Here is a 257,175-nt window from a genome sequence, read left to right on the forward strand (position 1 = left end):
TAAATGCACGCTGATATGACAAGCTGTCACATACAATCTAACAAAATTGTTTCAAATGAGGTTAAAGACAACTAAGTGCTACTAGAGCCATCTTACGGAAAAAAACGAATGAACCTTTTGGCCAACCCAATACTATATGACAAAATTTGTGGGTGTGATTAAATTAAGGCTCTTGAGTTGGGGAGATTATCCCAGATGACCTCGGTGGCCCCAAGGTAATCACAAGGGTCTTTACAAGAAGGAGGTAGGAAGGTCAGATTCTCAGATGATGTGAGGATAGACGTACAGGTAAGAAATTAAAATAAAATGGAAAATACTTAAAAATGGGGACTTCCCTGGTGGCCAGGTGGTTAAGACTCCATGCTTCCACTGCAGGGGGCATGAGTTTGATCCCTGGTCGGGGAGCTAAGATCCTGCATGCTGTGCATGGTGCTGGGGGAAAAGAAGATAAAAGACAAAAAATAATAATAATTAAAAATGAAAAAACAAAAAAAGTAGAAGTCAGAGAGGAGAGAGATGCTACTTTGCTGACTGTGAAGCTGGAGGGAAGGGCCATGAACCAGGGAATATAGGCAGCCTCTAGAAGCTGGAGAAAGCAAACAAGGAAATGACTTCTGTCCTAGAGCCTCCAGAAGGAACACAGCCCGGTGGACCCATTTTACAATTCCAACCTCCAGAACTGTAGGGTAATAAATGTGTATTGTTTTAAGCCACTAACTTTGTGGTAATTTGTTACAGCAGCCAATAGGAAACTAACACAGACGTGTTATGTCAATTTCAATGTCAGTTTCTCCTATTCCTTGGTATCAGGTTGTCATTCCTGGGTTATAATAAGATCTTTTTTCTTTGCTTTACTTTTAATTTTGAAATATTTTCAGACTTACAAAAGTGTGGCAAAGATAGCACAGAGAATTCGTGATATCCTTCACCCAGTTTCCCCTAATGTTAGCGTCTTACATTGCCAAGGTTCATTTGTTAAAACGGAGAAATTGACACTGGTACAATGCTGTTGACTGAATGGCGTTCCAATTGCCTCCATTTCCCCACTAATTTCCTTTCTCTCTTCTAGGATCCAACCCAGGGTACCACGTTGCATTTAGCTGTCATGTCCCCTTAGCCTCCTGCGATTCTGCAATCGTTTCTTACTTTTTCCTTGTCTTTAATGACCTCAACACTTTTGAAGAATACTGGTCAGTTACTTTGCAGACTGACCCTCAATTTGCATTTATGTGGTGTCTTGTCTTGATAAGATTGAGATTATAGTTTTTTGCGGGGAGGGAGGATGCCACACAGTTGAAGTTCCCTTCTCATCACATCATATTGGGGACACATGATGTTGCTATATCTTATCACCGGTGACATTAATTTTGATCACTTGGTTAGGCTAGTGTCTGCTGGATTTCTCCATTATAAAGTTATTATTTTTTCCCTTTGTCATTAATGAATAATTTGGGGAAGCCAGTTTTTTTGTTTGGTCGAGTTTATTGAGATTTAATTCTCATACAATAAAATTGACCCTTTACACGTACACTTCTATGAATTTTGGCAAACAGATAGATATGTAACTGCCACTATAGTAAAAATATAGAACCTTCCATCCTTCCCCCCAAGTTCCCTCCTTCCCTTTGTAGTCAGCTGCCTCCCTCACTTCCAGCTCTTGGAAACAACTGCTCTGTTTTCTCTCTCTCTGTTCTTGTAGTTTTGCCTTTTCCAGAATGTCAAATATAGTTGACGCTTGAGCAATGCTCCAGGTCGGATAGGGGTGCTGACAGTCCACGCAATTGAAAAATCTGAGTACTGTGGTTCCTCTGTTATCTATGGTTATCTATGGTTATCTACTGTTATCTATGGTTCTGCATCCAGGAATTCAACCAACCGGATCGTTTAGTGCTGCAGTATTGACTACTGAAAAAAAATCCACGTATAAGTGGACCTGCGCAGTTCAAACCCGTGTTGTTCAAGGGTCAAGTGTAAATGAAATCATAGGATATGTAGCCTTTTCAATATGGCTTCTTACACTCAGCATAATGCATGGAAGATTCATTCCTGTTGTGTGTATCAGTAGCTCTTTCCTTTACGGTTTTCTTAAAAATTAATTAATTCATTCATTTTTTTGTCTGCGTTGGGTCTTCGTTGCTGTGTGCAGGCTTTCTCTAGTTGTGGAGAGCGGGGTCTAATCTTCGTTGTGGTGCGCAGGCTGCTCACTGCAGTGGCTTCTCTTGTTGCGGAGCACAGCCTCTAGGTGTGCAGGCTCAGTAGTTGTGGTGCACGGGCTTAGTTGTTCCGCAGTATGTGGAATCTTCCCGGACCAGGGCTTGAACCCGTGTGCCCTGCACTGACAGGTGGATTCTTAACCACTGTGCCACCAGGGAAGTCCCTACATTTTATTTCTTATTGAAGTAGAGTTGACTCTTTTTCCTTCTTAACATTCAGTACCATTCCAAGGCATGTGTGCCCATGTGTTTTTCCATTCCCTATATGAAGGACGTTTGAGTTTCATTTAGTTTTTGGCAATTATGGAGAAAGATGCTATAAAAATCATGTACATGTTTTTTTGTGAACATAAGTTTTCAGGTCTCCTGAATAAGTAGCTAAGAGTGAACTTGCTGGGTTATGTGATAAGTATATGCTTAATTTATTTTTTTTGCCATCAGCAGACAATTCTTCTATAAGACCTTCTATCTTAACATCTTTTCTATCCTAAAAAAATAAAAGGGGGAATTCCCTGACGGTCCAGTGGTTAGGACTCCACGCTTCCAATGCAGGGGGCATGGGTTTGATCCCTGGTCATGGAACTAAGATCCCACAAGCCGTGTGGCCTGGCCAAAAAACCCCAAACACCCAAAACCTAACCTTCCTTGACTCCACTTCCCTCTCCTGCTATTATCACCTCTCTCTGCTCCCTTTGTAGTAAAACTTCTCTAAAGATTTTTCCCTACCTGAGGTCTGTTTCATCTCCCATTGTTTAGTCAAGGTCATCTGTGGTAGCCAAACCTCAGTCCTTATGTTTCTGCATTTCTCAGCAGCATTAGACACTCTGAACACTACCTCTTCTTCCTCCTTTTTTTTTTTCCTGTGTTCTTTTAAAAATTTTTTTTATTGGAGTATAGTTGATTTACAATGTGTTAGTTTCAGGTATACAGCTTAGTGATTCAGTTATACATACACATATATTCATTCTTTTTCAGATTCTTTCCCCATATAGTTTATTGCAGAATATTGAGTAGAGTTCCCTGTGCTATACAGTAGGTCCTTGTTGGTCATCTATTTTATATACAGTAGTGTGTGTATGTTAATCCCAAGCTCCTAATTTATCCCTCCTCCCCATGTTTTCCTTTTGGTAACCATAAATTTGTTTTCGAAATCTGTGAGTCTGTTTCTGTTTTGTAAGTAAGTTCATTTGTATCATTTCTTAAAAATGAGATTCCACGTATGAGTGATATCATATGATATTTGTCTTTCTCTGTCTGACTTGCTTCACTTAGTATTGATAATCTCTAGGTCCATCCTCCTCCTCCTTTCTTTTTTTTATTGAATGAAAGATTCTTTAAATTCTATAGTGCTTTACAATTTTCAAAAGTTTCACACAAGTGATTTCATATAGTCCTGTAATAACCCTTTTTTCCCCCTACCCCTATCATGCCCCTGCCCCCCTCCCTCTCCCCACTGGTAGCGACTAGTTTGTTCTCTATATCTGTGAATCTGCTTCTTTTTTATTATATTCGCTAGTTTGTTATATTTTTCAGGCTCCACACGTAAGTGATATCATACAGTATTTGTCTTTGTCTGACTTATTTCACTTAGCATAATGCCCTCCAAGTTCATACAGGTTGCAGCAAATGGCAAAATTTCATTCTTTTATGGCTGAGTAGTATTCTGTTGTATATATACACCACATCTTCTTTATCCATTCATCTGCTGATGGACACGTAGATTGCTTCCATATCTTGACACTGCCTCCTTTTTAAAAATTTTTTTTTATTTAATGATTTTTTTTGGCTGCGTTGGGTCTTCGTTGCAGTGCGTGGACTTCTTATTGCTGTGGCTTCCCTTGTTGCGGAGCCCTGGCTCTAGGCGCGTGTGCTTCAGTAGTTGCAGCACGCAGGCTCAGTAGTTGTGGCTCACAGGCTTAGTTGCTCCGCAGCATGTGGGATCTTCCAGGACCAGGGATTGAACCTGTGTCCCCTGCATTGGCAGGTGGATTCTTAACCACTGCACCACCAGGGAAGCCCAACACTGGCTCCTTCTTGAAGCACTTTCCTTCTTGGCTTCCTGGACACCCAACTCTCCTGGTTTTTCTCCTACATTTGTGATCATTCCTACTCAGTCTCCTTTGCTGGGTCTTCTTGCTTTTTCTGAATTCTGATGGAGGGCCTTGGGACTTGGTCCTCAGATGTCTTCCCTTCTCCATCTTCTCTCCTCTCCTAACTGAGTTCATTCAGTCACATGGTTTCAAATACTACGTCTACTCCAATGACTCCCAAATTTAGGTTTCCAGGCCCAAACTCTTCCGTGATTGCCATATCTTCCAACTTTCAACTCCACAGCTCCACTTGAGTGTCAAAGAGACATCTTTGATGTGTCCAAACCCAGAAGTCCTCCTCAACAATCCCACTCTTCCCCACGTCTTCCCTCTGTAAATCAGTGGCACCACCAATTACCCAGTTGCTTAGTCTACAAATCTAGGAGTGAGGATTATTATTATTTTTTATTTAGGTATAGTTGACTTACAATCTTGTGTTAGTTTCAGTGTATAGCAAAGTGATTCCATTATACATGTATACATATAGAGAGAGATTCTTTTTCAGATTCTTTTTCCTTACAGGTTATTACAAAATATTGAGTATACTTCCCTATGTTACACAGTAGGTCCTTGCTGGTTATCTATTTTATATATAGTAGTGTGTATATGTTAATCCCAAGCTCCTAATTTAACCCTCCCCCCCCTTTCCCCTTCAGTAACTGTACATTTGTTTTCCTATATCTGTGGGTCTATTCCTGCTTTGTAAATAGGTTCATTTGTATCATTTTTTTAGATTCCACATATAAGTGATATCATATGATATTTGTCTTTCTCTGTCTGGCTTACTTCGCTTAGTATGAAAATCTAACCTTTTATTACTATTAAGGGAAGATTAGCTTCATTAAAATTTTTTCTTTAAACTTGTAATTTTTAAATCGTTTCAGACTTACAGAAAAGATGCAAAGAATAGTACAGAGTTCCCATATATCCTTCACCCAGTTTTCACCAACGTCAACTTACATAACCATAGTACAATTATTTGTCAGGAAATTAACAAGGGTATAATACCATTAACCAGTGGTACAGACCTCATTTGAATCTCAAAAATTTTCCACTAATGTTCTTTTTCCGGTTTAGAATCTAACCCAGGATCCCACATTGCATTTAGCTGTCTCCTTAATTTCCTCTAGGAATTATTTTTAACGTCCCTCTTTTCCATACACTCTAATTCCACTTCTATAGTAACCAAGTGAGACCTACCTTCACAATAGATCCTGAATGTTACCACTCCTTTCCACCTCACTGTTACTGTAACGGGGCAGGACCCTATGGGGTCTTCCCAGAAGAGACCCCCTCTCCATGTCCTCCGCCTGCCTTCTGTCTGTAAAAAACTTTAGCCAAAGAATAAATTTCATCAGAAAAATGAAAAAAAATGCAGAAGCAAAGAAAAGCAGTCAAACAGGACAAAATAATAATTCTTTAGTCATTAAACAAAGTTAAGGACATTTAGTTCCTCCTCAAGGGCTCTTGATAATATTCTGAGTCATCTCCTTTGAGATGTTTTGCAGATACCAAAGCCCCCACCAGGTGGAAGAAGTTAACTACATGATAACCAGACTGTAGCCATGCAATGAAGAGTAGCCCCGGGCTTCCCTGGTGGCGCAGTGGTTGAGAGTCTGCCTGCCGATGCAGGGGACGCGGGTTCATGCCCCAGTCCAGGAAGATCCCACATGCCGCAGAGCGGCTGGGCCTGTGAGCCATGGCCGCTGAGCCTGCGCGTTCAGAGCCTGTGCTCTGCAACGGGAGAGGCCACAACAGTGAGAGGCCCATGTACCGCAAAAAAAAAAAAAAAAAAAAAAAGTAGCCCCCACTCTCCACAATTAAAGAAAGCTCGTACACAGCAATGAAGAACCAAAGCAGACAAAAATTAATTAATTAATTAAAAAAAATAAAAGCTCTTGTGGGACTACCCTTGTGGTCCAGTGGTTAAGGCTCTGCTCTTCCACTGCAGGGGGCATGGGTTTGATCCCTGGTCGGGAAACTAAGATCCTGCATGCCATGTGGTGCAGCTAAAATAAATAAAATAAAATAAAATAATAAAATAAAATCTCTTGTGCCCTGATAGGCAGTGGTGAGTTGGTTCCTTGGGACATGAGTCCACCTTCTCCCCAGGTTGTTGGCCTCCTGAATAAAGCAACCTTTCCTTTCCTACCAACACTTGTCGCTCGAGTATTGACTTCCCAGCAGCGAGTAGCTGAACCTGAGTTTGGTAACACTACCATCTTAGTCCAAGCCACCATCTCTTCCCTGGGAATTGTAGCCTCCTAAGCATCTGCCTGTTCCCCTTCAGCCTCCTCCCTTCAATTTTTCTGTCCACAGCCATTGACGTGATTTTTTAAGAATGCAAATTATGTTCTGTCCATCTCCTGATCAAAACCCTTTAGTGACTTCCTATTTCTTTTCAGAAAAAATCTGCCCTCTCCCCCATGTAACACTTTATTCAGGCAAAGATCAGCAATGGCTGCTACAACCATGAGGTGAGAGATGAGGTGGTCGGGGAACAGTGGCAAAGTCTCTCTGCTTAGATTACCAGGGGGAAAATGTACTTTTACAAGGAGAGATCTATGAGTTAGCCCCTTGATCAGGTGGTCAAACTCAGCATTATAATAGTGGGGCTATCTGACATTATTGCGCCTCCAGAGGTGATGCAATATGAAGTCTGCAGTATCACCAGGGAAACATTCTTGCCAAAAATGCTCAACGTTAGTCTATTCAAACCTCAGACTCAATTTCCATTTTATAGGCAAAACAGAGGTTGTGGAACACACTAAACACCATGAGGAAACAATCAGACAAATCCAGAATGTGGGACATTCTACGGGAAACTGGTCTGAACTCTGGAGAGAAACCAAGAACATATGGGGAAAAAAAGTGTGTGTGTCTGTATTCTATATTAAAAGAGAATAAAGAGACATGACAACCAAATACAATGCATGAAACTTGATTGGCTCCTGGTTCAGATTAAAACAAAATACTAGTGGGTCAATTGGGAAAATCTGAATAGGGACGGGATAAACTTTCTAAGAGGTGAAACTAGTTCTGTGGTTATGTAGAAGAATGCCTTTTTCTTAGGAGATGCATGGTGAAATATTTAGAGGTGCAGTGCTGCAGCAATTTACTTTCCAGTGGTACAGAAAAAACAAAACAAAACATTATTAAGGCAGGTTTAGCTGTATTTTCTTTAGACTTTTTATTTTGAAATAATTTTAGAATTATGGAAAACGTCAAAAAAATAGTTCAGAGAGTTCCCATATACATACATAAAGCAAATGTCAAAATATTTTAAACACGTTAGTCATTTAAATGTTGTAATAATTTCTGTATTATTAAACAGCCAGTTGCATCTATCAAAAAAACTTAAAATATTTACTTCTTACAGGTCTACAGGGCCCTAAATAACATGGCCACCAGTTCTCTGCTCTCTTGGCCAACCACCTGGGATTCCTGCTATCCATCCTAAGTCAGGGCCTTTGCACTTGCTGTTAATCCCCCCCCAATCTCCTTTCCATCGGGCCTTTGTTCAAATGTCACCTCTTCAGAAGAGCCTTCCATTGTCATCCTTTCTAAAATAGTTCCTCTTTCACTGCCCAACACCCTACTCTCTCCTATTTTTCTTTATTGTGCTGGCCACTATACGAAATTAAATTTATTTTTTTTAATGCCTTTATTGTCTCCCTCAGTACAATGCAAGCTCCAAAAAGGAAAAGACTTTGCTTTAGTCACGTGCTACATCCCAGAGTCCAAACAATGCCGAGCACACATTGGTCACGCGATTAATAGTTACTGATTTAATAGGTTAGGCAATCACACCGTTCACAGAGGGATTCTTTGCCGAGCGGCGGAAGGGTAAAGCGCACTATATGACGAGACACGCATGCGCACAAGATCCGGGAAGTGTGCTGGGGAAAAGGGGTGGAGCAAAGTGAGGAGTCTCGCGGACAGAGGCGGTCGGATCCCAGAGCGCGAGGTGGAAGTAGACGGCTTGGGGCGAAGCGCGCCTGCGCACTGTGACCTCCAGCTTGCCGCGGCAAAGGCGTTTAAGGTGCCGGAAGGCGGGGGTACTGGTCTTGCGCGTGCGCAGTGCCCGCGGCGGCCCTAGGCTCCCCGTGTGTGAGTTGTGATGGACTCACGCAGCGCGTGCGCAGTGCGAACGGCGGAGGGATTTGAGGCTGGTTCCACCCCTTGCCCTGTCGCGAGCCGAAGCCGCGCGGGCTCGTGAGCAGCGGCCTGGTGCGCGCGGTAAGCGAGCGACAGAGACTGAGGGGCTCGGACGCCGCCAGAGTCGAAGCCAGAGCAGGAGTATCTGCTGCTGAGGGGCCGCCGCGAGCCCCCGGACCGTCGCTAGGCCGAGGAGGGCGCCGCGCGGCGGGTGAGTGTGACTTAGTGGCCTTACCGGCTGTGGGGCCGCTACCCACAAGCCCCTGCGGTGTGCCCCAGTCCCTTCCCCGCGGCTGGGTCCCCTTCCCGCGCCACTGCCATAGCACCTTTTTGCACCCTTTATCCAGAGTTCTCTGGTCACTTAGGCCCTCTTCCCATAGGCCCCCTCCTCTTCAGCGGTCAGTTACCCACAGGCCCTTGCGATGTGTTGCCTTTTTTTCCTTGCCTCCACCGACCCTTACCCATAATTCATTTCGCCTGTGGGGCCCAGATCTATTACCCACAACTCCCTGGCTTGAGGTTTGCTACTTTTGATCCCCTTCCTTGATCGGAGACTTCCTGCGACCCTCGCCCCATAACCTGTTATCCAAGGTATGGGACCACCAGCCGCCACTGCCTTGGACCTCCTTTCTCAGGATCCTTGATGCCCCGCAAGCCCCCAGGGACCCTCAGCCCCGCAGTTCCTTGCTCAGGACTCTGAGACTTCACTACTCAGAAATGCTTTTTCAGTCTTTGTTTCCCTTATCGGCTTCGCCCCACCTTCACACAGCCCTCCCTCCAAAACCTGCTTTCTCATTCAGATTTATTCCTTTCCCTTGTGGCTTAGGAGCACTCTGTGCCCCTACAGAACTTGTTCTGATACTGAGATTTTGCCCCTATTTCCCTCTTTTCTTGGAAGTCGAGGGATTATAGGGGCCTCATCTCTCCCAGCCCACCCTCATATAATGTGGTCCTGCTTCTGCTCTCAGACTTGGCAAGATGACCCAGTTCCTGCCACCCAACCTTCTGGCTCTCTTTGCTCCCCGTGACCCCATCCCGTACCTGCCACCCCTGGAGAAACTGCCACATGAAAAACACCACAATCAACCTTACTGTGGCATTGCGCCATACATCCGAGAGTTTGAGGTGAGTTCACTGAGCAGACGTGGACTGGGTTGGGTTCTGATGGCCGTGGGGCTGGACTGGGGAGTCCAGTCTCTGGCCAATTTTCCAGCTGTGTGATTTAGGCAGGTGACTTTTATGCTCAGTTTCCCTGTGTTGATTGGGGTTGATAATGCATCCCTTGTTGGTTTTTGTGGAAGTTCCGTAACTACCAGTTGAGGATTCCGGCTCTCGAGTTAGGTAGACCTTGGCACACCATTTATTAGCTGTGTGACCTTGGGCAAGTGGTGCATCCTTTTGGTGCTTTGATCGCTTCATCTATAGCAAGGGGATATTAGTATCTTCGCTGTAATATTGACGGAGAATTAACTGGAAATTTTATGTCACGGGGCTTGATACTAAGCAGTCAGCAAGTGTCAGTATGTATCATTATATTTACCATTTTTGTCACAGGGTGATGTTTGTAAAGGGTTAGCACCAGGTGATGGGCTGCTTAAGACCGTGGGCTTGGGGCTCTTGGGCCTCGGTTTTTTCATTTGTGAAATTGGGATAACAACTTCCACCTCTTAAGGTGTATCAGAGAACACCTGAGAAATGCTGCCAGCAGTCAGGAGAAGAAAGTTCTGGCATCGAGTGGGAAAGGGGACCTGGAGGGAGTTGCAGAGCAGGAGCTCGTAGCGAGGTGACAGACGATCGGCTCTGTAGTGGGATTTGCCGCCCACTGGTTGAACTGGTGCTTGGAAAATGTTCGCCCGTTCCACTAAGGTCATGGCCACAGGTCAGTGGCAGGCATGGGTATGTGCCCGTTACTGTGTGACGGCGCTGGCTGAGGCCTCAGGCGCTGCGCTCGGCCGTTGCCTCTGAGCACTGCGCTGTGAGCTCCGTTGGCTTCAGGCCTGGCCCCGAGTCCTGTTTATGATGGAGGACACATATGCTGCAGGTTGGTGTTCTTGATAAACACAAGAGAGTTTCTTCCATTTTTCTAGTATTTTTATTTATTTATTTATTTATTTATTTTGCTCTACGCGGGCCTCTCACTGTCGTGGCCTCTCCCGTCGCGGAGCACAGGCTCCGGACGTGCAGGCTCAGCGGCCATGGCTCACGGGCCCAGCCGCTCCGCGGCATGTGGGATCTTCCCGGACCGGGGCACGAACCCGTGTCCCCTGCATCGGCAGGCAGACTCTCAACCACTGCGCCACCAGGGAAGCCCTCTAGTATTTTTAGAGAAAGACTACAAAGTAAAAAATCAAAAATTTTTAATTAAGTTCAGTGGGCATAAAACTCCTCTGTCACATGGCTGTAGACGTTTCTGAATACCAATCCCTGGCTTCTCTACCCCTCTTGTCACAGACCAGTAACACTTCACACATAGCATTGGTCCATGGACTGCGCTTTGTTCTGCGCCCTGGAACTGTCCATGTTTGTTTGTGCACGCGTGTGTGTAAACACGCAGGGGAGCGTGGCCAAGATATTTATTATTTCCTGTCCAGGTGTCTCTTGCTGTTTTCCCCTGTTCCTCCCACCCTGTCACCTCTTCTTGTTCCCAGGACCCTCGAGATGCCCCTCCTCCAACTCGAGCAGAAACTCGGGAGGAGCGCATGGAGAGGAAGGTATGTAGTGTCTGTCTTCTGGCCCCACATCCTTTTTTGCCTCTTTCTTCAGGATGTTCCCTGACCTCAGGGCACTTCTGTCTGTATTCAGTTGTCTACCTTTCTCCTGACAGAGACGGGAAAAGATTGAGCGGCGACAGCAGGAAGTCGAGACAGAGCTGAAAATGTGTAAGTCCCTCCTTCCTCGTGTCACCTCTCGTTCGCGCACTCCTGTGCTTCTTTCCGCCCGTCCACCCCAGGACTTGAACTCGGGAAAGCGGGTCGTCAGTTCACTCTTTTAACCCCACCATTTGCCATGCATTGTATTTGGTTTAGGCATTTAAGCAGGGGAGTGTGGAGTAAGGGTGGGCAGGAAAGGAGCCTGGCACCTTGGGCTGCCTCCTGTCGGGGCCTGCACTTGGAGGGGCTCCCACAGCCCAGCCAGGTCTCACAGGGTAAGGCAGGGAGGTCCCGGCTAGTGAGGCAGTTCTGGCTCCACCTCAGCTCCCTGATCATTGGACTACGGATGTTTCATTCCTTCCAGGTACAGGAGGAATTGGAGTTTGGGATAGGGACCTTGTAGCCATTGACCAGACTTCACAAGAGGGTCACATAGCCATCTCCAGTGGCCCTTTCTTGTTAGGGCGAGGGCTTTGTAGTTAGGACTTGGGTTTTCCTCCTATACTTGTGCGTGTACGGTGAATCACTTCACTCAGAACCTTATTCCCTGGTGTGGCCCATTCCTCAGGGAGCTTATGCAAATGCTTCACAACTGAATACCTGGGCATCTAAATGAGAGCTATCTGAGCCCTGACTCTCACTGCCTTCCTGTCTTTTCTTGGACGCCTCAAAGGCATCTCAAACTCAGTGTCCAGACCATAATCAGGATTTCCTCTCCCCAGCAACCTGGTCTTTGGATGTTTCCTTTGCTGGAACATGGTCATCCAGCTTTGCAAATCATGACCTCAGTCATGACCACCCAGTTTGCTTTTAACGACTTTTTCTTGCTATTTCCCCAGCTTGTCACCAAAACCTATCCCTGTCACAAATCTGAGCCCTCTTTCCGTGTCCACCACCCAGGGCCCCTCTAGCCTGGACACGCAGTCTAATGTCTAACGGGGTTTACCTGCATCTCTGTCCCCACCAGGTTCTGGAGGGCTTTTTTTGTTTTTTTTTTTAATCTGTGCTGCACGGCCTGTGGGATATTAGTTCCCTGACCAGGGATCAAACTCACACCCTCTGCACTGGAAGTGCCAAGTCTTAACCACTGGACCGCCAGGGAAGTTCCCTCTGTGGGGCTTTTTAAAATAGAACTCTGATTGTACCTTTCTTTGCTAACACCCTTTTGGTGGGGGAGGGCACACCACGCAGCCTGCAGAATCCTAGTTCCCTAACCAGGGATTGAATCCCAGCCCTCGGCAGTGAAAGTGCAGAGTCCTAACCGCTGGACCGCCAGGGAATTCCCACACACAGCCTCCTTTTGCTTTCAGCAAAAAGACTGGAGTCCCTTCCCTGCCCACTGGGGATGCATTCTGCCCATGCTCCCCGCCTGCTCCAGCCAGCACGGGTCTCTTCTCATGCCTCTTCCTTCCCAGATGCCCTCCTGTCACTGGGTCGTTGCCTGGGCTCTTCCCTCAGTCTCACGTGATATTTGGTTTATATGGAGCTGCTCTTCGTATCTCTTGTCAGCGTCACTCCTCAAGGAAGCCCTTCGGGACTTTCTTGCTCTGGTCCGAGTCCCCGTGTACACTGAAAGCCCTGAGTCCTGCTGCAGGTTGGTCACTTCAGTCTGCAGGAAGGACTCACTGGTGAATATCTATCTTACATTGGTTCATAGTTGCTCCAGGAAGGCAGGGTTTGGATGGAATTTGCTCACCATTGTGGCCCCGGCTCCTGTAGGACCTGGCTCACAGAACTGTTGGCAGCAGGTAACTTGGGGAACCTTTCAGCTCTGCTGCTGGGGCACAGACCTTGTAGTCTGACCCACATGAGTTGTCTGTTTGCTTTAATCTTTATTGGAGTATAATTGCTTTACAATGTTGTATTAGTTTCTGTTGTAGAACAAAGTGAATCAATTACAAGTATACATATGTCCCCATATCCTCTCCCTCTTGAGCTTCCCTCCCATCCTCCCTGTCCCACCCCTCTAGGTGGTCACAGAGCATCGAACTGATCTCCCTGCGCTGTGCAGCAGCTTCCCACTAGCCACCCATTTTACATGTGGTAGTGTACACATGTCAGTGCTACTCTGTCTCAGCTGCCCCTTCCCCGCGCCACCGGCCCGTGTCCTCAAGTCCGTTCTCTACGTCTGCATCTTTATTCCTGCCCTGCCGCTAGGTTCATCAGTACCGTTTTTTTTTAGATTCCGTATATGTGCGTTAGCATACGCTGTTTGTTTTTCTCTTTCTGACTTACTTCACTTTGTGTGACAGGCTCTAGGTCCATCCACCTCATTACAAACAACTCAGTTTTGTTCCTTGTTATGGCTGAGTAATATTCCATTGTATATATGTGCCACGTCTTCTTTATCCATTCATCTCTGACCCACATGAGTTTTAACCCCACCTCTGCCACTTACAGCTGTGTGGCCTTGGATAAGTCACTTCTCCTGTTGGAAATTGTTTTTCATACTTTAAAACTGGGATCCTGGCATGTTAAACAATACTGAGGATGCAGTCAAGTCAAATTTAGAATGTGGGAAATTGTATAGGACAAACATGTGATCCAGTTTCTTTAACAAATGTTAAAAGGGTGGCAGGGGGCAGGGAGTGAACCAAATGGATTAAACAGTCAAAAGGCACCTCAGCCAAATGGTAAGTGTGGGGCTTGTTTGGATCCTGATTTAAATGAGCCAACTGTAAAAATCCAGTTTTGAAACCGTCAAGGACATTTGAACACTGGGTCTTAGTGAAGTTCAGGAATTAACGTGAACTTTTTAAGTCGTAATAGCAGTACCGTTGTTACTTTTTTTTTTTTTTCTTTTTTTTTTTAGTCTTTATTAGCAACTACAGTGGTATATCTGGGGTTTGACTTAAAATCCTGGTGGGGTTAGAGATGTAACAAGTGTAGCCATGTGGTGATAGTGGAAGCTGGTTCAGAGGGGTTCGTTACACTGTTCTCTATTTCCTTAAGTGTTTGAACTTCCCCGTGAAAGAAAAGGAAAAGGAAAGGATGGGTCAAGTATAGTAGGGTTTCCCTGCCCCTGAGAGCCTCCATCCCCAAGTACAGAAACTTGCTGTGTCTTGTCACAGTTAACAGCTACCATTCAAGGGGACCTTGCTCCTTGCTGAACACCTGACGTATTGAATATGTCATGATTTTGACTTAGAGCTTCCAAGTGCAGCAGGGGTTATTACTCCCGCTTTTAAGACAGAAGATGGCTGTTTGTGGAGGCCGGGTATGTTAGCGAAAGCAGGAGTTCTGAGATACTTCCTTCACCGTCTAAAAGCCTAATGAGTTTTCTCAGCTCCACAATCTAGTCCTTTGAGCCCCTGCTCTGGGCTGCTACCTACATAATCCCTTTTAACCAAGGATTTCCCGAGGGCAGGGTTGCCAGCGGGGTGGAGTGGAGTGAGGGTGTGTGCATGTTGACTGGTGAACCGCTCACCAACTTCATTTCATTGTCACCCTCTTCTAGCTCAGATACGTGGGTACTGTTGGCTCAGCTGCACTAGATTTTACCTTTGGTCACACTCCTGGGCCTCTTGGTTAAGGAGAAACTATAGAGACTCGTGTGGTGTGCCTGGGGTGGTTTCCCCTTTTGTCTGCCGGGCTCCTCCGGGCTGCCCATCAGGGAGCTCAGCGCTCTGCGGTCTGGCCTCCGTCCACGCGCCCAGGCAGTTGTGGGATCCCACTGCACTGCTCCTGCTCTACGTGTTAGAACACCTGCTGCCTGGTGTTGTGAGGTTTATTTCCTGTTCAATACAGTTTCAGGTCAAATGTTATCTCAGTGAGGCCTTTCCTGACCTTCCCATTAAAATTCTTCTCCCCATCTCTCTGCTATTACCGGATAGAACTAGATGGTTGCCTTATTTACCTGTTTACCTTCAGCCTCCCTCCAGTAACAGATGAGCTCCAAGAAGGCAGGCATCTTTTTTGTCTTTGTTGAATCCCCAGCACCTATGGGAGTTTCAGGCACAAAGTGCTTAATAGATATCTGTTGGGTGAATGGATGCAGATTGAGACATTTGGGCACAGAAAATTACAACCCAAAGGGATGAGGTTTGGTGAGGAAGTGAGGGACAGGCACAAAGATGGACTTGTTTGCAAAGGCTACCATCAGTTTCCAGGTAGTCATTCCTTTAAATTTGGGTTCAGTCTTCTGTTTTCCAAGAAATTCCCGAAAGTCGTCCTGAACTTAGTTTATGTCTGCAGCCAACCTCTCTCATGGGAAACAGATCTGTGACCTTTAATTCTCTGGCTTCTCTGAGAAGCTAACATGCGGGGGTTCAGCCTGGGGCCTGGGCTGTGAGGTCAGGCTGGGATGGAAAGCTGAGCTTGGCCTCTGCTGTCTGACACTTCTCTTCCATGCCTCAGGAGTTGGTTGTATTTCCATTTGCAAAATGATGGTAAATAAGTCTCAGCCTCCAGCAGTGTCTGAGCCGAATTATGTGTTCAGTAAATTATTAATGTTATTCCTTTTCTCACATTCTCATAGAATATGGCAAGTTCTTCAGAAAGTAGCACTGTATTGTAGAAGAACCGCCTCCACTGGCAATGGGCAGGGTGCCTTTGGGGCCCTGGCAGGAGTCAAGAGCCATTGTGTGTGCTGGGGCCGCCATACTTGGTGAAAAAGACTTCTTTCTTCCCAGGCCTGACCCATCAGAATCACCTCTGGCGTTGGTTTTGTAATAAGAGTCTGGTTTCTGTCTGTGGAGATGATTATTCCTCAGTGGTCTGGCGGTAGTAAGGCTGGGAGTAAGAATCTGACCCGCCTCTTGTGAGCTCCAGCGCCAGCTGTGGGTTCCTCCCTGAGGCCACAGGGCATAGGGCAGAAAGCAGGGCTTGGCCTCTGCTGGGCTTCCACTCCCAGTCTTAGGCTTGCTTGATCTCAGGTTTCCCATGGGGCTGCAGTTGCAGGCCCTGCCTGTGGGCGGCACTGTGGCCCTGCAGGTGAGAGAGGAAGCGCAGTGCCCGGAGGGATCAGGCTGCTTCTCCAGAGCTGCCTCTTTGGGCTGGTTACGCCTGGGAGGGACCTGGGCCTCAGTATACATTCGTCTGAAATGGCACTTAGGCTGGCCCCCGTCCTGTCAGCTTGAAGTCAGTCTTACCCCCTCCCTTCGTCAGCCTAAATCAACCACTTAGATGAAGGCTGCTGTGCTTTGGGGAAACCAGGGCTCAGAGGGGCACGCCCAAGGTGGCCAGGCGACTAAGAGTTCTGGGTCTCTGCCCGTCGGTCTGTTTCTGTCTTGCTCTACGATACTGTTGGCACCTTCTACTTAGAAATTCTTTTTTTCCTGCACAGGGGACCCGCACAATGATCCCAATGCTCAGGGTGATGCCTTCAAGACTCTCTTTGTGGCTAGAGTGGTGAGTCCCCAGCTCCCAATCCCTGGAGCCCCAGAGGAGTCTGGAACCCTGGACTGCTGAGAGCTTGGGTGTGGGCAGTAGACTAGGTCCCGGGGATGTTCTGAGAGCTTCTCCCACTTAACTTCATTTCTGTCTCCTTGTAGAACTATGACACGACAGAATCCAAGCTCCGGAGAGAGTTTGAGGTGTACGGACCCATCAAAAGAGTGAGTGGACCGGGGCGCGGGGAGTTTGAGTTGGACGTGTGTGGAGGGAGGGAGGAGGCTGGCCCCCAGCCCTGAGGATGCATTGCCTCATTTCTGGCTTCGGAGTCCATGGCCTGGGTTTCTATCCTGACTGCACTTCCATGCGGTAGGCTTGGGACAGCAGAAGGACAGCAAAGAGGTAGTGACTACTTGCTGCTGATTTAGAGCACAGGTCAGCTAACTACAAAGTTGGTTTTTGTAAGTAAAGTTTTGTTGGTAACCAGCCAGGCCCATTTGTTTACTGTTCTTGCGGTTGCTGTTGCCGTAAGGCAGAGTCGGTCGGGCAGTTGCGAAAGAGACCGTATGGCCCTCAGAGCTGGAAATACCTGCTGTCTTCTCTATACCTTTATAGAAAATGTATGTTGATTCTTGTTTTGGAACAAGGCTTCATGTTTAACTGACATTTCTTCATTTAATTTAAAAGTCACTTAAATGCTCTGGGCTGTAGCAAGGGCTTGAGGTCATCGTGCACATAAACTGCGAAGCCCAGGGCCATTAGAGCAGCAGTCACTCTGGGTCCTTGAAGGGACGGAGAGAGGGTCTGAGGTGTCTGTCGCTGGCATCACCCAGCCCAGGGCCTGGCATACGGGCTGTGTGACTGACAGGGTGGGACTTCCCTGTGTCAGAGCTGACCTCTGCCCCCCAGATACATATGGTCTACAGTAAGCGGTCAGGAAAGCCTCGAGGCTATGCCTTCATCGAGTACGAACACGAGCGAGACATGCATTGTGAGTACCTCCCGCCTGTGCCCTGCCCTCTGACCCTCTCTCTTCTCTGCTGCCCCAGCCCCTTCCCGTCGTCTGTCCCTGCCCCCCTCCCTGCCAAACCTGACATTAGCAATGTCTCTCTCCTCCTCCCTCTGTTTCTGATATATCTTTTTTTTTTTTATATACGTGTTTTTTTAAAAACAAAAACCAAAATCCCCCACAACGTGTGTGTGTGTGTGAACCCGGGGAGGTAAGTGTCACACGTTGAACCTCAGGGGCAAGGAGGGAGCCGGGCGGCGGCTGGGGCTAGCGGGAGGTGGGGGGAGGGTCGGAGTTTCGGGGAGCCTCTCCCCGTTCCCCCCCCCCGGAGTTGGGGGCGGCCAGGTTAGAACGAGGACTGGCCTTTGAACCTGCCCTCTCTTCCCCCAGCTGAGCTGGGGCTGGGCCACCCGACCCTCCGCCTCCCCACCCCGGCCCCCGCCCTGCTCCTCAGCGGGCAGTGGGCCGGTTGGCGTGTTCAGCGCCTGCCCCCACATCTCCAGAGCCCCCTTTGAGGCCGCGGCGGCGTCCACGTGGGCAGGGATGGGTGGGTGGGGGCGGGCAGGGCTGCGGCGTGTCCAGGGGCCGCCGTATTAATTGACTGTTCTTATTGTCACTGCAGCCACCACGCAGCTGGCTTGCAGCTGATGCTTACGCTCCCCTTACAACACCTCAGTGTATGGTTGGTATAAGGGTTTGTATCATGGGTAAGATCATTCAGCACCGCACACCAGCCCAGCTTAGCCAGGCAGCTCAGGAGCAGCGAGGCATCCCTCCTCCCATCCCCAGTCGCCCCCTCAACCTCCCCGCACCCAGAACCCTCTCCTCGTTTGGGTGCCCTTGGTCCCATCTGCCCCTCATCCATCTGCTCTCCAGTAATCCTGCTGATCCCAGGAGGGGAGAGATGAACCCCGACAGGAACGGCAGCCAGCCTCTCCAGTGGGGCTTGACCCAGCCCCCTGACTTACCTGGCTTCATGACGTCAGTGGCAAGGTGGCGGGAATACTGAAGACGGGATGCACGGGGACCAGGGCTCCGTGTGGAGCCCTGCAGCCCTCCGCTCCCTGCCCGCGCCTTCGCGGGGCTGTCACTGAGGTGGCCTTGGGGACTCGTGTCGCTCGCTGGATCCGGGGTACTCTGCCCCCGTCCTGTCGGCCGTATCACGGTTGAGGCCTCCTGGGAGGCCGTGGAGCCCAGCGGCCCAGCCGCTCTCCAGAGTGCATGGGATTGGGGACTGGGGTGCGGGAGGGTTTGAGTGACAGGCCGTAAGCAGCAGAAGGCAGTGTAGATTTTCCTGAAGACCCTCCCACTGTCTAGAGACCTAAGAGAGGGAGAGAGAGTGAAGCCTAGAAACACACATGTCACATGTTTTCTCTGCTGTTATTCCCGGGTTGGGCCTATTCTGGGGTTTGGGACACAACCAGAGCAGGGTTCCTGCGCTTGACGGTGTTCCCAGTCCTTAACTTCCTTCCCCTACCACCCTCCTCTGGGTTCAGGGGCCAAGCGGCCCCTCCCCCTCGGATCAGGGGCAGCACTCCATCTCCTGGACCCCCAAGGCTGTCCCCTTGGGTGCCAGCCTTTGGGCTGAAGCAGGTGGTGGGAGGGAGTGTGGAGTTCGAGGTGGAGAAGTCATTCCACGTGCTGAGAGGGGGTGGGCGTGTGCCTAGTTCAGCATGGACTTTATTGGGGAAAGGTGAAGGTGGACAGGTTTGCTAAGGCCTCCCTAGCCTTCTTTTTAAAATCAAACAAGATAGTCCCACGGCTTTCCAGCTCCCAGACTTGATGTTAACCCTTGTCTCCCCCTCTTTCAAGGCCTCCGTGAGGTTTCTTTGGGGTCCACCACTTCCTCTGCCTGTCTCCAGGTGGTGCAGGAGATGTGGTTCCTCTCCCCTCCATGGCTCCCTAGAATCCCTTCCCTGTAGCTTTAGCTGACCCTGTGGTGGTGGGTGTGGGGTCTGTGCGCGTACTCAGGTAAGCTTGGGGGCTCCAGGTAAGCGGTCCCGTGTCCCCCCCCCGGGAAGCCCGCCTCCTCGCCAGGCCCCCAGGAGTTGCCGAGCCCCCCCCATCCCGCTCGGTTTGGACACCCGCAAGGCCGGCATCGGTAAATGGCACCTTTTTCTCTTCCTCTGGTTGTTATTTGGGGGGGAGAGGGCTGGGGCGGGGCCGGGTATTGTGGCTGGTTGAGGACAACCCCCTAGGCCAGGGCTGGGGGTGGGAAATAGGGACTTTTTTGGCCTTCCCGACAGCCCCACGTGAGACAGGCCGGGGGTCAGGCCTGTCCTCTGCTGTGCCCTGCCCGCGAGCAGGATGTGCCTCTCCCCGCGTGTCCCCCTGTACTCCTCACCCTTCCCGAGAGGCTCAGCCTGGGCTTGGCCTCCCAGCGTTTGTTGAGCTGGGGGTGTGGAGCGAGATGGGACAGGGGCTGGGGTTGGGTGGCAGTCATCTCAGGTAAGGCAGGAGTTTTCAGTAGCACCGCACATCCCCCGTGCCTCCCTCCACGTGTCCTCTCCCCCGCCTGCTGTAGGGGCCCCTCCAGGCCCCCGGGAGCACCATAACCCGCCCTTCTGCTCCCTGCCAGCTCCTAAAGATTTCTCCCACCCCCTTCTGGTTCATTTTCTGTTCTGATGTCTGTTCCCCCCACGCTCACCCTCCCCCCCAAAAAAAATCACAGAAAAAGGAAACCGGTGTAAACTGGGGTGCAGAGCGGCCCAGCCGGGCCCCCTCCCCCAGCATGATGTTTTAGGGTGCATGCCTGGGGTTGTGGAGGAACCCTCCCCCACAGCAGAGTCCAGCCTTGAGTTAACCTCCAGTTTCTTTGCAGCGACTTTGGCCACCTTGGCGGGAGGGGGCTGCTCTGTCGAGTGGGAGTAGGAATGGCCTGGGAGCCCAGGGGGGTGGTTAGGGTCAGGATGGTGCCTGGGAGTGGTCTCACCCCCCCAATAGCGATTGGGGGTTGGTAAGGAAGCAGGTGCCGAGATGGAGCAGGCCCCTCCTGGTTTGGGAGAGGGTTGGTCTGGCTGTCAGTTGCCTGGCTGTCTGGTGGGCGTGTGTGTCTATGTGTGCGCGTGTGTAAGTGTGTGAATGGGGACACGGCCGGGGGGGTGGGGATGCCACAGAGCTGGGCCTTAGCCTGACTAGAGGACCCTCTGGGGACTCCTCCCCTCCCCCTCCCCGCATCTGTTGCAGCCGCTTACAAGCACGCAGACGGCAAGAAGATTGACGGCAGGAGGGTCCTCGTGGACGTGGAGAGGGGCCGCACCGTGAAGGGCTGGAGGCCCCGGCGGCTAGGTGAGCGCATCCTGCCCGGCCCAGGCTCGGCGTCCTGCTGGCTGCTTTCTCCCCTCTCTTTTCTGCACCCTCTGCTGCTTTCTGTCTTCTCTTCCTCTCCCAGCTGCTCACATGCTCTCTCCCTCTCTAGCTCAGCCTTTCTCGTCACCATCTTTCTCCTGGTCTGGTTTCTTACTCTGGGTTACTAGTTAGGAGCTAGAGTACTGTCTTTGAGAAGCCAGTCTGGGATCAGATTCCAGCCTACGGACTTCCTGGCTGGGGGATCTTCCCTTCCTCCTGCCTCATTTTCCTCATCCTGGAAAGTGGGAGTAACGGCAGGAGTTAGTGAGCTCAGCATCTCAGATAGCGGCGTACGGTCGGGCTTGTGAGAGTCACTCTCTCATCCACTTACACTTTGCTCCTGCTCCTTCGTTCATTCATTCATTGATTCAGCAAACGCCAGTTTGATCACCAGCTGTGTACCAGGCTTCTAGTCAAGAGCAAGACATACATAGTCTCTGCCCTCGGAGCCTCCTGCATTCAGTTCCCCCCACTCTCTGTCTCTAATTTGTCAGTCGACATCTCAGTCAAGGTCAGTTTGGTAGCAAGCACCAGAAGTACATTTGAGCTTCCTAAAGCATAAAGGGGCCTTGTTGATACAGAACCCCAGTGTCTTGGAGCCCAGGGACAGGCGATGCTTTTGGGCCTCAAGAGGACGTGGAAGCTGAACCTGAACGGTCAAGAGCCACCTTTGGCATTTCTGCAGCTTGCTCCTGCCTTGTTTGCTGTTTGTGTGGACTGTTCTCTTCTATGTCTCTCCGCACTGGCCCAGTGTGGCATTCCACAGCCCAGTCCTGGATGAGTCTCTTTACGTTTCGGGGCGGGTGGATCTAAGTGGCTCAGCATTGGACCTGGATCTGGGGCTGAGGTCCTGCCATCCAAACATGGCTATTGAGGACCAACTCTTATGAGGGTGAGTGACACAGTTGTCAGAGAAAATGACCTTCCCTGTGCAGACACCCCAGGTGGCTCCAGTACCCTCTGCTCTTATGTCTGCCTCCCAGCCCGCTGTTGTGATGCTTGACTTGCCTTTGCTGAGTAGACCACACACTCAGTCTGCTGAGTCTCTGAACTTATCAGATGGGTTCTTATCTGTCTGGTTTCTCTGGGTTGGAGTGAGTCCTTCAGAGTCTGCTGTTTCTGACTTTCTGATGGTGATACCTGGTGCATCTTGACCCAGTGCATTGCTACGTGCAAAAAAATACATTTAACCCAAACAAGTTTTATGAAACTAATTATCTTTTCTATAGGCAGTGTATACTAGTATTTTATATTCTGTTGCTTTATTATTTTTTTTTTAATATATTGGTTGCAACCAATCACATTTAATGATGTGATCCATTGCTGGGTTGTGACCTGAAAATTGAAAACACTAGTCTCTTCTGCCCCATACCTGTGATATTCCAGAAGCCCGGTTGGTTGCTTGTCCTTATTTGAATGTCTTTGATATCCAGGCTGCCTCTTTTCCTTTTTCACCCTCGTTGCTGAAAGTCATTCCTTATGTGGAATCCCAGCCCACCTCGCCGAAGCTTCCTTCCAGGCAGTGTGGGGCAGAAGCGTGCGTGAGAGGGCAGCTTCCTGGGTCTCAGCTCTGCCCTTCCTTGCAGAGTCACCCCGGGCAGGTGGCTTTATCCGAGATTGTTTCCCCATCTGAAGGAGGAGACCGTCCACTACTCCTTACAGCTGTTCAGTCATTTTGACTGCTCGCTGCACATACGATTTTATATCCTGGATGCTGTACCACGTACAGTTAGAGCGGGCAGAGCCAGACATCGTCCAGACTTTGATGGTGCGTTACAGGCTGGTGGGAGAGGCAGCTGTTAACTCACACATGTACATGTAAAATCGGAAACTCCACCTGAAGTTCTGAGAAGGAAATGTATGTGAGTCGCGGAGAACGGCTTCATCTGGTAGGTCAGGGCAGGCTTACTGAGGAAGCGTTGTTCGGGTTAATGTGTGAAGGGTAAGTAGCCGTTAACTAGACAAGGGAAATGAGGTTCCAGGGAAAGGGGTGAATGATCCCAGTAACTGGGACAGGAAAGAAATGGAGACCATGAGGAGATTGGAAAACGCCTAGGACGTGGAGAGCCAGGGCGCCTTGCTCTAAAGACAGGAAGGAGCCAGCCATGTGACGGACGTTGCTTTAGGCTGTGGGGAGCCCTTGGTGGCTTTGGAGCAGATCACGTTTTCAGTTAGAAAGACCGTCGCCGTGCTTCGTGTGGGCGTGAGGATGACTGGAAGAGAGGGTTTGCCAGGAGGCTGTGCGCGTCTGTAGTGGTGAAGATGATGAGCTTTGGAGTCAGTTACCGGCGCTCCCAGCTCGCGCTGTGGAAGGAGGTCCTCTGGTCTGTGTAGAGCGTGCGCGTCGTGGTAGAGAAGTGCGGCGGAAGGTCCTCAGGGCACCTGGCCCCGTGGGCGCCGACAGAGGTGCTCGGTGGCCTTCGCCGCGCCCTTTGCTGCCCCTCGCTCGCCCTGCTGGGGGCCCCGCCCGACTGACCCGCTGCGGTCTGCCCCCCGCCCCCAGGAGGTGGCCTAGGCGGAACCCGCAGAGGTGGCGCCGACGTCAACATCCGGCACTCCGGCCGGGACGACACCTCCCGCTACGATGAGAGGTGAGATTGGGCAGCCGGTGTCCTGGGACGGGGCGGTCAGCGGGGGAACCCTGCCGCAACCCTCTGCCCACCTCATCCAGGCCCGGCCCCTCCCCGCTTCCCCACAGGGACCGGGACCGGGACCGCGAGCGGGAGCGCAGGGAGCGGAGCCGCGAGCGAGACAAGGAGCGAGAACGACGACGCTCCCGCTCTCGGGACCGGCGGCGGCGCTCGCGGAGTCGCGACAAGGAGGAGCGGCGGCGCTCCAGGGAGCGGAGCAAGGACAAGGACCGGGACCGGAAGCGGCGCAGCAGCCGGAGCCGTGAGCGGGCGCGGCGGGAGCGGGAACGCAAGGAGGAGCTGCGAAGCGGCGGAGGTGGCGGCGACATGGCGGAGCCCTCCGAGGCCGGCGACGCGCCTCCTGATGACGGGCCTCCCGGGGAGCTGGGTCCCGACGGCCCCGATGGCCCGGAGGAGAAGGGCCGGGATCGGGATCGGGAGCGGCGTCGGAGCCACCGGAGCGAGCGGGAGCGGCGCCGGGACCGCGAGCGCGAGCGCGATCGGGAGCACAAGCGGGGGGAGCGGGGTGGGGAGCGGGGCAGGGAGGAGGCCCGAGGTGGGGCGGGCGGTGGTGGCCAGGACAACGGGCTGGAGGGCCTGGGCGGCGACGGCCGAGACATGTACATGGAGTCCGAGGGAGGCGACGGGTACCTTGCTCCAGAGAACGGGTATTTGATGGAGGCTGCGCCAGAGTGAAGAGGGCCTCCCACCGGTTGCTTGGACGTGTTCCTACCCTCCCTGTTGCTGTCGTCCTCTCCCCAAACCTTCTTGGTCACCACTTAAGTTTGCCAGCCAAGGGTAGGAGTCTCCTTATTCTGGTCTCTTGGATTTAAAAATAAAATTAATTTCTTGTTGATAATGGGCATTTGGTTTTTTCACTGCTCTTACTTTCTTCCCCAGAAGAGGGTCACCTTCTGCCTTTTGATAGCCCTACTTTGGTTGGTTTTGACTTGAGCTTTATGACCTAAGGCTGGGGCTAGCCCCACCCAGTACACCAGAGCTGTTTCAGATGGGATAAGGAAGCCCTCCCTAAGGGTCCTTGATCCCTTTGTATCTTTCTTTCCTTTTTTACGTCTCTCCCACACATTCCTTGTGCGGCTGTTCATACCCCTATCTTGGTGCGGGGATGGGGCTTAGGCATTAGAATACTCAGTGGAAGCTACAGCTTTGTGTGAAAGGGAAGCTGTTAGTCTGAGTTGGAGAGCAGGAAGAAGGGTGAGGAAATGAAACATGAGAGCAACATATAAAAGACAAAACATTCTGTAATACCATATACAGAAATAAACTCAAAATGGACTAAAGACCTGAAGGTAAGACCGGATACTATAAAACTCCTAGAGGAAAACATAGAACACACTTTGCCATAAATCGCATTGAAATTTTTTTGGTTCTGACTCCTAGAGTAATAGAAACAAAAGCAAAAAGAAACAGTTGGAACCTAGTGAAAAGCTTTTACACAGCAAAGGAAAGAAACAAAATGAAAAGACAACCTATAGAATGGGAGAAAATATTTGCAAATGATGTGACCGACAAGGGATTAATTTCCAAAATATACAAACAGCTCAATATAAAAAATACAAACAACCCAGTCAAAAATGGGCAGTAGATCAAAATAGACATTTCTCCAAAGAAGACAGAGATGGCCAACAGGCACATGAAAAGATGCTCAACATCACATTGCTAATTTAGCGAAATGCAAATCAACCACAATGAGAGATCACCTCACACCAGGCAGAATGGCCATCACCAAAAGTCTACAGACAAATGCTGGAGAGGGTGTGGAGCAAGGGGAAGCCTCCCACACTGTTGGTGGGAATGTAAATTGGTGAAGCCACTATGGAGAACAGTATGGAGGTTCCTTAAAAAACTAAAAATAGAGTCACCACATGATCCAGCAATCCCTGGGCATGTATCTGGAGAAAACTCTAACTTGAAAAGACACATGTACCCCAATGTTCATAGCAGGACTATTTACAATAGCTGAGGGAATTCCTTGGCGGTCCAGTGGTTGGGACTCTGCGCTTCCACTGCAGGGAGCATGGGTTTGATCCCTGGTTGGGGAGATCCTGCTTGCTGCGTGTCAGGGAGCTAAGATCACACAAGCCTTGGGGCCAAAAAAACCAATTAAGACTTTAAAAATGGTCCATGTCAAAAAAAAAAGAAAGATGTCTATATATTCCATGAAATATTATTACTCAGCCATAAAAAAGGAATGAAATAATGCCCTTTGCAGCAACGCGGATGGACCTAGAGATTATCATACTAAGTGAAGTAAACCAGAAAGAGGAAGATAGATAACATTATGATAACGCTTATATGTGGGATTTAAAAAAATGATACAAATGAACTTATGTACAAAACGGAAATAGACTCACAGACATAGAGAACAAACTTAACAGTTATCAACGGGGAAAGGGGGAGGGATAAATTAGGAATGCGGGATTAACAGATACACACTACTATACAGAAAATAACCAACAAGGACCTACTGCATAACTCAGGGAACTATATTCAGTATCTTGTAATAACCTATAATGGAGGGACTTCCCCGGTGGCGCAGTGGTTAAGAATCCGCCCGCCAATGCAGGGGACAATGCCTGTGCTCTAGAGCCTGCGAGCCACAACTACTGAGCTGGCGTGCCACAACTACCGAAGCCCGCGTGCCTAGAGCCCATGCTCTGCAGCAAGAGAGGCCACCACAATGAGAAGCCCACGCACCACAACGAAGTGTAGCCCCTGCTCGCCACAACTAGAGAAAGCCCGCGCGCAGCAACAAAGACCCAACGCAGCCAAAAAAAGAAAAAAACCTATAATGGAAAAGAATCTGAAAAAGTATACATATATATGTACAACTGAATCACTTTGCTGCACATCTGAAACATTGTAATCAACTATACTTCAATTTAAAGAAAAGATGCAAGAAGACTGGGTAGAGCAGAAAGTCCTCGCAGGGTCAGGACAGAAAACAGCATTACGGTTCATGATGGCAGGTTCACCGTCTGCGTTTTTACTCCATGCTTCATAATGATAGTAGAGGAGTAACAAAACGAGAGATTCCATGAGCAGTGGAGATGTCAACACATTTCTGGACTAAAGATGAGACAGGACGATGGTGAGAACACTTCAGTCTGCTGACCACTTGAGAAGGAAGCCATCCATCAGCCTTGCAGAACCCTACAGAGGCTCAAGATTACAACTCCAGGTAATAACAAGGGTAGAAGACTCGAGTAGGATTTGTACACAGAAAAATCGCCCTCTGTTTAAGCAGTCAGGATGCCTAGGAGCTGGGCATTTGCTGCCTAAGCAAATATAAGACTTACTTTTTTGTCTTTTATAAGTTTCTCAGCCTCAAGGCAAACTTGGTCTGATAAACCAGAGGCAGTCTGTCATGTAATCTGACTGACATACATCAGGATTATAGCATGCTTTTAAATTATTTATTTATTTATTTATTTTTGGCTGCGTTGGGTCTTTGTTGCTGCACACGGGCTTTCTCAAGTTGCCGAGAGCGGGGGCCACTGTTCGCTGCGGTGCGCGGGCTTCTCATTGCGTTGGCTTCTCTTGCTGCAGAGCACGGGCTCTAGCCACGCGGGCTTCAGCAACCATGGCTCACGGGCTCTAGAGCGCAGGCTCAGTAGTTGTGGCCCACGGGCCCAGTTGCTCCGCGGCATGTGGGATTCTCCCGGACTAGGGCTCGAACCCGTGTCCCCCACATTGGCAGGCGGATTCTTAACCACTGCGCAACCAGGGAAGTCCTCTCGCATGCTTTTTAACTGCCTCAGTTTTTATAAGCATATAAGCAAAGATCCCAGACCTTTGAAAACATTCTGCCAAAAGGGACCACAAGATAAATAGAGAAACTGGTCCGGGAGGAAACAATTTAGGGAATAAAAGAACTTAATACTTCTAGTGTATTTTCATAGATATCCCAGATGTTGAAACCAGACTTCTGGGCTTGGCTATGAAGAACATCCCATTTTGGACTAGCCTGGCACAGGCCAGTTATATAAAGACTGGGCTTCCCTGGTGGCGCGGCCGCGGAGCGGGTGGGCCCGTGAGCTGTGGCCGCTGGGCCTGCGCGTCCGGAGCCTGTGCTCCGCAACGGGAGAGGCCACAACAGTGAGAGGCCCGCATACCGCAAAAAAAAAAAAAAAAAAAAGACTGGACAAAACACATACAAGTAACTTGTGAAAGGCTTTGGGGAACAACCAATGTAGGCCAGACTTGACGGGAAAGGAAAGCATACAAAGGTGAACTTCATATTTACTCTTGCTTTTTCTTTCAGGACATTTGCCAGTTTAATGTGGCAGAATAGACTCAGAAAGTGGTAGAAAACTCTCAGTGGTGGAATAAACTCAGAAAGTGGCAGTCTTCGACTGGGCTGAGTTCACGGAGGTTGGACCAGACACTTGGGACTTGAGGGTGAAATTCCCAGGTGGGGCATTGAGACCCAGAATGCACATGCAATCTTCCCTCCAGGCATCTGCCAACTCCTAAGCTGCTCGTTGTGACGAGACCCCCAGTGGTCTCATCGGAAAGCAATAACGGAGGCTAAGTTCCTGAGGAGAGAGCTGAGCAGCCACGCAGTCCTACGGGAGACAGGTTGAGGTTCAAAGCCTCCATGGTTTTTAGTTCTGATGCGTATGAGCATCTATTCAAAGAGAAAAACAGTAGACAAGAGAAACAGATCCAGGGCTTCCCTGGTGGCGCAGTGGTTAAGAATCTACCTGCCATTGCAGGGGACACGGGTTTGAGCCCTGGTGCGGGAAGATCCCACATGCCGCGGAGCAACGAAGCCCGTGTGCCACAACTACTAAGCCTGTGCTCTAGAACCTGTGCTCTGCAACAAGAGAAGCCACTGCAATGAGAAGCCCGTGCACCTCAACGAAGAGTAGCTCCCGCTCGCCGCAACTAGAGAAAGCCTGCGTGCAGCAACAAGACCCAACACAGCCGAAACCAAATAAATTAAATAAACTAATTTTTTAAAAATGTGATGAAGGAAACAAAAGTAGATAGACATTACAGAAAAAAACAGAAGCTGTTCAAGAAGGGAAATTTAATCACAGGACAACATTTGATCTCTACAGCAAACAGTAAGTACTTAGACATAAGGTGAGCGCTTTATTGATTGACCTAAGAACTGGTACCATAAAGCTACCATGGGGAGAGAGGGGAAAGGTTGTAAGAGCAGAAAATCAATGTGTAATATATTGCTAACATCTAAAGTTGAAAAATTGAGAAACAGTATGTTACGTAGCTGCAGAAGCAACTAGCTGATGAAACATCTACACCTTGTTGCCTCTTGCAGTGGGGAGAGTTAGGACAGGGACAGGGGCTGGTGCTTTTCATTATTCGTCCTTCTGTATTATTTGATTTTGTTTTTAACTCTGTAACTATGTTATTTTTTTGTTAAAATAAGAGAAATATACTAGGAAGGAGAGAGGGATAGACAAACCTACTCTAGTCCTCTCACTTTGCAAAAGCCCTTTTCTGGACTCCATCCCACTAATGGTGAAGTTAACTGAGGATATCCTTTACCCGTCCCGCTGATGGTATAAAGCAACAACCAGACTCCTCCAGCCTTGTCTACATCCACATTTCTTTAGAGCATCTGATACCACTGCCTACTTCTTTTTTCAGAAACACTCTCTTCTCAGGACTTCCCTCGTGGTCCAGTGGTAAAGAATCCACCTTCCAGTGCAGGGGACGTGCGTTCGATCCCTGGTCAGGGAACTAAGATCCCACATGCCACGGGGCAACTACGCCCACACATGTCAACTACTGAGCTCGTGCACCTCAACTAGAGAGCCTGTGCGCCCCAAACTACAGAGCCCACAAACTCTGGAGCCCACACGCCACAAGTAGAGAGAGAAAACCCGCACGCCACAGTTAGAGAGAAGCCCGCGCGCCGCAACGAAGAGCCCGCATGCAACTAAGACCCGAGGCAGCCAGAAATGAATAAATAAATAAAATAAATAAAGTACGTTTTAAAATGCTTATGGTTTCTCCCACCTGGGGTTTCCTCCTACATTTCTGGCCATTCTTTGTCTTCTTCCTGAGTTTTTTTTTTTTTTTTCGGTACGCGGGCCTCTCACTGTTGTGGCCTCTCCCGTTGCGGAGCACGGGCTCCGGACGCGCAGGCTCAGCGGCCATGGCTCACGGGCCTAGCCGCTCCGCGGCATGTGAGATCTTCCCGGACCGGGGCACGAACCCGTGTCCCCTGCATCGGCAGGCGGACTCTCAACCACTGCGCCACCAGGGAAGCCCTTCTTCCTGAATTTTAAATGTTACGAGTTTTGAGGACTCAGTTCTAGGTCCTCTTCATTCTATATTCTCTTGCCTCCAGCTTTCTTGTCCATGCTTATGGCTTTATTTACCACCTTCGCCCAAATTCTCAAAACTGCTTGCAGGCCTTGGATACTGCACGGGCTCCTCAAAGTCAGAATATCCACTATCCCTCCTCCAGCATAGACCATCATAGCAAAAGCCCTCACAAGCACCTTAATATCCCCTTCTCCTCCACCTCCCAGTCCTCATATACAGTTAAGACACGTCCAAACATTTCCAAATCTGTCCACTTATCCTCCATGCCTCTGCCCTGGTCTAAGCCATCACGGGATTACTGGGATAGCCTCCTGATCTGCCCCCTGCTTCCGCTCTTGCTCGCATCCAATCCAGTCTCCACACAGTGTCCACAGTAATCTTAAAATACACATTTGAATATCACATTTTACTCTTAGGAGTTACCATGAAGTCCAAAATCCTCAGCGTGAGTATGCCAACACACAAGGCTGTGCATCAGCTGTATCCTGCCAACTTTTCACCTTCATCATAAACCACTCCAATCCTTACGCTGTTATCCAGCCACGTGGGCTCTTTCTGTTTGGAAAGTGACCCACGCCCCACCTCTTGATGATCTTACCTCCAAGGGCTCTATGTCAGTGCCCTTCGTAGATCGTCACCTCCCCCCTCCCAATTCTGATCACAGCCATAGTTGCTTGTCTACCCTGCCCCCCCCCCGCCCACCCATAGACTAAGCTCCGGGAGGGCAGTGGGCTTATCTGCCCTGCTCACCATAGTGCCCATGATCTTGGGCCCAGATGTTTAACATAGTTTGTCCAATGAATGTGGGAAAAAGGGACAGACAGGAGACAGACAGGTGTGGCGGGCAGGACAGATGAGATGGCAGGCGGTGCAGACAGAGGCTGCAGTAGGAGGGGTCACAAACCCAACCAACACACCGATGGGGTCTGAGGGCAGGGCAGCGAGACCCGAGCAGTAGCAGATAGGACGGTGCGCTCGCTGGGCCTCGCCTCCGCAGGGGGCGCTCGTCTCAGGGGCGTGGCCTCGAGCAGCCCCGCCCTCCTCGCCGGCGACCGCCAGGCGGGTGCCTCGCAGCGGCGGCGCCGACATGGCTGCTCTGGTGGAGCCGCTGGGGCTGGAGCGGGGTAAGTGCGCCAGGGGCCCCTGTCCACCCCGCCCCGGCCTGCGTCCCGGAGCCCGGTCCCCTGCCCCTCCCCCTGCAAGGCCCGGGCGGGTGGGCGGGCCCGGCGGGGGTGGGCGGGGCGGGGCGCCGAGAGTCAGACAGTCGGTGGGTGTGGGAGGGTCCGCGGGCTAGTGGGCCAGAGAGGGGGCGCCCGCTGCACACCCCTGCCTGGGTGTGTATGGGGATCCTGGGGACGCAGGGCGCCCGACTAGCCGCAGTCTCTGCCACGGACGACTCTGCGGGTGTCCGACTGGGACTCTGCTGTCCTTCCCGGGGTCTGCGCTCGCCCTTACTTGGTCTCTGGGCGCATCTCTCCGTCCTTCTCTGCGTCTTTACGTCTCTGACTCTTATGTGTCTGTGCGCCCCGCCCCCGCCCCGCAGACGTGTCCCGGGCGGTGGAGCTCCTCGAGCGGCTCCAGCGCAGCGGGGAGCTGCCCCCGCAGAAGTTGCAGGCCCTCCAGCGAGTCCTGCAGAGCCGCTTCTGCTCTGCCATCCGGGAGGTGAGAGCAACGCGGCGCCGAGCACAAGCGGGCGGCCGTGGTCCTCCTCCTGGTCGCCCCGAGCCCGGGGACTACGCCTCCCAGCAGCTACCGGGGCGGCCCTCCATGGGGTGCCCGGCTTCAGCTCAGGGGTTCTTTGGGAGCTGTAGTTTCCGCGGCCTCCGGGTCGCGGGGGAGGGGCGGATCCTTGGGTGGGAGGGTCTGGGGGCCTGGACTCCTGAGTTGAAGGGAGGAGGGGTCTGGCGGCTCCCTGATGCTGCTGCGTCCTCACCAGGTGTATGAGCAACTCTATGACACGCTGGACATCACCGGCAGTGCTGAGATCCGGGCCCACGCCACAGCCAAGGTAGGCGCCCCCCAGCCCGCTGCTCATGGTATCCACTGAATCGCATGGGCTAGCTCAATATCTACCTAATGTCATTCATTCCTGTTTCCTGCTTCGTGATTTTTGCCATATCTGTGTACCACACTTGCTATGATTTATTTATAATGTATTTTAAATAATCTCACATTTTTAGTTTGTGTCATATAAAGACATCTTTAGGAAAAAAAAAAAGACATTTTTAGCAACTACAAATGGAAACTAGTACCGAATGCCTGACTAGAAGATAACCAATGAAAACAGGGAACTAGCGTTCAACACTGTAATCTTATTAAACTACAGTTAGATGCTATTTCTTGCTGCTTGCTGGAGGCTCTCAGCTCTGTCCAGGCCTTGTTTCCCTCTGTTAAAAAACGATATTGACAAGTGTTGAGTATTCAAAACGCATGCACACCAAATGGAGACCTTCTCTTTGACAGTCTGAAGTGTCCAAAGTGACTAAAAGGGATGTACTGTCACTACGGAGTGATCTTGTGTTGAGTTCTGTGGCAGATGCCCCGTGCTTGAGGGAAGCTCTCTGGCCTAAATCCCTCTCCCTGACGCAGATCCTCCACCCTAGTCCGCATACGCATCGTGGAGGGGCCCTCACCTCCTGAGGCTTTCTCTCTCCCAGGCCACGGTGGCCGCCTTCACAGCCAGTGAGGGCCACGCACATCCCAGGGTAGTGGAACTGCCCAAGACGGATGAGGGCCTGGGCTTCAACATCATGGGGGGCAAGGAGCAGAATTCGCCCATCTACATCTCCCGTGTCATACCTGGAGGTGTGGCTGACCGCCACGGAGGCCTCAAGCGTGGGGATCAGCTGCTGTCAGTGAATGGCGTGGTGAGTGGGGAGCTGAAGCAGGGCTGGCTGGGGTCACAGCCTACCCAAGGTAGCACAGTCGCTGTTTTTCACATTCACTCAACACACACTGAGCACTGCCTCTGTGTCCGGCCCTGTGCTGGGCTTTGCTGCAGACCCTGAGAGTAATTGGCCACTGCTTCTACATTCAAGGAGTCCCTCTCTGGTGAGGGAGATAGAGCCTGACTGAAACAGTCCTAAACCAAGGAGATAATGAGGAAGCACAAGGCACTGTGAGAGCCCAGATGTGGCAGCAGACCAGTGTAGATGAGGGGAGTTTTTGCAGATGAAGGAATATTTGAGTTGGGTTTTGAAGGATGAGTAGGAGTTGGTGGAGAAGGGTGTTACTGGCAGAGCGTGTTGTGGGTAGGGTCTGTGACTCTGCACTCCTACGAGGTGAAGAGAAAGGGCTTGGTTCTGATGAAGGACTGGGGCGTGCCGGTGATGAAAATCACTGTGCTTAGAGTAGATGGAGGCACGACTAGGTAGGTGGTTGGGGCCAGTCATGCAGGGACTGAGTGCCCGCCTGAGAAGCTGGGACTTTGTCTCAAGCCTCCTGGGGACCCATGGGAGGGCTGTGAGTAGGGGAAGGATAGGCTCGGCCTGGAGACATAGAAAGACCCCTTTGGGACTCTGCGGGGGATAGACTGAAGGAAGAGACTGGAGGCCAGAAGGCCAAGGAGGAGGCTAGGGTGAGGTCCAGTGGGGAGAGGATGAGGTCTGAGCTGGGGCCTGGTGGTGGGGACAAAGAAGAGGGAGTCAGGGCAGGAGGGATGGGGCTGGAGATCATCGGGCTGCTGGGAGGGAGGGGATAAAGATGAGTCTGGAGGTCTAGCTCGGTGACTGAGGGCATATGGGGCTTGTCCCTGACATGGGGTTTCGGGGGAGGACTCTGAGCCAAGAGTGACTCTCTCGTGAGGACATGAGGCATTGGCATCTTGGGGTTGGTATCAGGGTGGGGGCAGGGTGAGGGTGGTGGGCCCCAGGCCCAGCTGTCTGCACCGCCCCTGCAGAGCGTTGAGGGTGAGCAGCATGAGAAGGCAGTGGAGTTGCTGAAGGCTGCCCAGGGCTCGGTGAAGCTGGTGGTGCGCTATACACCTCGAGTGCTGGAGGAGATGGAGGCCCGCTTTGAGAAGATGCGCTCTGCCCGGCGGCGCCAGCAACATCAGAGCTACTCGTGAGCCCTTTGCCACCACACCCCTGGGGCCTCCACTGCCTCCGGTATCCCCAGACTCCCAAACCAGGCCAATGATTTCTGAGGCCCTGATTGCCACCTCCAGCCCTGGCTCCTTTCCCTGGGATTCTGACCCTTGACCCAGGCTCTCACTCCAAGCCGTTCTGACTAAATACCTTAGGGACTCCTAGCTCACTCCCATCCCGAGATCGGGAACCTACTCCCTCTGGAACCCTCAGCCCACTTCCCTGGGCTCTTGGCTCTGGAACCCCAGTCCTGGATCTCTCCCATGCCTCCCCCGGTCCCCTCCCCTGAGCTTGGCTCCCCTCTCTTCACCCTGCTTTTAGGTCCTTGGAGTCTCGAGGCTGAAACCACAGATCTGGACCCTCACCCTCACCCCCTCCCCTGTACAGTATTTATTGTCACCAGCTCCTTATTTAAAGATCTTTGACCCTCATTGAGTGTCTGTGTCTGTTCTGCATCCGGGGGTTAGAATGTCTGGAGATGTGGGAGAAGGAGAGAAGCTGAGGTCACGACCAGACCCTTTTCTCAGACCAGAGTCTGAGAGCGGAGCTTGAGACTCTTCCCCAGGTCCGAAGGCAGAAGCTGGCCGGCTTCCTAGCGGCAAGTCCAGGCTGGAGGCTGGGACCCGGTCTGGGTCTGAGCGCTGGGTCAGAACTGAAGACAAATCCCCCTACCTTTCAGAGGTTCTGAGGGCGGAGGCCAAGCCCCCTTCCTCTGTATCTGGTCTGACAGAGGAGGCCTGAAACGCGCAAAAGTCAGTGGGCGGCCTCTGTGTGGGCGGGGCGGAGCGAACCATTAGCCTAGCCCGCCGGGGGAGCCCTCCCGGCCGCGTAATCGTCTGAGTGGGAGGCGGGGGTGGAGGTGCCACGTGCAGTTCCTGAGGCGGGCGCAAGGGGTGCAGAATAAGGTGCGCTAGCCGACCCGGCATTCACCCCACCTTCCAACCCGAGCGCGTGTCTACGGGAACTGCCCCCGCCTTAAAATCCATTCTTTACTCCCACTCTCCTGTCCCGTGCGGCGCGAGGGCCGGCGCGCGCCACCGCCGGAATCCGGGGTCGCGACTCGCGTTCCACGCCGCGCGCCACTCGCTCCAGGTGACATCATCCCCCTGCCGGGCTCCGCCTCCCGCCCCAGCCGCCGCACGCCGCTTGCCTATTGGCAGTCTCACCTTGAGCCCCGCCTCCCGCTCTCCGCCCGTGAGACCCCTCCCAGGCAGTGCGGAGGCGGGGTTTAGCCGCCGGCCGGCGCAGACACCACCTCCCATTGGCCATGCGGCCCCGTCTGTCAGTCTCCTGTTAAAGGGGCCACGACCGCCCCGGAGCTGGTTTGCGGGGGGCGGAGGAGGGAGGAGGAATTTTTTGGCGGGGGAAGGTGGGATTTGGGGGGCGCTGGTGAGCACCCCTGGATCTGGCGGCTGCGGCCTCGCGGGGGGAGGCTGAACGGTGAAAGGGGCAGGGGGCTATTTTAGGGAGTAGAGGGCTGTGAGACCGTCAAGGGGAGGGGGGATCCCCAGCGCCCAAGCCGGAGCAAGAGACGCGGAGCCCGCGCGAGCGGCGGAGACAGGGCTCCGGAGCCACAGATCCGGGCCCCGGCCGCCGCCAGGGGCCCCGCCCGGTCCCCCCACCCCACCCCACGTCCCTCCTGCAGCCCAGCTCCGCCCGCAGCCGCCGCGGACCAGGTAGGTAAGAGCCCAGCCCGGCCCGCCTGGCAGCGCCCATCCCGGGGACCCGTCGCCGAGCTTCCCCCGCCTCCCTTAGATCCTGGATTCCCTTCTTCATCCCCCGGGACCTCAGAGCCCAGATTTCACAGCCCGACCCCAGAGACTCAGGCGTGCCCCTCCCGGCTCTCAGAGTCCCCAACCGAACCCTGGAATCCCAGGCGTACTGCCGCCTTGCGCCTCCTCCGGGGCCCAGGAGCCTGGATTTCCCAGGTCAGCCCCAGGAAGCCCCTCTGGACCTAGATCCTCTTCCTCGGCCCAGTCCTGGGAGCTCCAGACACCGGCCGCAGCTGTGTCAGACTCCCCCAGCTAGGGCCGGCCGCCCCCCGCGTCGCGTCCGCATAGTCCCCTATTCGCGCACCCAGTCTGCCCATCTCTGGTCCGCCGGCTTGAACAGCCGGCCGAGTCCCTCAGTCCCGGACGGCTCGGCGGCCGCCCTGGACACAGGCCCGCTCTGGAGCTGTCCATGGTCACCGTTCTCGGTAGCCTCGCGTCCCCCATCTCCTGCTGCTGCCGCCGGGGAGGCGGCGCCGGCGGCGCGGGGATCTCCCCCGCCGCGCCTTTGACCTGGGGATACCCAGGCCCTCCCCGACCTGGGCGCCCGGGCCTCAGGGTTCCGCTGTCCAGGCTCTCAGCTCCACCCTCAACAACCCAGGTTTCGGAGACCCCAGCTTCTACTTGAGGAGTCAGGGCTTCTGAATGTTCCTGTCCGGTGCACCTTAGGGATCTTGGCATCTGGGGACCCAGATCCCACCGGGCTCTGGGAGCCCTGTCAGTCCTCCCTTCCTCTGGCTAAAGGCCCCAGCTGGTAGCCCTCACCCCCTCAGGATCTAGGAATCCAGTTTTCCAGCTTTTGCTCCCTTCAGAGACAGTTCAACAGCCCCTGTGCCCCTCATACAAATATACCCATCCACCTGGCACCCCAGCATCTGCCCCCTTAGGGATTCAGGCGCCATGACTCTCTTCCTTTCGGGGACTCGGAATGCAGTTCTCTGGCTTCTACCCACGCTGCCCCCTGGAGACCTAGATGCCTTGTCCCTGATCCTGCCTCCCCTCAGGGACCCAGGAGTTCAGACCCCACCTTCTCTTCTGCTCACCAAAGCCATCTACCCCGGCCCTCCATCCAACAAGAACTCAGGCTCCAAACTTCCATCTCCTGGCTTTGGCCTCCACAACGATTCAGGAGTGCAGTTCCCCAGCTCTGCCACCCACCACCCCAAGTATCTAGCCACTGAGCTGTTACTCTTTTGAACCCAAGTCCCTACAGCCTCACAATTGCCCATCAACTTGACATCTCTGGTGGCCTTGAAAAACCCCTGCTTCATCTCCGTATCATCTCAGGCTCTGGGCTCCCTGGAGTTTCCAACGTTCTCCCCTGAGACCCAGCTTCTTGAGATGTTTCCAGCTCACGATTTTTTCATATCGTGATGTCCCATCCTTCGAGTACACTCTCAGACTGGTGAGCCAAACATACATCCCTTCCTCCAGATGTGTTCTATGGCCTAGGTTCATTCTGTGATCTAGAATTGTCTTCCACATTTCCACCTAAACATGCGCCCTGGCAATGCTTCGTGTTCTAGATTCTTCCTAAATCCTAAAACACTCCCAGTCAATGTCTTTGTTCCTTTTTCACCCAAGGTACTCTTCTGAAGTCTAGGCTAGATGCTAAATTCGAGGCATGACTTTCCCCAGGTAAATTCAAATATCTAGCTAATGCTCCCAAGCCAAATTCTGATCTCACCCTCCTCCCCTTCGACAACTTCCTTTTTTTTTTTTTTTTTGGCTGCACCGTGCTGCTTGCTGGATCCCCGACTTGGGATTGAACCCAGGCCCTCAGCAGTGGAAGCGCAGAGTCCTCATCACTGGACCACCAGAGGATTCCCGACATGTTCCAATTTTTAAGCCAGTCCTTGCTTATTTTCTTCTAAAGTTTCATTTTGGGTGTGTTCTAGGTTCTAGCCACATCCTTGGCGTTGTTCTAGATTCCAGTCTCTTCTCAGGGGCATTCTAAGTGCTAGAATATGTGTGTTCCATTTATGTGCTCTAGCCTTTCTCCAAATTGTGCTATCCATTCTAGAATGCACTTCCTAGTTTAGTTTATTATATTTAGATTTTTTATTTATTTATTTTGGCTGCACTGTGTGGCATGCAGGATCTTAGTTCCGTGACCAGGGATCGAACCCACATCCCCTGCAGTGGAAGCGCCAAGTCTTAACCACTGGACTGCCAGGGAAGTCCCTGCACTTCCCTATTTTAGATTCCATCCAGTTCTACAGTCTTAAATCTCGAGGATTCCCACTGAAGTGTTGTATTGCATCTTCCTTCCTCAGGTTCTATGTTCTCGGCTCATCCATTCCCACCTTCTCTGTCCATCTTTTCCCTGGTGTGACCTTGGCTTAGAACTTGTCCCCTGGTGGATTGGGGGCTTCCTCCATCTGCCACTTCAACATTCTAAACATGCTCTAGGCTCTCTCCGCTTTTGGAGTCTTCAGCCTAGAAATGTCCTCATTTCTAGAACACACCACCCCCATCCCCACCCCCTTTGCCAGCTCAGTCCTTATGCCAGGAAATTCTCAATTGCCAGAATGCATCTTTCTGCATCTTCCCCCAGGCGATTCTAAGTTCCAGGCAAACTCCTTGCTATTTTCTAGGTTTTCCTTTGCCTCCAGGGCATGTTCTGAATTCTAGAGCATATATTATGCCCTCTGAGTTCTAACATTATCTAGATGCATGAAAAAACCAAGCATGCGATCTCTGCTTTATTCTGTAAAGATAAAATATACCTTTATACCTTCATCCCTGGTAGGTTCTGAGTTCTAGATTATGTCTAGGTTACGTCTCCTGACTTAGGTTTGTTATGTGCTGCATTAGGTCTGTTATTAGATATCATTACCCTCCCCTCTGTGTTTGGGGTCCTGGGGTGACCCAGACACTCTTTTAAGTTATTGGATTGCTCTTGGCTTGTTCAAAGTTCCAGACCTGGGTTCTAGAATATGCCCTTCTATTTGGCCCCATGTGTGGATCCTACCCCAAGCACATTGTAAATGTGGAAGTGTATGTCTTTTCTGCATTCTGTACTGTGTCTTCTTGCACGTGGCCTTCTAGATTCTACACCCAGCCTAGCTGAATTTTGTTTCCTTCTCAGGGAATTTGAAGTTCTAGAGCAGCCTCCCTAAAACATCCCTAGTTGCATCTCATGAGTAGATTCTGGGTTTTAGATACCATGTTGGGTTTTGGTCTAAGTCTGGCCTGCCCTCTTATAAACATTTTCTTGAATCTGACCTCTGAGTGTTGGGATTCAGGTGTCTAGGTTCCCAGATGTACCTCTTCAAAGACCCAAGTTTACAGGCACCCAGCTGCCTCCTCTTCCAGGTCCCAGGGCCCCCAGTCCCCTCCTGTCCTCCCAGGAGTCCAAGGCCCCAGTCCCAGGCTTCAGACACAGTCCGAATATTGGGTGGAGCTGGAAATTATCCACTCTGAGAACCGGTTATGCCTCTGCCTGAAGAGAAAGAAAGAAAGGAGGGAAGGAGTAAAAGTCCCTCCTGCTTTCGGCTCAGCTAGATGGACCCGTCTGACCTGATGTGTGTGGAGGGAGTGGCTCAGGAGACCTCCCTTCATCTCCACCCGCAGCTCATGCACCTGGGCTCCTGGGTCCTGGGGGCCTTGACTTCTGAGTTCTGAGGGGGGGAGAGGTCTGAAGGCTGAGATTTCTGGGTCTACGGTTGGAGGTTGAAAGCCCAGACTCTTGTGTCCTGGGAGGAAGGGGATGTGGTCTCTGATTCCTGGGACTGGGGAGGAGAAGGCTGGAGGCTCAGACTCCTCAGTCTGGGGGAAGGGAGGGATAGGGGACCTAGATTTCCTGTGACCTGAGAGAAGAGGTAGCTGGATCTTGGACTCCTGCGTAGTGGGAGATGGCTAGCATTGTCCCCACCATTTTTGTTTTTCCCGACTGGAGTGGGTCTTTAGATTCTCCTGGAGCTAGATATCTAGATATCTGGGAAGTTGAAGGAGGCAGGAGGTGGGCTGAATAGCAGGTGAGGACCATCCCTGTGACATTATACAGGTGACTATGTACCAGTGACCTAATTCTGTGACCCGTTTTGTGGCCTCCTGAAGACATGGTCTCCTTCGCCTGGGCCTGAGTTTTCTAGCTCATGCAGTAGGTTGAAGGGGATTCTCAGCAGGGCCAGAATAGACCGTGATGGGCGGGGCCAGAGTCGCTTGAAGGGGCGGGGCTTGGACCGGAGGGGAGGGGCCTGCAAACTTTCCACATTCACTCAGGCAGTGGGGCACCCGGCTTCGGTTTCTCTGACTAGGCTGGGCCTAGATTTGCTGCCAGTGTCTGATGGAGTCTGACCTGTTTCTCCAAATGCTCTCACCCAGGTAGCCAGGCCTGGTTTCCTGGGAGCAATGGGTTTCCGTTTATCGTGTGCCATGATCGGAATGGATGGGCCTCAGTTTCTTCTGTGCAGTGCTTGGGTTGTCCTGCCTCAGTTTTCACTATGTAGTACCCCAGTGACCGTGCCTCAGTTTCGCTGCCTGTGCTTTGACGAAGCCCCTCTCGGTTCCCTGCCCCCTCCCCGTACCCGCAGGCCAGCACCGCCGCCATGATGTGCGAGGTGATGCCCACCATCAGCGAGGATGGCCGGCGGGGTTCGGCGCTGGGCCCGGACGAGGCGGGCGGCGAACTGGAGCGCCTCATGGTCACGATGCTCACGGAGCGCGAGCGCCTGCTCGAGACGCTGCGCGAGGCGCAGGACGGACTGGCTACGGCGCAGTTGCGGCTGCGCGAGCTGGGCCACGAAAAGGACTCGCTGCAGCGCCAGCTCAGCATCGCGCTGCCCCAGGTCTGGGCGGGGCCGGGGCGGGGCCTGAGGGAGGCGGGGCCTGGACTCGCGAAGGCACAGGGAGGGCGGTCCGGAAGGGGCGGGACTTGGCACTTGGAAGGGGGAGCGGCTTGCCGGTGATGGGCGGGGCCTGAGCCGCTTGAAGGGGCGGGACTTGGCAGAGAGGGGTGGAGCCTCCAAACCTCCCAGCCCTATGGAATGAGGGAGATGGGGAAAAGGATTGATCTGATTGTCCGATCCTGCCTACATCTGGATAGGAGTTTGCGGCTCTGACGAAGGAGCTGAACTTGTGTCGGGAGCAGCTACTGGAACGGGAGGAAGAAATTGCGGAGCTGAAGGCAGAGCGGAACAATACTCGGGTGAGGGGTCTTGGGGCGGGACCTAAGTGCGGTGGGCGGGGCCTTGGGTGTTGCAGCCTGACCCATTTTTTCCCCTCTATTTCGCCGTCCTTTCTTCTCCCTGCTCCTACAACTTGGCGGCTCTCCTCTGGTCCCCTCCTTCCTTCATGTCCCCTCCCCTATCTCCATAACTGTTCTCGTTTCCTGCACCACTCCTTCCCTGACCTGCCCCCACCTCTGTCATCCCTCTCTTTTCCTGACCTGTCTCTCTCCATACCACTTTGTTGGGCTCCACCTCTTCCATGTGTCCGCCCCACCTGTCTGAATCCTCTTCCTTCCCTCTGCCTCTCTTCCCTTGACACTTTTCCTTGGCCCGGTGCCCTATCTCTGTAGCTTCTCCTAGAACACCTGGAGTGCCTGGTGTCCAGGCACGAGAGGTCACTGCGTATGACTGTGGTAAAGCGCCAGGCCCAGTCCCCGGGAGGGGTCTCTTCCGAGGTGGAGGTACTCAAGGCTCTAAAATCCCTCTTCGAGCACCACAAGGCCCTGGATGAGAAGGTATGAGAATTGGAAGAGCCTGGTTGTAGAACAGAAACTCGTGGTTGGCTGGGGCTGTGTTGAACGGCAGAAATTCTGGCTGTGATTGGTTGGGGATGGCCCAAGTGGGAAGAATGTTGACTGTAATTGACTGAGACAGGCTATGCAGACTGGGACCTGAGTGGCTGATAATAGAAAAATGTCATAGGATGGGGGATACCAGCGGGTGAGGCTGCCTTGGTAGCTAGTTGGGGATGCACACATACTATAAATAGAGGAATGCTAATGTCGCCCTATCAGGTCCATCCCAAAGGTGTTCTGCATCAACTGTCCTCGATCAGGTCTGATCTCCATCTCACACTGTCTTGCCCCCATCCCCAGGTCCGGGAGCGGCTGCGAATGGCGCTGGAGCGGGTGGCAGTGCTAGAGGAAGAGTTGGAGCTGAGCAATCAGGAGGTGGGGGCGTGACCAAGAAGGAGGAGGGACTAATGAACTACCAATGGGGTGGAACTGATTGGGTGGGTCCTAGAATCTGTTGGGAGCAGGACTAGGGCAGAAGACCAATGGGGTGGGACTATGGAGAAAACCAGTGAGGTTCCTAAGGAGAAACTCATTGGGCAGGACTAAGGGGAGTACCGCCCTGTGACAGTGAGACTAAGGTGAGAACCAGGGCTGGGGCTAAGGGAAAGAACTGACTATGGAGGAAATGGTTGGGTGGGGAAAGTCAGGACACCTCCACAAGGAAGCTAATGTTAAGAATAAGGGTGGACTTCCTCTCTGGTGGGGGGGCTAAGGAGACATATAATGACGGCACAGGGTCTAAGGGTAGACTATGGGATAAGGGTGGCCTCAGCAGGACCAGTGCCAGTGGGAAGTAGAAACGGGGTTTCTAGGACCTCCTTTGCCCTGATCTCCCTTTCCCATTGCCAGACTCTGAGCCTTCGAGAGCAGCTGTCTAGGCGCCGGTCAGGGCTAGAGGAGCCCGGCAAGGATGGGGATGGGCAGGTAAGAGGTGGAAGTCTTTCCTTCCCCTTGCTCTTCATTGGTCCTCCTCACTGTGATCCCACTCAGCCCCCCGACTTTGTGATGGTCCTTTTAATGTTTGGCACAATTCTCACTGACCCTAGGACATCTGAACGCCTCAGACCCTTACTGACCTTTGACCTCTGATTCAAGTCAGCTAGCTAACTTTTGTGACCTCCATGGCCCTTACTGATCTTTGATCCCCCTTCACCCCCATCAGTTTCCTCCTTGCATTCTCTATCTCTGTGTTCCCCACTCTGAGTTCGGTCCCTTCCTCCCTCACTGTCCCCATTCCAGACTCTTGCCAACGGCCTGGGTCCTGGCGGGGATTCGAACCGGCGCACGGCAGAGCTGGAGGAGGCCCTGGAGCGGCAGCGGGCGGAGGTGTGCCAGCTGCGGGAGCGCCTGGCGGTGTTGTGCCGCCAGATGAGCCAGCTGGAGGAGGAGCTGGGCACGGCCCACCGCGAGCTGGGTAAGGCCGAGGAAGCTAACGCCAAGCTCCAGCGCGACCTCAAGGAGGTGAGGCCGGAGCCCCTGGTGGGCTGCCCTCTGTCCCTGCCCTCCCCTCCACCCTTCCTGTCCCCCTTTGCCCATAGTCACAGAACTCACGAATCTGGCTTCAGTCCACAAGCTGTGTGGACTCTTCTCCTCTCTGAGTCTCAGTTTCCTCACCTGATGGTATTTATGACCCTTGTCAGAGAGTTGGCACTATGACCCTTGTCAGAGAGTTGGCACATATGGCACATACTTGGTAGTCACCCAGTATCTGGTTGTAGTTATTATGTTGTCATTGGGAAATTCTCTTGCACCTCTTAACTGAACTCCTTTGTCTGCATTTCACCCCATCCTGGCTGAGGTTCCTTGACCTTAACTCCCACGCTGCGGGGACTGCTGTGAAATGTAGGGCATGGATTCTTGAAAGCACTGAATGAGAGAGAAGAGAGAGCACTTGAGTTTTCATCATCCACCGGGCTTTTACCTCGGATTTCAATTGTGGATGGCCCCAGGGCTTATTGGGAAGTGTGGTCCCACCACACCGGCTCCCAGGCCGGAGTCCTTCCCCCATGAGACCCTGGAGCACCTTCTCTGGTTTTCTAAGCATGCGCTACCCCGGGGGCTCTTGGGAGATGCTGCCTCCCAGGTGGAAGGGACTTTTGTTTCCTATGAGACCCTAGGGCACTTGCTCTGTGATTCTAAACCTGAGCTGTGTCAGAAGTTGCTGAAAAATCTAAGGCTTGGATTTTTGAGGCTAGTGGGCTAAGAAGAGTGGAGACATTCCATCTCATGGATCTTAGGTCATCCATATGAGGAGGGTGTAAGCCAGTACTGCCCCAGAAGTTTATGGGAGGTGCTGTACCGCCATTTTAACTATCAGGTGGCAGAGGATCTGATGTCGGCTATGCCTGGGAGCTCTCGGCAGGTGTGGTTCCATCATTCTGACACCCGGAGGGCAGGGGACTTCATTTCCCAGGATACCCTGGGGTGCCTGAACTGGGGTTCTAAGCCTAGGCTACCCCCACAGCCTTCTGGGAGCTGTAGTCCACGCGGCCCTCTGTCACCTCTGCAGGCGCTGGCGCAGCGGGAGGATATGGAGGAGCGGATCACAACGCTAGAGAAGCGCTACCTGAGTGCCCAGCGAGAGGCCACGTCTCTGCACGACGCCAATGACAAGTTGGAAAACGAGCTGGCCAGCAAGGAGTCGCTGTACCGGCAGGTGGGAGCACGGCGGAGGAGGGGCGGTGGGGGCGAGGCCGTGGCCAGTTTGACCTAGCTCCTCCCTTCCCCCTGTCTGTGTCCCCCAGAGTGAAGAGAAGAGCCGTCAGCTGGCCGAGTGGCTGGACGACGCTAAGCAGAAGCTGCAGCAGACGCTGCAGAAGGCGGAGACCTTGCCGGAGATAGAGGCCCAGCTGGCCCAGCGAGTGGCAGCGCTCAACAAGGTGAAGGGTGGCCTGGGGCGGCGCCTTGAGTCTCTGGGGCAAAGGGGCAGGGCTTGGAGGAGGCAGGGCCTGAGTCTGGAGGGGTAGGAGACCCACAGCCCGAATTCTGCTGAAAAGGGTAGGGCCTGGGGTCTAGGGAAGGGACGTGACTTGGGATGGTTGAAGGGCCTGGAGGCTTGGTGGGGGATGGTGCTCTCTAGTTGGGACTGAACAGATGGGGAGAACAAGAACTGAGAAGGGGACAGGGCCTGGAGACTAGAGGAGAGGGCAGGGCTTGAATCACAAGTGCAGGGTCTGGAGTCCCGTGGGGGATCATCCTGGGGCCTGGAAGCCAGCCTTGGAGGAGGTGGGGCCTGGAGGCTGACTGCACCCTAGTGGGACAAAGTCAGATGCCATGGGTTCCATCCTCTAGGCTGAGGAACGTCATGGGAATTTTGAGGAGAGGCTTCGGCAGCTGGAGGCCCAGTTGGAGGAGAAGAACCAGGAGCTGCAGCGGGTGAGGAGGCTTTGAGGCTTGGGGGATACGCCTGGGTGAGCGGGCTGTGCCGGGGCGTGGGAGCTCAGAGCAGGGACAGCGCTCGGGGCTTGAGCACCTCTGCTCTGTTCTCCTCTGGGCAGGCCCGGCAGCGGGAGAAGATGAACGACGACCACAATAAGCGGCTGTCCGAGACAGTGGACAAGCTGCTGAGTGAGTCCAACGAACGGTTGCAGCTTCATCTCAAGGAGCGCATGGGGGCGCTGGAGGAGAAGGTGGGCCCCAACCTAGGATTCCAATAAGCTGGAATCTTGGGGCCCCAGACCTTTCCCCAAACAGTTATCTGAGATCTCCCCAAATCTGGGCATCCTGAATTTGAAATTGAAGACTGCTCGGTTGCTGGGACCACCACACTTTCACCTAGTTTAAACACCCTAGAGCTGAATTCTGGGGCACCCACAGCCTGAATTCTTGGCTTTTGCCCAAGCCTCTAATCCTATGGACCCTCAAACTCTGAATCCATGGAAATCTCACAGGACACTGCATTTTGGGCTCCCAGGGACTCCCTGCCTTAGCAGCATCTTCGGCTCCACAACCCTCTCCCCATGCAGCTCACCATTCAAGCCCACCTCATTCCCCCTGGGGTCCCCTCAGGCCTGTCTCTGCACACTGGAGGCTGCTTCCAGATTCCGCCCCCTCACTGCCCCCCTGCCCCCCACAGAACTCACTAAGCGAGGAGATCGCCAACATGAAGAAGCTTCAGGATGAGCTGCTGCTCAACAAGGTAGGGAGGGGGCTGGGGGGGGTGGGCCTTGGGGGTGAGGGCCAGGGAAATGGAGCAGGCATTGCTGGGGTTGGAATCAGCCTGGCTGGGAGGGGCTGATACTCAGTGGGGGGGAGGGGGCAGATTCTGACCTGACATCTCCAACCTCCTCCCCCCAGGAGCAGCTCTTGGCAGAGATGGAGCGGATGCAGATGGAGATTGACCAGCTGCGGGGGAGGCCACCATCCTCCTACTCCAGGTGACAGTAATCTTCCTGTCCCACCTCTGCCCATGGAGCCCCCTTGGCCAAGCACATCCCTTCTGATACGAAGTCTCCCTCACCCCACTTCCTGTCCTCCTGAGACTTCCACTGGTTCCTTTTATTTTTGACCCCTGACTTCATGACCTCTGACCCCAGACCCTTTTTCCTGACCTTTGACTTCAGATCCATCTCCCAATCCTCTGACCCCAAGCCCTTCCCCATGACCAGTCACCTCTGTTTCCTTTTCCTGACCGCTTGGTCTCTGGCTGCCCTCTCTATGCCCACAGATCTCTCCCTGGAAGTGCCCTGGAGCTCCGTTACTCCCAGGCACCCACGTTACCTTCTGGTGCCCACCTGGACCCCTATGGGGCTGGCAGTGGCCGGGCAAGCAAGAGGGGTCGCTGGTCAGGGGTCAAAGATGAGCCCTCTAAGGTCAGCAGCCACTTCTGGGGCCTGGACTGATCAGGGCTTGGGAGGGCAGCAGTAGGAGGTGGAGCCCAACATGCAGGGCTCTGGGAGGGGACTGAGTTGAGAAGCAAGGTCTTCTGGACCCACACTGTCTTCTCTTCTTCTTCCGTCATCCCCACTTGCCCCGATGGCTCTTCACGTGGATGTCCTGCTGCCTGGTGAGAACTTTAGAGGAACGATGAGGTGGGAAGAGGGGTGGGTTTGGGGGGATGGTATGCAGGGTGTAGAATCCTAGAATGGATGGAGCCAAGTGAAGAAAGGAAGTGGGCTGGGTCAAAGGAAACAGTGGAATCAGGGGAGAGGGCAGAGTCATGGGTGGTCAAGAAGAAGGACCCACCAAGGGAGAAAGCTGGGCTGGGAAAAGTGTGGGGGGCTGGGTCACATGGTGAGGGCAGTCAGTGTCAGGGGACATGGGCAGGGTTATAGAGGGTAGGCAAGGTCAGGATAGGTGAGGGAAGACCCAGCACCTACCTCGGCCCTTGTCCACCTGGCATCTCTCTGTCTCCACACAGAGATAGGAGTGGGAGCGGTCTGCCCCTGCGGGGTCCATGCCACCTCCATTCCCTGGGGAGCTGGATGGCTCAGATGAGGAGGAGGCGGAGGGGATGTTTGGAGCTGAGTTGCTGTCTCCCAGTGGGCAGGCTGATGTGCAGACACTGGCCATCATGCTTCAGGAGCAGCTGGAGGCCATCAACAAAGAGATCAAGTGAGCACTGGCCCAGTTCTTCCCCGCCCTGCCTGAGCTTAGCCCAAGGCCCCTCTGGCTCTGGAGACTGATCTGCACACCTAAGCCCAAGTCCTTTCCTAAACATCCTCAAGGAATTCTCCCAGCCCAACACTATCCAGGAATCCCTGAGGAAATACCAAGAAGTCTCCTATGTGCTATACATACATTACACACACCCTGGCCGGTACTCACAATTTCCCAATATACACAAGACTGCATCCCCAAATGCCAAAATTCACAATCCAATCCATCAAGAATCCTCCATTACATCATGGCTTTCATGGCTTCACGCAACAGTTACCCAGAGACTCCCAGTACCCTACGAATCTCAACACAACACAAGGTCCCCCAGTCCAAAACACCTTGAGAACCTCAACTCTAGATAACAAGAATTTCTACCTAATATAACAACGATCCTCAATTTATTAAGAAACCCATCACATAAAGTCTACCCTGATTCCTCAGAAATTGCCCTATTTAACAATTCTCTAATAAAACTAAAACACTTTCCATGGGCCCCAGCAAACGTATCAACATGACCATCATCTTCCATTCAAACTTGTTGTGACTTGAGACAGTGACTCTCACCAAATGTCTCTATGACCTTCCCAGATCCTAGGTTGACCTCAGAGTCCCTGATCTCACTCTGCTCTTATTATGAGCTTGCTCTTGCTGTCCTCCTTGGAACTTGACCTCTTGCCCATAGTAATCCATTTATGCCTTTCCATAACCACTTGTTTATCATCAGTAGTCCTGATGCAGATCCTGATCATCCTGTCATCCCTAATCTCTCCGTGACCTCCTGAGCCTATCATGATCCCTTGACTCCCCTTGAACCTGTGAGGCCGTCAGGGATCCACCAAGACCCTCTAACCTCATTGTCCCTTCCTCAGAGTTATTTTTGCTCCGCCAAGCCTTCCTGGCCCATTGGGATCCCCCAACTCCCTCTACTATTGTCTGCCTGAGTCCTCTCACCCCATCTCCCCTTTTTCCTCCTCAGGTTAATCCAAGAGGAGAAGGAGACAACAGAACAGAGGGCAGAAGAGCTGGAGAGCCGGGTGTCTGGCTCGGGCCTGGACTCACTGGGCCGCTACCGCAGTAGCTGCTCACTGCCCCCCTCCCTCACCACCTCTACCCTTGCCAGCCCCTCCCCTCCCAGCTCTGGCCACTCAACACCCCGTCTGGCACCCCCTAGCCCTGCCCGTGAGGGCACCGACAAAGCTGTGAGTATTCTTAAGTCTCCTCAGCTTGGTGGTGGTGGTGGGAGGTCATAAACAGGGCTCCCTAACAAAAAGCAACAATGACCAACACACCAGTGATTTTCAAAAGCAACCTTAGCTTTCCCTAAAAGTTCCAACTCAAAGGGCAAATGGGAGGGCACTGGGTTCCTGAACCCTAACTTGTACTTTAGTCAGATCTGATCTACTTTTACCTGATTTATGCATTAAGTTTCCACATAGGATTTTTATTGTTTTACTTTTATTTTTTATTTTTTTGGCCATGCCATGCAGCTTGAGGGATTTTATTTCCCCCACCAGGGATCGAACCCTGGGCCCTGTCAGTGAGAGCACCAAGTCCTAACTACTGGATGGCCAGGGAATTCCCACTGCATAGGATTTTTAGAAAAATGTCTCTGTGACCAAATACACATTTGAGAACTACCATTAGGTCCTCAGAATTGACCTTTGAGGGAGGCACGATATCTATATGCCCTATTTTATTGCCTTAAACTCAGATTTCCTACTTTCAGAACCTGTAACTAACTCATTAGCTTTCCTTGAGGCTGAGCAGATCCCACTCCTGACACCAGAAGCTAAGACAGTATAAATATGGGCTTATCAAGCTCCAGGGGGACTGCAGTTATTGCCTTTATATCTCTGCAACTCACCCGCACTTAATCTAGGCTATCTTTAGAAGTGGTTCCCCAAATCAGGGGTATCCCAGACACCTTGTAGACATCCCAACTAATAAGCCCCCAACATGATCCCTCCGATTCAATATAGCATCTCTGCCTCTCTGTCTCCAGAATCATGCCCCCAAGGAGGAAGCTGGGGCTCCACGAATGGAGGGACCAGCAATCCCAGGAGACACCCCACCTCCCACTCCTCGTTCTGCCCGCCTTGAGAGAATGACCCAGGCCTTGGCACTGCAGGCGGGATCCCTGGAAGATGGAGGGCCCTCACGGGGAAGGTCAGTAAGAATAAGGGATGGGATAGGGAGGGACTTGCTTGGGAGGAGGCGGTGGGAGTGGACAAAGACTTGGGATGAGAGGAGGCATCCCAGATGGGATCTGTCTGTCCTGCTTACCCAGTGAGGGCACCCCAGATTCCCTGCACAAAGCTCCCAAGAAGAAGAGCATCAAGTCATCCATAGGCCGTCTCTTTGGCAAGAAGGAGAAGGGGCGAATGGGACCACCAGGTCGGGACAGCTCTTCTCTGGGTGAGTCCCCTGATTCCCTCTCTCCCTTCCTTTCTTCCTTCCTTCTTCTTCTTTACATATTCATTTGACGTACAATCCTGTCTTCATTCATTTGGTAATTCATTTAGAACACTGGAACCTTGGCAGAGGTAGAGGGGAGGAGAAGGGACAAGGAAAGGGCACTCTGAGGCCTGCCTGAGTGACTGGTGGGCAAATGAATCTGTTATGTTATTTTTTAAATAGAGAAATATTTTTAAAAATAAACCTATTTTTTAAATAGAGAAAGAGGGAGGAGCATCCTAAAGGCAGGGCATCTGATGGGCTGGAGCCTGCTTGTCTGGTTTGTGAAATCCAAGTTAGTTAAATTTTCAGGAATTTTATGAGGTGCTTTGACATCACATTGGTAGTTTGAAATTGGTGGGATTATTTACACCATGGAAATTGGCATATGCTACAAATCAGGAAATACCTTCTTCCCCAGGGAGCCAGTTGTTAAATATTTACCAGCACACCACTGCCAGCTTACCAAGGCCAGCCCAGTGAATCCAGCCCTATTTTGGGGATTTCTCCAATTCCTTGCCTAGGAGGTGACATTGGTCCCCGTCTGGTTTTATCACTCCCTCTGTGTGGCCGCATTTTACTAATCCCTCTGGGCCTCTGCTTTCCTGGCATCCTTCTCAACCCCCCAGCATCAAAGATTCTGCCTCCCCTTTGAGACTCTCCAAATTTTGGCCCCTCCCTGCCTCCAGCTGGAACACCCTCAGACGAGACATTGGCCACTGACCCTCTGGGGCTAGCCAAGCTGACAGGCCCAGGAGACAAGGACCGAAGGAACAAGAGGAAGTGAGTGTGGGTGTGTGGTGTGGAGGTGGGGAGGGTTGGTCATAAGTAAGAAGAAAATTCTGGGAGGGGGTGTCCAAGATCCTGAACTTGCTTGCCTGGGAACTTGGGAACCCCTAGAGTTTTTCTTTTCTTTTTTTTCCCCTTTTCTCTTGATTAGTGTGGATGTGTTGGGGGGAGGGAAGGTGGATTACAAAGACTCGCATGTATTTTTTTTAGCCTTCTGCCATGTTTTTTACATTCATAAAAATTGCTTTGGTGGGGGGATGCGGTTGGTGAAGGGGGCCATGCAAGAGGACTAGGTGTCTCTGCCCCTGAGATCTCCTGCCCTGGCCCCTTCTCCCCAGGCATGAACTTCTGGAAGAGGCCTGCCGTCAGGGCCTGCCTTTTGCTGCCTGGGATGGGCCCACTGTGGTCTCCTGGCTAGAGGTACTGGGGCCCAGAAACGTCCTGACTCTTTATCCCCAACTGATCTGAGAACCCCACCCTTAGGGCTGGCCGGGTCCACCTAGTACCATCCTCCTAACTCAGAGGTGGCGGTGGAGAGGAGTTGGGTGGGGGGAGGCCCTGGGAGGGGTCAGGCTTCTTGCAGATCTTCCTGTTGCTCTTTTTCCTTCTCCCCTCACCCCTGTCCTTCTGGCCATGCCCACCTTGGTCCTGTTGTCTCTCTCTCTCTCTGTGTCTCTATTTTCCTGCCTCTCTCCCCATCTCTGTGCTTTTGTCATTCCCCGTATTTCTTGCCATGTCTATGTCTTTTGCTCCTTTCTCTCCCCATCTCTGCCTCTCATCTCTGCGTGTCTCTCCCCATCTCTCTCTTTCCCCTCTGACTCTGGTATTACGCTTCTCTGACTCTCCTCCTTTGTTTTCCTGTGTCTCCCTCTGACCCTCGCATCTCTTTGCCTTGCCCTCCTCTCACTGCTTTCTCATGTCTTTCTGTTTCTCCCCCATTTGCCTTTCCCCATCTCTCTGTCTCCCTCTCTTCCTTTCTTTCTCTCCCTCTCCCATTTCTCCCGTTTCTCCTCCTGTATGTCTCTGTCTCTCTGTCTCATTTTTTCCCCATTTCTCCCTTCCTCCCTCTGGCCCAGCTGTGGGTAGGCATGCCTGCGTGGTATGTGGCCGCCTGCCGGGCCAATGTCAAGAGTGGTGCCATCATGGCCAACTTGTCAGACACGGAGATCCAGCGCGAGATCGGCATCAGCAACCCACTGCACCGGCTCAAGCTGCGCCTCGCTATCCAGGAGATGGTCTCACTCACCTCACCCTCTGCTCCTGCCTCCTCCCGCACTGTGAGTGTCCAGGGGCCAATCCCAGCCCTTGCTGTCTCAGGGCCCCGCCTACTGTCCTCAGAGTAGTCAATCCTGGGCCCGCTCACTCCAGCTCTGTCTGATACACCCTGCTCCCCACAGTTTCTCACCTGGATTATCTCTTGAGAGTGGGGTCTCCCTTCAGGTCCCTCTGCCTCCCCTCAGGCTGTTTTACACACTGCAGCCAGAGGGATCCCATCCCGGAGAAAAAGCCAAATTCATACGGTTCTCTACAGGGCCCTTGATGAGGGGCCCCTACCCCCCCCCCTTTTCTACTCTGCTTCTGCTGTGCCCTTGCTGCTCCCTTTCCTAGGAGCACCCCTCCCTCTTTTTCCCCCAAGGCTGGCTCCTGCTCATCCTTGAAGTCTCAGCTCAAATGCCACCACCTCCAAGAAGCCTCCCTAACTCAACAGCTAAACTAGTACCAGCCCCATCACCCCAACACATGAACACCTATTTTTTTTCCCATAGCACATACTGACTTCTAAAATTTTATCATTTTGTTCCATACAGAAAATTATGTGTTCCCATGCCTAATTCGGCTCCTCCAGGAACACGACCCCCTTCCCCTCCCCTGTTCAGAAGCCCTCTCTCAACCTCTGTAACACCCCTCGCCCCTCAGTCCACAGGAAACGTGTGGATGACACATGAAGAGATGGAGTCCCTTACCGCGACGACCAAGCCTGTGAGTGCCCCCTGCCGGTGGCCTTGGGGTGGCACTAAATTTCCCTCGGGAGGAGGGGGTGGCAGATGAATCTGTGGCTGTCTGTCCGTCTGTTCGTCCCTCCCGCCCTCCTCCGCCTGCCCCTTAACCCACCCCTTCTCTCCCCTCTTCCCACTAACTGGTCAGGAGACCAAGGAGATCAGCTGGGAGCAGGTAGGGGGCGCGGGGCGGGCCGTGGGCGCATGAACAGGCTGTGCACGCTGCATGGACGCCCCTCCTTCTCCGAGCCCCGTCCCTCCCCTCGCCGGAGCATTCCATCCTCACCGCCGGAGGGGGGCGCTGCGCGGAGCTCTGCTCTTGTCCGTGGCTTGGTGGGGGTCGGCGTAGAAGCCCGGCTATTCCACTGTTAGTGGTGCACGGATCATTCCATTATGCTGGGTTGCGGGGGCTCCAGGGGCTGTTTCATTGCTCTAACTAGAGGGAGGTGCTGAGCAGCTCTTTTCCCTAGAAAAGAGGGAAGTGGGATTGTTCCACTGTACTGGGGTGAAAAGGGAAAGCATTTGGGGCGGGGGGCGGCAGGTCAGGGTGAGAAGTTGGGGAGAAGGAGCTACATTTTGTTCTCAAGAGGGGAGCGGGATCACCTGAGACAGAGGAGCTATGCTGGGTCTTTGTTCCCCAGCAAGGGGGAAGGTATGGATTATTTCCTTATGCTAAGAGGAGTGAAGGATTTGGGGTTGATCCAGAATATTGTCCTGGGCCAGATATAGCTAGACCAGTATTTGGGGGACAGTGCAAGAGTGGTGGATAGATCCATTATCCTTTGTTGGGGAGAGAGCTACATTGGAAGAATCCGTTGTGCTGACTTGGGGGAGTAGTGATGTTGGACTGATCCGTTGTTCTGAGTTGGGACAACTTTAGACTAGAGCTTCTTAAACTTTAATGTACAGTTCAGATCACCTGAGAATCTTGTGAGAATGCAAATTTTGATTCAGTAGCCTAGGGTCTGAGATTCTGCAATTCCAGCAAGTTCACAGGTGATGATAATGCTGTGGGTCCAAGGACCACACTTTGAGTAGACAAGGGTCTATGCTGTCATAATGAAGGAAAGGGAGACAATTTTGGATTGTCCATTGTCCTGAGCAGAGACTGGCCATTGTCCTGCTATGGGATGGAGAAAGAACAACCTCGGATCTGGGGGAGGCGGGTTGGACTATACCCTTTCATACATACATGGGAAGGGGTCAGAGGGCCTGATTCCTCCCCCACCTGCCCATGGCCCCAGATCCTGGCATATGGCGACATGAACCATGAATGGGTGGGGAACGACTGGCTGCCCAGCCTGGGGCTGCCCCAGTACCGCAGCTACTTCATGGAGTCGCTGGTGGATGCCCGGATGTTAGATCATCTTAACAAGAAGGAGCTCCGGGGCCAACTCAAGATGGTGGACAGCTTCCACAGGTGGGGGTCGCCTGGCCCACGGTGGCAGTCCAAGGGGGGAAGCCCCACTTCCAGAGAGTCTTTGGCAAATAGGACCGGTGATGGGGAATTCCTTGGACTATCTTTGGTCCTCTAGCCCTGATTGTCAAGCAATCCAGACTCCTGTGCCCCTTCCACCTATAAGAAGGCCCACTAGGAAAAGCCCAAGTCCTGAGACAGCTTAGCTAGTTGACCCCATACCCCTTACAGGTTGGCTAATAGGAACTGCTTTTTGAAAATATGGCAACTCCTGGGAAGGGCAGCAATCAGAAGAACAGATCCAATGGAGCAATTCCCCAACCTCTGCCGGAAGACCACAGACGACGGGGAAAGCCCAATAGGAGTAGCAGTCATTGGGGTATGAGGGCTCATCTGTAACTCCACTATCTCTGCTACTCAGGGTGAGTCTGCATTACGGGATCATGTGCCTGAAACGGCTCAACTATGACCGGAAGGACTTGGAGCGGAGGCGGGAAGAGAGTCAGACCCAGATCCGAGGTGAGTAGAAAAGTGTGAACGTCCAGCTGGGAGCCAAGTTGGAGGGGTTTGGAGCAGTGCTGGAGGAGGCATAAATAGGGGAGGGGAGGGAGGCCAGGGAAGAGGGGGTGGGGCCAGCATAGGGGCGTGGCCAGGAAGTGGGAGTGGAGATATGGGATAAATTGGAAGGGCCTGGCCCCAGGAGGGGAGCAGCTGAAGGTCCCTTCTGTCCCCAGACGTGATGGTGTGGTCCAATGAGCGGGTCATGGGTTGGGTGTCCGGGCTGGGCCTGAAGGAATTCGCCACGAACCTCACGGAGAGCGGGGTGCACGGGGCGCTGCTCGCCCTGGACGAGACCTTCGACTACTCTGACCTGGCCTTGCTCCTGCAGATCCCCACACAGAATGCACAGGTGAGCTGCCGCTAGGCCCTGGGCATACTGGGCATCCCCACCTCACAGACTGCACGCTGCAACCCCTCTCCCACCTCTCCTCCCCAGGCCCGGCAGCTCTTGGAGAAGGAATTCAGCAACCTCATCTCCTTGGGCACAGACAGGCGGCTGGATGAGGTGGGCGCAGCAGCAGCATAGGAGACTCCACTCCCAGCGGCACCTCAGGGCTGGGAGCTGAAGGGGTGGGGCTTGACTTTGCCAGCGAGTCGTGGTTGGAGGAGGTGTCAGAAAGGGGGCGGGGTTAAAGGAGGGAAGGACCCGGAGAGGGGTGGAGTCAAATGAAGGGGCGGAGTCGGAACGCGGCCCTAGTCCCTCACCGGCTGCCGGGCCCCTATACCTAGGACAGTGCCAAGTCCTTCAGCCGCTCCCCATCCTGGCGCAAGATGTTCCGAGAGAAGGACCTACGAGGAGTAACCCCTGACTCGGCTGAGATGCTGCCCCCCAACTTTCGTTCGGCTGCAGCAGGGGCCCTGGGCTCGCCGGGGCTCCCTCTCCGCAAGCTGCAGCCGGAAGGTAGGCGGATCCCAAACGCGACAGCCTCTCCTCTCCTCCCTTTCCTCGGCGGTAGGAACCTCCCTCTTCATGTTCTGAAATGGCCTAGTCCTTTCTCCCCCAACCATGACAAATGGACCGCTCCTATAAGCCAACCTCCTCAACCCCACCACACCCCCTTTCCAGGGTGGGAAATTAACTCGTCCAGTGGGATACTTTAAAGGAATCCAAGGCTATGGGAAAGGGGGGGAAACCGGCTTGGAGATAGGCGGTCGTTGTCATCTCGGGAGGGGAAATCCAAGGGAGGACGCTTGGGGTTGAGGATCGGAGAAATACTGAGGGAGGAAGTGGGCGTGTGTGTGTGTGTGTGTGTGTGTGTGTGTGCGTGCGCGCTTTCCAGGCTGAACCGCTGCTCACTCTCCCTCCAGGCCAGACTTCTGGGAGTTCCCGGGCAGACGGCGTTTCTGTCCGGACCTATTCCTGCTAGTGTACGCCTCCAGGTGAGGACTGTACTGTGCGCTCTTGGGGTTCTGGGCGGCACAATGGATCTTCACAGCTGCACGCACTGCCTGGCGTCAATGCAGGTGACCTCACTCGGACGGAAGAACCTTTCAGAGGCTGGGTTGTTTCCCCTCCTGCCCAGAGTATGGTCTCGCCGGGGAGAGCTTGCTGGGGAGCTCACGCCGCGGACTGGACCATCTGTACAGACAAGCGGGGAATGCTGGTCCCTGCCTCGCAGATGGACTGGGCCTGGACCAAACCACATGCACTGGACTGAGAGGGGGGAAGAAGAAGGCAGGAAGAAATCCCGCCCCAAACTTCCGCCTCCCTTTCCTCTACTTTGTAATTTATTGATCAGTTTCCGATGGGAGATGGATGCCCTTTCCCCGCGGGAAGGGGGCGGGGCTTCCCTCCCGGGCCGCATGCGGGGAGAGGCTGCCCCCTCCCCTTTCTTCCCAGTCGCGGGGCCCAAGTCGTCCTTCTTCATCCGAAAGGAGGGGAGGGGGGACTCGCTGCTAAAAGCCTCGCCCTTTGTGCCACTCAGCCCTGCCCCGCGGCGTCCGGTCGCCGGTGCCTGGGGTCAGCCGCGGGCGGGGCTCCCTCTCTCTCCCCAGTGTCTCGTGTCCCCGAGGCCCCTCCGCCCCCCGTGCTGTGGCCGTGTCCGTGCCCCGGGGTGGGGTAGGGGGTGCAGAACTGCGCTCCCCGTTCCGCTCCAGCTCCGGGGTTTGCATGGGAGAATCCTCTTTCCACGATGCCGCTGGGCGACGTGGCGTGGGGAGAGGAAAGACGGTGGGGAGCCCTCGCCCCCGACTCTTGGTCGGCCTCCCTGCCCCAGGCGTCACTCAGTGATCACGGGTAAAGAGAACTGTTTCAAAAAGCTCCCGTGTTGACTGATTTATTTATCAGGACCTAGCAACCAACCACCTCGAGGAGTCCCGGCCCCTTCTCCCTCAGACCCCACCCGCGTTCCCCGGTGCCCAGAGGGTCCAGACCCCAGGCCTGACAATGAGGTTTCGGGGAGCACGTTTATTCAGAGAAATAAATATGGCCCGTGGAAAGGGGTTGGAGGGCCAGGGAGATGTATCTGCGCCGCAGCCGTGTGTCTGGGTTAGGGTTTCGGAGTTTCCAGCATGTCTGCCAGGGTTCTGGAGAGAAGGACGCAGAGGTTGGACAGCCGAAGTGTCCAAAGCTCACACCAGGGCGCTTAGAGATCGTTAACCTGCCCATTTCACCAAGGGGGGACTAGAGGCTCAGGGTTGTCCAATAATTCATAGCGGGACAGCACCTTTCTAAACGGGGCCCTTAAACAGACCCCCTCCAGACACTTACTGGTACAGGGACGAGGAGAGATAGTCGACGTAGCTTCCTGTGGGAGAGAAGAGGCTTGAGGGGTACACCACGGGTGAAACTGGGGGCCACTTTTCACTCAGTCCAGGACCAGGACTAGCTCCGCCCCCTTTTCTGGATTCCTTCCCCCAAACTAATTCCTTCTACAGCGACTCCTTCCTTCCTCCTGGCTCTAAGTGTTCTAAGTATTCCCATTCTCCAATAGCCCCACCCCCCGCCGCGTCCTTCGAATTCCACTTGCTTTGGCCCCAACCTCTTGGTTCTAGGCTCACCCCTCAATCCGAACCTCAGGTTTTGGCACCTATCCCCAACCTTCCCTCTGCCCGGCCCCGCCCCTCCGTGCTCCTCCCGCTCGTCAGAGTCCCAGCCTTGGCCACGCCTCCGCACATAGCCGTGCCCCACAACCTTCCAGCCTGCTCCTCAGGTCGGCTCCACCCACTAGGCCCCGCCCCTTCATCAGGTTTCTTCTGGGCCCCACCCATGCTTACCGGGAGTGCAGACAGTTTCGCAGACCAGCGGGCAGAGGTAGCAGAACTGGCAGTGCTGGGGGCGGGGGTGGGGAGAGAGAATCAGCGGTACGAGGTGGTCAGGGGCGGAGTTAGGATGGGGCGTGGGCCGTACTTGGGCAGGAGGCTAGCTAGGTGGAGGTTAAGGTCAGAGGCAGGATCGGGTTTGGAGTCAAGGCTGCATCAGGGGTAAGGGGTTAGGTCAGTTTGAGGGCAGAGGATTTGGGGCTGGGGGTGCTCAGATGGTCCCGGGCCATCCGGAAACCTGGTGGATCCTTGAGTCTGGAAGAAGTCTCACCTGGCACTGGTCGCAGTGCTCTCCCATGTTCTCCTCATCACAGTGACAGTTCTCACATTCCGTGCATCGCTGGGGACCAGAGGAGCCTGGTTAGGTAGGGACGTTTGGGAGCCACCCGCCAGTCCTCCACCCTACCCGCTGGACATATCCCCAACTTCTCAGCCTCATTACTTCTGACACTGAGCTCAGTATCATCCTCCAACCTGCTTAACCTGCTTCCCACCCCCTCATTTCCCTATTGCAAGGCGCCCCCGACGTCCCCTTGTCACTGTGGGCTGGACCGTTGGGTACTCTCTTCACCCCCTCTCTTCCTATTCTCCCCATAGCCTGTCAGTCTCCAGTCCTGTCCCACCTCCCTCGGCTCTGCCTTGAACCCTCCTCCCTGTCCCCACACCTGCAAGTGCAGCTCAGGCCTCACCCTCTCTTTCCTGGACCACTATCCCAGGCTCCTCCCCAGCCTCCTGGCCTCCAGTCTGTCCCCCACTTGGCCCCAGAAGTGTCTTTGTTTACTCAGGCCCGATGCTCAGGGCCCTCCCAAGGCACACCAGAGCCCAGGAACGAACTCTAGGAACAGCTTGGTGGATGGAGCTGGGTTGCGGACATACATTGCAGAAGGAGCAGTAGCCACACAGGGACCCTGGCTGGTAGTTCCTGTACTCCTGGGCATCCTGATGATCTGTGGGGACAAGAGGGCAACAGTGACCCAGGTTGACTCCGCTCCTCCCCACCCCCATCATCCAGTCAGATGACTTACCCATGTCCTCACCACTCTCTTCTTCACTGGAGGCACCTCCAGACACCTCCCTCCTGGCCAGCGGGTTGGGGATGATGGTGAAGGGGAGCTCATCCTCCTCCAGCCCCTCCTCCTCATCTTCTTCCTCCTGGTGGTCTTGGCTCAGTGGGACCCAAACCTCAGCTCTCTCTTCCCTCCTCTCCTCCTTCTCTTCTTCCTCCTCCTCTTCCTCCTCTTCTTCCTCCTCCTTCTGGCTCAGGCTGAGGCCATGACCTCCCTCCTTGTCTTCCTCATCCTCCTGGTCCAGGCTGCCATGGTGGGTACCTTCTCCTCCCTCCTCTGAACCTTCATCATCTTCTTCATGGGAGCTGTGATCCTCTTCTTTCTCTTCCTCTTCCTCCTCAGAATCACTCTCCCTTAAATGGCTTCTATCCTTTACTCCCATGTGTTCTGGGGACTGGTAGCTAGTCTCCTCTTTGATGGACCCTCTGTGGCCAGTCCCTTTATCTCTGTGGCTTTGCTGCCTGTGGCTGGGAGCCTGGTGGCCAAGCTTGGCAGAGGTGTCCTCATCTTCCTCCTTGGGGACTCCGTGGTGGTGATGGCCAGGGACTGCTCTTTCATATTCCTCTGGGAAGTCCTCCTCCTTAGCACTCTTGTGGCCTTGGGGTTGGTGGCTTGCAACATGGTGGCTGAACTTGACTGTGATCTCCTCCTCGTCCTCCTCCTCGTCGTCTCCAAGGCCATGGTGGGTATGTCTGGGAACCTGGTGCCAGTGTTCAGCGGACACATTCTCCTCCTCGTCCTCCTCCTCGTCGTCTCCAAGGCCATGGTGGGTACGTCTGGGAACCTGGTGCCAGTGTTCAGTGGACACATCCTCATCCTCATCTTCCTTGTCTCTGTGGCCTTGATGTCTGTGGCTAGGGATATGATGGTGGTGTTCATTTAAGACATCTTCATTGTCTTCCTTCCCATGGCCTTGACTCCTATGGGTCTGGTGTATGTACTCAGTGGAGACATCATCATCATCATCATCTTCTTCTTCTTCATGGCCTCGGTGTCTGTGGCTGGGGCCATGATGGTGGTGTTCATCTGAGACATCTTCATCCTTTTCCTTCCCATGGTCTCGCTGTCTGTGAACCTGGTGTCCATACTCAGTGGAGACATCTTCCTCTTCCTCTTCTTCATCCTCCTCTTCTCCATGGCCTCGGTGTACATGCCTGACGATATGATGGTGATGCCCACTGGACACAACTTCGTCTTCGTCCTCATCTTCATGGCCATGGCTCCTGGGGCTGGGGAAGGGGTGCCCGTGCTCAGCTGAATCATCCGCCTCTTCATTCCCATGGCTTCTGTGCCCACGGGCCTGCTGAGCATGCTCTGTATATTCCTCTTCACCAGAGATGTTTTCATCTCCCACCTTGTGGCCTTGGTACCTATGGTCTTGGGATTCTCTGGAGACATCTTCATCCTCTTCTCTGTGGTCTCCGTGGCCCCAGAAATGATGCCCACTCTCCGTGGAAACATCCTTGTTCTCATCTCCGTGGCCTCTATGGCTGTGCGGGGAGTGGCCAAACTTGCCCGACGCGTCCTCTGAGGGCTCCGAAGCTCCTGCATTGTTGTTCCAGTTGCTGGGCCCCGGCCCAGCCCCTCTCAGCTGCTGGGTCACAGCAGTGGGGAGAAGCAGGCTGGCCACTGCAGCCCAGAGGAGAGAAGTGTGCAGCCATGACCCACAGTGGCCCATGGGGACAGACAGGCAGCAGAGCCTCTCCCAGGGCTGGCTCCCACTGTGGCTATGGCTATGTGGATGAATGTTGGGCTCCTTCTGTTTCTTTCTCCCTGTGTTGTTCCTTTGCTGTGTCTCTCTCGGCCTCTGCCCTCTGGCCCTCACAGCCAGGCCCTCTGAGGCAGTCTCCAGAGCCCCTTACCCTCCTCTCCGGCCCTCCCTCCCACTTCCCAGCCAATAGGGTCTCTCCCCTCCCCTCTCTGTGGCTAAATTTACTCTCAGCCCTGAGTTATTCTGGGTCAGTCCCCACCTGCCCCTCCCCTCCTGCTCCTCCTCCTCCCAGCTGGGGAGGGGGTGGATGAAGGGGTCTCTCCTTGGCCAGGAGAGGGGAACCAAGAGATTTGACTTTGTGTTGCCAACAAGTTCATGTTTGGCAGCTGCAAAGACAATGGCTAGATTTTTAGTAGGCCAATTTGGGGGGAGCCTGGGCCATGGGGGTGGGTAGCAGGAGGGATGTATCTGAGGGGAGATACCCCTGCCAAGGAGGGACTGGGGGTTAGATTATGGGGAGTTTCTGGCCAGAATGGGCTACTTTGCTGAGAAGGTGGATGTCAATATGGAAGCCCTGGAATGGCGTGAAAGGAATTTTGCTCCAGCACACGTACCCATGACCTCCTGTCCCTGGAACTCAGATCTGGGGGCAGGGGATGGCGCCAGGCTGGGGCTATAAATACAGCGAGGGGGGGCAAGGGGCTCAGGTTACCCAGGAGGCCACAGCTGTCCCTGTCAGAGAGCTGGCAGGAGACATGTGGCCCTGCCTGCCTGCATATCAATACCTCCCACTCCTCATCCTGTCACCGTCGCCCTCTCTCTTTGGGTTCCCATCCTTCTTTATGGGTCTCCCTCTCTCTGTCATTGTTTCTTCACCAGCTCTCTCTCTCAGGGTCCCTGTTGCCCCCCTCCTGAGGATTCTGTCCCCTTCTCCCTCTCACTCTGAGTGTCTGCCACCCATTCAAACCTTTCTCTCTCTCTCCCTCTTTGGGTCAATGTAGCGCCCCCGCCAATCTCTGTTCCCCCTTTCTGATTCTCTGCCCCCACCTACGTCTTTGTGTTTCCCGCCCCCCATGCCCCGACCTGGGTCAGTGTGCCCTCTCTCTCATCGCTGGCATTTCCTCTTTGCGTCTCTGTCCCCCTCTCCCTGGGTTCCTGTCCCCCTCCCCCTGGGTCCCTGCCCGCCTCTCTCTGGGTCCTGTCCAACCCTTTGCCCCGCCTCCCGCTCTACGCTTCTCCGAAACTCCCCGCCCCCCAGACCTGGCCCCGCCCCAGTCTGGGCTGGGAAGTGGCGGATCCGGTTTGTCCAGGGCGCATCTAGAACCCGGGTTTGTGGATCGAACGCCGGGAGTCGGATAGGTTGCGGTGGCTGCGGCAGCATGGTGGGTGCAGAGAAGGAGCAGGTACAGCGACCGGACCCGGGCCTGAGGGAACAGGGAGCTCGGGCCTGGCCTCCTGGTTTCCAGAGAGGAGGGTGCTTGAGACCCAGATTCTTGGGTCAGACAAAGGAAGGGGTTGCTGGGGGCCCGGACTCCAGGGTCCTTGGGGACGGATTGGTGAGGGGGTTGGGGGGGGTCGAGTCTCCTGAGTCCGGGAGAGGAGGGCACTGGGGTCCCGGACTCCTGGGTCTCCTGCTAGGGCGCGGGTGGGTCACTCCGTGACTTAAGACCGAACTGGATCCACCCCACCACTCCTTGCTCCTGTCTCCAGAGCTGGATCCCCAAGATCTTCAAGAAGAAGACGTGCACGACTTTCATCGTTGACCCCACAGATGCGGGGTGAGGAGTTCGCCCCGGGGACAGACCCCAGAGTGTCCCGGGTCCGCTGACCCCGCCCACCGCAGACCCCGCCTTTCGGTTCCTTCCCTTCCCCAGTCTCGTCAGAGCCGATACTCCCAAGGGCGTTCCCTGGTGGCTCTCTACCTCGGGGAGGGCTTGGGTCAGTCTGCAAACACTTCCAATTTCCCATCCTCCCGCTCAGGTTCAGTGTTCAAGCCCCGCTGCTGGGTTCTGTTTTTTTCCCTCCCCGTGTCCCTTCTGTGTGTCTCTGCCTCCTGGTGTCACTTTCTCTGTCTTTCTTTCTTGGCTGTCTCTGTTTCATTCATTCACTTGTTCATTCCTCCAAGAAACTCTCACTCAGCACTTCCAAGGGGGCATGATTTTCAAGAGCACAGGCCCTGCCAGGGTTCAGATTTCAGCTGGGACACGTGCTGTGTGGCTTCGGGCAAATCATTTCACTTCTCTGGGCCTCATCTATCATCTGGGCTTAAAAACAGGCTCTATTTCCTGCGGATAGTGTGAGAATTAAACAAGTTACTGCTTGTGATATTTCTGAAACAGTGCCCAGCACAGTAATCACTGGAAAATATGTCCATAGGAATCACCGGAAGGTAGCAATTACTAGCATGTGTAAGGCCTGTGCTTGTGCTGGGTGGCTGGGGGGTGGGGAGTGGCCACCCTTAGGGACTCCTGGCCTTCAGTGATGGTCTCTCAAGTGGGTTCTGGCTTTCTAGTGTCCTCAAGGCAATCTTTGGGGTATGGGAAATGTCAACGTTCCTAATTTAGTGTGTGTTTTATTATGACTATATTAGTGCAGGATGGATTGAATTATGTATAAATAAACATATATATTATTTGGGGGTGAGTGCTCAAAAAATTTTACTGATGGAAAGGGCGGTCAAGGAAGTTTAGGAACCTCTGGTCTGGTGGGAGGAAGATGATTCTAGGGCAAGGAGATGGGAGCTGCAAAGGACAAGCCACTGGGCCCAGTGGGAGCCAAGAGGAGGCATCTGGTTAAGTCCGGGGAGGGGATACAGGGTGTCACCAATGGCTTCTGTAGGAGGAGGGGCTAATGAGGTGACATTGGAAAGTGATAAAGTTGGAGTTTGACACTTGAAGGTGGGTTGGATTCCAGGAGTGGGAACAGCAAGTATAAATTGCCCCTATTGACGATGTGGCTTGCAAATGGGGGCAGAGTTCAAGGTGCAGGGAGCATCTGACAGAGGATATCAAACCGGAAGGCAGGGCCAGAAGTCACACAGCCTCAAATGTCACCCCGAGGGGTTGGGACCGTGTCTTGGTGTTCTGGGGAGCCATGGGAGGGGCAGGGTCAGCTCTGGGTGTGGAAAGATGCTCTGAAGGCCACGTGAGGATGAATGGGAGTTCAGGAAGCTGGGGAAGAGGCTGGGCAAGGGGCAGGTGGGAGGAGAACAGGCCTGAGGCAGGCCAGGGCTGAGGGGACACAGAGAGGTGGGGATGGGGCAAAGATTCAGGGGCAGGAGCTTGGGGACCGATGGATTTGCAGAGTGAGAGGGGAGAGGGGAGGATGGGCCCAGACATCTGGTCTGGGACCTGGGAAACAGTGAGCTTGTTCCCGAGATGGGAACCCAGGTGCATGAGTAGGTTTGGGAAATGTCGCCCAACTCAGAGTGGGATTTCATGTGTGGGAAGGGCCTGGGGGAGCCAGGAGCGTTGCAAACCTGGCTCAGGGACTCAGGAAAAGTCTGTGACTTCCATCCAAGATTTGAGAAGTCCTAGCTGTAGGTGGTAATGGAAACCGTGGAAGTAGGATGGGGGGAAGAAAGTGTAAAATCAGAGGAGATTGCAAACTGGCAATTCTATGGCCGATGTTTTCTTTTTTTTCTTCCACGGAAGAGGACTGCTAAAAACTTGTCTCTGAATGCTTCAAGACAGACATGCTGCCTCAAGTCAGCACAGCCTCCGGCACATCCACTTATAATTTTCCACCTGATGCTTCTTGCTCTTATGTTACCTGCCTGGCCCTTGGAGGCATTGAGTTTGAGAGCCATGTAGGGAAGGCACGTGGTCCTGGCTCTGGGGAACACCTACACTCAAGGGAGGCACAGAGGAAGAGAAAGCCACAGATGAGGCAGAGACAGAGCAGCCCGGGGAACGGGTGTGCTCTGCCAAGGAAAAGGTTTTCTAGAATCAGCCATTTAGCTATGACCAGTGCTACTTTGTCTGAGTCAGATGAGACCTGAATGAAAGCCATTGTATTCGGGGATGTGCAGGTAATTGCTGATTTTATCGGGAACAATTTCGGTTTCAGTGGCCACACAGAGAAAGGGGGCTAGGAGATGAGACGGACAGAGAGGGAGTCTGCCAGTGCTGTCTACCAGAATTTTCTGCAATGGTGAAAATGTTCTATATCCACATCCAATATGGCAGCCACTGGCCATATGTGGCTCCTGATCACTTGAAATGTGGCCAGAGCAACTGAGGAACTGAATTTTTAGTTGTATTTAATTTTAATTTATTTGAATATAAGGAGCACGGTGTGGCTAGAGGCTACTGTACTGGACAGTTCAGGTTCTGGAACATTACATGAAATTTTGCCGGGAAGGGCTCGTGGGAAGTAGATGGACAGGAATGAGGGGCATCCAGGGACAGGGTTGAGATGGGTGAAAGGATCAAGTGGGTAAACTGAGGCATGCCAGGACCTTGGAGGTAGACTCAGGAAGAGAGAGGGGTGTATCCTATAGTTCTCACTGTGCCAGGAGCTGGTGTATTCTGTTTGGATTTGTTGGCCATTCTTTTTTTTTTTTTTTTTTTTTTTTTTTTTTTTTTTGTGGTATGTGGGCCTCTCACTGTTGTGGCCTCTCCCGTTGCGGAGCACAGGCTCCGGACGCGCAGGCTCAACGGCCATGGCTCACAGGCCAAGCCGCTCCGCGGCATGTGGGATCTTCCCAGACCGGGGCACGAACCCGCGTCCCCTGCATCGGCAGGCGGACTCTCAACCACTGCGCCACCAGGGAAGCCCATGTTGGCCATTCTTTTAGTGACTTTACAACTCTTGTCAAATCCATGGACCACCTGTGCTATTCTTTCCATAAAATTATTCCTTAAATCATGGCTCACTCTGTTTACATAAATGCAGGTCTCCCCCGATATTTGAATCCCTTCTGGAATCAGGGACCAAAGAGATTTAGATACATTTTCAAATAAATCCCTCATCTCCCAAACCCATGTTGCTTGCTGTTTTTAAACTCAGGTGCCAATCCCATTAGGTAACAAGGGATACTTGCGTATTTATTTAGGGGGAAAAAAGTTTCACATGTGATCACCATAAATGCAAAATCTGTTCCATTTGCCACAAAGAGAAAGAAACAAGCCATAAAAGACAATCACAATGAAAACCAAATAAAAAGTACTTACCGCCTAAATGGATGCTGTTGCCAGCCCAGTTTTCTGAGCCTGAGGCCAGCTTTTCTCTGTTAAAAAGAAAAAGTAAAGAGTTAGGCATTAAAAATATTCTAGCACCCAGCTGATCCTCTCTCCTTGACAGTAATCAGGAGAGCTCAAAAAGGAACGACTTTCTCACTGTGTTGTTCAAGGTTATTTAAAGCTCTGTGTGGAGTTCACGGAGACTGGATCTGGTATGCGGCCCCCATTTTAGGAAATGTGTTATTTCATTGGCCCCTCGTAGTTCTATGACGTAGGCTGTGCTATCATTGTCTTTCCATTAGAGGTGGAAATTTAGGCTCAGAGAGATGAAGCTACTTGCTCAAAGTCACACAGCTGCCTTGGCCTCTAGTGCATGCGTGCTCTGTGATCACTCTTGATTCTCCTTTTCACGTGAATATCATCTGTTTGAACTGGGGGCAGCAAGGACATCCCCGATGGCCCCCTGCACTTTTCCACTTCAGGCCCTGAAGGCAACAGTGAGTGTAGGGTCTGGTAGGTAGACCTCCCTGCTCAGGTGCTCTTGAGCCACTGTGGCTTCCTGCTGGTGGGTGAGGTGACTGTGGTTGTTCTGCCCCGGTCTCTCCCTCAGGCTCGTCAGAACCATGGAGGGCCAGTGCCAGGGTCAGTATGGACTGTGAACTCCTCTGGAGGGAGATGCAGAAATATGGACATTTCTACAAGATGCTTGGGGTTGGTGCGGACACCTCTGGGCTTCATCCTTCTCCTTCCCCTCCCCCCTCAGGGGGACCTTGTGCCAGTGTGGGCAACCCCGGTGTGCCCACCCATCAGTGGCTGTGGAGGATGCATTCGGGGCAGCCGTGGTGACCGTATGGGACAGTGACTTGCACACCACGGAGAAGCCCACAGATGCCTTCGGAGACCTGGACTTCCTGGGTGCCGGCCGCAAGGCCAGCAATGTGAGGCTTGCATGTCTGGGCAGGGCCAGGGTTGACCAGTGGGGCTGCATGCCTCAGGGGCTCCCGGAGCCAGGGTCTGGGGGTGTCCCAGCTGAACGCTGTGTCTCCCCATTTGCCCATCCCTATCTTCACCTCTCCTGGATCCCTGTCCCCTCCACCCCTGTCTGTCTTTTCTAAGCCTGTCCCCCTCTCTCTGAGTCTCTGTCCTCCTCTCTCTGGGTCTCCATCCCTCCCCTCTGGGTCTCTGTCCCCGTCCCCCCTCCCCCCATCTCTGTGCTCCTCTCTCTGCATCTCTGTCCCTTTCGCTCTGTCTCTGTCCCCCTCCCCGTGTCCCTTCCTCTTGTGTGTCCACAGTTCCTCCGGCTCTCTGACCGCACGGATCCAGCTACAGTTTATAATCTGGTCACAAACTTATGGGGCTTCCAGGCCCCGAACCTGGTGGTGTCAGTGCTGGGGGGATCGGGGGGCCCCACCCTCCAGACTTGGCTGCAGGACCTGCTGCGACGCGGGCTGGTGAGGGCTGCCCAGAACACAGGTGACTGAGGGTGGGCATCTGCCTCCTGGGCCGGGGCCGACTGCCCCCCCATCTCCCCCACTTCCCTGGAATTCTGTCTTTCCCCACTCCCGTCTTTGTGTGGGGGGTTTTGTCTCACTCTCTAGTCTCTCTCTCTCTGTCTCTGCACGCCTGTGTGTCTCTGGACCTCACCACCAGTCTGTGTCGCTGTGTAGGGGCCTGGATTGTCACCGGAGGGCTGCACAAGGGCATTGGACGGCATGTGGGTGTGGCTGTGCGGGACCACCAGACGGCCAGGACTGGTGGCAACAAGGTGGTGGCCATGGGCGTGGCCCCCTGGGGTGTGGTTCGGAACAGAGACACCCTCATCAACCCCAAGGTGGGACCCAGGGTCTTGGACAAGGAGAGGGCTGGGGGCCAGGAGTCTGGGGTCTGAGGGGGGAGGGGTGGGGGGCCTGGACTCCTGGGTATGAGGGAGGAGGGGCTGGGGACCTGTAGTCCTGGGTCTGAGAGAGGAACAACTGGTGTCTGTCCTCTTGGCCCTGATGGAAAGACTCCCTGGTCTGGCCACTTGTCCCCCAGGGCTCATTTCCTGCGAGGTACAGGTGGCACGGTGACCCCGAGGATGGGGTCCAGTTTCCTCTTGACTACAACTATTCGGCCTTCCTCCTGGTGGACGATGGCACCCACGGCCGCCTGGGCGGCGAGAACCGCTTCCGCTTGGGCTTCGAGTCCTACCTTGCCCAACAGAAGACGGGCGTGGGAGGTGAGTGGCTCCTTCCACTGGGGATTCACAGCCCAAGGCTCAGGATCCCCAGTGGTCAGATCTGGTAGGAATTTGGGGGTTGCGGCCGGGGGAGTTTCCTATGGTCAAGTGCCTTCTCCCGTCATTTGCTGTGTTTGAAAAAATCATTATCTTGAAATCTACAATACCGAAAGGTGGACAGCTTGATGAATTTTTAACAAACTGAACCCTCTTATGCAGCCAGCACCCAGATCAAGAAACAGAATAATACCAGCCCCCAGAAGCCTTCTGCCCACACCCAAGAGCCACCCTATCCTGCTTGTCACAGCATAGAGTAATTCTGACCGTGTTTCATATGAATACAGTCACACCAACCCCATGTTTTAAATTCTGCCTTCTCATATTCGACATTATTTCTTTGAGATTCATCCATATCACTGCATGAACTGTAGTTTGTAAATAACCCATGGATCAAAGAAGGAAAAAAAAAGCTAGAAAATATTTTGAACTGAATGATAATGATGTTATGACATACCAACACTTTGGGGATGCAGCTAATGCAGTAGTTAGAGGGAAATCTGTAGACTTAAAGGCTTATCTAAAATGAAAAGAAAAGAAAGGTTGAAAATCAATGATTTAAGTCTCCAATTATAAAAAATCCTAGAAACAGAAGAGCAAATCAAATCTAGAGAAAGTAGAAGCAAGGATATAATAAAAACAGGGCAGAAATCACTAAAACAGAAAGAAATGTCCAATGTAGAAAGTCAACTAAACAGAAACCTGCTTCTTTATAAACATTTCCTGTATTTTAAAAAGTGGCCATTGGGGCTTCCCTGGTGGCGCAGTGGTTGAGAGTCCGCCTGCCGATGCAGGGGACACGGGTTCGTGCCCCGGTCCGGGAAGATCCCACATGCCGCGGAGTGGCTGGGCCCGTGAGCTATGGCCACTGAGCCTGCGCGTCCGGAGCCTGTGCTCCGCAACGGGAGAGGCCACAACAGTGAGAGGCCTGTGTACCGCAAAAAAAAAAGTGGCCATTTAATTCCTTTTTTTTAAAGTATTTATTTATTTTTGGCTGCGTTGGGTCTTCACTGTTGTGTGTGGGCTTTCTCTAGCTGTGGCGAGCAGGGGCTACGCTTCTTTGCGGTGTGCGGGCTTCTCATCGCGGTGGCTTCTCTTGTTGCGGAGCACGGGCTCTAGGTGCGTGGGCTTCAGTAATTGCGGCATGAGGGCTCAGTAGTTGTGGCTTGTGGGCTCTAGAGTGCAGGCTCAGTAGTGTGGCGCACCGGCTTAGTTGCTCCACGGCATGTGGGATCTTCCCGGACCAGTGATCGAACCTGTTTCTTAACCACTGCACCACCAGGGAAGTCCCCCATTTAATTCTTAAACTTTACTTAGCTTTTCAGCAACTTTAATCTTATTTTTAAAATTATCTTTTTGGGGTGTAAACTGACTTTTTTGGGGTGTATAATTCTGTGCGTTTAGGCATATGTAGAGCTTCATGTCCACAGTCAGGACATAGACCTGTTACCATGAAGGCATTCCTTTTGTACCCAGCCCCTGGCAGCCACTGATTTGTTTTCCATCACTCTAGTCTTCTCTTTTCCAGAAGATAAATAAATGGAATAATATAATACATGACCTTTTGAGACTGGCTTCTTTCACTCAACATAATATTTTATGGCAGCTTTAATATGTGTTTATTGGAACTAATCAAACCATGCGAAGGTATATAAGGAAATTCATATCATTGCCTGAATTGTAGTTTGTAAATAACCCACTGGTCAAAGAAGAAAAAAAAAAAAAAGACATTAGCAAATTCCCTTCCCAGCTCCAATCCCTTCTATTGGGGTAATCTGTGTTATATGGTTTGGAGTTAATCCTTTTATATCTTTGTCTATGCTTATAAAATCCTATGCTCAGTGGTGTTCCTTTCTCTCTTTTATACTATACATATACATATCACTTTCTTATAACCATCCCTTTTAGATACAAACTTCTCTATCTTGTATCTCCTTTTAGTAGTTGCATGATATTCCTTGGTAATGGTTGTACCATCTGTTATTTAAATTTTTCTCAATTGGTGGATACTTAAAGTGCTATCAGTGTTTGGCATTACAAACAATGATGAATAAATATCTTTGTATGAACATCCATAATTCCATCCAGGTGTTTTAAATTCTATACAGTAGATCCCCCAAGTGAGATTGCTCTGTGTGTATACTAATAAGATGTACTAGATAACTTTCTAAAAGTGTGTAGCAGTTTTCACTCTCATCGAAAATGTGTGAGTTTCCTTTTCTGTCCAGTCTTAACCAGCTCTGGATACTCTTGGTTTAAATTTTTTTTTTTTTGGCAAATTTGATGGGTAAAAAGTGACATGCCACTTTTCATTTGATTTTGTAATTTAAAAAGATTAAAAGATATATTAAAAGATATTAAAAGATATAAACATATTTTGTTGGCCAATCAGATTTCCTCAATTATGAATTGTCTATTCATATTCTTTGCACATTTTTGAATTGGGTTATTTCTTTCTTGTCTTTTTGTAAGAATTCTTTGTATCCTGTCCTTAGTAACGTTTTGACTGTTAGATGTAAAATTTTTAAAAGATACTTTAATTATGGTGTCTACTTCCATAAAAATTCTATCATTTTTATGTGGTTAGATATATTTGTTGTTCCTTTTATAGCCCCTTGGTTTCCCTTGGTTTTTTAGGAAGGTCCATTTCATTCCAATGCTATACAAATATTCTAAGTCTTATTTTTTAATATCTTATATTTTTATGTTTACACTTTTAATCCATCTGGAAATGATTTTTAGGTGTTTTGAGATAGGGAGTCTACATTTTTTTTCTTCCAAATGGGAAGCCACGTTTTCTTCATGTCCATTTAATAAATAAACCATCTTTTACCAGCTAAATTGAAATGCCACTTAAGTTGTATATTCAGTTCCTTTATATGTTGAAGTATTTCTGAACATTTTCCTCTTCTACCTCTCTATTTATTCCTGTGCCAAAAATATATTTTGTTTGGGACTTCCCTGGTGGTCCAGTGGTTAAGACTCTGCGTGTCCAATGCAGGGGGTGCAGCTTCAATCCCTGGTCAGGGAACTAAGATCCGACATGCTGTGCAGTGCGGCCAAAAAAAAAAATTATATACATATATATATATATATATATATATATATATATATATTTGTTCCTGTTGTTGTTGTTTACAGTAGTTTAAAGACGTTTGAATATATATTAGGGAAAGTTTCTCCCTACTGTCATTTCTCAAAAATTTCTTAACTCCTCTGATATTAATTCTTTCATATGAATTTTAAAATTATTTTGTTCCATTAAGAAAAAAACAGGAAAACACTGCCAACCCCCTCCTACCTCCCTCTTTCTCCAAATTGCATTGAATTTATGTGTTACATTGTGACAGGTTAACATGGTATTTGTTTTTCCATTTATTCAGGCCTTGTCCTTATATAAGGTTTATCAATTTCCTTATAAAAATATTATACCTTTCTGTATGAATTAATTCCCAGGTGTTTTATCATTTTGTGAAAACATGGATAAGATACATATTATAATAGTTGTAGAAAAGTTTTTTATTTTTGTGTATTTTTCTTGTATTAATCCTCTTAACCAAATTTTCTTATTAATATTTAGTTATTTTGAGTGGAGTCTCTCCGATTTTCTGAGAATATAAATCATCTTTCCTTCAAATAGATACCTTTGTCTCTTCCAGCTTAAAAAACATATATATATATACAAGTTTTCATTCCAATTACTTCATTTTCTTGCATTGTTACATTAGCTCAAAACTCCCAGATAAGTGTGAATAGTAGTAATGTTGTTTCAGTTCTTATTTTATTGGGAATAGAGTTCGTAAAAAACTTATATGAGTTTGCTATTGGGCTTTGGTAAATATCTTTATTGTATTTGGATAGTCCTTTCTATTCCTTATTTCCTTTATTTTCTATTTGCACTTTCATCCTCTCCTGGCTGCTGGATGGTTAATCAGTTATAGGATTGACTCATGCCTCATTCGGGAACCCAGGAGTCCAGGCTCCCAGCCCTCTCCTCCCTTGAGAAGCTGAACATTACTGTCTTCAAGATCTGGCCCCTCCCAACATCCTCAAAGGCATGACAGTTCTCATGAGCCTCGGGACAGAGGATTAGGCAGAAGCCAGCGTTTGCCCTGGGGACTCCTGGGAAATGTGGTTCTCTCCCATCGCTGACAGAGGCTGATGGGAGGTGACCAAGCCCTGTGCTCTCTTCTCTCCTCAGGGACTGGAATTGACATCCCTGTCCTCCTTCTCTTGATTGATGGTGATGAAAAGATGTTGAAGGTATAAGGGCCCAGGTGCCTGGGTCTAAGGGGGGGGCAGTAGCCGGGGGCTGTACTCCTGGGTCCTAGGGGAGGAGGGGGCTGGGAATCTAGACTCCAGGAGGTGTGAATACTTTCCTTCCCTAATCTGACTCCCCCTTTTGTCCTGTAGCGGATAGAGAACGCCACCCAGGCTCAGCTCCCCTGCCTCCTGGTGGCCGGGTCTGGGGGAGCTGCAGACTGCCTGGCAGAGATCCACACTCTGGCTCCAGGGAGTGCAGGAGGCAGGCGATGTGAAGCCCAAGATGTGATTAAACGTTTCTTCCCCAAAGGGGACCCTGAGGTCCTACAGGCCCAGGTATGATATTGGGGGCCCAACTCTGGAACCTGAGATGGGAGGGAGCTGGGAACCTGGGTTCCTGGGTCTTGAGAGGTGAGGATGCTGAGGATTTGGAGTCCTGGATCCAAGGGAAGGGGAATGGGGGCCCAGCCTCATGGATATGAGGGAGGAAAGGCTGGGAGCCTGGACTCCTGGGTCTAAGGGAGGAGAGGCCTGGGGACCTGGATCCCCCCTAGGTTCTGGGAGTAGAGGGTGCTAGGCACCTAGACCACTGGGTCCTGCAGGGGAATGTTCTCCTATATCTCTGTGGACAGGGCCAGGGAGTTGGGTGTGGGTTGCAAAATTTGGTATTCTGCAGGTGGAGAGGATCATGACTCGGCAGGAGCTGCTGACAGTCTATTCAACTGATGATGGCCCTGAGGAATTTGAGACCATTGTTTTGAAGGCCCTTGTCAAGGGTAAGGCTTGGAGTCCCAAACTTCCTCCATTGTCAGCTCAACTTTGGAAACCTCTCTTGGCCTCGGTACTTTATCCATCCTCTCTAATCTAAATTGTGCCCCCTTTTTATCTTTTTCCTTTTATCATTGCCTTTTGGGGCTTTGCATGGTGCTATCTGGACAATTTTCCCAAGATACTTTCATTATGTTCCAAAGTTGCTTTCCTTCTGTTGTATCCGTCCACCCATCCTTTCATCCTTTATCCATCCAGCCAGCCATATGTACATTGATCTTTCCATCTACCCATTATTCCATTCATCCTTCATTCTTCCATCCATCCAATCATCCATCCATCTTGCCATCCACCCATCCTTCTACCAGTTTATTCACACATCCAGTAACAATTCCATCCACTCATCGTTCTTCCATCCATTCATCTTTCATCTATCCATCCATCTTTTCATCCATCCATCCATCCTTCCATCTATCCACCCACTCACCCTTTCTACTTTTCCTATATGCCTCCAATATGTTTTAAGCCCTGAGGGGTGGTGGAGTCAGAGAAAAACCAGAGTGCTGTCTCCCAGCAAGGAACTCCTGATATTTCACTAGAGGAATGAATGATGAAAACCAAGGTAGGGAGCATAATGGCTGCTTGGTAGAGGCTGAGGATGGAGCTCATTATTCATTTAACAAAGATTAGGCTCAGAGATAAAAGCAGATCCTACCAGGGTTGTTTGGACACAACCTCAAGTAAAATTCAAGACAAAGCATGGGAGAGGAGCTGCTGTCAGAAAGGGGAGAAAAATGGGGAGGTGGTATTTAAACTGGGCGGCCTTGAAGAGCCAGTAGAATTTGGAGTTAGTAAGATATGGAGGTGGGATAAATAAGTGATAAGGGGGATCCCCAGGGCTCTGTGGGGATGTGGGAGGGGAGGGTCACTTTTGGTGTCAGAAGAGTTTTACAGGGAAAACACCCACTTAGATAAAAACTCCCAAGAGGCATAGTGTCAATTTGTAATGCGTTCTGAGTTCCAGGTCCCCACCCCAATTTCATCTACCATGTTCTGTGGTGTGGTAGTTATTTTTGACTTTGGAATCAGATAAAACTAAAATTTGAGTATCAGCTTGGCCCCCTCTCTGCTGTGTGACTTTGAGAAAGAGACTTTCCCTCTCTGAGCCTTAGTTTCTCTCTCTGAAAAATTGAGATAATACCTGGCAGGAGTGTTGTGAGCCTCAGAGGCAGATTATGGGCAGTGCCTGGTCCCCAGGGGGAGCCTAATAAACGGGAACTCTTCTTAGTATGATTCCATTTCTTGTGGGGACACATCCTATAATAGAGGATGACAGTCAGTGGGAAAATCTGATTTACTTTACAGAAGTTAACTCATCAGCCTCCTGGGAGAAAACACAGCGGCTCTCTAAGATGTGGTTTGAGGGGGTGGTGTTTTAAGTCTGTTGCCTGCAGAAGTACAAGTGATCACACTCTGCTGGGGAAACTGGAGATGGCTGGACAGTCTCAGTGTTGGCAGAGTTGAAGGGATGGGGTTTCAGCAGGTGAGGAAGGAAGGGGGAAGGGGATGAATGCTTCCTAAGAGTCTCGGAACAGCCAGGCACTGTGCTGAGCAGCTGGCACACATTATTGCCCCTGAACCTCTAACCCTTCCTGTAAGGACTGTCTCCCCAGTTTGCAGATGAAGAAACTGAGGCTCAGAGAGGGGGAAAGTGACTTGCCCAAGGTCACACGAGGTTGACTGCACACTTTTGGATCCATTAAATTATCCGATCAAATTTTTAAAGGCCACTTGTTCTTCCTTGTTCTATTTAATGACCTCCAAGGTCTTCCAAAGTCCGGCTAATGTTTACATTTTTTCTGCTACTTTTTGTCTCACAAATACTCCCAAGTGGCAGGAAACCAGAGTGACTCACATTTGCCATCATAGCCTGTGCTTTCCTGCACCGAGGCTTTTGCTCAGGCTGCTCCTGCTGCCTTGATGATTCTTTTCTCATCTCAGATGCACACTTCCAAATCCTACTAGTCTTTCAAAAGCCCTACCTCAATGTGCATCCCCTAGGAGGCTCCCTTGGGTCTCTCCATACCTCTGTGATTGTAGCCTCCCCTGGGTCCTAATCACATTCTATGCCCTCCTCCAAGGGCACCGGTCACTCTAAGGGCAGTTATGTGGTTCTGGGACATATTTCCCGGGAATGAGCTCCTTCAGTGCAGGGACTGTATCCAATCTCTCTCCATCCCTCTTACTGTCTGGCCCGTAGCCTACCTCAGTAAATGTTAAATGAATAAATGATTCCCCTTCTTTTTCTTGGAGCCTCTCAACCACTGGTCTGAAGAGTTTTACATTCAACTCTGCCCCTCGGTTGAATGACCTTATGCTTGTAATAGCCTGACTTCTTAAGACCCCAGACTCTGCCCAACAACATTGCCTTTATACAGAGTTTAAATGTCAGGCATCTCAAGTAGAAGCAATACAGACATTCATCAGATCTTCCCAACCTCCCCTGACTTCTTGCCCCCTCTCCTTCTCACCCTTTCAGCCTGTGGGAGCTCTGAAGCCTCAGCTTACCTGGATGAGTTGCGTTTGGCTGTGGCTTGGAACCGCGTGGACATTGCCCAGAGTGAACTCTTCCGGGGGGATATCCAATGGCGGGTGAGGGGTTGGGGCCTGGCGATTGGGGATTCTGACAAAAGGGATGCATTTCCCCCACTCCCTGACTCCTTTGACATCTGGCTCTATCTTCCTTTATGGCCTGTCCAGCCTTCTCTTAATTGTCCATCCATCTCTGGTTGTCCATCTGTCCCCATCTTGTTCCCTCTCTCCCCATCCATCCATCCATCTACTTGCCCACCCATCCATCCTCTCATCCATCCCTCCACCCATCCATCACCCTGACTGTCCATCCATCCATCTGTCACTCATAGCTCTGTACCCCCACCTCTTGTCCTTAATCTCTGACCTCACCTGGCCTTCTGCCTGTCTCTGTGCTCAACTCTTCCCCCATTGATTCCACCCCCACCAGTCTTTCCACCTGGAAGCCTCCCTCATGGACGCCCTTCTGAATGACCGGCCAGAGTTCGTGCGCTTGCTCATCTCCCATGGCCTTAGCCTGGGCCACTTCCTGACCCCTACGCGCCTGGCCCAGCTCTACAGCGCAGCGCCCCCCAACTCACTTATCCACAGCCTTTTGGACCAGGTGTCCCACGGCACAGGCAACAAAGGCCCAGTCTCTGAACCCTCTGCGGAGCCACAACCCCCTAAGGTGGGGCAGGTGCTGCGGATGCTGCTGGGGAAGACGTGCGCGCCGACGTTCCCTACCAGGGGCACCCATCAGGGCGATGGCAGCAGGGAGAATGTGAGGAACGGGGTGGGTGGGGGAAGCACAAAAGGGTCTGGGGGCGGGGCTATGCCAGGATGGGGCGTGGTCAGAGCACGGGGTGTGTGACTGAACGGGGTATGGGGCTGATGGTTGGGGCGGAGTCAGGAAAGGTCTGGGGCGGAGACAACGCTCACCATGCCTTCCTCGCCTCCAGTCGTATCTGCTGTGGGACAAGGCTACCTCAGAATTTCTGCTGGAAGCCGTCCCCGGGCAGGCACCCTGGAGTGACCTGTTCCTCTGGGCACTGCTGCTCAACAGGGCTCAGATGGCCGTGTACTTCTGGGAGATGGTGAGTGCTGACTTGATCTCTGATTCTACTCGCTCCTACATTCCTGTCCTTTATTTCTACCGAACTCCAATGCTTGAGCAATAAGATTCCCTGACCTAGGATATCACCTGTCCCCCACCCCACTCCATTCTTGATATATGACCCCGAGTGCTGTTTCTTCCTCCCCGCCCCATATCATGCATTTCTTGTAACTTGCTTTCTCCATTAACAATATATATTAGGCATTTACCCTTGCTCATACATATGCATCAATCTCATCCTTTCAAAGTGGTTGCTTGTATGAGGAAGTTAGACGTTATCTGTAGCTGATGGGGATTCATTTCATCATAATTGTGCTTGCAATTTAGATGCATTGTTGTAGTTGCAATACAGAAGGGGACAAGACTAGAGGCAAGGATGCCAGGTCGGAAGGTAAAGCTTCAGGCAGCCAAGATGGGGGCCTGAATTAAAGCTGGTGGGACATAGGTGTTGGGACACATTTGAGAAGTTTAAAAAAAAAGTCATGGTATTCGAATAGGATCAAAAATAGACCCTGGGCCTCCCTGGTGGCGCAGTGGTTGAGAGTCCGCCTGCCGATGCAGGGGATACGGGTTCGTGCCCCGGTCTGGGAGGATCCCATATGCCGCGGAGCGGCTGGGCCCGTGAGCCATGGCCGCTGGGCCTGCGCATCCGGAGCCTGTGCTCCGCAACGGGAGAGGCCACAAGAGTGAGAGGCCCGCATACCGCAAAAAGAAAAAAAAAAAAAAAAAAAAAAAAAAATAGACCCTATCTTTATGTCAAAGAAATATCTTGACAGGAGTTCTTCAGCCCTGGGTTATTCTCAGCCCATTCAGTCATTGGTTAAAAATAAATCGATTTTTTTTTTTATTTTTTTTATAAAGGTGTCACATTTTATTTATTATCTTTGGCTGTGTTGGGTCTTCGTTTCTGTGTGAGGGCTTTCTCTAGTTGTGGCGAGTGGGGTCCACTCTTCATCGCAGTGTGCAGGCCTCTCAGTGTTGTGGCCTCTCCTGTTGCAGAGCACAGGCTCCAGATGCACAGGCTCAGTAGTTGTGGCTCACGGGCCCAGTTGCTCCGTGGCATGTGGGATCTTCCCAGACCAGGGCTCGAACCCGCGTCCCCTGCATTAGCAGGCAGACTCTCAACCACTGTGCCACCAGGGAAGCCCCTAGATTTTTTTTTAATTGAGATAAATACTCATCAGTGTTGTAGCATGTATTAGAACATCCTTCCTTTTTAAGGTTGAATTATATTCCATTGTATGGATATACTACATTTTCTTTATCCATTCATCTGTTGATGGACATGTGGGTTGTTTTGACCTTTTGGCTATTGTGAATAATACTGCTATGATTAGTGTACAAATATCTGTTTGAGTCCCTGCTTTCAATTGTTTTGAGGACATATCTAAGAGTGGAATTGCTGGACCATATGGTAATTCTAGGTTTAATTTTTTGAGGAACTGCCATACTATTTTCCACAGTGGTGGTACTATTTAAATTTCCACCAGCAATGCACAAGTGTTCCAATTTCTCCACATTTTCGCCAACACTTGTTCTTTATTTTTCTCTTTTCTCTTCCTTCCTCTCTCTCTCTCTGTCTCTTTCTTTCTTTTTCATAATTGCCATCCTAATGTGTGTGATCTCACCTTGGGTTTTTTTGTTTGTTTGTTTGTTTGTTTTTTTATATATATACTTGGCTGCACCAGGTCTTAGTTGCGGCACGTGGGATCTTAGTTGTGGCATGCAGGCTCTTGGTTGTGGCATTCAGAATCTAGTTCCCTGACCAGGGATCAAACCCAGGCCCCCTGCATTGGGAGCTTGGAGTCTTAACCACTGGACCACCAGGGAAGTCCCTCTCACTTTTCTTTTTTAAGTTTTATTTTTATTTATTTATTTTATTTGTTTATTATTTTTGGCTGCGTTGGGTCTTCGTTGCTATGCATGGGCTTTCTCTAGTTGTGGCGAGCAGGGGCTACTCTTCGTTGCAGTGCGCAGGCTTCTCATTGCAGTGGCTTCTCTTGTTGCAGAGCACGGGCTTCAGTAGTTGTGGTGCGTGAGCTCAGTAGTTGTGGCTTGCAGGCTCTAGAGTGCAGGCTCGGTAGTTGTGGCGCACGGGCTTAGTTGCTCCGCGGCATGTGGGATCTTCCCGGACCAGGGCTCGAACCCGTGTCCCCTGCATTGGTAGGCAGATTCTTAACCATTGCGCCACCAGGGAAGCCCTCTCACTTGGTATTGATTTTCATTTTCTTAATGATTAGTGAGGTTGAGAATCTTTTCATGTGCTTATCGGCCATCTATCTTTCTTGAGAGAAATGTCTATTCAAGTCTTTGCCCATTTTTTAATTGACTCTTTGGTCTTTTTTGTTAATGAGTTTAAAGAATTCTTTATATGTTCTGGGTATTAATCCCTTATTAGATAGATGATTTGCAAATACATTCTCTCTCTCTGTGGACTGTCTTTTCCTTTTGTTGATAATGCCCTTTGATGCACAAAAGTATTACATTTTGATGAAGTCCCATTTGTCTTTTTTTTTCCTTTGTTTTCTTGTGCTTTTGGTGTCATATCTAAGTAACCATTGCCAAATCCAAGATCATGAAGTTTTATCCCTATGTTTCCTTCTAAGAGTTTTATAGTTTTATAACTATTATATATATAATTATTTAACCCTACATGTTAATCTTATTGAGATTCCTTAATATGATGAGTCACTTCTGTCTTGCTGATTTTAAAATTCTTTCTTTGTTTTTGGCTTTCAGTAATTTGATTATAATGTTTTGTAGTGTGGATCTCTTTGAATTTATCCTACTTGGAGTTTCTTCATCTTTTTGGATGTACAGATTCATGTATTTCATCACATTGGGGAAGTTTTAGTATGTTATATCCTCAAATATTCTTTCTGTCCCTTTCTCTTTGTCCTCTCCTTTTGGGACTCCCATTATGCATATGTTGGTATGGTTGATGGTGTCCCACAGATCTCTTAGGGTCTGTTTATTTTTCTTCATTCTTTTTCCTTTCTGCACCTCAAACTGGATAATCGCAATTGACCTATCTTCAAGTTTACAAATTCTTTCTTCTGTCTCCTCAAAGCTGCTCTTAAGCCCTTTAAATGAATTTTTCATTTCAGTTATTGCACTTTTCAGCTCCAGAATTTCTATTTGGTTCCTATTTATTTATTTATTTATTTATTTATTTATTTTTGGCTGCGTTGGGTCTTTGTTGCTGCGTGAAGGCTTTCTCTAGTGGCCAGCGGAGGCTACTCTTCATTGCAGTGCACGGGCTTCTCATTGCGGTAGCTTCTCTTGTTGCGGAGCACAGGTTCTAGGGGTGTGGGCTTCAGTAGTTGTGGCACACGGGCTCAGTAGTTGTGACTCATGGGCTCTAGAGCACAGGCTCAGTAGTTGTGGCACGTGGGCTTAGTTGCTTCGTGGCATGTGGGATCTTCCTGGACCAGGGCTCAAACCCATGTCCCTTGCATTAGAAGGCGGATTCTTAACCACTGCACCACCAAGGAAGTCCCTGGTTCCTTTTTATAATTTCTATATCTTTATTTCTATTCTCTATTTGCTGAGACATCATTCTCCTGGCTTCCTTTAGCTCTTTGTTCATAATTTCCTTTAGCTTTTTGAGCATATTTAAGACAGTTGATTTAAAGTCTTTCTCTAGTAAATCCAGTGGCTAAGTTTCCTAATTTCTTTTGTCCTGTGAATGGGTCATACTTTTTTGTTTCTTTGCATGCCTCATAATTTTTGTTGTTGTTGTTGAAAACAGGACATTTTGAATATTATAAGATGGCAACTTTGGAAATCAGCTTAACTCATTCCTTCAGGGGTTGTTGTTGCTGCTTGTTGTGGGTGGTTGTTGTTTGTTTAGTGACTTTCCTAAGCTATTTTTGTAAAGTCTGTATTCTTCGTCATGTACGGCCACTGAAATCCCATTCTGTTAGCTTAGTGGTCAGCTAGTGGCTTGACAGAGATTCCCTTAAATGCACAGGGGTGGGGGAATAAAGCTCTTCCACTTTGCAGGTTAGCTCTTTGTGGAGCTGTCTTTCAACACTTAGGCAGGCTGTTTACAATTTGGCTTTAGCCTTCACTGCCTGCTTTTGCTGAGCCTAAAGGTCAGCCAGAGGTGAAAGCTTAGGGCTTTCCACAGTCTTTTCTGAGCATGCATCCAGTCTTGGTCATGTTTGTAGCCTTCTAGATTTCCTGGTACATGTAGGAGCTTTTTATTTCTTTGCTTTATTTTTACTTCTTTATTTATTTGGCTGTGCTGTGTGGCATGAGGGATGTTAGCTCCCCCACCAGGGATCGAACCCGTGCTTCCTGCAGTGGAAGCTCAGAGTCCTAACCACTGGACCACCAGGGAACTCCCCATAGGAGCTTTTAAAACCCCTTAATCCCCCAAGCATCTCCTTCCCCAGCTGCTTCCCTCTTCTCTCCTAAGCTGTTCAGAGTATCTATTGCTTGCCTCAGCTACTTGAGGCCTGTCTCTGTCTCTCCAGGGTTCCAATTCCGTGGCCTCAGCTCTTGGGGCCTGTTTGTTGCTGCGAGTGCTGGGGCGCCTGGAGACTGAGGCTGAGGAGGCAGCACGGAGGAAGGACCTGGCAGCCAAGTTTGAGGGGCTGGGTGTTGGTGCGTGGGGCATGGGTGCCTGGCGGGGCAGGGACAGGGAGCTGCCATGAAGGGGGTAAAACTCCCCATTCCTCCTCTCGTCACTCCGCCTCTTCCCCTTCCATCCCCTCATCTCTTCCCTCACACCGTCTTCCTACTACTTTTCCTCCCTCTCACATACATCTCCTCCACCCAGACCTCTTTGGAAAATGCTACCGCAGCAGCGAGAAACGGGCTGCTCACCTGCTCCTTTGGCGCTGCCCACTCTGGGGGGATGCCACCTGCCTCCACCTTGCCATGCAGGCTGATGCTCGTGCCTTCTTTGCCCAGGATGGGGTACAGGTGAGCATCTGATACACCAACATCCCAAACAGCTCTCAGCTGGACTGTGGGAAGTCAGGAGGATAAGCCCCTGCCACGGTGGGCAGTCCATGGTCTTGACCAGCCTCTCCCCTGGAGACAACCCCTCTCCAGAAAGTCTCAGCCTTCCCCTGGAAGGGTTGCTCCTCCCAAAGGAAGCCTCACACCCTGCCACAGGAAAGCCCTCCCTCCTACACAGTCTAGTCCAGGAATCCCCTGGCGTCCAGTGGTGGTGCTTTCACGTCCATGGCCCAGGTTCAATCCCTGGGTAGGGAACAAAAAAGAGTTCTATTCCAGATATAGGAGTATCCGGGACTGTAGTAAGAAGTCTCACCTCTCACACAAGAAGTCCTTCCCATTTCCTTAAGAGGTGTCCACTGCCAGGCTTCAGCAATTACAGTGGCATCACTGGACAAGTACCTAGTGCTTTGGATACAGACAAACTCTGGTTTAGGAAATCCTACCCTTCCTTTGGGAAGACCTGTGTGCCCCCATAGCCGCTCCCATCCTGCTAATCCTGACATTCTGAAAACACTCTCGGTCTCCGTAATCTAAATCTGACAGGGGCAAAGAGCGTCCCACCCTCAGTACGATACAAGAAGTTTTGCCTACCCACAGCCGGAAGTCCCATTTCACTTCTTGGAATGATTTGTTGGTACTTCAAATACTTTCCCAGAGTCCTTTGTTTTGAATGGTGGTTAAACTCATGGATTGCAGCTTTTGCCTCTTCTGTAACCTTCCTGTGCTCCATCTGTGAAAAAGGAGAAAATATTAGTACCTGTCCCCCTGGAGGTGTGGTGAGGGTTAAGTGAGCTAATCTAAGTAAAGTGCTTAGCCCAGTATCTGGTATATCATGTTAACAGATGTTGGCTGTTTAACTCTACTAAAATCTGGAACAGGTGTTCCTTGCCTTTGACTCCTTTCCCCCCACCCCCAATAGTTACGGCCCTCACAGTGAGCATTTGCCCTGTGCTCTGGAGTGTGGCTTGATCCTGGTCTGGGGTCTTTGGAGAGGGCTGTGGGGAGATTCAGGCTCCTAATCCTCCCCACACCCCACAGTCTCTGCTGACACAGAAGTGGTGGGGGGAGATGGACAGCACCACACCCATCTGGGCCCTGGTTCTCGCCTTCTTTTGCCCCCCACTCATCTACACCAACCTCATCACCTTCAGGTCAGTCCCCTGGGGTCAGATTGGCAGGAGGAGGGGGAGAGGGGAGATCAGTCTCTACTTCCTGCTGAATTCTGGCTGCCTTTCTATTTGGTCTGTCCAGTGCTTCCCCCACCCTTGTTCATTCTCTTTCCCTCCCCCAGACTGGGAGCATGTTGTGGGAAGCAAGCTTTGGGGGTGGGTTTCTGCAGTATCTCTAGGGGCAATTCCTCTGCCCTCTGGCCATAGCTCTGGGGGGAAGGTCACATTGGGATGATACCTCTCATTCCCTGCAATGTCTCTGAGTGACTGAGTTTGGCTTAGAGAATTCCTCTCCCACCTACCCTCCCCCTATTTCTCACTCTGTGTGTCCCTCCATGCCAGGAAGCCCGATGAGGAGCCCATGCAGAAGGACCTGGCATTTGACATGGACAGGGGCGTCAGTGGGGAAGGGCCTGGCAAGTGAGTGAAGCACCAGCACTGTGCGGGGGTAGGGGGCACCCTAGGCAGCTCCAGGAGCACCAGGTAATGGGAGCAAGACCAGAGGGGAGAAGTGGGGCTTCAGGAGATGATGGTTTCATGAACCCACTGAAAATACTGGGGAAGTTTCCCAAATGCCAGGCTCAAGGCTTGGTTCAACTTTGGTTCTGCCACCAAGGAGTTCCTCACTGAAAATCAATTTGCTTCATGATACATGTATTTCTGTCTTGATAAAGCAAGTGGAATTGGGTGGATTTGGTTCATTTTAGGGATCTTTTGCCAATTTTTTTCTTTCTGACTCCAGGGCCTTTGCTCTTAATCTCTGTGCTGTGGTACCCATGAAGGTGTTTTCAAAATCAGTCCTGGGCTTCCCTGGTGGCGCAGTGGTTGAGAGTCCGCCTGCTGATGCAGGGGACGTGGGTTCGTGTCCCGGTCCGGGAAGATCCCACATGCTGCGGAGCGGCTGGGCCTGTGAGCCATGGCCGCTGAGCCTGCGCATCCGGAGCCTGTGCTCCACAACGGGAGAGGCCACAACAGTGAGAGGCCTGCGTACCGCAAAAAAAAAAAAAAATTAAAAAAAATATAATGATAAATAAATAAAAATCAGTCCTAAGCAAATGAAATTGAATATTTATTAATCTTCTGTTAATTCTGCAGAGCAGAGGTGCTGGAGGACTTGGCTCTGAGTCAAGCAGAGCGGGGTTCAAATCCCGACTTTGCCTTTGTAAGTGGCTTCACCCCTGAGCCTCAGCTTTCTTTGCTGTAAAGAGAAGGTTAGGTTGAGTAATGCTGCAATGACAAAGCATTCCAAACTCTCAGTGGGCTGGCAACAGTGAGGATTTAATTGTCATTCACGCTCCATTTTTGGGTTGTTTGTGGCTCTGTTCCACGTGGTCTCCACTTTGGGATAAGCAAACACCTCCTAGCTGAGATGTTGCTGGTCTCATGGTAGAGGGAAAAGAGACATGGCAAATCAGGTTCTGGACCTTAAAGCCTCCACTTGGAAGTGACACATGTCACTTCTGCCCACATTTCATTGGCGAAAACTAGCCATATGATAATTTCTTAGCTATTAATTCTCCCACTGGGAGGAAACCAAAATATTTGGTCCACAGTAATACAATATACCACAATGCCTGATGGAACAGTTGGGAGGATTCATGGAGATAATGTGTATTAAATGTGCATATTGTAGTGCCTGGCACAAAGTAAGTGCTCAGTTAATGGGGACTAGCATTACTACTGCTATTATTATTATTATTATTATTATTTTTTTTTGCGGTACACGGGCCTCTCACTGTTGTGGCCTCTCCCGTTGTGGAGCACAGGCTCCGGACGCGCAGGCTCAGCGGCCGTGGCTCACAGGCCCAGCCGCTCCATGGCATGTGGGATCTTCCCAGACCAGGGCACGAACCCGTGTCCCCTGCATCTGCAGGCAGACTCTCAACCACTGCGCCACCAGGGAAGCCCACTACTGCTATTATTGATACACTTATTTCTTTTGTTGAATGGTGGGTGTGTGTGTGTGTGTGTGTGTGTGTGTAGGTATAAGGGTCTAAATCTATGGTAATAGAGAAACAGAGGAAGAGGCCCCATCTTGCACCCTCCATCTCTACTTTAATCATCTGAATGGGAACAGGGAGGAACCTCAGCCCCAATATTCCAGAAGAAAAAGTGTTTCTGGTAACTGTTAGAAACATAATCAGACTGCCAGAAGTCTGTAAAACCTACCAACTGCTGTGAAACAAATCAAATTTAAATGTATTATGTATATACATATTTTTTTCTGAGACAATGCACAAAGAATACGAAATATTTGTCAAGGTAGAAGAGCATACTAAGAAAAAAATTTGGACCACTGAAAAAAATTAGACAGAGGGTCCCCATGTCAGGATCCATAGGGGTATCCTTGTCTGGTGAGTTCCCAACATTTGTACCATATGATGATGACAATAGCTGAGGTTATAGAACACTTACAGTGGGCAGCCAGTGTGCTAAATTGTTTTGAAAATCAGTTCATTTAATTCTCTCAACAACCCTATGCTATAGGGTCCATTATTATCCCCATTTTACAGAAGACATAACTGAGGCATTAAGTCACCCACCTCAGATCATGTGATTGGTCAGTGGTGGAGCTGGGATTTGAAACCAGATCTTCTTGTTCCTGAATCTGTGCTTTTAGTCACTGTAGAAAGCCACCTCCCTGAGGAGCTTTGTAGAAGGACAGATTCCTGGATGCTTCTCCTCCAGGGAAGCATCCAGGATTCTGTGTGTCTCCTGCCTGGAGGTGATTCAAGATGGCAGACTTTGGGGAGCATTCTGACCCACCACATATTTTTGTTACCAGGTCTGTTTTCTCTTATTATTGGGGAGCTAGTTCTCGTCTCTGCATCTCACTTTCTTTAGCTTTTACTGTTCTTTCTGCTTATTCTCTTTATTTTTATTATTATTATTTTTTTTGCGGTACATGGGCCTCTCACCGTTGTGGCCTCTCCCGTTGTGGAGCACAGGCTCCGGACGCGCAGGCTCAGCGGCCATGGCTCACGGGCTCAGCCGCTCTGCGGCATGTGGGATCCTCCCGGACAGGGGCACGAACCCACGTCCTTTGCATCGGCAGGCAAACTCTCAACCACTGCGCCACCAGGGAAGCCCCTGCTTATTCTCTTTAGAACAGCCTGAAAAAAACAAAAAAAGAACAGCCCTATTGAGATATAGTTCACATACCATTCAGTTCACCCATTTAAGGTGTACAATTTTCAGTCGTTTTCAGTATATTCACAGAGTTGTAAAATCATCACAAAATTAATTTGAAAACATTTTCATCACTGTAGCAAGAAATCTTGTACCCATTAACAGTCTCACTCCCCACTTCTCCCTTCTCCCAGTCCCAGGCAACCACTAATTTACTTTCTGTCCCTACGGATTTGCCTGTTCTGGACATTCCATATAAATGGAGTCATACACCAGGTGGTCTTTTATGACTGGCCTCATTAACTTAACATCATGTTTTCAAGATTGATCCACTTTGTAGCATGTGTCAGTGCTTCATTCCTTTTTATTGTTGAATAATATTCCATTGTTTGAATCTACCACATCTGATGGACATATGGGTTGTTTCCACTTTGGGGTTTTCTTTCCACTTTCCACTTATAAAGAGAGGATGCCTTTCCAAGCCAGTTTATTTTTCCTGTTAGCTTTCTGAATTTATTATTGTTTGTATTATTCATTTTTCTGTTTCTGATTTGAGGTCAGAATTAAGAGTTAGGATGAAACTGGGACAGAGGATCAGAACTCAGGGGAGGAGGGTCAGAGATATGTGGACCTAGAAGCTTAGAAGTTAGATATGGCTGTACAGTCAGAGATCAGATAGAGGGAAGGAAGAGTTATCGGAGAAAACTGTGCTGGATAATCTGATATCAGAATCTATGGGTTAGAAGTTAATATTCAGGGATGGAGTTGTCAAACCTGGGGAACCAAGGCCATGAAAGGGAGGGGGTCAGAGGTCCCATTTGAGGGCCAGAGGTCAGATAGATGGTCCAAGGTCAGACAGAGAGTCAGAGGTTGTGAAGGTGAAAGAAGAGGGACTTGGAGACAAAAGCCAGACAAGAGTCAGAGGTCAGCCCAGAGGCCAGAGGTCAGAAAGGTGGAAAAAGTCAGGTGCAAGCTCAGCAGTCTTGATGGTAGGAGATTTCAGAGGTCAGAAATTAGATACAGGGGTCAAAAGTCAAGGTGATGGCGGACATCAGACTTAGTTTCAGGTCAGGCAGGGTCAGAAGTCGTGAAGGTGGGGAATGTCTGGAAAGGAGGATGAGTAGGATATGAAAGTTTAGAGGTCCTGATAATGGTGACAGTCAGGTGCAGAAGTCAGATTGAGCCCTTCTCCCTTCTCTCCCTCTCTCCCCCAGGTCCACAGACCCTCCTGAGAAGATGCCCTTGGGGGTGTTGAGGCCGCCCAGCCGCAGGAGCTGCTGTGCGGGGTGCCCCCGGCGCCTGCGCCACTGGCCCCAGTTCTGGGGAGCGCCAGTGACTTCCTTCATGGGCTACGTGGTCAGCTACCTCCTCTTCCTGCTGCTCTTCACCCACGTGCTGCTCATCGACTTCCAGCCCGAGACACCCAGCGCCCTGGAGCTGCTGCTCTACTTCTGGGCCTTCACCCTGCTCTGCGAGGAGTTCCGCCAGGGGCTGGGTGACAGCTTGGGCAGCCTGGCCATGGGGGCCCCCAGGAAAGACACCCACCAGGCCCCACTGCGCCGCCGCCTGCACCTCTACCTCTCAGACGCCTGGAACCAGTGCGACATAGTGGCCCTCACCTGCTTCCTCCTGGGCGTGGGCTGCCGGTGAGTGCCCTGTGACCTTACACTCCTGGCCCATGGCGACCTCTGACCCTTCCTTCCTGGGGGTGGGGGCGTGGGAGTGGGGATGGGGGTGAGGGGTGGGGTTGGGGGTCTCAACTCTTGGCTTCCCTGCGGCAGGCAGAGGCTAAATCCAACTCCACTTATTCTTTTCTTTTTTTCATTGAAGTGTAGTTGATGTACAATATTATATAAGTTGCAGGTATACATATAGTGATTCACAATTTTAAAATAACTCTCCTTATTCTTTTTTTTTTAAATTAATTAATTAATTAATTTGGCTGCATTGGGTCTTCGTTGCGGTGTGCGGGCTTCTCATTGCGGCGGCTTCTCTTGTTGCGGAGCACGGGCTCTAGGCACGAAGACTTCAGTAGTTGTGGCTCGCGGACTCTAGAGCTCAGGCTCAGTAGTCGTGATGCACTGGCTCACTTGCTCTGCGGCATGTGGGATCTTCCCGGACCAGGGCTTGAATCCGTGTCCCCTGCATTGGCAGGCGGACTCTCAACCACTCCGCCACCAGGGAAGCCTCTGCTTATTCGTTTAAAAAAAAAAAATTCCCATCTTGATTGAAAGTACTGCCTAAAGATGTTCTGTAAGCCGTTTGCTCACATGTGGATATCTGGCTTTAGGGCTGATAGGATAAAATGAGAACCCCACTGCTCTTCATTCTAGATCTGGACTTTACAGGATGTTTCTCTAGTCCTCAACATGGCCCTGCAGCTGCACCCCTGTCCTGGACCCCAGACATCAGGCCACACACCGAGTGCCACCCTCACCTCCTCCTTCCTCTTCCTCTACAGCCCTGGGTCCCAGGCCCCATCCTCCTGGCACCTGACTTTCTCTGTCTCATCCCCCTGTTTATCTCCACGCCTGCCTCTCCCACCTGGACCCTCGCCCCAGCCTCTCTTCCCTCCAGTCCATCCCCCACAGGGCCCGCAAGGGTCTTTCTACACCCAGAGCTGGCCTGTCTCTCCCTGCTTCTTGGGGCTTGCCAGTGCCCGTGGACAGAGTCTCAGCCCCTGCCCTTCTCTGCCAGGGCTGCCTCCCTGATTTCTTTCTCTTTTCTTCATTTACACTCCGACTTAGACGTCTGAGAGTGACTTGCAGTTCCTTCTTCACAAGGCCCGTGGCTTTGACCATGATCCTTGGTATTTTGAATCTGCGTAATTATAAAATTGCAATCAGAATTTTACCAGTACTGACGGATTCTTACCAAGGAACTATTTTCTAGTTACTTTAAACTGCCTTGATTGATTTTACATTGCAGGGCAGTGAAAGTAGTTTCAATTATTTTCTTTTTCAGTTTCTGAAATTATTTCAACTTGATTAATTATTGTTTGGGTTGTTTTACAACAAATATTTGGTTCAACGTTTGTGTTTTTGTCCTATCAAATTTTGCCAAAATCTAGGGTCTGTGTTTGTGAATTTTACTTTGTGGCTTTTATTTCTTGCATGTCCGGTTTTCCTGGGTCAAATTTCATAATTTTAAATTTCATCAGGGAGGCCTCAATGCTTTGTCAACTTTTTACTCCATAAAAATCTTGACTGTTTCTGCTTATTTCTTAGCTAATTTACAAAAAAAAACTAACTGTGCGGAATTACCCTCAAATATTTTCTGTTGCCCAGACTGGGCTATATAATGTTAGTTCATTTCTTCCATAGTTTCTAGATTGTATTGTGTGGTGCCAGAGAGAGGCAAAGGGCAAATCAAAATGTCCTTGGGAATAAATTTTGTTGTCTTTGGGTCTTGGCACATGCTGTTCCCCCTTCCTGAAACACTTTTCCCTCCTCTCCTTGGCCAAGCCAACTCCTACACTTCCTCTCAGCCTCAGCTTTGCTGTCTCTGCCTCTGGAGGTCTTCCTTTCTCCTACCCAGACTCTGGGTCTCTTCTTTGTGTTCCTATAACATCCTGAGAGTCCCCCCAGTAGTGCTTTGACCATGGCTTTTGCTGTCTCTCTCCTCACACAAGATTATAAGCTCCTCAAGCCACATCTATCTTGTCTCCCAGCAACTTAAAACATCTTTGAATATAGTCTATGACCAAAGAAATGCAGAAGTGCGTCCTTATTGAACAAGATTATATTCAAATGAAGAAGAGCACAGAACAGAAACGGATTATCTTCCTCAGCCATTTCAAGCTTCCTCCTTTTCTCAGCAGTTACCTCCATCAACAGTTTGGTGCACATCCTGCCTGTTCTTTTTCTATGCATTTACCTACTTCTTTTATACACAGATATTATACACAGATGATACTATGTTTTATTATTCTTTTGCAACCTCTTCTTTTCCTCTGTAAAACGTCCTGACATTCTTTCCATGTCAGTATTTGCAAATATTCCTTATTCTTTAAAAATGTTCCATCAGACTCCTGAAGAAGGGGTTTTAGTCTCCGCTGGCTAAAGCAGACAAGACAGACTTCTTCTTGCCAGATTTAATAAATGAATGAATTCCTTTCATGAGGCAGTGGGACAAAAATTCTGGACTTCAAGAGAGAGAATTAGGCCCAAAATTTCTCTACAAAGCGTCTTTCATTTTCTACTTGAGATAACATCAAGTTATAATCAGATATTAGCTGCTCTGGGTCCAGTACTCTGATGGTGAGTTATTTTTTTGGGTTTTGTTTTTAAATAAAGTCCTACCTGTTAGGACACCGCTGCTTTTGAAGAGAGCAGACAAAGAACTTTGTGGTCACAACTTAGTGACAATTTCCAGGGGATGAAGTGTCCTGACACCCCCTTTTATAATCTGGATGGTTGACAGCAATGACCCCCTACTCTTTTCTCAGTTGACACACTGAGAGGTATGCTTCCTCTATGCTGTGTTAAAAATGGTACAAAGTAATTCGACATGAATAATTTATTAAAACAGAAAGATAAGAAAGTTTTGTACAACACTGTGCTTCTGTTTATTCCTTTTATTTTGTATAAAGTATCTTCTGAGAGGAAAGGGCTAGGACCATTTGCTACCACCCTTTAGGAATACCAGTGATATTTTAGACATTTTTGTCAAGCTCATCGTTTTTTAGGTGGGGGGAAGAATTATTGGACAGGAAAAAAAATTCCAAAAAATCTCATTTTACACGGGAGAAATTTCCTGTGTTCTCCAGAATTGAATGGATGAATCGTTTTATTTTGCCAATCCCTTCCAGAAGGGAAGGGATTTCAGTTGTTTCTAATTTTTTATTATTCCAAAGTAATAACAGTTTACATCTGAGACGTACACTTTGTGGGTCAAAGGGTATGTGTATTCTTGATGTGGAATGCTTTCCTTGTAAAATAGCTTCTTCCGGCTACACACCCACCATCTGGGTAAGACACTGCCCCCTTGAGTCCTCATGCTTGATGATACCTGATATTTTCAATCTTTAAAATTTTGTAGCTCTCAATTTAACCTTTATACGTTTTGCCAATCTGATGGGGAAAATGACCTCTTCTTGTTTTAATTTATGCATCCCTGACTCCTAGTTGGGTAAGTTGGGCATCTTTCATATCTAAATGGCACATGTACTCTGTCAACTGTCTTTTCATATCCTTCGCCCCAGTTTTTAATTTATTGTGTTCATCGATCTCTTGCATGTATATATTTTTTGGTAGGTGCTCTCCTTATACTCTGGATCCCAATCCTTGGTGGTTTTGTTCTAAGTATCTTCTTACAGTCTGCAGCTTGTCTTTTCACTTTTGTATGTTCTTTAAACATTCTTTTATTCTTTAACTTTTCATTTCGAAAAACCCCTAGACATAAAAAATTTTTGCAAAAACAGCACAAAGAATTCCCATACACCATTCATCCAGATCCCCCAAGTGTTAACATCTTATATTATCAGAACCAGGAAATTTTATTTAAATTTCATCAGTTGTCCACTGATGTTCTTTTTCTGGATCAGGAGCCAATCCAGGATTCCATGTTGCCTTTAGCTGTCATGTCTCCTTAATTGTCTCTAATATGGCACAGTTTTTCAGTCCATCTTTGGCTTTTATGATCTTAACACTTTTGAACAGTCCAGACCAGTTATTTTGTAGAATTTGCCTCTGTTTAAGTTTGTCTGGTATTCCCTCCTGATCAAATTTAGGCTATGTATTTTTGGCAGAAAATTTTGCCTCTCTCTGTCCATCATATTTATGTTATCTTTTTTTTGTTTGTTTTTTTTGTTTTTGTTTTTGTTTTTGTTTTTTGCGGTACGTGGGCCTCTCACTATTGTGGCCTCTCCCGTTGTGGACACGCAGGCTCAGCGGCCATGGCTCACGGGCCTGCCGCTCTGCGGCATGTGGGATCTTCCCGGACCGGGGCACGAACCCGTGTCCCCTGCATCGGCAGGCGGACTCTCAACCCCTGAGCCACCAGGGAAGCCCCTTATGTTATCTTTTAATACACATGAGTTTTATATTTCAAAGTAGTTAAATATTCAGTCTTTTCCTTTATTATTATTTTGTGCCTTGTATATAAGACTCTTTTTCTCATATGACATTTATCTTATGTCAAGCTTATGAAGAAATTCTATATTTTCTTACTAAGATTTTGATGTTTTGCCTTTTACTCTAGGTTTTTAATCCCTTCAAAGTTAAAGTACATGATGCAAAATAGAGATACAATTTTTATTTTCCCCATAGGGATTGCTGATGTTATTCACCATTTGACCTTCCTCTATGAATTGTGTGTTGTTATCCTTTATCCGATTTCCTGTTAGGTCGTTTGTCTCCTGCTTATTGGTTTGCTGGAACTCTCTATATTTTGCCTTGTATAGGTTGGACAAATATTCCTGCAGTTTTCACAACTTGATTGTTACAGGGACCTCCCAGCTTTTTGCTAAGGCCGTTGTTCATGCAGCCATTATTTAATGGGTACCAGCGCCCTGCGTGGCCCAGCTTGGCACTGTCACGGGTGCCAAATTTTAAATCTGAGTAAATCCCGGGCGAATGGGGGTGGGGGGGTGGTCCCAGGTCTGGCCCTGGGGAGGCCACATCCTCACCTTCAGCCTGGTGTTGGGAAGACTCGGGGTTTTCCTTTGCACCCTGTAACCCTTGAGTGACCCCTGCCGCATCTGCCATACCCCAGGCTGACCGCAGGACTGTATGACCTGGGCCGTACTGTCCTCTGCCTCGACTTCATGATCTTCACGCTGAGGCTGCTGCACATCTTCACGGTCAACAAACATCTGGGGCCCAAGATCGTCATCGTGAACAAGATGGTGAGGGGTGGGGTAGGGCTGGTGTGGGCGGGGGCAGAGGAGGAAAGGGGCGGAGCCAGGGACGGTGTAGTAGACTCTGGAACGCAATGTCAGGGAAGGAAGCGGGGCTTTGGATGCAGGGGCGGGGCCAGAGTAGGGAAGGGAAGGGCCCGGATTGGTCTCATCTTCCTCTTCTGCAGATGAAGGACGTGTTCTTCTTCCTCTTCTTCCTTGGCGTGTGGCTGGTTGCCTACGGGGTGGCCACGGAGGGGCTCCTTAGGCCCCAGGACCGTAACCTCTCGGGTATCCTGCGCCGGGTCTTCTACCGGCCCTACCTGCAGATCTTTGGGCAGATCCCCCAGGACGACATAGACGGTAAGGAGGGATGAGAGGGCCTGACACCCTCCCTCTGAATCCCGCCCCCCCTCCTCTATCTCTGGGTCTCTGACCCCTCCTCTTTCTCTTTGCATCTCTGTTCCCCCCTCTTTCTGGGATTCTGTCTCTCTCTCTGCTCTCCCATGCCCGTCTGGATTTCTGTCTTCCTTAGGTCTCTGTCTCTCTGGCTCCATCTCTATCTCCCTTCACAGTGGGCTTCATGAAACCCGACAACTGTTCATCGGAGAAGGGCTTATGGGCGCGCCCCTCAGGGACCCAGGCAGGCTCCTGCGTCTCGATTTATGCCAACTGGCTGGTGGTGGTCCTCCTCATCATCTTCCTGCTCGTGGCCAACATCCTGCTGGTCAATTTGCTCATCGCGATGTTCAGGTGAGTCCCCACTGCTCTCTGATCATCTGACCTCATCTGGGTGACCTCACCCAGCATGACCCTTGACCCCGGCGTGATTCTTGATCCCAGTCTAAGCAATTCTAGTTTTAGTCTCTGAACTCTGATTCAAATGTAATGCTGGCTTGTCCCCAAACCCAGTCAAGAGTCTGCTCCTGACCTGGACTTTGGAATCTGATCTACTCTGTGAGCCCAGGCTGAAGATTAAAAAAAATTTTTATTGTGGCAAAATATATATAACAAAATTTGCCATCGTCACCATTTTTAAGTGTACAATGCAGTGACATTAATTACATTTATAATGTTGCACAACCATCACCACTATCTATTTCCAAAACATTTTCATCACTCCAAACAGAAAGTGTGTACCCATTAAGCAAGGGTAACTCCTCATTTCCCCCCACCCCCCGCCCAGTTCCTGGTAACCTCTAATTTACTTTCTGTGCTATGAATCTGCCTCTTGGAGGTGATTCATGTAAGTGAAATCATACAATAGTTGTCCTTTTGTGTCCGGCATAATGTTTTCATTGTGCAATCATGTTGTAGCATGTACCACCACTCCATTCCTTTTTATGGCTGAATAATACTGATGAATTGATATAAGACATTTTGTTGATCCATTCGTCTGATGTTGGAAACTCGGGTTGGTTCCATCTTTTGGCTATTGTGGATAATGCTGCAATGAACATTGCTGTTCACAATTGCTGTTTGAGTCTCCGTTTTTTATTTCTTTTGGATATATTTCTAGAATAGAATGCTGGGTCATATGGTAATTCTATGTTTAGCCTTTCCACATCCTTACTAACAGTTGTTATTTTCCTTATTAAGAGGTTCTAGCCATCCTAGTGGGCATGAACTGGTTATTTCATTGTGGTTTTGATTTGTATTTTCCTAATGACTGGTGACATTGAGCATCTTTCCATGGGTTTATTGCCCACTTGCACATCTTTAAAGAAATGTCTGTTCAAGTCCTTTGCCCATTTTTAAAAATAAATTTATTTATTTTATTTATTTTTATTTTTGGCTGTGTTGGGTCTTCGTTGCTGCGCGCAGGCTTTCTCTAGTTGCAGTGAGCAGGGGCTACTCTTCGTTGTGGTGCGCGGGCTCCTCATTGTGGTGGAGCACGGGCTCTAGGTGTGCAGGCTTCAGTAGTTGCAGCACGCGGGCTCAGCAGTTGTGGCTCGCGGGCTTAGTTGCTCCGCGACATGTGGGATCTTCCTGGACCAGGGCTCAAACCCGTGTCCCCTGCATTGGCAGGAGGATTCTTAACCACTGCGCCACCAGGGAAGCCCCCGTTGCCCATTTTTTAAATTGAGTTGTTTGTATTTTAGTGTTGAGTTGTAGCAGTTCTTTATTCTGGATATTAAACTCCTATCACATATATAATTTGCAAATATTTTCTCCCATTCTGTTGGTTGTCTTTTCCTTTTCTTGATAATATCCTTTGATCCTTAAGTTTATTTATTTATTTATTTATTTATTTATTTGTCTGTGCCACAAAGCTTGCGAGATCTTAGCTCCCTGACCAGGGATCGAACCAGCATCCCCTGCATTGCAAGGTGGATTCTTAACCACTGGACCACCAGGGAAGTCCTTGGGATTTTCTGTTTCTATATGTAGGCTATATCATCTGTCAATGGAGACAGTTTTACTTCTTCCTTCCCAATTTGGATGCCTTTTAGTTCTTTTCCTTGCTTGCTGTGGCTAGACCTTCCAGTATAATGAATAGAAGTGGTGAAATTGGGCATTCTTTTTTTTTTTAATATTTCTTTATTTTCTTTATTTTTTGGGCTGCGTCGGGTCTTAGTTGCGGCATGCGGGCTCTTTGTTGTGGCACGCGGGTTTTTCTCTCTCTAGTTGTGGTGCGCAGGTTCCAGAGCGTGTGGGCTCTGTAGTTTGCGGCACAAGGGATCTCTCGATGAGGTGCAGGAGCTCAGTAGTTGTGGTGTGCGGGCTTAGTTGCCCTGTGGCATCTTAGTTCCCCGACCAGGGATCGAACCCACGTCCCCTGCATTGGAAGGCAGATTCTTTACCACTGGGCAACCAGGGAAGTCCCAAAAGTGGGCATTCTTGTCTTGTTCTTGATCTTTGGGGCAAGTTTTCTGTGTTTTTTCATTGAGTCTGATGTTAGCTGTGGGTTTTTCATAATTACCTTTTATCATGTTGAAGAAGTTTCCTTCTGTTTCTACTTTTCTGAGTTTTTGTTTTGTTTTGTTTGTTTGTTTGAACCATGAAAGGGTGTTGGATTTCGTCAAATTCGTTTTCTGTGTCTCCATGTCAATTGAGATGATCACGTGGTTTTTTCCTTTGTTTTATTAAGATGGTATATTACATTGATTGATTTTTGTATGTTGAACCACCCTTGCATTCCTTGCATATATCCCACTTATAATCCTTTCAATATGCTGTTGAATTAGGTTTCTAGTATTTTGTTGAGGATTTTTGCATGTATATTCATAAAGGATATTGGTCTGTAGTTTTCTCGTAATATCTTTATCTGACTTTGATATCATCATGTAAATGCTGGCCTCATAGAATGAATTGGGAAGTGTTCTCTCCTCTTCAATTTTTTGGAAGAGTTTGAGAAGGATTGGTGTTAAATCTTTTTAAAATGTTTGGTAGAATTCACCAAACCATCTGGTCCTGGGCTTTTTTGTTGAGACATTTTTAATTAGTGATTCAATCTCTTTACTTGTTATAGGTCTTTTGAGATTGTCCTGTTTCTTCTTGAGTCAGTTTAGGTAATTTGTGTGTTTCTAGTAATTTGTCCATTTCACCTAGGTTATCTAATATGTTGGTGTACAATTATTAATAGCATTCTCTTATAATCCTTTTTATTTCTATAAGGTTGATAGTAATGTCCCCATTTTCATTTCCTATTTTATTATTTGTGTCCAGGCTGACTTTTGAACCTGACTCCAATCTCTACTTAATTCATGATAGCTTTCCCAACTTGACCTATGACATCTGACCCTGGACACTCCTAACCCAGCTACTAACTGCGTCCTGTAATAACCTCCAACTTTATTGATCTTGACATCTGCCTGCTGCCTTGGGCTTCAGACAGATATTGCCTTGGACAGCTAATCTTCATCCTCTCTTCCTGAAGGGTCGTTGACCTCCAGTGACCCTTGATCTCTGGTCCCCACAGCTATACCTTCGGCAAAGTACAGGCCAACAGCGACCTCTACTGGAAGGCGCAGCGCTACAGCCTCATCCGGGAATTTCACTCTCGGCCCTCACTGGCCCCGCCTCTCATCGTCATCTCGCACGTGTGCTCCCTCATCCGTCGATTGCGCAGGCTCCGGGCCAGCTTGCCACCTTCCGCAACCGTCGAGCATTTTCGTGAGAGGCCGGCTTGGCCCAAAAGAGAGAAACCTAGGGGGCGGAACCTGGAGAAAAGGAGAGCCTGTATAGGCTGGAGGACGCCCAGGAGCATTAGTGGGCAGGGCTTAGTCTGTCAGGGAGCTGGGCGTGGGATATTAGTGGGAGGCCTAGAACGGCGAGGGGGCGTGGTCTGGGAGATCTCCAAAGCTCACGGTTTTGGGTGGGGAAGCTGGGTCTAGGAGCAGGCGGGGCCCGAGGATGGGCGAGCCCTTTGACTCTCTCCTGACCCCACTGTCCAGGGGTCCACCTCTCGAAGGAAGCGGAGCGGAGGCTGTTGACGTGGGAGTCAGTGCAAAAGGAGAATTTCCTGATGGAGCGAGCTCGGGACAAGCGGGAGAGCGACTCTGAAACTCTGAAGCGCACATCGCAGAAGTGAGGGCGGGGCCTGGCTCTGGGCGGGGCTTTTGGCTTCAGGAACCGAGCCCATGATTTAGGTCCTGCAAAGACCCAGGCTAGAGGCGGAGCCTGCGGGGACAGGGTCCTGGAATGCTTGGGAGGAAAGCTGAAAGACTGAGGGCGGGGCTGGTAGGCTGCTGGCACCGACCTGAAACCCTGAATCCCCAGGGTGGACACAGCATTGCGGCAGCTGAGACAGATCCGCGAGTACGAGCAGCGTCTGGAAGGACTGGAACAGGAGGTGAGGACCCCGGGCCAGGCTGGGGGAGTATGGCTGGGGTGAGGGGCAGTAGGGTTCCAGTCTGATGCCCTGATGTCCTCCCTGCTCCCCAGGTCCAGTACTGTAGCCGTGTCCTGGGCTGGGTAGCCGAGGCCCTGAGCCGCTCTGCATTACTTCCCCCAGGGGGGCCGCCGCCCCCAGCCTCACCTGGGCCTAAAGGTCAGTGTGTGTGGTGTACCTGTGTGTATCTTTGGCGTCTGTCACTACCTACGTCTGTGTCCCTGCTTTCCAGGTCTCTCTTCCCCTATCTCTGAGTGTTTTTCTCTTTTACTGGCTTTCCTTAGTCCCTGGTTCACTCTCGGTCTCCTTTGGGCTTTTTGTACATCTTTCTTTTTGCCAGTCTCTTATTTTTTTCTGTCTTCGTCTCTATGCCCACCACCTCTTCTCTCTTCCCCCAGACTGAGCCCGCTGGTGGACTTCAAAGAGTAGCTGCCATAGGGAGTTTTGCTCCGAGAGTAAGGCCTAGCAGGTCCTTGACCCCTGCACCTGGCGACCTTGTCCTTGAAGTGAACCTCATGCCCATGGCCTACCACCTCGGCTGCTGTCACGATCACTGCAGGGAGGGTCATCCATGCAAACTACAGCAGGCCTGGATCCTCCCAGAACCAGCCCTACTCTGGGAGCATGAGCCTCTGGAGCCCCGGCATTGCCTTTCAAGGCTGTACCACAGCCTGCTGGGCTGGAGAAGGCTGCAGGGTCCTTGAGGTACAAGGACCAGAGCCCACTCACAGCTCCCCACACTGGGGAAATAAAGCCATTTGAGAGGAGTAGCGTCTGGATGCTTGATTCTTGGGGAACTGGTGGGTGTCTAGATCCTTTGGGGATGAGGGCTGAAGCTGGGGGTGTGTTTGGGGTCCTTGGTTCCTTTGCTGCTTTATTTCAGGTATCCCCCGGCTGTTTCTTCCTCTCAGCCCCACTATTCCTGTGTGACTCAGGCCCAGCACCTCTTGTCTGCACTATTTTGATGACTCTCACTTCAGTGGGACAAGAACCCCAACCATCTGTACCCACCCCATTCCTGCCTACCAATGAAAGAACTCAGAGATAAAAAGGAGAGTATTTCCTGGAGTGGGGGTGGGTGGGTGCTGTGTACATCTGCTCTGGCAATAGGGGTACAGATGATGCAAATTTGAGTAGATAACTGCATATGTGTCTTTAAAAAGTCTAATTAGTGGAAAATTGCAGGCCACGCACGCACGGAATTGAGGCAAATGCGCATCATTATACATGCCGTTTAACTAAACAACCCGTAACAAACTAAACTGGTAATGACAAGGTTGAACCGACAGCAATTATTAGTAAAATAGCAAAAAAGCCACCAACAACCAACACATCCATAAATGCAAACCAAAACATCCTTTTTCCAAATTGGAGGAATTCCAACTGTCTGCCACTTTGGATGCAGAGTAGCTTTGAAATATTGCCAAGTGTTTTGTGGCAACCAGATTTCTCTGGAAGATGCTGTATCAATTCTCACTAACCCAAGTAGTAATAATAACAGTAATGACGATGGTGGCAACAACAACAACAGCTAACATGAGTGCTATATGTCTGGCATTGTGTTTAAGTTCTTCACAGGTGCTAAATCAAGGAATTCTCATGACAACCATATATTACATAGGTACTAATGTCTCCATTTGCAGATAAGAAAACTGAGGCACAGATAAAAGTTAAGTGACTCACACAAGGTCTCACAGCTAGAAAGTGGCCGAGGTTGAATAGGAATCTGGGCCATCTGGATCCAGAGCCTTTGTAAAGCACTAATTTATATTTAGAAATGTTAAATGCTACAGAGCCCTAGGAATTCACTCAGTGGGCATGCTGCTTTATTAAGCTGTTGTCTCTCAGCTCCAAATCTGCCCTTCTGTATAGTCAGCTCTGTGATGCTGGGGCTGGGCCTCTGCGAGCCACATTTGTTTTGCCAGCTGGGTTCCTATTAGACTCTGCCTAGAGGGGGCGCTAGAGGGAGAACGGTGACTGGAGGAGGAAGAGGGGATTTGCTGCTTCCTGTTCCTGAGCGTAGCACCAGAGCATTGCTTTCTCTGGTTGCAGCTTTCAGCTTCCCCCGCCCCAGCACTCCCACAACAAGTTCCGTTTATTCCCTCAGTCACACCCGCTCCATCCAGGCAGCCCCTTTTTCTAGCCTGAGTTTCAGCTCCCAGGGGCACGTCTCCAAGAGTTTAGGTTCTGATAACTCTGTTCTCTTCCATTTTTCTCTCCAGTCCTGGGGGTGATATTTGCTTCGTGCAGTTTACTATTTCTGTGCTAACTCTGCTTCTTTATATTTCTTTCCCAGTTTTCTGAGACCCGTTTAATATATCTGAGACCCCTGTATTAATTTATTTCTGTTGAAGTATCTGTATAACAGGAAAACTCCAGGTCTGGCAGGTAAAAACCTGACATGAGTCATCATAATGGACAGATACAACCTCCACTTCATTTCCACACATAAATCAGTTTGGAAACCAAAAGTCCTGTAATTGAAGAGGAGGCTAGGCGCCCTTGAGGAATTACAAAATACTGCTAAAATTTATATTTAAATCTTTCTTACTTGTATATTTTCCCGCAGTGAACCTATTTCACTTCTCTGTTGCACAGCCCTAGTGCAGTGGGAATCCTGGCCCCTTAAAATGACAATTGGTGACCACAAATGTCTCCACTTGTCTTGGTGCTGTGTTTTTGGAAGCCACACAGAGTTTAACTGGGCCATTACAAAGGTGGAAGATAGTTCCTTTTAGGAGTGAGGAGGACCTCTTGCAGGTCACCAGCAAGGCCAGTAAGTGACTGGGTGTCCATTAACCAAGAGTGAGCAGCATAGCCATGATCTGCTACTCTAGGGTCCTCCGGAGGGGTTGCTGAGGGCATGGAACAGCTGTGGCATTCCCTAGCCTGGGATCCAAAAGAACCCGTAAGATATCTGCTCCAGTCTCAGATGTGGAAAGGGAGTGACTGTCAGTAGAATATGTAAGCCACTAAAATCTAAACACATAGGTCATCTGAAAGAGGTGTATTTTATACAGAAACGAAAACTCCAGATGAAGAGGCTGCAGGTCGTCAGAGAAAAGGAGGCAGCGGGGTGGAGTGAGGACGCAAGAACGCGTGTGCTGGGTGAAGGCTGAGGGCCTGCCACAGTAAAGGGACAAGTGGGGCTCGAGAAGACAGCTGTACAGGCTGCTCAGAGCTGCCGCCAAAAACTGGAATGGATTTGGTAGCTCCTCTGAAGCCTACTTAGACGAGCCAAGGGGCTGATACACAAACCTAGATTGAATTAGAGAAAACTGGGTATCTGATATGTTTTTGTTTCTCTTGGGTAAATACCTAAGATTGGGGTGTCTGGGTTGTATAATAAGCAGGATCTTAGTTCCCCAACCAGGGATTGAACCCGGGCCCCAGCAGCGAAAGCACCGAGTCCTAACCACTGGACTGCCAGGGAATTCCCCTGTATAACTTTCTCTGAGGCTACTTAACTCTTTTCCTAAGTGGTTGCACGTTTTACATTTCCATCAGCAATGTTGTGAGAGAATTTCAGTTGCCCTGCATCCTCACTAGCACTTGCTAGTATCAGTGTTTTTAATTAGCCATTCTAAGAGGTTTGTAGTGGTGTCTCACTGTGTTTTTATAAAATTTTTAAAAATCTTAAAAGATTTTATTTATTTATTTATAAATTTATTTATTACTTTTGGCTGTGTTGGGTCTTCATTGCTGTGCATGGGCTTTCTCTAGGTGCGGTGAGAGGGGGCTACTCTTCGTTGCAGTGCGCGGGCTTCTCATTGTGGTGGCTTCTCTTATTGCAGAGCACGGGCTCTAGGAGTGAGGGCTTCAATAGTTGTGGCACGCGGGCTCAGTAGTTGTGGCTCGTGTGCTCTATAGCGTAGGCTCAGTAGTTGTGGCACATGGGCTTAGTTGCTTCACGGCGTGTGGGATCTTCCCGGACCAGGGCTCGAACCCATGTCCCCTGCATTGGCAGGCGGATTCTTCCCTGTGCCACCAGGGAAGCCCTGTATAGCTTTTTTGGTGAAGTGTCAGCTCAAATCTTTTACCCACTTAAAAAATGGGTTGTTTTTGTACCACTGAATTGTAAAATTTAATGTATTCTGGATACTCCTATATCAGATATGTATTTTGCAAATATTTTCCCTCAGTATGTATCGAGATTACTTTTTCTTTTTTTTTAAGTTTTTTTTTTGATGTGGACCATTTTTAAAGTCTTTTATTGAATTTGTTACAATATTGCATCTGTTTTATGTTTTGGTTTTTTGTCTGTGAAGCATTTGGGATCTTAGCTCCCCGACCAGGGATTGAACCCCCACCCCCTGCACTGGAAGGCAAAGTCTTAACTACTGGACCACCAGGGAAGTCCCCTTCACTTTCTTAGTGGTGTCTTTTGGAGGGCAGAATTTTTAAATTAACGATGAAATTTTATCAACATTTTCTTTTATGTTTGATGCTTTTTTGTCCTATCTGAGAAATCTTTGACTAACTCAAGTCACAAAGATTTTCTCTTTGAAGTTTTATAGTTTTAGGCTTTACATTTAGGTCTGTAATCTTTTTTTTTTTTTTTTTTTTGGCTGGGCCACATAGCTTGTGGGGCCTTAGTTCCCTGGCCAGGGATTGAACCCATGCCCTCAGGGTCCTAACAATTGGACACCAGGGAACTCCCTGCAATCTATTTTGGGTTGATTTTTATACATAGGGTAATTTTATAGTCAAGGTTATTTATTTATTTTTGCAGGTGTGTAATTTAATTGCTCAGCATCATTGGTTGAAAAAACTCTTTCTTTCTCCATTGAATTATCGTGGCACCTTTGTTGAAAATCAATTGACCATATATGTGTGGGTCTATTTCTGAGCTCTCTGTTTTGATCAGTACATCTATATGTCAGTCTTTTCACCAATACCATACTGTTTCGATAACTGTAGCTTTGTATTGAATCTTGAAATCAGGTAGTGTGAGTCCTCTAACTTTGCTTTCCCTTTTCAAAATTGTTTTAGTTATCCTAATTCCTTTGATTTGTGATATAAACTTTGGAATCTGGTTGTCAATTTCTCTAAGCAACCTGCTGGGATTTTGTTTGTGATTGTGTTGAATCTACAGGTCAGTTCAAGGTGATTGACATATTAATGGTACTGTAGTTTCTGATCCATGAACATTATATGTCTCTTAATTTGGTTAGGTCTTCTTTGATTTCTATCATGAGTATTTGTGGTTTTCAGCATACAAACCTTTCACATATTTTGTTAGATGTATTCTTATACAATATGATATTGTATATGATACTGTTCAAATTTTTTAGAATTTCCAGTTGCTTATTGCTAGTATACAGAAATATTGCTGATTTTTTGTATATTAACCTTGTATTCTATGACTTTGATAAACTCACTTTACTAGTTCTAGTATTTTTGCAGATTGTTTAGGATTTTCTATGTCATATTGTCTGTAAATAGAGGCAATTTTATTTCATTCTTTTCAGTTTGTATTTTTGTTGTTGTGGTGGTGGTAGTAAAATACACATAATATAAAATTTACTATTTTAACCCTTTTTAAGTTACACTTCAGTGGCATTTAGAATATTCACAATGTTGTACAATCATTACCACTGTCTAGTTCCAGAAGTTTTCATCACCCCATACAGTAACCTTGTATCCATTAAGAACTCACTTCTTATTTTCCTCTGTTCCCAGCCCCTGGCAACCAACAATCTGCTCTCTATCTATATGGATTTGCCTATTCTGGATATTTCATATAAGTGGAATAACAACATATGTGGCCTTCTGTGCCTGACCTCTTTCACTTATCACAATGGTTCATTGATGTTATATTATAACTTCATTCCTTTCCATAGCTGAGTAATAACCATAGTATGGATATATAACTTTTTAAAATCCATTCATCCATTGATGGACATTTGGGTTGTTTCTACTTTTTAGCTATTGTGACTGATGCTGCTATGAATGTTCAGGTACAAGTTTTTGTTTGAACACCTGTTTTCAGTTTTTTTGGTAAATAACTAGGAGTGGAATTGCTGGTGATTCTACATTTAACTTTTTGAGGACCTGACAGACTGATTTTCACAGTCGTCACACCATTTCACATTCCCACCAGCAGTGTATGAGGTTCCAAATTCTTCAAATACATACCAACACTTGTTATTTTCCTTTTTTTTTTTTTGGTTATAGATATCCTGGTGGGTATGAAGTGGTGTCTCATGGTGAGTTTGATTTGCATTTCCCTAATGACTAACGACACTGAACTTCTTTTCATGTGCTTTTGGCCATTTGTACATCTTTGGAAGGAATGGTTTTTTAGTAATGACCTTCACTGCTTGTATTGCATTGCCTACCACCCAATCACAGTTAACTAAGGATGGATGAATCTTGAAAGAAGACAAAAACGAAGGCCCTGGGACTTCCCTGGTGGTCCAGTGGGTAAGACTCCATGCTCCCAATGCAGGGCGTCTGGGTTCGATCCCTGGTGGGAACTAGATCCCGTATGCATGCCTCAACTAAGAAGTCCGCGTGCTGCAACTAAAAGATCCCACATGCTGCAATGAAGATCCTGTGTGCCGCAACTAAGACCCAGCACAACCAAAATAAATAAATATTAAACAAACAAATGAACAAACGAAAGAGAAGACCCTGCTATCCAAGTCATCATCTTGAGGACTATCTAGGCTCAGACAGACATTTCATAGCTTAGAAAAGACAAACTGTTGGTCCTGCTACAAAGGATGTTCAACAAGGATCAGCCTTTGTGGATTTTGGAGACAGTATATCCCACAGGTAGAAATTTCAGTAAAGCTGATGCTGTAGTCCCTGACTCATTCATGTTCCTCGAGGAGGAAAAAGCACCTGAATGCAACTGATAAGGCTCATTATGGGGACAGGGAAGCTCAAGTGACCTTGCAGGGTAGGGGCATTTGGGCCAATTCAGTGTGCTGTCGTGGCTTCCCCTATTTAATATATAATTGGTATTGATGTTTTATGTGTTCATACTGTGATTGTCCCATAAGTGTCCGGGGATTCTCCCATCCAGGGACTGTAGCATGTGTGGTCCTCTCCATGGCCGACTACAGAAACAACGTAGAACCCCGGAAGAAAGGGAAATCATAGCTTTAATGACCTAATGGCTGTGGAGGTACTCAGAAGTCATTTCCCGGTACAACAGCGCCACCTGCCGACAGAGCCACTACATACACCCCTTTTAGGAAAGGCCTCTATTAATTGCTATTAAGTGCTGTTTTTTTTTTTTTTTTTTTTTTTTAGGGCTCGAATGAAATTTTAAGCACTAGCTGGCGCAAAACAGTAGACATTGGTTTATATATATATATATATATATATATATATATATATATATATATATGACCTTGTTATCTAAGACTCTTCTCAACCAGGGTCTTCCAAACAAATTGTAAACTCATACCAACATGATTTAGGTTCAAGCATACACATGGAAATAACAGTGTGTTCTTTGGGATTTTTAGTGAGTACAAACTCTAACTATCCAAATTTGAATTCAGGTCTTGAGGAAGTGAAAAGCTTGTTTGTACTAAGCAACTGTGCTACACTTCTACTGCAGTAGTCACTTGGGATGATTATATCTAGACTATCCTTGGTTTCATCCAGTAAAATGCAGAGGGTACAAACAAAAAAGCATGCCAGCAAGGGTTCAACAATGCATGATTTTTATTCTCTTGCTCTGAGAGCTTGTATCAAAAAAATATATATTAAACCAAGGAAAATAACAAGATTTATGGGCCTCTTGTGCTTTAAAAAGGAAAAAAAAAAAAAGGTAGCCACTAATTCGCTCAGATAGAGCAGGCTTAGTGGTCCTGTATTTTGAAGATTTTAAGAATGTTTCTTAAGGTAGGAGGAAACGGAAAACATTCACTATCCCTTTCCAGAATTTAAACAGAGGGCAGGAGACATTCTCTACACCCAAATAAAACTATGGCAGCAGTTCACATGTGACCAAGGTGAATGTAGAATGGAGATGTTCTAAACACAGCTAGGACGCTCAGCAAAGCTAACACACTAAAATCATATGATTACATTTTGAAAGAAAATGCACAAAAACCAAATAGGAATTTTGAGATTTTTCATTTGAAGTAAATCTTAATGCTATTAAATTCACAAATATGCTAATTTAAATACCCAATTCTATTATCTAAAACACACATTGCAAACATACAAATATCTATTCTCTCCACATGTCAGAGCCCATTCATTTCATGGTTTGGAAATGGGGAGAATAGATCCCCTTAAACTGCAAGTCAGCAGGTGTTTCTTTACAGTTAACTTTAGCAAAATTCATACAAAATAGTAATTAACAATGATCTTCTTTACTTGTTAACTCACAAGGAAACACCTTCAAAACTGCATTTTGGGGCTTCCCTGGTGGCGCAGTGGTTGAGAGTCCGCCTGCCGATGCAGGGGACACGGGTTCGTGCCCCGGTCTGGGAAGATCCCACATGCCGCAGAGCGGCTAGGCCCGTGAGCCATGGCTGCTGAGCCTGCGCGTCCGGAGCCTGTGCTCTGCAAGGGGAGAGGCCACAACAGTGAGAGGCCCGCCTACCGCAAAAAAAAAAAAAAAAAAAAAAACAACTGCATTTTGTTAAAGTTTCTGTACTAAAATGTAGAAAAACTGAACTACACAAATATTGAAAAGTTAAAAATTCCTTAATTTTTTATTCCTGGTACCACTACCACAATTTACAGGGCAATATACCTGATGTAATGAAAAGAAAAAGACAAAGCTACAACAGATAAAAGACCTCAGGAATGTACATCTAATTGACACTACATTGCATTAAGCAATAGCTGCACTTTTTGCAAACTGTGGCTATGACAGTCCTGAACAAGAAGGGTTTCCTGCTTAAGCTGCAGTAACTTTTCTGACTATGGATCATCGTTCCTTCTGTGGCAGATTTTTACAGTTCCTCTACTGCATTTGGGACGACTGTCTCAAAGTAACCTGCAGCTTTCCTGACAACTCCTCGCTCTCTCTCCTGCTAAGAACTGTAGCCCTTTTCTTCTGAGTTTTTAGAACCTTCTGCTACCATATCCACCACTTCCACCACCAGATCCATAACCACCACCATAGGGACTTCCCGAGCTTCTTCCACCAAAACTGCCCCCCTTCATGGGTCCATAATTTGATTGCTGTTGTCCACTATAATTTCCAAAATCATTATAGCTCCCACCACCACCATAGTTACCTCCAAAATTTCCTCCTTCATTGTAACCATCATATCCTCCACCACCGCCACCATATCCACCACCTTGGTTTCCATATCCTGGTCCACCACCACCATAGCCTCCTCTACTACTGTAACCAGGACCACCGCCATAGTTACCACCGTCGCCTCCAAATCCATTATATCCACCATCACCTCCTCCGTAACTACCTCTGCTGCCACCACCTCCACCACCATAGCCTCCTCTTCCACCAAAGTTTCCACCACCTCCAAAGTTTCCTCCACGACCCATAAAGTTGCCAGATCCACCTCCACGACCTCTTTGTGATCCAGCAGATTGCATTTCTTGTTTAGAAAGGGCCTTTTTCACTTCACAATTATGCCCATTAATAGTGTGGTATTTCTGAACAACAATTTTATCAACGGTATCATGATCATCAAAAGTTACAAAAGCAAATCCTCTCTTTTTTCCACTCTGCCTGTCTTCCATAACTTCTATGGTTTCAATCTTGCCATACTTTTCAAAGTAGTCTCTCAAATTATATTCTTCTGTATCTTCTTTAATATCACCAACAAAAATTTTCTTCACTGTTAGATGGGCACCAGGCTTTATAGAATCCTCTCTAGAAACAGCTCTCTTTGGTTCCACTACACGCCCATCAACCTTGTGTGGTCGAGCACACATTGCTGCATCCACCTCTTCAACACAAGAGTAAGTAACAAAACCAAAGCCCCTGGAACGTTTTGTTTGGGGGTCTCTCATCACCACACAATCTGTAAGTGTGCCCCATTTCTCAAAATGTTCTCTTAAGCTATCATCTGTAGTTTCAAAGCTCAGACCACCAATAAACAGTTTTCTCAACTGTTCTGTTTCCTTTGGATCATGGCCCTCCTCCCACCGGCGGCGGCGGCGACGGCCGGAGTCAGGCTGGGGGCGGCCGGGCGGCGGTTTTACCTCCATTTTGAGCTAAGTGCTGTTGAAAGGGACCCACTAACCCACAGAGGCCTTGTGACTTCCTGGCTTGACTCCTCCATTTTAGGGTAGGTCAACTTGAACTTGACAACTAGTAAGGTCTGAAATGGTTAAATGTAAATGGTATGTTCAAGGGCACAGCTGGGCTGGTCCTTGGTCATCTCAGTTTTGCAGTGGAAAAGTAGCAGCTTCCCCTTTGGAGAAAACTTTATCCTCACCCCCCCCCACCCCCGCCGTCTACCGCCTGAAGCAAAGCTGCTGGCTCAGTGGGGCCCTCGATTTACACAGATCCTTGTAAGTGACTGGGCCTGGTTCACTGCTGGCTGGGCTGAGTTAAAAGCTGGTGGTGTCCATCCATCCAACCCCAGAGCCCACCTTGGAAGACAGACTGCAGTCAAGGTTAAGGTATTGGGTAGGACTATTTTCCCTCCCATCCACATGTATCTGGTATTAATGGTTGTTGGACCCATCTCCTAAAAAATCAGCTCAGAAAGATTTCTGACTTTACCTTCTTCCTCTCCTCCTGGTCCACACAGCTTAGTCGGGCAGTTTGGTCACTGAATGTGGGTGCTCACAGAGAGGCTTCGTCTCTTCTTGGCTGCCTCCTGGATGATCAATCTCTTGAGATCTAAGGGGAGTTATATAGACCATTTTGAAAATTTAGGATTCTGCTCCCCTGACCACTCTTGGGTCACCTTCCTTTCTGCTGGACAGCCTGATGGTTATACCCTCTGGGTGGCTGCCTGGCACAAAGTGGGCCAACTAGGGAGTTCAAAGTAAATCCTGGTTTAGTCACCAGCATTCTCTTGTAGGTATCACATAGCCCTAGATCAGGGGTTGGCAAACTATGGGTGTTGTGTGTGGGATAAATCTGGCCTGTGAGCTAAGAATGGTTTTTACATTTTTAAAGAGTTGTAAAAATCAAACAACAAAGAGAATAGTCAGCCCCCTTTGTTTTTGTTTCTAGTAAATCAAAATTTATTTGTAAAACAGGACCTGTTATATAAAAGGGCAATCAAGTTATACAAAAGTACAAAATTTCTTTCTGATTACAGTTCTAGTTGCACAGTCAGCCCCCTTTGTAGGCACATGTTCCACATCCATGGATTCAACCAAATGTGGATCGAAAATATTCTAAAAATAATTTCAGGAAGCAAAACTTGAATTTGCCACACTGGCTGTTTTTTACATGACATTTACATTGTATTAAGTAATCTAGAGATGATTTAAAGTATACAGGAGGATGTGTGTAGGTTATATGCAAATACTACATCATTTTATATAAGGAGCTTGAGGATCTGAAGATTTTGGTATCTGTGGGGGGTCCTGGAAGCAATCCTGAGGGACAACTGTATGCCAGAGAGACCACGTCCTGAAAAGCCAAAAACATCATCTGGCCCTTTGTAGGAAAAGTTTGCAGACTCCTGTCTTAGCTGCAACTACTTGCTAAAGCTCCTCATGTGGCTGCCCCCAGCCAATGTCATGGTCATCTAAATCACGGTTAAGAACAAAACTCACCCACCCACGCTGCAAGACTGTCCTAGCCGAGGTACCTCTTCCTCCGCAGCCCATTGCAGAGGGGCCGGAGGCTTCCACCCAACATTCACCAAGACCACCAATCTCCCCTTAGGCAGAGGCCACCTCACATGTCCTCGATTCTCCCTCCAAGCTTGTGGGAGCACCTCAGACTTGGGAATGTAGGTTGCATGCTGGTACCCCAGCCGCAAGGGTCAAGAAGCATTTAACCTGGTGGGGAAATGAAAAACGAAAGGATCCCAGACTAGGAGCCAGAAAACCTTGATTCTCTCTCCACCTGTCACTGACTGGGTGTTTGACTGCAGGACTGTCCTTTCTCTTCTCTGAGCCTCCTGCAATATCCACTTCATGAAAGGAGAGGTGGAGAGGGAGACCAGCCAAGGGTCTGTCCGTTAATACACTGTCCAGGTATTAACAAGGGCGCGGGGCTTCTCACAGCACCTGGGAAGTTGTCCTCCATGCCAGGACTTCTCACCCCACAACCTCACAAAAAGCAAGCTTACCACTACCACTCCAATTGCAGGACTCATCGTCTACACTGGCCTTTCTCTTACCCCACCAGACACTTGGCAATACTGGCTCATGGTGGCCCACCCTGGCTCTGAGAGGGGAGGAGAGACACAGAGGTGAGGGTGAGGGTGGAAGGGGGATCAGGCCCACTCCACTCACCTCCAGCTCCAGGAGCTGGGTCATCCCAGACCCAGGGTGCATGGAGAGCAACGGAGGAGGCAGGAGGCCCCGAGATGAATCTCAGGGGCTGGAAGGGCCCGGGGGGCTCTGCCTCTGACCTTTCCAGGGCTCTCCAAATTGGGAAGGAGAAGCCATTACATTGGGAATGCAGGAAGAAAAATTTAGGATTTCTACTCACATCTATTTTTTAAAAATCAATGAGCAAAACAAATGAAACTTTACTGATATCAAGTATGTATTGACAGAATGACAGGAATTCACACGTAAATTTTCTACATAGGTTGGGGATATTTTTTCAAAAAGCTGTCACTGATAGGGGAGTGTGATAAAAGATGTTTAGAGACATTTGCGGTAACTAAAAGGTGTGAAAGAGCAGGTGAAGATTTGAGAAGTGATTGGGAACCAGAGTGGGTGGTAATGGAAGCTAGCTTTGATTCTCAAGGTCATGACCTTTGGGAGTAGGCAATGGGAGAGAAGGTTTTTTGCCCAGGAAGTCACTAAGGGGTGTGGCTTCTAGAAGGGGCCTCAGTTCTCTACCCCCCGAGTTCCCTTAACTCCATTTGACATTCAGATAAGCAGGGTGGTGTTACCTATTCCCACAGACAACCCTAAAAAGGTCCAAGTCCTCCACGACTCCCTGGTCCTGAGCCCACGGAAACCAGGTGACCTACTTCCCAGGGCCCAAGTGGGTGAGGGACCTTATCCCAAGTAAGAACAAAGCATAACAGCCAGCTAGTGAGGACCTAAATGTTCTAGGCGAGCTACCCTCCTGGTAGGAGTAGTGAGATGAGTTATGAGATAGATTTAGTATGGTCACCAACTACCAAGTTAGCTTTAGGGATTAACACACTTTCTAGATTGCGTGATACTGATTGCTGCAAAGTCCCCCGGCAGTTTGGCTCAGCTCCAGGACATGGAGGGGTCTCAAAGGCAGGGGGAAACTGGGGTCACCAGATTGGATACTCAGTTTGCCAGGGATGTTGGCAAACTGAGTATCCATTCTGGTGACCCCAGTTTCCCCCTCCCTCCAACACCCACCTCACTCCCTAGATGGTTTGCCAGCAGCTGAAATGAACCATAACTCAAAATTACAAGGAGTACTTCTGATTCCCATAATGTATGTTAACACTGACCCTGACACTGAGTTCCACTAAACAAAGGAAAACTGTATCCATGAAAAATATATCCACCTTTCTTGAACACATTCAGAAAGTGTATTCTGGTAAATTGGTACATTTACCAGAATTTACAAGTTTTCTGGTAAATTGGTAAATTTGACTTACTGAGAGAACTAAGTTTCAGCAAACAGATTCTGCAAACCGGCCACTGTGACACCTATAAAGCCCCTTGGTTCCCTGGCAAACCCTTCCTCGCAGCCTGGAGAGGCCCTGATGGTGGCCCAACGCGTGAGGCTCTACATCACCCTTCCCGGCAACTGCCCTCCTAGGCCCATGCCTTCCGGAGAGCGCTCGGGCCTCCCGGAAATGCCCGATCCTCTCCCTTTATCTCCTCCCCTGGAACTATAAACCCCAAAGATGAAAGGAGGGAGCTGGCGTCCAGCTTCCTCAAGGAGCAGGCAATAACTTCGTCCTTAACAGGCATGTGTGAGGAGGCTAGACCCGGTCTCTGCCGCCGGGAACCTGAACCAACGGGCTTCCCCAATTGGGCAGGGACCCACGGCCGCTTGCCGTGAAGGTCGGGCCTTGGGATTGGCTCAGAGTCAGATCTGGTGAGCGAAGGGGCTGACGCCAATTTCCCGGGTCCTAGGGGAGAAAAAAGGAGGGCCCTCTCGGGCCGTTCGACCTCTCAGCTCCACAGAGCCCGGGGTCTGAGAGACTCCGTCAGGTGGCCTGTTATCCCTTGGCGAAGTCCAGTGACCCCAGGGGGTGACGCCCAACCTCACACACCCCAGATTTATGAACGTTTCCGGAATCCTGTGGGAGCCAATTCCCCTCACCCTCGAGGCCTGGACCCTTCAGTCTGGTCAATCAGCCGAAAATAAGGGTGTAGAAGGCTCAACTGAGGAGCCTAGCGACCACCTCGGGCCCCTTCAAGCCTCAGGCCTTACCGCGCGACGCTCCTCGCTCTACCTCAGGCACCGACTTTCCCGCGTTCCTCTGCGCATGCACCGCCGCTCCCCTCGCTCACCTCTCCTGACGGAGGGAAAGATTCCGCGGCTCCGCCCCCTCCAACACCCACCTCACTCCCTACACGCGCGCACACGTGCACACATGCGCATGCGTCCCTCCTTCCTTCCTTTCCTCTCGTGCAGTTTAGACCACGTGCCCAACCTTCCCTTTCCATCCTCCGGCACTGCTCAGTCCAGGCTCTAAGCCGAGTCCCTCGTCTGGAGCATGGGCTTCACTTCCAGTCCCCCGAGTAATGTGGAGGTGAGGATGAGGTGGGAGGATTGGTCTTCCCATTCATTTCTTTTTGCCTTCAGATCTTTGACAGTAACACTTAAGTCTCCCCATACTACTAGTCAAACCTTAAGTATGTGTCCAATAAGACAGACGGGGACCTTGCCTTCAGAGAATTCCGAAATCTGCTGGGCTTGCAGACAAGAATAAAAAGCCTAAAGATTTACTAGAAGTTCTTGGTCTCAGGACTGCTTTTATACCCTTAAAAATGAAGGACCCCAATAATTTATGTGGGTTGTATTTATGTGGATTGTGTTTATGTGCGTTATATCTATCAATATTAAAACTGAGAAATTTCTGAAATATGTATTATCAAAAACTCATTGTGTAAGCATAACTTTTTTTTTTTTTTTTTTTTTTTGCAGTACGCGGGCCTCACTGTTGCGGCCTCTCCCGTTGCGGAGCACAGGCTCCGGACGCGCAGGCTCAGCGGCCATGGCTCATGGGCCCAACCGCTCCACGGCATGTGGGATCTTCCCAGACCGGGGCATGAACCCGTGTCCCCTGCATCGGCAGGCGGACTCTCAACCACTGCGCCACCAGGGAAGCCCAAGCATAACATTTTTAATAACTAATTTCCACACCAAAAATAATTTAGTGAGAAGAGTATTTTACATTTTTGCAGATCTCTTTTAACGCCTGGCTTACTAGAAGACAATTGGATTCTCAAATCTGCTTCTGCACAGGGTTTGTCAAAATAGCTCATGTGCTGTAGCTTCTGGAAAACATCACTGTATACTCAAGAGAAAGTGAGAGTGAAAAGGCAAATAACATCTTAATAGTATTATGAAAATAATTTTCACCTCATGAACCCCTGAAAGTGTCTCAGGAACCACCAGCAGTCCCTAGGCCACATTTTGAGAACCACATTTTGAGAACCACCAGTGGTCCCTAGGCTTAGATCATTATGACTGAGCAAAAAAGATGTAAAAGAAAATGTCTAGGTGCTGTAAGAATACACTACAATCTAGGGAAATTAATCAATCCTTAACACAGAGACCTAATTTGGAGAGTGTTTCTGAGCCCAAGCTCATACTGCTCATCACACAACAGGCCAATAAATCCTTGCTGGGGCAAGGAATAGCAACTTTATTTGGAAAGCCAGCATACCAAGAAGATGCTGGACTAGTGTCCAAAAGGACAATCTTACCGGAGTTAAAATTCAGGCTTCTTTTATACAGGCTTCTTTTATACCTATGTGACCTATAGGTCTGGTCACAATGTTCCTATAGACCTCCAACAAGACAACGTATTTTCTGTTTTCCAATTTTTTATCTTTATATGAATGGAAGAGCATTATACATTTAAAGGTCAGAGCCTTGAGAATGGGCTATCATGTGTGTTTCAGGCTTTGGCAACATTCTTTTACAAAGATGCAGAGCCAGCAAGACTAAGCACAGGCAACAGAGCACAAGGGTTAGAACAAGGGAATAGATCCAATATGGAGTCAGGCTTGTTCCTCTCTGCTACAAGAGGAGTTCCCTGAGGAAGTAACACTGAAACTGAGACTTGAAGGTTGATTTACTAGGTGAAAAATGGAATATGAACATCTCAGCCCCTGAGGCTATGCAAAGCCCTGGGGCAGGAAAATCTGTGAACTCAAGACACCAGGAAAAATGCCAGTCAGTAAATATTTATTGAATGATATGTGCCCCACACTGCCCTAGACCCTAGGGATACTGTATGAAAAAGATTTTACATTCTAGATGCAAAAGCAGGAAACATGTAAACAAATAAGAATTTCCGAGAATGGGAGTGCTGTTAAGAAAGCAAAACAGAGTATTATGAGGGGACAAGGCAGAGAGCTGTAGACAGTAGTCAAGTAAGACCTCTCTGAGGAAGTGACATTTGGCAGAGCCTTGAAGGAGATGAGGAAAGGAGCTAGGAACAGCATGAGGAAGAGCATTCCAGGAAGAGAGAACAGCAATGACAAAAGTCTGGAGGCAGAAGTATACTTGACAGGTTCTTGAAACAGCAAGGAAGCCAGTATGGCTGGATCCCAGTGACTGAGGGAAGGGTGGTAGTAGGTGGAATGAGAGAAGTGGCAGGGGCCAGAGTATTGTATGGAGGCCCTCAGAGGTCATGATGGGAAGCTGGGGTTTTTTCCTGAGTCAGATAAGAAGCTATTAGAGGGTTCTGAGTCAAGAAGTGACTCATGTTTTAACAGGAGGATCCCTTTGGCTTCTGGGCGGACAATAGGATGTGTGGGCTAAGGGTAGCTTCCGGTGGCTCAAGGCATTCCTTGACTTGTATCTGCATAACTCCAATCTCCACCTCTGTCTTCTCCTTCTCCTCTAGGAGTGCCTTTCCTCTGGGTGTCTCTTCTAAGAACATTTGTCTTTAGATTTAGGTCCCACTCAGATAATCCAGGATAATCTCATTTTGAAATCCTTAATTACATCTTCAAAGACCCTTTTTCCAAATAGGGTAAAAAAAAATAGGGTCACATTCACAGGCTCCAGCAGTTTGGACAAGGATATATATTTCGGGGGACTACTACAGTAGGCCTGGGATGAGGACTTAGAATAGGTTAACAAATTCCCAGCTGACACTGATGCTGCCTGTGTGGGGACCACAACCAGTGATGCAGAGAAGTCAAGTAATATGGGGACCAAGAACTGACCACATGGGTGTCATTGGTGACTTTGACAAAAGTGGTTTTGGTGAACGAGTCAGAATGAAAGCCTTATTGGAGTAGATTCAAGGAAGACTTGGAAGAGTGGATTATAAGCTAATATTTTGGATATGTTGGGTTAAATAAAATATATTATTAAAACTAATTTCAGGGCTTCCCTGGTGGCGCAGTGGTTGAGAGTCGGCCTGCCGATGCAGGGGACACGGGTTCGTGCCCCGGTCCGGGAAGATCCTGCATGCTGCGGAGCAGCTGGGCCCGTGAGCCATGGCCGCTGAGCCTGTGCCTCCGGAGCCTGTGCTCCGCAACGGGAGAGGCCACAACAGTGAGAGGCCCGCGTACCGCAAAAAAAAAAAACAACTAATTTCATCCTTTTTTTTAATGTTTGTACTGGTGTGATCTGTAATAATCAAAAAACAGGAAACAACCGAGATGTCCATCAATAGTTGAATGCATAAATAAATTGCGGGATATTCAGACAATAAAATACTTGAAAGTGGTGAGGATATAAGAACTATTGCTACTTATTCCATTGATGAATCTCATAATGTTGAACAAAATTAAGTTAAACACAAAAGAATAAATACTGTATGATTCCATTTATATCGTGAAAAACAGGCCAAAGCAAAATATAGCATTATAAGTCAAGAGGAGTGGGATAGTGATTTGCAAGGGAGAAAGTGGTTTCTGGGTCAATGATGATGTTGATCTTCATTACATGGGTATTAACACTGTGATAGTTCATTGAGCTGTACATTGTGTTTTGTGAACATTATTATATGTGTCATTCTTCACCATAAGAGGTAAAAAAATAACATTATGCACTCAAAACTACTAAAAGAAAATTTGAAAGCATGGGAGTTTATCACAGATCTGAATTTTGATGCTGGCTAAAATGCAGTGACAGGTATTTTACCTGTAGCCGTCAGGATTATTAAAGCTAGTTGCTTTAACACACAACCCTATTTACTAATACTAACAAACAAACTTTATATACTAATAAAATATTATATAGATTAATGCAATAAATTCTTACATACATAAAGTCCAAAAGGCTCGCTTCCAAGGAGAAACCAGGGACCTAAGCTCTTTTATCTCTCAGCTCTCCCATCCTTAAGTCCTCCAATAAATTCTCAGCTTACAGACAGCCAATGAATGAATGAAGAGAGATAAGGTAAAAATTGTACAGGACATTTTATAGCCGGGTCCACAAGTGCCCTACATCACTCTGTACCCACTTCACTGGCCCAAGACCAGTCACATGGCCTCAGCATCACTGCAAGAAGGCATGGGAAATGTAGTCTTCCTGTGTGCCTAAGAAAGAGGAAACCAAATTGGTGAGCATCTAGCAAACCTCTGCCACCTTCCTTTGGATCTCCAGGTACTCATGTACTCATCTCTGAGGAAGGGAACAGTGGGTAGAAAAGTGGAAGATTGGTGTATTAGTTTCCTGTGACTGCAAGAACGAATTATCACAAACTTGGTAGGTTAAAACAACAGAATTTTACTCTCACACTATTCTGGAGGCCGAAAGTCCAAAGTCAAGGTGTTGACAAGGCTGCACTCCCTCTGGAGGCTCTCGGGGAGAATCAGATAATTGCCTCTTCCAACTTATGATAGCTCCAGGAGTTTTTTGGCTTGTGGCTACATAACTCCAATCTCTGCCTCTCTCTTCACCTGGCATTCTCCTCTTCTCTCTGTGTCTTCCTATGTATCTCTTATAATATAGAACACTTGTCATTAGATTTAGGGCCTGAATAATCAAGGTTGACCTCATTTTGATATCTTTAACTTAACTACATCTGTAAAAAAAAGCTTTTCCAAATAGGATCACATTCCAGGCCATGGACATATCTTTTTTTTGGGGGGGTCACCATTCAACACATGACAATCATTTCAGAGGCAATTATAATTATTTGTGTGGAAAATAATAAGATCCTGGATTAGGATGGTAGCCATGGAGTTCAACACGAGTGGATGGATTCGAAATGTATTTTAGTAGTGGAGCATAAAGGACTTCATGGTGGTTTAGAAGTGGGCACTCAGGGGAAGGGGTGGTGAGTCAGTGTCCTAACTGAGATTTAAACATAGGGCTGTGTAACCTAGGTATGAGTTTCAAAAAGTCTCTTTTGGAGCCACGTAGGGAATCGACTGGAGGGGAGAGAATAAGGCCAGGGAAGGGCCTGAGGTCTGGGTCCAGGAGGGAGAACAAAAGTCCTGAGTCAGCCCGAGTCACGAGGACAGAGAGGAGGGGACAGAGTAGAGAATCAGGGTGAAGAAGGGATTGGCTTAGGGACCGATGGGCCATATGAGAAAGAGGGAGAGAGGAAATGAGGACATTACCCAGGGGTTGGTCCACCAAGGAATAAAGAATCTGTGAACTTGAAGACAGATATTTTGACATTATCCAGTCAGAGAAGAAAAAAATAAGAATGGAAAAGAGAGAATTAAGCTTGTTTACATTTTGTTGAGGATTGTTGCATCTATGTTCTAAACTTACACCTCAAGGAACTAGAAAAAGAACAAATAAGCCCACAGGTAGCAGAAGGAAGGAAATAATTATGATTAGACCAGAAATAAATGAAATAGAGACTAGAAAGAAACAAAATAGATGAATGAAACTAAGAGTGGGGTTTTTGACAAGATGAGCAAAAATTGAAAAACCTTTAGCTAGACTAAGAAAAAAGATAAATGGCTCAATTAATAAAATTATAAATGAAAGAGGAGACATAACAAATGATACTACAGAAATACAAAGGATCATAAGAGACTACTATGAGCAATTATACACCAACAGATTAGATAATTTAGAAAAAATGAATAAATTACTAGAAACATACAACTTACCAAGACTGAACCATAAAGTAAATCTGAACAGACCAATAATGAGCAAGGAGATTAGGTCAATAATCAAAATTCTCCCAACAAATAGAAGCCCGGGACCAGATAACTTTATGGGTGAATTCTACAAAACATTTAAAGAAGAATCAATACCAATCATTCTCAGACTCTTCCCAAAAGTTGAGGAGGAAGGAACACTTCCAAACTCATTTTATAAGACCAGCATTACCATAATATCAAAGCCAGACAAGGACACTGCAAGAAAAGAATATTATAGGCCAATATCCTTGATGAACGTAGATGCAAAAAAAAATCCTCAATAAAATACTAGCAAACTGAATTCAACAGCACATCACAAGGATCATACACCATGATTTAGTGGGATGTATCCCTGGGATGCAAGCATGGTTCAACACATGGCAGTCAACACATGTGATATGCCACATTAACAGAATGAAGGATAAAAAGCATATGATCACTTCATTAGATGCAGAAAAGCACTTGACAAAATTCAACATCCTTTCATGATAAAAATTCTCAACAAATTAGGTATAGAAGGAATGTACCTCAACATAATGAAGGCCCTGTATGACAAGCTCACAGCTAACATCACACTCAATGGTGAAAAGTTAAAAGCCTTTCCTCTAAGATCAGGAACAATACAAAAATGCCTACTCTCATCATTTCTATTCAACATAGTACTGGAAGTCCTAGCCACAACTATTAGGCAAGAAAAAGAAATAAAACTTATCCAAATCAAGAGGAAGAAAATTATCTGTTTGCAGACAACGTGATCTTATGTAGAAAACCCTAAAGACACACCAAAAACCTGACTAACAAATTAATTCAGTAAAGTTGCAGGATACAAAATCAACATACAAAAGTCAGCTGCAGACTTCCCTGATGGCACAGTGGTTAAGAATCCGCCTGCCAATGCAGGGGACATGGGTTTGATCCCTGGTCCAGGAGGATCCCACATGCCACGGAGCAACTGAGCCCGTGCACCAGAACTACTGAGCCTGCACTCTTGAGTCCGTGAGACACAACTACTGAGCCTGCACGCCACAACTACTGAAGCCTGCACTCTCTAAGGCCTGTGCTCCACAACAAGAGAAGCCACCACAGTGAGAAGCCCGCACACTGCAACGAAAAGTAGCCCACGCTCGCTACAACTAGAGAAAGCCTGCATGCAGCAACGAAGACCAAATCTAGCCAAAAACAAAAAAAGTCAGCTGCATTTCTATACTCTAACAACAAACTATCTAAAAAAACTTAAGAAAGCAATTCCAGGGGCTTCCCTGGTGGCGCAGTGGTTGAGAGTCCGCCTGCCGATGCAGGGGACATGGGTTCTTGCCCTGGTCTGGGAAGATCCCACATGCCGCGGAGCGGCTGGGCCCATGAGCCATGGCCGCTGGGCCTGCGCTCCGCAATGGGAGAGGCCACAGCAGTGAGAGGCCCGTGTACCGCAAAAAAAAAAAAAAAAAAAAGAAAGCAATTCCATTTATAATTGTATCAAAAACAATAAAACACTTAGGAATAAATTTAACCAAGGAGATGAAAGACCTGTACACTGAAAACTATGACATTGAGAAAAGAAACTGAGGAATACACAAATAAATAGAAAGATATCCCATGTTCTAGGAATGAAAGAATTAATATTGTGAAAATGCCCATAGTACCCGAAGCAGTCTACAGAGTCAATGTAATCCCTATCAAAATTCCAATTTTCACAGAAATAGGAAAAAACTATCCTAAAATTTGTATGGAACTATGAAAGACCCTGAATAGCCAAAGCACTCCTCAGAAAGAAGAACAAGGTTGGAGACATCATACTTCCTAATTTCAAACTATATTACAAAGTTATAGTGATCAAAGGAATATGGTACTGGTATAAAAACAGGCACACAGACCAGTGAAACATAATAAAGAGTCCAGAAATACACCCATGCATATACAGTCTACTAATTTTTGAGAAGAGTGCCAAGAACACACAATGGGAAAAGGACAGTCTCTTCAATAAATGGGAAAACTGTATAAGCACATGCAAAAGAATGAAACTGAACCACTATTGTACACCACTCACAAAAATTAACTTGAAAAGGATTAAAGACTTAAATGTAAAACATGAAACTGTAAAACTCCTAGAAGAAAAACATAGGGAAACAGCTCCTTGAGTTTTACCACATTGGTCTTGGCAATAGTTTATTGGATAAGACACCAAAAGCACAGGAAACAAAAGCTAAAATAAACAAGTGAGATTACATGAAACAAAAGAGCTTCTACATAGCAGAGGAAACAATCAATATATTGAAAGGGCAACCTTTTCAATGAAGAATGTGAGAAAATATTTGCAAACCATATACCTGATAAAGGGTTAATATTCAAATTACATAAAGAACTAGTATCACTCAACAGCAAAAAAGCAAATAACTCAATCTGAAAATGGGCAAAGGACCTGAGTAGACATTTTTTTCCAAAGAAGACATACATGCGGCCAACAGAGGTGTGAAAAGGTGTTCAGCATCACTAATCATGAGGGAAATGCAAATCAAAACCATGAGATTCCACCTCATAACTGTTAGGATGGCTATTATCAAAAAGACAAGAGATAACAAGTGTTGGCGAGGATGTGAAGAAAAAGGAACCATTGTGCACTCTTGTGGGAATGTATAAATTGGTGCAGCCACTATGGAAAACAGTATGGAGGTTCCTCAAAAAATTAAAAATAGAAGCACCGTATGCTCCAGCAATGCCACTCCTGGGTATATATCCAAAGGAAATGATGTCAGTAGCTTGAAGAAATATCTTTTCACTCATGTTCATTGCAGCATTATTCACAATAGCCAAGATATGGAAGCAAATGTCCTTCAACAGATGACTAGATCAAGAAAATGTGATACATCCCTAACCCTAACTTTAATATATATATCACAATGGAATATTATGCAGCCATAAAAAAGAAAACTCTGCCATTTAGGACAACATGGATGAACCTGCAGTGGGGGGAGGGGGAGGCGGCATTCTGCTAGGTGAAAGAAGCCAGAGAAAGAAAAATACTGGTACCATTTATATGTAGAATCTTTTTTTAAAAAAAAATTTAAAGGCCAATTTCATAGAAACAGAAACAGATTGTAGAATGGTAGTTGCCAGGGGCTGGGGAGTGGGGAAAATGGGGAGACATAGGTCTAAGGGTATAAACATTCAGTTATAAGAGGAATAAGTTCTGATCAGAAGATCTAATGTACAGCATGACAATTATAGTTAATAATACAGTTTTGTGTGCTGGAAAGTTGCTGAGAGTAGATCTTAAATGTTCTCACCATACACACACTAAGTTTACTATGTGAAGTGGTGAATATGTTAATTAGCTTGAGCCTGGCAATCATTCCACTACATACATATATGTATATATGTATGTACATATATACATATAAAATCATCATTCTGTACACTTTAAATATGTACAATTATACTTGTCAGTTATTCCTCAGTAAAGTTGGAGGAAAAAAGAAAGCCCCGAGTCAAAAATCAGAATACTATTAATATGAATTGATTTTTGATGACATTAATAAGAAATAATTACATTTGGAGACTTAAAAAAAAAAAGTGGATGAGATCGCTCAAAAGAGAGAGAGGGTACTGGGTCTCTAAGAAGGTCTGGTTTTCCAGGGCCTGGGTGGATGTCAAGATGGTAGGAACATCCATGATGTTAAAAATCCGTGAGGCGTTTAGGACTTGACAAAATTGAGGAGCCTGCAGGGCATCAGGGGAGACTTCAAAGGCTGCTGGCTGCGTGGCTCGGGCCTAGAGACAATCAGGTACTGCATAGCCGGATCTAACGGCCAAGGTCCTGGGCTCAGTCCTGACTCCTGTGGGGCCTGCCCCTCTAGGGGCCTCACTGCAGAAGCAGGAAGTACTGCCCGAGGCTCAGCTTCCGCTCTGGGTGCTCTGGTACCGCCAAGTCACCCCCTCGCACTGGGGACCTTCCCACTTGGGACCCGCAGCACTTTCACTTCCCCCAGGTGCCCAGCCCCTGGCCCAGCACGTGGGAGGACCCTTGGTCTACACTTGTTGCCAAGAACAGGATGCAGACTCCGAGAGAGGGGCAATGACGGGAAGGTGGGGGAAGGGGGTAGATAAACAGAGAAAGAAGGACAGGCACGCAGGTAAGGGGCCAGAAACCAGAGAGGGAGAGGATAGAGACCTGGGTGGGGGAAGGGGACAGAGACCCAGAGGTAAAGAGAGGATAAAGATCCACAGAGAAAAGAACAGAGACCGAGAGAGAGGAGGACAAGAGACTGGGAGGGCCGGGAAGCGGGGACAGAGATGAATGCAGAGATGGCAGAGCTTTGCAGGCGGTGAGGTCAGAGTGTCTGTGAGGTCGGCTGCTGTCCAGGGCCGGCCTGGGGTCCTGGTGCCCAGAGTAGGTGGGTGCAAGTAGATCAGGATTCCCTGTGCGTCCCCCAGCCTGAGCCATGGAGACCTGGGAAGAACTGCCTGGTGTGTCCTTGGTGTCCACCAATTCCAAGGCCCCTCAGGTACTGGTGTGTGCATCCCCGTGGGGCAGGTGAGGGAGATGGGGACAGAGACACAGAAGAAAGTCACCTCGCATGTACAGGGAGAGGGTGGGGCTCTGCCCCTGGAACTTCCTCTTTCTCTGAGTTCTTCCTTTCTCTTCTCTCTCGGCCTCTTCCTATCTCTCTCTCACGGTCTTTCTTTCTGCCTGCGTCCCCCTACTTCCACCACCCCTTCTGTCCCGTCCCTCCCACTGTTCTCTCACGCCTCTAGGAGAAGATGTCAGCCCAGGACAGCTGCCTCAGCCTCATCAAGTACCTCCTCTTCGTTTTCAACCTCTTCTTCTTCGTGAGTTGCCTCCCGGCTCCCCAGCCCAGGCCCCAGCCGCTGCCGCAGCTGCCCAATCCCAAATCCCCCTTTGCCCACCGGCCATGCTCTCCTCTCCTCTCCCCAGGTCCTAGGCAGCCTTATTTTCTGCTTTGGCATCTGGATACTCATCGACAAGACCAGCTTCATGTCCTTTGTGGGTAAGGGAGCTGGGCCAGTCCGGGTGGGCCTTCCTGGAGCAGGCATGAACTGGGCTCCCTTCCAAGGACCTCCTGTGGTCTCCCTCATCCCAGGGAGGCCCATGGTGCCCAACTCCCTGTTCTGATCTCAGGTTCTGCTCCACCACTTGCTACTGCCGTAACTCTCCGAGCCTCAGCTTCTTCCTCTGGCAAATGAGTTGTGCATACCAGTAATAATAATGGCCATTTCTCAGACACTTCCTAGGTGTCACATCTTGGGCAGAGGCTCATCAGATTTTCCCATAAATCTTCCCTCTCTTGAGGCTCAGAGAGGGGAAGTCACTTACTGGATGTCACACAGCAAGGAAGTAGAACAGATCAACACTAATAATAATTGTAGGACAATAACAATGGGGTAATAGTCAAAATCCTAATGGCTCATATATAATAAATGTTTGCCCTGTGTAGAGGACCAGTTAAACACATGCCTCCCATGTGTTGCTCAAAACAACTCTAGGAACTAGATAGCATTATTCCCTAGGTCTCAGGGAGGTCTAGATGGCTGATCCAATGTCACAGAACAAGTGATGGGGCTGAAACTATTGGGGGTGGGTAGGAGCTGACAGAGGACAGAGAGACTGAGAACAAGAGGGAAAGACAGAGACCGGGAAGAAAGAGGGACAGAGATCTAGAAAGAAGGGAACAGAGATCCAAAGAGAGAGAGGGACAGAGACCCACAGAGAGAGGTGGAGAGAATCCCAGAAGGAAATAGAGAGATTCAGGGTGGGACAGGGACAGAGACCCAGAGAAAAGGATGCCAGGGGCCCAGGAAGAGGTCCCCCAGGTTACTGTTCCCCGCTTGGGTGGCGTGTGGGTGTGGAATGGGGCTGCCTGGAGCTGTGCACATGGAACCAAACATCACTGCCTCTCACCTCCCCCAGGCTTGTCCTTCATGCCCTTGCAGATCTGGTCCAAGGCCCTGGCCATCTCAGGAATCCTCACCATGGGCCTTGCCCTCCTGGGCTGTGTGGGGGCCCTGAAGGAGTTCCGCTGCCTCCTGGGCCTGGTGAGTGCCCCTCCCCCCTCCATCCCTAGGCTCATTCACATCTTGCCCTCAAATAGAGCCCTGGCAGCTCCTTCATCCCGCAGAGGGCTTCAGCCTGACCTCTCCACTCTGCCCCTCCCCAGTATTTTGGGACACTGCTGCTCCTGTTTGCCACACAGATCACCCTGGGAATCCTCATCTCCACTCAGAAGGTCCAGGTGAGTTCCCCTTCTCCTCCCCCCAACCCCAGCTAGTGGGTGGTGGAAAGAGACGGAAACAAAGGCAGACAGGGGCTGACATAGACAAAGAGAAATAACAGAGATAGAGAAGACAGAAAGAAACAGAGACACGGAAAGACAGAGACAGATGCAGAGACTGGCAGAAAGACACAGAGAAGGAGCTAGAGACAGGGAGGGCCAGAGAAAGACTCACCGACAGGGACAGAGGAAGAGAGACAGAAATCCAAAGGGAAGTAGGAAAACAAACAAACAAACAAGCCTCGGAGAAACAGAAGGCTCCCAGAAAGAGACAGAAACCGAATGAGATCATGGGAGATAGTGGAGAAACGGAAAGACAGACGATTGAAACAGGCAGAGAGAGAGAGATTTTGAGGGATGGAGACATAGCTAGCCATTCAGCGAAAAACCGAGGCCGACCTGAAGATGCTCAGGGACTACCTGAGGCTGAGACAGCCACGGAGTGGCTGGAGTGGGTTGGGGCAGATGGCGGTGGGGAGGCAGGTGGTGGTTCATCCTCACTCTCGGCCTATCAGCTGGAGCGGAAAGTGGAGGACGTCGTGCTGAAGACGATCCAAACCTACCGCGCCCACCCGGAGGAGACGGCTGCGGAGGAGAGCTGGGACTACGTGCAGTTTCAGGTGCGTGAGGCCCCCACCCACCAGGATCCCTCCCTCTAGCTCTGGGACTCTGACGTGGCTCCGCCCACTGCCTGGAAGGGACGGCCCCGACGCGGCCCGAGCCCCCAGCTCTAGGACCCTAATGTAACCCTACTCACCTACTCCACCTTCAGCCGTGGCGACGTGGCCCAGTCCCCCAGCTCCCAGCTCCTGCAGTGGCTCCGCCGCCCGCCTCGACAAGACTCCACCCTCAGCCCCAAGGCCCTAGCGTGACCCCACTCCCTGCCCAGTAGTGACTCTGGTTCCCAAGGGACCCGGCCCAAGTGAGACTCCATTCCCTGATCACTCACATGACCCCGCCCTCCCATCCATTTGTCCCCTCCCTGAGGCTGAATTGTACTGCCTATCCACTCTTCAGTCCACAGCACGATTCTGCAGCTTCTCCCCCCAGCCCCATGACCCCTAACCCCGTGACTTGTCTCTCCCAACCTCATGTTCCCCTAATGTCTCCTGGCCCTGCCATGACCCCACAGCTCACAGTCCCCCACCCTGCACCCACCACTTAGCCCTCTACTCCCCAGTATGACCTCATACCCATCACCCAGTCCCTTGATCCCCCAAAGCATCTTGCATCCCTCCAGCCCCTGTTCCTCTGACTCTTGTCCCTCTCCTAGCTGCGCTGCTGTGGCTGGAACTCTCCTCAGGACTGGTTCCGTACCCCCAGCCTGAGGAGCAACGAATCGAGAGGGCACCGCGTGCCCTGCTCCTGCTATAACTCATCGGCGACCAACGACTCCGCAATCTTCGATAAGATCTCCTTCCCTCAGTTCAGCCGGCTCGGACAAGTGGCGCGGCCCCGACACTATGCAGACATTTGCTTGGTCCCCGCGAACAGCTACATCTACCGCGAGGTGGGGAGGATTTGGAGCGCAGGACGTAGGAGGGGCCTGACAGGGTGGAGCTACGAGAGAGGGAGGTACTACAAGAGGAGCAGAGCTCCTACAAGGGGCGGGGTCTTTTGAAGGGCGGGGCCTAAAGAAAAGGCCTAGGCGAAAGGGCAGGATCTAGAACGCTGATGCCTGGGGAGGGGGAAGGCTTGGACCGGCCGAAGCGGAGAGACTAGAGAACCCTGGTAACTAGGGAAGGGGGGCGGTACCTGAAAGAAGGGTTAGGGCTGGGCGGAGGAGAACAGTGGGCCCGGGCTTGAGGGCGAATCCCCAAAAGAACCCTACCTGTAGCCTCTCCCCTATATCCCCAGGGCTGCGCACGGAGCCTCCAGAAGTGGTTGCACAACAACCTCATCTCCATAGTGGGCATTTGTCTCGGCGTGGGTCTACTTGAGGTAATCTGGTCCCGCCCCCACTCACGATTGGTCTAGATGGCCCCGCCCCAAATTGCGCGTCCAACCAGTCTCTCAGGGAAAGGCTCATGCGTGGTACAGCGTCAGCTAATCCAGGCCCTCCTGAGGCTCCACCTGGGACGAGGGAGGAGACCTAGCCTCTGTGAGCTCTGATTGGTTGCGCGGAGGGAGCAGGCGTTCCCGCCCTTCCTCGCGAGGCTCCCATTGGTCCTCCTTGGCATATCAGCCTCCTGCTATTGGCCGCAATATCCCTCCCCTTTCCCCTCAGGTGAGTGTGGTGGGGCTGAGTCTACTTCTACCACGCAGCATGCTCCACCAGGAACGCCAGCCGCAGGTGCCGGATGCCTACTGTTCGAACCCCGGGCCCGGCCCGAGCACCGATGGCAGCGGCGGGCGCTATGGTGTGCTGAGCAGCAGCGGGCGTAGCGGCAATCTGTGGGTTGGCTGGGGCATGGCGGGTGCCTGCCCTAACTGGGGGGACGAGGCCCCGCAGGGTAAACTGCCCATGGCCCTGGGGCCCTGGCCTATTTGGGATCAAGACGAGGAACAACCTGAGACCGGGAGTGCAGGCGCGGAGATGGAGGCCGAGATGGAATTAGAGGCCGAGTCGGAGGGCGAGATAGATGAGTTTCCGGAATAAAGGACTTTGGGCTTTCTCCGGATCACGCGGCTTCTCAGACTCTAGACCTATGCTGGACGCAGCTGGACTCCCTCTACCCCACCCTATTCCTTCCTGCTTCAACTCTGCTCCCACCCCTCCCCGGCCCGCCCTTTGGTGTCCTACCCAATGACCTCTAGCCCTTTTACCCTTAATTCCATCATATTCTCCAAACTCCCGTCCCTGAGTCTTTAACAAGTTCTCCCTCTAGTCCCGCCCATCTCCTACCTACTCCCTCTCCACACCTCCCATGACGCAGCCCCGCCCAACTCGCGGGCCCTTATTTTCTTCCCCTGGTCCCACCACCCCCTAGGTTTTTTCCCTGGGGACCCCCGACTCTCCCCGGCAGCCCCTCGACCTCTCTGACCGCGTCTCCTTTCTCTGTAGCTCAGCTTCATGACGCTCTCCATATTCCTGTGCAGAAACCTGGACCACGTCTACGATCGGCTCGCTCGGTACCGCTAGGCCCCGACCTTCCCGAAGCCCCGCCCCGCCCCCCTCAAGTGCCCTGGGCATTTAGTTCCCTGTCGCCTGTAAATATTTGTTTAATCCCCAGCCGGTCCCAGCCATTGAGCCCTCATTCCCCTCGGGAACCCAGATGTCTGCCTGACCCGCTGTTGTCACCTCTCCCGTGGGACCTGGGGTTTCCGGCCACCAGCTTCCTGCCCCTAAAGATACCTCATTTCTTTGCCTCATCTGTCGGTCTACCACCTCCCACTAGATTATTTTTAGCCCAAACGCCAAATAAATCCCCTGCGTTTTGGTAAAATAGCTTTATCCTCTGTCAAAACACAAACCAACACACTTTAGGGGGAGGGGAGGAGAAGGAGGCAACACAGTCTAGCCCCACGGCTCATTTAGAAGAGGACATGAGATTTAAAAGCCTCACCCCACTGCTTGCCCAGCTGAGAAAAAGTCACGACCCTAACACCCACTTATAAATATCTCTTGTTATATTAAAAAAAAAAATATTTCCAGGGCCCACCTGGCTCTACTACTGCACAGAAAGGGTTAACCTTCAAGATTCAATATCAGGGTCCTGGGATGGGGCTGGTAAGGAGAGGCAGATTGGGAAGAAGGGGGGTGCTGAAAAACAGAGGGACAAGCCAATGTGTAACGGGGGCCCTCCAAAACAGAGAAGGGGGAGGATGCCTGTCAGAGACAGAAACCAGTGCTGTCCCAGGGGTTGTCTCACTCCTGTCCCCAGTGTCAAATGCTCTGGAGTGATCTGTCCTTTCAGACACCCCTGTGAGGTCCCAATATCAGGATCCATCCTTTCCTCTCAGTCCCAGCCCATTCAACTCACCACTGAGCTTTTAAGGTCCTAAGAGGGAGCAGCCCACTCCCACCCCACCAAGTAAGAAGCGTGAGGAAAGCTGGAGGTCCTTCCTGGGAGGAGGGTATTCCAGGGGTGAGCCACTTCTGGGGTCCCCCTTCAGTCCCTGACCAGGCGGTAAATGTGGTGCTGGGCCCCCCGCTCACTGGTGGAGACCTCGAAGACATAGGCAGTGCAGAGCAGCAGTTCCTGGGTGTCTCTGTTTGTCACCACCTGCCAAGGAGGCCAGGAGAAGGGGTTTATGCTTAGAAGGGAGGGCAGGGAACACTGTGCCCTCCCCGAGGAATCATGGGATACCCAAGAAAGGGATCCCCACCATGTCATGTTCCCCCAGATAGATGGGATGCCAACATGCCAGGTTCTAGGTCTCAGGGTCAGTAGGGAGGGGCCTCACATCAGATGCTATATCACATTACAGGGTCATGGGGGTCCCCACCACATCATACTTCCCAAAGTTAAAGGATATTCTACCATATCATGTTCCCTGGGCTAAGGTTAGGTTCCCTGTGAAGGGGGTCCCCTAGGCTGAAGATCCACTGTGGGGTGTCCTCCAGGTCAATTTCCCTTTTATGAGAATGCTGTGGAATCCCCACCATAACAGTTCCCTGGGTAAACGGGTCCCCTAAGCTAAGGGTCAAGTGTGAGGTCCCCACTGTGTCAGTTTCCCAGGTAAAGGGTCCCTAGGCTGAGGGTCTGTTGCAGGTACTCCCCTCCATATCAGGGTCCCTGCTCAGGCCCAGCACCAGCGCATCACCTGGAGGATGGTGAAGTTCTCCAGGACACTGTTCATCATATAGCGCTCGGGCAGCTGCCGCAGCTTGTGTAGAAAATTCACCAGGTACTCACACATGGGTGAGCGCAGCAGGCGGTACACGAACCTCCCGTCCTCCAGCTGGGCACGCTCCGTCTGAACCAGGGGACAGGGAGTGGAGAGGACAGTGACTCAGAGACACAGGGGTCACCCCAGGAATTGAACCCCACTCCACGCCACCTTTCAGATGCCACACCCACTCCCCAATGCCATCTTCCCTCCATTGCCCCATCCACAGTGACCAAAGATGGGACCCTGAACCCTTGGGTACCCAGCTCAGGATCACTGAGCCTGGAACTAGGGACCCCTCCAGCCCCTCAAAGCTGTGCTCTGAACCCTCAAAACCCTCCAGGCCCTCAGATACCCTCAAACCCTCCAAAGACCCTCCATGAGATCTCCAAAGTCTATTTGACCTCTGTACTTGAGAACCCCCTCAAGCCCTCCGCAACCCCTAAGTGGGACCCTTGAACCTCCTTGCCCTGCGGACTCCTCCAAATCCACAAGAACCTTGTGAATCTTAGTGACTGTAAATCTCTGTACCACACAGTATCTTTAAACCCTCAAAGTGACCCCTACACATCACTTTGGAACTCCAGATTAGCTCTAAGCCCGTGCACCCCCCACCCACCATGCAGACCCCCAAAGGCCTGAGCTGTCGTGGCTCCCAGTCCATTTAGTCTGCACCCCCAAAGTGGCAGGTGGCTGGGCGCTCACCCGCCCAGAGCTCCACCCCTCCAGCCTCACCTCCACCTTCTCCACCACCTGCTTGCCAAAGGAGCAGACCTTGGAGGAACAGGTGAGGGTCATGTGCTCCAGGCTCTCGTACTGGCTGCTCACGCCATAGAAGCCACCACTGCTACCGCCGGCCCTCACCTCCTCGCCACTCGGGCCCCAGTTCAGGTCCGCCTGGGGATGGGGAGGCACAGGTAAGTTGGAGGGGGTGTCCTTTATAAACAGTGGGGACTCTTCTAAAGTGGGAACTCTGCTCCATGGCCTGGTGTCACCCATTGCCCTGCAGTTGCCCATCTCTCTTCCTCAACATTTAAAGTCCCCACCTCTCCATGGGCCAGTTTCTGGAGAAGACCCACCATTCCTTCCATCAGTGTTAAAGATGTCTGGGTCCCCCATGGTCCTGACCCTCTCTCCTCAGTAACTTCCCCACCAAGGAGGCCCTTTTCAACTTTTTCTCCTGAAACCCCCAACTCAGGAGTTCAGCCCCTTACAAGGGCCTGGTTACTAAGGAGGCAGCTATTCCCTAGCAACCAGAGGCTCTCCCTCAGGGCCCTTCCTGACCCTGGTTGCTAAGACAAGTGGCTATTCCCTAGCAACGGAGCATGGTGAGGTCTGGGGAAGCCTGACTCCTCTCTAGAAAACTCTCCCAGGCCCTTTCAGCCAATTCTCAGGTGTCAGATCCCTTCATGACCCCAGTGGCCAATTGGCAGACACTCCATTAGGCCAAGTGGAGCCTAATGAAGCCTAAGACCCCATCACACCTTTGGTCTGAGCCCCTTGGTCACCTTCCCAGGAGGCACCTCTCTTCCTTTTCCTAACTGTAGTTGCTAACTTGGTCAGGTCATTCTCCAGGGTAGTTTAGTCCTCTCCTCAGAGGCCTGACTCCATCCATCACCCTGGCAACAGGGCCTTGTGAAGCCAAAGAAAACAGAAGGCCTTCCCGGCCACTCCCCTGCAGCCCTTCACATACTGGGCTTCTGAAGGGTTGCTCTCCAGACCTGGGACCTTGTGAGGCCTGTCTTAAGCCCTAACAATGCCTAAAACTTCAGCAGCACATTCTCAGAGCTGTCTCAGGCCTCCACATCACACACCAGAATGCTTCATAACCATGGAAGCTACGGGCTTTCCTTCTCGGAGACTATGTATATCCCTCCACAGCCCTGGTTACCGCAAGAGTTAGCACCACCTGAACATTCACAATATTGATTGAACCCCTATAGCGTCAGTCATTGTACTGGACACCACACCAAATAAGCCTAAGAAACCCTCTTATTCACAATTACATACCTGGCTTAGGGCTTATATACATTAAGTGCTCAATAAATGATTGCTAAATAAATACAGGACTTTACAAAGCCACTCCCCAGCTCCTTCAGTCCCTTCCTCAAGGCCAGACATTCTTAGCAACAGGGTCTGGTGAAACCCAGTAAAGCCTCGTCCCCTCTTTAGAGACCAAACACTCCAGGATTCATTTGCTAAGGGGAAGGAGCCATTCCTTAGCAACAAGGTTTGGTGTGGTCAGGTGGGACATAGGGAAGTCTGAAATGTCACAAGCAAATCCCCAGGGCCATATCAGTTGCGTGACTGGGTGTGGCAAAGTCTAGTGGGACCTGGGGAGGCTGGAGGTCTCCATACCTGCACTGGTCCCATCCAAAACTCCTTGGTGTTCCTTGCTGCTGAGGGGGCTGACACTTTGAGCCATGAGGACTGGTAAGGCCCAGGCTGACCTGGTAAGTCCTGAGACTCTCCGTTAGAGCCAGTGGCCTTAGCTAGGAGGCCACGTGACTTGTGAGCACTTTTGTTTTTGGTGGTGGAACTCACCCAGAACTTGACCAGGAAGAAGGCATGGGGGGGCCCACGATCATACAGCTCCCGCAGACCACCCTTTTTCTCAGGGAATTTGTCATAGATCTGCCGGACGTCCACACTCTCAAGGGGGGGCGCTCCGGGGCTGGGGCAGTGCTGGCTGATGTGTACAAACAGGTGCCTCTGGTACTGAGGAGGGACAGCCACGGGTGAGGAGTGGGAGATGGGCTGGACCCCCAGCCCTCACTGCCCAAGCCCATCCCACACCCCGTCACCATCGCCACAGCTCCTGCTTGCTGTTCCACTGGGCCCAGCTCTCAGGCACTGTCCCCACTCCCTGCTGCCCCTTTACTCCCACAGTATCTCAGTCCCCAAGCCCTGTCCTTACTGTCCAGTTCCCTGCCCTGTCCCCTGCTCTCCATCCCCACAGCCCTGTCCTCTCCCACCCTCACCCCAGCCTTCTCCCTGGCCTCCCAGCCTCCAATTTCCTCTTCAGTTCTTCATTCACATGGCTACAGAGCTAACCCTGGCCCTCCCCTGCTCATAATCCTCCCATGGCTCCCCAGTACCCCTAGGACAAAGCCCACACCCCCTCCACCTGACCCTGTATTGAATAGGTGTTCATGGATGGATGGATGGATGGGTGGGAATCCACAGAGCCCACATCAGGACTTCCTATCTGTTCTTATTCTTATCACTTCTGTCCATACCCTGAAAATATGCCCCTTCTTCTCTTCCAATACAAATCCTCCTTCTGTCTTTCCAGGCCCAAGTCCGTCCAAATCTGCCTCTTCCTGAAAGCCTCCCTTGATCGCAATCAGATGGCATCTCTATACCCTACCTTTTCCGTGGTTCCCCATTACCCTCTAAACAAAGTCTGGGTCCCTCACTCAGCTTGGCAATGTCAGTTCCTCCAGAACCAGCACCCACCCACCTATCTGCAGCCTCACCAGCTCCCACCATATTCAATTATTTGTTTCCCTGAAAACTTCATGCTGTTTCTCTCTGTGTGTCTGAAACATCCAGTTCTGCACGTGGAAAATTCATCTCAGGGAAGTCTTTACTCACTCCCCAGGTATAATTACCCCTCTGTACACCCACAGAAATGTGAGCTTCCCCTATCACAGCACATACTTACTATTCAACAGACATCTGTCGAGAGACCTACTGTGTGCGGGCACTATTCTGGGTCCCAGGGCTACAAGGGCAAAATCCCTTACCCCACGGAGCTACCGGCAGAGACAGAAATTTTTAAAAATCATTCCATGGATAATATAACCTTCAGAGACTGACATATGCTATGAAAAAATAAAGCATAGTAATGCGGGCAAGACTGTCATTTTCCATAAAGTGACTTGGGAAAGCCAATCTGAGAAGACAATCAAGCAAAGGCCTGAATGAATGGAGGGAGGGAATGGGGATATCTGGGGCAAGGACATCCAGATGCAACGGCCCTGAACCAAGAGTGGGCCTGGCATGTTTGAGAAAGGGCATGGAGGTCAGTGTGGCAGAGCAGAGTAGACAAGGGTGAGAGGGCAGGAGGTAAGGTCAGAACAGGAATGAGGGTAAGATCAACCAGAGCTTTGTAGGCAACTGAAAGGACTTTAGCTTTTGTTCCAAGTGAGATGGGAGGGTTTTAACCTCATCTGACTTGGGTTTTACCAGGACCATGATATACAGCAACTGGCGTTTAGGTCACTACGGCAGAGACTGCTGCAGTTCACAAATCCCAGTTCCTTTTCACACAGCTAAACTACATTTCCCAGGCTCCTTTGCAGTTAGGTGTGACCACATGACTAAGTTCTGGCTAATGGGATGTGAGCAGACCTGATAGTTGCCACTTCCAAGCCAGATTCATAAAACCTGCATAAGTCTTGACTCTCTGCCTTCCACCATCTGCCAGCCAGATGCAGAGCATTCAGCAGCATCTTCTGAAGCCCTAGAAAATGGCAGAGCCGCAAAATGGAAGAAGCCTGGATTCCCCAAATCACTGTGTGGAAGGCTCCTACCAACCAGCCACACTGAAATGTTAATGAGTGAGAAACTTCTATGTTGTTCAGTCCCTGAGGGTTGGGAGTTATTTCTTCTAACAGTCAGTCCACTCTGACTAATATGGCATCTGTCTCCATCCTAGGCCAGGAAAGCTGGCACCTAGAAACAGATTTTCTTCTCCAGGCTCCCAGTATCCACCCCAAAGCCTGGCACACAGTAGGCACTTAAAAATTTTTACTGAATGAATGAACGATGTCCTGGATGATTTCTCTGGCCTTTCCAATCTATGACCCTATGACCTTCCACTTCCTTTATTCTACTTTATTCCACTTCCTTTATTCTAGTAGTTCTCAAAGTGTGGTCCCTGGACCAGCACCATCAACCTCACCTGCGAGCTTATTAGAAATGCAAATTCTCAGATCCTACACCAGAACAACTGAATCAGAAATTCCAAGGGTGGGCCTAGCAATCTGTGTTTTAACAAGCTCTCCATGTTATTCTGACACATGCTAAAATTTGAGAACCCCTGCTTTATGCTTTCCCTTCCTATAACCCCCTTCATTCCAAAACCCCCCAGTGACTATCCCAAAATTTCACTCACAGAATCAGCTGCATCTGGAGGTTCCACAAAGGCTGAGAACTCCACCAGCTGCAACCGAGCAGTGCCCAGAGCCCGAGCCTGCCAGGCTGGGGGTGATGGGGCAGGTGGGGGCAAAGCAGGAGGTGAGAGGGCTTGGGGGGGCTCGTACCCTAGAGAGAGAAGAACAAACAATAATAATTGCTAACATTTATTGAATATATCAAGCACTGTTCTCTCTTGCCTGCCTCCACTTAGAAGCTGAAAAAGCTAAATACTCACTTTCCCAGCCTCCCTTGCAGCTAGAGGTGGCCATGTGACACAGTCCTGGCCAATGAGACGTTAGGGGAAATCTGCTGGGGGGCTTCTGGGAAGGAGTTTCTTCCTGAATGAAAAAGACAGAACTTTGGGAGGAGAAAGCTTTTGGCTCTGGCCAAGTCCTGCTTGGGATGTGTTGCCTGGAGTCACAACAGCCATCTTGGGATAATAAAGCAGAGGCCAAGAGACCTATAGAGATGCCAGTCCTGGTATTGCTGAGGTGCTGAACCAGCACAGGAGCAGCCCACCTCCAGATTTTTTGTTATTTGGAATCATTAAAGCCTTTACTATTTAAGGCACTGTTAATTTGGATATTCTGTAACTTGCAGCCAAAAGCATTCCCAATTGATGAATCTGTGGAAACTGAGAGCTCTCTTTCACCAATGTGAGTTCTTAGGACCACATCAGCATGGACTTCCAGAAGCCATCTTTGCTACCAGGTGGGCAGAGCCTGCCTGGGAATGAAGCCACCACAGAGGAAAGCAGACCCAAGCAAGTCCTGATTGCTACCATTTGAGCCCCTGGATCCAGCCACGTCTGAAGGCATAACTCCTGAAATAACAGTTACCTGAACCAATAAATCCGCCCCCCCTTTTTTTTGGTCATCTAGCTTGATTTGGGTTTCTGTCATGTGCAGCTAAAGAATCTTGATTAATATATCAATGTCCCTGATGTCCTTTGGGTTAGCAAGTGACAGACTATAAACCCAGTAGATCTGGCTACAGAAGCCAGGCTCTTAACCACTATAAATTCTGTGACTCATCTTTCCATACCCCCACAGGCCCTGCCTGAGAGCTGGATCTCAGTAAGAATGTATCCCCTGATCAATGGAACGTTGAAGGAAAGGCAGTCAGGGCTGAGAAGAGAGAGGGGAAAACAAGAGAGAGTGGAGAACAGGCTCTTACCTGGGAGGTCAGTAGATGGAGGAGTCAGTGACAAGGAGAACGGTGTCTGCGAGAATGGCTTCACACTGAGGGAGAAAGGAAACTGGGGGTCAGTAAGAAGGAAAGATGCTAATCGTACCAGCTAACATTTACTGAGGGGCCATGACAAGCCAGACCCTGTGCAAGCACATTATGGGCACCATTTCATTGAAGCCTCACAGCCTATATGAGGTAGGTGTGATTACTGCTCTTCTCATTTTGCATAGGAGGAAACTGAGACAAACAGGGGTCAACTGACCCGCCCAAAGTCACACAGCTGGCATGGCGTAGCCTGGGCTCAAACCCAGATCAGTCCCAACCACAAAGCCTGTGGTCTTGAGGATATTTTGATGCCTCTCACAAAATGGCAGAAAGAGAACACAAATGGGGTCTCAAGAGGTGGGGAGAAAACAGAACAAATAGGAAACCTGGAGAAAGAGGAGGCTGAAGGCTCAAGAGGGTAGGGAGATTGTAAAGCAATTATACTGCAATAAAGATGTTAAAAAAAAAAATACAAAAAATACAAAAAAAAAAAAAGAGGGTAGGGAGAAAATGACCAGTGGGACATCAGGCAAAAGTTCAGGGTGGGGGTGAAGCACAACAGAATCTAAAGCAGTGTTGTCCAATGCCCAACAGCCAAACACAGAAGCAACCTAAGCATCCATCAACAGATGAACGGATAAAGATGTGGTACATGTACACAGTGGAATACAACTCAGCCATAAAAAAGAATGAAATAATGCCATTTGCAGCAACATGGATGGAACTAGAGATTATCATACTAAGTGAAGTAAGTCAGAAAGAGAAAGATAAATACCGCATGTTATCACTTATGTGTGGAATCTAAAATATGACACAAATGAACATGTCTACGAAACAGAAACAGACTCACAGACATGGAGAACTGACTTGCGGTTGCCAAGGGGAGAGGTGGGGGAGGGATGATGGACTGGGAGTTTGGGATTAGCAGATGCAAACTATTATATAGAGGATGGATAAACAAGGTCCTACTGTATAGCTCAGGGAACTATATTCAATATATCCTGTGATAAACCATGATGGGAAGAATATGAAGAAGAATGTATTTATATATAACTGAATCACTTTGCTGTACAGCGGAAATTAACACATTGTAAATCAACTATACTTCAATAAAATAAATGTTTAAAAAATAAAATAAAATAAAGCAGGGCTGTCCAATAGAATTTTCTGTGATGATGGAAATGTTCTATATCTGTGCCATGCAATACAGTAGCCACCGGCCACATGTGGCTACTGAGCACATGACCTGTGACTACTGAGTATGAATGTGGCTAGGATATTTGAGGAACTGAATTCTTTTTTTTGGCCATGCTGAGTGGCTTGCGGGATCTTCCCAACCAGGGGTTGAACCCGGTCCACAGCAGTGAAAGCGCCGAGTCCTAACCACTCTACCGCTAGGGAATTCCCAAGGAAGTGAATTCTTATTTAATTTTAATTAACTTAAATTTCTATAACCACATGTGGCTAGTGACTGCAGTATCCGACAACAAGGCTCTAGAAGCCAGTAACCTATGCTTAGCCCAGGAGATAGTGGTGAGGAGACTGAGATGTCAGAGGGCAGGCAGAGGCCAAGTGTCAAAATATCAGGATCAGAAAGACACAAACTCCATGGACATTTAGACCTGAACCCGCAGAAACCATAACCTAGTACTTGCCATCCCAGTTCTGAAATCTAAACCCCAATACCCTACCCTCTTACCCATTAGGGCCACTGCTCAAATGCCACCTCCTCAGAGAGGCCTCTCATGACCCCTGTCTAAAAAGAGGATATATACCCTGCTTTATTTCCCACATTTATTCTTTTCTTATTAATACTTATTTATTTATCTATATGTTTATTGTCTGTCTCCTCCCCTCTCCAAGTATATAAGCTCCGCGAAAGCAGGAATTCTAATTTGTTCAATGCTGGGTCCCCAGTACAAAAAGAGTACCAGGCACTTAGTAGGTGCTCAATAAACATCTGACTGACCAGCCAATGGCTTAATACTTCTCTCGGTTTCTGGAACTCCCCAAACTTTCACACCTCAGGGCCTTGGCACATGCTGTTTTCTCTACCTAAAATATTCCCAACCCTGTTATATACCTTGCTAAGTCCTACTTGGCCTTCAGTGCTACCTCCTCAGAAAAAAACCCAGAACTCTCTCCGTCACCCAAGAACCTGTTTTGATTCTCCACACCACGGCACACACTTCAATTTTGTGTTTATTTAGGTGATGATTTAATTAACATTCGTTGCCCCCATTTGACTATCAGCTCCATAAAAGGTGGGACCCCGATGCCCAGTGCGATGCTTGCTGAACCACCCCTTCTTCCAGCCCAACCCTCTCCCCTGCAAACCTGTAGTTCCTTCAGCCCCCACGGACTTGTTCTGACCCTTTCCCGTGTCCCCATCCAGCAGCACCTCCCCAGCAAACTTTTTTCTCTCCCAGCCTGGATCCACTTCCACCTCCATGGGCTGAAAACTCCATTTCCCATGAGCCTCTGGGGCCCTTTCTATCTTCTAGGCTTAAAACATATCCTGTCACCCTCAGGGCTCTCTCAGAGCTGAAAAGGGGCCCATTTTCTTCCTTCCGACTCTGAGAGAAGATAAAGAGTCCTGCTCTACCCTCAGGCCCAAGAACCACCTTTATGGGATGAGAACAAGCCTTTCCCATGAGCCTCTGGGGCCCAGACAATCTCACTGGGAGGTCATTATCCCCATGGGCATCCTACAGGCCCCTCACATTCATCACATCAATCCCATGCTGAGCTTATTTCCTCCTCAAACCCACTCCTCCCCCAGGTTGCACATTTCTGGATGGTCCCACCAACCCTAGTCACCAGCCAGACCCCAAGCACTCTCCTTGCCTCATCCCTCCTTCTCAGTCCATCAGGCCCTTCTCCTCTCTTCCCCATCCCCTCCTCACTATCCCAGCTCAGACCTAGTCTTCTTCTCCAGACCACTGCCCCAGCCTCCTCCCTGGGATTCAAATGCAGATAGCCTGACTGCAGAATCTATGTTCACAAGAGAGTTCGGAGCTGGAAGATGGGGTGAGAAAGGGCTGGAGGTGGGGGGAGGGGAGCAGGTGCTGAGCCAGAATAGGAAGTACTTACTCTGGAACATTCCAGGGGGGCCCAGAACCCCCCGACCAAAACTGGAAAAGCTCTGGGGTCTGAAGAGACAAAGAAGGGGGCTCAATCAATTTCCTGTTGAAACTGCAACCCCACCGCTCCAGCCCTGAACCCCACAATCCCCAACCCAGGCCACCTGTGGACCGGCGGGACCAAGTTTGGCCTGCAGGGAAGGTGCTGAGATGAGCTGGGCTGAGGACATGGTGGCCATTGTCTGGAAAGCCTTGTCCTTGGAAACCTGGTCCTGGAGGAAAAGTTGGAGGTCCATGTTAGTGGGAAGTCCCAGTCGACACAGGAAGGGTGGGACAATGGCATGGCAGGGCAAGCCCGCGGAGATGCAGAGTTGGGGAGCCAAGGCGAAGGGTTGGGTGAGGGTCCAAATCCCTCTCACTACAGCCCCCTGCCCCTCCTGGCCTCCTCAGGAATGTCTGGGAAAGGGAGAGGGTGGGAGGATGGGCAAGGGGACTTACCACATTCAGGGCCTGCCCATGGGGGTGGGGGAGGGTGCCAAAGGAAGAAAGAAAACACGACTTAGGAAATGAGGCCGGGACTGCCCCACTCCACCTTCCTGCCCTCCCAACCCCTACAGTCCAGCCACCCTGAGCTGAGCGATGGAAGGAAGGGGGAGCAAGGGATGAATATAGAACAGAAAGTAGAGAAAGCTAGGCCTAGAGGAGGAAAGGGGTTCCCATGCCCAGAATAAAAGACAGCAATGAGGGTTTCTAGGTTCAGAAAGAGCCGGAAGTGGAGGCTTCCGAATACACAGGCAACAGGAAATGAGACTTTTAGACCCAGAGAGAAGAGACGGTGAAGGTTTCCCAGCCCAGACAGGACAGAGGGGGACAGTGAGGTCCACAAAAGACCAAAGACCGGGAGTGAAGGTTTTCAGACTTAAAGAAAAAGGATGGGGAAGCTTCTGGGCGCAAAAAGAACAGGAAGTAGTGGTCCTCAAATCCTAAGGAAGAGGTAGAAAAGACCCCATATTCAGAGGAGTAGAAAATGAAGGTCTCAGGCCAAGATGGAACAGGAAATCCAGAGGATGCAAAAAAGAAAAGGGATATGAACATCTCCAAAAGGAAATGAAGATTTCTGGGCACAGAAAATGCAGGCAGGCAGCATGGAAAGATGAACCAGAAGGAGACAAAGAGGAGATCCTCACAGCATAAGAGGGAGAAGGCAGTGAGGGGAGGGGAGGGGAGGAGAGGAGAGGGAGGGTGAAGACAGCGGTAGTCAGAGGACAGGCCCAACGCCCCATCCTTCTTGCCTGTCCTAAGCTAAATCTCGGTTCCCCTCTCTCTATGACACTCTTTCTACCCAGGGTCTCTATTCACCCCCTTGCTGGGCCACTAACCCCCACCTTGGGTCTCTGCTCCCCCCATCTGTCTACCTCTCTGTGTGACTCCGTCCCCATCTCCGGGTCTCTGTCCCCCACCCTGGGTCTCTCCCTCTTTCTCTGGACCTCTGTTGCCCTCTCTCTCTGGGTCTCTATCCCCTCCACCCAGGTCTCTGTCCCCCTCTCTCTGGGTCCCTGTCCTCCTCTCTCTGGGTCTCTATCCCCCCTCTCAAGGTCTCTGCCTCCCTCTCAGGGTGTCTGCCACAGTCCTTTGACCTCTACCTTGAGCTTGGACTGGATTTCCCTCGATTTCCTTCGGGCCAAAACCTGGATATGACTAGATACCTGAAGGGAGTGACAAAGAAGCAGATTCAGGCCACAGTCACTCACCCCTTGCGTCCCGTACCCCTTCCCTCCCTCCAGGTGCCCCATGGAGCTGCTGAAACACGAAAGATGACAAATACATAGAAAGTGCCAGCTGTCTTGGAGCGTAAGGACACAGATGTGTCCATAAAGGCTATTCTTTTCTCACTAACACTACTGATCATCCTGAGACCCAGCAAATCCGGGTCTTATTTCTCTTCCCCATCCTTTTCTCTTTGGCTCTTCTGGTCCGTCTTACCCTCTAGTTCTCATGCAGCTGCTAAGAGAACTACACCAAAATAGGCACAGTTAGAGTGCCTATTAGGGGCCAAAAGGAAAGACAAAAACACATGAACAAGCTTCTCCCCTGATGTGAATCTGCTGGTAGGCTGACCCTGACAAGACAAGCCCACTCCAAACAGAAGCCCACAAGGCAGTCCTGAGACCTGTTTGCGAGTTCGAGTCTTCCCTGTTCTCAGCTTGATGTAGCGGGCAATCAGTTCATTCCGACCTGAAAAGTCAAAGATGGAACAGAGTTAGACCTTCAGCAGAACTTCCCAACAGAGAGGACACCAGGGAAGGAGAGAGAAGCAACATTTCCCAGAGGTCCACAGCAAGCCGGGGGCTATAAGGGAGAGGAGTTATGACTGCAGGCTTTGGAGCCAGTCTGCCTGGGTTCAAATCCCAGTTCCTCCACACACTGGTTCTTTGTGGCCTCAGACAAATCATTTAGCCTTGCTGGGCCTTGGTTTCCTCATTTGTGCAAATGGTGATGCTAACTCCTACCTGAGTCATTCGGAGGATACAATGTGCTTTTATGTGAACTGTGCTTAGAGCTCCATCAGTGTTGCTTAATATTTTTATTAACCAGTGGGGGCTAAGGCAAAAGAGCGGGCTGGACTCACCATACATCTTGCCTTCATCGGACAGGATGATTTTCCGCCGGCCACAGGGTGGGTAGATGGCCAGGGCCTCCTGGAAGCTCTGTTCGATGTCTGGACTCCAGACACCCTCTGCGTCTGGGCCCCCGTCTCCCCCCGCCCCCTCACTGCCGCCAGTGCCCTCCTCGCTTCCTTCCTCACTTCCTGTCCAGCCGCTGCCATCGTCCAGGGGGGCCCCAGCCCGGGGTTCCCCCATCTGGGCCTGGAGGAACACAGAGCTCAGCAACGTTCCCCTGACCCACCCAGAGGGACCTCCGAGCAGGGTGGGCTAGAAGTCCAGACGGCTGGGGGGGCACCCAGACCCTTGGACCTGAGGGAGAAGAGGTTCGGGGATCTGGACCCCTGGGTCTGAGAAAGGAGGGGGCTGGAGGCCGAACTCCTGGATCTGAGGGAAGCAGGAGACTGGGGGCCTGGACTCCTGGGTCCTGGAGGAGAAAGGGGCTGGATTTCTGGGGAAGCTTAGGGTGAGAGCGTTCTCCTCTGTGTTCTCAGGGGAGCCTGGATTGTGATGAAGTCTTGAAGACCCCAGAGTAATGACTAGGGTCCAGGAGGGCTGAAAATTTGGGTGTGGATTACTGGTTTAAAGAAGACAGGAGTCAGAGCCTAGTTGCAGGGAAGGGGGACATGGGTGAGATCTTCTCAGTCCCACCCCGAGAACAGGTGCCAGGATGTGAGCAGTAGCTGCTAGAAAAGAAGGAGGGGCACAGGCCCTAGTAAGGCTGAGGGGAGATCCAGAGAGAGGGGGACAGAGACTTAGAGAGAGAGAAGGACAGAGTCCCAGACAGAGGGAACAGAGACCCAGTGTCGGGGGACAGAGACCCAGAGGGAAGGGGACAGAGACTCAGGGCACAAACTCAAGCCAAGACCAGGAAAGACCTACAGAACCACAGACTGGGGGGCAGGGGCTCCCTGCCATCAGGAGAATCAGAACAAAGGGCCCAGGCGTCCCCTCCCCCAGTTTCCCACAACTCCCATTAGGGGAGGGGCTGGCCAGTGAGGGCGCCTCCTCTCTGGCCCCCGGCCCCGCCCCTTCCCTCCCCTTCCTCCCCCCCACCCCACCCCCCCGGCCCCGCGGCATGGGCTCCGATCCAACTCAAGTTCCCAGTGACTTTCCGGAGGCCGGGAACAGGGGAAAACTTTTTCCAATACAGTCAGATCCCGCCTCCCTGGCGGCTCCACGTCTTCCACAGCTTTCCCAGGACCCCAGAGTCCAGGCCCCCAACCCCCTCCTTCCTCGGACCCCGGAGCTCCGGCCCAGACAGACAAAGACCCCTGGCCGAGCCCAGTGGCGCTGAGGCATTCAGGACCCCCGTAGGCCAAAATCCCAGCCCAGCTCTCCCCCATGTGGCCAGACAAAGGGGCGGAGGAGCTGAGTCAGAAAGGTCCCCACTAATTTCCTGCCCCAGGCCCCAAACCTCCAAAGAGACAAGACTGAAGATCCAGAAAGCACCGTAGCCCCCCCTTCTGCCACCCAGGAGGCCTCCTTTCTCCATGAGGAGGACCAGGCGCCCACAAATGACACACACAAACCAATTCGATCAGAAACAAGCATGGGGCCCTTCCTCACTTGAAACCGATACCTCCACAGACATTCCCCCCACAATCCCCTATCCTCACCGACTCCCAGGCGCACACTCCCAAACTCAGACCCATCAACAGACACACCCCAACTCTGGCGAAAGTTCCAACTCCACACTTAGACTCAGTCACGAGCGCAAACTCGCCCGCCCCCGGCAAAAAGAGGGTTGCAAGCAATTCAGAGACGGTCCCACAAACACCTCAACTCATAACGCATAACTTCCCACCCGAGCTCACACACCCCAAAGCAGGATCCCCGACTCCCGCCGGCGCCTTCCTACCTACCTCCCGGCCTGGGGCTGGGGAGCCGCGGGCGGGCGGGGCGCTGCGAGGGAGAAAGTTGCCCGGGAGCTTTGTTTGGGAAAAGTGGGAGGGACCGGAGGGGGGGCGGGTCCGGGCGCCGGACAGCGGGAAGGGGGATCCGACGGTGACAGTCTGGGAGAGGATTTTTGCTTTGGGAAAAGACAGGTGAAGTCTAGCTGGGGCCTGGTGAGAATTTCGGGATTCTGATGCTTGGATCCCTGAGAGAGGAGGAGAATTGGGGGTCTGGACACCTGGGTCTGAGGGAGGAATAATGGGGACCAGGAAACCTGTCTGTATCTGAAAGAGGAGGAAACTGGGGGCCAAGATTCCTGAGTCTGGAGGAAGAATGGTCTGGGGGCCTGGACTCCTGGCTACCCTCTAGTGTAGTTTGTGTGTTGGAGATGTGGAAGTGATTGATAGGAACACAAAAGAATCCTGTTCAGCGTCAAGTATATTTTTGAGACTAGAGGTATGGGGTTGGTTGTTTTTTTTTTTAATTTTTAAAGTCTTTATTGAATTTGTTACAATATTGCTTCTGTTTTATGTTTTGGTTTTTTGGCCGCGAGGCATGTGGGATCTTAGCTCCCCGCCCAGGGATTGAACCCGCACCCTCTGCATTAGAAGGTGAAGTCTTAACCGCTGGGCCACCAGGGAAGTCCCTGGGGATGGGTTTTTGATTGATTTCCACTGATTTCTTTTGATTGATTGGTTTCCTTATTACCTCATCAGAGTTAAGGGTCGTGGGCAAGACGACTGGGAGTTTATTGGAGTTTCACCAAGGTGGAGACTCGCGCATCCACACGCAGTAGTGGACTAGAGGTGGCAGCTGTCCCAGGACCCGGGGAGAGCCTCGGTGCCTGAGGAAAAAGATGAGGGTCCCGTAATTATACCCCTTAAAGATGAAGGGTCCCTTAAAAATGAGGAGTTGAGTGTTCAAACTCAAAAGACAAGAGGGGGGGCTTCCCTGGTGGCGCAGTGGTTGAGAGTCCGCCTGCCGATGCAGGGGACACGGGTTCGTGCCCCGGTCCGGGAGGATCCCACATGCCGCGGAGCGGCTGGGCCTGTGAGCCATGGCCGCTGAGCCTGCGCGTCCAGAGCCTGTGCTCCGCAGCGGGAGAGGCCACAACAGTGAGAGGTCCGCGTACCGCAAAAAAAAAAAAGAGAGAGAGAGAGACAAGAGGGGCTGGGGTCCAGACTCTGGGGTCCTGAGGAAAAAGGGAGCCCGGATTCCGGGTTCCTTGTAAGGTGGTACATAGGACTGGATTTAGGGTTTCTTGAGAGGGCAGAGCTTTTTAGTGGAACCGAAGAGGGCTCGGGGTTCAGCGTCCCTACATTGCACTCTATTGAGCGTATTAATCGTTTCAAAACCTGGAGAAGACGAAAAAGGACACGGAGAAACTCTCAGAGATAGATACAAAACTAAGCAGTGGGGTATTCAGAAGGACTGCTCGGACACGGGTATTTCATGAGCAGAGAGAGCCTAGGAATAGAACTGAGGACGCTAGGGGAAAGATCTGGGGCACAGATGCGTGGCCTAGGTGGGGGCGTGGCTCTAAGTCAGGGGCGGGGCCACCTGCGATTGCAGAGTGACTCCGGCACGATGGCCACGATCAGAGAACAGAGGCAACACTGGTTCTCCAGGGCCGAGGTCAACCGACAGGAGCGTGGTCTGACTATGGGGGTGTGAACTTGAAATCAACGCCCGGCTCTGGGTAAAGGGGCGTGGCCCTTCCCTTAGGGGCGTGACTGTCCAATAGAGGGCTGGGCTCCTGGGTGAGGTCAACAAACGGGGGCGTGGTCAGACAACAGAGGCGAGTCTATGCCTCGAGGAGCTCATCCAACGTTCCAGGTATCCGGCCTGGGCTGGAGATCGGAACTGTTTGGATTTAACAGTCCGTGAACTGCCAGAGTCTTGAGAGTCCGGTGACCGGGCTGTGGTCTAGTATAAAGGCGGGTCCCAGAAGAAGGGGCGGGGCGTGGGAGAAGGTGAGGAGGAACGAGATCTGGATACTAATGTGGGCGAAGGAGAGGAACGAGCTCTGTTGTGTGAGGCAGAGCCCAGAAGAGCCGGGCCTGAGGGGAGGGGAGGGGCCTGGCACGATGGAGGGGGTTGGAGCAGAAGATAACGGGGGGGAATGGGCGGGGTGTGCGGAGCTCCTGGGCCAGGGATAGGAAGGAGTTGTTGTCTAGGGTGGGGGTGTGGGCACTTAGGGGACGGAGCCTTTATGGGGGGGCTCTGACCCCTACCCTTGCCATAGCCTCCCGGCCGTTCCCGCAATGTGGCACCCGCTGGTCCTGTTGCTGCTGCTCCACTCTGCCTCGGTGCCCCCCTCCACTGCAGCCCCGATCCGCGATGGTGACGCCCAGGAGAGCTCCTCGGGTTTTCTAGGTCCCCAGAGTCTACTCCAATGCTTCATCCGGCTTTTCCTGAAAGTAAGCGCTGCCGTGTGTTGGGGAAAAGAAGAGGTACAGAGAAGAGGGACAGGGGCAGATGGTGACTGAGGGATGGAAGGGGTTCAGGGAGACAGAGTGGGAGACGGGTCGCGGCCAGATAGAAAGATAGACAGAGAGAGGAGTCAAGGGCCAGAGAGAGCGTGCAACTGGGAGGCCGAGAGACAGGAAGAGAGGGAGGGAGACCGGCAGAGAGACAGACAGACAGGAGGAGAGGGATGGGGACAGAGAGACAGAAGACAGATGGGGGCAGGAATAGGAAAGTAATGGGACAGATGGGGAAAGGAGGTGACCTGGTGAGGCCCTAAGGGTCAGAGGATGGAGAGAGAAGGGGATCCTGCCAAGGCTACAGATGTCCTGGGGAGTCCGGAGGTCCAGCAGCTCACCGATTCCTCCCCCAGCCCCAGGATGACCTGCTGCAGGGCATGGACAGCTTCTTCTCTGCTCCTATGGACTTCCGGGGCCTCCCTAGGAACTACCACCACGAAGAGAACCATAAGCACAGGCTGGGAAACAAAACTCTCTCCAGCCACCTCCAGACTGACAAGGTGCCTATGCCAGGAAGTCCCTCCTGGAGTCTCCCTAAGATCCCTCATGCTGCAGTATCTGTCGCGGAGGAGGGCATAGGAGGAAAGAAGTTTTTTCTTACTCTCCTTTGGGTCCTCACAGGTGACCAACAACGAGACAGGAGAGGTGCTGATCTCTGAGAAGGTGGTGGCATCCATCGAGCCAGGAGAGGGGAGCTTGCAGGGTGACTGGAAGGTTAGGACACGCCCCCAGCAAAGTGTCCAAGCCCAAACACTTTCTGTAGTTTAGGGGGAAAAGATGAATTGACTCTCCCACTCCCTCTGTGCTGGACACCCTCTCTCTGGGCCTCAGTTTTGTCATCTGTCAAAAGGGACTAACCAGCTCTCAGAAATGAGGCTTACAACCTCAGAGTACATCCTTGCTTGCTTCAAACCCCAGAGGGTTTTGTAAGCCAGAAACAGTGCTTTTCATTCCAAGTGTTTGGTAAGATTCACCCTCGTAAACCTCAAAGTGTCTTTTGATCTCAAAGCGCTCTGCAAACCTCCAAGGATTTTTTAATCTATCCCAAAGTGCTTGGTAAATCTCTCCCTTGTAAACGTCAAAATGTGATTTTTAATAATTCCTAAGTACTTTATGAACCCCAAATGCTTTGTGTATCTCACCTTTGTAAACCTCAAAGAGTGATTCTAATCACAAAGTGCTTATTTTTTGGTCCTAAAATGTTGTAAGAACACTCAAGTGCTTGGCAAACCCACATGGTTCTCCCACACACACTCCCAATTTTTTATTTTAAAGATTTCCAATCTACAGAAAAGTTGCAAAAACAATAGTACCATAAACCTGTATCCACTTTTCCACAGAGCAGGGTTTCTCAACATCAGCACCATTGGCATTTGGGGCTGGGTAATTTTTTGTTGTAGGGGGCTGTCCCGGGTCCTATACGATGTTTAGCAGCATCCCTGCCTCTACCCACTAGATGGATGTAGCACCCACACCCCCTCCAGTTGTGACAACCAAAAATGTCTCTAGACTTGGGTTGAAAACCAACCACTGGCCTAGATTCACCACTTGTTAACATTTTACCATACTGACTTTCTTTTTACTTTTTTATTTTTGAACCATATGACAGTAAATTCTTGACATCATGACACATGACCCCTAGATCCTTCAGCAGATATCTCCTAAGAATAATGCATTCGCTTGTGTGTTACCACAGTCCCATTTTTACACCCAAGAAATTTAACATTGATATCAGACTATTATCTCTGTATTAGTTTGCTAGGGCTGCCGTAACAAAGTCCCACAGATTGGGTGGCTTAAACAACAGACGTGTATTGTCTCACGGTTCTGGAGGCTAGATGTCCAAGATCAAGCTGTCAGCAGGGTTGGTTCCTTCAGAGGGCTGTTGGGGAGAATCTGTTCCATGCCTCTTCCCTAACTTCTGGTGGTTTGCTGACAATTCTTTAGCGTTCCTTGGCATGTAGATGCATCATCCCCATCTCTGCCTTCATCTTTGCATGGGGTTCTCCCTATGTGCATTTCTATGTCCAGATTTCCCCTTTGCATAAGAACACCAGTCAGATTAGAGCCCACTCTAATGACCTCATCTTAACTAATGAAAACTACATAGTGACCCTATTTCCAAACGAGATTACATTCTGAGCTACTAGGGTCCTAATGGACCTCAACATATGAATTGGAGAGTGGGGGAGACACAATTCAACCTGTAACCATCTCCTATGGGGCTTCCCAAACCTCAACGTACTGAAATGTAGACTCTGATTCAGTAGGTCTGGATGGGGTGGGGCCCGCTCATTTGCACGTCTAACAAGCTCCCAAGTGATGCTGACGCTGCTGGTCCACAACCCTCACTTTGAGTAGCAAGGACCGAACAGACATTGAAATGTCCCTGCTGGACCAAAAGCTGTCCACAAGAGCTGATGTGATTGATGTTTGATCCAGGATTCAGTCAAGGATCACATGTTGCAACTGTGGTCATGATTCTTTAATCCCAAAGTGCTTTGTACATTTCAAACTGCTTTCTAAACCTCAGGGAATGCTTAATCCTAAAGTGCTTCTGAAATCTCCAAAATGCGTTTTCAAACCCAGAGTATTCTGTAAACCTCAGAGTATTCTTAATTCTAAAGTGCTTATAAACCCGAGTGTTTTGTAAACTGCAGGGTGAGCTTTTAATTCCCAAAGCATCCCATAGGTGGCAAAGTGGGTTGAATATGCCAGGGGAGCATCTTGAGGCTGCCACTTGGAGTTTGAGAGGGTCTCCTTGTGCCTCTTCACCAGGTAAGCAAGAAAGAGGAGAAGGAGGCCCTGGTGCCTCTCCCAAAGGCCGTGGACAACTTCCACCCGGAACCCCACCCTCGAATGGTCTTCTGGACCATGAAGCTGCCACGGCAGAGGTCCCACCAGGATGCCCAGAAGAGCGGCCACTGGCTCAGTGAGAAGCAACACCGCCTGCACGCCATCCGGGATGGGCTCCAAGAGGGGACCCGCAAGGACGTCCTCGAAGAGGGGACCCAGAGCTCCTCTCATGCCAGGCTGCCTGCCCGCAAGACCCACTTCCTATATATCCTCAGGCCCGCCTAGCAGTTATAGGGGTAGGGGCCGGGGAACACCTGCATGTACCCCCCACACCAGACCCCGCCCCAGGCACCATATGGAAATTAAACTTTTCCTTACATCCAGCAGCACTGTCTCCTTTGGAGATCTGTCCTCAGGCCTCAGCCAGCCAGGCCATGGCAAGTCCCCCCAGCCCTAACCTTCAGCCTGACATCTGGCTGAGCTGTTAGCTCCTGCCAATGTCTCTGTGTTGTTTTCTGATTCGGACGCCGTCTGTCTTCTGATTGAGCAACTCTGTGACCTCCAGCCCCATCAGTATCCTCAGTCCCCATCCCTGTCACCTCCAGCTCCGTCTGCCCTCTGGCTCCCAGCCCTTTCACTCCAGTCCTGTCTGTCCACTCTGCCCTTGCATTAGTTTCCTGTTACTGCTGCAAAAAATGACCGCCAAGGTAGCAACTTAAAACAACACAAATGTATCCTCTCACGGGTCTATAGGTCAGAAATCCAGGATGGCTGGGCTGGTCCTCTGTGCAGGTATCACAAGGGCAACATCGAGGTGTTAGCCAGCGGGATTCTTACCTGGAGGCTCTGGGACAGCTCTGCTTTGAAGATCATTCAGGTTGTTGGCACAGTCAAGTCCCTTGGGGTTGAACTGAGGTCCCTGCTTCCTTGCTGGCTGTCACTGGGGCCACCCACACTTAGTTCTTAGAGGTCTCGCTCTGGTTTTTGCATGTGGATCCCATACTTCAAATCTCACACGTGGAATCTCTCTGTATTTCCCTTCCGCCCCATCTCCCTTATGCTTTCCTCTTCCTCTTCCAGCAGGAGAGAGTTCTCTGCCTTGAAGGGCTCATGGGAGTGGATTCAGCCCACCTGGACAACATATTAAACAGGTTCCGTGAATTAGAGGGGGGCCATCTTTGGGGGGCTATTATTCTGTCCAGACCTCCAGCCCCCAAGTCTGTGTCTCCAGCCCCATCTCTGTTACATCCACCTGTCTCCACTCTCTCCTCTTTGTCTTTTCATTCCCTGACACTCAACTGACACGCTGACTCCATCTCGAGTTGCTCTGTGTCTCTCTCCCTCTGTCCCTCTGTCTGTCCCTCCACGAGCGTCACCTCAGACTGTAACTCTGCAAGCCAGGCCTGCTGCCGCAGCCAAACATGGAAGCTCAGAGACCCTGTCTTGGGTGCCCTGCCACTGTGCCCCCGTCCCCCATCCTCAGAGCACCCCCTATTCCCTCCAAGACCCCTCTCTCAAGACCCACCATTGAGGGACTTCCCTGGCGGTCCAGTGGTTAGGACTCCACACTTCCACTGCAGGGGGCGCAGGTTCCATCCCTCATTGGGAAACTAGGATCCCGTACACCATGCTGTGTGGGCAAAAAAAAAAAAAAAAAATTGAGAAGGCACATCAGGGTCTTTATGGTGCTGCGTCTTGTAGGGGTGCAGACACAACATGCACTTTCTCCCTCGAAGCCCAGGTTCAGGGTTGGATCACCCCACAGAGAGACTCAGTATATTCAGGAAACTAGCAATGTGTGGGCATAAATAAAAGAGAATTTCCTTTTGAAAAAAAATAGGTTTTTGATTATTCCAAATAAGCATCAGTATGTCCTCATGGAGAAAATCAGAACTTGACTGGCCTTTCCATACCTTCTCTCCCCACCCCCCAGTCCCATTCACTTTCCCACCATTGACACTATTTCTTGTGTTTTTGGTAAGTGTATTAGTCGGCTAGGACCGCCATAAGAAAATACCACAGACTGGGTGACTTAAACAACAGAAATTTATTTTCTCACAGTTCTGGAGCTAGAAGTCTGAGATCAAGGTGTTGGCCAGTTAGGTGTCTTCTGAGGCCTCTCTCCCTGACTTATAGATGGCCATCTTTTCTTTGTGTCTTCACGTGGTCTTTTCTCATGCACGCACATGTCTGCGTCCAAATTTCCTCCTCTTGTAAGGACATTAGTCATACTGGATTAGGGCCCATCTTAGAGACCTCATCTTAATTTAATAATCTCTTTGAAGATCTGTCTCCAAATATGATTGTATTCTGAAGTACCAGTGGGTAAGGCTTCAACATATGAATTTTGGGAGGACACACATCAGCTTCTAACAGTACATATTCTTGCTAAATATGATCATTCCTTTTTATGCATGTATTTCTAATTTCCATAGGTAGTATTACATGTGTCATTCTTATGGGTTTTTTTTTTCTCAGCACCATCTTTAAGACTCCTCCATATTGCATTGGTACATCCAATATCCATCCAATCCACTGAATAAATTCCATGGTCAGTCTTCACCACATGTAACCTTTCCACACGCTCAGTGATGCACAACTGAATTGCCTCTGATTTCCCACCATTACAAATAATGCTACAATAAACATTAGTATATATGTCCCCCTGTGGTCCAGAAGGAGGGCAGGAGGGATGTGGGGAGCTATAACCAGTAAAAGAATTGCTGGGTTGTAGGGGATGCATCTACCTATTTTGATTAGGTAGAATGTTCTGACAAGTCTACTCCCTCTAGCAGTCCATGGGGATTCCATAACCTTAACAACACCTGGCATCTGGGGAAATCGATGTGTCCCCATCTGTAGATCAATAGAAGTATGCATCCATAGGTGATCAAGATACTGGCATTATCAGACACAGATCTTAAGGTAACTATGATTAATATGCTCAAAAACATAGATGAAAAGATGGAGAATTTCATCAGAGATCCGGAACCTAAAAAGGGGGGGGAGGAGATGGAATCCAGTGTAAATTTTAGAACTTATAAATAAATCAAAAATTCAGTAGATAGGCTTTACAGCAGATTAGACACAGTGGGAAACAGATCAGTAGAAATAGCCAGACTGAATCAGTGAAAAAGGATAGAAAATATACAAAAGACATATGAGACATACTGGTCATGGTGAAAAAGCCTTTCAAACATATACCGAAGTCCTAGAAGTAGAGAGAAAAGAGAAAGAGTGCTAAGCAACATTTGAAGAGACACTAGCCAAGAATTTTACAAAGTTGATGAGACATCAACTCACGGATTCAAGCTTTAGGAACCCCAAGCAGAATAAACACAAAGAAACCACACTTAGGCATATCACATTAAAACCTATGAAAACCTAAAACAACAACAAATCTTGAAAGCAGCCAAAGGAAAAGGACACTTTACTTCAGAGAGGAAATAAGGGCTTCCCTGGTGGCACAGTGGTTGAGGGTCCGCCTGCTGATGCAGGGGATACAGGTTCGTGCCCCAGTCCGGGAAGATCCCACATGCCGCGGAGTGGCTGGGCCTGTGAGCCATGGTTGCTGAGCCTGCGCGTCCGGAGCCTGTGCTCCGCACCGGGAGAGGCCACAGCAGTGAGAGGCCTATGTACTGAAGAAAAAAAAAAAGAGGAAATAAGACAGACAGCTGACTTTTAAATAGGAAAAAAAAAATGGAAGTCAGAAAACAATTCAATGACACAGACAAAAGGCTGAAAGAAAGCCATCGTCAATCTAGAATATCATACCCAGTGAAAACATCCTTCAAAAGTAACGGCAAAGGAACTTCCCCGGTGGTCCAGTGGTAAAGAATCTGCCTTCCAATGCAGGTGACGTGGGTTCAATCCCTGGTCAGGGAACTAGGTTCCCACATGCTCCAGGGCAGCTAAGCCCACGCATCACAACTACTGAGCTCGCACGCCTCAATGAGAGAGCCCACGCGCCACAACTAGGACCCAATGCAGCCAAAAAAAAAAAAAAAAAAAGTAATGGGAAAATAAAGACATTTTTTCAGATAAACTGAAATGAAACATTTATCAGCAGCAGTCCTGCACAAAAAGAAATGCTAGAGTTTGTCAGGTAGGAGGAAATGCCTCCAGATGAAAGTTCGGTAATGAGGGGAGATATAAAGAACCCTGAGGTAAGTATGTGCCAAATCTAAATGAATACTGACTGCTTAAAACAATAACAATAATATCTTGTGGAATTTAAAATATATGCAGAATTAAAATGAACGACAGGGAATTCCTGTGGTTAGGACTCGGTGCTCTCACTGCCAAGGGCGCGGGTTCAATCCCCTGTCGGGGAACTAAGATCCCACAAGCTGCTCGGTGCAGCCAAAATAAATAAATTAATTAAATAAATAAAATGCAAGACAACAGGCAGGAGGAGCTAAATGGAATTAAAGTGTTGTTAGGTCCTCACGTAGTCCAAGAAATGTTAAAAGTACTAATTTAAAGTAGAACTCTAATAAGCCAAGGATGCCTATGGTAGTCTCTAGGAAAACCACCAAAAAGAATAAAAGAACATAACCATGAACATAACAGAAGAAGAAGAAGAAAACATAACAGAAGAGAAAAAAACAAAAAGCAAAAAACTTGACTCATATAAAAGCCAGAAAAGAAGAGAGTACACAGAACAGATTAGATGGGGGAAATATAAAACAAATAGCAAAATGGTAGATCTAAAGAAAAATATCAGTATTACATTAAAACTAAATGGAACTTTATCAGAATTGTTCCGTTAAGACTCGTGCATCTTAACACGTGTAAAGTTTACCTGAAAATCAGAAATGTTAAAAAAATAAATAACAACGTAAAGTGGGATGAGGGTACAGGTATAAATAAGAGAACGGCAGAATGTTGACCATTGTTAAAGCTGGGTGTTGGATACATGGGGCTTTGTTCTGCTCACTTTGTATATATTTGAGGTTTCTCAAAATGAAGGGTTTTTTTTAAGTAACTGGAACTAAATACTCCCAATAAAGGCAAAGATTTCCTGACCTACAACTATATGCAACCATATAGCTGAATTTCACAAAAATTGAGCAAAAGAACCAGATCACAAAAGAGTATATACTATATGGTTCCACTTATACGGAGTATGAAAGCAAGCAAAAGTAATCTATGCTGTTAGGGTAGCAACAAGGGTAGGGGGTATCCTTGGGGAGAGTGCTGGTGCTGTGTCTGGGTGGACAAGGGTCTAGAGTTATTAACTTTTGTCCTTCCTGGTAGAGAGGGCAGAGGGAACACCTTTACAAATTTATATCCATGGGGACTCCCTGGCAGTCCAGTGGTTAGGACTCTGAGCTTCCACTGCAGGGCACACGGGTTCCATCCCTCGTCAGGGAACTAAGATCCCGCAAGCCACGTGGTGCAGTCAAAAAACAAACAAACAAACAAAACAAATTTATATCCAGCATTTAGGCAAATAGGGAAGGGCAGAGAGCTTTTCTTGTATCTGCTTCTTCTCAATTGTGTTCAGTTCAAAATGATCCTTATGCCATAGTTGGATATTTTGGGGTGGCATATTCTGCTACCCTTCACTGTGTATAAGATTAATATATCCTAATCAATTATATTCCTAAACATTAGGAACAAAAGGATTTTAATGCAATTTTTTTTTTTTTTTTTTTTTTTTTTTTTTTTCTTTTTGCGGTATGCGGGCCTCTCACTGTCGTGGCCTCTCCCGTTGCGGAGCACAGGCTCCGGATGCGCAGGCCCAGCGGCCATGGCTCACGGGCCCAGCCGCTCCGCGGCATATGGGATCCTCCCAGACCGGGGCACGAACCCGTATCCCCTGCATCGGCAGGCGGATTCTCAACCACTGCGCCACCAGGGAGGCCCCTAATGCAATTTTTAAAAATATGATTTTCATTAGCAAAACAAACAAAATACCTAGGAATAAACCTAACAAAAGATTTGCTAGATCTCTGACATTACTGAGAGTAATTAAAGAAAATCTGGATAAATAATTCATAGTAACAGTATACATAATTGCCAAAAAGCAGAAACAACCCAATGTCCATTGAGAGTAAAATGATTCAGTCGTGGCTTATTCATACAATGGAATATTACACAGCAGTGAAATAAATGACCTACTGCTACATGATGAATTCTATAAACATAACGTTGAGCAAAAGAGGCCATAATTCAAGGCGGTTACCTTTGGAGGGTAATGATTAAGAGGAAGTGTGAAGATTTCTGGGCTGCAGGCAATACTCTCTTTTTTTATATGGATGGTTTCATTAATGTATTACTCTATAAAAATTTAATTGAGGCATAACTTAAGATTTAGCACTTTATGTATAACTATACTATAATATGGGTTTTTAATTATTTTAGTTTTTACAAAATTATTTTCCTCAAAAAAAAAGGAAAAAAACAAGAAATACTGAAGGAATAAAATGAAAGAATGAAATTATACTAATAAAGTTAACGACGTCCAACACTTACCGGCCAGGGCTAAGAAAACTCTAGGCAAACATTCTTATTGAACTCTCATAAGACCCCATAGGGTGGATATTACTTGTTCCCATTTTAGGGAAGAAGCTGAGGTTCAGAGAGGTGAAATCACTTGCCAAAGTCACAGAGCAATGGCACTAGGTTTGTCTGATTCCCTATCTCACACTGTTAACCATTCACCACATCACCTGTCAAACAGGTTCTTTCCCAGGTCTTATAACAAGCTGCCACCTAATAGCCAAAATAATAACTATCAATTAACAAGGATTACCACCTTAAGTCCTCAAGGTAACCTAAGAAGCAATCATTATCTCCATTTCTGGGAGGAAAACTGAGGCTCAGAGAGGGTAAGCCATTGTGCCAAGGTTCCAGGTAGGAAGTGATGGAGCCAAAATTCAAACCCAAGAATGTCTGACTCCAGCCTTATCATCACTCTACAGGCACGGATTCTGTCCCTTCATTCATTCACTCAACGAAAATTTTTTGAGCGCCCACACTGGGCCAGCCATGTTCTAGTCCCCAAACAGCCTCCTACTGCTCAGAGCTCACATTCCAGTGGGGGGTGACAAAGACAGTACACAAATATAGAATATGTCACGTGGCGACACGTGCCACGAGGACCAATAAAAAAGAGTAAGTAGAAAGATGGGGGTCTGAATTACAGGCAGTGTGTCAGAGGAAAGCCTCTCTGAGGAAGTAACACTTGAATGAATAATGATGGGATGAACGGGAGAATGCAAAATGATTCCTTTTCTGTGTCTAGTCTAGCAAAGAGGCCGACTGCGTGGGACATATTTTACCCCTAATGCTCCTCCTTAGGAGTCAATTTGGGATATAATTCTCTTCCTCGCTCTAGCCGGAAAAGCTGAGGCTATTTTTCCTCCACTCTCTCCTAAAAGAAATGAATAAAACGGTTTGGGAAAGAATCCTTCGGGGACCTATTAATACATGGTGACTGGAGCCACAAAAAGGCACGGGAGTGGTGAGGCAGGACAGGGCAGGGCATCATTGGGACGGTGACCGGCAACCTGGCACGGAACAGAGGGCAAAAGGGGGACGGCTTGGTGACTGATAAGAAGTGGGGGACGTACCAGGGGTCCCTCAGGCCAACGCTCCCTTGCTCGGGCCCATTTCACCGAAGCTTGAGGGCGTAGAGAAGATCCCAGCGCAGGGGACGCAGGCTCCGCCGCCCTCTCCCGGCAGCTGTAGTCCCTTCACCCTTCGCCCGCTCGGCCAATACGCATGCGCCCGCTTCACGAGACTGGGCGCGCACCCCCCCCCCCGCCCCGGCATCCCTACGCATGCGCGGCCCTACAGGTAACCGACTAGACGAGCGCACGCCTGGCCCCCGTGTGCGCCTGCGTCGGGGGAGGAGCTCTGAGACGCCGCGCGCGCTCTCGGTCCCACCCAGCCGCCTTTGCTCTACCTGGCGGGGACAGCGCACGCGCATCTCCTCAACGACCCAGGTGCCGTTTGTTTGTCGTTCGTGGCCCTCAGCTGTGTCCCTAGACTGGGACGTGGCCCCAGATGCGCCCTGGCCGTGGCGAGGTTCCCTGGACCAGCCGAGTCAGAGCCCCTCCTGAAATCCTGGCAGAGCCCCCACATCCTAGGGGAGAGTCCCCAGTATCAGGGCCTTCCAAGGAAATCCTGACCAGATCCCCTCAGAAATACTGAAAGGAACCCCCCAGGAAATCTTGTAGATGACCCCTGAAATCCTGTCAGAATCTTCTAGAAATTCTGTCAGACTTCTCCCTCAGAGCCTGTCAGAGACACCCCCCTAAACCCTGTTTCGCCCCTCCTAACTCCTATCAGAACCCTCCCCCCAAGTCCTGCCAGAGGTCCCCAGAAATCCCGTCAAACCCACCAAAAATCCTGTCAGATTCCCCTCCAAAATCCTGTTAGAGACGCCCTCCCCCAAAATCCAGAGACTCCCCAGAAATCCAGTCAGAGACCCCCTTGAAATCCCCACAATGCCTGCTTGGGTCGTCCTCCTGCTAGAATCTCCCCGTCAAAGACCCCTGAGGTCCACCAGAGCCTCCCTCGGTCCCTCACCAGGAGTGTGTCCCCCAAATCCTGTCAGAGGCTCCCAGGGCCTGTCAGCACCCTCGCTTGCAGGGACCCTTCCCCACTCAGGCCCACAGCTGTCACCCCCCTTCTGCACCCCCCAGCCTGGTCCACCCTCTGGAAGGGTCTCTCTTGAAAGACCCCTTTTTCTAGGACCTTCTAAAAGCCACCAGGAAGTGTGCACTCCACAGCTGTGGACCCCATCTGGCACCAGGGAGAGCAGGGCGTGGGGAGTACTTGGTGAGGAAAGGGGGGGCTGAGTGGGCGGGCTGAGGACAGACAGGCCCCAGGTGACCGTATGTTGACCGTGTGCCCCAGTGTGCCCAGTTCAGCCTTAAATGGGCACCATTGTCTGTTGTCATTATTCGTAGCTCCCCTTTCACTCTTGAAAGTGTCCTGGAGTTGGGACAGTAAGTCGTATGGTCAACCTGGGTATGATGGAAGCAGGACAGGGCACTGTCAGGGCACAAAGGAGGGAGTCCCTAACTGCTCTAGGGACTCAAGGAAGGCTCCCCAGAGGAGCTGGGAGCCTGGGCCTGGGAGGACCGTGGGAAGATGCTGAGTCCCTATGGGCCGTGAGGGACCTGGAGGTCGGCCAGCGGAGAGAAAAGTGACAAGAAGAAGCCAGGAGTTTCAGGGACCGCTCTGTGCTGCACCAGCCTGAGGGGCTGGGACTTCGTCCTGCGGGCACTAGGGAGCCATGGGAGGGCTGGGAGCAGGAGAGAGGTGGGGATCAAACTCACAGGCGAAGCCAGCAGTTCCAAATACAAGCTGATGGGGCAAGAATGTCAGTTGCCCAGGGTGGTGTGGGAACCCAGGGACAGCCCCCCTTTCGGAAACGTTTTCTAGAGGAGGGGACATGGGAGCTGAGACAGGAAGGGCCAGTGAAGAGGATGTCCCGGGCAGAGACCTGGAGGTGGGAAGAACTGGCTCAGTTTGGGGAACAGCACACAGTCCAGAGTTGCTGGAGCAGCAAGTGGGATTTGGGGTCGGGGAGACAGGTGGGATCAGGCCATGCAGGGCCTTCGATATCAAGTCCAAGGTCTAGGCTTTGTACACAGGGTGCTTGGGGGCTGTGGAAAAACATTGAGCAGGGGAGGGGCAGGTCAGCTCTGGGGCCCTGTGAGGATGGATTGGGGCGGGCGACTGGAGTCAGGAGGCTGGGTCAAGGGCCTAGGGTGAGAGGCTGAGGCCTGACCTGGGGCCATAGGGAAGGAGAGGAGGGGTCAGGGGAAAGTCACTGGGCAGGAGGGACAGGGCTGGGGAACTGGACACGCTGCGGGGAGGAGGGATGGCAGGAAGGAGTGACCCTGCTCCCTTTGATCTCTGCCGCCCACTCCTTGGGCCCCCCATTTTCCCAGCTCACACCTCCAGTCCATAAAATAGGTCTGAGTGGGAGCTGCACTGGTCCAGGCAGGGGTAGGCAAACTGGTTCTGAGAATCCAGAGCGGCCTGGGGCACAGGTGGGGCAGGGCAGGTCTCCATCCACGGGTGGCTGGTCTGAGGAGGCCATTCCCCTGTTTGTCCGTCCAGGATCTCTTGAAGAAGCTGGTCCCTTTTCGGTCCCTACCAGTGATGGGGGGGAGCTGTTAGCTTCGCCAGCAGCTGCAGAGCAGCGGGGGTGGTTCATGGACCTGCCAGAGAGCCAGGCGGGTGGCCCCGCTGCTGAAAGTAAGTGGCTGGGTCCCTGTTTGTCCCGTGGGAGGATGAAGAGGGAGGAGTGGGTGGATGGGGCGCCAGGCTGTGACTCGGGGACTTGGGAGAGGTGGCCTGGGGTGGCTGAGCCTCCACCTCAAGGCAGGGTGGGCGGCAGGGAGGGATCCTTGATTAAGTGCCTGCTGTGTGCCCACCTGCCTGGACACCTTATCTCATTTGCTCTGGGGAGGCCAGACTGCGAGAGTAGAAGCCTCTGCACGCGCCGTGCCCCCTGCCTGGAGCACCCTCTCCAGTGACCCACAGGCTACCCTCCCTTCATTCAGATCTCTGCTTTCTGTAAAGCAGCTGCCCTGTCGCACTCTCTCCCCTTTCCTGCTTTACTCCTCTTCATAGCACTGACATCTGTTTGTCTGTCTGTTTACACTCTGCCTCCCCCACTAGAACATGAGCTCCACAGGGCAGCCTTGGTTTTATTCCCTCTGGTATTCCCAGTCCCTAGAGGTGCGCTGGTCATTGTGCGAGCCATATATGTAATTTAAAATTTTGTTAGTAGCCACATTGAAAGAAAAAGAAAAACAGAAACAGACAAAATGAATGGCAAGAATAGATTTTATTTAACCCCATATATCCAAAACAGTATCCTTTCAGCATACAACAATATAAAAATGTGTTGGAGTCATTCTCTTTTTTTCATACTAAGTCTTCAAAATGTGGTGTGTACTTTACACTAATAGAGCATCTCAATTTACACTCACCACAGTTCAGGTCTCAAGAACCACTGTGGCCAGCGGCTTCCCTGTTGGTCACGCTGCACTGGAGCAATGCCTGACATGTAATAGGAACCCAATTGCTAAGTCCTTGAATAATTGGATGGATGCAGACCAAATGGGTGTGAAAGCGGCTTCGGGAGGAAGATGCTGGGTTGCCCTTTCTGAAACCCATCTATTAAGTGAGAGAGCCCGAGGGAGACTCCCACCCTAGAGGAGAGGCAAGACCCCTTTCTTAGAGGCTCCTAGCAGGCCTGGACTCTGGCCTCAGGAGGCTCTCCAGATAAGAAGGTAGGAGGCAGACACCGGGGTTCGGGAAGCAAGGGCAGGCTGACCGAGGGACCATCTAAACATCTAAACTTCGTCTGCACCAGCAGAGGGCGTGCGGCCACTGAGGAACCCATGGCCAAGGGCTGAGCCAGCTTTGGGAGGCTCCCGAAGGAAAGGGAGGAACACACCCAAGAGGGATGGAGACCGAGGAAGGCGGTGGGGGCGGCGGGGGAAGAGACGAGACAGCGGAGGAGGGAGAGAGAAGGCTCAGGGAACGGAGAGCCGCTGAGTTGTGGGGAAAGAAGCACAGAGACAGGGAAGAAAATGGGAGCGGTGGACATGGAGACAGGCAGGCGGGACTCAGGGGACCGAGAGATGGGGAGGAGGAGGGGGAGAAAGAGCCAGAGAGAAAAAACTAGAAAAGGGACAGGACAGAGACAGAGAGAGGTAGAGACACTGAGGAAGGAAATGAAGGAAAGAAGACGGGAGAGATGCAGAGTGACATCTTCCTGAGGGGCCCCGGGAGGCAGAGTGTCACATCTGCACTGTAGATACATGCAGATCCTCAGATCCCACGACATCTGGAGGCAGCCAGTCCTGGGTGACCTCACTGGGCCTCAGGGTCCTCCTCCATAACATGGGGGCACAGTGAGAGGAGGTGTCTCCCCTAACTATACATTCCCGCTCCCCTTCCCTAGAAGCATGAGTTCAAACCCAAGGGGACAAATTTTAGCTCACTACAAAGAACACTTGAAGAGTCAGAGGGATGAGAAAGGGCACTCAAATGTTGAACATGTGACCTTGCGCAAGTTTCTAACTTGTCTGTCTCCAAGTATCCTTATCTTTAAAGTGGGGCTAATAATAGCAGCCACCATGGTTCGTGTAAGATGCTCAGAAGGGGCCTGGCTCCTATTAAAGGCTGAATAAATGTTCAGTTTTATTATTGAGCTTCCACCATGTGCCAGTCCCTCGGCCAGGGCCTTTCCAGATTTTATCTCATCTCTTCTCCAGGAGCAAAGTAACCACCCCCCGCCACCCATTCTCCGGAGGAAGAAACTGAGGCTCCAAGAGCCTGAGTCCCTTGCCCAGATTGCCCCCTGAGTCTGTCAGACCTTGCAGCCTGTGCTTGGCCCTCTGCTATACCCAGCTGTCCAGGGGCAGGGCAGGGAGCCTCATAGGTCACTTCCAGCCCTGGGAAAGAGGCTGGGCTGGCCCAGTGGGTCCTGGGGTAGAGAATATATAGGCTCCTTCTATATCTTGGAGCATTTGTTGAGTGCCTGTTATGTGTGGGCACAGTGGATACAGCAGTGGACAAACAGACCCCAGAATATTCACATTGTGCAGAGGCAGGGGAGAGGGGGTGCTCTTCAAATACACAGACCTAGCCCTCCCAGCCCTGGGGAGGAGAGATCACTCTATCCACCCATTTTACCGGTGGGGAAACTGAGGCTGCAAAAGGAGAAAAGACTTGCCCACAGTCATGAAGCTGGACTCTGAGCTCCTAACTGCTCCCCCACCACCCACCTTGCCTGGATTGCCCCATCCCCCTTCGTTTCAGGCCCCAGGCCGTGGGCACTGATGACGCCAGCCTCAGGGATGTGGGAAGGAGAGAGACCCAGCCCCGAGGCGGGCTGGGAGACCGGAGATGCTGCCTGCCGGGATCGATCCAGGCTGCCCGCGCGATATTGGATTGTTCCTGGCTCCTGGGCCCACCTTCACCCTCGGCTTCTCCCAGAATCCTCTCTTCTTTGCCCTCCTCCACCCTTAGCCCACTCTGAGCCGAGCCTGAGGAGCAGGGGAAGAGAGGAGGAAAGGCTGTACTCAGAGTATTTGTTCAGTATCTGGGCTCCTGAGCCGACTGAACACAAAGGATTCAACAGCAGGGGCACTTCCTGGCCTGAAAGATGGGGCCCACATTCCCAGGTCGGGGGATGGGGGAGGTGACTCAAAGACCCTCACATTGAGGCCCCCACCCAAAGCTTCCTGCGGTTCCCCACCAGCCCAAACTCTCGGCAGCTTGAAATGAATTCCTTCCCCTCTGCAGGAGCCAGGACCTGGGGTCACCCCTCTTTGCTCTTCATCGTCGCCCCTCCTCATAGGTGGGCTGGCCCTCTTGTCTCCTCAGTGTACCTCGGGGACCAGCCAGAGGAGCGGAGCCTGGGGGCGCCGCTCAGCTTAGAGGAACAAATACTCAGCTCCACGTTTGAAGCTTGTGACCCCCAGAGGACAGGTCAGAGAACCAAGGAGTTATAACGGATGGAGATGGGGGGCTGGGAACTGGGGAGCCCTGGCGAGAGGGATGGGCTAGGGTGAAGTGGATGATTGTGGGAAGCTTCAGGAAGGAAATGGATAAGGGGATGGAGGCCTTTCAGGACAAGGACGGTGAGGGGAGGAAACTTGGGGAACGTTAACAGAGGAGGGTGGGTCTTTGGGGCCTGGGGGAGAGAGGCAGGGCAGCCACTGTGGGCCTGGTGGGGCACAGCTGGTCCTCTTCGGTCCACCTTCTGAGGTGGGGATGACTGGGCCCCATTGCCCAAGGGCCATGGTGCTGGGGTGCCACCAGCCCAGCCAGTGGTCCCACTTCAAAGCCATCGCCTGTCCCCATCCCCCACCCCTCACCTGCCCCAGACTCCCTCACAGCCTGCTTTATCCCCAGGCACTGTGGCTGTGACCCATGTACTAGCCTACCTGGAGGCTGTGACGGGACGGGGCCCCCAGGATGCACGCCTCCAAACACTGGCCTGCAGACTGGACCCCAATGGGGAGGGCCCTCAGGCCACTGTGGACTTGGACACCTTCCTGGTCATCATGCGGGACTGGATTGCTGCCTGTCAGCTGGATGGGTGGGTCCCCGCACCTCCACCCTCCCCCAGGAAACCCTTCCTAAGATCTAACCTCATACCTGCTTACTGCAGCCAGCACCCTTTGGGCACAGGTACCTGCTGTGGTTGGAAGGAAGCTGAGGAGGAGAGAAAAGTAGAGATGAGGTTGGGGGAGGGGGGGTCTGAGGACAAAGTGCCTGAGATGGGGAGGCAGAGGGAGTCTGGGGGCAGAAATAAAATGGGCTGGAAGGAGGAGAAGGGCGATGTTAAGGGGCTGACAGAGGCCTGTCCCCATCCCTCCTCCAAACCCAGTCCTTGCCCCTCCTGCTTTTCCATCTGGCCCCGAGCGCTTGCCATCTGGCCTCACCTTCCTCCCCACGGTGCTCACTCTCACCTGACCTGTCCCCTCCACCCACCACCCGCAATCCCCCTGCCAGTGGCTGGTCAGGATTGGGCGGGTTGTTGCAGGGAGCTCTAAGCCTCATCCCTTTGATACAGGGGATTAGAGCTGGAAGAGGAGACCGCCTTTGAGGGAACCCTGACCTCCCAGCAACTGCCATCTGGTGAGATTGTTATATATAGAATGAAGCAGGCAGGCCCAGGGTCAGACAGTGTGTGGAACTTCCCACCCAGGGGCAGAGCAGGGGATGGGGCAGGACTCCAGAGACCTTTGCTCTAACCTGGAGCTGCGAGTTTGGCTTTCTAGGCGCCTCCACGACATGACTGCCTCCCAGCTGCCCTGAGCTTTGGGGTTGGTTTGTTTTTTCCCTCACGGGTTCTTTCCACCCCCTCCTAACACCAGCCCTGTTACAGAGGCCCCTCCCACCTCTCATCATCATCTCCATCACCATCAGCAAGCCGGCCCCTCCCTGTACTCTAGTCCCTGCATTCACGGTCCCTCTGGTCTTGTTGCCGGCACTGCCCCGCTCCGGCCTGGCCTCAGCTCAGGCTATTTCTCAGCCTAAACTTTCCGTGTCTTCCCTCATCCTTCACACCTGATAGGGAAGCCCTGGTGGGGAAGGCCTGGGATGCTGCAGGCTAAGGTCCCTTTCTGTCCAGCTCCCTCAGCACAGCCCTGCAGTCCTCCCCTGCAGAAATCTGATTATCTGACTCATTACCTGCCCTGCTGTTTGGTTGGCTGGTTTGCTCACCGTTCTACCCCAAAGTCTTCACACATAGGAGGTGCTCCATAAAAAAGTGTTCATGTTCTATTTCTCCAGCTTATAAAAACAAAACAAAAGTCAAAAAATATAGCTTTCTTGATATTCTCTTGAACCTCCTCCAACCGGGCTGTGAGCAGGGAAGGGGCAGGTCAGCTCCCGGGGAGGAGAGGCTGGAGGCCAGGAGTCCAGGGAGGAGGCTGTGGTGAGGATCCAGGGGGAGAAGGTGAGGCCTGAAGCAGGAGGAGTGAGGGAGCCAGGACAGCCCAGGGGCTGGGTGGGCGAGTGGGAGAACTGGGAGGACAGACAAGTTTGGGGCAGTTGCGGTGCTGCCCAGTGTTGGGCATGATGAATGTGGGGCAGTTGGGGGCTATGGGGAGATCCAGTCTGAGCTCAAGGTACCCACAAGCAAGAGGCTTTCTGGATGGTGTGTATAATTGCAGCCCCAGGAGCAGATGGGATCACCCAGAGTGAATCTGAGGATGGAGGCCAAAGGAAGACCAAGGCCGGAATCCTGGAGCAATCCAACATCTCAGGCCACCTGGGAACCCACCACCCTCTGTCTGTCTCCCTCCAGGATGCTCAGAAGCTGAGGATCCAGCCAACCTGGAGAGCTTCGGAGGCGAAGACCCCAGACCTGAGTTGTACCTATCCTCAGCCCCTCCCTGCCCTCCCCCTGCCCATGCCCTCCAGCCTGCCTAGGGCCCAGGGCCTGGCCTAGGGCTTGGGGTCCTTCGGGAAGTGGGTGAGGGACACAGGCTGTGCTAATAGCTCAGGGAGAGCGGGGCAGTCTCCTATTTCTCTTTCTCTAGAAGAGCCGCATCTCCCCGCCACCAACACCTACCCCAACCCGGGGAAAGGAGGCCAGGGCTGTGGGCAGTGACCCTGGACCTTCCCTGCCCCCAGGCCCGCCACAGCTGACCTGCTGAGCAGCCTGGAGGACTTGGAGCTCAGCAACCACCGGCTGGCCGAGGAGAACGCCAAACTGCAGCGCAGTGTGGAGACGGCCGAGGAGGGTTCCCTACGCCTCGGGGAGGAGGTTTTGGCTTTGCGCAAGCAGCTCCGCAGGTGGGCCCGGCCCCGCCCACCCTCCTGCACACCCCCGTGTCCCACCTGCCCACAGGCGCAGGCTCACTCCCACTTTCTTAGTATTTTAGGTAGAAACTGGGTCTCTGTCCCCCACACTCAGTCTCTTTCCCTCCTTTTCTCTCTGGGTCTCTGTCTGGGATTTCTCTGTTGCTCTGAGTAGATCTACATCTGTGATCTCTGTCTTCCTCTCTCCCATGTGGCCCACCTGCCCCCGCCCCCACTCAGTACCCAACAGGCTCTGCAGTTTGCCAAGGCCGTGGATGAGGAACTGGAGGACCTGAAGACTCTGGCCAAGAGCCTGGAGGAACAGAATCGCGGCCTTCTGGCCCAAGCCCGGCAGACGGTGGGTTTCTGGCAAGGGGCACAAAGGTGCACTGTTCTTCCTACCCTCTTGGAGTCTGAGCAACAGAGACTGACTATGGAGTGGAAAAGGGCAGAGGTCACCTGGGCTTCCTCCCTCAGTCCAGGCCCTGCTCCCCAGACTTTGGGTCCGGGTCTACTTGCCATCCCTCTCATGACAAAGGGGACAGCAGCAGTCATCAGGGCTCCCCAGACGCATTCCCCCGGCCCTTCTCCTCAATGACCCAGGCCCAAGTTGCGTGCCCAGGGGTGGAGAAAGGGCAATCTGGGGGCAAGGAGGCCTGAAAAGAAGGCTTTGTTCTGTCTCTGGGCTCGGTCAGGAAAAGGAGCAGCAGCAGCTGGTGGCTGAGATGGAGAGTCTGCAGGAGGAGGTGAGCTGAGGCCCAGTGCCCACCCCCACCCTTTCCCCAGTCCTCAGGATCTTCCTGCCCTACCCACTGCTGCCCCAAACACCCCCAGCCACCTGCAACAAGCACCCTTCAGTCTGGTGAGGGAGACCTCAGAAGCCCAATGTGTGAATGTCCCTGAAGGTCACATGGCTGCATGTGAGGACTGCCACAGTCGGTAAGAGGGTGGGGCATGGGGCGGACTCCTGGTTCCGCTGAGGCTGCCTACATAAGCATGGGCCAGTCTGCCCTTCTCTGCGCCTCAGTGCCCTCACCTGCGAGAAAGGGAAAAATAATGGAATCTCCCTGGTTGGACTGTGTGAGATTTAAACAAGAGGATGCTAGGTACATGGCAGGACCCATGGAAAGAGCTTCACTAAAAGAGAGCTAGTGGTGTTCGTATTTTTTATGGTGGAAAGAACACAGGTCTTAAAGTCAGCCCTGATTCAAATCCCGTCTCTGGGACTTCCCTGGCGGTCCAGTGGTTAGGACTCTGAGCTTCCACTGCAGGGGGCACGGGCTCGATCCCTGGTTGGGGAACTAAGATCCTGCATGCTGCACAGCACGACCAGAAAAAAAAAAAAAATCCCATCTGTGCCACTTACACAATAGACAACCTTTAGGCACGTAACGTGCCCTTTCTGAGCCATAGTTTTATTCTCTAAGAACAGGAGAGAAGGATATCTATCTGTTCGTCAGGACTGTTGTGGGGATTAAATGGCCACTTTTAGCCCAGAGCCCAGCACATGGCATGGAGGGGCCCAGTCCAACCTCAGGGCTGATTCAAGCCCCATTCTGAGACAGAAAACATCGTCTTAGTTAATTCTGGGTCCACCTACTCCTTTTTCGTGGAAATAAAGCCCGCACGGAAGGTGGCATCTAAGTTGCTGGAGATCCATGCAGCATCTCAGTGCTCCTCAATCAGTGTCTGTTCTCTCTGCTGGTCACAAGACTGACGTTCATTGTCCCATCTGGTCCTTAGCCTTAGTCACCACCGCACGCTGGCATCCACTGGGGGGCTGACATTGCCTTCTGGTCTCTGGATGTACTGTCCTCACTGCATCTGCTGGTAGTAGCCCTCGTCGGAACCCCACAACCCACAAATGCCACTGGGGTTCCTCCACACCCTTTTAGGGGCACAGAGGAGGTTTAGCTGCTTTCCTGTGACTTTGTGTCGATAGGGGCCTCACTAGGCCTTCTGTGCCTCAGCTCCTCACACAGCCATCTCTGTTCTATTTTTCACACACCTTGCTGCTTCACAGACTGAGCTGGGAAACACCTCTCTCAGATTCCCAGACGTTCCAGAGGTTCTGTGGTTCAGCTGCATCCATCCTGTCCAGCCGTCTAAGCTGGGACTTGGGACTGGCCTCAGGGCCCATTTTCACTCTGTTGTTCTCTTCTTTGACTCTTCCTGAACTCCTCCCCCAGCGCTGAGGATCTGTGCCCAGTCCAGGCAGTAATACTCATTCTGCCTGATCCTCCCAAATCTCTTTGTCCTATGTCTGTATTATGGCTTTTACACGTAAACCAAAAAATTTTCCACTATCATTCCCTGGCTCTTCCATGAAAATTCCCTCTGTTGGGACAATGGGAATCTCGCTGCAGGATGGCTGCCATGGTGTGAAGCATGGGGTGCAGGCAGGATGTGACTGTTTCTTCCAGAACATCTCTTTTATTGGGGTATAGTTCTTTTACAACGTTGCGCTGGTTTCTACTCTACAGCAAAGTGCCGTAGAGTTCCCTGTGCTATACAGCAGGTTCTCATTGGTTATCCGTTTTATACATATTAGTGTATATATGTCAATCCCAATCTCCCAATTCATCCCACCCCCTCCCCCAAAACATCTCTTTTTAAGAACAAGAAGAAACTTTCCCTGAAGCCCCATGACAGGACCTCCCTCTCATAGCTCATTGGCTAAAGTGACTCAAATGATTATAGCCAAACCACTCCCTGGCATGGATAACACAGCCACCGATAGGTCTGGGATACTTTCAGCTCCGAATTCTCACTCAAAGCAGGACAAAGGGGGACAAATGCTCCTCTCACGGCTCGCTCTCTTCATAAGAAGGAAACATTTTTCCAGGAGCACCTCCACTCCACCCCCACACCAGCAGACCCCTCTCACAGCTCACTGGATTACATGACAAGAGAGGCTGGGATAATATCTGACCTTCCTCAGCCTCTGGAGGGGGACGCAAACGAGTGAGAGGGGGTGAGAATGGCTGCTGGGTTAGCTAACCAGCCGGGTATCTGTCCTGAATCTGCTGAGATTTCCATCTTGATTCACCTCCAGAGCTGCGGCTGGGACCCACCTGCCCGCGTGGAGAGTGGACCCCCAAGGGAAGTAGGAGAGGGAATCAGCAGGGTGAATGGCAGCCGGCAGTCTCTGCCTCCTCCTGGCCCAGAAGGCCTGTGCCAGGTCAAGTGCCTTGAGCAGTGCCTGGGACATCCTAGGCGCTTGATAAACAAGCTATTCTTGGTTCCCTTCCCCCACCTTTCCCTTCTCAGCAGCTGCCTACAGACCATCTATAGATCAAGTTCTCAAGTTACAGTAGAATAATGCTGGAGTAAGGGACACTCAGCTTTCCTACGAGAACGTACAGAGCAGGGCTCAGGTTACTGCAGAAGAAGGCAGGAGCGGCTGAGTAACCAGGTTCCCTGCCGAGTGGCCCAGGATCCAGCCTGTAAATCCCGACCAGGTGGACAGATGTTGACACAGCATTCCTGGCCCGTCCTTCCTCTGCCCTTCACCTGGCAGCCCAGGCCTGCTGAGCCTGAGAGGGGGAGAAGGCGGCTGATGGAGGACTTGGAGCTGAGCCAGGCTGGAGTGAGGGGGGCAGCTGGCCTTGGTATCCCCAGGGGCGCCCGGGAGGAGGGGTGTGGCCAAGGGAAGTCGACTGCCTCCGTGCTCCGAAATGCTTTCCCCACTGACTGCCTCATGTCAAAACTCAGCGCGACTTGCTAGGTTTTTGGTGCCTGGAAGCTCTAGACTGGAATTTGGTCTGTTTTATTCTCAAGTCCCATTTTGTGGCTGGCGTGGGCTGCCCTCTCCCAGCCCCCTTGTTTTCGCAGATAACTCTCTTTACCCTTGAGGACTCAGACCCAGTACAGCCTCCTTGTAAAGCCTGGGCTCCCTCAGGGCCCAGGGCCCTAGGCCCACCTCATGTGTTATCATCTGCTTCTGTGTCAGTCTCCACCTCCAGTGATGAGCAACTTGAGATGAGGGACGAAGCTCGTTCCCCATTCTCATCCAGGGCTGCGTCTGGCTCAGAGGAATCTGGGAGTTAAAAGTGCAGGATTCAGAATCAGATTTGGGTTTGAGTCCACTTACTCTCCACGTGACCTTGGCCAAGTTTCTTAGCCACGCCAATCCTTAATTTCTTCTGTAAAACTGGGGATGATGACAGTGTAAAAATTAATAACTGGGACAACCAGACTTTACATTCTTCCTGAATGGCGCAGTGTAACGCATATAGCAGTATCCATGAAATCTTCCTTCCAAAAATTAAACAGGAGTCTGGACAAGGCCCTGGATCTACCCATCAGTTTATAGGAAATGATGAGGGGGGAGGAGCATGGTAAACGTCCTGCACAGGGAACAAGAACACAGTAAACCAAGTCCAAACGCACCAATTCTACAGGACAAATGACCTGGTTTCTTCTACAAATGAAGGACCTGAAAAAGTGCCAGGACTGGGGAGGTTGGGGATCACTGTCAGATGAAAAGAAATGGGACGTTTCAACCAAAAGCCGTGGTGGACCTTGTTTGGATCCTCATTCAAAGAAGCTAAACGTGAAAAGACATTTGTGAGACAACCGAAACCAAAAAAGAGCACTGGGTGTGCGATGATATTAAGGAATTATTATTAATTTTGTTAAGAGTGATCATTGTATTGTGGTTTTACTACAGGAAAAGTCCTCAAGTAGGAAATACAAATGCTGGAGTAGTTACAGGTGAAATAATATGATGCCTGGGGTTTACTTTAAAATACTCTGGTTAAACAAAACAAAACAAAAAATTTGAAAAATATAGAAGAAATAAACGGGGAGAATGTATATAATTATTGAAATTGGGTGATGGATAATGGGGGTTCATCATACTGGTTTTTTTTGGGGGGGTTGTGCCCCGCAGCTTGTGGAATCTTAGTTCCCCAACCAGGGATAGAACCCAGGCCCTCAGCAGTGAAAGTGTGGAGTCTTCACCATGGACTGCCAGCGAATTCCCATCTTTATCTTTAAAATAGGGCATAAGAAATAAGCTAACACTGGCAAGGTGCTCGGTAACTATTAGCAATGATAATTAGCTCATTTAATCCTCACAGCCACCCCATGCATCCTATCTTATCTCCATTTTTGCAGCTCTATTTTGATTTTTCATCTGCAAATCAAAGCTGAGATCCCATAGGATGGTTGGAAGGATTAAATGGGCTAAAAGATAGACAGTGCTGAGCATGAGGCCCGAGGCACGTCAAGTGCTCAGCAAATGTCAGCTATGAATATTAACGTGGCCATTTACTGAAGTGAATGTGACCAGGGTCCCTTATTTCAGAACGGGAAGCTGCTGGCCGAGAGGGATAGAGTGAAGAGGAGAAGTGAGGAGCTGGCCACGGAGAAAGATGCTTTGAAGGTGCCACCCCTCCCTCGCACCCTGACAACTTCCTACCACCCCGAGGCCATTTTTACAATCACCAGTTTCAGCCCCTGTGGTCTGGTGAGATCAGGGACTTCAATCAAGCCGTCAGGTTCCCCAGGGCCAGTGGGCAACTCAGCTGAAACCCCCCTCGGTGTAGCTGATGTCCAGAGACATGGAGGGAGGTTGAGGAGAGGGGCTCGGGAGAGTGGGCGGGCCAGGGAGGGCAGGCCAGACAGATGGACGGGCGCCTTCCTTGGCAGCGGCAGCTCTACGAGTGTGAACGCCTCATTTGCCAGCGAGACGCCATCCTCTCCGAGGTGAGGGGGCTGGGGGGAAACATTTGCCCTCTGTGTGTCTCCTGCCCCGAGTCTGCAAAGGGAAGTCCTGCTTGGCTCTAATCCTTGGATAATTAGCCAGGAGAGATCAGAGTGGTTCCCGGGAAACTGCTGCTCTCCCTCAGGCCCTAGCTCTTCCCCCAACCCCACCCCGCCTGTCCCCCCAACACCCAGCCTCAGCGTCTTTGGGGGGCTGGGCCCAGTCTCAGTCAGCTTTGGGCTTTCCCAGCACACTCGCCATGCAGAGAGTCTGGCCAAGACCTTGGAGGAGTACAGAACCACAACCCAGGTAACCCACTAGCCTGGCCCCACTCTCCCCACTTCTCTTTTGCCATCTCTGGGATTTGCTGCCTCCTTCTGTCTCTGCTGATCTTTTTCCAAGTCTCCACGTCTTGTTTCTCCCATCGCTACTGTTTGACTGTGTGTCTCTCTCCGTCTCTGTCTCTCTCTGCCTTTTCACTTTTCCTCTGTTCCTTCCTTTCTCTCTTTCTCTCTCTCTGTATCTCCATCTCTATCTCCTATCCACATTCCTTTTTTTAAAAATATCTACTTATTTATTTATTTGGCTATGTCGGGTCTTAGTTGCAGCACACGGGCTTCTCTAGTTGCGGCGCGCAGGCTTCTCTCTAGTTGTGGTGCGAGGGCTCCAGAGCGCGCAGACCCAGTAGCTGTGGCACGCGGACTTAGTTGCCCCGCGGCAGGTGGGATCTTAGTTCCCCAACGAGGGATCGAACCCACGTCGCCTGCCTTGGAAGGCAGATTCTTAACCACCGTACCACCAGGGAAATCCCTCCCATCCACTTTCATTCTCTGTGGGTGACTTCTCACCACATCTCCCCTCCTCCTATTTCTGTATCTCTGCCGGGCTTGTTTAGATTCTTGTCTCGGCCTCACTCTGGGTCTAGTCCCTCTGTCTCCTGAGGCGCCTCCTCTCTCTGTACCTTGTCTTCAGACTCTCTTGCACCCCGTGTGTCTCTTGCCTCTCTGTGAATCTGTTTCTGTGTCTCTGGTTTTTTCCTGTGTTTCTATCTCTGCCTTCCTCTTCTTAATTTTCCTGACTGATAGGTTGCCTTCTGGGTTCCTGTTGCTCTTTGCCTCTCTTTGGCTTCCTAAGTTTCTGTCACTGTTTCTTCCCCTTCTCCCTTGGCAGTATGTGTCTGGAGGAGCCCAAACAAGTCACAGGAGTGGAACTGACCTTGGAAGAGGAGCCCAGGCATGGGGGGTGGGGAAAAATGGAGACCCAGGGGTCCCCCACTCTTTCCTTTGCAGGAACTGAGGCTGGAGATCTCACACCTGGAGGAGCAGCTGAGTCAGACCCGTGAGGGGCTGGATGAGTGAGTGGAATGGCGGGGGTGGAGGAGGCAGGAGGGGAGCCCCAGGACAGGGACCCCTGGCTTCCAGCCCCAAGGTGGGCAGGGCAGCAACCCCAGCATAGGCTGACTGACAGGTGGTGGGCAGGCATGGAGGCAGCCTTCCCCGTCCTGACTGTGTGCCCAGGCTACCCGAAGGGGCTCAGGTGAGGAGAGTGGACTGGACCAAGCTGTCACCACCATCGCTGGGTGTGGAGATCCAGGCCATTCAGCAGGTGGGCCTGACACCCCTAGAGCACCCTAACCCACCGCCAGCGGCAACTCTGACCCAGCCCTCCCACCCCACCCCAGTTCCCCCAGGACCATCTCAGTCCTTAACTTCCTCCCTAACCCAGTCCTTGGTCTGGGCACCAAACCCCTCCCGGGTGCTGCTCCCACCGACTCCCCAGCCCAGCCTCACCCCACCTTCCTTCCACCTCCCATCCTCATGGCTCAGCCCATCTCCATCCCACCTCTGACCTGTCTTCTGCCTTAATCTGACTCTGCCTGGCCTCAGAAACAACTTCTTCTCTCCCAGAAACAAGAAGTGGCAGCCGCCGATCTCTCCGACCCTTTGTGTGGCGTGTGGCAGTGGGAGGAGGTCATCAATGAGACCAGTGAGGAGGCTGAGTTTCCACCTGAAGCCCCGACTGGGGGGCAGGTGAGCACAGGAGGGGCTCCGAGACCACGGGATCCAGGGCCTGGGCCACCATGGCCTTCACTGTTCCCCATCTCATAGACGGATGTTGACTGAGGGCCTGCTCCGTGCTGGCCAAGGAGCCCCCGGCCAGACAGGACACCACCCCTGCCCTCTAGGGACTGGCCTGCTGGTGTGCAAGACAAAAGTGAACAAAGCAAACACACAAGTTGCATGGTAGTGGTTGTTGTCCTTATTTCAAATACACTGTCAGGAATCACCTTATTTAAAATGGTACTACAGTGGGAAGGGAGTAAGTGAATTGTTCTTCTTGACACCATAAAGGTACATTAAGCATTTACCTTTTGAATATGTCACCTTTGAGAAAAACTTAACAAGCCCTCTATGTAATCTTGAATTCAACAATAGCCATTGTTTTATGACTTCCGTAAATACCTGAACAATATTTCAAACGTTGTTTGAAACAACGAAGACAACTCATCTTCAGCGTTCACAGCTGAAAAGTGAGATTTTAAGCTGTTAGTGCCAGAAGAATTCCTTTTTTTTAAGGAAATACTGCTAACAGCTCTGTAAAGAACGCTGTATTGTCTTGAAAATTATACGGCTTCAAAGCTGTTCATCATCCTTAAAAGACAAACTCGTTTCTCTGTTCACTTTTTCCCTGAGTTGAGAGAAGCTTCTGTTTCTCTTTGACACCAGCGCTCCTGTTGGATTCCTCACTGACCTCTCCCACCGCCTCTGCGAGGTTTAGGCACCCGCATCCCTCATCCTGTTACTCATGAGAAACTGAGGCTCAGAGGGAGATCACACAGCTTGTGGGCGGCAGAGCCAGGCTCCTCGGGGGAAGTGTAAATTAGAGCAAGCTTCTGCTGAGAGCGGTCCGTTGCCTCCTGGAGGGGAAGACTGACCCGGGCCTCCGGGTGCTGCCTGCGCTGGCTCCTGGGGATACAGAGTGGAATCATTCAGGGCCTGGATCCTCTAGCGCTCAAGGCCTGGTAGAGATCATGCAATCAGGCCATCCCAATGCAGGATGATCCATGTGCTAGGGGTGGGCGGCGGGCCCTGTGGGAGCCTCGAGAAGAGAGTTTCCACGTTGGGTAGGCGACTGAGGGAGATATCACAGGGAAACTGACACGAGTTTATTTTGAAGAAAGAAAGAGAGAAGTTAAGTGGCGTGAGAAAGGAGAGGTCTTCCAGGCAATGGGAACAGTAAATGCAAGGATGTGGGAGCGTGAAACCACATAACGTGTTTGTGGAGCAGAGGGCAGTTGGGGGTGACTAATGAGAGATGAGGTCTGGCTGGATAATGAAAGGAATTCCCTGTCAGTGAAGCTGAGAGGTTGTGCTTTTCTCCGTCAAGCCACAGGAAGGCTGAGGGTAGGGAGGGGCAGGTCAGCTCTGGATGTAGAAAGACCCCTCTGGGGCCCCATGGGGACTGACTGGAGGCTGAGAGCCTGGGAGGCCAGGGAGGAGGCTGGGGCAGTGGTCCAGAGGTAGAGGGTGAAGGTTGAGCCAGACCAGGGCCTTGGGATAGAGAAAAAGGGACAGGCAGAGAGAATTGGGGCAGGGCAGCTGCCGGCCCGCTGACAGCGGGGTTGAGGGCGCTGGATTCCGGGAAGGGAGTAGACAGAAAGACGCTGAACTTAGCTTGCAACCCTCTGAGGTAAGCACCCTGAGGGATAGGGGGGTGCTTCTCAGGGGCAGTGGGTGCACAAGGCTGGAGCTCAGGGATGTATTTAGAGAAGTGTCGAGTTGGTGGTTGAGACCACAGGCAAGGATGGATGTCTCCAGAGAAAATGGAGGGGGACCTGGGTCCCCAGGACTGGGAACTTGGGAGGAGGAGAGTGTTGTAAGGGAAACGCTGAGCCTCTTTGGGGCCCAGATGAGTGTGAGAGGCTTGTAGGAGTGTGAGAGGTGCAGGGGTCCTGAACTCCTAGGTCCTGAAGGAGAAAGGGGCTTGGTGGAACAACTGTCCTGTTGCTGGCTTCTGCTCCTGGAGGGATGATAGAGCCATCCTCAAGGGGGGCCCAAGAGGAGGGCAGGTCTTAGAAGCAGGTGGTGAATTCTTGGCAGGTGTTGCAGCCTGGGAGACCTAAGCTTTTCTTTCCCACAGAGAAACTTCCAGGGAGAGCCTGCGTACCCTCATGAAGGAAGGAAGGAGCGATCAATGTGGTAAGAAGATTGGTCCTCCCTGAGCCATCCCTCTGCCTCGAGGTGATGCCAACTCTCAGATGGCTAGAGTACAAGGCCTGGAAGAGCCCTGAGGGAGTGCATCACTCATTCCCTCGTTCATTCATGCTGAGGCCACCCTGGGCCTGCGGACCAGGATGAGTGAGACCCAGCCCTGCCCTCAGACACTGATCGTTCCAGAAGGACATCCAGCACCCAACCCCACTTGGGGGGAAATACTTTTGGAGGAGGCCCTGCTTGGGGTTAGGAGTGGTATTCGTATAGGAGGCCCTTAGACAAGAAGACAGTCATCAGGCAGATGGGACAGCTCAGTCACTAAGTCACTGTCACTGAACGCACCTCTCCCAAGGCCTCCAGGGAGCCCTGGGATGAATGAGACCAAGACTGTGCCCCAGGAGAGCAGCCAGACAGTTGGGAGATCATCAGGGGCTCTGGAATCAGACAGCCTGTGTTCAAATCCCAGCTCGGTTACTTTGTGATGAGGTGTAGTGAGCCCCTGCCCTGTGATTGTTACCGACTGTTACGAGGCTCATGTGCAGCCTCCGAGGATAGAGAAAGCACTAGATGTCTGGGCCCACCCTCCTCCATGGGGCCTCTGCCTTCCTGCGGTGCCTCTCTCTCCCTGCTCCCCTCTTGCAGGCTCCCGGCTGCGGCAACTAATGAGGCTGCCTGCCGCGGCCTCTAATTGGACTTGTCTGGGAAAGCTGAGATTGGGCAGGATGGGGGCCCTGGAGCTGTGACCTCCCCCTGCGTCACCAGGGAATGGAAGAGGGGGCTGAGCAGCAGCGGAGACAAGGGCTGGCGTAGGGGCTGGACATACGAGCAGGGTGCGGTGGGCAGGGGCAGTATGATTCACAGACTGGGAAGCTGGGAGTGAGGGAAGTGGTGAATCCTGTGACCCCTAGACGTGACCAGGGGTGAGAGCTTGGACCTTGAGAGAGGGGCTGGGGGTCCCCGAATAGAAGTCCCAGAGTATCAGACAGCTGTGTGTCTGACTGGGGCAGAGGCTGGGGCCCACGAGCCTGGATTGGATGGGAGTTGAGGAAACAGCTGTATCCTGAGGGTGTTGGGCCTGAAGCTGGTAGCTAAGGCTGGAAGGCTGGATCCCTGATCCCCAGCGAAGGTGGTTGGCAGGTGGTGTGGACATCTGGGTCTCCAAGGGACGTCAGGGCTGGCCAGCTTGAGGCCTGAGTCCCCAGAGAGGCATTTCAGGGGCTCAGACAGCTGTGACCGTAGGAGGCGCAGAGGCTGGAGCTTGCACACTTAAGAGAAATGATTTGGGATGGGGGCAGGGCCCACAGAGTTGGGTTCTGGAGTCAAGGAAGTCTGAGCTGGAGTCCCAGTTCTCAAAGAAGACCCAGTAAGACTGAGACTGACTGAAAATGGCCCAACCCCCCAGGCAGGAAGCTGGGCCAGGGGGTGGGGTCCCGGAGAGATCTGAGTCTCTGGTGTTTTGGGTGTGAGAGAACCAGAAGCTTCTGATCGGCTGGGGGATCAGCTGGGAAAGTAGCAGCTGAGAAAGCCAATGAGGTGGAGAGGCCCCTGACCCTGTAGAAGTCACATACTGTGGAGAATTTGGTGAAAATTCCCCTGAAAAAATACAGATGCTGAGATCTACTCGCAACAGTTTGCTTGTGGGGCTCCAGGATATCCTCCAGGTCTCTCCACGGTGCCCATCCATGTTATGAGCCCTCCTTTAAAGGTTCCGCCACACAGCGGGCAAATGGGAGCCAGGCAGGGGAGACAGATGCTTGCAGCGACTTTCTTGTCGCCCCAGGTTGCCCAGAAGAGAGGAGGAAGAGGAAGCAGAGATCCCGGTCACGGTACGCAGTCCCCAGCACCATGCACTGCAGGCCCTCAGATGAGGCTGCTGTAGTCACAGCTCCTCCCCAGCCCCTACCCACACCCCCAAGCAGACAGAAAAATAGTTTGGCCAAGAGATAGCGATGCCCTCGCTGCAGCTAATGAGAGGAGACGGTGCCGCAGAGGGAAGCTGCAGGCCAGTGGGCGGCCAGGCTGTTCCCAGGGGACCCCCCAAGCACACATACAGGGCTGCAGCCGCTACACCACAGACGTGGCTACACCCCCGGGTTGCAAAAATGCACACGCACAAGCGCCCACACTCAGAAAGGGCCGGACCCTCCCCGGCCAGCCCCAGAACTCCTTTGGGGCACCGCACTTGTCACAGCTGGCCTGCCCGGTGCCACCCACACCAGCTCCCTTGCTTCTCAAAGTGGCAGGTGACAATCCTGATTCTTAGGCAAGGGAAGAGAGGGAAGGAAATTTGGCGAGGTCAGAAGCCTGCAGTCCTCAGATAAGAACCGTGAGCCCCGAAGGTGTGCCAGCCTCCGTTCCAGGCACCTGGGACCCTTCAGGGTCCACACCGTCCAACATGGTCTCTCTGAGCAGCCTGACCCCAAGCCCACTTCTTTCCCACCACACCACGCTCCCTTCCACGGGGACTGGGGCCTCACCTCAGTTTCCTCGCGGCTAGTGTGACAGCGATCTTTACCCAGCTCTCAGGGTGAGGATAAGTGTTAAGGATCAGGTCGTAAAGTGCCCGGCACAGAGCAGGCACACAGGAGGCGACAGTGGTGAAGATAGTGGCTGGGGTTGGTGTTCCTGGAACTCTTTATTTATTGTATTGTTATTACCATATCATCATCCGCAGAGCAAAGGCATGGGTGGGAAAGCCTGAGGTCCGCAGAGGGGACGCCCTTTCAGAAAGACATGGGGGATTAGGTGGGAAAGTGAGGCAGGAGGAGTATTTGGGGCTTCAGTCTTAAAGCGCCTGCTGGGCCTGGCACAGGGCAGGAAGATGGACCCAAAGAGTACCCACGGTGGACTAGGCCCAGCCCAGGGCTGGGCTCCTCAAGAAGATGGGGTCTCTGCCCTCAGGGAGCCTGGATACTTCCAGAATCAGACGGAAGATGGAAATAATAATGTTGAGTAGCTCACGCAGTTATTGCGCGCTCACTGTCTGCCAGGCACTGTTCTGAGCCCACCTCCTGATTTTTTGGGTTTTGCCCACATTCACTCATTCATTCTCCACTTCAGCCCTGTGAGGTGGGTGCCGTCATCATCCCCGTCCAGCGCATGGAGAAAGTGGGGCCTGGAGAGATGGGGTGATGTGCCAAGGGACACATAGCAGGAAACTGGCAGAGCTGGGAGCCCAAAGCAGCAGTGTGTCTCCGGGAGGCTCACGCACTGAACCACTGTGTCGCATCCCCTTCCATGTGGTCGCTTCTGTCCAGCGGGCTGAACCTAGCACCACTCCCAATCCAGGACCCGGTGTCTCAAGTTTGTATCCTTTGTCCTTCCAGGTGGATCTCCCCATCCCTCTGGGAGACTCACACCCTGGATACATCCCAGGAAGCCCTCCTGAGAGGTAGCAGGAGGGCCTGGGGGCGGACTTGGGGGCAGAGAAAAAGTCCAGCACCATCGCCCTGCCTTCCTTTCCCCCCAGCAGGCCCTCAGAGCCGGAGCTGCAGCAAGCCCTGGTGCCGGTGGTGAAGGAGCTGGTCCCAGTCAAGAGGCCAGTCTGGGGCCACCTCTGCCTGTGCCCCCTGCACCTCCAGCAGCTCAGGTGCACCCCAAGGCATCTCCAGAAGGAGGGTGATGGTCACACAGGGCACTGCCGGTATACCATGGGCTCCCCTGGACCCCCCCAAGCACTGTGCTGCCTCCCCACAGAGTCACTCGGCACCCGCTGATCCTGGCGCCAGTCCTGGGCCTGCTGCTGCTGCTGCTGCTGCTGCTGCTGCTCTCGGTCCGGCTGCTGGGCCAGTCCCCGCCCACCACCTGGCCCCACCTCCATCTCTGCTACCTCCAGCCGCCTCCAGTGTGAGGTACGCATCCCGCCGCCTCAGAGCGGCGTCCAGTTCAGTGACTTAACTGGGGCTCTTTTTACTGTTAATCCTGTGGGTGTGCCACTGTGATTTGGGATTATCCCACTGCCAGGACCCCAGATACAGTGCTCTAGGGTTCACAGCCCTGTATTGGGTTTTTGTGTGAAGTCTCTTGGTTTTTTAACGTTGGCAATTACATTTCTTAACAATAGCAAAACACAGCCAATAATGGATTAAGCACTAGGGGTTATATTTCCCTCACAAAACAAGTCTGGAGGAGAGCAGTTGTGGACCCACAGCTCAGTCTCCATAGCACCGGGACCAGCATGCTGTGATTCTCTGTGACTCTCTTGGCCCTTCCCCTGTGCTCAGGAGGTGGCAGGTGTTGTAACTTCATACATCATATCTGCAGGGAGAAAGGGACACATCTCTTCCTTTTTTTTTTTTGCGTTATGCGGGCCTCTCACTGTTGTGGCCTCTCCCATTGCGGAGCACAGGCTCCGGACGTGCAGGCTCAGCGGCCATGGCTCACGGGCCCAGCCGCTCCGCGGCATGTGGGATCTTCCCGGACCAGGGCACGAACCCGCGTCCCCTGCGTCGGCAGGCGGACTCTCAACCACTGCGCCACCAGGGAAGCCCTCTCTTCCTTTTTATAAAGAAAAGCAATAACCTTCCCAGAGCCAGCAGCAGACTCTGTCTCGTCGGCCAGAACTGTTTGGCATGATCACCCCTAGCTGCGAGGGCAACTCAGAGAGCAAGCATCTCTCCTGGCAGAAAGAGGGAGAACAAGATGTGGGCCAGGCACACACATAGATGTCACCAACGGCCAGCAGGAAAGGGTGTGCCATTTGTTCATTCAGCAAACACTTAGTGATCATCTATTTGCCATGGCTAGACCTTAGAAGACAGAAAAATAGACCCTCCAATGCCAGGCTGAGGAGCATTGATTTTTCTCCTGAGGATGATGGGAGTTTGGGGGACATTTAATTACTTGTTTTTGGTTATTTACTTTGTAATTGAGGTATAACTTACATACAATGATAAATGGACAAATCAAGTATCAGCTGGATAAATTATTGCACATGTAAACATCCATGAAACCAAAACCCAGGTCAAGATATAGAACAGTTTCAGCACTGTAGAGGCTTCCTTGGGAGAGCTTTGAGCCAGGCAGGACAGTGATAGAGGTAGCTACAGGCTCTGAGAGAGCTCAGGAAAAGCACCTAACCCAGCCTGGGAGGTTAGAGATTTCTTCCCAAATAGGTGACATCTGCATTTAGTCTTGGAAGATGGGTAAGTTTTGTTATAGTAAACAGAGGCGGGGGAGGGTGTCCCAGGCAGAGGGGAAGAAGTGTGTGAAGACCAGGTGGTTGGAAAGCACCTCTGTGTGTAGAAAGCCATAGGTAGCACCATGTTGCTTGGATTAAAAAAAAAAAAGAAGCCAGGGAAGGATTTGAGGCTTTAGAGTTGTGAGAAAAAAGATAGGTAGACAAGAGCCCATTAAGGGTTTTGAACACCAGCTTGAACTCTACTGCCAAGTGTCCAAGAAAGTGCTGTGATCAGGGAAGGGACAGAATCAACTCTGGGTGGGAAAGAGACCTTCTGTGCCTGTCCAGAGGATGAATAATAATGGAGTGAGGCTGGAGGCAGGAGGTGGGGAGAAGGCTGGGGCCATGGTCCAGGTGAGGGAGCATGAGGCCTGAGCCGGGCTGGGTGCATGGATGGAAAAAAGGGCAGGGCAGAAAGAGTCAGAGCAGGAAGGACAGAGCCAGGACCGACAGGCGATGAAGGAGGATGAAGAGCGAAGGGGCAAGACTGCACCTGCATCTGACCCAGTGACTGGTAGACAGTGGAGCCATTCCCAACATAGGGAACCCATGAGAAGGGGTGGGCTTGGGGGGGGACACTCTGAGCTCATGTGGGGAGGAGTGAGTGTCTGGGTTCCAAGAAGTGGCTGGAGCCCTGAGCATTGAGCTTTCAGTCTGGAAATGGGGGTCTGGATGTTATTAGCTGTGACGGTGACTGAAGTGTGGAGATTGCTGAGATTTCCTGAGGGGCGGGGAGCAGAGTGAGAAGGGAAGGGGTTGGGGGCACCATTTTGTGAAAAGCCTCAAATGCTAGACAAGCGATCTGGGAGGAGGAACTTCCCTGGTGGTCCCCGCTCCCAACGCAGGAGAACCAGGTTCGATCCCAGGTCAGGAAACTAGATCCCACATGCTGCAACGAAGATAAGACCCTGCGCAGCCTAATTAATTAATTAAAAAAAAAAAAGACGTGGGGAGGAAGTTCAGGAAGAGCACAGGCCAAGACAGAGTTACCAGGCCCTTCAGCAAACAGAGGACGAGGCTTCTCACAGGGTTGTTGTGAGGCTGAAAGAGCCAGTACAGTGGTCTGTGGAAGAGTGCCCAGCATATAGTAACTGCTCATAACATTTTAATTCTGTGTCTCCATGAGAGTAGTGGAATGGTCTAGACTTCTGGAGTTGCACAGATTTGGGTTCCAATTATCCTTCACTAGCGCTGACAACTTGGGGAAATGATTCCTGACTTTCAGAGCCATGTTTCTTTGTAAAATTTGGCCAACTCCAGATAGTTGTAAGGAATAAATACAGTTATTCATTGTTCAGTATTTCTGAATAACAGGGAAACAGGCCACACCCCACAGCCTAAGGGCCAATTAGGGCGCGGTCCGCCTCTCGGAAATGCAAATTACGGGAGAGCTTGCCAATCACCAAGCGCCAACCCCGCCCCCTTTCCCCACGTCGACTCGCCCGGCTCCACTCTCTTCTCTAGACCAATCAGAGCGCAGTCCGTGCGAGCTGCGCCACGGGAGCTAGGTTCAGAAACCTCGCAGTCCAGTTAAGGGAGTGAGTTGTCATGGTCACCACTGAGGGACGGGGCGGAAGGGCTGGCCGAGCCTCCAGAGAGAGAGAGAAAGAGAGAGAGAAAAGAGAGAGAAAAAAGAGAAGAGAGAAAAGAGAAGAGGAGGAGAGGAGGGAGGCAGATTCTGATTGGCTGCTTCCTTACTTCCTTCACCGGTGGGCCAAGTGTTTCCCCGCCTCCGTCCCGTGCCTCCAGGAGCCTAATGCCTTTCTCCTCTCCTCCCGCCCCGACCAGGCGCCCCAATGGTCTCCCGGGAGGCGCGCAGTTAGAAAACCCTGAAGAAGCTGCTGCAGGCTGCTGCAAGAGAGGCAGAAACCCTTCTCTATTTTTTATTTTATTTTGGGGGGCTGCGGCCCCGTGGCTTTCGGGATCTTAGTTCCCTGACCAGGGATTGAACTCGCCCCAGCAGTGAAAGCGCCAAGTCCTAATCACTGCATCACCAGGGAATTCCTGGAAACCCTTTTCTAATAATGTGTTTTGCTTCCAGAAGGGCGTACTTAAGTCTTCTAATGGTGTATCTGGTTTAATCCTCAAAATAGATGAGGAAAAGGAGGCTGGGAGGTTAGAAGCCGTTCCCAATACCACACAAGTAGGTTTAGGGGAACCCGGTTTTGAATGGCAGATGCATCTCCAGAGTCCCCCCATCGCCGCCCCCCCCAACTTTCCACTGCGCCCAAGGAGAAGTCGGGAAGTGATGCGAGAGCGGAAAAAGAAGTTCAGAGAAAATGAGAGCCACGAGAGAGACGAAGACCTAAAAGAAGAAAGAAAGGGAAAAAAAGACACGATGGAGTCAGGCAGAGAAAAAAGAAAGTGATTAAGAATGGAAGGAAGGGCTTCCCTGGTGGCGCAGTGGTTGGGGGTCCGCCTGCCGATGCAGGGGACACGGGTTCGTGCCCCGGTCCCGGAAGATCCCACATGCCGCGGAGCGGCTGGGCCCGTGAGCCATGGCCGCTGAGCCTGCGCGTCCGGAGCCTGTGCTCCGCAACGGGAGAGGCCACGACAGTGAGAGGCTCGCACACCGCAAAAAAAAAGAATGGAAGTAAGAGTTTTATGCAGAAAGAAGAGTCGAGAGAGGAGACAGAAATTCCCCAGAAGGCCGGGAGGCCATGAGGGTGAAAAAGAAGTATAGAGACTCAGAGAGAGAAGGACAGATACCCAGAGAGCAACAGAGACCCAGAGAAAGTGGCAGTGACTCAGAGGCGGACAAGAGACCTGGGAGGTTACAAAGAACAAGAGGAGAAGGGGACAGAATCGGGGATGGGGTGGGAGCAGATATGCGACTGGAGAGGGACAAAGGCACAGAGTGAGAGGAAAGGACAGAGCTGGGGCGGTAGTGCAGAGAGAGACAGGATGAGTAGAGGGAGAGATGAGAAAAGAGAGAGGGAACTGGAGGTAGACGCCAGCGTAGCGGACGCAGGGCCCGCCCCCGTGCACACACACACACACACACACACCCTCCCGCTACACACACACACACACACACACACACACACATGAAGCGCAGGAAGGAGGCGCAGTCCCGACGTACGGCAGGATCTTTATTAAGGTGGGGCGGGCGGGGCGTTCAGGGCGCGTCCAGCACCAGCAGCTTGTGCATGTACGAGTTCAGCCAGTGGCGGCGCTCTAGGGCGGCCAGCAGCCGCGCGCGCTCCCGGAAGGCCGCATCGTCCGCCAGCGCCAGGCTCCGACGCGACTGGGGGGTGGCCGGACCCGCCCAAGCCCGGCTGGGGTTGTGGAGTCTGCCGGGATACGGAAAGAGGCGGTTTCCATGTGTCCGGGCCCGCCGCCCGCCACCTGTCCTCCCCGCAGTCTAACTCGAAGCCCTGTTACTGCACCGTCTGTGGAGTGGCTCAGTCTCTGTCCCCTGTCTCTCTCTTTCTCTGTGTGGGTCTCCGTCTCTGTGTTCACCAGGTTCGGAGCCTCCTGAGTACAGAGACGGAGTCTGATGCACCCGTCCGGCCCCAGCGCCCTGCGCACGCCTGGCACACACCAAGACCCAATAAACGTTGCTCAAGGAACAAACCCGTTCCTGCTTCGGCTCCTTTCAAGTCTCTCAAAGCCTCTCTCAGAATCCTTGTGTATCTCTTTGTCTTGCTGATTCCCTGTCCACCCCCCATCTCTGTCCTCTCTCTGGGTCTCTGTTCCCCCTTTCTGAGTCTCTGTTCCCCATTCTCTTTGGGTCTCTCCCCACCTCTCTGAGTCCCCACCCTTCCTGGGAGACCTGGATGTCCTACGTACCTGAAGACCCCCGCGGGAGGCAGGGCGGCTCCTGAGGCGGTGCGGTGGCCCCAGGACACAAGTAGCAGCAGCAGCAGCAGCCGTGCTCGGGGGCTCCTGGGTACCTGGCGGGTCTCCATCACCTGTGGAGAGACAAGAAAGAGCTCAGTGAGGCCCGCGTCCTGGCCCAGAACCCCGACCCCACCATCCACCCACCCCCTGCAGCCCGTTTGCGGGGCCCCCTACCGCGCAGTGGGTTCCGGCAGCGAGGCTGGCAGCCCCCTTATATCGCCTCCACAACCCCCGCAGCGGGCAGTGACGCAGACCAGGGGGCTGGGGGCGCCAGGTCACCCCCCCGCCACCGGCTCATTAGGAGCCGCCAGCGATAATGAGGAGCCGGGGGTGGGGGCCCCGCTGCTGCCTTAGCGGCCACCCACTAATTGGGACCAGGAGCTGGGACCTGAAGAGAATTGGGAGGGGGAGAGACAGACAGACAGAGAAGTGGACACAGGGGGTGTGTCAGAGGGATAAAAATAGAGACCGGCGGAAGGACCATCAGAGCAGAAGCCAGAGACACAGAGAGAGAAAGAGAGACGGGGAAGCAGCAGAAGAGGGACTGATGGGGAGAAGCAGAGACAAAGAGATGGAGTAACCATGACAGGGAAGGACAAAGACAGAATGACAGAGAAAAGGAAAGAGAGGAAGAAAGGGAGCAACAGAGGAAGAAAGAAGGGAAAAGGAAGGAAGAGAGAAAAGAGAGGGAAAGGGACCAAGAGAGCCAGCTAGAGATGGAGGAATGAGGGAAAGACAGGAAATGGAAGGACAGCCAGCCTGGACAGAGCGGTCCAGAGATGCATCCAGACAGTGAGAAAACCAGGAAGAGTGAGACATGGGGGGAGACGGTTGGTAGGAGAAAGCAAAGGGTATGTGTGGGGGGAGGGACGGTGAAGGCAGGTATAGTGACAGGCAAAATCAGGAAAGTCTTACAGACACTGCAAAGAGGGGAAAGAGACAGACAAGGACCCTGACTACCCTGAGGCTGTGTCCAAGCCCTTCCCGGGGAGGAACTTGGAGGTGTTGTGAAGATAAGGCCCAATCCCCCTAACACTGGCTCTTAAGAGGGTGCTGTCTACACAATGGAATGGTAGGCAAAGGTTGGGAAGTCCCAAAGGGCAGCAGCAATCTGAATCTTGATTGACAGGACATGGGAACCTAGACTCCTAGTTCCCCAGAGAGGAGGGGAACAGAGCCTGGCTCTGGGAAACTGGATTCCTGGATCTGAGGGGAGAGGTCTGAGGGCCCCGACTCCTGGCTCTTGAAGTGGGAGGCTACCTGAGACCTGGATTCTTGGGTTTGGGTGTAGGAGAGGGCAGAAGGCTGGGACCCCTGGCTTCACAGGCAGGAGAGCTTGGTTGGGCCACATACCTCCACCAAACGATCCAGTCCCTAACTCCCTTCCCCGCTCCAGAGACAATGTCCCTTATCTCTGTCCCTTTAAAAGTTCAAGCCTGTCACTAGGCTCCCAGGATCCCCAGGGTGGGGGGTCAGGTGCATCATGTGCACCCCTGGGACCCTACCTCCTGCCGCCCTACCCAGAGCCATCCTGCAGCATTCACTGATGTCTGCATTCAGCTCTGCTCACCTGTTGTTATCTTGGACCCCACTGAGCAGGTAAGAAACCCCAAACCCCAAGTGACACTGTCTCATTTGGGTGTACGCCCACCCCACCTCCACCTGACCACAGACCTAGGCATCTCTGCCCCAGACCAGCCCCTGAGACCTTGAGATCCCAGCTCCATCCTCAATAAACAGAGACCTGAGTCCTGCCCCACAGCTCTCTCCTCCTGAAGGCTGAAGAATCCAGACCCTTATACACCTATCTCTGGAGGACAAAGGCTCAGAGTCCCAATTTCATTCTAACTCAGGACCCAAGAGTTCCAGACACCCATTTCCTTTCTCCCCTGTAATCTAGCCCCCCTCCAAGCTTTGCTCCCTCAAAATTCTAGGCATCTGAACCTTCAAGCCTCTCTTTTCTAAAGAATTAGGAATTTAGACCGACATTTAGGGCCCTCCATCCTCTGGGAGCCAGGAGTCTGAACCCCCAGCAGCCTTCTTGACCAGGATCCAGGAGTCTCCCTCCTCCCCCAGTTACAGGCATTTAGGCCCCCTCCTCCCTCAAATCCAGGCGTTCAGGCCCCCAGCCCCCAGGCGTTCCTTCTGAGCCTCCTCTAATGTAAACAACTGTTGAGTCAAGGTGTCCCCAGGGCCCTTGGAGAGGAAGAAATCCCATGTTCCCCTCAGAGGTCTACACCCTTCGAAGCCGAAGTCAAGGAGGTCTGGGGGCTTGGAAAGGTGTGTTTCTTTCCCAATCTTCCTGGGACCCCTTAGGGAAACAGATAAGGAAATTTACTACGACTCCCAAGAAGCCCTGCGCCTCAGTCTCCCTTAGCTACGGCGGCTACCGCCTCACAGCCTTCAGGGAGTTGCAGGTGGCTTCTCCTTTACCAGGCGCCCCGAGCTGGGCGGAGACGCGGTCTACCCGGAGACCAGTGGGCGTGGCCTCAGGAGTCGCCTCCCTGGCGACTTCTGGCTTTAACCCCTTCCTTCCCGCTCCCCCATTGCTACAGGTAAATCCCAGAGCTATGAAATCCTTCAGCCCGATCCTCTTGCTTCTCGTCTTTCTCTTCGCCTGGCTGGGTTCCAAGGCTGCCCCTTGGGCCTCACCGCCTGAGGGTTCCGACTTCTCGCGGATAGACCACCCCTCTCAGCCCTCCCCTCCTGCATCTGAAAATTCCACTCTCAATGGGCCTAACCCAGAATCCCCCAGGACCGCTTATCCTGAGCCCTGCAAGACACCTCATGTGGTTTCCCCTGAGCCCTCCCCCCTTGAATTCACTGAGACCCCCAACACTGACCTCCGAGAAAGCCCACACTCAGAGTCTCCTGAGGTCCCCAAACCTAACTCACTCAACACCTCAGTATCAGAATCCCTGGACACCCTCCAAATTAAACCCTCCAAAATGACATATCCAGAACCTTCTGAGACCCCCAAACCTGACCCAACTGAAATTCCACACACAGAATTCCCTGAGACCCCCAAACCTAATTCCTCCAAAACTTCACACCCAACATTTCCTGAAACCCCAAACACTGACCCTACCCATACTCCACACCAAGAATTCCCAGAGATTCCCAAACTTAACTCCACTGAAATCTCACCCACAGAATCCCATGAGACCCCCAAACCTAATTCCTCCAAAACTTCACACCCAGAATTTCCTGAAACCCCAAACCCTGCCCCTACACAAACTCCACACCAAGAATCCCCAGAGATTTCCAAACATAGCTCCACTGAAATCTCACATGCAGAAGCCCCTGAGACCCCAAGTCCTGACCCCACCAAGACCTTTGACCCCAAATCTCCAGAGACCCATGACTCTGACACCACTGAGACCCCAAATTCTGAATTCCTCCAGACACTCCATCCTGACCCTACCGAAACCCCCCACCCAGCATCTCATGTAGGCCACAATCCCAACCCCACTGAAATTCCCCAAACAGAATTCCCCACTCCCCCCTACCAAGATGCAACAGAGAGTCTCCCAGCCTCTGATCCTGAGATCTCCACTAGTCTTCCCCCAGAAACGCCTGCACCCTTCAAGGAAGAAGTTACTGCCCTAAATGAGCTGCCCCTGAATCCCAAATCAAAAACCCTTGCAGCCACCCAGCCCGACGCCCTTAAATTGCCCACCTCAGAATCTCCTGGGGCCGTTGATCTGAAAGTCCCCCAGAACTCTAGCCCTAAAGGGCCCGACGCCCTCCCTCCCTCAGCCCGGATTGTGAGGTCCCCTGCTCCTCCAGGGCCCCCCAATCAGCCGGCCCCTGTCACTCCGCGGGCTCCCCAGCGGCGCAGCCGAGGTGAGAGAGTCAACACTATCTTCGTGGTGGAGCGAGTGAAGGAGACTGGTGAGGGGCCAGGACCCGGACTCCGGGGTCTGAGGGAGGAGGGCCCTGGGAGCCGGACTCCTGGGTCGAAAGGAGGAGAAGGCTGTAAGCCCCTCTTCGGAGTCTGAAGGGGGGAGGAGGCTGAGGGCTGGTACTGCAGGGTCTGAGGGAGGAGAGACTGGGGGCCGGGGCTCCCGGGTCCGAGGGAGGAGGAGGGTGGCATCTGGATTCCTGGGTCTGAGGGTGGAGGGGGCTAGGAGTTTAGACTGCTGTTCCTGGGCCTCCTTCCTTCCGGCGTGACCCTGGTGGGGCGTCCCCGGGGCGAGGCAGGCGGGGCCCTGTGCCTATTCCTCGCCGGGACCGGGCTGCTTATTGGCATTTTCCTGCTCCTGTGGTGTCTCTGCCGCCGGGCGGCTCGACACCGGCCCTTCGCACACCACCGGCTCCCGAACGACGGAGATGAACCGGGTGAGCAACCCCTGTCGCGTCCCGTTCCTTGAATATCTGCACGTTTCCTTAACCTGGTTTCGCCTGACACTTCAGGGCGCCCTACCTAAAAGTACAGGTCCCCATCCAAGGTCAGTAGAAGCCCTGAACCCTCCAGGGTCAGGTTCTGCCCCCCAATCTTCTGAAATTTCACACACACGTGTCCAGTTCCGCCCCCAGCCCAGCCGGGAGTTGCCGCACGCTCGGAGCCGCAGGTCCCTACAAGCCCCGCCCCTTCCCCCTCCAGGAGCGCGGCAGGCCCCGCCCCTGCTGCGTGGACGTCACGCCCCCTCGTCTATTCAGGGGTCCTTTAATTCGAAAACCCCGCTCCAATGGAAGGTCGGAATCCTCTTCCCTGTCTCCTCATTGGCCAGCGGCTCAGGAGAGGGGACAGACCCCCTGTCAGCCTATGGATGACTTCGTTCCTTTGTCCCCACAGTTATGCATTTGGACGCCCCGAAGGACCCCTACAACCTCTACTTTTATGCTCCGGACGCCTGGGTCCCTTCACACATCGCTGCCAAGCAGCCACTACCCACCCCCCCACTGCCACCCAAGCTGCCTCCGCCGCCCCGCGGGGGCCGCCCCCAGCGCCTGGAACCTCTCTCCCCCTCCACGCTCCCCAACAACTTCGTGTGAGCCCCTCAAGACCTGCACCTTCCCCAGACGGAGGAAAGACCCAGAGGTCCTGTCCTCCTGGCCTGCTTTGCTACATAGGGGTCCTATCGGATAGAGGGTCCTACACGCAGAGATGCTTTAGATGTCAGTGGAGAACATATTCTGAGGACGAATAAATCACGTGTTCCCACAGCTAGACAACTCCTGTGGCCTAAGTCCTGGGGGAGGAGAGTGGCTGGGGTCCTAGAATCCCGGATGTGAGGAGGGAGGAGGCTGGGGGCCTGGACTTCTGGGTGTCAGGGAGAAGCGTGTTGGGGACTCCCAAGGCCAATGACGACGGGGTGTGTACACCAAAGCATTTTATTGGGAGAGGGGCAGGGCAGGATTTACAATCACAGAGACAGAGACACAAAGACACAACCCTGCCCCGGGGAAAAGCACCCCTTTTCCCCAGCCCCATTCCCTTTCCTGGGATTCTGTGACTTCTCCTATAAATGTTCCCCAAATTCTGAGCCGAAATAGGGGAATCTGAGAGGGGAAGGATCCCAGATTTGGAGTCATTTAGCCCCTGAGGGAGGCAACAAATGGCCACTGAGAAAATGAGGGCAGTTTGAAACCACCCAGAAGAATAAAGTGCAAGGAATTGGGGGGAAGAGGAGCGTCTTGAAACCACCATGGGAAAGTTCAATGCCGGTGGCTTCAAACCATTGAGTTGATGGACTTGAGCAGCCACTATTTAGACCTGAAAACCGTGTCAGAAAAAGTGCATGGGAGTGAAGAGAGGCATATTGTTAAAACTGCCATTTTGGTTGTTTCCCTAGGTATTGTGCTAAGCTAGGGAGAAGGTCTTGGGGAATTTGGTGCTTCAGCAGAATATGCTGGTGGAGGGAGGAGTGAAGAGGTGTGTGGGGGGGTGCTTGAAACTGCCATTTCCCCTCAGAAACGCTGGTGAGAATCAATCCCTAGTATGGCAGGGATGGGTGACTGGGTAAACCAACTTGGAAAATGCAGAATAGAGTTGGGAGAGATCTGAAACTTCTAGAGGAAGACCTTGAATTTTTCTGAAAGGGGAGCAGGGGCTGAGTAATCTCAGGGCTTAGCTTGAGAGTCCCTGGGGTTCAAGGAAAGGGGGAGGTGCCCAAAACCACAAGAGAGAGTGAGAGATTGAACTGTCCATTCAAATAAAGCCCTGAAAGGAGAGATTTGAAACCACTGAGGCAGAAAACGTGGAGAAGGGAACCTTTAGGGGAATTTGGGTATCCTTGAAACTGCCAGTCTGCAACTTCACTACCCCTGAGAGGCAATTGGGAGGGGACGAGGATTTGACAGCACTGGGAGCAAGGGAGAGTGCTTCTTGGGCCTGAGGCAGGACAGGGAGAACTGGGGCTCCTTGACACTGTCACTCAGGCCAGAGAGGTGTGGAATGGAGGTCCTGGAAACTGCCATCCAGTGGGAGGCACATGGTCAGTAGTCCCGGACAGGGGGTGGGGGTCTTGGGGGTTGAACTGTGCTGTGTGTAGCTCCATAGGAGGGAGGGGGAGCAGGGGGTGCCCCGGGGGGCTCAGCCTCATCCTCCATTTCGCTTTCGTCACTGCCAGCCAGCTGGTCGTGGCCAACAAAGCCACATTTCTCTTCGCTCATCTCCTCAGGCTCCGCCCACGGCTGCTTCTCTCCGGAAGCGAAGACCCCGTAGAAGATAACTCCTCCATAGTGCACCAGGGAGGCAATGAGGAACACGTACTGCCACTCCTCCCGAGTCTGGGGAGGGGACAATGGTGAGGTGAAGTCAGAGGACAGAGAAACAGGAGGTGGAGAGAGAACCTGAGTGGGGGGGGGGCGGGGGGAGGCCCAGAGAAAGGGAGACCGAGATCCAGAAAGAGGCGGAAAAAGACCCAGAGAGGGCAGGGATGGAGCCCAGGGAGGGTGAGGCACGTCAGGAAGGTAATATACACAAACTTGGAGGGCAAGTGGGTCAGGGCCCGCGCACGGACCTTGTGCTTAGTCATGGCACCCACGATGATGGGGCACACCATGCCGGACAACGTGCCCACGCCGTTGGAGATGCCCATGAGGATGCTGGCGTAGCGCGGGGCGATGTCCAGGTGGTTCACGTTGAACCCTGGCAAGGCGAGCCAGGAGCCGTCACAGCCGATTCCCGCTCGAATGACTCCTCCCCCACCACTACCTCCCCCCTCGCCGCCGTTTTGCTCTTTCTAGTCCACCTTTTGCGAGGCTGGGAGGTCCCCTTCCTGAGCCAGGAAGTTCCCCACAGAGGTGACCTGAGTTCCCCCGAGGGGCGGATCGGCGGTTCTCACCAGAGATGGCGAAGCCGCTGAAGCCCACTGCGAGAACCAAGAAGGAGATGGCCACGCCCTTGGAGTGCGAGTAGCCGACCACCAGCAGCAGCGTGGCTTCCATGCCAAAGCCTACAGGGAGCCGCTTATCTGAGCGCAGACCGACCCACGCCTCTCCAGACCCGTTCCCGCCGCAGTTCCCGACCCCTCTTCGCCCCAGTCTGGGCACTTCCACGCCTGTCCCTGGCTTTGTTCCCCATTCTGTCCGCGACCGCCCTAACCAAGCCCTCACCTCCCCAATGCCTGGCCCTTGACCACGCGCACAGGCTCGCCGCCCCGACCTGGCCCTCCGTGGCCCCACCCACTGACTAGGCCACGCCCTGAAGACGCAGGGTCCAGGCCCCACCCAGGCACCTTCGCACCTTCCCTCTCTGTCCCTATTCATTACACTCAGACCTTTGTCTCTCCAGGTTCCCCCTCTTCATCACCCAGTTCCCATCCTGCTCTGGCCAGCCTCGTATAGAGCCCGTCCTTCCAGACCCAACGTGGTCTCGCCTTTGCTCCACCTGGACAGCCATACCCGCCTTGCCCTTCTACCCCTCGGCCCTTGAAGCTGCCACCTGCCATTCTGTTCCAGCCAAGTCTGGTCTCACCCTGCCTCAGCCTTTTTGGACGCGCCCCTGGGCACGCCCTCTGACCTCTGCCCCTTCCCCAGAGTCCGGCCCCCTAGATCTGCCCCATGGCGCTCTGCCCCTCCCAGGCTGTCCCAGACCAGATCCAGGCCCCGCCCCACTCACCCCCGCAGTTCATCAACTTGCGCACGTTGGTGGTGGACATGATACGGCGGCTCCGGAGGAAGTCAGCGATCTGGCCTCCAATGGGCACGATGATAGTCATGACCAGGTGAGGCAGCGCTGACACCAGGCCCACCTGCGCCAGCGGGCGTACAGGGAGGGGGCTCAGGGGCCGCGTGCCCGGGGTCTCCACAACCCCTTGGGATCCAGGTCCCTCTCCTTCCCCCCTCAACCCCCGCTGCTCCCTCAGCACCCTCCCTTCTGGGCCCAACCTTGCTGATCTCAAAGCCGAACACTTCTTCGAAGTAGGCGGGCTGGGAGATAAGAAGCAAGTAGAACGTCCAACTCCGGCAGAAGTTGGCCACGATAATGGCATAAACTGGCATGGACGTGAAGAAGCGCCGCCAGGGTGTGTTAAACTTCTGTGGTGGGTGAGAGGAGGGACAGCTAAGACAGAGAGCAGGGCTGGGCGCTCTCCGTGTCCCTATAGGGATCCCACTATAGTCCCGCAGAAACCCAGGTTTCCCGATCTCACTAAAACCTCCAAGGACGCGGGGTCGCCAGCCTGACCACATCCCCATGGGAACGTTGGCATCCTAGCCTCACAGTAACACTTCAGGGATGCAGGGGTCCCGACTCTACAGTGGCTCTCAGGTTGGCAGGTGTCCGGAGATGACACGATGACCTTCAGAGACTCATAAATGTGGACCCAAGAGTCTCTTTCCATCCAATTACGACCCCTAATTCTAGCCTCACCCACCCCAAGGTCTAAGCAAAACGTCACCTTCTAATCCGCCTCTGCAGGTTTAACCACGCCCATCAGTGGTTCCGCCCACCTCGCCAACGAGCCCTGCTCTCAGCACCTGCTATGGCCGTTCTCTCCGGGCTTTAACCCCGCCTCCTAGGTTCTAGCTCCATCCACCTTGCGTTCCCATCAAGTCTCCTCTAAATGTCTATGGAAACCCACCAAGATCTACATGCAGTGCGGGTTCAAAACCCATTTTTCTCCTGCGTCCCTGCCTCGATATCTCTCCTCTCCCCACCACACCCCCGCCCCGCAGGTTTGGGCCCGGACCGTGACGGGGTTCATGAGTTTGACGCTCTCGCCGATGGCGTCCTCGATGTACTTGCGCTCCTCCTCGGAAATGCTAGGATGCAGCGCCGGGGACTCGTAGGAGACGAGCAGCCAGAACAGGTACCAGAATATCCCGAAGCTGCCTGGGGGGGTCAGGAGGGGGATGGAAGCGAGGTGACGACCGGCCTCGCTCTGCCCCAGCGCCACCCGGACCCAGGCGTCCGGTCCCCTCACCGTAGACGTAGAACACAGAGCTCCATCCTGAGTACTGCACCAGGACCCCGGCGAGAGGCATCGCGACCACTGCCCCAGCATAGGAACCTATGGGGGATGATACAGGATGGAGAAGAGTCCCATTCTCCCTCAAATGCAATAGAGCGGATTCCCAGCCCCCACCTTTCTGGGACACACATGCACAGGCCACAGCCCCTCCTCCCTCAGATACTTCAGTCTGGGTCACCAGCCCCCTCCTCTCTCAGACCCGGGAGTCCAAGCCCTCATTCCCCTCCTTCCTCAGACCTAAGAGTCCATACTCCAGCCCCCTACATCCTCAGACCCACAAGGCTGGATCCCAGCCCCTTCCTCTCACCGCAAAAGGCTGTTGTTGCCAGGCGACTCCGCTCTAAGGGCGGGGCCCATTTGCTCCAGATCCCGTGGCAGGCGGGGTACGTGACCCCCTAGGGAGGAGAAAGCCAGAGTCAACGAGAAGAGGCGGAGCTAGAACGGCGGCGGGGGTCATAGGGGGCGGAGCTTTACCTCTACCAACCCCTGCAGGATCCTCACGAAGATGACACAGCCATAGTGGACACGGGCAGCCGAGGGGATCAACATGTTTAGAGTGGAGGTAGCCACAATAGCAAAGCCAAAAACCCTGATAGGAAGAGTTCGTGGTCCGAGAAAAGAGTCCAGCTATCCCACCAGACCTAGGATTCTGCCCTTTCCTCCCACAGCAGGCGAGGCCTTGCGCCCCCAGAACCCCAGGCCCCACCTTCTCTGTGACCCCCACCTTCCACAATCACAAGCCCCGCCTTTCTCTAGGACCCCGGCCCAGAACCCAGGCTCCTCGCATTTTCCCGGAGTCAGACCCCAAATGCAAGGCCAAACCCTCTAACTCCACCCACACTCTGCCGCCCACTTTGAGACCCCACCCCATACCTGTTGGCTGCGAATTTTTGGCAAATAAATCCTCCAGGAATCTGGGTGACAATGTAGCCCCAGAAAAAGGAGCCGTGTATGAGGCCAACAGTCTCTGGATCCCAGGTGAACTGAGCTTTCTGTGGGCCAAAAGTCACATCAAACCAGCATCTCTGCCCCAGGTTCTGCTCCTCCACCAGTCAGCACCCACAGACAATCCCTCATCCAATCAGCAACAAGGATCCCCTCTCGCCTTCAAAACACCTGCTAATCAGAGCTCATGCCACCTACCCCAACTCTGCTCGCCCATGTTGCTAGGACCGCATTACCTTAGCAGTGGGACCTGTTGCTGCCTAGAAGCCTAGCTCTGCCTGCTTCCCTGTCTCAGGGTCCCTTCTCTGAATGTCTAGGGGCCCATATATGGGGGTGGGGATTCTTTCTCCACTTTTAACCAATGTACAAACCGTTTGCTGATTGACCAGGATGGGGTCTAGGCAGGGACAAGAAGTAGACAAAGGGTCGGGCCTGATTGGAAGGGAACAAGGGGCGGGTAGGCCACAGCCCAAATCAGGAATTTTTTTCTGAGGCGGGGTCATGACCTATACCGAAATTAAAATCGGGAGAAAGTCTGAAATGAGGCGGGGCTTTAGGTAACGACCGGGCAGATGGGGGAGGGATTTAAGCAACAGTGGAACTTCAGAAAATCCAGAATCAAAATTCACGGTGGAGCCTGAGTTGCGCCTGGGATTAAGATGCAACACTGGAACAGTTGTGGGACGCAGGTGTAGTAAAGTCGCTAGGAGGCCCAAAATGGAGCAGGGGCAACACATAGGGAACCTAATGATGGGCAGTCTGCATTTTGAAATCAGAGACCTGAAACAAATAGGGGCGGGGCTTTATTTAGATAGGGGCGGGGCTTAGGAAGGGAAGACCCCCGAGATGAGATGGAGCTGAGGGGGCAGCACAAATGGGCGGGGCTACTCAGAATGTGGTGTGGAAGGGGCGTGGTGTGGGTGGGTGTGACGTCATCCGAGGGCGTGGGCAGTGTTATCAGCAGCCTGAGGTAGCGCCCGCCCTGAGCTACCTGCACCACCACGTGGCCCCCGCGGTGGGTCGTGCTGTTGTTGACCATGGAGACAATGGCCACGCCCAGGTTGCAGCGGATGCCGAAGCTGATGCAGAAGCCCAGGCCGCTCATGATGGCGATAATGTAGCGGCGAGGGAGACCAAAGCAGGTGCAATCCACGACCGGCGGGTCCCGGGTCTGCGTCGTCACCGGGCGCCCATCAGCACTCAGCTCCAGCGTCTCTGCACCTTCCTGCCGCTTCTCCAGAAGACTGAGAGGCAGCAAAGGTGAGACGCGGACGTCCAGTCCCCAGCCCCCTCCTCCCATGACACAACAGTCCAGGGCAAAATCTGCTTTTCAAGACCCGGGATTCTAAGCCCGCACTCCCTCTTTCCCCAGGAGTCCAGCCCCTGACTCCCTTCTCCCCCTCTGGATCCAGGAATCTGGACCCCAGTCTCAATCTCCCTCAGATGAGGAATTCGCACCCCCAGGCCCTTCCTCCCTCAGACTCGAGTGGGGAACTCCTCAGTTTCTTTCTCCCCCAGCCCTGTCACCTCTTGACTCAGTTGTTTTAGACCCAGGCTACCCTTTGCGATCCAAAACCCTGTGACCCCAGCCCTCCCCACCAAGGTCCAGAGACACTCTCCAGCCCCCTCTTCCAGATATGAGCCTATTTGAGGAAGCAAAAGGCGCTAAGGAGATGCTTCAGCAAAGGTGTCAAAAGAACAGATGCTTCTCAGCCACGTCTGCTATATATACTGTCCCCCCTCCTCCCCTGCCCGCTGTGGCACGCCCTTCCCTGCTTCCAGGCACCAGTTGTGGGCCTGACATCCAGCTGGCTCCATTCAGCCACCGGAAGCCCATTCCCAGGGATTGGGGGTGCGGAGACGTCCAGGGCACTGGAATCCAGCAGCCCAGCTGGATATCCCTGGAGAACCTTGAGTTCAGGCTGTCAGCCTAGGGGGTAGGGAGGAGGAGTGATGGGAGGTGTCCTGGCAAGGGACAGATGGCCCTGGTAGGGGGATTGGCTCAGTCCCCAGCGAGGCTCTCGCCCCCGCCTGTTCTGGATCCGGGATTGAGTCTGTGATGATGTATAGGGTACTTGGAGGGCCACCTCAAATCCAGAGAGAGGCTGTAGGGAGAAAGAGGTGCCCTGAGACAGATGTGGAAAGATTCAAAAGGAGGGCTATAGAGACAGGATGGGGAGTGCAGAGGCTGAGAGAAAGAGGGCCAGAGACACAGAGGAAGGAGAGAGACCCAGAGAGAAGGGGACAGATATCCAGAGAGAGAGAGGCAGACATCCAGTCAAGAAGAGAATAAGACAGGGGCAGAGACCCTGAGAGAAGGTGGGGGACAGCACAAAGACCCTGAGAAGGAAAGGGACAGAAACCTAGAGGGACCCAAAGTCAGGTAGGGACAGAAACCCAGGAGAGAGAACATAGAGTCAGAGACCCAGAAAGCTGAGAGAAGGATAAAGAGACTATAGGAGCGTGAGGAGAGACAGACTAGGGATATGACTTGTGAGGTGCGGCCCCTCTCCGAGGCGGGTAGGCAGCCAGGGGATCGGGCTGGATCCCAGGAAAGGGCTAGAACAGATGGAGGCGAGGGAGACTGGGACGGGGGAGGAAAGAACAGCCAGACGGTCTGGGAGGAGGCGGGTGGAAGAGATGAGAAAAGCAGCCCTCCCCATCCTAGAACTTAAGGAAGTGGAGGAGGGGGTTAAGAAACAGGGGGTGGGTGGAGAAAAGGACGGGGGAGCTGACAGAACCTGGGGGGATGCGGAATGAGACCCTGGGCAGAGAGCCAGAGAGAGGGGAATGGAAGCCCCAAGAACAAATAGCACAGGGTGGTAGGGACTGCCCCCCATCAGAACAGGTCAGCCAATGAGATTAGAATTTGACCCAGGTTGCTCTCACATGCTATTTGACCCTGAAACTCAAGATATGATTGCAGCCCCTGAAATGTGATATTCAATGTTAATACTAGGACATAGATCTTAGATCAAGGCTTTCTAAACCGAGGGAGGCAGTCTCAGTATTCCATACCTATAAAATGGGGGCAAGAGTAGAATGTGAGGTTACAAAGAGGGAACTTCAAGGTGATATTATCATTTCAGAAGAAGAGAGCCAGGGATGTAGAGATGAAGGTGGCCCTAATACTTCACAGAGGACAAGAACAGAGAGGGGAGACCCTGGATGGGGTCCCTTTCCCTCTCTGGATGCCTGGAACTCAGGTCTAGGGACTTGGTGGTGAGGAAAAGCAGCACTTAGGAGGCAGGTAACCAAAATGAAAACGGTGTCTCAATCTCCCTCTCTGGGTCTCTGCCTCTGCTTCTTGCAGATTCTCAGTCCACTCCCCTCTCCCCCCTCCCAGGTGTCTGTCCTCTTATATCCCTTTGATTCTCCCTTATCTTCCTATTGTACAACTGAGGAAACTGAGGCTCAGGAAGCAGAAGTACCATGTCCAAGGTCACACACAAGAGTAGCAATGGGGCCGGATCACTTCCTGGCCCTCAGCCTCACCCCTCCCAAGGCCTGGCTCTCAGAAAGGAGGTATTTTGGCTCCTGTCTCCCCTGTATTCCCCTTCCCCCCCACCTTGTCCTTGTCTCAAGTCACCTGGGTTACCGTGTGTTTTCTGGTCTGAGGGAGTTTTCCACCCACTCCAGCATCACTCATCTCGAGGAAGTTCTGCAGCCTCCATCCCAGACTTGGTAGGGAGACTGACCTGGGTTCGAATGATGCCATATTTACTCAGCCATTGTTTCCCCCCCCTTTTCCAACTGCGCCTCAGTTTCCCCAGCTTCGTCTAGAGTATTAAAAGGAATCAGGGTGTTGTGTCCAATACAGGGCATTCCCCCCCCCTCGCCAACCATCACAGTGAACCCCAGGATTCAGATGTTCTTCTGGGCTCAAACTCCTTGATGACTGTCCTGGTGGGAGCCCTGAACTCTGGGGTCTCTAGGGGCTCAGAAGGCAGCTCAGAGAGGTGACGGTAAGGCAGAGACAGATGGAGAGAAACCCAAACACAGAGAAGCTGAGGGAGAGGGCCTGAGAAACGCATCCCTCCCGCTGCCGTCCCCCTTCCCAGCCCCTCCACCAGCACGTGTCTCTCCCTCTCCTGACTTCACACTGGTGTATTTTGAGAAACTCGTGAAAGGTGAGAAAAAGGGTGGGGAGGGGCTGGAAGATTAGGAAAAGAAGGGGTGAGGTTATCTCATCTCCCCACCCCCCTCCCATCACTGTGCCATTCTCCTGCCCCCTCCCTTCTGTCCAGGTTTTTTCCCATCTCTCACGTTACTGGAGGGTGGGGTAACTTTGGCGCTAGGAGGTGATCTGCAGCAAGCAGGACTAGTGTTAACCTTAGAGAAGGACTCGCATGGTCTAGTGAGCTGGTCAGTCAAAGATGGGATCAGAGCTGTGGGCCAAGGGGACCCAAGGGTCTGAGGGAATGGCGGCAGGGGCATGGTGCTGATGAGGCCGTCTCCTCCCCGCACTGTGGCCAGATATTTTTAGGCTTCTCCGCAGCTGAGTAATTTCTCTGACTTGGAGCCAGGGCTGGGGTTGGGGGTGAGAGACTCGGGAGAGGTGTCCAGACTGCTCTGGGGACACCCAGGTCACTGGGGTCATCTCCTTGGCTGGAAGGAGGTCCCTCTGAGCTCTAGCCTGTACCCTTTGGGAAGTCTGTCCTACCGCAGGAGCCTAATTTTTGGCCGGCAACTCCCTTCTCCACTAGAGACCCAGGATACCCTGGCTTCTTCCTCCCAGCTTAACTCTCCTCAAGGACAAGGACCAATGGGCCCCAATCCGATTTAGCTTCAGATTAAACTCTCTGAGAGATGGAAACTGACAAACACACAGAGATGGAGAGACCCGGGGTGGAGGAATAAAAACCCAGAGAGAGGGTCAGAGACCCTAGGGCAGGGAGTTGGGGGACAGAGATTCAGAGAGAGAGCGACAAAGACCTAGACAGAGGGATTGTAGAGAACTAGTGAGAGCAATGGCAGAGAGCGGGACAGACTCAGAGATAAAAGGAAACAGAGACCTAGAGAGAAGGAACAGAGATCTCAAGAGAGGAGGCAGAGAGAAGATAGGTGAACGGAGACCCAGAAGCGGAGGAGGGAGTCAGAGACCCAAACGAGGGGGATATATAATCCCAGAGAAAAGAGCAGAGCCTGGGATGGGGTGGGGCGCAGAAGAATGATGGATGAGACAAGACTAGGGAGACCGGCGCCGTCGGAGACTGAGGGAGAAAACTGGACAGATGGGTGCCCCCCCACCCATGGGTATCGCCTGTCTAGCTGTCCGTCTGCGCCCAGGTGGGAATGAGCGTCCTCCTCGGACCCTAGCGCTCTTCCCCGCCCAGGACCCCCACCGTGCTCACCGGTGCAGCCTCCCGAGGGCACGACCCGCCAGCTTCCGAAACTCCTCCTGGCGGAACTCCATGGTGGCTGCCCCTGCTGCTGGTCCCTCCCCCCCCCGCCGATCCCCCCGCCCGCGGGCCCGGGCGGCCGCGTCCGGGTACCCGGGGTCCGCCCCGGCCCGGCCGGCCCCGCAGCTCCGCTCGGGGGGAAGGAGGCTGCGAGTGCGGGCTGTCTGGGGGCTGTCACTGGACTCAGCGTCGGGGGTGGGGTGGGGCAAGGAGAGGCCCCGCCCATCCATGCTAGACCCCGCCCCTTGTATTCTAGTCCCGCCCACCTTTCGCAGCCCCCCCATGCCGGTTCTTGCCCCGCCCTTCCACTCCAAGACCACGCCTCTGGGTTCTGAATTCACTTGTCTGGGTTGCATCGCCCCCAGTTCTGTTCCTTCCCGGAGTTACTCCCCCCTCATCCATCCCCCACCAGCTCCTTCTACCCAAGATTTTCTCTCCTCCCGAGTTCTTTCCCATCTGAGATTTGCTCCCCCCAATTCAGTTCCCCCTAATTTCGTCCCCGCATTTTCATCCCCTACAGTTTCATCTTCCTCTGAATTTCCTTTGCGTTTCATTCTCCCAGCCCTATCCCTCCGAATTTCTGTGCCCTCCAGTTCCACATCCTGCCCAGCGCCCTCCATCCCCAGGCCGCCATATCCTCAATTCCAACTTTCTCATTCAGAGGGTTCTTTTCTCATTCAGGGAATTCCTTCTCCCTCCCTGGATTCCAACCCCCATTTCGATACACCCATTGTCCCTTCTAGTTCTTCCCCATCCAGTTTCTTCGCCCTTGACTCCCATCCACCTGTTTACATTTTCCCCTCTTGAATTTCATGTCCCTCCAGTTCTATTTCCCCTCTAGGCGCATCCCCCCTTCCAATTCCTTCATTTCCGATTTCCTTCCCATCTGAGTTCATCCCTTATAGTTATACTGCCCCCACCCCCAGTTGCTGGTCATTATTCCCTCCCTAGCCTCGGATCTATCTCCGTCCTTTGATTCTCTCCCCACCCTGAGTTCTGTCCCCATCCCTTGAATTGTGTCCCCTTGGATATTTCTTTACCCCTGAGTTCTGTCCCCTCCCCTGGGATCTGTCCCTGCTTTGATTTTTGCCCACACCCCCTGGAATCGGCACCACGAATACGTCCGTGAGTTCTGTCCCCAGCTACTGAGTCCTCTCCCCGCACCTGAGTTCTGCCCCACCCTTTGGGATCTGTCCCCGCCCCCTGATTTCTTACTCCACCCCTGAATTCCAGCCCCGCCCCTCTGGGGTTGAACCTCGACCTGTCTCCAGCCCGCTGGCAGGTCCTGCCCCTCTCCTTTCGCCGCCAGCCCCTCTCTCCGACGCCAGATCCAGGCCCCAGGAGGGTGCTCCTTTCCTCACTGCCTCCCTGGGTCTGGCCAAAAATACATTTGGGATTAAATTTTCATGATGTGGCACAGGTCCGCGAGGGAGTGGGAGGGAGCAGCCGGCGCGGCGGGCGGGCGCCACGGAAGGGGTGGCCCGGCAGCCGCTCCCGCCGCAGCCGCTAGCTTTGTCTCGCTGGGCCTCTGAGTGTCACAATTTTACCTATGTTTGAGAAAACCCCGGATTGCCAGGGAGGAGAGGCTGGAGGCTGGGACTCCTGGGTCAGAGGGAGGTGGGAGCCTGGGGCTCGGACTCCAGAGTCTGAGGGAGGAGTAGCCCGCGGATTCGTCCACACGCGCCACCCTGTGGTGACAGAATCCCCGGTCTGGGTGCGGAGGCGGCGGTCGCGGCTCCGGGCCAGGTGTGAAGGTGGAGCAGATGGTGAGGAGGAAGGAGTGGGAAGGGGGCCCAGCAGCTGCCAAATCCCGGGCCTTCGCCGGAACCATCACCATGGAGACCGAGGAAGGCAGAGGACCCAGCCCTACACTTTCGGGACCCGGGAATGAGTTCTTCTTCCTCCCACGGAGGGTTCCCGTGCAAACTACAAGTCCCAGCGGCCGCTGGACTTCACCATTTGCTTCTGAAGGGCCGCTTACTCCGAGGGCCGCTGGGAGTTGTAGTTCTCTGAAACAACTGGCTGAAGTTGCGCTGCGCCCCCTGGTGGACACGGCGCCCAAGTTCGCTATTTCCGAGGCCCAAGGGACCCTACCCAACGTCATCCCCAAAACTTTTCACCTTCTCACCATCTAGCCCCTCTTTCCCCACCCAGTTCACTCAGTTCCAGCCACACTGGCCTCCTCGCTGTTCTTCCAACATCTACCACTGAGGCTCCTGCATTTACCTATCCTCCTAGGATTCACTATGGAAGGTGTGTTGGTAATCATACGTGAACTCAACAAATATTTATTGAGTTCCTACTAGGCGTCAGGCATTGTCACACCATAGGGGACATAGCTCTAATGAGAGTATCACTGGGTATTGGGGACCACCAGAGGAGGATTCTAACTCAGCCAGGGAAGATCAAAGAAAGTCTGAAGTTTGAAAAGCTTCCCAGGAAAAGCTCACTAAAAGGGATGACTGGGAGGGTCGGGGCAGGGCGTGGGTGTAGAGTAAGGAGATGTGCCCTGTGAGGGTAAACAACCAGAGGTACTGGAGTAGACCTGGGTAGGTGTACTGAAAAGGATACTAAATAGGGGAACAGCAGAAACTAAGAAAAGGTGTAAAAAACTGCTGTGGTCAGGACACTGCTCAGTATGACTAGCCTGAGTGACTGGGAGGAAGAGACCACAAGGGAACGCGAAGGGGGACTTGCTTGGCGGTCCAGTGGTTAGTACTCCACACTTCCACTGTAGGGGACATGGGTTTGATCCCTGGTCGGGAGCTAAGATCCCATGTGCCCTGCAGTGGGCAAAAAAAAAAAAAGGGAACATGAAGGCGACCATACAGCACAGAACATTGAGTGCTAGCTGAGAGGCTTGGACTTTCTCCTAGGGGCGCTGGGGAGCCAAAGAGGGGCTGTGAACAGGAGTGGGGCAAGGGCAGCTCTGGGGCCTTGAGAGAGACTAACAAGGGGAGAGACTAGAGGCCAGGAGGCCAGCGAGAGGATCGGGGGAGAGGATGAGGCCTGAGCTGGGGGACTGACCTCCATGGGACTCCAGTCCAATGTCCCTCTTCCCTCCCACCCCCCATTTACTCCTAGCCAGACCCAGAACAAAGGCAAAAATCGTTTATTTCAATTTTAGGGAAGCCACCATCCTCTTCCCTCCATGTAGAAGCACAGGAAGACACCCAGTCAAGAAGGCATGGACAGAAGGGGCATTGCCACCATCAATTGCTGAGGAGAGAGAGGAAGGAGGAAGAGGTTCAGGACCTGGGGATCCAGCCCCCAACCCCCTCCCCGCTCAGACCCAGGATCCAGACCCCCAGCCCCCTCCCCGCTCAGACCCAGGATCCAGGCCCCCAGCCCCTCCTCCCTCAGACCCAGGAGTCCAGACCCCCAGGCCCCTCCCCCCTCAGACCCAGGATCCAGGCCCCCAACCCCTCCCCCCTCAGACCCAGGATCCAGACCCCCGGCCCCTCCCCCCTCAGACCCAGGAGTCCAGACCCCCGGCCCCCTCCCCGCTCAGACCCAGGATCCAGGCCCCCAGCCCCTCCTCCCTCAGACCCAGGAGTCCAGACCCCCAGCCCCCTCCCCACTCAGACCCAGGATCCAGGCCCTCAGACCCAGGAGTCCAGACCCCCAGCCCCCTCCCCCCTCAGACCCAGGATCCAGGCCCCCAGCCCCTCCTCCCTCAGACCCAGGAGTCCAGGTCCCCGAGTGTCCCTAGTTCCCCACAACCCCCAGCCCCCCAGGTACCTTTCTCTTCTGATGGAAGGCTGCCTTGCTCTCATCACAGCTGATTCGGAGGGGGATGTAGGCATCCAGATGGTACAGCTGCTGGGGGCCCCCCATCACCAGGCGATTCTCCCCGATCTCCAGCGACAGTCCCAGAGCGCCTTCCTGGGGATGCAGTGGAATCAGCCCACCCTTCCCTTCCCAGCAACAGGACGATAAGAACACAGACCAGTGAGAGAACTCTCGTGTGTCGGGATACCATATTTAAAGAGTCTCATCTCCCAAGAAAAAGGTGGGACACAGTAATTACAGGTTTATGACTGAGAAAAAGGTGGGACACAGTAATTACAGGTTTATGACTGAGCACTTACGATGCACTGGGCATCCTCAGGACGGCACCAGAAGTGGGCCTGAGGCCCCCATGGGACAGAGGAGGCAACCTACTCAGAGGGCAGCACTAGCCAGGCTCACACAGGTCTGACAACAAGCCCACATCACTTCCCCTCCAAGACCCCACCCTTCCAGACCTCATTCTCCTACTCTGGTGGAGGGTGCACTCACCAGTTTGGGGAGGTCAATTTCGGCCAAGAGGAGGTCAGGGGCCTCCAGCCAGAGGCTCAGGTGAGGCTTCTCAGGGCTGGGGAGGAAGGAGACCCAGAACTCAGAAGAGCCGCCGGGTCGCTGTTCCCTCCTCTTTCTCCCTCCCAGCTCTGCAGCCTCAGGACACCTTCCCAGAGGGAGTTCTGCTTCTCCTCCCTCGGGCTTCCCAGAGCCCCAGGACACTGACACCTGAAGGATGGTGGGAGATTCCAAAGAATGTCGGGGAGACAGGAGATAGGGAGCCCACTGAATGCCCACCCTTTCTCAGGTCTCGGGGAGTCGGGCATGTACAGGTTCCCCAGCTCCTGGATCCGAGGACGCTGCTGGGAGCGGATATTCTGCTGGGAGATAGAGCCCAGGAAAGGTCTGTTCTTCAATATACGCCACTCTGAGGGGAAGGAGCACAGGATTAAAGGTCACATGGCTCAGGGTGTCCTTTGCTCCCTCCCCTAGAGGAAGAAGGGGGTCTTGCACTGCCAGAGCCTCATGGGAGAGGCTCCGCCCTCTGCCGAGGAGACCAGGGATCTGACCACACCCCCAAGCTTGACTTTAGGAAGCGTGCCTGCCTTAGCCCCGCCCCTCGAGGCTCTCAAGACCCCGCCGCTTATCTGGAATCCCCCGCCTCCTCCCTCTCCCCCTTCCCAAGACTCACACAGCCCTCGCCCTGAACTCCACAGCCCAGGGGCCAATATAATCCCTGCCCACACTAGTCCCACTTCTCCCAGGGGCCGCCCCCAAGCTCCTCCGGGTTTGGCTCCTCCCTGTGGCCCAGGCCCCGCCCCTCACCTGGATTTAGTGGCAGGCTGTATTTGTCCTCAAGGCCCTCCCTGGCAATGGTGATCACGAGCTCCCGCAAGAAATCGCTGTTCTAGGAGTGAAAGAGGGAGAAGAGATGTGGGAGGGCTGGGGGATGGAGGGAGAGGCCCCAGCCCAGGCCTCCCTGCAGCCCCGCCCCCAACCTGCATCCTCCGGTAGAAGTCGCTGTTGACAGCTACGTCGTAGGCGGTACAACCCTGGCCTTCTGCCGGGAGAGAAAGGGGGTGAGACCCCAGCCCTCGGTGGGAACCCCACGGCCCAGGCACAGCCAAGGAGAACACAATGAAGAACAGCAGCCACAGACCCAGAGACATTAGGAAGTCAAGACACGCACCTGCCAGTCTGGATTCATACCAGCCTCATCTCCCAGCTCCAGTCTCTTCCCCTCTGGTCCTTCCCCACCATGTCCCAGAGCTGACCCTGACCCTCCCCAGTTCATAGTCCTCCCAAGGCTCCCCAGCACCCGCAGGGGGAGGACTGAGTCCTTCAGCCTGGCACTGGAGGCCCTGTGGGGTCTGCCCCTCCCACCTGGAGAGAGTTCACTTCTCCAGCAACCTCATCTCTTTACATTTCTTCCAATCACTCTTGATTACTGATCAATTCAATTCGATCATTTCTCTCCGGCCTCTGGACCCCTCTGTCCTCTCTGCCTAGAACCCTCTTCTCTGTCTTGGCCTGATGAACTGCTCTGGTTCCTTGAAATCTTATATTCGACGTCTCCTCCTCCAGGAAGCCTTCCCTGATCCCTCAGTGGGAGTGAAGAGGCCCCCCACCCCACCCTGAGCACAGCACAGAGTCACACCACATTGAAATCACATCTGCCTCCTTCATCCTCACCCAAGACTGAGAGTTTCTCAAGGGCAGGTTCTGGGTTTTGATAAGTCCCTACTCCCCAGGGCACTGGCCAAAGCTTCATCCCAGGAGGCTTCAGGGGACATATGTGAGTTGAAAAAACAAGGATATAGAGACAGAAACTCCACAGAGACAGAGGTGAGACAAGGCAGAGACACAGACAGGGGAGAGGGTGGAGGAGAAAACAGGGATGAGTTAGGGCTGGCCGAGGACTTAGAGCCAGGAAATCAGCTAATGAGCCCCTGCCCAGCCCTCCCTTGCCCTGGGGTGGGGCAGGGAGAAGTGCCAGCTTGGCCAGGTGAGCAGAACCAGGACTGTCCAGTGAGAGTTCTGGATGCCCAGGAGGCTAGGGATATGCCATGGGGAAAAGGATCAGTACAGGGGTGCCAGGTTTCTAGGTCCCGAGGGAGGAGGGTCCTGGGCCCTGGATTCTAGGGAAGAAAGGACCGAGGGGGCTAGATTCCTGGGTCCTCTCAAGGCACTGACTTGCATCCAGTTCGGCATGCGGCTCTCCCAGACTCATGGGGATGCGAAACCCAGCTTGGTCCTCCTCCAGCATTTGAAGCAGCTCATCCTCGGTCAAGTCAGCAGGAGGAGGGATGGAGGGAGAGTGACAAATGTTGATGAAAACCTTCCCTTCAGATGAGTTGGTCTTTATGCAGAAACCTGGTGGGAATGGGTTTGTCCTTGACCATCTGTCTCTGCATGGGTCTCAGTGTCCTTCTTTTGATCTGTCCCCCTCCTAGAGTATTAGTCCTCCACTTTCTGGGTCTGTTCCCCTTCCTGCCCCTGGGATTTCTGACTCTCTGTCTTTGAGTCTCTGTCCCCCTAGTCACCCCACATCTCTCTTTTTTTAAATTTTTATTGTAGTATAGTTGATTTACAATGTTGTTACTTTCTGCTGAACAGCAAAGTGAATCAGTTATACATATATATATGTATGTATAACTCTTTTTTAGATTCTTTTCCCATATAGGTCATTACAGAGTACTGAGTAGAGTTCCCTGTGCTATACAGTAGGTCCTTATTAGTTATCTATTTTATATATGTTAGTGTGTATATGTCAATCCCAATCTTCCAATTTATCCCTCCCCCTTACCCCTCCTCTCTTTGGATCTCAGTCCCTTCCTTGCTCTCTCTGGGTTTCCGTTCACTCCCATCACCCAAGGCCTCTATACACCACTACTGTGTCTCCTTCCTCTCTCCTTTCCCTATGTCCCCTGCCCCCAGTCTGTGACCACCTCTCTCTGGGACTCTATCCCTCTCTCTTTGGGTTTCTGTCTTTCTCACCAGGTTGAGGTTGTATCTGTGTAGATTCTGGTCTGCTTGTCTGGGCTTGCTGGAGCTCCTTGGAGGCCTGTGTGAAAGAAAACAACGTCCAGGCTTGGCGTTTGTGCTGTCAGAACCCCCTCATTTGTTCCTCAAATGTTTAATGAGCAATTTTTACGTATATGAACTAGGCAGGGCATGAGACATACTATGTCCCCTTCCTACTCTGAGGAACCCGAAGGACAACCCTGATCCCAGTCCCATGTCTTCCAGAGACTAGCGAACAGCTAGCATTAAGCAACTACAACTCCCGTAGGCCCTGTTGCTCCCCCCCCGCGCCGCCAGTGCATTCTGGGAACTATAGTCCCGTTTCTGAGCGCGCGCACACACACACACACACACACACACACACACACACACACACACTCACTCTCTCTCTCTCTCTCTCTCTCTCTCTCTCTCCCCCAAATCCTCAGGGACCCAGGAATCCGTTCAGTCCGCACCTGCAGCAGCAGCTCCTCGAAACGCGCCGTCTCAGCGCTCATCGTCTCTGCCTCGTTTAGCTCCGGTACCAGCAGCTTCAAGTCGGCCATGGCCCTGGGGAAGAGACCTAGGCGTCCTCAGCAACGACCTTCGGTTGGATCCGAACTCTGAGGCCTGCTCCCGGGCCCTCAACCGACTCCCGACACCCACAATTCTGTACGAAAATCTAATAATCTGGCCTGAGACTACAGTTTCACTCAGGTCGGATACTGCATCAAATCTCTTGGGAGCCAATGTCTCTAGATGCCCTCTAAGCCCTATGTGCCAAGTGTTTAAATGAGAGCCACTCTTCTGGTCTCTGCGTAACCAGGAACTTGGGTAGGCCACACTTCCGACTACCACAACGCTCCTTCAACTATCCTGCAACCGCATTTGGTACCAATCACAGAACAACCTAGTCTAAATCTGAAGCCACGCCCTTCACCTCAACCAATCAAAACTAATCCAGAGAGCCACTAAACGCCACACTTCCGATGTGGATAAAAGCCACACTTCCGCTCCTTCCCTACGACCACATCTGGCCAGGTTACTGGGCAAAGCTGGCACACTTTTAAAACCTTAAGTTCAGTGTCCATCCTAAAGGACTCCCTTCTGATCTCTGAACAATCACCTCGTCCCCAGAGGTAGATTAGATTCTCGAGTAAAGATATTTCGGGCTAAAAGCTGCATTTTCGGTCTCCAATATGAACAGGGTGGTGGGAGGACGCCAATACGGCCACTCTTCTAAATCTGGAGGCCTCGTACCTATTTGAAGGCATCCATATTTTCGTTCCCCACTCCCCCAGCTTTGAGGAATGCGCATGCTCCAAACTACACTTCCCGGCGCAGACCTATAAGCGGAGTCACCGGGTCCCAAGGCGGGGTTACGCTCTATCTCCTGTAGCCCCGCCCTTTGGACTGGAGGGGGCGGTGCCGCCCTTCAGACCTCGAGGCTCCCTTGGGGAGAGAGTCCAGCAGTCCGTGGAAAGCGCGGCCTGGGAGCGTGATGGCTGCGACGCGCGCAGGATCCCGCGCCTGCGAGATCTTCACCACGCTGGAATACGGACCGGTGCCAGAGAGCCACGCATGCGCATTGGTGAGGGCTTGCCCGGCCGGCGCTGCCCATCCCCCTTCCTAGTCCCCCGGGCCCCGTTTTGAGCGCGGACTCCCGTGATCCACCGCGGCAGCTCAGCAGCTCCGCCCCTCTCAGCTCCCGTGATTCCCGCCACTCCTTAGGATCCACCCCGGAGGACGCTCGCTAGAGCCTTTACGGTTGCTGCCTGTTAGCCCTTTAGTCTGTTCTCGCGAGCCCTAGTGGCTGTCATTTGCCACGGTCCAAAAGTCACGGTGGAGCTTCTCCTATTCTGCAGAATCTCCCGAGGGGCTTCTGTGATTCTTCAGGGCCGCCTCAGAGCTTCCTGTGATCCCCTGGGACTCAGAATTCCTGTGGGGCACTCGTGATCTTCTGAGGACCCTCAGAACCCGCGTAGACTTCCCTTGATTCCTCAGAATATCCTATGGCTCCCGGGTCCCTCGGAATTCCTGGGGGGGCTCCCTTGGTCGTCCGGAGACCTCCGCGGAGCCCCCGTGAGTCCTCAGGGTCACGTCAATACTTGTGGGATTCCTATCATCTCGGGAACTCTCGGAATCCCAGAATACATCAGAACTTCCTGTAATTACCTTCAACCCCGCAGAATAACCCCGTGGGGCTCCCGTGATCCCTCCGTGTACTTCAGAACTTCCCTAAGACTCCCGTAATCCCTCAGGGTCCCCCAGAACGATCTTGGGGTTCCCACGTATAACTTCGGTGCCTCGGATTTTGTATAGTTGCCCAGCCCCCTCAGAATTCCCTCATGGAGCCATCCTGATCTCACAGGGCCCTCTAGCACCTAGGTGTGAGAAGCTTGGGCTTCTCTGGAGGGAAAGGGGAGGTTAGAACAGTGGTCCACGTGGAAGAAGATGAGACCAGAGCCTGGTGCGGACTGTAGAGCTGGAGAAGAGGCGAGGCAGAGATGCAGGAGGAACAGGGTTTGGGGTCTTGAGAGGGCAAGGACAATGCCTCGGGTCTGAGTCTGGCTGTCTCTGTCCCCCCCACCCCCCATGGTGAACCCAAGAGGAGTAGGGTGGCAGAAAGGTTGGGAAAGACTATGGGCTTGGTTATCACATGGTGATGATGAGAGGGAAAGCCTTGGGCCTTGTGCAGGAGTCAAATACTACTTGTGCCTGAGCCTCAGGCCTAGAGACAGGGACCTCACAGTAAAAAGATAATTGAATGGTGGTAATGATGAGATTATCTAGAACTATAGTGTAGACTCAGATAAGAGGATCTGGGATGGAGTATAGAGAATTCCCACACTTGGAGGTTGGTTAGAGATGGACTATCCTGAAATAGCAATAATGTGATAATAGCTTATATTTATTGGGCGCTTTCTATGTGCCAGCCTCTGTGTTCAGCGTGATCTCATTTAATCCCCAAAACAGCTGTGAGAGGGGATTACTGTCATTACTTTAGTAATAGCAGACAGAAGCTTAAAGAGGTAAGTAATTAGCCAACAGTCAACACATCTTAAAAAATGTGAAAATGAGATTTGAACCTGAGCCCTGGGATTCCAGAGCCCATGCCCCCCATCCCTGCCCCCCCGCCCCCCAGCTCAGTCTTACAATCTGTGGGCCAGACTCAACCAACAAACATGTTTTCTTTGGCCTGAACTTTATTTTTAAAAATGTGAATTAGTGGACAACTAATTTCATGTAAACATCCGGGATTCCAGCTTCTCTTGAAAATAAAATTCCAAAGTTTGGCAACCTTTGGCTTACATTCCCTCACAAAGACTATCTGGATCCAATAGCTAACTGTCTTTTTAGACAAGTCATGAGTTCCCAGTCTCCACCAGGGCCCTCTTCTCACACCAGGGTGGCCTGCCAGGACCCTGTGGAACATTCTTTCTGGGTTCTGTTTTTCTTTGGGGGGGAAATTTTGCAAAGTTACCCAGAGCACTTAAATTATGAACTCCCATTCACAATCAGTGTCAACAATCATCAACATTTCATCCAGTGTTGTAGCTCTTTGCTTTCTCTTTGTTTTTCTGGAGTGATTTAAAACCCAGATGTCATGTTATTTTCCCATAAGTATTTGAATCTTCATTTCTAACAGGTAAGGACTCATTTTGTAACATAACCACCAGGCCGTTTTAACATTAACAGTCATTCTTTAATATTATCTAGTGCCCAGTCCATGTTCATATATGCCCAGCTATTTCAAAAATGTGTCTTGGACTTCCCTGGTGGCGCAGTGGTTGAGAGTCCGCCTACCGATGCAGGGGACACGAGTTCGTGCCCCGGTCCGGGAAGATTCCACATGCCGCAGAGCGGCTGGGCCCGTGAGCCATGGCCGCTGAGCCTGCGCATCCGGAGCCTGTGCCCCGTAACGGGAGAGTCCACAACAGTGTGAGGCCCACGTACCGCAAAAAAAAAAAAAAAAAAAAAATTGGGGGGGCTTCCCTGGTGATCCAGTGGTTAAGAATCCGCCTGCCAATGCAGGGGACGCGAGTTCAACCCTGGTCAGGGAACTAGGATGCCACATGCCGCGGGGCAACTGCGCTCGTGCGCCGCAACTAGAGAGAAGCCCACAGCGAAGAAGCCCACACACCCCGGTGAAGACCCAGCACAGCCAAAAAAAAAAGTTTTTTTTTACTTTAAAGAAAAATGAGGAGGCCCAGTTGGTAGGGTAAGAGAAAAATCAGGAGACTAAGGCATCGGGGATGCTAAGAGAAAACAGTTTGGGGAATTCCCTGGCGGTCCAGTGGTTAGGACTCCTCGATTTCACTGCAGGTGGCCCGGGTTCAATCCCTGACCGGGGAACTAAGATCCCACAAGCCAGCGGCCAAAACCAACAACAACAAAAACCAGTTTGCAGAAGGAAAAAGTGGAAAGGATGTCTTGGATTTAGAAAGGATTTAGGGAAGACAGAGAGAGAAAGAAACCGGAAACAGGCAGGGAGAATGAAATGCAATAAAATTAATAGGAAGTCTTAAGTAAGTGCCGTTCTGAGCCTATGACACATATAGATCCATTTAATTCTCATCACTGTCCTGTGAAATAGGGAGAGACTGTGATTATCTCCATTTTCCAGATGGGTTAGCTGAGACCAGGGTATTTTAAGACCCAGGCTAGGGCTTCCCTGGTGGCGCAGTGGTTGAGAGTCCGCCTGCAGATGCAGGGGACACGGGTTTGTGCCCCGGTCCGGGAGGATCCCACGTGCCGCGGAGCGGCTGGGCCCGTGGGCCATGACCGCTGAGCCTGCGCATCCAGAGTCTGTGCTCCGCAACGGGAGACACTGCAGCAGTGAGAGGCCCGCGCACCGCAAAAAAAAAAAAAAAAAAAAAAGACCCAGGCTAAGGCTGCACAACAAGGAAGTTTCAGAGCCATGATTCAAACCCAGGCCACGTGGCCCCAGGCTCCAGGGACTCCCTACCTTGGGCTCAGTTAGGCACTTCACAACCAAATAAACTGCACCTGGCAAGGCAGCATCAGGCCTGTGTCTTCAGTAGGGGTCACATCCTTCCCGAGTGATGACAGCTGAGGTGGGAGAGAACTACATAGTGGAGATGGTTGCACAACACTGTGAATGTATTGTTAGAAAATGCCCTGAATTTACACTTTAAAATGGTGAATTTCATGTTATGTGTTTTTTATATTTATGTGTATTTTCCTCCTACACGGGAAAATAACTGATGGGGCAAAGGGGGCGGGTATTCTCTTCCCAGAGGACTCTGGGTAGGGATAGAGCTCCTCCAGCTGCCTCTCAGACCCCTTTCTGAACTCTCTCCACCTCCCCCAGGCCTGGCTGGACACCCAGGACCGGCACTTGGGTCACTATGTTAACGGACGATGGTTGAAGCCTGAACACAGGAGTTCGGTGCCTTGCCGGGATCCCATCACAGGTATGCGGTGTCCCCCAGTCGTGAGAAAGAGGTGTCTATGGCCCCAGGTGTACCCACCAACAATATACCATTCTCTCTGCTCAGGGCCCTGAGAGCAGGGAGCAGCTGGTGGGAGAAGAAGCCTGAGATTTCTGGCTCCTCTTGATAACAGTCCTCCTAATGATGGTTCCAGGTCCCTGTGAACACTTTTTTTTTTTTTTTTTTTGCGGTACGCGGGCCTCTCAGTGTCGTGGCCTCTCCCGTTGCGGAGCACAGGCTCCGGACGCGCAGGCTCAGCGGCCATGGCTCACGGGCCCAGCCGCTCCGTGGCATGTGGGATCTTCCCGGACCGGGGCACGAACCCGTGTCCCCTGCATCGGCAGGCGGACCCTCAACCACTGCGCCACCAGGGAAGCCCGCTGTGAACACTTTTGAAGTCACTGTCTCCTAAAATCCCTTCCTTGCCTGTGGGAGGCAGTCAGAGCAAAGACCTATGTAGATTTATCCCCATTTGTCAGATGATAAAACTGAGACCCTGTGTGGGGTAGGGGGACCAGCTTTACTGCTTTGGGGCGCTCCTGGGCTCCAGAAATGTCAGCCCCCTCCAGTTCTGACCCGGGTTCCCCCCACCTCCCAACTGGGTTCCCCCCATTCATCTCCCCAGGAGAGCACTTGGCCAGTTGCCTCCAGGCACAGACGGAGGATGTGGCAGAAGCCGTGGAGGCTGCCAGGACCTCGCTGGAGAACTGGAGCACACAACCTGGAGCCGTTCGGGCCCAGCATCTGACCAGGTGATGCACTTGAGGTGTGGACCCCAGGAGACGGAGAAGGATTTGAGAATAAAGACTCTGTGTTTCCCAATATCCCACTGAATTCACTGGCTGCTAAGACTCATATTCCCAGCATGCCTTTGAGCCTTTAGCAGCTAAAACATCCATCTCTCACTGTTCGCTGGGACTAGAAATGACAAAGCCTGTTTCCCAGCATACCCTTTGGGACTCACCTGGGTGCCATTTCTCAACAGCTCACTGGGGCTGGTGAAGCTCCTGAAACTGTTTTCCAGCACATTCTTGGGGAAGTTAGAGACAAAGATTCCATTTCCCAAAGAACAATTGAACTTAAAGGCTAAGCTTTCATTTCCTAGCACATTTGGGGGTTACAGGTGGCCAAGATCCTTACACAGCACCCTGAGGTTTTGAGTGTTTACCAGACTACATTTCCCATACATCTTTGGTGCCCTCCACCACTGGTAAATAGTGCAGATGCCCCAGGGGTTCCTGGGGATTGTACTTCAGGTATACACAGGGCGTGTTCCAGGACTCTATCAGGCCAAGGGGCAGTGGGAAATGACCATCCCAGGACTTCCTTGGCGGTCCAGTGGCTAGGACTCTGCACTTCCACTGCATGGGGCACGGGTTCGATCCCTGGTCGGGGAACTAAGATCCCTCAAGCCATGCGGGCGGCCAAGGAAAAGGAAAAAAGAAAAAAATGACCATCCCCCCTGCTTGCTCCACAGGCTGGCCAAGATGATCCAGAAGCACCAGCGGCTGCTGTGGACCCTGGAGTCCCTGGTTACTGGACGGGCCATTCGAGAAGTTCGAGACAGGGATGTCCCTCTGGCCCAGCAGCTGCTCCAGCACCATGCAGTCCAGGCACACACCCAGGAGGAGGCGCTGGCAGGCTGGGAGCCCCTGGGTGAGAAGCAGGAGTCCCAGCCCCCAGCCCCCCCCCTCCCTCACCATCCAGCAGTGCCTGCGCCAGTCTCATTTGTTCTTGCAGGAGTGATTGGTCTCATCTTGCCACCCACATTCTGCTTCCTTGAGATGATGTGGAGGATTTGCCCTGCCCTGGCTGTGGGTAAATGATTGGCTGGGGGTTGGGACTCCGGGGTCTGAGGGAGAAGGGGGCCGGGGGTCTGGACTCCAGGGTCCCTGAGCTGCCTGCCTTCCCCAGGCTGCACTGTGGTGGTCCTTGTGCCCCCGGCCTCTCCGACGCCCCTCCTTGTGGCCCAGCTGGCAGGGGAGCTAGGCCAGTTCCCAGGAACCCTCAGTGTGATCAGTGGCCCTGCCTCCCTGGGGCCTGTTCTGGCCTCACAGCCTGGAGTCCAGAAGGTGGCCTTCTGTGGAGCCATCGAGGTATCTTCAGGGGTGGGAGGGTGTCTGGACACAGCTGGGGAGCTGGAATGCCCCTCCCCGCTGCTGACCCCTGCGTGGATCCCATAGGATGGCCGTGCCCTACGGCGGGCCCTGGCGGGCCAGGGTCCCGAGCTGGGCCTGGCACTGGGGGCTGAGTCGCTACTGCTACTGATGGAGACGGCGGATGTGGATTCGGCCGTGGAGGGCGTCGTGGATGCAGCCTGGTCTGACCGCAGCCCGGTGAGACCTGGGGGCTGGGCGTGTCTGTCTCCAGACCCTGGGGCCCCATGACTTCATTTTATTTATTTATTTTTTAAATTAATTTATTTGCCTGTGCTGGGTCTTAGTTGCCATGTGTGGGATCTTCATTGTGGCATGCAGGATCTTTTAGTTGTGGCATGTGAACTCTTAGTTGCGGCACGCATGTGGGATCTAGATCCCTGACCAGGGATGGAACCCGGGCCCCATGCGTGGGGAGCGCAGAGTCTTAACCACTGGACCACAAGGGAAGTCCCTTCATTCGTTTTAATTTTCAGTTCTTTGTGTCTCCAAACTCTTATCTGTAGACCATCGTGTGTAAAGGTCCTCATCCTCTCGATTTTCTGAATCTCCACGTTCCCGGCTCTCCTGGGCTTCCAGGCTCGGGGGCTCTTCATTTTTCTGAGTGTCCATGTCCTAGTTTTCCAGCGTCTCTCTTCACTCTGCATCACCAGCTTCCTGTAACTCCACATCCTCCCTGAGGTTTGGGGCCTCAGGGAGTCTCCTGGTCCTCGGCCACTTCTCCCTGACCCTCCTCTGATCTGTGCACATATGTTCCCCAGGCTTGGCCCTCTGGGGGGATGTGACCCACCCACGTAGGCTCCGAGTTTGCCCACCCTATCCCCCATTTTCCTAACAGGGGGGACTCAGACTCCTCATCCAGGAGTCTGTGTGGGATGAGACAATGAGGCGGCTCCAGGCGCGGATGGGGCGGCTTCGCGGTGGCCGAGGGCTAGACGGAGCCGTGGACATGGGGGCCCGGGGAGCTGCTGCACGTGACCTGGCACAGCGCTATGTGCGCGAGGCCCAGAGCCAGGGTGCACAGGTGAGCCTGGGCGCAGACTCTGGGGTGCCGGGGGAGGAGGGACCTCAAGATCTGACTCCTGGGTCTGGGGAGGGATGGGTCTGGGGGCCTGGACTCTGGGATGTGAGCAAGGAGGGTCTGCAGGCTGGACTCCTGGGTCTGAGGGAGGAGGGGTCTGGGGTCCAGACTCCTGGATCCCAGGGGAGGAGAGGACTGGAGTGAACTTGCAGATCTACTTCCCTGTCTCCCTAGGTCTTCCAGGCTGGCAGTATGCCTCCAGAAAGCCCATTCTTTCCCCCATCCTTGATCTCTGACCTCCCTCCAGCCTCTCCATGTACCCAGGCAGAGGTAAGCCCCTCAGGGTCTCAGAGACCCTAGGCCATCCACCCATCCTCAGCCGGACATGGGCGGCACAGCACAGAGGCCACCGGAGTGACCATTTGGACTGGGTCTGGGGGCTGCTGACTGCTGTAGGCTGGACTCCTTGTGGGTGGGGTGTTGGAGGGAGGGGCTGGCCAGGCCGCCTGAGCTCCCTTGTCACCCCTTCTAGGTGCCGTGGCCTCTGGTCGTGGCCTCCCCTTTCCGTACTGCTAAGGAGGCGCTGGCCTTGGCCAACTGGACGCCCCGAGGAGGCAGTGCCAGCGTATGGAGCGAGAGACTGGGGCAGGCCCTGGAGCTGGCCTACGGGTCAGTTCACACCCACTGGGCACACAGGGGGCTCTGCTGGGATGGCCCCAGCTTCAGTCCCGATGTCTTCCCCTCTCTCTGGGTCTCTCCCCGCCTCTCTGACTAGCCCTCCCCACCTCAAGTTTGTGCATTTCTCTCTGATGTCCCCTCCTCCCCACAGGCTCCAGATGGGCACAGTCTGGATCAATGCCCACGGCCTCAGAGACCCTGCAGTGCCAACAGGTGGCTGCAAGGAGAGTGGGTCTTCCTGGCACGGGGGGCCAGATGTGAGTGCACCCCCCCGGCCCATCACCACCCCTTCATCCACCTTGTGCCCTTCTCACGTTCTCTTGACACTGTCCCTCTCTCAGGGTCTGTATGAGTATCTGCGGCCCTCAGGGACCCCTACCCGCCTGCCCTACCTGTCGGAGAATCTGAACTATGACACCTTTGGCCTTGCTGTTCCCTCCACCCTACCAGCTGGGCCTGAAACAGGGCTTAGGTGAGCTGTTCTAGGGACCACAACTCTCAGAATTCCTGGAGTGTGTAAGGGGAGAGGGGAAATTGTGGCAGGCTCCTCCATGGACTGGAGGGAGGTTCTTGAGAACCATCAGGGGGTCCCTGAGTCCTGCTGAGAATTTCATTCTGGGTCTCACGGCTCACCGCCCCCCGCCAGGCCTGATGAGAGTCTCAGTTCTGCTAAATGAAGGTCTGTGCTCTCCCAGAGCCTCAGGGGGCCAGGAATGTGGGGTCCCACAGAGACTCATGGGAGCTCCAGTGGTCCATCCAGTGGGGTGGGGATGGGGTCTGAGCAGTCCCTGCCCCAGCACCCACCCTCACACCTCACCCTACTCCAGCCCAGCACCCCCCTATGGGCTCTTTGTGGGAGGCCGTTTCCAGGCTCCTGGGGCCCGGAGCTCCAGGCCCATCCGGGATTCGCAGGGCAATCTCCATGGCTACGTGGCTGAGGGTGGAGCCAAGGATATCCGAGGTGCCGTGGAGGCTGCTCACCAGGCTGCCCCTGGGTAAGGAATGGAGGCGTCACATGAGATAGCCCAGGGGTCGTGGGGTGTCAGAGAGGGGAGTCTGAAACCCCAGGACTAGGCTGATGCTGATGGGACATGGGGTCTGGACCCCGAGGACTGTGGGCTGTGGAGTCTGAGCTCCCAGGGCTGACGGGATGTGGGTCTGGCCCCTCACTCTCCTCCCTGGGCAGATGGGCTATGGGGCCTGGACCCCCCAGAGTAGGAGCTGTGGACAGAGGTGGGGCACCTGGAAAGAGCCAGGATGAGGAAACCAACCCACAATGTGCCCTGTCCACCCACAGCTGGGTGGGCCAGTCGCCAGGGGCCCGAGCAGCCCTACTGTGGGCCCTGGCGGCCGCGCTGCAACGCCGAGAGTCCACCCTGGTCTCGAGGCTGGAGAGGCATGGAGTGGAGCTCAAGCTCGCCAAGGCAGAGGTGGAGCTGAGCGTGAGGCGGCTTCGGGCATGGGGGGCCCGCGTCCAGACCCAAGGCTGCACCCTGCAGGTGAGAGGGGTCTGTGGGCCGGCAGACAGGGCAGGCAGTCTGGAGTGGCGTCAGAGGAGGGGCTCCGGAATGAGCCAGACTGGGGGTCCAGGCCCCAGTGGCCTCACCTCTCTACACCTTGATTTCATCCTCTGTATAATGGGTATGCAGCCCACCTCATAGAGTCGTGTTTCAGATTGTTGTTAGTGACCTATTACTGGGCCATAAAACCAATTTAGTGGGTCATAGCCCTGCTTTGGTATTTTTGTTCTTGTTTCTTTTTTAACAAAAGAGAACAGGATAGAAGATACAGAGTGCATTGCACAGAATATTGTTTGGTGTGATTTTTGTTTTGGTCATATATATAATATGCAGCTAAATATAGATACTAGATTGGTCTGAAACATATGGTGGGTCCAGTGAAGAAAGCGTGAGGATTCAGTGACTCAAGCAATGGCATGGGCACACTCAGGGATAGAGATAATAGAAAGATAATGGAAAGATAGCTAGTCATTTGACCTGGGCTTCCTCCATAAATGATATACAATTATACAGTGGTACCAACCTTGAGGAGCTGTTATGAAAACTAAGGGAGCCGAGCATTTAATGTCTGACGTGTAGCCAAGGGCTCAGAAAATGTTTGCTTATGGATGGCCAATAAGCACATGGAAGAATGCTCCGCATCATTAGTCATTGGAGAAATGCAAGCCAAACCACCATGAGGGACTTCCCTAGTGGCGCAGTGGTTAAGAATCCACCTGCCAATGCAGGGGACACAAGTTCGAGCCCTGGTCCAGGAAGATCCCACATGCCGAGGAGCAGCTAAGCCCGTGTGCCACAACTACCGAAGCCCGCGTGCCTAGAGCCCGTGCTCCACAACAAGAGAAGCCACCGCAGGAAGAAACCCGTGCACCACAACGAAGAGTAGCCCCTACTCTCTGCAACTAGAGAAGGCCCGCGCACAACAACAAAAACCCAGTGCAGCCCAAAATTAATTAATTAATTAATTAATTAAAAACACACACACACACAAACCTGTAGGCTAGATTTCGAGACCTCTACACATATTAACTTATTCTATCTTAACAGCAAATCTCTGAGGTAGGCACTATTATTATCCTCATTTTAAAGATGGGAAACTGAGGCCCAGAGAGGTTAAGTGACTCACCCAAGGTCACACAGCTGATGTGAACCCAGCACCTGGCCCCAGAGTCTATGCTCTGAAATATCACCTGGTTTTTATTATGATTGGAGTTGTTATGAGGAAGCAAAGTTGGGGATGAGAGGAGAAAAAGGGTGGGTGATAGAGGAGACCAAAGGAGGGCAGTCAGGTTCCCCTGCCCCACCCTTGACCTCCTGCCTGTCCCTGCAGGTAGCAGGGCTGAAAGGCCCTGTGCTTCGGCTGCAGGAACCTGTGGGCGTGCTGGCTATTGTGTGCCCGGAAGAGTGGCCCCTGCTTGCCTTCGTGTCTCTGCTGGCCCCTGCTCTGGCCCACGGCAACACTGTGGTCTTGGTGCCTAGCGGGGCCTGTCCCATCCCTGCCTTGGAGGTCTGCCAGGTACAGTCCCCTGCCTGCCTGCTGCTGCTCCCAGCAGCCTGTGGAGCAGCAGATGGATGAAAGATGCCCCAAGACCTGCAGGAGCTCAGCTCTCACCCCACCCCCTTGGTAACCATGGTAACCTCCATCCTGGCACAAAAGCTTCACTCCTCATAGACCCAGTGATGGTTCTCTCCAGACTGTGAGCCTTCACCAGTCATGACCCCACTCCCATTCCTTCCAGGACCCCCATGGCCACTCCCATTTGCCCATTCCTCACCCTCCCCGACAGCCCTGGGGGTCTCTGACTCCCTCCCAACCCTGGATGACCCACTGTCCCATCCCCTAGGATATGGCCACCTTGTTGCCAGGGGGCCTGGTGAATGTGGTGACAGGAGACCGGGACCACCTGACCCGCTGCCTGGCCTTGCACCAGGACATCCAGGCCCTGTGGTATTTCGGATCTGCCCAGGTACCTTTTGTTTTGCCATCTCCAGTGTCTTAAACTTCACCAACAAACTCTTCCTTTTCCGGGGACATGGCTGCACCCCCTTAGAACACCCATTGCTAAGGGGGAGAAACTCCTTGGCAACCACGTTCTGAGATCCTGCCCCTTTACAGCCCTGGTTGCTAAGGAAGAGGATCTCCTTAGCAACAAGGGCCTGAGATCCTGCCTAGCCCAAAGACCTAATCTCATTGGACAACCCATTGCTAAGGACCACACCCTAGCAACAGTGTCAGAAGCCTACAGTCCACCCTCTTAAAACTCCTGATGGTAACAGATGGGAACTCCTTGTCAACAATAACTTCGGGCCCCATTCCTTTGAGTGTGGGCTGTTAAAGGGGAAGAAGTTCCATGGCCGTAAAGGTCAACCTTGTTTCCCTCAGCATCTGGAAGGTTTGCTTTTTAGGAGCTGAACATTCTAGCCACAGAGCCTAGGCAAGCCTTTAGGCCCCTCCTCAATAATAGTCCTTGTTGCCAAGGAAGCAGCTGCTTAGCAACCAAGCCAATGGAAATGCTGACCACCCCCCCACCCCCCCATCTCCCCACGCCAGGGCTCCCAGTTTGTGGAATGGGCCTCAGCAGGAAACCTCAAGCCAGTGTGGGTGAACAGAGGCTGCCCACGGGCCTGGGATCAGGACGCCGAGGGGGCAGGCCCAGAGCTGGGGCTGCGGGCAGCACGGACCAAGGCCCTGTGGCTGCCCATGGGGGACTGATTGCCCAAGTGCCACCCACTCCATCTTGGACAGAGGACAGATGGACCCCAACCGATGCCAGACATCTGGAACTTTCCTCTTATTATGATTCCAATAAACTCTGACCAATCTTGGCTGTGCTTCTGAGGGGAGGAAGGGAGGAAATAGCAACTTCTGGGCTGTTGAGGCCATTTCAGTTCTGAGACTCAGCAGCCGCATGGGCTGGCGCCAGGACAACACAGTGTCTGTGAAATAGATACAAGGGACTCTAAGAACATTTGCACAGGGCCGCAGTGACTCCTGTCTCTTCTGGTCTTTTCCATTCAATGGCTCCTGCTCCCTGGTTTTCTCTGCCTCTGCATTGCCTCAGGATCTGTGGTGTGCTGGTGAAAATAAAATACAGTAGCTCTCTGGAATAAAATAAAATCCATGGTAAGTAACTTTAGCCAGTTCCATGGTGCTCCTACCGTGTCAATTTCAAGCTCCAGATGATTGAACAACCGGCTGACAATTCCTGAATTTTTAACAGTTCCCACGAGCCACCCCAGCATACCACTGTTTGAGAATTCTTTTTGATGCAAGGAACCCACACACACTAGCTTAGGATAAAAAGACATTTTCTGGAAAGCTACAGAGATATGGAAAATGGGCAAGATACACCAGATATGGAAAATGGGCAAGCCGGGAACCCCAGGTCCTGAGAACCCGAATGCAAACAGGAGCTGTATTCAGGTCCCATCTCAGTGGGTCACATGATTTCTTGGGTCTTGTATCTGCCTGTCTGCTTCATTCCAGATCCTTCTAGCCATGTGCCACTAGGAAAGCTTCTTCACCACTCTTAAGCCTCAGTTTCCTCATCTATAAATTGGGGCTAATAGTTCCAACCTCATTGGGTAGATTCTGTGATGGTTACACAAAACATGCTGTTAATTAGAGTTTGATTTTGTCCTGGGGCAAATGAGAGCAGACAGCCTCCTGTCAGTATTTGACTAAAGCTGGGCAGAATAGATAACCTCTCCCAGTATCTGGACGTTTGGACAGGAAAGACACTGGAACGTCTTGGAGGAAAGTCCCTGGAAGGCTCTACTTCCTCTGGGGTTTGGTAACTTCCCCCCAGATTCCATGGGCTGCCTCAAGTGACCTTCCTATTAGTCCTCTTGCTTTAACCAGCCAAAGCCAACTACAGGAGGTTTCTATACCCCCAGCCCAGACCACAGAGAACACTTAGTGCCACATCCACAGGAGAAGAAATCTGATCAGCCAGACTGGGGTAGATGTCCACTTCTGGTCCAGTCTTCTCTGGCTTAGGGGCAGGAGCTCCTAGTTAAGGCAGCCATCCAGCTGGTCAACAAAAATCAGTTGAGTGCCTGCTGTGAGTGGGGCACTGTTGTAGGTGCTGGGGATGGCCATGAACAAGACAGAACTTAGCCTTGTGAGCTCATGCAGTGGATGAGAGGTATATTCATTTCTTGTCAGTGCTGTGACAATGGTCACAAAGTTAGTGGCTTAAATAAAACAATGCAAACATATTATCTTACAACTCTGGAGGTCAGAAGTCTGCAATGGGTCTCACTGAGCTAAAATTAAGGTGTCAGCAGGGGTTGGGAATTTGTCCCAAGGGCACTAAGGGAACAGAGGAGAGGTAGGCTCAGCTCTGGCTGAAAGACACTGATGTAACCTAAGGTGACAGGTACAGTACTGTAGCAGTGGTAGAAGCTCAGGGCACTCTGGGGGCCTGAAGAAGACACCTTTCCCAACTTGTGTGTGTGTGCGTGTCTGTGTATGAGGTGAAGGCAAGAGAGATGGCAGGAATCTTCCCAAGGCAGGTGCCACTTCACTGATTTTTTTTTTCCACAGCCTTATTGGGGTATAATTGACAGTTTAAAATTGTATATATTTCAGTTCTACAATGTTATTTGTTAAGGTGTGCAACATGATAATTTAACATACATATGCACTGTGAAATGATTACCACAATCAAGTTAATTAACACATCCGTCACCTCACATACTTACCTTTTTTATTTGTGGTGAGAACAGTGGAGATCCACTCTCACGGTACTTCCCTGGTGGCGCAGTGGTTAAGACTCCGCCTACCAATGTAGGAGACATGGGTTCCAGCCCTGGTCTGGGAAGATCCCACATGCCGCGGAGCAACTAAGCCCGTGCGTCACAACTACCGAGCCCACGTGCCACAACTACTAAGCCCGCGTGCCTAGAGCCCGTGTTCCACAACAAGAGAAGCCACAGCAGTGAGAAGCCCACACACCGCAACAAAGAGTAGCTCACTTGCCACACCTAGAGAAAGCCTGCATGCAGCAACGAAGACCCAACACAGCCAAAAATAAATAAATAAATAAATAACTTAAAAAGAAAAAAATCCACTCAGCCACTTCCAAGTATACCATACAGTCTTGTTAAATGCAGTCACCATGCCGTGCATTAGATCCTCAGAACTTACTCATAACTAAAAGTTTGTCTTTTCTGACCAACAACTCTGTTTCCCTGACCTCCCAGCTGCTGGCAGCCACCATTTTACTCTCTGGGTCTATTAATTTGACTTTTTTAGATTCCCCATATGTGACACCATAGAGTCACATATATTAGTCTTTGACTAATTTCACTTAGCATAATGTCCTCCAGGTTAATGGCAGGTTTTCCTTCTTTTTGTGGCCGAATAATATTCCATTGTGTGTATATACACACATCTTCTTTATCCATTAGCCAATGGACACTTTTTTTGTTGTTCTTTTGTTTTTGGCCACACTGTGTAGCTTGTGGGTTCTTAGTTCCCAGACCAGGGATTGAACCCACGCCCTCGGCAGTGAAGGCAGTGAAAGCGTGGAGTCCTAACCACCGGACCACCAGGGAATTCCCTCTATTTGTTATTTTGTTAGGGATCTTCACCTTTTTCCACAGTGGCTCTACCAGTTTACATTCCTCCTCACCCTCTCCAACACTTACCTCTCTGTCTTTTTGATAATAGCCAACCTAACAGGTGTGTGAGGTGACACCTCACTGTGGTTCTGATTTGCATTTCCCTGGTGATTAGTGATTGCATTGGGTCTTGAAGGACAATGAGGATCTAATTAGGTTAGAAAAGTGGTGGGGGGAGAGCATCCCTGGCAGAGGAAACAGCCAGCGTGGCCTTTGCACATGCTGTTTCCAGAGGTGAGAAACAGCTTTGAGGGAACTAGTGGTTTCAGTGGTGGTCCCCAAAAGATAATGTCCTAACCCCGGAACCTACGCATGTGACTTTATTTGGAAAAAGTCTTTGCAGACGTAATTAAGTCAAGGATCTCGAGATATCCTGGGTTATCCAAGTAGACCCTACATCTAAATACAAGTTCCCTTATAAGAGACAAAAGAGGAGAAGCCAGAAGAGGAAGAAGCCGTGTGAAGTTGGAGACAGAAATTGAACTCAATTTCTAGCCTCCCTCGCCTTCCCTCGAGGTTGGAGATGAGAGGTCGGTAAGTTAGACTTCTTCCTGTGCCTCCAAGCCCCAACCCTCTCATCACATGACTGGTTTTTCTGGTCCTGACCAGCCCCCATCCTGAGTCCCTCATTAGTGTAAACTCAGGTGTGGTCAGGGAGCGCCCCCCATGCATGAATAACAAAGACAAGCCTATCACTTACCTGGAAGTTCCTAGGACTTAGAGCTTGTCTCCCAGGAAACAGCAGGAGACCAGATGCATTCTCCAATATACCACAACAATGCTGAAGGGGCTAGGATCCACTTGTTCATTCATTTAACAAATGTTGATCGAGCACTTGCCGTGAGCCACGCACAGTTCTGGGTGCTGGAGATCCAGCAGGGTAAGCGGACACTCACCGTGGTCCTCCCAGAGCTGACGTCCTCATAGGGACAACTGACAATAAAGAAGAAAAGTAAACGGCAACGGTGTGTCAGAAGGTCATGAGTGACGAGGGAGAAAGCAAAGCAGGAATGAGTGGGGGTGCTGGGAGGGGGGTGCAACTTGAAAAAGGGTGGTTGGGGAAGGCTTTGCCTTGTGTAGTTGAGCAAAGACCTGAATGGGATTAGGTTGAGCCATGTGGGTATCTGGGGGAAGGGCATTCCAGGCTGAGAGAACAGCCAGTGCAAAGGCCCTGGGCCAGGAGCGTGCCTGCCTTAGGCCAGCTTGGCTGGATTTGAGCGAGGAGGGAGGAGAGAGGAGACAGGGGACAGGGCCAGATCCTGCAGGTCTGTCTAGGCCACAGTGAGGACTTGGACTTTTGTGGCAGGTACGGGGGTGGGCGGTGACGGGACTTAGGTCTTCACAGGCTGCATCTGGAGAACAGGCTGTGGCAGGTGAGGGCTGAGGCAGGGAAGCTGATGAGGTGAGTAGGGAACAGTGATATTCAGGCGGGTGATGGTGGTGGCAGTGGGGGTGATGAGAGGTGGTCAGATTCTGGATACATTTTGATGGTCAGCCAACAACTTTGCTGACGGACTGGACTGTCAGCGGACAGTGAGAGGCAAACAGAGTCACAAGTCCTCTCCATGCCTTTGGGCCTGAACACCTGGAAGGATGGAGCTGTCACTTACCTCGATGTGGAAGGTGACGGGGTTGGGGGCTGAGGCTGAGGTTTCAAGGAAAAGATGAAGGGCTCAGGGTGACCTCCTCCTGGCCCTGTGTGATTAGCTCTAGCTAGAGTTAGATCCATGTTGGAACCGCAGCTCCCCATTCACTGTGTACCCCCCACCCCCACCCAGGGAACAACCCAACCTCAGCCCGCTTGAGCGGGAGTCCCACTGAGGCGCCCTTTGCGGCGTGAGCTGCCACTGTCACCACCAGGTGGCGCCCCTTGCACCAGCCCGATCCCCCCCGCCCAGCTCACTATCTCCCACCAATATTTCCTTTCACTTTCGATCTCTGGCTGTCACCCAGCGTGGCCCCTTCCACACCCAGCTGGGGCAAGCCTGGTGCGTGAGGAGAAAGGGGTTCCTGGTCCCCGAAGGGCGGGGCCGGGATCCCCCTCTTGGGGCTGAGCGGAGAGGGGTGGGGGTCGGGTTCCTGGGTCCCTGGCCTGGGGAGGGTTGCGGACACCGGACGTCGGGGTTCTTAGAAGGGGAGATGAGGAGTTTTCACCACAACCTTGCTTCACGCAGGAAGCTCTTGAGAGTAGGAGGCGGAAACTTAGCCACATCAAAGGACCGAGGGAGGGGCGGGGAGGGGGAGGGGCGGGCGGGGCGGGCAAGGAAGGGGCTGGGGTGCGGGGGTCCGAGACTCGCTCTTCTGTCCCTTCCAAGATCCGGCCACAGGCATGAGGGGCCCCGGGCCGAAATGATAGTGCTGGCGCCAGCCTGGAGCCCAACTGTGAGTATCCCTGGGGGTTAAGGTGGGGGAAAGGAAGAGCGGTGTCAAGATGCGCAGAGCTGAGAGGGGAGATGGACAGAGTTGGGGTGGACAGTGGTGGGGAAGAGGGACAGAGCTGGGAGGAGATGGACAGAGCTGCGGGGAGATGGACGGGGGTGGGGAGAGATGGGGAAGGGTCGGGGGAAGAAACAGCGAGGTGAGTACAAATGGGAAAGACGGGACCCAGATCTAGGGAGAAACGAGAGGTGAGCGTGGAGGGGCAGAGGGATGGACAGAGATGAGAAAATCCTGGGCAGAAGTGAGCAGAAGTGGAGAGAGATGGGTCGAGGTGGGGAGGTGGGGGGCGAAACAGACGGGGCAGAGGAGGGTGAAAACTGGTCAGCACCCGACCAGAGGCAGAAAGAGACACAGGAAAGATGGTCAGAGGTGGGCACCCAGGAGCCAAGAGGAGGAGGAGCTGAGAAGTGGAAGAGCTGGAAAGGAGAAAGAGGGAAGAGAGAAAAGGGGGCTGGAGGGGGCAGCCTCGACTAGGGAGGGGGCGGGGCGGAGCCAGTGGAGCCCTCACCCCGCGCCGTCCGCAGACCTCCCTGCTGCTGCTGCTGCTGCTGCTGTTGCTCAGCCCCGGCCTCCGTGGGGCCCCGGACTGCTCCTTCCCCCACAGCCCCATCTCCTCCACCTTCACCAGCACCATCAGCAAGCTGGTGAGCGTCCCTGCTCCAAATCTGAGGCGCAGGTTCTGCCTCTGGGTCTGAGTTCCCCCTGTCTAGGGGCTCCCTGTCTCCCCACTTTGGGTCCCCGGCTCCCCTCCCCCAAGTCCCTGCTTCCTTCTCTCTGGGTCCCTGTCCCCCTCTCTCTGGGTCCCTGCCCCCTCCGGGTCTCTGTACCCCTCTCTCTGGGTCCCCATCTCCCCACCCTAGGTCCCCGCCCCCTTCTCTCTGGGTCCCCGCCCCCCCAGGTCTCTGTACCCCTCTCTCTGGGTCCCCATCTCCCCACCCTGGGTCCCCGCCCCCATCTCTCTGGGTCCCTGTCCCCCTCTCTTTGGGTCCCCACCCCCCCAGGTCTCTGTACCCCTCTCTCTGGGTCCCCATCTCCCCACCCTGGGTCCCACCCCCCTCTGTCTGGGCCGCTGTCCCCCCGCCCCCAGGTCCCCATAGCTCTCTTTCCTCCTGTCTGCAGCCCCTGACCCTGTTTTCTCCCGCAGTCTGACTACCTGCTTCAAGACTACCCAGTCACTGTTGCCTCCAACCTGCAGGACGTGAGTCACAGATGGGAGGGGCCCGGGATGGAGGTGGGAAGGAGAGATTCAAGATTCACCACCCCTCAGGGAGCCAGGCTAGTGTGCTGACCCGGCCCCCTCCTCCCCTGGGACCCTGGAGTCCCGGCCCCTAGCCCCACCAGTCTAAGTCCCCTGCCCCCTCCGCCCACGGGACCCAGAGCCTGGGTGGTCTCTCCCCAGGACGAGCTCTGTGGGGCTTTCTGGCGTCTGGTCCTGGCCCAGCGCTGGATGGGACGGCTCAAGACTGTGGCTGGGTCCCAGCTGGGGAAACTGCTGGAGGCTGTCAACACCGAGATACACTTCGTCACCTCATGTGCCTTCCAGGTCAGCCCGGAACTTGGGGAACAAGTGAGGGGAGCGTGATGCTTTCCTAGGGATTGGAAGCAAAGGTCTGCTAGGCCTTACTGGAGATTTCCTTTGACCTGAGCAGCCTGAGGGAGGTGGAGCTGGAAGCCCAGTCCTGCTGGGGGCCCTCAGTGCTGGCAAGTGACAATGCTCTAAGTACTGGAGGATGGCCAGGGGTCTGAGCCCAATGCACCAATTCTAAGTTTGTTTCTCAGGCCCTGTTGAAGGATGTTGCTAAGGGGTTCTCACCCCTAGAAACCTGGAGAAGGAGGGGATTTAAACTCCCTCCTGATCCAGGTCTGACTGGACCGCATTGCTAGACATTGCTAAGGAGGCTTCCCCCTAGCAACCTGGGGGAGCAAGGCTCTAAACTCTCTGTGAGACCCAGGGCTTGCCCTTGACCTGAGGTGACACTGGGGGTGATGCCGTAGTGACGTCTCCCTCCCCTGCCCCCAGCCCCTCCCCAGCTGTCTTCGCTTCGTCCAGGCCAACATCTCCCACCTCCTGCAGGACACTTCCCAGCAGCTGGTGGCCTTGAAGCCCTGGATCACCCGCCGGAATTTCTCCAGGTGCCTGGAGCTGCAGTGTCAGCCAGGTAAAGGTGCCCAGCGCCCCATAGCCCACCGCCCCACCCCCTCCTCTCCCACCTTCACTAGGCCCTCACCCCTTCCACTCAGGGCTCCCCAGACCCCACCATGTTCCTATGGGCTGTGTGACTTTGGGCCTGTCATCCCCCTCTGGGCCTCAGTTTACCCATCTCTGAGAAGGGATTAACCAATCCTGCCTGTTTCTCTGAGGTAGCTCTATGCCATAGAAATAGAATGAGAGTCACACGTTTAAGTGTAAATTTTCTTGTAGCCATGTTTAAAAAAGTTAAAAAGAAAAAAGGTTAATTCACTTATTTTTCAGGATTCTTTTTTTTTTTTTTTTGCGGTACGTGGGCCTCTCACTGTTGTGGTCTCTCCCGTTGCGGAGCACAGGCTCCGGACGCGCAGGCTCAGCGGCCATGGCTCACGGGCCCAGCCGCTCCATGGCATGTGGGATCCTCCCGGACCAGGGCATGAACCCGCGTCCCCTGCATCGGCAGGCGGACTCTCAACCACTGTGCCACCAGGGAAACCCAGGATTCTTAATGTTTGTTATTTTTTAGCATATTATTGGTGGATTTTTTTTTTAACTTTTTTATGTTGGGATAATTACAGATTCAAAGGAAAGGGGCATAGAAACTGTACAGGGAGGTCCTGCACACCCTTCACACAGGCTCCCCAGTGGTACCTTTTGCTTGGTAACATTAATTATAGCACAATGTCAAAACCAAGAAATTGACATGGGTGCAATCCACAGAGTTTATTCAGAGTTTACCAGTTATATATGCATGCATGCATGTGTATGTGTATTAGTTTGTTACAGCTGCTGTAACAAAGTACCACCAACCAGGTGATTGAAGCAGCAGCAGTTTATCTTCTTACAGTTGGGAAATTGAGGTGTCAGCAGGACCAGCTTCTTCTGAGGGCTGTGAGGGAAGGATCTGTTTCAGGTCTCTGTCCTTGGCTTATAGATGGCCATTTTCATGTTCACATGGCACTCTCCCCCTGTGCATATCTCTGTGTCTAGATTTCCCCTTCTTATAAGGATACCCGTCATATTGTATTAGGGCCCACCATTAACAACCTCATTTTAACTTGATCCCCTCTTTGCAGACCTGATCTCCAAATAAGGGCACATTCCGAGGTACCGTGGGTTAGGATTTCATCGTATGAATTTTGAGGGACGCATTCAACCCCTAAAAGAGAGAGTGTGTGTGTGTATGTATGTGTGTCTATGTAATTTTATCACACGTGTAGCTTTGTGTAACCACATGTGAGTTTGTGCAACTAGATCTCGTCCTAAAACTCCCATCCTAACCCTTGTCAGCCAGTAATCTGTTCTCTATAATGATATTGAATTTATTATTACTATTATTATTATTATTATTTTTGGCTGTGCTGCATGGCTTGCGGGATCTTTGTTCCCCAACCAGGGATCAAACCCGTGCCACCAGCAGTGGAAGCACGTAGTCCTAACCACTGGACCACCTGGGAATTCTGTGATGTTACTGAATTTATTTATTTATTTAGTGGAGCCTTAACCACTGGACCACCAGGGAAGTCCCTTGAATTTAATTCTCATAATTTTATAATTTTTAAAATAATATTTAAATCACAAATTTTGTGGGGGGGCATGCCCCGCAACTTGTAGAATTTTAGTTCCCTGATCAGGGATCGAAGCAGGGCCCTCAGCAGTGAGAGCTCAGAGTCCTAACCACTGGACCGCCAGGGAAGTTCCTAAACCAGAAATTTTACTAACTCAATATTTTTTATTTAACCCAATATATTTTAACCCAAAATAATATCCTTTCAACACATCATCAATATTTTTAAAAATTACTTAATGAGGTATTTCACATCCTTTTTTCCCTACTAAGTCTTTAAGAATTGGTGTGTATTTTAGACGGACAGCACATCTCAGTTCAGACTGGCCACAGGTCACGCATTTAATCGCCACATGAGGCAAGTGGCCGCCATATTGGATGGGCCAGCCCTAAAGTTTCAAAGTGGGGAATTCCCTAGTGGTCCAGTGGTTAGGACTCTGAGCTTTCGCCGCCAAGGGCACAGGTTCAGTCCCTGGTCAGGGAACTAAGATCCTGCAAGCCACGTGGTGCGGCCAAAAAAAAAGTAAGTTTCAAAGTGAAATAATTTTATTGGAATATGACGAGAGACCACGCCCTGTAAAACTTAACTTGTTCAGTTTATTAAGGTTTCCGTTACAGCCAAGTATATAATCAGTTTTGGAACTGAACAAGTTCTTAGGAAAATAATAGATTTTGGTGTTTTTTTTTGGTACGATCAGGGTTGAATCAGTGTGTATATATTCTATCAACCTTATCTTGGTATTATTCAGAGACTTTCTGTCTTTGTTATATTTGTCTACAAAATTTGTCAAGTTCTGAGAGGGATGGTTAAAAACCTCCCGCTCTAGGGACTTGCCTGGCGGTCCAGTGGTTAGGACTCCATGCTTCCACTGCAGGGGGCACAGGTTCCATCCCTGGTCAGATCCCGCAAGCCGTGCAGGGGGTGGGGGTGGGGGGACATAAGAAAACCTCCCACTCTAATTATATTCTTCTCAGTTTCTTCTTGCATTTCCAATCATTTAGTCTTTTTTTTTTTTATTTTTATTTATGGCTGTGTTGGGTCTTCATTGCTGTGCGCGGGCTTTCTCTAGTTGCGGCAAGCGGGGGCTACTCTTTGTTGCGATGCGCGGGCTTCTCATTGCGGTGGCTTCTCCTGTTGCAGAGCACGGGCTCTAGGCGCGTGGGCTTCAGTAGCTGTGGTGAGCGGGCTCAGTAGTTGTGGTGCATGGGCTTAGTTGCTCCGCGGCATGTGGGATCTTCCCGGACCAGGGATTGAAGCCATGTCCCCTGCATTGGCAGGCGGATTCTTAACCACTGTGCCACCCGAGAAGTCCTAGTCATTTATACTTAACGTTGTCATTTGTATTTACATGTATCACTAATAATTCATTCAACCAACCTTTATTAACCATTTTCCTGGCGCCTGGCATTGGAGACACAGCACAGAACAAGATCAAGTCCATGTCCATGGGAGGCTGACCTACTAATCAAGGAGACAGACGATAAACATGTAAACATATAATTAATCAGGAAAGTGAGTGCAACGAGCCCCATGCAGGCAAATTAAAACAGGGTGATGGAATCATGGGCTGAGGTGGTTAGCTGGAAAGTCACTGAAAGTTATGAAAAAGGGAACAGCCAGTGCAAAGGCCCTGCCTACCTGTTTAAGGAATCATGAGGAGGCCCCAGTGGCTGAGGCCAAGTAAGCAAAGGGGAGAAGGTGGGGGGTAAGGGTACAGAAGGAACAAAGGGGGCCAGATCAAGTGGGGCTTGTGAGATATCATAGTTTCACATGTTGTATCTTTCATTGTTCTATTATCTGTCCATTCATCCACTCAGATACTTACTTTATGTAAATTAAACTATTATTTAGTAAGCACTAAGTAGTAGGTTCTGGCAGTAAGGCTCCTGTCACCCTTGTGTAGCTCATAGACTACTGGGGGAAGAAGACAAATAAGCAAATCGATACATAAGCACTAGACACACATTTGTCCCCTTATAAAATAAAATGTAGGGAATTCCCTGGAGGTCCACTGGTTAGGACTTCCACACTTCCACTGGCAGGGGCCTGGGTTCGATCCCTGGTCGGGGAACTAAGATCCCACATGCCATGTGGGCAAAAAGAAAAAAAAAGTAAAATGATATATTTGAAATAAAAAGTTATTAATGGCTTTAAACAATAAATAAAATTCAACCTTACTATGTGCTAGACACTGTTCTAAGCACTTTTGGTATATTCATGCATTTAATCTTTGTGACAACCTTATGAAGTTGATACAATAATTATCCCCATTTTATGGATGAGGCGGCTGAGGCCCAGAGAAGTGAGCAGCCCACCTGAGGTCACACAGCAGGACCAGGCAGGCCTGCTTTTCCTTCCCTGGCCTGGCCCTTCTTCTCAGTCACCCAGCCTCCTCTCTCCTGGCAGACTCCTCCACCCTGCTGCCCCCAAGGAGTCCCGGGGCCTTGGGGGCCACATCCCTGCCGGCCCCGCAGGCCCCTCTTCTGCTTCTCTTGCTGCTGCTGCCCGTGGCCCTCCTGCTGCTGGCCGCTGCCTGGTGCCTGCACTGGCGAAGGAAGAGACAGAGGATGCCTTACCCTGGGGAGCGGGTGAGCCAGTGGGGTGGGCAGAGGGCGTGGCCGGAGTCAGCTGATCCTTTGGGGGCCATTGGTGCCCCGCCTGGAGCACTAACTCCTCATCAAGCTGAGGACCCTGGACTTGGTGTTGGCGTGGGTGGCATGTGTGGCGGGGGCGGTGGTGGGTCCTTGAGTAGGGAAGGGGTGGGTCAGTCCAGATGCAAGAAGACCCTTCTGGGGCCATGGAGGGGGACAGACTGGAACAGACAGCAGACTGGAGGCCAAAGAGGAGGCTGCTGGGCGAGGGTTTAGGGAGAGAGGACAAGGCCTGAGCCAGGGCCGGACCACGGGGACGGAGAGGAGGGGACGGGCAGAGTCAGGGGTCAGGGATCATCGGGAAGGATGGGGCTGGAGACTGACAGGCTTGGTCGGGGGTGGGAGGAAGGGGGAAGGGGAGGTGGCGCAAGCAGAGGACGCTGGGTCTGGCCCAGTGGGGAACCTGGGGGGAGGAGGGAGATTCGGGAAAGACAGTGAGCTCAGTGGGGACCTGCAGGCATGAGGACACCGCCCACCCCAACCTCCGGGGAGGTATTTGGATACAGGAGTCTGCAAGCCAGGAGAGAGCGGCCTCCTGGAGCAGGCAAAGGGGACCGCCTCTGCAAAGCCCTCCTGGTGTGAAAAAGGTCAGGGTGTTCTAGCAACTTCGCCCAGCCTGGGGTGGGTGGGTGGGGGGTTGAAAATGGCACAGCAACATCTAGGCCTCAAAGGCAAGGTAAGGGAGCTGGGACTTCTCACCTAAGGCAGCAGGAAGAGGAAGCCCCAGAGGCAAACCTGGGAACCAGTCTGGGGGCAGAAGGTGGGTGGTGCCCCAAGGGAGGAGGGAGTGGAGGACCCAGCTTCCCCACGTGCTCAGAGGGATCGAACAAAAGACATCTGGCATCAGTGGCTCACACGTAGAGTGCCTCAGTGTCTCAGGTCTTGTGCTGGAGCTTTCTACAAATTAACTCACTTAATTGAGAAGCTGGTGCCATTATTATCCCCATTTCACAGAGGCGGAAACCAAGGCCCAGAGAGGTAAATCATTTGCCAAAAGTCACACAGCTCGTGAGTGACAGAGCCAAGATTTGACTCTGGGCCTTCTGATTCCGGCTTCTGTGCCTTTCACTCTTTTGCCTCAGTTTCCTTATCTGTACAAAAGACTCTAATAATAATCCTTCTACCATAGAGTTGTTGAGAGGCTAAGGGAAGGGACCACAAAAAACCCTTTGAGCAATGCTGTCCAAGGAAATAGAATATAAGCCACACATGTGATTTTAAATTTTCTAGTAGCTGAATCTTTTTTTAAAGTAAAAATAAGCAGGTTAGTACAAAGAATGTATTTTAGGGAATCCCCTGGTGGTCCAGTGGTTAGAACTCTGCTTCCACTGCAGGGGGCACGGGTTTGATTCTTGGTTGGGGAACTAATATCCCGTAAGCCCAGTGGCATGGTCAAAAAAAAAGAATATATTTTATTTCATCCTGTGTATCCAAAATGTCTCAACATGTAATCAATACTTTAAAAAATTATCAATGAGATATTTTTACATTCTTTTTTTCATACCAGGTCTTCAGAATGTAGTGTGTATGCTACACTCACAGCACATCTCAATGCATATGCGAAATTTTTATCAGAAATATTTGATCAGTATTTAGATTCCATTAAATTTACAGTTGCATAAGTAGATTCGTATACTCAAGTTCTTTGAAACCTACAGAAGTTTTCCAATAACTGGTTCACGGAAAAATTTCTAAATTAAATGATCTTTCATGTCAGCATTTGTTTTGGGGAGTACTTTTTTTTTTTTTGGCTGCATTTGGTCTTCGTTGCTATGCACGGGCTTTCTCTAGTTGTGGTGAGCGGGGGCTACTCCTTGTTGTGGTGCTAGGGCTTCTCATTGCAGAGCACAGGCTCTAGAGTGCAGGCTCAGTACTTGTAGTGCATGAGCTTAATAGCTCTGCAGCATATGGGATCCTCCCAGACCAGGGCTCGAACCCTTGTCCCCTGCAGTGGCAGGTGGACTCCTAACCACTGCGCCAGCGGGGAAGTCCCGGGCAGTACTTTTTATTACAATTTTTTTTGAGATTTTGGTGGGTTTTTTTTGAGATACAATTTTTTTGGCCACGCCTCGCTGCACGCGGGAGCTTCCCTGACCAGGGATTGAACCTGTGCCCCCTGCAGTGGAAGCGCAGAGTCTTAACCACTGGACCGCCTGGGAAGGCTGAGATACAACTTTTTTTTTTAAAACACATTTTCTATCTTTTTTTTTTTTAAAGTCTTTATTGAATTTGTTACAATATTGCTTCTGTTTTATGTTTTGGTTTTTTGGCCGCAAGGCATGTGGGATCTTAGCTCCCCGACCAGGGACCAAGGACCAGGGATTGAACCCGCACGCCCTGCATTGGAAGGCGAAGTCTTAATCACTGGACCACCAGGGAAGTCCCCGAGATACAATTTTCAATTGAGAAGTTTTCCTCCTACCCTTGTCCCTGTTCACACACTGTTTTCCCACTCTCCCAATAACCACACTATTACTTTAAGTTTAAATTAGGTAAAATGAAAAACTCAGTGTCTCAGTTTTGCTGGCCACATTTAGAATCCCCAGTATTCACACGTGGCTGGTATCACAGCTGTCCTGGAGAGCGCAGATCTCTCATGGTTGCAGAGAGTTAGTTCTCTTGGCCGGTGATGCCCAAACACATAGTGAGCATTCAGGGTGAATGGAGTTGTTTTTGGCATTGAGACTGTGCCAAGCCCTGAGCTTGGTGCTTTCCTCTCCTCTGTCCACGGAGCCTCAAACAGCCCACTGAGTCATCTATCATCCCATTTTACAGAGGAGGACACTGAGGCCCAGAGAGAGGAGTCACCTGCCCGAGGACACAGAGTCGGAACTTGGAGGAAGTCAGCTAGAAACTGGTCCTTTCCTTGGCCACATTGCTCCTGTCACTGTCTCCCCAGGATGGAGGCAACGCCAGCACCCAGCAGCGGCCCCGGCCTCACCCTCCCCCCTCTGTACAAAGCCCTTGTCCCCAGGAAATTGTATATAAATCATCCTTTTCTACCAGCTCTGGCCAGGCCTGTCTGTGGATGGGACAGGGTGAGTGGATGGGGCAGTTTGGGTTTGGGTCTTGGTTTTTCAGTTAATGCAGTGTTTCATTCAATACCTATTTTCTGAGGCCTCCTGGGCCCCAGGGCCAGTGCAGGGCAGGGCTGGGACCCAGACGTGAATGAGAACCAGCCCCACCCTCTCAGGGTTCCTGGTCCATGGGGGAGAAGACAGGGCCCCCAGAGAGCCCCAGTACAGGATGACACACGCTCTAATGGAGGTAGCATAGGCACTGTGGGAGCCCCGAGGATGTACCTGAGCCAGCCTGAGATAACAGGGAAGCTCTCTAGAGAGAAGGACTCAAGCCAGATTTTAGAAGGTGGGGGTGGAGGGGAGGGCATCCCAGTCAAGGGGCACCGCCAAAGCAAAGGCTTTGTCCATAAAGTCCAGAAAGTGAGAAGCTCCTTTGGGGAGCTCTCAGGCAACTAGAAGTCATTCCTTCATACGTTAGATCTCATGGGGAAGACTATCTCCACCTTTTTGACAGGTGAGGACACAGGCCCATACACGGCCAGGGATTTAGCCTGATCACAAGGAAGCCGGACAGGCACCGGAATCCAGATCTCTAAGCCTAGACTGAGCGCTAAAGGGCAAGCCTCGTTGCCCACTGTGGGCCTACACGTATTATCGCTTTAGTGGGTAAGAGCGCTTTTCCTCCACCCTTCTCGCCCCCGCCCCACCGCAAACACAGCGGACAACTCGCGCGAGGATTACCAGCCCCTCCTAAATACGGCAACAGAGCCTGAGCAGCCCCGCCCCCGAAGAGTCCCCTCCTACCCCACGTGATCTCGCCCGGCACAGCCATGGCCGCCTAGGTTCGATAGATAAGATACTGATTGGACAGTCGAAAGACGACCCGCCTTCCAGTGGGCCTTTCTGCGCACGCGCACGGCACTCTTGGTCAGTGAAAAGATGGAAAGCGGCCGTGTTGCGTCACTTCCTCCGCCCCTGTTTCAAGGGATAAGAAACCCTGCGGGTGAAGTTCCTTCTTTCCCAGGCAGCTGCCGAAGATGGCGGAGGGGCAGGTACAGGCTCTGCGCGGGCCGGGGCGGTGTGGGGCCGGGTGGGGTCGAGACCGGACCGGGGTTGGACCTCTTTCCTCTCGTAAGTGTACTGTGGAACTTAAGATCGATAACAGCAAAACAGAAAGCTTTCGGGGTAAGAGGAACCCAAAACGGGAATATAAAGCGGTTTTTACGCTCTGGGCTGGCTAGAATGCGGCATCATTTTTCCCCCAGGGGGCAGTGATCGGGGCTTCCAGCACAAGAAAAGTTATTTTAAAACTAGGCCTGATTTACCTTAATCTTGGCCGGGTCTTGGCCGAATTGGGCCCGTGTGTCCGCAGCGGTGGGGAAGCACGCGGAAGGCAGCTGTGCGGCCAGGGGACGAAGAGAAGCCGAGGATTGGCCAAAATGGAGGGTACTTCCGCCCTGCCCAAGGCGCCGGTGGTTTCGGCCTCGTGGGAGTGCGCATCAGGGTTCTCCTGCAGCTGTGGGTATTTTAGCGCGAAATCTTTGCAGTGGGTCGAGAGAGCTCCTGCCTACAGGGCATGCAGGCACGAGTTGCTCTTTTCCTTTCTCTTGGGTGTCGAGGAACTCTTCAAAGGTCTGCTGGTGCTGGAAACAGGATTGTAATGAAATGTTCACAGCACTGGGGTATCCTTTGTCCTTAACGACCTGGAGGCCCTCAAGGACGGCAGCAGAAACTTAACTCTGACTTTGCCCAGGCTTCTTGTGTAACCTATTAGATATTAAAGGAGGGGATGGCTCTGGAAGGGGTGTACCTGTGATGGGTCTGTGGTTCCGGAAGGAAAACCACGTTTGGGACCAGGCAAGTGGTAGAGTTCTCCGAACCTGTGTCCCTGTATTTACGGCGCCTGGTATAGTTTGCCTTGTATTTTGTGTAATTCAGTTCATTTATCATAGTGTTCCTGAGGCAGATATTGGAGATTTGGGGGGTTTTGACCAAAGTCACATTGTCAGGAAGTCTGGTTTTAGATTCTGTAGCCTTTTACACTGGCTTCCAACAATCATAACGTGTAGGAAGCCCTTGGTAAAGAGTTGGGACTTTTACTCTTGACAAGAAGTTGAGAATTGGCGTTTGAGCAGTTCGGGAGGATGCAAATCTAGTCAATACCAGAGCCAGCCAGGGCTTTTGACTACCCTTCCTGGCTTCATCCGCTCTGAACCTTCACGCTAGAAAAGTATCTTTGAGACCAGGACAGAATCAGATTCTATCGAGATTCTACGGCTTGTATCCAGATCACAGGTTCTTCTGCCTGGAGGATCAGTATTGCCAGTCTGGATTCAGATTGTAGCTCATTCGCTGACTGTCGAGCATAATCTGGGCATAAAGATTCTTGCTCTTCAAGCGGCTGAGATGTGAGGGGAGTCCTTTGGTATCTTATCCCCCTCACTGAAATCCTGAGTCAGTCATTTGCTCTCTTGGCCTTCTCTGTAAAGTGAGGCTTAGTTCCTAGTTCCTGGGTCTCCTACTTGATGAGCAGGCACCCTGGGAGGTAGATGAAATGAACAAGTAGGGAGGAATGATTGTTTGAGGTGGGGAGTCAAAGCTGTGGGTCCTCTGAGCCCTCTCAACCTATCTCCAACAGGTCCTGGTTCTCGATGGCCGAGGCCATCTCCTGGGCCGCCTGGCGGCCATTGTGGCTAAGCAGGTGCTTCTGGGTAAGTCTGCCCCCTGCCCATAGCTCCCCCAGACATGAGCCTCAAGGTCAGTGATGAGCAAAAATCACCATCTTTCGTTTGAGTCTAACGACCATGAGATCAACCCCATGCACCGCTCTGAGACCTGCCAGCTTCCTCCCCTCCTAGGCTGGGGGCTCTGGGCTCTGTCAGACTAACAAATTGAACTTAAGCATGAGTCCAGCTCCGCCGATTGCTGCTCTGTGACACGGGGCAGGAGACTCCGTTCCTGCCTTGTGCGTTGTGGCCAGTTTGAGACTGGAAGGAAGGAGCCTCCTTTCTGGGTCCTTAGCAGTAATTGGGCCTGTTTCCTAACCTTTGACCTTGATTGTCTCATTTTCCATTCCCTCTAGGTCGAAAGGTGGTGGTTGTGCGCTGTGAGGGCATCAACATTTCTGGCAATTTCTATAGAAACAAGTGTGAGTGAGGGCCTGGGAGGAGGGCTGGAGAGGGTGGACCTCTGTGGGGCTCACGCTTCATGGGCTCGTAAGCAGTCCCACGGCGGGGTGGGGGGGGAGGTCCTAGTCTGAGTTCCCGAACACGCCCCCGGAAGTAAGGTTGTGTGCTGCCTTGGAAGGAGTTACCATCTGCCTGCGGACTCTTGAGGCCTCACACACTCTCCCCCTCTTCCCAGTGAAGTACCTGGCATTCCTCCGCAAGCGGATGAACACCAACCCCTCCCGTGGCCCCTACCACTTCCGAGCCCCCAGCCGCATCTTCTGGCGGACAGTGCGAGGTGAGCTGGGCCTGAGGACCGCAGGGGCTGATGGCGCGGGTGGCCGGTGATGAAGACTTTTCCCACTCGTGTTCGAGTTTCCCAGCCATGAGATGACTCCACATGCACTACCATCTGAGGCCGCCTGCCTGCCGGCCCGGCCGGGTGGGACAGTGGGGTCCTCGCACGCCCCGCTCAGCAGGCCTGTTGTCCTCTGCCCACAGGCATGCTGCCCCACAAGACCAAGCGAGGCCAGGCCGCTCTGGACCGCCTCAAGGTGTTTGATGGGATCCCGCCACCCTACGACAAGGTGAGCACGACCCACCTCCCTCAGCGGCATCCTTGTGTCTGGCGTCCGTGATGTTCTGAAGTTACCTACATTGTTTGATCCTCGTGAAAACAGCACTGGCTGAGACGCCTGCCCCAGCCAGCCTTCTTCCCTGTCTGTCCCTCACTCCAGGTCTCTAAGTCCCTCTCCTTCTCTAACAGAAAAAGCGGATGGTGGTTCCTGCCGCCCTCAAGGTTGTGCGTCTGAAGCCTACACGGAAGGTGAGTTTTGGGGTCCCAGGCTTCCTGGGGGGTGCACCTAGGGCCCTAAGACTGGCAGATGATGGCTTTTTCTCACGATGGTCTGCGGATGCCACTGTGGGCAGTGCCGATAATGCCAATGGCTCAGCTGATGCCAGGAGGAGCAGAGAGCGTGCCAGGGGTAGCTGTGTCTCTTTGAGTGTAGGCTTGCTGAAAAGTTGTATGGCCAGCCTGGGATCCTCTAGGACAGGATGTCAGCGCCCTTCCCCTCGTCACCCTGGCCTCGTTTTCTTACAGCTTCGTTTCTCCCTCTTCCCCCCAGTTTGCCTACCTAGGGCGCCTGGCTCATGAGGTTGGCTGGAAGTACCAGGCAGTAACGGCTACACTGGAGGAGAAGAGAAAGGAGAAGGCCAAGATCCACTACCGGAAAAAGAAGCAGCTCATGGTGAGGGCGGGGCTGTGGCTGGAGGGGCACCACATTTTCTGGGGCAGGGTCTGGGAGCTGATTACTCTTGACTTGGGTCTTTGTTATGCCCTTGGAAGGCTCTGCCTAAGGCCCGGTGTGGGTGGCCCCCTGGGATAAGGGCAGTCCTAGGGAGCAGCCACTAACCACCACCTGTCACCTTGACCCCACAGAGGCTACGGAAGCAGGCCGAAAAGAACATAGAGAAGAAAATCGACCGATTCACAGAGGTCCTCAAGACCCATGGATTCTTAGTCTGAGCCCAATAAAATTGACTGTTTCTTCTTCATGCTTGGCCTGGCCTGCCCTTCCTCCATCGCCACCCTAGGATGTGGGGGACCCCCAGGGGTGCCATCCAGGTTCCACAGGCAGCCTGGGGCTTAGAAGACTGGGTATAGCGAAGGCGCCTTAGCCACTGCTGTTTGAGAAAGGCCTTTTTAAAAGCATAGACAGTCGTAAGGGCTGTGCAGGCAGAATTTGCCTGTGACGTATTCATTCATGAGAGTTTTAGGACATGAACAGTTCGAACAACTAGTGCTGTTGCCATACTGGCAAAAGTGAGCTGGAAGACCTAATTGGAAGGGTCATTCACGACGCTTACAGGGAGTCTAAGCTTCCCGCATGGTCAGGTACTATACTCTGCAGCTGTTAAGATGTGAGAGAATGTGTGGGCAGCACGAGTTGGGGTTCTAAAAGGCCTTCATGGAAGGGAAGTATGGCCCAAGGCGTCACAGGCATTGCCCTTGTGTCTTCCCTGTATTTTGTGCTCCAAAACTAATAAATTATTTTTAAAGAAATTTGGCGTCTTTGCAGTGTGTGTCTGCCATAGAGGCAGGCCCAGGGGAGCAAGGCCCTCGGCTGCTGGGAGGCTTTGTAGAATAAAACTGGCTGTGCTCTTTCTGCAGATGATGGATTAGAAACTGCCTTTTGTGGAGGAGTTGACCTTTGTAGAGATTGACATGCCAAGGAATTTGAGATGCCTATGGGATTGGTATTTACGACCTGTAGAGCCTGGTGTTGCCCAGTTTGCATAAAGTTGTCTTCCCTAATTCAGCTGCAAAGTATGGAATTGCCACCATTCTCTAAAACGGTTCCTCACTATGGGGCATGTGGTCTCTCCCAGTCTGCCACACCAGACCACGCTTAATGTGAAGAAATGGACGAGAGAACATTTTGTAAATGGTTAGGCATTAGAGAAAGTGGGATTTGGAAGCTCTTGGTTCTTTGTAAGATTAAAACTAGGCTTGTTAGATCTGCCAGCGTAAGTCACTGAAAGGGTAAACATTAGGGTACCCAGCCCTGGACAGTCACCCCTGGTCACCTCTCAACACTTGACCCAGGTGGGCCCGCATCCCCATCTTCCTGAGGAGGGTTGTGTGTAGTCAGCGGTGTCAGCCAGGATGACACCCAGAGGGATCTGTGCTGGGAAGAAAGCTAGATTCATGCTGCCCTTGGGACTGGTGGGCAGTACTGGCTAGTTGGTTCACAGGGCAGATCATAACTTGGTGCACTGTGCCATTCTCTCTTGCTTAATCTCCAAAATGTCTAAGACACCACAGTGGCTTAAATTTTCTCTAAGAATCATTTTGCAAGTGGGTGGTTCCCTACCCCTCCTGGGGCTCCCGCTCACCAGCAGAGCTGCCTACAGAAGCAACTGAAAACCACAGAGTTTGTCTTAAGTTTAACAGGACTGCATGTAAAAGCAGCACAATATAATTCCCGGGAAACCACAATCCCTTATATTTGGCTTAAAAATGTAAAACTTGCCACTTCTAAAGACGCCCACCATTAAAAAGATGAAGACGGGTCAGTCTGGGAGAAGTTATTTGCATATCATCTCTTGCAGGACTTGAATGCCAAATATATAGAAAAACTCTTTAAAACTCAGTAACAGAGATAACCAAATAAAACTTAGGCCAAAACTTGACAACACGTTTCACCAAAGAAGATACACAAATGCCAATAAATACATGAGAAGATGCTCATCATTCCTCAGAATGCAAATGAAATCTCCAGGCATAACCTTAATCATTCCTGTGGGACAAGTACAGGGAATCAGAACCTCTGGGCTAACAGAATGAACGTTTGCAAAGCTCCAGTTCCATCTTGCCCAACTGCCCACAACCAAAGCACCCTCCAACAGAACGTGACGCGCCAGTCCCAGGTCAGCCTCTTCTGGGCTATAGCAACCCTGGAGACCCTGGTCTGTGGGTGGGGTGTAGGGGTAACGTCTTGTTTTAACAGACATTTCTGTGCTCACTGGGGAGGGCGAGGGTCTCCAGGTCTCCTAGCTTTTGGGTTTCTGTTGTGAAATGCTAGTAAATGTCTGAAATCTGGCAGACACAGGGAAATACGCCCTCAAGTGGTAACTAGAGTTGGCTGAAGTTTATTACCGGGCACCAAAGCTGTTCACACTGCAGTTCAAAAAAATCGATGTGGCGGGTTGTAAGCAGCCTTAAAATAATAATGAAATTGAGGGGCTTCCCTGGTGGTCCAGCGGTTAAGACTCCACGCTCCCAATGCAGGGGGAACTAGATTGCGCATGCCGCAACTAAAAAAAGAAAGATCCTGCATGTCACAACTAAGACCTGGTGGAGCCAAATAAATAAATAAATAATTTAAATAATAGGGATGATAATGAAATTGAATAGAGATGAAAAGGAAAAAGATCAGTGTACTACAGAAAGGAAAGGAGAGAGTTAAAAGACTTAAAAATTAGAAAAGAGGCAGAGAGGAAGGCAGAGGAGGGTGAGAGAGAGGTGTGTGTGTGTTTGGTCACAATGCAAAATGCATTTCCTACTGTGGGTTGTGATCAAAAATGTCTAGAAACTAAGGACCTAAACATCTCCGATTTGCCCTCACCCCTTCAGAGTGAAGCAGTATTTCTTTTCTTTACTTTTCCCTTATCAAAATCTCACCAGCTGCTCTGAGCAATTTGCAAAATATTGAGCATTTAAGACACCAGACAGTAAATCATACCTAATCTCACCACCTGGAGATGTAAACCACCAGGGCAATATCAATGCATTTCCTTCCAGGCTTTTTTCTAAGTTAGAAACTTTTATGCAGACTTTTATATGTAACTTTTGTACATAGTTTAGCACACATTGTAGACAGCAACTCCGGGTCCTGCTTTTTTTTTTTTTAACTAAAGATCATAGATCCTTTCTAGGTCATTCAAAAACTCCAGAACTTACTTTTTCTTCAAAAAATAAATTGTAAAGCTACTACAAGGTCACTGGGGGGAAGACATAGCAGGTTCTAAAATGAAAAGTCCCTCAATGCTACCCCAGAGGGACTGAAACAATGATAATTAAAAATGTATCATTCATCACCTATATGTGGAATCTAAAATATGACACAGATGAACTTATGAAACAGAAACAGACTCACAGACATAGAGAACAAACGTGGTTGCTATGCGGGGCTGGGGGGAGGGATAGATTGGGAGTTTGGGATTAGCAGATGCCAACTATTATATATAGGTTGGGAAAACAAGGTCCTACTGTGTAGCACAGGAAACTATATTCAATATCCTGTGATAAACCATAATGGAAAAGAATATGAAAATGTATATATATGTATAACTGAATCACTTTGCTGTACAGCAGAAATTAACAACATTGTATATCAACTATACTTCCATAAAATAAATTTTTAAAAATGTATCGTTCAAAATTCACAAAGCTATTAAGTGTAAAAGAAATTTAAATAATTAAACTTCAAATGATTTTTTGTAAGTTTGTAGCATTTATATTTCTGAAGTTATTACAACTTAAAAGACATCATATATATTATATATACATATATATGCAACCAGCCTTCGCTGTCTATAAGAGCATTTTTTATGTTGATAAAAAATATTCTAAATCTTCACTGTTCAATATGCAAGCCACTAGCCACATGTGATTACTGAGCATTTGCAATATGAATAGAATGAGTGAAAAATTGAATTTTAAATGTTATTCAATTTAAATAACCACATGTAACTAATGGCTGTTATTGGACAATGTAGTCTGTAATACCTAAAAAGATAAGCCACAACTATATCATGTAATAAGCTTTAAAAAAATGCATTAAACAGGGCTTCCCTGGTGGCGCAGTGGTTGGGAGTCCGCCTGCCGATGCAGGGGACACGGGTTCGTGCCCCTATCCCGGAAGATCCCACATGCCGCGGAGCGGCTGGGCCCGCGAGCCATGGCCGCTGGGCCTGCGCATCCGGAGCCTGTGCTCCGCAACGGGAGAGGCCACAACAGTGAGAGGCCCGCATACCGCAAAAAGAAAAAAAAAAAAAAAAAAATGCATTAAACAACAAGGACCTACTGTATAGCACAGGGAACTGTATTCAATATCCTGTGATAAACCATAATGGAAAAGAATATGAAAAAGAAATATATATGTAAAAAAATGCAGTCGTCCTATAGATTGTCCATAAACATTTGAATAAATGGGTCATGCTGTGCCTCTTGTTCGGCACTTTGTTTTGTCCACATACAAATTCAACAGAGGGTAGAATAGTTTGGAAGACACATTGGCAGATGATAACAGGGTGACAGCAATTGCTTCTGCAGAGGGAAACTGGGTGCGCGTATCCAGGGAGAACAGTGAGGGAAAGATTCATCTTTCACAATTTACTTTGTACTTTTAGAATTTTGTACCATGTGCATGAAATCCCTATTCAGAAGTCATCGCAAATTTAAAGATTAAAAAATGAAACGTGTCTGGCAGCGTTTTCATTTCCGGATTGGTTGACTTACCTCATGTTTATTACGTACTTGCAGAGTGGTCCATGATCAAGCTATGCCAGGATTTACCCATCTGCCTGTAAGTGGACATTTTGGTGTATCTAATACTCCATTCATTCATTTGGTCAGTTATTCAACAAGGACAAACTGAGCACCTACTATATGACAGTCACCAGAAGCCCTGGAGAACAAAGGCAACGAAAATTCCTGCCCTCATTTTAGTGGGGAAGAGGAAACACAGGATAAATAAGAAAGCATGAAAGGCGAGGGGGCAGGGGGAGTTTGGAATTAACATATTCACACTACATAAAATAGGTAAATGACAAGGTCCTGCAGTATAGCACAGGCAACTATACTCAATATATTGTAATAACATAATAGAAAAGAATCTGAAAAAGAATATATATACATATATATGTATAACTGAATCACTTTGCTGTACACCTGAAGCTAACACAACATTGTAAATCAACTATACTTAAATTTTTTAAAAAATTGAAAAAAACTCAAAAGAATAATATTTTGTGACCTGTGTATAAGTTTGTTGGGAGCACAGATTTTATGTTCTAAATGCAATGCTTAAAAAAGTTTTTACTAGGGAATTCCCTGGTTGTCCAGTGGTTAGGACTCTGCGCTTCCACTGCCATGGGAACTAAGATGACACAAGCTGCACTGTGTGGCCAAAAAAAAAAAAAAAAAAAAAAGTCTTTACTAGACTCATAAGTGAAGAAAACAAAACTCATGTTTTCTTCTAGTACATTTGTGGTTTAATTCCCCAAACCCACCTAAATTTTATCTTTACACATCAGAAATTTACTTTGGCATACAGTAGGTGGTAGAAATCCAACTTTATTTTTTTTTCAGATGGTTGCACACTTGTCCTAACACGAAATCACTGAATATTCTGTATATTCCCCATGGGTTTTATTATTTATTTATTTATTGTGATAGGTAAGAAGTGGATTTATTTAGAGACAACCACACTCCGTGGAGTTAGAGCACTGGGAAATTTTAGACCAAGACTTAACTAAGGAAAGAGGCATTAGACACCTATCCTTGCCAAGGTCTGAAGTTTGAAATCTCCCAACAAGGTGCAAGTCAGTTAGAGTGTGGACAGCTGTCAGGGTTGGTTTGAGATACCGGGTTCTTGCCACCACTGCCCAGAAGGGGGCCGGGTACCACATAGGTGCTCATTAAGTGTGAAGTGACTGTAAAAAGGACTCAAATCTTCCTTCTTCAAAAGGTTACATACAGATTAAGAACGCTGGAGCCAGACTGCCCAGGTTCAATTCCCACCTCTGCCTCTCATTTTCTGCAAAACCTGGAGCAACTAATGCCTCAGTTTCCCCATCTGCAAAATGGGAATAGTAACCGAACCATCCTTAGAGTGTTAGCACAATGCCAGGCACATGGCAATTGTTCTGTTAGATTTTGCTTTACAAGAATTTATAAAACAGTAAATTAGTATTCAGTTATAGACGTGCACTGACCAACGCAGTAGATACTAGCCCCATGTGGCTATTTATATTTAAATCGAATAAAATTAAAGTTAGGGCCTTTCTCACCTTCTGGGATGGCCCACACTCTGTCTGTGGAGTATGTTTCTCTCTAAATAAATCCACTTCTTACCTAAAAAAAAAAAAAGTTAAAAATTCAGGTCCTCAGTCGCACGCACCCCACTTCCAGTGCCAGTGGCTACTGTGTTGGACAGCGCAGATACAGAACATTTCATCACAGCGGAAACTACTATTGGACAGCGCTATTACAGACAATCAGTAGAAGGCCTTTTTATTTTTTTTAATTTAATTTAATTTAATTTTTCACGAAACCATTGTCTGGGGATGAAATGGCCCATAGAAGAAAACAACGTTCATTAAACAGCACAAAACTCGTGGGTAGTGCCCGCCCCTCACAAAGATGGCGGCGCCGCAGAGCATGGCTGCTCCTAAGACTTTCCGGTCTCCAGTCCTGCAAAAAGATGGCCGCCGCCACAACCCATTTAAACCCTGAGCGGACACAGCCACGCTGTCTCCAAACCCCACGTGGTCCCACTCCCCGCAGAAACAAGACCGCCTCCCGACAACTCTCGCGATAACAAGGCTGGCCACTGTTTCCCAACGTGACCTAGCGCGCTGGCGCGCAATGATGGCCTAAGAGTCTCGCGAGACAGTGTCTGTCGCTTCCCGCCCCTCTGCCGTGAACGTCATGGCAGCGTCCGTGCGGTCTCCGAATCGCGTGCTTTGGTAGGGCAGTCCGTCAATTAGAGTCTCGCCAAGGCTCCGCCTCAAACCGTGTTACCCTGCCCCTCTTTCGTCACTTCCTCTCTAGCTTCTGTGCAATCGATAAGGAAACCCGGAGTCCGCCGCGGCTTTCCTTTTTTCAGGCGGCCGGGAAGATGGCGGATATTCAGGTTCGGGCTCGGGGCTGACGCAGGCCTAGCGGGGCCCGGGCTTCAGGGGCGTGTCCTGGAGAGCGGGAGTCCGCGCCCCAGTTTGGGGGTTAATTCTGGGCGTCCTCGATTTCCCAGAGAAATTTGGGCAGAGGGCGCGTGTGTTGGCGTTAATATCGATTGGCGCCTCCTAAATCTTAGGAGCTCCGCATTCAGGGTGTAATTAAGGCTCAAGCTTTTTAGGAGTTATCTTTTTTAAAACCCAACGCTTACGGAGTGTTTTTCTGGAGGCCTTAGGCTGTAGGGTTAACCCTGTGAGAACTGAGTCCTAAGGGCTACTCCAGGGAGCCCATCGTTTTGCTATTTAATTTTGGAGCCATATGTAATTAATAAGGAGTGACTCCTGGGTGGGTATCTTTGTGTCTTGGAGAATAATTCTTGCTGAAGGGTGTCCAGCGTATTAGAGGGATGATTCTGTATCTCTGGGTTTTAAGGGGTGAATTCTGCAGGCGGTGGAAGGTGCTTTACACCGTAAATACCGACGTAGCCCCGGGTTTAGAGTTGAGTCTGGGTTAGGGGTAAATTTGGGTGAGTGCAGCGTTTGGGGAGTTAAATACTGCGGAGGATGAGATCTGGGCGGTTTGTGAAGCTTTCCAGACCAGGTTGCTGCCTGCTGCAAGCTTACCAGCTTCCACCTCATCCCTGTAGACTGAGCGTGCGTACCAAAAGCAACCGACCATCTTTCAAAATAAGAAGAGGGTCCTGCTTGGAGAAACTGGCAAGGAGAAGCTCCCGCGATACTACAAGAACATTGGTCTGGGCTTCAAGACACCGAAGGAGGTATGGGGACCCTCAGAAGAAAGAAGGAGATCCCTGTTTCCCTGCACGTGTGCCCAAACTGAGTTGCCCTACCCACATCTGAGTGGCTGTTTGCAGGGGCTGCTGGGAATCGAAGTTTTTGTGTCTACAGGGAGGCCACACCCCTTGTTCTTTTCAGGAACTACCATTCAGGGCTCGCTAATCCTCCTTATCCCTTCAGGCCATCGAGGGCACCTACATTGACAAGAAATGCCCTTTTACTGGTAACGTCTCCATCCGAGGGCGAATCCTGTCTGGTAAGTGAGGACCTCTGGGGGCTTGCGTTCAAATTCCCGGGTCTGAGGGAGGAGGGGCTGGGGACCCTGAGACTCTGGGGTCCTGGGTGAGTTAGGGGTTGGCAGAATCCTGGTTGTGGGGGGCACTGGCAGATGATGTCTGTTATTTTCACGATGGTCTTCAGATGCCCACCCCGGGCACTGCTGAGAAAGCAGTTGGCACAGCTGATGCCAGGAGCAGGGCTTCTTGGGAACCCTGCTCAGCGGCCCCCGATTCCCAGCATGCCCTGGGCTGCCCACGGCTCCCTTCCCTGTGGGGCCTGACCCGGGGTCTGCCCCGTCCCCCCAGGTGTGGTGACCAAAATGAAGATGCAGCGGACCATCGTCATCCGCCGAGACTACCTGCACTACATCCGGAAGTACAACCGCTTCGAGAAGCGCCACAAGAACATGTCTGTGCACCTGTCCCCCTGCTTCAGGTGAGCACGGTGAGCCGCCCTCCCAGGCACAGAGGAGGGGGTGGGCTGCACAAGACTCTGAGTGACTTGGGATGTGCCTTGGCCGTTAACAGGACGCCCTGGCTGCCGTGTGAAGGTAGTCAGCTGTGGGGGGCGGGGGCGGTTAGTGAGGGGACCCTGTATTACCGTCTTTGGGAGCCTCCCGTTCTCTGCAAAATGGAGGTGCTAGTTGGAGGTCTTCTGTCCTGGAAGGGTTGGCGCATTCTCTGCATGGCATTGAGCTTGGCGCCTTTCATAGTTACCGCTCAATAAATAACGACAGGGCGGCGTGCAGTGCAGGTGGCACTGGAAATAGCAGCTTGGTTGGGGTTTGGAGGAGCCAAAGGTGACAGGCCTCCGCCTGGAGACAGTGAGAAACGCGCCTTTAGGGCCTGCTTGGGGCAGAGTCCCTCTGACGTGGCGCTGCTCACCCCCACAGGGACGTCCAGATTGGTGACATTGTCACAGTGGGCGAGTGCCGGCCCCTGAGCAAGACGGTGCGCTTCAACGTGCTCAAGGTCACCAAGGCTGCCGGCACCAAGAAGCAGTTCCAGAAGTTCTAAGACCAGACCCCTGCCCACTGCCCCAAACAAAATAAAAGTTATTTTCCCAGTCACGGGCCAGGTTCCGTATCCATGCCCTTATCAGAGGGAGGGGGTGTCCCTGGGAATTAAGTGGGGTTGATGTGAAAGATGGGGCTGTTTTTCGTCCTCTGGGGGCGTAAGGATGGGGACCAAATCCTGCTTCCTGCCCTCTCGTCTCTGGGTGAAGACAACCTGTACCAAGATGCTGCCCCTCTCTGGTCTTTTGGTCCTCGTCAGCTTTTGGTGTCGGAGTACCTTATGCCTTCTACTTGGTGTTGAGCTCCCCCTGCAAGTCTCTGGGGAGGAAGTGAGTGAGGGTGGAGGTTCCTGGGTTCTCTAGACGCTGGGCCCTTTCTAGCCTCCGAGGGGAGGGTAAGGAAGAAGTAGTGGCCCTCTGGGCTTTGCTGGGGGTCGGCACGTGTTGGGTGTGCTTGAGGAGTGCACAGCTGCGCGGTTGGCAGCTATGAGGGCCTTGACTTCAACCTGGGACTGTCTACCCTGCCAGGGAAGGAGTGGGGCGGGGAAGCAAGGTGCTCGCCTTCCCCGCTGCGTGCTCCACCGTCCCCTCCCAAGTGGACACCATGCCCATTTGCAGATAAGCAAACTCATCTGAGGGGGCAAGTTCTCTGCCTGGGGTCCCCCAAGGAGGAGTTGAGCTCCCCGTGTCGGATTATGGACACTTTCTTTGCCTAAGGATGCAAGTAAGGAAATTAGCCCTTAGGGTAACTCGCTTAGTAAGGCCAGCCAGCAGTGCGGGGCTGCAGACTGCTCAGAAATGGATAGGAAGTCCGTGGAGGTGGGACTGATCTGGGACAGACCAAGTGGGGTGGCCTTGGGTGAGGAGAGAAACTGGAGATGGGGAGGAAGGGGGCAGAGCCAGGCAAGTGAAGGGGAAGAGGTTTCTGACAGGGCCGGACGTGGTGACCTTGACTGGGAAAAACCTGGGAGATGGAGAGAGCTTAGCAGTTGGTGATGACAGGAAGGCTTTCTGTTAGAAGCAGAGGAAAATGGGGAAAGGAAGAGGGAACTTGAGTGTCAGATACAGAGATCAGGAGAGAGATTTGGGACGGAGACCACAGCCCAGGGACAGACTCAGATTCCAGAGGCAGAGATGGGCCTGGAGAACGACAAAGAGGCACGCGTGGGGTGGGTGACAGCTGCGGACGCAATGAGAAACACCACAGAGAGGGACCCAGGGCCTTCGGGATCTGAAGCAGAAATCCTCACCAGAGCCACAGCCGGGCAGAGATGGAGGCACAGGCAGAAGGGAGGTGCCGGAGTCGCCCCGCTGCCTTCACCCGTGGGGCCTGGCGCTGCTGGGGTCCCCAGGTCCCTGACCCCCATGCCTGTACCAGGGACTGAGGCACGCACTGGTACAAGGGTTGGGAGACAGGGCCGTGAGGAGAGCGGAGCCGCCCCTGCTGCCTCCCAGGACTTGGCCTCTGGGCCGGCCCGGGGGCTCCTTTTTACCCAGGCCCGGCGAGGGCGGGGGTTCCTGCCAGAGGAAGCGGGGCCGCGTCAAAGAGGGCAGGAAGGGGCAGGGACGGGTCAGAGGGGGGAACCGCCCTGAGGTTCAGCCTGCACGCCTGCCCCACCCAGTGCTGGAGGGATAGAGACCCTGAGGAGGGGGACTGGGACCCAGGGGCGGGGGGACAGAGCTGCGGAGAGGGAACAGAGACCCAGCGGGGGATCTGAGGCCACTCCAGGAGCCCACACCCACAGGTGTTTCCGTTTGGGGTGGGGCCGCCGTGTTTACAAAAACAACAGCCCGGCTCCCCTGCTTCCTCCCCATGCGGCGGGTTCCTGGGCGTCTCCTCGGCACCCCATCATCAGGCTACTTAGTGTCGGGTGCAGCCCGTGTGCCTGGTGGGGACACCCGACAGGCTTCCTGGTGGGTCAGCTCACAAACTCCAAGGAGAAGGCTCCCAGGGCTGTACCCGTTCTCTGGCGTGATGAGTGGGAGAGGACGTTACCTGCCTTTCTTAGAGGACTGTGACAGCTAGAGATTCGACTCCTAGTCCCAGGTCACAGCCTCGGAGCTTCCCCTCTGCCTACCCGCCCGCCCCCACCCTCACTGCCTGCACCCCTGACTTGCTCCCTCCTCTGAGCCTTTGCACTGGCTGTGCCCTCTGCCCCGAGGAACCTCTAACCCCAGGCTTCCACCTGGCTCCCTCCCTCATCCCTTAATCTCTAATTCTCACCGACCTCTTTCCACTTGGAGAACCTCCAACCCTCCCAATCTCCCTTCCCTGCTTGAGTGTCTTACATAGACAGGAAAACCCGTTTATGGCATATTTGTTGTACAAATCCTATATGATATTGCACGTTTATTTGTTTACCTGTTGACCCCTGGAATACAAACTCCAAGAAGACACGGAATCTCTGCAGCCCCAGCGCCTGGAACAAATTGTGGGTGCTCCAAACATGTTTAGTTGAGTGAATTTATTTATTTATTTGTTTGTTTATTTTTGGCTGCACCATTCCCTGACCAGGGATCGAACCCAGGCCCTTGACAGTGAGAGCGCGGAGTCCTAGCCACTGGACCGCCAGGGAATTCCCGGAGTGAGTCCATTTAAAGTTAAATCCTCACATTCTCCCAGGCCAGGCTTGACCCCTAGTGTTACCCGAAAACTGGGTTCACCTCTTGGTGGGTGTCAAGCCAAAAGACACAACCGAGTCAAACACCAGGAGAACAAAGGATTTATTACCTGCAGCAAGTAGGGAGAACACCAGGGATCTTTCCCAAAGCAGTGTCTCCGCAACAGCAAAATTGGGGAAGTTTTAAGCTAAGGGCACATGCATATTCAGGAGGGGTCTGGAGCAGAGAATCCAGCACAGAATTGGGGCAAAGGTCGCCAGAGTCCAAGCTTTAGTTGATGGAAGTCAGGAGGGTCAACGTTTTTCTGTCCTTCACCTGGCTGGGGGCCTTAGTTCCCGAAGAGCTCAAAAACTGTATCAGACTGTTCTGTACATCCCTTGAGGAGGAATTAGGACTCTGCTTTATTGTTGAACTATTGTTTCTTGACTGCTTTTCCTTTTCCCTTTGTTCCCTAACTTCCCTTAAGATCAAGGATTACTGAGACCTGTTCAAGGGCAAGCATTGCAGCCAGGCTTAGATCACAAAATGGCTTAAGCCAAAATGGCTTCTCTTATGTCAAGAAAGCCATTCCTGGTTCTTTTTTTCCGGGGACCCACTAACCTATCTGTTTACACTAGGTCTCAAGGCATGGAGTAACCGGAAGCAGTGAACATGCTCAGAAACCTCCAAATGTAAGCATTAAGCCTGCAGGCTCTGTTCCAGATTCTAGCCCTGCTGTCCTTAGCTGCGTGACCTTGGGACCTTGGGCTTGACTCCCCCCCCGAGAACCACAGAGCTTCAGTTTCCTAATCTGTAAAATCTTGCCTCCCTGCCCCATTGGGAGGATGAAATATGCTCACCTGTGTTGTTTGTGGTAGAACTAGTTCCAGTAAGTGATACTTCTTAGGGAAGTGATTATGTTGCATTCCTGAGCCTATTGTTAGAACCAAGCCCAGTGATGTCTTGGTGTAGCAGGCCCTGAGTCCCCTTGGACAGGCCCAAGGACAAGAGTCTTTGGCAGGTGGCCCCAGAGGTATTAAATGGTTGTGCAACCCTGGGTCTACTATAGCAAATCCTAGTGGTTTGTCATGGGATCTTGAGACTATTTTAGCATGCTTCTGGAATATTCTATTGCATGCCTCTTATAGGAGGCCCCAGTGGCCATTTTGCAGGGAAATTAACTCCAAGCGCAGTTTCATAGCAGGGTCCTGGCGTATGAAGACAGCGGGTGTCAGGCCTGTTGCATGAACACAGGGCAGACATTGGTTATATCATAATGTATCATGGCCTCACATCTGTCACACCACAGGAATGTTCTACTGTAGTCAGACTGGCGAGCGTCATTGCAGCCCCCTGTGGTATTGCAGCAGGACGTAGTAATAATGGATTATAGTGGGACCTCAGGGTCTTGTAGCAGGTTCTGTTGGTGGTTGCGATACCCAGGTTGTATGAGAGCCGGCGCATGGGTATTATGTGTGGAGCGGGCACCAGGATTCATTTAACTGGCCCTGAGGTCTGTGAGTGGAGTCTAGGGAAAGGGGATCGGAGCATGTTCGTATGTTTGAGCAGCCCTGCTGCTATATTTTAACACTGCCTTGAGCCCATCAAGGGAAAACCCTGGGGTCTCACATTATAGGAAGTCCCAGATCCCAGACCCACGGATTGTTTCAGGGGTGAATATAGATTCTGCGAGAACATTCTAACAGGATACCAAGGCCATTCTAGAAAAGTTTTAGGGACATATTAAACCAGCCCAGGGTCATTCATTATTGGCTTCATTCATTCTGCTAATGTTTCCTGTGCTGGCCCCTGGGGATGCAAGAGTGAGCAAGACAGATCCAGGGCCTGGTGTCTACGAGCCTACCATCAAGTGCACCCCTGGGGACCTTAACAGCATCCTGAGGTGGGGGGGCAGTATGGGGAACAGGTTATTACTATGCTCTACTATCTGCCTTGTGCCAAACCTTTGAGTCATTAAAGGCTCTCTACCGAAGTAGGTACGATTATTATCCCATTTCACAGATAAAGAAACCGAGGCTCAGAGAAGCCCACCTAGAAGAGGCAGGATTTGGTTTTGAACTCAGGTGTGATTGCTTTCTGGGGTCAGTAGGGGGCACTACCGTGCAGGTGCAGAGAGGAGGGGAGAGGAGGGCTCAGTAGCTGTGGCGCACGGGCTTAGTTGCTCCGCGGCATGTAGGATCTGCCCGCACCAGTGCTCGAACCCGTGTCGCCTGCATTGACAGGCGGATTCTTAACCACTGCGCCGCCAGGGAAGTCCTATTTTTTAAGTTTTAGGTCGCACCAGGCAGCTTGCGGGATTCCTCAACCAGGGATCCACCCCGGGCCCACGGCAGTGAAAGCACAGAGTCCTAACCACTGGACCGCCAGGGAATTCCCTGAGGGTCCTTTTTTAGTGGGGTCTCAGGATGAGGGAGCAGCAATCTAGCTGGATGAGGGGCCACGACAGCAAGTTCCTGGGAAATGCGGAAAGTTTCTTGCCTGATAGGGATGTTATAGAATGTCCTAGAGAGTCTGTCTAATTGTTTCTATTTTTCTTTTCTTTTTTTTTTTTTTTGGCTGCATTGGGTCTTTGTTGCTGTGTGTGGACTTAACTCTAGTTGCGGAGAGGGGGGCTACTCTTCGTTGAGGTGCACAGGCTTCTCATTGCAGTGGCTTCTCTTGTTGCGGAGCACGGGCTGTATGTGTGTGGTCTTCAGTAGTTGTGGCACGTGGGTCCAGTAGTTGTGGCCCATGGGCTTAGTTGCTCCACAGCATGTGGGATCTTCCCGGACCAGGGATGGAACCCATATCCCCGGCATTGGCAGGCGGATTCTTAACCACTGCGCCAACAGGGAAGTCCCTGTTTCTATTTTTCTGTCTGTCTATCTGTCTACCTGCCTACCTACCTATTTGTCCATCTGTTTTGTCTGTCTGTCTCTATTTTTCTATCATCCATCTGTCCGTCGGTCTGTCTGTCTGCCTGACTGCCTGCCTACCAACCTATCTGCCTATTTTTCTATCTATCATCTATCTGCCTACTTACCTACCTACCTATCTATCCACCTCTCTGTGTCTGTCTGTCTATCTGTCTTTCATGGGGAGACAGTAATAGAGAGAACCCAGGAGCGGGCCTGGGGAGCCCCGCTCAGCTTTCTGACAGAACCTGAAGGATTCGCTCAGGCTCGGCAGTGGGGAGCGAGCCTGGGGCTGAGGGCACTTTGTGACAGTTCTAGAGTGGGTCACAGCAATTGTTCTGCGAGGGCTCAGGTCTGATTTAGCAGGATTCAGGGATAGCGTGGCCAACTCCATGGGATGTTGGTGTAGCCTCCTGAAGACTCTATCACTGGGTCTCAGGATACTATCTGGGACCCAAGGAGCTTGGGGGTGGGAGACTGAGATTTTCAGAGACCCAGGGGCATGGTAGTGGCCTCTGGTGATGGTCCAGGAGAACTCCAGGGACACCAGTGTTAAAATTAGTTATGTCCATCAACAGAGGAATGGTTAAAGAAGATGTGGTACATATATACAATGGAATATTACACAGCCATTAAAAAGAATGAAATAATGCAACATGGATGGACCTAGAGATTGTCATAATGAGTGAAGTAAGTCAGACAGAGAAAGAGAAAGAGAAATATGGTATGATATCTCTTACAGGCAGAATCTAAAGATAAATGATACAAGTGAACTTATTTACAAAACAGAAACAGACTCACAGACTTAGGTTACCAGGGGGGAAGCGTGGGGGGAGGTGACAGGGAGTGTGGGATTGAAATGTACACACTGCTTTATTTAAAATGGATAACCAGGGACTTCCCTGGTGGCCAAGTGGTTAAGAATCTGCCTGCCAATGCAGGGGACACGGGTTCAATCCCTGTGCTCTGGTCCGGGAAGATCCCACATGCCGCGGAGCAACTAAGCCCATGTGCCACAACTACTAAAGCCCGCGCACCTAGAGCCCGTGCTCCGCAACAAGAGAAGCCACTGAAGTGAGAAGCCAGCGCACCACGGGTAAGAGTAGCTCCCACTCGAAGCAACTAGAGAAAGCCTGCGCACAGCAACAAAGAACCAAAGCAGCCATGAATAAATAAATAAATAAATAAAACGGATAACCAGCAAGGACCTACTGTATAACACAGGGAACTCTGCTCAATATTATGTAACAACCTAAATGGGAAAATAATTTGAAAAAGAATAGACACGTATATGTATAACTGAATCATTTTGCTGTACACCTGAAACTACCACAACATTGTTAATCAACTATACTTCAATATAAAATAAAAAGCTAGGGACTTCCCTGGTGGTCCAGTGGGTAAGACTCGGCGCTCCCAATGTAGGGGGCCAGGGTTCGATCCCTGGTTGGGAAACTAGATCCCACATGCCTCAACCAAGACCCGGTGCAGCCTAAATAAAGTAAAAGTTAAAAATTAAATCACAAAGCTAAACAAAACAAAACAAAAAAACTAGTTATTACAGCAGAGCTGTGCAGGGTGTGATGGGCAGTGGAGCAGTGGAGCAGGGTGCTGGCATGGCTGTGGGATCTTTTTGTTGTTGTTTTTGCAGTACGCGGGCCTCTCACTGTTGTGGCCTCTCCCGTTGCGGAGCACAGGCTCCGGACACGCAGGCTCAGCGGCCATGTCTCACGGGCCCAGCCGCTCCGCGACACGTGGCATCTTAACTGGACCAGGGCACGAGTCCGTGTCCCCTGCATCGGCAGGCGGACTCTCAACCACTGCGCCACCAGGGAAGCCCGCTGTGGGATCTTGAGGCCATTAGTGGGCCAACAGGCCTCAGAGTGGGACTAGAGGAATATCACATTTGGGCTCAGAGAGCATTTAGATGAGTTCTGGGGCATCTTTGTTTTGTTTGTTTTGGGTTTTGTTTTTCTGAGGGCCATGCCCCACAGCATGTGGGATCCTAGTTCCCCGAACAGGGATCAAACCCGCGCCCCCTGCATTGGAAGCGCAGAGTCTTAACCACTGGAACGCCAGGGAAGTCCCTGGGGCATCTTAAGGTAGGACATAAGTGGGACCCCAGTGTGATGGTTTTTAAGCTTCAAGGAAAAGTATACCAGGGTCCTGGGAGACATTGTCACAGACATTGACCACTTTTTATCAGGGTCCAAGGAACATCAGAGTAGGGTCCTGAGAGCCTTTAAAATGAGAGCCCAGGGGCTGGAATGGTGTTCCGGAGACATAGCTGGATCCCAAGGGACATAGAGGGGAAGGCTGGGCATGGCAAATTCCCCAAGGTATTTTAGGACTCATGGAACATGAAAGTGGGATCCTTCAGCATCAGGGTGGATCTCAGTGGATATTCTAGCAGGACCCAGGGAGAGTAATGAAATGAACAGAGGTCCCTCACTCAGTTGAATATAGATTTACCATCTGTCATTATTAAACACGTGTCAACTTGGCTGGGCCACAGTGCCCGGATGTTTGGCCCAACATTACTCTGGATGTTTCTGTGAGGGTGTTTGGGATGAGATTTACACAGAAATCAGCGGACTCTGAGTAAAGCCAACCACCCTTCAAAATGTGGGTGGGCCTCATCCAATCAGTTGAAGGTGGTAAACTCACCTCCCCCTCACAAACAAAGGGGAACTCTGAGAGCAGACTGCCTCTGGATTTCATCTGCAAGATGAACTCTTCTTGGTTTTCCAGACTGCCTGCCTTTAGAATTGAAATGTAACTCTTTCCAGAGTCCCCAGCCTGCCGGCCATCCCTATCAGATTTTGAACTCACCATGTCTCCACAATCACGTGCACCAATTCCTTATACCAAGTCTCTCTCTCTCTCTCTCTCTCTCTCTCTCTCTCTCTCTCTCTCTCTCTCTCTATATATATATATATATATATATATATATATATATATATCTCCTGTTGATTCTCTTCCACCAGAAAACCCTGACTAATACATTATATGACCTAGCAAGTCCACTACTCCTGGGTATATACCCAAAAGAATTGAATACAGCTATGCAAAAACA

The 257,175-nt window shown here is 51.5% G+C and overlaps 18 protein-coding genes across 38 annotated transcripts; 12 read left to right on the top strand and 6 right to left on the bottom strand.

Annotated features, from left to right (window-relative positions):
* The first annotated feature begins 8,460 nt into the window (after positions 1-8,460).
* SNRNP70 (small nuclear ribonucleoprotein U1 subunit 70) lies at positions 8,461-24,508 on the top strand. Of its 2 annotated transcripts, none has more exons than XM_081215959.1 (10): positions 8,461-8,672; positions 9,430-9,586; positions 11,110-11,172; positions 11,286-11,340; positions 16,616-16,680; positions 16,824-16,886; positions 17,572-17,653; positions 20,858-20,959; positions 23,523-23,610; positions 23,718-24,508. In XM_081215959.1, exons 2-10 carry the CDS (start codon positions 9,440-9,442, stop codon positions 24,343-24,345), a joined length of 1,293 nt encoding a protein of 430 aa, XP_081072085.1. In that variant the 5' UTR covers positions 8,461-8,672; positions 9,430-9,439; the 3' UTR covers positions 24,346-24,508. The 2 variants fall into 2 exon arrangements, with proteins under 2 accessions (XP_081072085.1, XP_081072084.1); XM_081215958.1 differs by having other exon boundaries at positions 8,462-8,672; positions 23,691-24,508.
* Positions 24,509-31,018: 6,510 nt separating this feature from the next.
* Positions 31,019-34,489, top strand: LIN7B (lin-7 homolog B, crumbs cell polarity complex component). The gene is made up of 6 exons (XM_081216351.1): positions 31,019-31,097; positions 31,517-31,635; positions 31,910-31,981; positions 32,631-32,840; positions 33,872-34,035; positions 34,380-34,489. The coding sequence occupies exons 1-6, from the start codon at positions 31,061-31,063 to the stop codon at positions 34,399-34,401; spliced, it is 624 nt and encodes a 207-aa protein (XP_081072477.1). The 5' UTR covers positions 31,019-31,060; the 3' UTR covers positions 34,402-34,489.
* A 5,886-nt stretch (positions 34,490-40,375) lies between these two features.
* PPFIA3 (PTPRF interacting protein alpha 3) lies at positions 40,376-55,935 on the top strand. Of its 2 annotated transcripts, XM_081215874.1 has the most exons (28): positions 40,376-40,620; positions 40,878-40,979; positions 41,352-41,516; positions 41,877-41,951; positions 42,426-42,500; positions 42,816-43,037; positions 44,086-44,232; positions 44,321-44,455; positions 44,868-44,951; positions 45,074-45,205; positions 45,652-45,714; positions 45,873-45,952; positions 46,243-46,387; positions 46,942-47,129; positions 48,151-48,373; positions 49,177-49,340; positions 49,462-49,589; positions 50,318-50,411; positions 50,756-50,837; positions 51,494-51,694; positions 52,335-52,397; positions 53,659-53,834; positions 54,253-54,350; positions 54,566-54,741; positions 54,829-54,897; positions 55,122-55,293; positions 55,701-55,772; positions 55,857-55,935. In XM_081215874.1, exons 1-27 carry the CDS (start codon positions 40,381-40,383, stop codon positions 55,757-55,759), a joined length of 3,558 nt encoding a protein of 1,185 aa, XP_081072000.1. In that variant the 5' UTR covers positions 40,376-40,380; the 3' UTR covers positions 55,760-55,772; positions 55,857-55,935. The 2 variants fall into 2 exon arrangements, with proteins under 2 accessions (XP_081072000.1, XP_081071999.1); XM_081215873.1 differs by having other exon boundaries at positions 55,701-55,869.
* An 844-nt stretch (positions 55,936-56,779) lies between these two features.
* On the bottom strand, positions 56,780-60,565 carry HRC (histidine rich calcium binding protein). The gene is made up of 6 exons (XM_081215875.1): positions 58,679-60,565; positions 58,530-58,600; positions 57,925-57,993; positions 57,609-57,663; positions 57,103-57,139; positions 56,780-56,918 (listed from the first exon to the last, which is right to left on the bottom strand). The coding sequence occupies exons 1-6, from the start codon at positions 60,396-60,398 to the stop codon at positions 56,882-56,884; spliced, it is 1,989 nt and encodes a 662-aa protein (XP_081072001.1). The 5' UTR covers positions 60,399-60,565; the 3' UTR covers positions 56,780-56,881.
* Positions 60,566-61,705: 1,140 nt separating this feature from the next.
* On the top strand, positions 61,706-98,316 carry TRPM4 (transient receptor potential cation channel subfamily M member 4). Of its 2 annotated transcripts, none has more exons than XM_081215872.1 (25): positions 61,706-61,834; positions 62,142-62,209; positions 66,378-66,552; positions 66,907-67,087; positions 67,282-67,445; positions 67,649-67,832; positions 72,091-72,152; positions 72,303-72,488; positions 72,829-72,928; positions 75,460-75,572; positions 75,943-76,275; positions 76,454-76,588; positions 81,090-81,219; positions 81,395-81,540; positions 82,618-82,730; positions 83,091-83,168; positions 87,092-87,523; positions 92,592-92,724; positions 92,904-93,078; positions 93,291-93,468; positions 96,638-96,831; positions 97,113-97,245; positions 97,438-97,510; positions 97,603-97,708; positions 97,948-98,316. In XM_081215872.1, exons 1-25 carry the CDS (start codon positions 61,811-61,813, stop codon positions 97,950-97,952), a joined length of 3,621 nt encoding a protein of 1,206 aa, XP_081071998.1. In that variant the 5' UTR covers positions 61,706-61,810; the 3' UTR covers positions 97,953-98,316. The 2 variants fall into 2 exon arrangements, with proteins under 2 accessions (XP_081071998.1, XP_081071997.1); XM_081215871.1 differs by having other exon boundaries at positions 61,706-61,813.
* A 7,314-nt stretch (positions 98,317-105,630) lies between these two features.
* LOC308605670 (heterogeneous nuclear ribonucleoprotein A3-like) lies at positions 105,631-107,704 on the bottom strand (the record flags this gene model as incomplete). Its single annotated transcript, XM_081215960.1, has 1 exon — positions 105,631-107,704. The coding sequence occupies one exon, from the start codon at positions 107,702-107,704 to the stop codon at positions 106,589-106,591; it is 1,116 nt and encodes a 371-aa protein (XP_081072086.1). The 3' UTR covers positions 105,631-106,588.
* Positions 107,705-119,074: 11,370 nt separating this feature from the next.
* On the top strand, positions 119,075-127,561 carry CD37 (CD37 molecule). 5 transcript variants are annotated; one of them, XM_081215880.1, is made up of 9 exons: positions 119,075-122,373; positions 122,624-122,698; positions 122,805-122,877; positions 123,798-123,922; positions 124,045-124,119; positions 124,674-124,778; positions 125,432-125,668; positions 126,016-126,099; positions 127,168-127,561. In XM_081215880.1, exons 1-9 carry the CDS (start codon positions 122,311-122,313, stop codon positions 127,540-127,542), a joined length of 1,212 nt encoding a protein of 403 aa, XP_081072006.1. In that variant the 5' UTR covers positions 119,075-122,310; the 3' UTR covers positions 127,543-127,561. The 5 variants fall into 5 exon arrangements, with proteins under 5 accessions (XP_081072006.1, XP_081072008.1, XP_081072010.1 ...); XM_081215882.1 differs by having other exon boundaries at positions 119,075-122,001; XM_081215884.1 differs by having other exon boundaries at positions 127,163-127,381.
* A 149-nt stretch (positions 127,562-127,710) lies between these two features.
* TEAD2 (TEA domain transcription factor 2) lies at positions 127,711-142,986 on the bottom strand. 4 transcript variants are annotated; one of them, XM_081215878.1, is made up of 12 exons: positions 142,924-142,986; positions 141,025-141,262; positions 140,566-140,630; positions 140,039-140,101; positions 138,560-138,667; positions 138,406-138,464; positions 135,253-135,317; positions 134,054-134,202; positions 131,476-131,649; positions 129,706-129,828; positions 128,866-129,018; positions 127,711-128,324 (listed from the first exon to the last, which is right to left on the bottom strand). In XM_081215878.1, the coding sequence occupies exons 2-12, from the start codon at positions 141,254-141,256 to the stop codon at positions 128,211-128,213; spliced, it is 1,305 nt and encodes a 434-aa protein (XP_081072004.1). In that variant the 5' UTR covers positions 141,257-141,262; positions 142,924-142,986; the 3' UTR covers positions 127,711-128,210. The 4 variants fall into 4 exon arrangements, with proteins under 4 accessions (XP_081072004.1, XP_081072002.1, XP_081072003.1 ...); XM_081215876.1 differs by having other exon boundaries at positions 129,667-129,828; XM_081215877.1 differs by having other exon boundaries at positions 129,667-129,828; positions 142,880-142,924.
* Positions 142,987-143,039: 53 nt separating this feature from the next.
* DKKL1 (dickkopf like acrosomal protein 1) lies at positions 143,040-148,622 on the top strand. 6 transcript variants are annotated; one of them, XM_081216217.1, is made up of 5 exons: positions 143,040-143,106; positions 145,200-145,407; positions 145,794-145,940; positions 146,062-146,154; positions 148,219-148,622. In XM_081216217.1, exons 2-5 carry the CDS (start codon positions 145,219-145,221, stop codon positions 148,519-148,521), a joined length of 732 nt encoding a protein of 243 aa, XP_081072343.1. In that variant the 5' UTR covers positions 143,040-143,106; positions 145,200-145,218; the 3' UTR covers positions 148,522-148,622. The 6 variants fall into 6 exon arrangements, with proteins under 6 accessions (XP_081072343.1, XP_081072344.1, XP_081072346.1 ...); XM_081216218.1 differs by having other exon boundaries at positions 143,068-143,127; XM_081216220.1 differs by lacking the exon at positions 143,040-143,106 and adding an exon at positions 143,172-143,410.
* A 9,739-nt stretch (positions 148,623-158,361) lies between these two features.
* Positions 158,362-183,181, top strand: KASH5 (KASH domain containing 5). Its single transcript, XM_081216600.1, is given in 21 exon segments — positions 158,362-158,460; positions 161,608-161,712; positions 162,139-162,325; positions 162,803-162,867; positions 164,042-164,108; positions 164,277-164,354; positions 164,356-164,532; positions 164,779-164,896; positions 165,234-165,284; positions 169,850-169,927; positions 170,194-170,250; positions 170,498-170,557; positions 171,538-171,602; positions 171,766-171,853; positions 172,156-172,278; positions 174,389-174,447; positions 176,243-176,288; positions 177,789-177,853; positions 177,932-178,051; positions 178,159-178,313; positions 183,107-183,181. Coding segments are annotated over 20 exon segments (1,806 nt in total). The 5' UTR covers positions 158,362-158,417; the 3' UTR covers position 178,313; positions 183,107-183,181.
* PTH2 (parathyroid hormone 2) lies at positions 182,760-183,552 on the bottom strand (the record flags this gene model as incomplete). The annotated part of the gene is made up of 2 exons (XM_081216599.1): positions 182,760-182,934; positions 183,434-183,552. 2 exons carry the CDS (start codon positions 183,550-183,552, stop codon positions 182,760-182,762), a joined length of 294 nt encoding a protein of 97 aa, XP_081072725.1.
* Positions 183,553-186,054: 2,502 nt separating this feature from the next.
* Positions 186,055-188,482, top strand: GFY (golgi associated olfactory signaling regulator; the record flags this gene model as incomplete). Its single annotated transcript, XM_081216062.1, has 3 exons — positions 186,055-187,378; positions 187,652-187,825; positions 188,283-188,482. The coding sequence occupies 3 exons, from the start codon at positions 186,055-186,057 to the stop codon at positions 188,480-188,482; spliced, it is 1,698 nt and encodes a 565-aa protein (XP_081072188.1).
* Positions 188,483-189,925: 1,443 nt separating this feature from the next.
* On the bottom strand, positions 189,926-199,267 carry SLC17A7 (solute carrier family 17 member 7; the record flags this gene model as incomplete). The annotated part of the gene is made up of 12 exons (XM_081217099.1): positions 189,926-190,219; positions 190,453-190,580; positions 190,777-190,887; positions 191,553-191,685; positions 191,822-191,971; positions 192,625-192,767; positions 192,859-192,945; positions 193,214-193,301; positions 193,381-193,495; positions 193,780-193,898; positions 194,843-195,095; positions 199,206-199,267. The coding sequence occupies 12 exons, from the start codon at positions 199,265-199,267 to the stop codon at positions 189,926-189,928; spliced, it is 1,683 nt and encodes a 560-aa protein (XP_081073225.1).
* A 3,082-nt stretch (positions 199,268-202,349) lies between these two features.
* PIH1D1 (PIH1 domain containing 1) lies at positions 202,350-208,060 on the bottom strand. Of its 5 annotated transcripts, none has more exons than XM_081216541.1 (10): positions 207,979-208,060; positions 207,014-207,107; positions 206,532-206,598; positions 205,728-205,907; positions 204,533-204,594; positions 204,360-204,441; positions 203,832-203,961; positions 203,535-203,610; positions 202,995-203,138; positions 202,350-202,472 (listed from the first exon to the last, which is right to left on the bottom strand). In XM_081216541.1, exons 2-10 carry the CDS (start codon positions 207,101-207,103, stop codon positions 202,431-202,433), a joined length of 873 nt encoding a protein of 290 aa, XP_081072667.1. In that variant the 5' UTR covers positions 207,104-207,107; positions 207,979-208,060; the 3' UTR covers positions 202,350-202,430. The 5 variants fall into 5 exon arrangements, with proteins under 5 accessions (XP_081072667.1, XP_081072668.1, XP_081072669.1 ...); XM_081216542.1 differs by having other exon boundaries at positions 207,014-207,120; positions 207,979-207,993; XM_081216543.1 differs by lacking the exon at positions 207,979-208,060 and adding an exon at positions 207,884-207,908.
* On the top strand, positions 208,018-220,194 carry ALDH16A1 (aldehyde dehydrogenase 16 family member A1). The gene is made up of 17 exons (XM_081216538.1): positions 208,018-208,128; positions 211,873-211,975; positions 212,619-212,745; positions 213,471-213,649; positions 213,734-213,811; positions 213,908-214,089; positions 214,177-214,329; positions 214,988-215,173; positions 215,405-215,500; positions 215,703-215,839; positions 216,000-216,105; positions 216,190-216,320; positions 216,676-216,843; positions 217,146-217,347; positions 218,699-218,884; positions 219,213-219,335; positions 219,920-220,194. The coding sequence occupies exons 1-17, from the start codon at positions 208,039-208,041 to the stop codon at positions 220,079-220,081; spliced, it is 2,409 nt and encodes an 802-aa protein (XP_081072664.1). The 5' UTR covers positions 208,018-208,038; the 3' UTR covers positions 220,082-220,194.
* A 4,683-nt stretch (positions 220,195-224,877) lies between these two features.
* FLT3LG (fms related receptor tyrosine kinase 3 ligand) lies at positions 224,878-234,847 on the top strand. Of its 2 annotated transcripts, none has more exons than XM_081217604.1 (8): positions 224,878-224,984; positions 225,312-225,378; positions 225,960-226,079; positions 226,580-226,633; positions 226,835-226,978; positions 227,456-227,594; positions 231,598-231,779; positions 234,618-234,847. In XM_081217604.1, exons 2-8 carry the CDS (start codon positions 225,346-225,348, stop codon positions 234,828-234,830), a joined length of 885 nt encoding a protein of 294 aa, XP_081073730.1. In that variant the 5' UTR covers positions 224,878-224,984; positions 225,312-225,345; the 3' UTR covers positions 234,831-234,847. The 2 variants fall into 2 exon arrangements, with proteins under 2 accessions (XP_081073730.1, XP_081073731.1); XM_081217605.1 differs by having other exon boundaries at positions 227,510-227,594.
* Positions 234,848-235,833: 986 nt separating this feature from the next.
* RPL13A (ribosomal protein L13a) lies at positions 235,834-239,586 on the top strand. The gene is made up of 8 exons (XM_081217606.1): positions 235,834-235,914; positions 237,501-237,573; positions 237,945-238,010; positions 238,226-238,327; positions 238,531-238,616; positions 238,796-238,855; positions 239,157-239,279; positions 239,471-239,586. The coding sequence occupies exons 1-8, from the start codon at positions 235,900-235,902 to the stop codon at positions 239,555-239,557; spliced, it is 612 nt and encodes a 203-aa protein (XP_081073732.1). The 5' UTR covers positions 235,834-235,899; the 3' UTR covers positions 239,558-239,586.
* Positions 239,587-246,351: 6,765 nt separating this feature from the next.
* Positions 246,352-248,638, top strand: RPS11 (ribosomal protein S11). Its single transcript, XM_081216851.1, has 5 exons — positions 246,352-246,452; positions 247,140-247,271; positions 247,471-247,546; positions 247,875-248,004; positions 248,462-248,638. The coding sequence occupies exons 1-5, from the start codon at positions 246,438-246,440 to the stop codon at positions 248,583-248,585; spliced, it is 477 nt and encodes a 158-aa protein (XP_081072977.1). The 5' UTR covers positions 246,352-246,437; the 3' UTR covers positions 248,586-248,638.
* The last annotated feature ends 8,537 nt before the right edge of the window (positions 248,639-257,175 follow it).

Source organism: Mesoplodon bidens (genome assembly GCF_964165515.1).
Source record: "Mesoplodon bidens genome assembly, chromosome: 18".
Classification (NCBI taxonomy): domain Eukaryota; kingdom Metazoa; phylum Chordata; class Mammalia; order Artiodactyla; family Ziphiidae; genus Mesoplodon; species Mesoplodon bidens.

What these genes read in the sequence shown, in the direction of transcription:
- RPS11 (XM_081216851.1), top strand. An exon ending in CCGAGGGCGAATCCTGTCTG is followed by an intron (nt 247,547 to 247,874) that starts GTAAGTGAGGAC and finishes CCGTCCCCCCAG; the next exon opens with GTGTGGTGACCAAAATGAAG. An exon ending in CACCTGTCCCCCTGCTTCAG is followed by an intron (nt 248,005 to 248,461) that starts GTGAGCACGGTG and finishes TCACCCCCACAG; the next exon opens with GGACGTCCAGATTGGTGACA.
- TRPM4 (XM_081215872.1), top strand. Translation starts at nt 61,811, where the DNA reads ATGGTGGGTGCAGAGAAGGAGCAG. An exon ending in CTCCTGGGCGTGGGCTGCCG is followed by an intron (nt 87,524 to 92,591) that starts GTGAGTGCCCTG and finishes GCCATACCCCAG; the next exon opens with GCTGACCGCAGGACTGTATG. An exon ending in TGGAAGGACTGGAACAGGAG is followed by an intron (nt 97,511 to 97,602) that starts GTGAGGACCCCG and finishes CCTGCTCCCCAG; the next exon opens with GTCCAGTACTGTAGCCGTGT.
- ALDH16A1 (XM_081216538.1), top strand. Translation starts at nt 208,039, where the DNA reads ATGGCTGCGACGCGCGCAGGATCCCGCGCCTGCGAGATCTTCACCACG. An exon ending in AGAGCCACGCATGCGCATTG is followed by an intron (nt 208,129 to 211,872) that starts GTGAGGGCTTGC and finishes CACCTCCCCCAG; the next exon opens with GCCTGGCTGGACACCCAGGA. An exon ending in TTGCCGGGATCCCATCACAG is followed by an intron (nt 211,976 to 212,618) that starts GTATGCGGTGTC and finishes TCATCTCCCCAG; the next exon opens with GAGAGCACTTGGCCAGTTGC.
- RPL13A (XM_081217606.1), top strand. An exon ending in GTCTGAAGCCTACACGGAAG is followed by an intron (nt 238,856 to 239,156) that starts GTGAGTTTTGGG and finishes TCTTCCCCCCAG; the next exon opens with TTTGCCTACCTAGGGCGCCT. An exon ending in GGAAAAAGAAGCAGCTCATG is followed by an intron (nt 239,280 to 239,470) that starts GTGAGGGCGGGG and finishes TTGACCCCACAG; the next exon opens with AGGCTACGGAAGCAGGCCGA.
- SNRNP70 (XM_081215958.1), top strand. Translation starts at nt 9,440, where the DNA reads ATGACCCAGTTCCTGCCACCCAACCTTCTGGCTCTCTTTGCTCCCCGT. An exon ending in AGGAGCGCATGGAGAGGAAG is followed by an intron (nt 11,173 to 11,285) that starts GTATGTAGTGTC and finishes TTCTCCTGACAG; the next exon opens with AGACGGGAAAAGATTGAGCG. An exon ending in CTGGAGGCCCCGGCGGCTAG is followed by an intron (nt 20,960 to 23,522) that starts GTGAGCGCATCC and finishes CCCCGCCCCCAG; the next exon opens with GAGGTGGCCTAGGCGGAACC.
- TEAD2 (XM_081215876.1), bottom strand. Translation starts at nt 141,256, where the DNA reads ATGGGGGAACCCCGGGCTGGGGCCCCCCTGGACGATGGCAGCGGCTGG. An exon ending in TCCATCTACTGACCTCCCAG is followed by an intron (nt 134,203 to 135,252) that starts GTAAGAGCCTGT and finishes TTCTCTCTCTAG; the next exon opens with GGTACGAGCCCCCCCAAGCC. An exon ending in AGGTGGTGGAGAAGGTGGAG is followed by an intron (nt 129,019 to 129,666) that starts GTGAGGCTGGAG and finishes CCCCTGGTTCAG; the next exon opens with ACGGAGCGTGCCCAGCTGGA.
- PPFIA3 (XM_081215874.1), top strand. Translation starts at nt 40,381, where the DNA reads ATGATGTGCGAGGTGATGCCCACCATCAGCGAGGATGGCCGGCGGGGT. An exon ending in GCAAGGATGGGGATGGGCAG is followed by an intron (nt 42,501 to 42,815) that starts GTAAGAGGTGGA and finishes TCCCCATTCCAG; the next exon opens with ACTCTTGCCAACGGCCTGGG. An exon ending in GGAGGGCCCTCACGGGGAAG is followed by an intron (nt 49,341 to 49,461) that starts GTCAGTAAGAAT and finishes CTGCTTACCCAG; the next exon opens with TGAGGGCACCCCAGATTCCC.
- CD37 (XM_081215880.1), top strand. Translation starts at nt 122,311, where the DNA reads ATGGAGACCTGGGAAGAACTGCCTGGTGTGTCCTTGGTGTCCACCAAT. An exon ending in CAGCTTCATGTCCTTTGTGG is followed by an intron (nt 122,878 to 123,797) that starts GTAAGGGAGCTG and finishes CACCTCCCCCAG; the next exon opens with GCTTGTCCTTCATGCCCTTG. An exon ending in TCGGCGTGGGTCTACTTGAG is followed by an intron (nt 126,100 to 127,167) that starts GTAATCTGGTCC and finishes TCTGTAGCTCAG; the next exon opens with CTTCATGACGCTCTCCATAT.
- PIH1D1 (XM_081216539.1), bottom strand. Translation starts at nt 207,855, where the DNA reads ATGCGCATTCCTCAAAGCTGGGGGAGTGGGGAACGAAAATATGGATGC. An exon ending in ACTTCTACCGGAGGATGCAG is followed by an intron (nt 204,442 to 204,532) that starts GTTGGGGGCGGG and finishes TTTCACTCCTAG; the next exon opens with AACAGCGATTTCTTGCGGGA. An exon ending in CCTTCCATCAGAAGAGAAAG is followed by an intron (nt 202,473 to 202,994) that starts GTACCTGGGGGG and finishes CTCTCTCCTCAG; the next exon opens with CAATTGATGGTGGCAATGCC.
- FLT3LG (XM_081217604.1), top strand. Translation starts at nt 225,346, where the DNA reads ATGATAGTGCTGGCGCCAGCCTGGAGCCCAACT. An exon ending in CGCCAGCCTGGAGCCCAACT is followed by an intron (nt 225,379 to 225,959) that starts GTGAGTATCCCT and finishes CGCCGTCCGCAG; the next exon opens with ACCTCCCTGCTGCTGCTGCT. An exon ending in TTGCCTCCAACCTGCAGGAC is followed by an intron (nt 226,634 to 226,834) that starts GTGAGTCACAGA and finishes GTCTCTCCCCAG; the next exon opens with GACGAGCTCTGTGGGGCTTT.
- HRC (XM_081215875.1), bottom strand. Translation starts at nt 60,398, where the DNA reads ATGGGCCACTGTGGGTCATGGCTGCACACTTCTCTCCTCTGGGCTGCA. An exon ending in AGAGAGTGGTGAGGACATGG is followed by an intron (nt 58,601 to 58,678) that starts GTAAGTCATCTG and finishes TTGTCCCCACAG; the next exon opens with ATCATCAGGATGCCCAGGAG. An exon ending in CTCTCCTCGTCCCTGTACCA is followed by an intron (nt 56,919 to 57,102) that starts GTAAGTGTCTGG and finishes CCTTCTCTCCAG; the next exon opens with AACCCTGGCAGACATGCTGG.
- LIN7B (XM_081216351.1), top strand. Translation starts at nt 31,061, where the DNA reads ATGGCTGCTCTGGTGGAGCCGCTGGGGCTGGAGCGGG. An exon ending in GCCGCTGGGGCTGGAGCGGG is followed by an intron (nt 31,098 to 31,516) that starts GTAAGTGCGCCA and finishes CCCGCCCCGCAG; the next exon opens with ACGTGTCCCGGGCGGTGGAG. An exon ending in TCTGCTCTGCCATCCGGGAG is followed by an intron (nt 31,636 to 31,909) that starts GTGAGAGCAACG and finishes CGTCCTCACCAG; the next exon opens with GTGTATGAGCAACTCTATGA.
- DKKL1 (XM_081216217.1), top strand. Translation starts at nt 145,219, where the DNA reads ATGTGGCACCCGCTGGTCCTGTTGCTGCTGCTCCACTCTGCCTCGGTG. An exon ending in TGTGTTGGGGAAAAGAAGAG is followed by an intron (nt 145,408 to 145,793) that starts GTACAGAGAAGA and finishes TTCCTCCCCCAG; the next exon opens with CCCCAGGATGACCTGCTGCA. An exon ending in GCTTGCAGGGTGACTGGAAG is followed by an intron (nt 146,155 to 148,218) that starts GTTAGGACACGC and finishes CCTCTTCACCAG; the next exon opens with GTAAGCAAGAAAGAGGAGAA.